The 288358-nt window shown below is 44.5% G+C and overlaps 4 protein-coding genes and 3 long non-coding RNA genes across 12 annotated transcripts; 2 read left to right on the forward strand and 5 right to left on the reverse strand.

Annotated features, from left to right (window-relative positions):
- Positions 1–4174: 4174 nt before the first annotated feature.
- LOC129548116 (uncharacterized) lies at positions 4175–131706 on the reverse strand. The gene is made up of 6 exons (XR_016036171.1): positions 131255–131706; positions 105672–105770; positions 97112–97207; positions 96366–96462; positions 7009–7144; positions 4175–5333 (listed from the first exon to the last, which is right to left on the reverse strand). It is a non-coding gene; the product is annotated as an uncharacterized LOC129548116 (long non-coding RNA).
- Positions 131707–166508: 34802 nt separating this feature from the next.
- LOC129548112 (zinc finger protein 621-like) lies at positions 166509–185334 on the reverse strand. 4 transcript variants are annotated; one of them, XM_088831741.1, is made up of 6 exons: positions 185206–185306; positions 184415–184498; positions 176973–177099; positions 176328–176432; positions 174489–175195; positions 166509–173933 (listed from the first exon to the last, which is right to left on the reverse strand). In XM_088831741.1, exons 1-6 carry the CDS (start codon positions 185248–185250, stop codon positions 173928–173930), a joined length of 1074 nt encoding a protein of 357 aa, XP_088687867.1. In that variant the 5' UTR covers positions 185251–185306; the 3' UTR covers positions 166509–173927. The 4 variants fall into 4 exon arrangements, with proteins under 4 accessions (XP_088687867.1, XP_055270553.2, XP_055270549.2 ...); XM_055414578.2 differs by adding an exon at positions 181358–181527 and having other exon boundaries at positions 166509–175195; positions 185206–185222; XM_055414574.2 differs by having other exon boundaries at positions 166509–175195; positions 184963–185334.
- Positions 185335–185395: 61 nt separating this feature from the next.
- LOC129548114 (uncharacterized) lies at positions 185396–206467 on the forward strand. Its single transcript, XR_008684256.2, has 4 exons — positions 185396–185576; positions 185662–185773; positions 186234–186367; positions 204809–206467. It is a non-coding gene; the product is annotated as an uncharacterized LOC129548114 (long non-coding RNA).
- Positions 206468–208720: 2253 nt separating this feature from the next.
- LOC129548109 (zinc finger protein 621-like) lies at positions 208721–233814 on the reverse strand. Of its 3 annotated transcripts, none has more exons than XM_055414570.2 (6): positions 233707–233814; positions 232920–233003; positions 213619–213745; positions 213344–213472; positions 212974–213078; positions 208721–211621 (listed from the first exon to the last, which is right to left on the reverse strand). In XM_055414570.2, the coding sequence occupies exons 2-6, from the start codon at positions 232941–232943 to the stop codon at positions 210657–210659; spliced, it is 1350 nt and encodes a 449-aa protein (XP_055270545.2). In that variant the 5' UTR covers positions 232944–233003; positions 233707–233814; the 3' UTR covers positions 208721–210656. The 3 variants fall into 3 exon arrangements, with proteins under 3 accessions (XP_055270545.2, XP_055270546.2, XP_088687868.1); XM_055414571.2 differs by having other exon boundaries at positions 233466–233798; XM_088831742.1 differs by lacking the exon at positions 213344–213472.
- Positions 233815–233881: 67 nt separating this feature from the next.
- Positions 233882–236471, forward strand: LOC129548115 (uncharacterized). The gene is made up of 2 exons (XR_008684257.2): positions 233882–234320; positions 234991–236471. It is a non-coding gene; the product is annotated as an uncharacterized LOC129548115 (long non-coding RNA).
- Positions 236472–238339: 1868 nt separating this feature from the next.
- On the reverse strand, positions 238340–258769 carry ZNF619 (zinc finger protein 619). Its single transcript, XM_088831969.1, is given in 5 exon segments — positions 238340–247403; positions 247406–248551; positions 248554–248697; positions 256637–256719; positions 258606–258769. Coding segments are annotated over 4 exon segments (1542 nt in total). The 5' UTR covers positions 256680–256719; positions 258606–258769; the 3' UTR covers positions 238340–247194.
- A 1926-nt stretch (positions 258770–260695) lies between these two features.
- Positions 260696–266316, reverse strand: RPL14 (ribosomal protein L14). Its single transcript, XM_055414580.2, is given in 8 exon segments — positions 260696–261026; positions 261235–261288; positions 261387–261486; positions 263072–263166; positions 263715–263816; positions 264337–264477; positions 264479–264514; positions 266200–266316. Coding segments are annotated over 8 exon segments (933 nt in total). The 3' UTR covers positions 260696–260738.
- Between the last annotated feature and the right edge of the window lie 22042 nt (positions 266317–288358).

Below are 288358 nucleotides of genomic sequence, written 5' to 3' on the forward strand. Positions count from 1 at the left end.
TCACGGAATGAGGAGTGGGCATCACCCAGTTCTCCGGGGCAGGGTTCCCAGCCCCAGGGGCGCACTGAGTCCCCGAGGACCTTTCAATAGTGCCTGACCTGAACCACCTCCTGACCAAGGAAAGGAACAGCTCTGGGAAGTGGGACCAGGAACAGATACTTTGGGAAATTCCCCCAGTGTGCAGCCAAGTTTGAGAACCACCAGTTTTGCAGTCCTTCTCAAACTCTAATATCCTGGGATCTTGTCAAAAATCTAAGTCCAAAGTTCAGCAGATGAGGGCTGGGCCTGAAGTTCTGGAGGTCAAACAAGGAATACCAACACCACTGGTCCATGGAACACACTTTACACACTTCAAGTAGCCAAGCTCCAGGAGACCTTAAGAGTCTCTAATAACTCCCTGTACTTCTTCCTGATTTGACAGGAGCAATGAAGAGAGGAGATGAGAGATCAGACTTCTGAGTCTGGAAGGGACTGCTAGGCTAGAAGCCATGTCCATGTATCTGGAAATTCTCTTCAATGGAGGAGAGATTTGACAGAGGAACCAGCACTGACTTCAGGGCGGAGTGAAACAGAAAGGTAAACCTTAACCTCCAAAGCCTGGATGAGAAGAACGGCGGTATAAAGGGGTCACTTCCCACAAGCCAGCTCCACACCCGAGGCTAATGGTGGTGACACCTATCTTAATGCTGGCAGAACTGAGTGACACAACCCCCATTTGGGATTGTCAAAAACCATCTGGCTCAACAGGGTGACGGGATCCCAGTTTGGTTAAACAATGAGAAGGATGAGGCATTTACTTGTCTCTGGGGGGCGGCGGGGTGTGGGGGTGGGAGGTGGTCCCAGCATCTCGAATAGAGCTGCCGTGTTCTGCCTACGACAGGGAAAGACTTTTGGCTGCCTCTTCTTTTTCTGTTTCAGAGTCAGTCATCGTCTTAGAATAAGAGTAGCATCAGCATCTCATCATAAGTTTTCTCAATGTTATACAGGTACAGTATACACAGTCTTTGAGCCACGACGGCCAAGCATTCCCTACTTCAACACACAGGTCAGACGACACGAGCAGGACAAGGTCAAGCACTGAGATCTGCACCCATTACTCTCCCCAAAGCTTTCTCATTGATAAGATGGGAGGAATGAAGCAACCTACCTCACTGGATTATTGTGAAAATTAAATGTGTAGGCAGTATGTGTAGGGCACATAGCACAACACTTGGTACATAGTAAATGCTCAATAAACACTAGTTACTATTATAATAATAGTACAGAAGATGGCCAGGGGAAATATCAACAACCTCAGATATGCAGATGACACCACCCCATGGCAGAAAGCAAAGAAGAACTAAAGAGCCTCTTGATGAAAGTGAAAGAGGAGAGTGAAAAAGTTGGCTTAAAACTCAACATTCAGAAAACTAAAATCATGGCATCTGGTCCCATCACATCATGGCAAATAGATGGGGAAACAATGAGAGACTTTATTTTGGGGGGCTCTAAATCACTGCAGATGGTGACTACAGCCATGAAATTAAAAAACGCTTGCTCCTTGCAAGAAAAGTTATGACCAACATAGACAGCATATTAAAAAGCAGAGACATTACTTTGCCAACAAAGGTCTGTCTAGTCAAAGCTATGGTTTTTCCAGTAGTCATGTATGTATGTGAGAGTTGGACTATAAAGAAAGCTGAGCGCTGAAGAATTTATGGTTTTGAACTGTGGTGTTCGAGAAGACTTGACAGTCCCTTGGACTGCAAGGAGATCCAACCAGTCTACCATAAAGGAAATCAGTCCTAAATATTCATTGGAAGGACTGATGGTGAAGCTGAAACTCCAATACTTTGGCCACCTGATGTGGAGAACTGACTCATTTGAAAAAACCCTGATACTGGGAAAGATTAAAGGGGGCACCAGAAGGGGACGACAGAGGATGAGATGGTTGGATGGCATCACCGACTCAATGGACATGAGTTTGAGTGAACTCTGGGAGTTGGTGATGGACAGGGAGGCCGGGTGTGCTGCAGTCCATGGGGTCGCAAAGAGTCAGACACAACTGAGCAACTGAACTGAACACATGATTACTATTAAAATAATAATACTCATCTCACAGGGTGTGAGAACACCTAGCATAATGCTTAATCAGCCTTTAGGTGCCTTCCATCTACCCTTCAGTCTGGTTTCTTGACCTCAGCCCTAAACTTGCTCCCAAGCCCCATTCAAAAGCACAGAGGTTTATAAAGCAAATCCCACTGGGAGAAGCCATTCAGAAGACCTGCCTGCTTTTCTGAGAAGAGATCTTCCTGGTGGGAAGGAAGAGGAGGAGAGGGTCAGGCTTGGGGAGAGTGCCTATTGAGAGACCCCACAAGTGAAGGGCTTAGGACGCCGTGCCATGCAGGTGCTCCTCACATGGCCAGCACCCCTGCTCCCTGGAAGAAGAGGAGTCACCCACACCTGAAAGGTGAAACATGTGCCTCTGCACCAGGGCACCCTTTGCACACATCTGCATGCTAGGAGAATGGCTTCAGAAGTGCTTTCTACGTCACTGGGAGTTTCCACTTCTGTTGGAAAAGATCTCTGCCCACCCCCACCCCCTCTCAGGACTCAGAGCAGTAAGTCTGGATGGACTTACAGCAGGGTCACAGTGTCCCCTTGAATTTAGACACAGAGGACACCGAGGGAGGCGTGCCCTGAAAGGTGACGGCACATGCTCCCTCGTCAACTTCTGCCTCCTGATAACCGTGGGCTGGAGGGTCTGTTTCCGCCAACCTCAGTCTCCATCCAGCTCAGGACACTCTGGGGCAGGAAGTGGCAGGTAGGCCTCCTGCAGCCCACAAAAGCTGAGGGGCAGGAGGCCATCTGACAGGTGGTTCACTGACCTTGTTATCAGAAGGGAGGTGATGCTGAGCACAGTGTGGACTGTCCCCCCTACCTCCGGCCCCATGGACTCAGGTCTGTCCAGGAGGAGAGGGCATTAGGAAGGGACATGGGAAGGGGTGTGGTGTGAAGAACTTGAGGCTTGAGGGAGAGAGAGCAGCCCAGTTCTGCCTCTCCTCTGCCTCCTGTGAGCCAGAGTGGAGAGACGCGTTCCTCTCCTCCACGGAGTACTTGGTCACACAAAGGGCTCGAGCATTTTCTTTGGTCAAGCCAGCTCCCAGTGTGGGTAACCACACCCTGGCAGAAGGAGCAACGTCCAGTGGGCATGGCAGTGCCCAGGACAGGCCACAGTGCCCAGAGAGACGGAAGGACGGAGGGAGGTGCCCATACTCCCCAGCCCAAGCTCTTAATGCTTGCCACACAGCAGGCCAACCAGTCTAGAGAGTGTTGGGGCGGGGCAAGGAATAGCCACTTTATTTGGAAAGCCAGCAGAGCGAGGAGATGGTGGACCAGTGTCCCAAACAACCGTCTTGCCTGGGTTGCAAACTAATTTTTTTTTTTTAATAGAACAAAGAGGGGGGAGGTGAGGAAGTAAAGTAAACAGCAATACGTTACTGCGAATATTTCCTGGTTCTGGACCAACAGAGGCACCAATCTAGGCCAAAGGGCAGCGAAAGAGGTGGGAGAGCTGGGGACACCGTGTGGTGGCCGAGTGGACTTGGGTTTGAGCTTCCAGAGGGCTCCCAGGAAACCTGTACAGGAGGTTTTGGCAGGAACCATTGGCTGGCGATGGGTGGAGTGATTACTGACTGTATCATTTGAGTTTTCACCCAAGCCTGGGAGGGCCCGAGGAACCCTGGGGCATTTGTCAACATGTCAGCGCCACTGGGTGGAGCCTGCCCTCTGCATGTCGGCCTGGAGCACGCAGCCCTTCTCTCTCTCTCTTTGCCTCTCTGGGTTTCTGTCTGCCTCTGCCTTCCCTCCTCTCTCCATCTCCACAGCTGTCTTTGTTTTGTTCACCCCCTCTCTCATTCCCCACACAATGCCTGACCCAGGACAAGCATTCAACAAATATTTTTTTAACTTTATACTATGGAAAAAGTCAAACACACAGAAGTAGAAGAATCAGGAACCTCTGTGTTCCCATCACCCATCTTCAACAATACATACACCTACGGCTGATTCATGTTGATATATGGCAGAAACCAATACAATACTGTAAAGCGATTATCCTCCCATTATAAATAAAGTTTAAAAAATAACCTATGGCAACAATAGTGGACGTCCCCTCCCACCGCTCCCCCCACACTATCTTGAAGCAGGCTCAGACACTGAATCACTTGACTCATAAATATTTCAGATATCTCCAAATGACAAGCACTCTGTAAAAACCACAACTCTGATCCCATTAACACACTCAAAAATGATCAAATGTCAAGTTAATATATCATGTATGGATGTGAGAGTTGGACTGTGAAGAAGGCTGATCGCCGAAGAATCGATGCTTTTGAACTGTGATGTTGGAGAAGACTCTCGAGAGTCCCTTATACTGCAAGGAGATCCAACCAGTCCATTCTAAAGGAGATCAATCCTGGATGTTCATTGGAGGGACTGATGCTAAAGCTGAAACTGCAATACTTTGGCCACCTCATGTGATGAGTTGACTCACTGGAAAAGACTCTGATGCTGGGAAAGGTTGGGGGCGGGAGGAGAAGGGGACGACGGAGAATGAGATGGCTGGATGGCATCACCGACTCTGTGGACATGAGTTTGAGTGTACTCCGGGAGTTGGTGATGGACAGGGAGGCCTGGCGTGCTGTGATCCATGGGGTCGCGGAGAGTCGGACACGACTAAGCGACTGAACTGAACTGAACTGAACTGAACTGAAGTTATTGTTCAAATGTCTCCAATTGTCTGATTAATTTTTAACAGTTTCTTAATTCAAATTGCCTACATACAATCCACTAATGTTTCTGCTAACAAGTGTCTGAACTCTTCCAAGTCCCTTCTAAGCTATATGCAACAAATGTTTCATCTGATCTCATCACTCTGTTTCTCTGTGACTTCCTAGTTTTCTGTCTCCCCTGTACCCACACCTACCTTCCTGTTCCCCACTTTGGTTTCTGTCTTGTCTGTGTGTGTTTCTTTCTGTGTAACTATATCTCTCTATGGACATTTTTCTCTCTGGGCCTTTATCTGTACCTTGCTCTCTCCCTGCCTCCTTCCCAAGCCCTTTCTCTCTCTCTCTCTCTCTCTCACACACACACACACAAACACAGGAAAGTCACTAAGGGGACCCTGCACCCACCTTTGACTGAAAGTGTATGAAGAGTTGGGTCCCTGCGTGAAACGTTGGTGTACCTTTACGGAGGCACCTTCTGCTTTTCTGCGTTAAGCCCATTCCGCTGGGTCTCTTGAGACCCTCCACTTATTGAGCGCCCCTCGATGATCTACATGCAGGAGACAGCTGGGAACAAAACAGAATAACCAGCGTGAAGGCTAAGAGTGCTGCACAGATGTCGGTGGCATTTCTTACTTTATCTGTTGCTCCAAATAAAATTTCTGAAAGCTCACCTGTCAGTGAAATCCTATAAGGAAGACTCTTAAAAAAAAAAAGCTGTAGAAAGCTTGTCAACCAAGTGCTATTTTGTATTAATCATAGGGAAGGGGCTCGCTTTTGAAAGAAATTTTTTACAACGTCTTAAATTATTTGCTAGGGCTGGAGGCAACCAACCCAGTGTTTTTCCATTCTTTTCAGCAGTGGAATTCGTTTTGGAATAAAATCTTACATAAAACCCAAATATATAAAGGGAATAAAACCAGAACATGGTATGTGCTGGGCGGAGAGGTGGAAGGACAAGGCTGTAGAAAATAACTTAGAACACTTACCAGACCAAACTTATTTTGCAAAAGGGTAAACTCCCTGGCGGAGTGGGGGAGGGGCCCCACAGGGGCCCTTGTGCTGCCTTCATCTTAGAATCAAGGGCAGACTCCAGCTCCCCACTCGGTGCTTCCTACCTGACAAGGCAAGCTCAGAACCTCAGGGAGGGGCCTAGGGCTTTTTGCAGCTAATCACTTTGGCACATGTGCTGAGCTGAGTATTAACTGTGGAGGTTTTAAGTCCCAGATGTGGCTGGAGCTGTGGCAGGCTCCTTTGTGCTCAGGACAAATGACTCTCTGGCAAATGACTCATGGCAGGATGACTTTAGTATCTGGTCCCCAAGGTCAGAGTTGGAGCAAGTGGGCCCGGCCTCTGATGGGAGTGGCCCAGCATTCATGGGAAGGTGAGTGCAGAGTGATTGGCTAACAGAGCTGGAGAGGATCCCACCTTCATGAAGAGTAGGGGCATGAACAAGTCTGGTGGAAGGACTGAGTGATGGGAAGATGCGTGCTGGAGGAGAGGTAACCTAGATGCCTGGCCCACAGTTGCTCGGCTGGGCATGCAGGGAAGCCACAGACATTAGAGCTGAGCATCTGGAAGAGACTCCTGGTTCTCACTGCCTGGCTGCATCTGCAGTGGAGCCTGCTGGGGAAAGCTGCTGCTGCTGCTGCTTCTGCTAAGTCGCTTCAGTCGTGTCCAACTCTGTGCGACCCCACAGACGGCAGCCCACCAGGCTTCGCGTCCCTGGGATTCTCCAGGTAAGAACACTGGAGTGGGTTGCCATTTCCTTCTCCAATGCGTGAAAGTGAAAAGTGAAAGTGAGGTCACTCAGTCGTGTCTGACTGAGTGACCCCATGGACTGCAGCCTACCAGGCTCCTCCATCCATGGGATTTTCTAGGCAAGAGTACTGGAGTGGCTTGCCATTGCCTTCTCCGGGGGAAAGCTGCTAGGGGGCCACAAAGAGTGGAATTTTGGTTCAAAATAAAGGTCAACGATATATAAGCCCATCAGAGAATTATGTTCTTCTGTCCACCTCAGAGAGCTAAGAAACACCTGAGCTTCAGGACCAGAAACACTGTGCATAGACTCCAGCCCCACCCCTTTCTAGTTAAGCTTCCCTTTCCTCACCTGTGAGTCAGGATGATGCCACCTACTAGGTTCACAGTGTATTCTCACATCAGTTATCGCTCAGCAATTTTGCAAAGCTACTGTAAAGCTAGCTTTATTTACTGACGAAGAAACAGCCCCAAGAGGACTCACCTGCCCCTCCCACATAACGGGTGAGTGTCCCAGCTGAGCTGATCTCCTCGTGGCTCCTGGCCCACACCTTTTCCATCGTCCCATGATCATGCTACCTCTTGTCGAGTCTCCAGTTGGGCAAATGAGAACACAGGAGCTGAGAAATATTGCATCTTAAAGTGGCCAAGGTTCAAATTTATAGGGAAAGAAAGTAGATTACTTGTTGCCTGGGGCTGGGGTGGGGATGGAGATTAACAGTAAATTGGCACAAGAGATCTTATTAGGGGATGAAAATGTTGTAAAACTGATTAACGGTGACAGTTGCACAAGTCTGTAAATTTCCTAAAAAGCACTGAATTGTACCCTTGAAATGGGTGAGTTTCATGATACATAAAATATACCTCAAACAAGCGGTTAAAAAAAAGCTAAGATTATAAAGTATGTATTTTCTTAGAAAGAATTGTTTTACCGATCATATTTAGAAGCAATTAGTATTAGTTTATTTCCTTTAAAATGTGTTCCTTGTCATTATTGATTTGAGAAAACAGAAATATCCACTTGGATCTATAGTAACCATTAACAATGAGGTTAATATCTGCTTCACTGTTCTCACTGTGACAACACAGGGTGGCAACCATGAGATTGGTCAACATTAGAGATGATACAGATACAGGGGGAACTGTGGTGCTGGAGAAGACGCTTGAGAGTCCCTTGGACTTCAAGGAGGTCAAATCAGTCAATCCTAAAAGAAAGCAACCCTGAATATTCACTGGAAGGACTGATGCTAAAGCTGAAGCTCCAATAATCTGGCCACCTGATGCAAAGAGCTGACCCACTGGGAAAAAACCCTGACGCTGGGAAAGACTGAGGGCAGGAGGAAAAGGGGGACGACAGAGGATGAGAAGGTTGGATGGCATCACTGACTCAATGGACATGAGTTTGAGCAAACTCCGTGAGACGGTGAAGGACAGGGACGCCTGGTGTGCTGCAGTTTAAGGGGTCGCAAAGAATCAGACATGACTTAGCGACTGAACGACAACAACACACAAACAGCTGGCATGGAGTGGGGGCAGGGGTGGCAAATGGTGGCGGTGGTTTAGTCACTAAGTCATGTTTGACACTCGTGACCCCAGACTGCAGCCCACCAGGCTCCTCTGTCCGTGGAATTTCCCAGGCAAGAATACTGCAGCCATTTTCTTCTTCAAGGGATTTCCTGATCTAGGGATCAAACCTGGGTCTCCTGCATTGCAGGCGATCTCTTGCATTGCAACCAGATTCTTTATCACTGATGGGCTTCCCTGGTGGCTCAGACGGTAAAGAGTCTGCCGGCAGTGAGGGAGACTCGGGTTCGATCCCTGGGTCGGGAAGATCCCCTGGAGAAGGAAATGGCAACCCATTCCAGTACTCTTGCCTGGAAAATCCCATGGATGGAGGAGCCTGGCAGGCTAAAGTCCATGGGGTCGCAAAGAGTCAGACACGACTGAGCGACTTCACTTCTTTACCACTGAGTCACCAGGGAAGCAAATGGTGAGCTTTTACAAATGGCAGGGTTAGAGCCTGGAAACACCTTGATACCCAAACACCATAGGATGAGTCACTGGCACCATGCAAGGCTGTTGTGACAATTAGCAATATCACGGGAAAGCATCTCCTCCCCTACTGGTACTCAATAAATCAAGGCAGTAAGCATCTTATTCCCACCCAGGCCCATCAAGCCCCAGGACCTCAGCTGTGCAGCAGAAACCCTCCTCCTCAGGAGACCCCACCCAGGCCCCAGGCCCCCAGTCCAGCTAGACACATCCTGGCCTTTTAGAGGCTCCATTCCTGCCCACCGTGCTGTCAGGTACATGGGAGAATGTACCTGATTCATGAAGGACCAGGAGGGGGAAATTCCAGCAAGGCTGTGTTTTAAGAAAGAACAGCACCTGCAGGGCTGCCACTCTGCAGTATATAGTCAGTGTTTCGTGACGGCTGACTCTGCTCCTCCGATGGATTAGAGCTGCAAAGCTGGAAACGCAGCTTTTAGTTGCTCTTTTACAAAGGAAGTGATTCCTGAGGTTGGGTGACGTGCACATTTTTCAGAGTGCTGGGCTGCACGTTGGTGCTGACTGGTGCCTGGGTATGAAGCACCGGGTTCCCTGCTGGCAGATGGCCGGGACTCATCACAAGCTTTGCACCACCTCACGTTGTGTCCAGAACCAACTGTGATCGTAAGAAAGAGAAAAGCCACATCAGGGGTGTTTGGGGCCCTTTGTACCACCTGTCTTAACTGCGTCCCCCTGGAAGCAGGGGAACAGGGATTCGAGTGCAAGTACTTTCTTTGAGAGATGGTCTCGGAAAGCATCGGTAGAGGCGTGGGGAGTTTGCAGAGAAGCAAAGAGAGACCAAGAGGGGTGCAATAATGAGCAGGTTACCCTGGAGCAACCAGGGCTCTGGGAAAGGACTCTAAGAGGCTGTGTAGAAGAGATTCTCAAACTTAAGCATTACCAGAATCACCTAGAAGGCCTACAAGAACCGACAGCTGGGCCCACCTTCAGGGTTTCTGATTCAGTAGGTCAGAAGTGGGTGGGGCTGAGAGTTTACATTTCTATCAAGTTCCCAGGTGACGCTGAGGCTGCTAGTTCTGGGAGCACTTTTTGAGAATAAGAGTGAAGAAGTGGTTGGTCCAAAGGGTGAAGAGATGAGCTATGTATACATTGATCCCCATCTCTCATTGGCCAAAGGCTGCCCTGGGGTGGTTAACTCCCTGGTACCCTGTGTACTGGTCTTGCACGGCCTTGCAGCCAAAGAAAGTCCTTAGGTTGAGAGTACCAAGCACCTGCTGTAAGGAGCCATACGGCTAATGGGATCAGAGTGCTGGGGCTCCCAGAGGCGGGCCACACCACCTTCAGGAACAGTGCATCTCTCCATAAAACCCCACTCCCTGAGTTAACGGAAAGAGCACTCAAACACAAGAGTGGCACCAAAACGAGTAACTGCCCCAGCTGCTCTTACACTCACAGCTGCATGACTTCACACAAACCTCTCACCCTCTCTGGACCCGTAGCTGGGAGATTTCCAAGGCCCCAACTGTCTCAAGATTCCCTGATTCTGTGACATCTAGATCCAACCCCTGCCTATCCAAAGGTTCAGCTGAGCAGAGCTCCAGGAAAGCATGGACGTTTACATCTGCTGCCCTGCCCAGTCCTTCCCCCAAGATGTGACCAGGTAAACGCCACCCCCAGAGTACCAGGCAGTGCCCTCAAAACCCTCAGGCTCCCTGGGGTGGGCATCAGTTGGCAAGGGGTCCTCAGGCCCTAGTCCCCAGATGCTAGGCTCACCACCTCCCCTTCACAGCCTTGACAGGTGTGTCAAGCATCAGTGAAGCACTCAGCCTCAATCCAAGAGGACCTAAGACTATGCACTTTCTTTTAATGGGCTATGCAGTTAAAACAATAAACTGCTTAAATCTTTCCATTTGGGGTAAAATGATGTTCTACAGGAGACTCGATTGTTCTGGGGCTTTCCAGGTGGTGCTAGTGGTAAAGAACCTGCCTGTCAATGCAGGAGACATAAGAGACTCAGGTTCAGTCCCTGAGTGGGAAGGATCCCCTGGAGGAGGGCATGGCAATCCACTTCAGTATTCTTGCCTGGAGAACCCCATGGATGGAGGAGCCTGGTGGACTACAGTCCATGGAGTCGCAAAGATTCGGACACGACTGAGGTGACGATTGCTCCGCCACCACCTCCTGCCCTTTGCCTAGGCAGCCTGACAATGGCCACTGCGTGCTGGCTGAGCTTTCTGGGCCCCTGTGTGTGAAGGCAAGCCTGGGGGTCTCCAGGGCACTAGAAAGGGCAGTGTGGCCCTCCCAGTGTCAGGGAAGCTCACAGCTCCTGCAGCCAGTGTAAAGAAACATGTGGGACTTCACCGACAGAGTGGGCATCTATGAGTTTTATCTTTCAAACAGACAGATTCCCTTTTGTCAGAAACAGTTGCCCAATTTTTATGGAAATCCCACACTTCCACCGTCTTAATCCCAGTGGTTTGGGATGACAAAAGCTACCTGGTCCCAGGTGAGACTCACCAGCCTATTTTATAATATTAATCAAGTGAGGATCAGTCCGGTGATAGCTGGTGAGGACGCCAGTCCACTAAGGGAGCTTCTGCTCTAAGAGTCAGAAAATCCCAGGACCAAGACTCTGGGTTTGCTTATGATTTCCTGAGTCAGAATGGGAAGAGCACCGAAATATAGTGCCCCCTCCCAGGGGTTCTTGCATGCACAGCTCTGTGACCTCAAACAAATCTCTCACCCTTTCTGGGCCCCCAGCTGGGAGATTTCCAAGGCCCCACCTATCTTGAAAATTCCCTAATTCCTTTTTACCAAAGGTCCTGCAGTCTGACAAGTAGATCCGAGTTACTACGCTCAGTGACAGCTTGGGAAACGTGACGGTTTATAAAGCATGTTATAAGTCCAGGGGTGGTAGTTTTGGCAGAAGCATGAGTGCAGGAAAGGCAAATCTGTATCTAGAGTAACAGTCAAGACCAGTAAGGACAAAACACAGCTCCTTCCATGATAGAAGCAGCCCAGTGCAGTCAAACATCCTTTCACACAGTGCTTTAGCCCAGTTACCTAGGGGTTGGGAGGAGTGTCCATCGGCGGGGTCAGTAAGCAGGTTTAGCCTGTGCAGAAGTCCACGCAAGCATACTCCACCATGTCTGACTCTTTGCAATCCCACAGACTGTAGCCTGCCAGGCTCCTCTGTCCATGGGATTCTCCAGGCAAGAATACTGGAGTGGGTTGCCATGCCCTCCTCCAGGGGATCTTCCTGACCCAGGGATCGAACCCAAGTCTCCTGTATTGCAGGTGGATTCTTTACTGCTGAGTCACCTGGGAAGCCAGTGCAGAAGCCCAGGACTCTCTTGATCTCTGAGTTTCACTTGCCCAGAGACCCTGCAAGTGTTCAGTTAATCTGATCCAAGGAGATAGATGGATTTGATAATGCAAGCCAAGAGTCACCCATATCTGGGTTTGGAACCCCTCCAAGGGCAATAACTGCCTCTGATTTTTAGAGATATTTCTGGAGGAGCCCAAGGATAAGCAGGGGAATGAGAAGAATCCTGGGCTATGAACATCATTGCTTCCTCAGAAGAAAAGTCAGAAGATACTCCCTCCATCCACTCTACTTTCCACTTGGTTATTCCAACTGCTTTGGAGGGCTTCAGTAGGCAATCAAATGCCTAAGCACTTACGTGTGTCATGCCTACTTGCTACAATGGACTCGAAAGAACATACAATAAAACACAGGTTGTTAGGGAAAACTGCAGTGAAGATGAGAAAGAGATGGCGAACTATGTAGAGAAAAAAGAAAATTGTTGTTTCACTTCCCAAGAAAGAGAGTTCATTTAACAGAAGTGAGCTCTGAGCATCCTGGGATGGAGGAGCTGGCCCCTTCCGTGCAGTTGTGAAGGAAAAGGCAGCAGCCTTTCTCCAGGCAGAGGTAGGACAGGACGGTGTCCCCTTCCTGTGATCAGAGGCCCTCGAGTTGTCTTGGTACAGGTATCAGGGCTTCCCTGACCTGGTGTCCTTGGGGGATGAGGGCGATGAGGTCAGATCAGGGATTGAGGGGATCCCCTCAAAGCACCACAGTGTACGGTTTTATGCACCCTCAGGCAGCTACCAAGTTAAACAGCCAGAGTGGCCTGTCCTCCGAGCCTGGCCAGATGTCCTGTCTCAACCCTACGCCTGGGTTTCCTTGCCTTTCAAACAGAGGAGTTTTAGCTCTAAAGTCCCTTCCAAACTCAACAGTCTGAGCTCAGAGCAGGAGTGGAGTCTCTCGGGGGATGTCTTAGGTGAGTCTCCCTGGAAGCAGAGCCTGAGGCAGTGATTCCATGCAGAGAAGAGAGGGAAGCAGGACAAGGATGGGGAGGAGCTGAAGTATCCAGCTTCTCTTGAGTTTATCCTTACCCGGTGCGGTGAGGAGGCTGGAAGTGTGCTCTGAAGCAGAAATTCTACACCAGAGTCACCCCCTAAAGCAATTAAGGGCTTTGTACCCCTTGTCAGTCAGTCTTCATGGACTGCCTTGGATGGGGTGTTCATACCTTCTGGGCAAGGTGGGCTCTGAAGGCAATTCTCCAGAGAAGGGGGGCTTCTGTGAGCCCTAGCGGCCCTTATAGCAGGTAGGGGAGGGGTGAACCACAGCCACCAATGCCCGGGACATGCAAATGTTCCTTCTCAGACCTCTACAGAGAAGAGACTTGCGGGACATGGAAAAGACATCCAGCATTCTGTAAAGCCCTCCCCTTTCATTCAACTAATGTGCCTGAGCCACCTGCCAGGCACCATTCTAGGTGATGGGATTATGAGGACTGGCTTCCCAAAAATTATAACAAAGATTCTGTTTACCATAAACAAAGATTCCCCCTCTCAATAAGGGCTGGACACCTGCTCCAGGGAGAACCAGGGGAGAGTTGGTCACCAGCTGCCACCAGGCACCTGCTGGGCAGGGAGGATGGGAGGCACATGTTAGGTTCTGAAACGCCTGTGGCACATTCAAGCAGATATGGTAGCTGCGCTGGTCCCATCTGGAAGTGAGCCTGCTCCACTCTCCAGCAGTTTCTGGCCAGGAAGCTGGCTGTGCAGCGAACTGTAGCCTCCATATGTTTGAGCAAATTCCACTTGGCAGTGGACAGGGAGCATTTGCTGGGCAGTCCTTTGCCTTCACAGCCTTATGCGCTACTCTCTCACCTTTTAACCTGTGTCTGTGCTCAGCTCTGCAGCCCACCCTCCATGGGCTTCCCTCCCGAGGGCCTGGGCACTCACCCTCAGCCAGCCCAGGATCCGCTCTCACGCCCCCAGAGATCCACAGTGGGGGCTGGGGGATGTGTGGAGAGGAATGTGAACCTAAGAAGCATGGCCACATCTGGGCTTGGCTGGGTGGTCCTCGGCCACCAGGCAATGAGGGAGGGGCCACAGAGAAGCCAAGGGAAGTGACAAGAGGTTGTTCAGTACCCCTTCTTCTAGCTCAAAGTCCTTCCTGTTCATGGAATTACAAGAGGGATGTTTGAGGCATAGGAGAAAGGGGCCAAAAGCCAGCATCGTGCTAGTGAGAGGGAGCAGGCTTGGGGATGCTGGAGAGAGGCCTCACAGGGCACCCATGAACATACTGGAAAAGCCGGGCAGTGTCTGGGGCCTCGTGCATGGCCACAGCACCAACTGCAGGCTCAGTCTGTGATGACTCCAAGCCAAAGCATGAATCACACGCAACCGTTGTGGGGCTCATATTACTGTCCCTCCTTCTGCCTCTCTTTCTGAATCTATCTGTATACACACACATATATATCATATATATGCATATATATGAGATGGTTGGATGGCATCACTGACTCGATGGACTTGAGTCTCAGAACTGTATCAGTCTGTCTCACTCTGGGAGACAGTGAGGGACAGGGAAGCCTGGCGTGCTGCAGTCCACAGAGTCGCAAAGAGATGGACTCAACTGAGCAACTAACACTTTCACTTTCATATATATACACACACACACACACGCAGACACACATACCTACACACACATTTCTCTAAAATATGGACCAGACCACTTTCTATCTTTCAGAGAAAAATCAAACAGCAAGCCATTTGGTGGCCACTAGTCTGTAATTCTGGAGAAGGCAATGGCAACCCACTCCAGTAGTCTTGCCTGGAGAACCCCAGGGACAGAGGAGCCTGGTGGGCTGCCATCTATGGGGTCGCACAGAGTCGGACACGACTGAAGCGAGTCAGCAGCAGCAGCAACAGTCTGTAATTCACATGGTCATAACTGAGGACTGTTGTGTCATTCCAGAGAAAAATAAAAGATGTGACAGGAACAAAAAAGAGTATTGACCACAACGCTAAGATTCATTGAGCACTTCGTGCATGCCAAGCTCCGAGCCCTTTCCCTGCATGATCGCGTTCCCCACTACAAGCCCTGGTGTGAGCATTGTTAGTGCCCACCTTCTGCAGATGAGGAACCTGGAGTAAAGAGAACTGCCTAGTCCAAGCTCACAGAGCCAGTGTGGGGGTGCTCCCTGGTCCAGCGCCTCACCACCTGACTGCAGACCGACACAGACTCCAGTACAGCTTGACTTCTTGCAAACAGTCTACGAAAGCAGCGTCCAAAATCAGGTTCTCCAAGTGAAGTCCAGTAATAAACAGAAGAGAAGGACTGGTGAAGAGAAGGGGCAAGATGGGGAGGCAGGAGAGGGAAAGTCACAGAAAAACGAAGCCTGGGTGAGGGACTGCACGAGGCCAGACATCTGAGCCTGAGGCATCCTGGCAAGTGAGGCCAAGGACACAAGCAGGTGGCAAGGTCTCACCTGGGACCGCTCAATCCACTTTGTCAGAAAAGAGACCTTCCCAGCCCTAAATTCTGAAACGGATTTGACCCAGAGTTTTTCTTTTTCTAAAGAACAAAATTCAGGGACTTCCCTGGTGGTCCAGTGGCTGAGACTCTGTGCTCCCAATGCAGGAGGTCCAGATTCAATGCCTGGTCAGAAAACTAGATCCCGTATGCCGCAAGGAAGACCTGGTGCAGCCAAATAAACAAATATCTTTTAAAAAGACAGAGGGACTTTCCTGGTAGTTTAGCAGTTAGGACTTTGCCTTCCAATGCAGGGCATGTGGGGTGGGGTGGGCGTTGCTTCCATTCCTGGTTCTGGTCAAGGGAACCAAGATCCCACATGCCTTGTGGGCAAAAAAACAAAACATAAAACAGAAACAACCCTGTAACAAATTTAGTAGAGACTTTTAAAAAATGATTCAAATCTCTCCCTCAAAAAAAAAAAATCTAAATAAAAAAGAACAAATTTCACAGACTGTTATTTCTGAGAAGGATAAGGATGTTTGACATTTGGTTGGTACTCACTGAGAGAAACTTCTCTGAAAGGAACCCCTTCTATCCTGTTGGTGAGACTGTAAACTGATGCAGCCACTATAGAGAACAGTAAAGAAGTTCCTTTCAAAATTAAAAATAGAGTTGCCATATGATCAAGCAATCCCACTCTTAGGCATATATTCGATCAAAACTCTAATTTGAAAAGATATATGTACTCTATGGGCACTTCCCTTGTGGCTCAGTTGGTAAAGAATCCGCCTGCAATGCGGGAGACCTGGGTTCAATCCCTGGGTTGGGAAGATCCCCTGGAGAAGGGAAAGGCTACCCACTCCAGTATTCTGGCCTGGAGAATTCCATGGACTGTATAGGCCATCGGGTCGCAAAGAGTCAGACACGACTGAATGACTTTCACTATGCACCCTATGTTCACAGCAGCACTGTTTATAATAGACAAGACATGGAAACCACCTAAATGTCCACGGACAGATGAATGGATAAAGACGGTGTGGGATACACACAATGGACTATTACTCAGCCATAAAAAAAGAATGAATCGAGATCATCACACTAAGTGAAGTAAGTCAGAAAGAGAAAGCCAAACACCTTATGGTATCACTCATATGTGGAGGCTGAATATGACACAGATGAACGTATCCATGAAACGGAGACAGACTCACAGACACAGAGAGCAGACTTGTGGCTGCCGGGGGTGGGGAGGGAGGTAGAGGGGTGGACTGGGAGTTTGGGGTTAGCAGATGCAAACTGTTACACACAGGGTGGATGAGCAGCAAGGTCCTCCTGTGTGGCACAGGGACTCATATTCAGCATCCTGTGATAAACCATGATGAAAAAGAACATGAAGAAGAACATATATCTGTATAACTGAGTCGCTTTGCTACACAGCAGAAACCAACACAAAGTTGAAAATTAGCTATACTTCAATTTTAAAAAAGAAAAGCCCTCTGCCTCTGGTGCCTCTGTGAAGGGCTGGGCAGTGGGAAGTGGCACTGACCAAGGCCAAACTCCTGAGTTCTGAAAAACAGAACATCCATGCCCACGTGTGTCCCCCGCCTGACACTCCCCCATCCCCTCATCTCTCCCTGCTCTGCACCCCACCAACGCCCTGCAATGCTGAGAGGGCCTGACATCTCAGTCCTGCAACTGACGGCTATGCACCTCAAGCTGTTACTCCCTGAGGTGACAATTAAGTGGGCCCGGTTATGTGTTCGCCCTTACTACCCCCCCGTCTCATCCCCCCTCCTGGAAACTCCTTCTAAAAGGGACTCTGTGCAGCATGTGTGTGCAGCGGCACAGGCTCTATCTTATTCAGTTGAAGGACACACAAGTGGACATGGTCGTTCTTTTATTAGAACTCATGAGTTCAGCCTTGGCCCATGGCCACGCCCCACTCCCAACCCCTCACCAGGCACCCGAGGCAGGGCAGGCTTTCTCAACCGCTACCCAAACCGTAACTCCTCCTCAACAATGACCGCCTCTGAGGACGCCTTTTTTCCTAGTCACATTTAAACGCTAACTTTGAAAGACACAGAATTTCAGGTAGGAAGATTCCTTGCATGCTCTGCAGACATCACACCATCATCTCCCAACCTCCCACGTGGCAGTGGAGTGAAGATTCCCTTGCAGGGGTCTGCCTTCTGTCTCTGGACACTTTCCTCAGGCTCTGATGTGTTTGTTAGATGGCTGGACGGCATTACTGCCTCCAATGGACATGCCTTTGAGCAAACTCTGGGAGGCAGTGAAGGACAAGAACAGGGCGTGCTGCAGTCCGTGGGGCTACAGAGGGACACTACTTTACGACTGAACAACAATAGTGTGTGTGTGTGTGTGTGTGTGTGTGTGTGTGTGCACACGTGTAGTATGTGTGTGAACCTATCCTGTTTGGGATTCCAGGCATCCATCAAATCAGAGGGTTTAATCATCTCGTGACATCTTCAGTCATTACTTCTTCAAACATTTCTTTTCTCTCCTCCATTCACTCACTCCCCTCTGTGAGCTTTATGGATTAAAAAAACCGCGACACTTCTAATTCGCGCCTCCACCTTGTTTTCTGTCGTTCTTTCTGCCTCTTTACCCGATGCCTCCTGGAAGAAGGAGGGCCCAAACACCCCTCCCCACAAGCCCTCTCAAGCTGATTCCCCCGAGTTCTGCAACCCACACGCTGGGCGCTCTACTTTAATTCTACTTTTTATACCTATTATCTCTAATTAGTTTTCTTCATAAGCATTTATTCCTGCTTCCTGATCTCCCCAAGGATGCTTATTCTGCTTACTTAAACTTCTTGATCTATTTGTTCCGTGGGTTCTGCTCCTCCCACACAGGTTGCTCCATTTGTTGACCTTCTTAAGCGCACATGCACTCCTTGGATGTCTTAGACTTTTTCTCCCTGAGAGCTCTCACCCCGCTCCCACCCTCCCCATCCTCGGTATTCAGCTGACATGGCCAGACCTGTCCACTTGCTTGGGGATGGCAAGCTCCTCCTAGGGTAGAGCCGCTCGGGAGCGCTCTGGGCTCACCCTGGGGCAAGCCTGCCCCTCAGGGTGGGACTGGGAAGGAAGATTGCCAGCCCCCCTGCACAAGTTACCTCCTCTGTCCCGACGGCACTGGGGGACTTCCCTCTGGCCATATTGTGTCCTGCCCTGTGGAAGAGCAACCCAGAAGGCAATCGTCCACCCAAGGCAGCATGGGAGAGAAGACGTGCATATGGAAGTCCCCAGCCCTGTCACTGTTCCCTACGGGAGGACCCGACCACCTTCACTGTTCCAGGGTTCTCGCCCGGCTTCTGTGTTGGTTCTGGAGACCCAGCCACCATTCTTGTGCCAGAGGCATTTCTATGTTTGAAAACAACCATGCAGCAGCCCATGCTGGTGGCCACCTTGCTCAGAAACCTGCCCACCAGGCCCTTGTCAGGGAGCATGGCCTCCAAGTGCCCCCTGCCGCCTGACCCAGGGCGCTTCAGAACAAGAGACAGACGTTGATGGAGGCAAGCCAGGATGTCTTCAGGGCTTCCGACATCTGTGAGTGACGCCAGGTCTTTCCCTCACCTCCCATTTGCCTCCAAAGAATGCTCTGAGAAGCTACTATCCACCCAGGAGTGCAGGGCCCCTCTGGAATCTTGTACCCGACGCATTCCTTAGAGTCGAGTACTCAAACCTTGACCTCTACTGAGGAACAGACAGGCGTTCTCTCCGCTGATGAGGAGTATATTCACTGACTCCTTTCCCCTTCCTTTTTTAAAACTTTTAATTTTACATTGAAGTATAGGCAACTAACAATGTTGTGGTAGTTTCAGGTGGACAGCAAAGGGACTCAGTCCTACATATACAAGTATCCATTTTTCCCCAAACTCCCCATCCAGGTTGCCAGATAACACTGAACAGAGTTCCCTGTGCTAGACAGTACATCCTTGTTGCTTATCCATTTTAAATACACAGCAGCGTGTACATGTCCATCCCCAACTCCCTAACTATCCCTTCCCCCACATCCTTACCCTGGCAACTACGACTTGGCTCTCTAAGTCTGTGAGTCTTTTTCTGTTCCGTAAATAAGTTCACTTGTGTCATTTCTTTTTAGATTCCACATATAAGTGATAGCATATGATATGTGTCTTTGACTTACTTCACGCACTCTGACAAATCTCTAGGTCCATCCACGTTGCTGCAAATGGCATTATTTCATTCTTTTTAAGGACTCCTTTCCCTTTTTGTTCAGAGCCAAGACTGAGCTGCAATCCCAGCACATACCTAGAGAGACTCGTAGCCTGCATATCCTGATTTACTATTAGGAGTTATTTACCTTTTTACCTGTCTATTTATTTAGGTCCTGATTAGCTGATTGTTAAAAAAAAAAAAAAAGGAAGCCTCTTTTGGAGATCCATGAAATAGGAAAGGAGAAGAATAAACAAAGGAATTCACTGTTTGTATTTCTCTGGACCTGTATTTTAATTTTAAGCTATATTTTACCATTTTATTTTATCTGCTTCTGTTGTATGTCAACTCAGTTCCACTGTGGAATGATGCTGGCTATATAGAAACATACAAAAAATAAAACACATAAAAGTCTGTGAACTGTGACTTTGTGAGTAATTCTATAAAACACCAAGACATATACTGATGGCTGATTCATATTGTAGGGCAGAAACCAGCACGACATTGTAAAGCAATTATCCTCCAATTAAAAAAAATTAAGTCTATTCATTTTGATCTATTCATAGTTTAAAAGAACACCAAGACATTCTACATGACCATTCATTACATTCAGCCTTATTGAAAGTCAAGGTCCATCAATCAATGGAAGCATCCTTGATTTGCTGATCAAGAAGCTGATCATGTATGGACGTGAGAGTTGGACCATACAGAAGGCTGAGCGCCAAAGAATTGATGCTTTTGAACTGTGGTGCTGGAGAAGACTCTTGAGAGTCCCCTGGACTGCAAGGATATCAAACCAGTCAGTCCTAAAGGAAATCAACGTTGAATGTTCATTGGGAGCACTGCTGCTGAAGGTGAAGCTCCAATACTTTGGCCACCTTATGCAAAGAGCGGGCTCACTGGAACAGATCCTAATGCTGGGAAAGACTGAGGGCAAAAGGAGAAGGGGGCGACAGAGGATGAGATGGGTAGGTAGCATCACCGACTCAAAGCACGTGAGTTTGAGCAAACTCAGGAGGACAGTGAAGGACAGGGAAGCCTGCTGTGCTGAAGTTCATGAGGTTGCAAAGAGTCAGTCATGACTGAGCAACTGAACAAGAAGCTTTTGTGAGAATAATGACAGCACCCACTATAACAAGGGCTAGTGCCTGAGCATATTCATTTCACAGGAGGGAAGGTGTCCCTACCCCAGTCTACTTTCTTATTCAGTGAGGATGCTACCAAGCCTTCATGAATGAGGGACATACACACTGCAAGTACAGGTGAGGATGTTAACTGGCCCCTGGAAGGGGCCCATGACCACATGGGGAAGCACTCTCAAAGCTTCAAGAGCAGTCCAAGCACCAGGGAGAGCTCTGCGATTTTCCAGGCTGTAGGTGGACGTGTTAAGAAGCCTGGCTGATTCATAACTGGCATCTAGAAGCTCACTTTCTCCTGCAGGCAGGCCTGGAAAATACTGAAGGGCCGCCTAAAAGCATGCTATATTCTCGCCTCTTATCAAGGCTCTGTGGCAATGCAATTGGTGAAAGGCTGTGTGGAAATGGGTAAGAAACAAATGCCCTTGGGCACTAGAAAAATCACTGTTCAGGGAGTTTAACAGGACCAGGCAGCTGCTGCACATTTACTGTGCAGACTCTCCAGGAACTTTTTCAAATGAAGAGTCTTCCTCCGCAAGATGTAGGTTTGTGAAGGCACCACAGAGCACTCACGGATACTTGGGCAGGAGTGCAGGGTCTGTGTTCAGGAGTGCAGGCCCACAATGGTCGTCATTCAGCACCCTTGGTCTGACCCTTCCCTTTCTCTGTGCCTTTCTTCCTCCCATCAGTGAAATACAAATTGTAACCCTTGCAGAGAAGGCTTTAGGATCTGGGAAGAAATGGTGAAGGATTCTACACTTCTCGGAAAGGATCCAGAAATATAAACCATCCTACTGCTTTGAATGAATAATGGTGGTGTTGTTATTTAGCCGCTCAGTCATGTCCAACTCTTTTGTGACCCCATGGACTATAGCCCACCAGGCTCCTCTGTCCATGGGATTTCCCAGGCAAGAGTACTGGAGTGGGTTGTCATTTCCTTCTCCAGGGGATCTTCCTGACCCAAGGACCAAACCTGTGTGTCCTGCATCACAGGCAGATTCTTTACTGCTGAACCAGGGAAGCCCCAAATGAGTAATAGGGTGGTATAAATACAACTCCATGGAAACAGGACAGCACATCAAATTCTGAACTAACTTAGTACCCAAGGAGAGCTCCCTGCTGTGGGAATTACTTCATAAACTGATGAATCCTTTCAAAATACAATCATTCCCTCTTATACTGGCTCTGTTATACTGGCTTATAATTTGGCACTCTGCTTATCCTTGAAGAGAGGCAGATGGGTTGCACATTGTATGAGGACTTGAATTTGCAGAGTATTGCAGGGAACACAGCGTGCTGTAGGTCCATGTGCTTTGGTGGTTAAATGCTCAGAATCTGACATCAAATAGATCCAGGCTCAAACTTCAGTTCTATCTTGCTCTAGATGAGTTTCAGTTCTCATGGGTGTAAAATGCAAATAATATCTACCACATAGGGCTGTTATGAGGATTATCATGCAAGAAGAGCACTTCAGAGTGTGCCCAGCCCACAGTAAATGCCCTGCAAATGACAGCAGGTGTCATTGACAGATTGTGAAGGGACCATTGTCACTCTGTTTCTGTCTCTCTTACATACATACACACGCGTGCACGTGCACGCACACACACACACACACACACCAAGCAAGAACACTGATGCCTAAAGGGATTTCTGGAACCTGAATCTGATAATGTCTGCTGGGGATTTCAAGCTAGAGCTTTCTCCTCCCTTTTGTCATGCTCTATCCTCTAGGTCTGAGTGGAGATACTCAGAAAGAGGGCAACAACCCCACGTAACCTGGGCAACATCCTGTGTCTGGAAAAAGCTTTAACCCACCTGAAGTCTTTTCCCACTGCTCATGAATGATGCTGACCTAGCTTTGAAAACTGAGCCCATCTGACCTGAGCAGGACTGGGGCCTTGCAGAAGAGCCTTAAGAAGGGCCATGCTGATCCCTCAGTGCCTGTGTCTGATTGGTTGTAAAATATTCCAGTATTAACCTGTGTAAAAAGAGGTTTCCGGAGTCCACAGAGGAATGACTTGCCCTTAATAAGGTAACAGAGCCCAACTCAACAGGTAAAGTTGTCTCACCATCTTTACAACCCCTTAGATCTTCTGTTCTTGACTCAAACCCACAATCCTACTCGCTTGCTCATTCCCACTTCCCACCCTAGAAAACCTATCTGTTCAGCTACAGCCCTTTGGAGAGGCTAGGGTCCAGGGGTGCTTTGGTGCCACTATTTCCAGCTCTGCTTGACAACAGGCCAGGAGGTCTCATCACCAGCTACAGATGAGCCCTCACCAAGGTGGGGCATATGAGAAACTCAGACCATAGCAGGCAGCATCAGGAATTAGTCGTGTTGCCCCTCCTCTAACCAAAACCTTGACTGCCAGGCCCTAGCTAGCTTTCTGCCCCTGTTTCCTGAGAATACTTCCATCACAAGGTTAGGACTGAGTTCAATTTTGAGCAGCCTTTCCCCCTAGGGCCCTTCCTCCTCCCCACCAGGCACATAGAGGGCACTGGCTCTTGTCAATTCCCTTTCCTCAACACTAGACCTTGATTCCAGACTCCTGCTGGTTCTACTCAAAGTGGATGTCTTGCTGTGGCTTCTGCCGAAAGCTGACCCTGGCAGAAATACCTGGGGGAAACTGTTTGTTCGGGGATATCTAAAGAAACACAGTGAGAGAGTAAGAAAAGGTGGCAATAAGAGAAGGGATTAACTTCCAGACAAACTTACATTAGAACACCTTCTGCTGCTTAGAGGTTTAACTGGACCTTACCTGGTGGTCCAGTGGTTAGGAATCCACCTTCCAATGCAGGGGATGCCGGGGCGGGGAACTAAGATCCCACCACAACTACCCTCTAGAGACTGCAGGTCACAGTGAAAGAGCTATACCACAACTAAGATCCCACACAGCCAAAAATAAAATAAATAAACAACAAAATAAAATAAAAGGGATTTAATAACCTGGACTAGAGGATCTCTTGAGAGTTTTTTTTTAGTTTGGCTTTTATTTACCTCCCAGCTCTGAAAGTCTACAGCTCTTAAACACAGAGCTGCAGAGCACAAGGTTTAGGAGACTGGGTGCTAAATTATCCCATTAGGATTGGAAATAGTTCCTAAATCACACCCTAAGAGTGCCTGAAGCAAAGGCCCAAAACGTAGCTGGCACCAGCGATTTTCAGCTCAGAAAAATCTAGTCACAAAAATATAAGACTCACTGAATCCTACCCATCAGAGATGACACACAGTGAAGGAGGCATTCAGCTCTCCCAACTGCTTCCCTGTCCCTCTTTCCTTCTCCTCTGAAGGTTTTGGCTAATGATAGAAATCGGGCCGGTGCTAATTCTCAAGCTGCATATTTTTCTTCATTGATAATATATAATTTTACTTCATTTCTATTCAGTAATTCTTTGGAATACACTTTAGGACATGCCAAATGAGAAAGGAAGATGAAATTATGAGATGTTAAAACTGTCTTGGAAAAGATATTTCTCTCCCTTTCTTGCTCTGGGCATGACTTGGAGGTTGGGTAAATTTTCTTGATTCTTAAAAAAATAAATTATAAAATGTGTGAGGGAGTTCTCTAAACTATCAAAATATTTACCTTAAAATTTAAAATATTCAGTGTGTTCACCTTCTCAAACATGTTTATACCTACGGTACTGTTATATCCCATGACACAGTCATATTTCCTGAGAAAAAAACCAGCTTCAGAGACTATGTGGGAAATATGTTTTTCATTCTTTGGAAATATTTCACCACTGGCAAATAAAATGATGTTAGAGAAGTCTGTTCATTTTGACTGTGCTTAAGAAGATAAACCTGTTCTTTCTTAATTGCCAACAAGAGAAAATACATAAAACTCCTAATGGGATATCTAAACAAATTAAATTTTTGCAACAGCCTGTAAATACTTTGTGTAAGCAACAGCTTACACAGCTTGAGAGATCAAAGGAACATTTCATGCAAAGACAGGCACAATAAAGGACAGAAACGGTATGGACCTAACAGAAGCAGAAGATATTAAGAAGAGGTGGCAAGAATACACAGAAGAATATACAAAAAACGTCTTAATGACCTGGATAACCATGGTGTGGCCACTCACCTAGAGCTGCACATCCTGGAGTGTGAAGTCAGTGGGCCTTAGGAAGCATCACTATGAACAAAGCTAGTGGAGGTGATAGAATACCAGCTGAGCTATTTCAAATCCTAAAAGATGATGCTGTGAAAGCGCTGCACTCAATATGTCAGCAAATTTGGAAAACTCAACAACAGCCACAGGACTGGAAAAGGTCAGTTTTTACTCCAATCCCAAAAAAGGGCAATGCCAAAGAATGTTCTAACTACCGTACAGTTGCACTCATTTTTCATGCTAGTAAGGTTATGCTCAAAATCCTTCAAGCTAGGCTTCAACAGTATGTGAACTAAGAACTGTCAGATGTATAAGCCAGATTTAGAAAAGGCAGAGGAACCAGAGATCAAATTTCCAACATTCGTTTGATCGTAGAGAAAGCAGGGGAATTCCAGGAAAATATGCACTTCTGCTCCATTGACTATGCAATAGCCTTCTGACTGTGTGGATCACAACAAACTGTGGAAAATTCTTAAAGAGATAAGAATACTAAACCATCTTACCTGTCTCCTGAGAAACCTATATGTGGGTCAAGAAGCAATAGTTAGAACCATACATGGAGCAAATGACTGGTTCAAAATTGGGAAAGGAGTAAGACAAGGCGGTATATACTGTCACCCTGTTTAACTTATATGCAGAGTATATCATGCAAAATATCAGGCTGGATGAGTCACAAGCTGGAATCAAGACTGCCGGGAGAAATATCAACAACCTCAGCTATGTAGATGATACCACTCTAATGGAAGAAAGTGAAAAGGAATTAAAAAGTCTCTTGATGATGGTGAAAGAGAATGAAAAAGCTGGTTTAAAGCCTAACTTTCAAAACACTAAGATCATGGCATCCCATCACATCATGGCAAATAGATGGGGTAACAATGGAAACAGTGGCAGATTTTCTTTTGAGGGGCTCCAAAATCACTGGAGATGGTGACTGCAGCCCATGAAAGTAAAAGACACTTGCTCCTTGGGAAGAAAGCTATGACAAACCTAGACAGTCTATTAAAAAGCAGAGACAGCACTTTGCCAACAAAGGTCTTTCCAGTCAAAGCTATAGTTTTTCCAGTAGTCATATACATATGTGAGAGTTGGACCATAAATAAGGTTGAGCACCAAAGAATTGATGCATTCGATTGTGGTGCTGGAGAAGACTCTTAAAAGTCCCTCAAAAGAGTGACAGAGTGAATGTCGCTCAGTAGTGTCCAACTTTGCGACCCCAGGGACTGTAGCTGCTAGACTCCTCTGTCCATGGAATTTTCCAGGCCAGAATACTGGAGTGGGTAGCTGTTCCCTTCTCCAGGGGATCTTCCCAACCAAGGGATCAAATCCAGGTCTCTGGCATTGCAGGCGGATTCTTTACCATCTGAGCTACCAGGGAAGCCCTAGACAGCAAGAGATCAAACCAGTCAATCCTAAAGGAAACTGACCCTGAATATTCATTGGAAGGACTGTTGCTAAAGCTGTAGCTCCAATACTTTGGCAACCTGATGCGAAGAGCTGAATCACTGGGAAAGACATTGATGCTGGGAAAGATTGAGGGCAAGAGGAGAAAGGGGCAACAGAAGATGAGATGGTTGGATAACATCATCAGTTCAAGAGACACAAGTCTGAGCAAACTTCAGGAGACAGTGAAGGACATTGAAGTCTGGTGTGCTAAAGTACATGGGGCTGCAAAGAGTCGGACAGAGCTTAGCGACTGAACAACAAAGCAGCAGCTAAACCTCGTGAAGAGTGAGATCTGGGCAATACTAATTCCAGTCATCTATTCAACAACACCAAGGGTCTTCTATGTACCAGCACTGCTGGGGACATGATAGTGAATGAATGACCAAGATGCCTCCAAGTGTTGAAATATTAGTCCCATCTTTTTTGAACTTGGCATATGTATTGGAAAGATGCTTCCATTTTAAAATCTCTGTCTGCTGCTCTGATAAATAATGTTCTCCCAAGTTCCCAGAAGGAGAATTAATCTGGTGAGACAAATCAGTTGTTGTTCCACTCATTGTTATGGTAATAGAGAAATTAGGTTTTTAATTAAGGCTGAGGGAGGATGGAAGAGCAGTCGGCAAACAAACACCCACACGGTCTGATGCAGAAGGGTCATGACGGACAATTCTCCTTTTTTTCTATGGGGTCGAAAATCCTCCTCCTTAGAGCAGAAGGCATTTTATCTATGAGGCCCCAGCTATGTGCATTTTCTGTCTTGTAAATATGTCAGCACCCACCAACTTGGCATGAGGATTGAGTATGAGCCACTTTAAGGAAATATACTACAGATATCAGGTTTGAAAATGAGTTAGCTAAAGCTTCGAGAAGGTAAGCAACATGCTCTAGGTCACACAAATGTGGGATGGTGCAAGGATTCAAATTCAGGCAGTTTGATTTCAGGATACTCTGACCTTTTAAGCTGTACTGACTTTTTAAAATTTTACTTTTATCTTAGTTCCCTAACAAGGGATTGAACCCACACCACCTGCGTTGGAAGCACGAAGTCTTAACCACTGGATCACCAGAGAAGTCCCTGTATTGACTTTTAATACATAAAGAAGAGGTCTTGAAGTATCTAGTACGTTAATCACCCATATTTATTTTTTGTAACCACTATGCTATTTTAAATTACAGAAGGAATGCATGTTAATTGGAGGAAGGAAAGGAAGGAGAAGAGCAAGAAATAAGGTGGGAAGTTCAAGAAAACACAAAAGAAGCACAGACAGACATCTGCTCTGTTTCTACTATTTGTAGACTGGGCACACTCAGTTGGGATGGGATGGCCCCTAAGGGGTCAAAAGGTGGTACTAGTGGGGAGGAAAACTTACTCTTTACATATATAAAGTACACAGAGTCATACAATGCATAATCAGCTAGACATACACTCTGTGATATTAAAATCTCATTTGACGGTAAAATTTGAGGGGGAAAGGCTTGGAGGAGGTGTGATAATTTTTTTAAAAGTTAAGCATACTGACACAGATATCAGTTTTAACATATTAGTAGCCATCTGTATAGATTTTTCTATCTGCACTATTTTTTTTTACAAAAATGGGATTATGTGTACACTCTATGCCTTTCCATGTCAATAAAAAATCCTTCATAATAATGTATCATTAACAAAGCACTTCAATTATATATTATTTGATCCTTACAATAACTTGCAAAGATAGATATTTTTATTTTTATGTCCATTTTACAACTGAAGACACTGAAGTTTAAGGAGGTGAATTAACTCTCTTAGCCAGTATGAAGAGCAGAGCCAAGATTTGAATCCTATTTCTTAAGAACTTTGGGTTTATCTTGCTAGTTTTTTCTAGCCCCTTGAATAGAAAGCTTAGTTCATTTCTTTTTAATCTTTTTTAGCTTTCTGATAAAAGCTATAAATTTTCCTGTAACATCTCTTAGGCTTTACCACAAGGTTTATACCGTTTCTCCATCAGACAGATACAAGAAGATCTTCCCTACCCTTGTAAACACGTAACAAGTTTCCAATGAAATACTGTCGAGGGAAAAGACTTTGTGAAGCTTGAAAATCTTTCCTTATCATGTGATCTTGTATCTTCTTAGAGGATGCTGACTCAATTCAGTTCAGTTCAGTTCAGTCGCTCAGTCGTGTCCGACTCTCCGCGACCCCATGAATTACAGCACGCCAGGCCTCCCTGTCCATCACCAACTCCCGGAGTTCACTCAAACTCATGACCACAGAGTCGGTGATGCCATCCAGCCATCTCATTCTCTGTCGTCCCCTTCTCCTCCCGCCCCCAACCTTTCCCAGCATCAGAATCTTTTCCACTGAGTCAACTCATCGCATGAGGTGGCCAAAGTATTGCAGTTTCAGCTTTAGCATCAGTCCTTCCAATGAACACCCAGGATTGATCTCCTTTAGAATGGACTGGTTGGATCTCCTTGCAGTCCAAGGGACTCTCAAGAGTCTTCTCCAACACCACAGTTCAAAAGCATCAATTCTTTGGCGATCAGCTTTCTTCACAGTCCAACTCTCACATCCATACATGACCACGGGAAAAACCATAGCCTTGACTAGACAGACCTTCGTTGGCAAAGTAATGTCTCTGCTTTTTAATATACTATCAAGGTTGGTCATAACTTTCCTTCCAAGGAGTAAGCAAGCACCTTTTAATTTCATGGCTGCAATCAGCATCTGCAGTGATTTTGGAGCCCAAAAAAATAAAGTCTGACACTGTTTCCACTGTTTTTCCATCTATTTCCCATGAAGTGATGGGACCAGATGCCATGATCTTTGTTTTCTGAATGTTGAGCTTCATTTTCACTCTCCTCTTTCACTTTCGTCAAGAGGCTTTTTAGTTCCTCTTCACTTTCTGCCATAAGGGTGGTGTCATCTAGATATCTGAGGTTATTGATATTTCTCCAGGGCAATCTTGATTCCAGTTTGTGCTTCTTCCAGCCCAGCGTTCCTCATGATGTACTCTGCATATAAGTTAAATAAACAGGGTGACAATATACAACCTTGACGTACTCCTTTTCCTATTTGGAACCAGTCTGTTGTTCCATGTACAGTTCTGACTGTTGCTTCCTGATCTACATACAGGTTTCTCAAGAGGCAGGTCAGGTGGTCTGGTATTCCCATCTCTTTCCGAATGTTCCACAGTTTACTGTGATCCACACAGACAAAGGCTTTGGCATAGTCAATGAAGCAGAAATAGATGTTTTTCTGGAACTCTCTTGCTTTCTCCATGATCCAGCAGATGATGGCAATTTGGTTCCTCTGCCTTTTCTAAAACCTGCTTGAACATCTGGGAGTTCACGGTTCACATACTGCTGAAGCCTGGCTTGGAGAATTTTGAGCCTGACTTTACTAGCGTGTGAGATGAGTGCAGTTGTGTGTGATGCTGACTATCTGTCCCTTAACAGGGCTTAAGTAGATTTCTGGCATCAGGGGGCTATAATAGGCGTGCTCTCTCGAGTAAACTCCTTTACCGTCACCTTATTCTAGACCTCATGCCCAGTCCCCACACTTGGGGTTCTCTTCACAGAATGACTGCAGTGGGAGCTGAAGAACTGACTATTGGTTTAAGTCAACAGCAGGCATCTGGCAGCAAATAGGCCAATAAGAAACACTGGTTGACATTTAACCATGAATTTTTTAGGAGTTTTTTTGTTTTGATTTCTTGAGAAAGAGAAGAGGTGGAACTCTCTGTCCAGCTCAAATCCTGCTAGTCACAAGGCAGAAAGAGAGAATGGGTTTGCAGGCAGGCTCTTGGGCACCAGCAGATGAGCTTCTTTGTAAAGATGGCCTTACCTTCTGGGACCCAGAATCCTACAGAGAGGATCCCATGTGTAATCTGATCCTTTGCTGGAAAGTCACCCCAAAAACACTGGCAGTCTTCCCCCACTATGTCTCCACCTAGAATTGGTGTGGTGTATGTATTTTCAGGGTCTTTTCCCACTGTCCTCATTGCAGGCCACTCTGAGCCAGCTAAGCCCAATTCAGACTCTGCTCTTCCAAGTGAGAGCAGTGCAGGAAAACATTCTGTCTTGTGAAACTTGTTCAGCTGGAAACTTGGCTACAAGGGTTGCTATGGCAACCTGAGCAGAAGCTGATTAGGGGGAAAGCCATGCTTCCTACTGGGATGTGGGATGTACGTTTGTGTGGGCACACAAGCATGTGGAGTACGCAGGAAAGGAACGATGACTAAGAAAACGACCTTCTTCCTAGTCAAATGGATACTGGACTCAACTGCTGTTGTAATTTCAAGATAGCATAAAGCTAATTCTTTTCAAATTGGTTAGATTAGTTCTTTCTGTGCTTATGGAAATCTTCCCCCTCAAAGTGTGTTGCTAGCAAATTTTATTGAGGAATAGTTTCTTTACAATGGGCCTGCAAGTGTCCACAGGTGGATGGATGCCATGCTTATCAACTTGGAAATGTTGTTACTAGCAGATGACAGGTATGCCAAGACTGCTTATAAGAATTGTACACATCTTTGAATGCTAATTTACTTAATCTTTTTGAAATTATATTTAGAATTTCTACAAAGTATATGATCAAACATGACTTACAGATCCTGAAACTCATGTAGTACACTCAGTTCAGTTCAGTTCAGTTGCTCAGTCGTGTCCAACTCTTTGCGACCCCATGAACCACAGCACACCAGGCCTCCCTATCCATCACCAACTCCCGGAGTTCACCCAAACTCATGTCCATCAAGTCGGTGATGCCATTCAGCCATCTCATTCTCTGTCGTCCCCGTCTCCTCCCACCCTCAATCCCTCCTAGCATCAGACTCTTTTCCAATGAGTCAACTCGTCACATGAGGTGGCCAAAGTATTGGAGTTTCAGCTTTAGCATCAGTCCTTCCAATGAACACCCAGGATTGATCTCCTTTAGAATGGACTGGTTGGATCTCCTTGCAGTCAATATCTATAAAAAAGTTCTGCATCCTCGGGTACCTATTTATGTAATTAAAGAGTTTTATATACTTTGAATATTTATTTCATAAAATATTTTAAATTCTCAAGTGTAAAACATCTGAATCACATGTAACCGAAAAAAAGTGGAAGAAACGCTATAATTGAAGCTTTCAAAAATTAAAAACAAAATGAAACTCTATACTGCTCCCTCTCCTCTCAGATATGGATAACAACAAGACTTACAGGGTGCTTATCATGTACCAGGTTCTGCTATAAAAACTGTATATGCTTCTGTTCATTGAATCCCAACAATAACAATACACAGTAGATATTATTACTATCTCTGTCTTAAAGAAAAGGAAATTCAGACACAGAGAGAAGCTGCCCAAATCAGAAGGCAGAAAATGGCAAAATTGGGATGCAAACTGGGTGACCTGGCTCCACCACCCTTCTGATAACCATCTCCAGACCAGGATCTGCCCGAGCATGGGAAACGATGGAGAGCCCTGCTCAAAAGCCCACCCCGGCACTTTTCTATAATCTTCCCTCTCCAGTTCTCTGACTCTTGAGCTGGAGTCAGCTCCAGTAAGATCCAGCCTACAGATCTTATTTCCTTTTGGGTAGAAAAACAAGTTCTTTCATCATCATACTCTTGTTAAGAGCATAAATGTTGGGCTTCTGGTATCCCAGGGGTCTAAAATTTTAAAAGTCTTTTATCTCTCAAGGTTACTGCCTCTGTCATGAGCTTTAAAACCCAAAGTTGAGCGCTGGCTCATTTCTATCGCCCATTTCAGTCCACTCCTGAGGAGATAAACCTCAGCCTCATTGTCCAGTTTTAGCTGAGGAAGGGTTGTAGATTAAAATGAATCAGTAAGAATGAAGATACTTCTAGCGAAATTTTTAACTATTGATCCTCTACCTGTTGTATCTCGGAATAATAAAACTATTTTAATTGCATTTGTGAAAAACATATGAATCAATAAAAAATGTTAATATTTTAACTGTTCAGATGGGCTGCAATGCGTTATGTTATTGAAAGTAAAGCTGGTAGATTACAAGGACTCTGGGTCAGAGTGCTGTTTCTCAACATTCATTACCCTTTTGGAAAAAATCACCCCAAACTTTAGCCACCTAGAGATGAAATTTCCCAGGCCTCCCTTGAGCTAGGTGTGGCCATGTGACCAAATTCAGGTTTAGGACACTTCTGCTTTCTGGCCTTGTGAGTGTGAATAAGCCACAGAGTCTCAATCACAGAACTTAACACCAGAAAGAAGCATGGAGATAAACTACCCACAGCAGGGCAGGGATGAAAGACCAGTGTTGGGAAGTCAGGGTCTCAGTCTCCCCATGAGCCAGTGGAAGGGCTGTGTCTTGAGCCCAGTTGTTTGCTGGCTGCAGAAAAGTCTTTACACGACCCCACACTCCCTCCTCTTCTCTTCTCTAAAATTTAGTTTCTTGATCTGCAATGTGAGGGCAATAATAGCATATAGACAGTAGGCACAGTGGCTGACCACCCAAATTCCATTCCACTCCTGGCCCATTGAGTAGCGGCAATGACGTTTGAAAAGCTGACTCTCACTCCAGAGGGAGACCTCGAGTAGCCTCAGCCAATTATAATCTGTCCCATTTCCACTGACAGTGATTGATTCATAGGCCTCAGCGAATCAGCAGAGGTAGTGTTATTGGATAAGGCTGGCAGATACGACCTAAGTTGGTCCAATCTGAATTAAGCAAAGAGTTTTACTTACTGGCAAGAAAGAAGTGCCCTCTCCTCCTCCCTTTCTCTCCCCTTCTCTTTAGTTGCTTTGGTCAGTAAGTTTTGGGGAAAGTGACGGCATGCCAGTGCTGAGTGAATGCTCTCCTCTTCCTCTGACCACCCTGCCTACCCACCATGAAAATAAGCCCACACTAAGCGGCTGGAAGATGAGAGATCATGTGGAGGAGAGACAAGCCACCCCAGAGACTACAGATGCATGAGTGAGCCCAGCTGATAAGAACAGAGCTTGGCAAGATCCACAGCCCTGCCCAGCCAAACCATACATTCGTGACCTGAGATATTTATGGATGTGTGCCACCAAAGGTTTTGGTTGTTTTTTTCATAATTGTGATTGTGGATATAGCTAACTAATGTGTTGTTTATTATTATTATTATTTTCAACTGGCAGTTGGCTGAAAAGAGCAATTCTGTGGGCAGGTTGGCCTAAAGTTACTCAGGCAGATGAATCCCATGGTCAAGTTGGCCACGGACTAGGAAGGTACACTGGACAGAATCAAGAAGGGGAAGACAGCATAGTCTGTTTCTTTGCAGCAGTGACCTTCCTATAGTTCCATGGTTATCACTCTTTTGCTTACATGCATGTCTCAGAAAGAACTTTGAGAAACCATGTACCCCATTGCATATTTTTAAGTTCACATCTAAAAGTTTCATCCTAAGTTTAGTGACTGCAAGGGATATCATTTTCTCTCTGAAGCAAAGATTGACATTTAAACATAAAACTATCAGTCTTCGAAAATATTAAAGGGAAACTGGGCTCATGATCATTTCATGCTCACTACCACCCAATTTAAAATATATGAATAATTTCTTCTTCACTGTTGAGAAATTTTACATCTTTCCTTTTTCTCCTGGAATTCGTATTTTTTGTTATTCCTTCACAAACCTTTCACATAATTTAACATACTTTAAAATTCTGAGAATCTTTTATTGATCACCCTATTATACATTAAAGAAAGAAAGTGAAGTCACTCAGTCGTGTTGGACTCTTTGTGACCCCATGGACTGTAGCCTGCCAGGCTCCTCCATCTATGGGATTTTCCAGGCAAGAATACTGGAGTGGGTTGCCATTCCTTTCTCCAGGGGATCTTCCCAACCCAGGGATTGAACCTGGGTCTCCCGCATTGCAGGCAGATTGTTTACTGTTTGAGCTACCAGGGAATTGCCATTATACATTAAAGGTACATTGTACAATATATTGTAATACATTAAAACATTTTATTCTTGTGAATGTAAGGCTCTTCATGTCTTAAAAAATACTTCTGGATTGAACTGTCACACAACGGACCAAAACTGCAAAAAATATATACGTATTACAAATTTTGATAATTTTTAAACATAAAAAGTTAAATATAATTGGAAAGGCATCTTCTAATGAGTTGAAATATGACCTAGCTTTTCATATGCATTTAATGAAAGACAAAGGTACATTCTGCTGAAAATTAATCAGTCCAGAAGCTAGAATAACATTATTCTTGTTAATCGGAGGTGGAAAAGATTAAATACTTTATAAGGTAAAATAAAATGAGCATTAACTATCTTTGGATTATTTCACGATATGATTTCATAAAAAGAATTTTAAAATACCTCATTGAATAGCATACACTGAGAAACCTGTATGCAGGTCAGGAAGCAACAGTTAGAACTGGACATGAAACAACAGACTGGTTCCATATAGGAAAAGGAGTATGTCAAGGTTGTATGTTGTCACTCTGCTTATTTAACTTATATGCAGAGTACATCATGAGGAACGCTGGGCTGGAAGAAGCACAGACTGGAATCAAGATTGTGGGAGAAATATCAATAACCTCAGATATGCAGATGACACCACCCTTATGGCAGAAAGTGAAGAGGAACTAAAGAGCCTCTTGATGAAAGTTAAAGAGGAGAGTGAAAAAGTTGGCTTGAAGCTCAACATTCAGAAAACTAAGATCATGGCATCTTGTCCCATCACTTCATGGGAAATAGATGGGGAAACAGTGGAAACAGTGTCAGACTTTATTTTTGGGGGGCTCCAAAATCACTGCTGGAGAAGGAAATGGAAACCCACTCCAGTGTTCTTGCCTGGAGAATCCCAGGGACGGGGGAGCCTGGTGGGCTGCTGTCTATTGGGTTGCACAAGAGTCGGACACAACTGAAGTGACTTAGCAACAGCAGCAGCAGCAGCAAAATCACTGCAGATGCTGATTGCAGCCATGAAGTTAAAAGACGCTTACTCCTTGGAAGGAAAGTTATGACCAACCTAGATAGCATATTAAAAAGCAGAGACATTACTTTGCCAACAAAGGTCCATCTAGTCAAGGCTATTGTTTTTCCAGTGGTCATGTATGGATGTGAGAGTTGGACTGTGAAGAAAACTGATCGCCAAAGAATTGATGCTTTTGAACTGCGGTGCTGGAGAAGACTCTTGAGAGTCCCTTGGACTGCAAGGAGATCCAACCAGTCCATTCTAAAGATCGGTCCTGGGTGTTCACTGGAAGGACTGATGTTGAAGCTGAAACTCCAATACTTTGGGCACCTCATGTGACGAGTTGACTCACTGGAAAAGACCCTGATGCTGGGAAGGATTGGGGGCAGGAGGAAAAGGGGACGACAGAGGATGAGATGGCTGGATGGCATCACCAACTCAATGGATATGAGCTTGAGCGAACTCCGGGAGTTGGTGGTGGACAGGGAGGCCTGGCGTGCTGTGATTCATGGGGTCGCAAAGAGTCGGACACGACTGAGCGACTGAACTGACTGACTGACTGACTGACTGACATCCAAAACAAGTTGCCTTAAGTTTTTATCTGTGGGCTTATCTGATGTATCTTGAATGTCTTATCAAGCCTTTCAGCTATATTTAAATGAATCAGTGTCACTAAGTTACATACATGGGCTGTGGTATGGTACTATTTCCTTCAGCTGAAGACCTGACCTGGGTTTAGTACTGAGTGTAGTTGGAAAGTATTGCTTACATTTAAATACATTTTAAAAATCTGAGCCCTTTCTTCTTTAGAATCCAGTGTTTCTGACTGACACTCTTTTCGCTTTGCTGTCATTGGACTCTCCTTCAAGAAGCAAAATTATCTTAACTCCCCTTGCGGAGGCTATTCAGAACATCCTAACATGGCCAAATGGTTTCTTAGACCATTTGTCCTCTAAACACAATACGTATAAGATGGGGAGATAAGATAGCTCAGGAGTTAATGGAATCTTAAGCAATAAGGTAGGGGTCCCAAACCTCCAGGTCACAGACCGGTACCTCCTGTCAGATCAGTGGCGGCATGAGATTAGAAACGCAGTGCACAACAAATGTAATGCGTTTGAAACATCCCGAAAACCACTCCCTCCCTGATTTGTGGAAAAACTGTCTTCCATGATACTGGACCCTGGTACCGAAAGTTTGGGTACCACTGCGTAAAGGCTCCTTCTCTTATTTTTCCCCATTCTCCCTGAGGTTTTCACACCTTGCAGCAACATATTAATATCTTAGTCAGATTAGGGGTGAGGGGTATGCCCTTTGCCCTTTTTTAATAGAAAAATTCAAATGTATTCTCATTCAAATCAAACTGGAAAATGTGTATATGGGGATTAAGGATTTAGATAATGATTCCCTTAAAACAGCCCATGCTCAGCACCCCTTGGAACTTTTTCACAGGCCTCGAGGGGCTACTGCCTTTGCTCACTAGGTGCTTTTTTATTTATATTTGTTTATTTTTAATTGAATGATGATTGCTTTACAATATTGGTTTGATTTCTCTCATACATCAGCATGAATTAACCATAGGTGTACATATGTCCCCTCTCTCTTGAGTCTCCCTCGCACTTCCTGCCCACTCACACCCCTCTAGGTTATTAGGGAGCCCCAGTTTGAGTTCCCTGAGTCAAACAGCAAATTCCCATTGGCCATCTATTTACATAAGTTAGTGCATATGCTTCCATGCTACTCTCTCCATTCATCTCACCCCTCCCCCCGCCCCAGCCCCTGTCCATAAGTCTGTTCTCCATGTCTGCGTCTCTGCTGCTACTCTGTGAACAGGTTCCTATCTGCACAAAAGCCTCATATATGCATTGTCTCATCTGACCCTGCAGGACTCAGTATCCACTTACAGATGTACAGACAGAAGCTCGGGAACATGAGACGATCGTTCCAGGCCACGTGTGCAGCCAGGGATAGTGTCAGCATCCCAAACCCAGTGCCCACACCTCTCAGCCTTTAGATGAGGACCTGGACGCTTTCATCTACTGGCTAAATGTCCACTGTGTGTCAGGCACTGGGCCAGGCTGAAGGAGGCATCCGTGGCCCTCCAACAATGGTTGAAATAATACTGATAAGCTATTCATAAAGAAATACATCTATATCAATCAATCAATCCACAGAGATGGATAGATAAGGGCAGAGAGAGGATGAGTAGTTATGGAATTCTTGTTCAGACGATTTTCAGCTAAAAAAAAAAAAGAGACAACTATGAAATTTTTAAATGGAATCATAAACCATATAATCTTAAATTTAAATGGGAAATGACAGTATAAACAGATGATTTCTCTTTCTGAAAAAATGTCTGCTTCCCATATATATTACCATATATAAAGCAGGTAGCTGGTGGGAATTTGCCGTATGATGCAGGGAGCTCAGCCCAGGGCCCTGTGACCACCTGGAGGGGTGGGGTGGGGTTGGAGGTGGGAGGGAGGTTCACGAGGGAGGAGACATATGTATACCTGTGGCTGACTCCCAGTAATGGATGGCAGAAACCAGCACAATATTGTAAAGCAATTATCTTCCAATTAAAAATGAATTATTTTCAAAATGCCTGCCTCCTACCACAGTCCACTAGAAAAGCCTAGAAGTAACAATAACTCAGTAGCAGCGAGCACCCCGAATGCCCCTCATTTGCCAGTTTACCGAAGAACAGAGGATAGAGGAACATGCTAAACAGCACAGTGGAGACATGGTGCTCAGACCAGAACGTGGACATCCTCCCAGCCAGATGCCCTGACTTGTCCAACAAATAAAAGGCATAAGAAAGAGGAGAGAAGGGTACTAGAGATGGATGGTCAACCAAATATGACGTGGGGTCCTTGTCTGAACGCTGCTTTAGACAAAAGCATCTAAAGAGAGATATCTGAGACATTCAGGGGATCTAAGCACAGACTGGGTATAAAATAATATTAAGAAAATACTGTTCTATTAGGTGCTATGTTATTACGATTATGAAAAGGACTTTCAAATATTCAAGCTATACATATTAGTATTTACGGACAAAATGATGGTTGGGATCCCCTTTGAAATACCACATCAGTCTGAGTGGGAGGCAAACTAAGGGGAGGATAGAAGAAACAGCAATTAAGTAAACATCATTTTAAAGTGCTCAGAAAAGAGTGTTCTCCTAAAGATACCTAACCAAAGCAGTACTGGACACTGTGGCTGTCCTGCCCAGGTCCCCACCTGTCTTCTTACCGCTGCAAGTGATGCCCGAGGGCCCTTCTCTGCAAAAGCGTCCCTGACCAACTGAATGGCAGCCATCTTGCCAGGAGGTAAAGCATGACCAGGCCCCATAAGCCATCGGTCAAAGACTCACACAGGGACACAAAATGCAAGCACCATTGCCTCTGTGGTGCAGCCGTTCTGCAGAGCTCCCTGTAGGATCAGGCTGAAATGGACATCTGCCCAGACTGGATCTGTTTTAGCCCCTCCCTCTGCCTCATCATACTTCTTTCCCTTCCTTTGTCCTGAGAAAGTGAAAGTATTAGTGCTCAGTCATGTCTGACTCTTTGCAACCCCATGGATGGTAAGCCTGCCAGGCTACTCGGTCCGTGGAATTCTCTCGGCAAGAATACTGGAGTGAGTAGACATTCCGTTCTCCGAGGGATCTTCCCGACTCAGGGATCGAATCCAGGTCTCCCGCAGGCAGATTCTTTACCATCTGAGCCACAAAGGAGGCCCTTGTCCTGAGAACGCTCTCCCAATCAAACATGTGCAAACAAACAAAGAAACAAATCCATCTCACGCTCCACTTGTGACAGGCTTGCTGTGAAGAAGAGGGCAAAACTGTCCTCAGTGGGAAAGTAGAGGATGAGGGCAAGGACCTACCAAGCTAGACGGGAAGGATTACAGAGAAGCTGCTAGGTGTGTGTGGTTGGGCCATAGCAGGGTTGATTACACCGTAAAACAGGACTTGGGGACAAGGATGTCCACAGCAGGAGGAGACTCCTCATACCTCCAAATATCCCTTTAGAGAGCTCCCCCATCCAAGCAAAAACGGCACTTCTGACAGTGACCCTTTAGTTCTGGACGGCGGGGCAGGTGAGGGGTGGGGAGAGCAGTGGGCTAGCCTGGCAGCACTGGGACCGGACCTCCCCTGGGGCTCCAGAGACCCTCAGGGCCCAGAGAGTCCTCGGCCGGAACCTGAGCCCTTGCCTCTGGGGTTCACCTGACCCTGTGCTCCGGCTAGAATCAACACTGTATTTACATCTGCTCAGAACAGCACTTCTCTTCTGGGAAACGTTCCTCCAACCTCATTCTAGTGAAGAGTGCCAAAAACAGTACCTCACCCTAGACATAATGACTGGGCCAGGGACAGGCGTATTACCCGGCCAAGACAAACAGGAGTAGAATTTTCAACTTTAAAAAAGTATCACAGCAGTTCATACCCCAACTAGGCAATACATTTATATAGTTCAAAAATCAGAAAGCCTAGGAAGGAATAAAGGGTAGCTTTTTCCTCCTACAACTGGATACTCTGGATACAAATCCTGAATACAAACAAACACAAATTTATCATCCCCTTTTTTGTTACCAAAATGCAGCATGAAGTACACATTTTCTGCTCCTGGATTTTTCCCCTAACATCGTATTTTGGTAGTGATCTTTCCATATCACTATGAGAAATACTTCCTCACCTGTATTTGTTTAATCACAGTGCCACAAAGTGTTCTGTTGAATATATGCGCCATGCTTTATTTAATTGGGCTTCCCTTGTGGCTCAGCTGGGAAAGAATCTGCCTGCAATGCAGGAGTCCCCAGTTTGACTCCTGAGTCAGGAAGATCTGGCGGAGAAGGGATAGGCTACCCACTCCAGTATTCTTGGGCTTCCCTAGTGGCTCAGCTGGTAAAGAATCTGCCTGCAATGTGGGAGACCTGGGTTCAATCCCTGGGTTGGAAAGATTCCCTGGAGAAGGGAAAGGCTACTCACTCCAGTATTCTGGCCTGGAGAATTCTATGGACTATATAGTCCATGGGGCTCAAAGAGTTAGACATGACTGAGTGACTTTCACTTTCACACTTATTTAATCAGTGCCCTCTCAAGGGATATTTATAATAGATTATTTCCTATCCATACAGCTTCCCAAGTAGTGTAGTGGTAAAGAATCCGCTTGCCAATGGAGGTGACTCAAGAGACGGGTTCAATTCCTGGGTAAGGAAGATCCCCTGGAGGAGGAAATGGCAATCCACTCCACTCCAGTATTCTTACCTGGAAAAGCCCACAGACAGAGGAGCCTGATGGGTTACAGTTCATGGGGTTACAAAGAGACAGACACGACTGGACATAGCACACACATACACTCATCAGTAGAGAACCATGGAACTTTTACAGGACGTTATTTTAAGGATTGTTTTATAAAAATAGTAATATTCCCAGCAAGATTTGGAAGTGATAGCCAGCAACTATCTAGTTTAGCTGGTTTAATACGACCTGTTTTGATGGTTTAACTGGTTTGAGTCACTCCACAAATGCATGTCAAATCTCTTTACTTTCCCTAATTACCTACTTGAGTACACAGAAGCCTCATTAACAGTTGGCTGAGTATATCCTTCTTGAGGCTTGCCATCCACCCAAACTGTATTGCCCAAATCTCCCAGGAGGTTACTTAGTCACAAAGGAAGCAGCCTTCGCCTTGTACAGTAATTCAGGAGAGAACCAGAATCCGGGTATCCTGGGACAAACACGGCTTCTCACACCAGACTGTGGCTGCTGGACCCACACTTTCCCTTGCATGCTCGTGCCCAGGGATAGATCCTGTACGAGCACCGAGGGTCACAAGCTCAGGTACCAAGGTGGTAGCTCTGCTAATCCACATTCACACCCTTAGTCTCTTCCCCAGGGTGGAAATGGGCAAACTGGCCTAAAAAGTGCCCAGGGAGTTTCTCTTTCTAGCACCTGCCACATTACAGATTATCACGGAGAAAGAAAACTTTTTCTCTACCCTCTTATGTTTAGTCCTTGGGGATGTGCAAGTTAAACTGACAAAAGACAGATTAGCAAGAAAAAAGACAGGTATTTATCCATGGCTGTACCCAGGAGTTCACAGGGGGGGAAACGTGACTCACGGTTAGAACTGGGCCTTATGTAACATCTTAACAGGAGATGAGGAGGGCAGAAGGGCACTAATGGAGAAACAAAGGACTTTTTAGAAAGATAAATGGACCCTTAGGAGAACAGACAGGAATATGATAATTTTGTGACAAGGTCTGATGGAGCGTGGTGCCAACTTCTTGTCTCTGAGAAGATTAGAATTGTTCCTGGGGAGGGTATGGCTGACCATTGAGTTTGTGGGGGAGGTTCTGCTTTTAGGCAGACAGAGGATTTTAGGTAATCAAATGCCTTGAACTCAAAATAATTTTTATGCCAAAGGGGTATATTTAGGGTGGCATATCCCGATCCCCTTGACAACTCAGAACCACTACCTACCCATCCAACTCCCCATGGATAATGCCTATTTGTTTTCAAGCCTTTAAGAAGCAACACATTTTGAAAAATGCTTCTCCCTTGAGGGTGGAGGCCACTCTCCTTATACCAGCCTTTTTGAGAAAGTTGCCCTCAGAAGTACCAAGATAACTCTCTCAGCGGCTACACCGTGACATAGAGAATGACTCCTCTCACTAAGCAGACAGCAAGAGCGAAGCACACTTGGCAGCAAGGTGCTCTGATGGTGAGCCATCTTTCCACGGAGCTACTCGACACAGTTCTGACACAGTGACGTGACAGAGGCCCTCATACTGGGGGACTACAGGGACAGGAGGCTCAAACAGTGAAAGAGTGGCAGGTTTCAGTGCGATACTGGGGAGAAGTTTATAATGATGAAAGCTGTTCCAAGAAACCGAGGTCTAAAGGCATCAGGGCCTGTGCGTATGCACAGCCGCGCACAGACCCCGGGGGTCAAAAGCCAAGAAGGAGACACGGATTCTCGAGCAAATGGTACTGGGGAGGATGGCCATTTCTGAAGAGGGGAGGAGTTAGATTTCATTCAGACTTCACAATAAACAAAAATTCATCTGTGTTAAATATGGGCTACATACTTTTAAAGAATGTAAAAATATAGACTAAAATGTAAGTGATAGCTTTGTCTAGAATGAAGGTGTTTCTATGGATAAAAGATTTCAGAGGGAAAGATACAAGTCCATAAAATTAAAAATATCTTTCCATCATGTTCTGTATCAACCTAGCGGGGTGGGAAGGGGAGGGAAGAGGGAGGGAAGTTCAAGAGGGAGGGGATACATATATACCTATGGCTGATTCATGTTGAGGTTTGACAGAAAACAACTCTGTAAAGCAATTACCCTTCAATTAAAAAATAAATAAATTAAAAAAAATATCTTTCCATCAAAATCAACAATAGCAAAAAGGCAAATTATAACTTGGGAAAGAAATCTTAAAAATAACTATGAAAATATAAAGGCTATTGTTTTAAGTCATAGAGAGTTCTTTGAAGTTAACTTTTAAAACAGTATCATCCAGCAAGCAATCCCACTCTTTTCCATCAATGGAAACAACCTAAATCTCCATTGGTAAATGAATGGATAAAAAAGATGTGGTTTTACACACACACACATATATATAGATATACAAACACACACACACATGCAACAGAAATAGCCATAAAAAAGAACAAAATAATGCCATTTGCAGCAGTGTGGATAGAGCTAGAGATGATCCAACTAAGTGAAGTGAAGTCAGAGAAAGACAAATATCACATGATATCACTTATATGTGGAACATAAAAAAATGATACAAATGAACTTTGTATTTACAAAACAGAGACTCACAGACATAGAAACCAAACCTACGGTTACCCAAAAGAAGGGGGAGGGATAAATTTATGAGACTGAGATGAACAGATACGCACTGTTAAGTGCTAGCTGCTCGGTTGTGTCCGACTCTTTGCGACCCCATGGACTGTAGCCCACCAGGTTCCTCTGTCCAGGGAATTCTCTAGGCATAAATACTGGAGTAGGTTGCCATTTCCTTGTCCAGGGGATCTTCCCCACCCAGGGACTGAACCCAGGTCTCCTGCATTGCAGGCAGACTCTTTACAATCTGAGCCACCAAGGAATACACAGTAATATACATAAAACAGAAAACCAACAAGGACCTACCGTATAGCACAGGGAACTACATTCAATATCGCGTAATAACCTATAATGGAAAAGAGTCTAAAAAAGAATATATATATAACTGAGTCACTGTGCTATACACCTGAAACTAATGGAACATTGTAAATCAACCATACTTCAATTTTAGAAAAACAAAAATAAATAAAAACAGTATCACACCCATAGAAAAAATGAGCAGAGGAAAGACAGAATTACAACACAGCACAATGAATACCTATTGTAAGCATACAAAAAGAGCCGTTCACTGTCTCTAGATCCAAGAAACACGAAATAAAACACTGGCAGGTGTCATTTTTTACTATGAAGTTGACAGGGCTTTAAAATGATAAAGCAAGCAAACTTTCATTGCACTTAAAAAAAATAAGAGGGGCAGGGCTGGTTTTACAGTGGGAAGCTCCCTACCCTTGAAGAGACTGTAGAGAAACTGGCTACTAACCCATAGGGAAGAGGACACTGTGGACTCTGGGCTGCAGGGAGAGGCGGGGGCTGGCGAGTGACAAGCGCCCGCTCTGCTTCTGTGGGCTTTCAGTGCCGTCCCAGGGTTGGATTGCCACACCACACACTTTCACGGTAGAGACCTTCCAGAAAAACAGGTTCTCCACGACTTTACTGTCTACATTTCTGTTAATGCATCCAGTGCTTATATCCTCTAAGAAGTGGCATGGGTTGGGGGGCAGGATAAGCAGTCAAATTAAGGACAAGCTCAGTTTGTCCAAGGTAATGTGATACAGTATATATCAAAAAAAAAAAAAGTCTGCCTACATCTGTTTGGCAGCTCTTTTGTCAGTGATGAGTTATTGAATGCTGCCCAGCGCAAGGGCACTCCAGAGGCCCAGTTGAGCTGGCACGGCGTGACAGCTTCCTGCATTCCCCTGGGGAAGCAGTCTCAGTAAGTAGCAGCTACTGCTGCAAACCAGAAACCTGTGACCAGCAGGTTCACTGCACAAAGTATTGACCCTTAATTACTGATCGTCTCTTAAAAAGCAGACGACCTTCCTCTCTCTGTCCTGCTTCCTCTCCCTCTCTCCCTGGCTCTCTTTCTCCGTAAATACACCTACACAAGGAGGTGTGTCAGGGCGAAAATATTCACACTGGCTGCAGTGCTCTCTAATAATGCCCGTCCAGGCCATCACTGAATCGTGGGGGCTGGCTCATCCCCAATAATGTTAACCTTGCCTCCCCCAGCTCAAGGTCAACTTCACTCTTCCACTGCATCTAAAAATATTATCATTTTGAATGTCCTAGAAATTAGCTGCCACCTTGGCTACTCTGTTAGTGCCAGTCCCTATAGGATTCTGCACCTCCTGAGAGGCAGGGCACACTTTTCTTTGAGCTCCAGGACAATCCAAACCCTTATGAGTACTTCAGATCTCAGCGGGGTAGGTGGATGCTCTGTATCCCCTGTTAGGGGGCTGGGTCTACAGGGACAGGAGACCTGGGGCCAGCCCTCTTTCTCTGTCTCACAGACTCAGCCCCCAGGCTCATTTCTGCTCTTAAACATGTCAGCCAACAGACACACACCAGGAGCCCCATACAACAGAGCCAGTCTGCAGTGCTACCCAGCTCCTTGCTGCAAACAAGACCTGCTTAAGTCCCTCGTGGCTCAGATGGTAAAGAATCTGCCTGCAATGCTGGAGACCTGGGTTCGATCCCTGGGTTGGGAAGATCCCTTAGAGAAGGGCATGGCAACCCCCTCCAGTATTCTTGCCTGGAGAATCCCCATGGACAGAGGAGCCTGGTGGGCTACAGTCCATGGGGTCGCAAAGAGTCAGACTTAACTAAGAGATTAAGCACACAAGCACCAAAACTATTAACGATGTTACATCGCTCAATCAAAAATAGTAAACAATAAAATAAACGTTAAAAGATTTAATGAAGTTCTGATTTTTTCCATGTAACTTCTTCAGGTGTTGTTTTTTTTATTTTGAGGTACAGTTGACATAAAATATATTCGTTCCAGGTATACAACATAATCATTCAATATTTGTATCTATCACAAAATGACCACCACAATAAGTCTAGTTAGTTAACACCCATCCCCACACAGAGTTACAAAGAAATTTTTTCTTGTGATGGGAACACTTTCGTGTGTGATGAGAACTTTTAATATCTACTCCCTCAGCAAACTTCCAAATAAGCAGTACAGTATTAGTAACTGTAGTCACCATGCTATGCATTTCATGCCCAGGATTTATCTCATAACTGGGTGGCTGCACCTTTTCACTTCCTTCACCCATCCTGCCCACCCACACTCCCAGCTCAGGCAGCCAACAATCTGTTCTCCATCTCTGTGCATTATTTGCTTGCTTTTAAGATTTCACATATAAGTGGTATCAAACAGCCTTTGTCTTTCTCTGCCTGATTTATTTCACACAGCAATATGCCCTCCAGATCCATCCATGTTGTAAATAGCAAGACTGCATTCTTTTTTATAACCGAGTAATATTCCATTAGGAAAAGGAGTGCGTCAAGGTTGTATATTGTCACCTTGCTTATTTAACTTATATGCAGAGTACATCATGAGGAACGCTGGGCTGGAAGAAGCACAAGCTGGAATCAAGATTGCTGGGAGAAATATCAATAACCTCAGATATGCAGATGACACTACCCTTATGGCAGAAAGTGAAGAGAAACTCAAAAGCCTCTTGATGAAAGTGAAAGAGGAGAGTGAAAAGGTTGGCTTGAAGCTCAACATTCAGAAAACAAAGATCATGGCATCTGGTCCCATCACTTCATGGGAAATAGATGGAAAAACAGTGGAAACAGTGTCAGACTTTGTTTTTTTGGGCTCCAAAATCACTGCAGATGCTGATTGCAGCCATGAAATTAAAAGACGCTTGCTCCTTGGAAGGAAAGTTATGACCAACCTTGATAGTATATTAAAAAGCAGAGACATTACTTTGCCGACCAAGGTCCGTCTAGTCAAGGCAATGGTTTTTCCCGTGGTCATGTATGGATGTGAGAGTTGGACTGTGAAGAAAGCTGATCGCCGAAGAATCGATGCTTTTGAACTGTGGTGTTGGAGAAGACTCTTGAGAGTCCCTTATACTGCAAGGAGATCCAACCAGTCCATTCTAAAGGAGATCAATCCTGGATGTTCATTGGAGGGACTGATGCTAAAGCTGAAACTGCAATACTTTGGCCACCTCATGCGACGAGTTGACTCACTGGAAAAGACTCTGATGCTGGGAAAGGTTGGGGGCGGGAGGAGAAGGGGACGACGGAGAATGAGATGGCTGGATGGCATCACCGACTCTGTGGACATGAGTTTGAGTGTACTCCGGGAGTTGGTGATGGACAGGGAGGCCTGGCGTGCTGTGATTCATGGGGTCGCGGAGAGTCGGACACGACTGAGCGACTGAACTGAACTGAACTGAATATTCCATTGTATATATAATCCCACATCTTCTTTAACCATTGATCAAACGATAGACACTTAGATTTTGAGGGGTTTTTTTAACATACATATATTTTTCAGGTTCTTTTTCCTTATGGTAAAGTTAGTCGCTCAGTCGTGTCTGACTCTTCATGACCCCATGGACTGTAGCCCACCAGGATCCTCCGTTCACACATTTTTCCAGGCAAGAATCCTGGAGTAGGTTGCCATTCCCTTCTCCAGGGGATCTTCCTGACCCAGGGAAAAGTTACTACAAAACATTGAGACTAGTTCTCTGTTCTGTACAGAGAGTCCAGGTCGTCTGCCCAAGTCACGTAGCTAGTATGTGATGGAGATGGTGTCTAGACATCTTCTCTGAACTGCCTGGAAGCCATGGCCACTGGCAAAATGGAGGAGGGACCTCACCATCTGGCACTGGTTTTCAAAAGAGAACCTGGGGCTGGAGGTCTCTCTGCCCTCTCTGATCTGCAGGATGTCCTTTCTGGTCCCTGAAGGGCAGCCTCTCTCTGTGGGAACAACAGACTCCACAAGGGCTGGGGGAAGCAAGAGAAGAGGAAGAGTCACCTCCCGAATGGACGCCTCATCTTTCCCAAGCTTTCTGGTAGGACACCTGGTTCTTGGGCAACAGCAACTCATCAGCCAGCTGCTTCTCCACACTCAGGTGTTCACCCAGGTGGAATCCATGTGGTCAATAACCGCTTGTTCCTCCAAGGCAACAGCCGGCTCTCGGGGGCTGGAGAATCTCTGGTCGGGTGGCTGCCCTCATTCCTACTGCCCACAGCTGTCCAGCCTCCTCCTGTGCTGTCCAGCCCTGAGCGTCGGTTTCTTCCCTTCCCAGGCATCACCAGCGGCAGGCTGGCAAGGGAGGAGGACAACGTTTGTTTCCAACCATCGGTGGTTGGTCCCGGGGCCCGCCCCGAGCTGTGGATTCTGGGCCCAGCCCTCTCTTCTGAAAGGTGGTGGTTTGACTTGGATGGAGATGTGTAGGCACCTGCCAAGTTCAACACACAGTGGAGACAAACACAGCTCTATCCCTGAGAACCTCCACCTAAGGCCAGGCACAGACAGGGCAGTTCATCTGGGGAACAAGGCGAGGGGTGGAGGCGGGGAGGGTGGATATTGGGGGGTTCCAGGCTCCAGGGTAGCCAGATGGAGCAGGGAGAGGGTAGCTGGAGGGCTGCACCCCTGAGGCTCTGGGGGAGGAGTGGCGGGTTGATCTTTCCACCACTGCCCACCCGCTTCTTCCATCTAGACACTTTCCCTTTGGCTGTAAGATCACCCCATGAGGTTTGATTGATGTCTTTGGTGGTTGTTTTAACTGGTCCTCCTCAGAGAGGGTTTCCAGCCTGTCCAGGAGCTGGCACAGCCTCAGAGCAAAGCAGGCTCTCCCACTCCCACTCCCTTCTTCCTCGAGCATCGGGGCCCCCCACCCTACCCCCGGGGTTACAAACCTCCTCCCCGCACCCAGCTCCAGCCCCTTCTCTGTCACCATTGCACCCAGGGAGAAAATGTACCACACATGAGACAGATTCAGACCAAACCGGTAACAGCCCTGGAATGTAGAAGAAAGCCTTGCTAGGATGCCCCACAGCTCTGTGTTATGTGTCCTGGGCAAAGAGCAAGGACAGGGCAGACCACAGACATACCACTTCTGGATGGTTCCCACCTCCTTCCTATAATCAACTGCTTTGGCTGCCTTGAAGAGCTCTTTTAAAGTCTCCACATTAGCTGATTTGAGTTTTAGTCATTGTTCTCCAACGGAAATGAATTTTTTTAAAAAGGTACCACCTACCTGAACAGCAGGCACCCAGATAACAGAGAGAGCCTGTAAGTTTCTAGACTGAGCTGACCCTGATCTGACACACTAAGTGACTTCACAGTTACAGCTGAGCTTCACTCATTATTACACAATTACTAGTTACGCCAGTCCTCGCACTTCTAATAGCAACTGAATGGTTGTTTATTAAACTCTCCCTAATTATGCCACAGGACTGGAAAAGGTCAGCTTTCATTCCAATCCCAAAGAAAGGCAACACCAAAGAATGCTCAAACTACCGCACAATTGCACTCATCTCACACGCTAGTAAAGTCATGCTCAAAATTCTCCAAGCCAGGCTTCAGCAATACGTGAACCGTGAACTTCCAGATGTTCAAGCTGGTTCTAGAAAAGGCAGAGGAACCAGAGATCAAATTGCCAACATCCGCTGGATCATGGTAAAAAGCAAGAGAGTTTCAGAAAAACATCTATTTCTGCTCTATTGACTAGGCCAAAACCTTTGACTGTGTGGATCACAATAAACTGTGGAAAATTCTGAAAGAGATGGGCATACCAGACCACTTGACCTGCCTCTTGAGAAATCTGTATGCAGGTCAGGAAGCAACAGTTAGAACTGGACATGGAACAAAAGACTGATACCAAATAGGAAAAGGAGTACATCAAGACTGTATATTGTCACCCTGCTTATTTAACTTATATGCAGAGTACATCATGAGGAACGCTGGGCTGGATGAAGCACAAGCCGGAATCAAGACTGCTGGGAGAAATATCAATAACCTCAGATATGCAGATGACACCACCCTTATGGCAGAAAGTGAAGAGGAACTAAAAAGCCTCTTGATTAAAGTGAAAGAGGAGAGTGGAAAAGTTGGCTTAAAGCTCAACATTCAGAAAACTAAGATCATGGCATCCAGTCCCATCACTTCGTGGCATATAGATAGGGAAACAGTGGAAACGGTGGCTGATTTTATTTTTGGGGGGTTCCAAAATCACTGCAGATGGTGATTGCAGCCATGAAATTAAAAGACGCTTACTCCTTGGAAGAAAAGTTATGACCAACCTAGACAGCATATTAAAAGCAGAGTCATTACTTTGTCAACAAAGGTCCATCTAGTCAAGGCTCTGGTTTTTCCAGTGGTCATGTATGGATGTGAGCGTTGTACTATAAAGAAAACTGAGTGCCGAAGAATTGATGCTTTTGAACTGTGGTGTTGGAGAAGACTCTTGAGAGTCCCTTGGACGGCAAGGGGATCCAACCAGTCCATTCTAAAGGGAATCAGTCCTGGGTGTTCCTTGGAAGGACTGATGTTGAAGCTGAAACTCCAATACTTTGGCCACCTGATGCAAAGAGTTGACTGATCTGAAAAGACCCTGATGCTGGGAAAGATTGAGGGCAGGGGAAGAAGGGGACAACAGAGGATGAGATGGTTGGATGGCATCACCGACTCGATGCACATGAGTTTGGGTGAAATCCGGGAGTTGGTGATGAACAGGGAGGCCTGGCATGCTGCGGTTCATGGGGACACAAAGAGTCGGACATGACTGAGCAACTGAACTGAACTGAATTATGGCTGCTTAGCATATCAAAGGGCTTGGGAAAATACCCCCCAGATAACCGTGGGAAGAAAGACTGACCCAAGTATAATGGGCTTAACACAGACCTCAGGAAAACAGCAAGAAAGAAGGTGAAAGTCATCCTTTTAAAAAACAAACCATGAATTGAAAAGTGATAATACACATACATAGGAGCCTGACGTACAATATTCAACAACTCCCTCCCACTTTTAAGTAATTTAAAATACAGTGACATGTTTTACACTTGGACTCAGCATGATATAATTCCCATTGTGGTGACAAATAATGTACATACTGTATATAAACACAAATCCTGGTACCCTCTGGGCAGGTTAAGTGATTCTAATTCCTCATGTTCACCGAGCTTATTTCTACCTTGTGCTGTCTCTAGACTTTCACAGCTGAGTGGGACCCCCCCACTCCCGTGCTACCAGCAGTACCTACATTGAGATTTTTCTGCACATCAGGCACTTCCCATATTCATTTAATTTAACCATTAGAACAGCTCTTAGGTTCTGCTATTATTCCCATTTTACAGATGAGGCACTGAGGTTCAGAATGACTTATGTTAAAACTAAAAAGTGCCCAAAGCCAAGATATAATCAATGATTAGCAAATTCCAGAACCCCTAGCTTAATCACTATGCCATACTTCCCTAGCTTAATACTAATTCATCAACTGTTACTTTGAAGTCTTATTAAAGGGAGTAGGTATCACTGGGGTACCCCTTCTCCCTTGTTCAATAAACCTTTGCCTTTGTATTAGTTTCCTATTGCTTCTGTAACAAATTGCCACAGACTTAGTGACTGGGCTTCCCTGATGGCTCAGTGGTAAAGAATCCTCCTGCCAATGCAGAAGACATGGGTTTGATTCTTGGTCTGGGAAGATTCCCACACACCACAGAACAACTAAGCCCATGTGCCACAACTATTGAACCTGTGCTCTAGAGCCTGGGAGCCACAACTATTGAAGCTGGAGCACCCAAGAGCCCACGCTCCACAATAAGAGAAACCAACTCCATGAGAAGCCCAAGCACGCAACCAGAGAATAGCCCCCACTCTCTGCAACCAGAGAAATCCCACACAGTAACAAAGACCCAGCAGAGCCAAAAACAAATAAATGAGACAGAAGCATCATGTACTTATTATCTTGCAGTTCTAGAAATCAGAAATACAAAATAGGTCTCATGGGGCTAAAATCAGCATCACATGGTTATAGTCCTTTGGGAGATGCTAGAAGAGAATCCATCTACTTTTCCAACTTCCAGAGGCTGACTACATTCCTTGGCTTGCAGCTCTATCTGCAAAGCCAGCAACAGCATCATTCTGATCTCACTTCTGTCATCACATCTCCTCTGACTCTCCTGCCTCCCTCTTCCACTTTCAAGGATCCTGGTGGTTATACTGGCCCCACTTGGATAATCCAGCATAATCACTCCAGCTCAAGATCCTCAATTCAATCACATCTGCGAAGTCTCTTGTGTCATCTAAGATAAAGTAGTCATAGGTTCTGGGGATTAGGATGTGGACACCTTGCAGAGAGGAGTATCATTCTGCCCACCACTTTCTCTAATGACCGTGACTCTTCCAAGGACCTCCTTTGGGTTACTGGAGTCACTTTTCCTGCAAGCAGAGAGAGTTGGAAGCGTCTGTTACTGCTGCCAACTATCCTCGCCCCAGCTGAAGGGTTCCGTGGGAATGAGACTTCTCATGCTAAAACCAGGATAGTCCTGAATCAACTAGGCTGCTTGGTTGCCTCATCCCAGGACAGACCTTAGCCCACTGGATTATAAAAACCCAACTCTCTTGCATCAAGTTTGGACAAACTCTGAGGAACCATTAACCCTCCAGGGTTCACCTACAGGAATAGGCAGAGGCTATTATTAATTAATTTTGCCTAAAATTATATTCCTGTCTCACTTCTCTCCCCTTCCCCTCTTTCAGTGAATTCTACTAAGAGCAGTTCTTTAACAAACCATACTTTGAGGTGACAAGCCTAAGAAAGAAAGGTTACAGTCGCTTTGTTTACGCCTATTCAACAAACATTCCTCTAATGTTTCAGGATGAAAAGCTAACAGAAGCCAGTCCCCACCCTCAGGAAGCTCAGTGAAAAGAGTAGAGGCAACTGAGTAGAACCAAAGCACTGAGAGAGGCATTCAAAGCACCTCACGGAGGGAATTTCTCTGGTGGTCCAGGGGTTAAGAACCTGCCTCTCAACATAGAGGATGTGGATTCGATCCTCAGTCCAGGAACTAAGATCCTGCAGGCTGTGGAGTAACTAAGCTGAAGCCCACACGCCACAGTTAGAAAGTCTGTGTTCTGCAGTGAAAGATCCCACAGGCTGCAACTAAGACCCGACACAACCAAATAAACAAATACTTCTGGAAAAAGCAAAAACAAAGACATCATGGAAAAGCAAAGGAAGGGTGCAGACAATGAGGGAAAAGCTACAGGCAGAGTTGATCATTAAAGAAGCTCAGAGTATATTTTGAAAGCTACACAGCGCCATTAAAGAAGACACACATTTCAACCAATTTGTGAGGGTCAAGGTCAAATCTCTCTGGAGGTACAACAGGGAAACGTCCTCACCTACACTTGTGAGTTGTCGTTTAAACAGCCATTCCAACAGGTGTGACAGGCTATCTCACTGTGGTTTTGATTCAAAACTTTTTAATTAAAAAAAATCCAGAATAGTTAAGTGTAGACTTGTATTGTATATTTTCAACTAAACATAGTACTTTGGTAAACAATCAAAATCATTTTTTAAAAGATCACTCTGGCAGAATGGGAGGAGATCTGATGAACAGGAGCACACCAGGGGAAAAGACTACAATAAGAGACTGATGAAAAGGTTAATGCTATAGTGAAGTGACCAGATTTAAGGGCCTGGAGTAAGGCAGCAATGATGAGAGAGAAAGAGATGAATTTGAGAGATACTGTCAGTGCAGCAAATGAGAGAGCTAAGCCCAAGTTCTTGCCTTGAGAAACCGAGTGGGTGGAGGTGCCACTAGAGAATGAAGAGCACCAAAGGGAAGGGCATTTGAAGGGCAGAGAGACAGGGCGAATTGGGCCTGTGGGATTTTCTTTGGGAGATGTTTAAGAGGCATCTGAAAACATCTGGTTAATATCGATTTTTACATACCCAGTGACAAGGCCCCTAGGGGGAGGGAACAGGGAGGGCAAAGCAGGGACAGGATTTAAGCAGCCAGCCCTCTCCCTGTTTTTTTTCTTCTTCTCAATGAAGTTTTGTCCTGGAGGAGGCGGAGGCAGGTGGTGACCAAATCCTCAAGCTGGTATACTAAGTCCCCATCCCCCAAACCTGGGAGTCAGCTAACACAGCTGTAGACGCCCCTGGGTGTCCTCTCATAAGAAAAGGAAATTGCCTCCCAGAAAAGCCAATTCTAGGTTCAGTTAATAGCTAAAGTGTTCACAGACGACTCCCTTTGATAAGAGAAGCTGAAAATAATTCACTTTCTCCTATCTCCACAGATCAAACTGGGGAAATTGTCAGAAACTACTCCACAAAAAAGTGACAGTTTTAAACTGTTTCAGGAATAAATTACTTCAAAATCAAACCTCATATGCTATTTGGAGTCGGGCGGGGTCGGGGGACCTTCCCCGATGGCTCAGCGGGTGAAGAATCCACCTGCAGTACAGGAGACACAAAACACCCAGATTCGATCCCTGGGTCAGGAAGATCCCCTGGAGAAGGAAATGGCAACTCACCCCAGTATTCTTGCCTGGAGAATTCCATGGACAGAGGAGCCTAGCGGACTACAGTCCATGGGGTCACAAAGAGTCAGACACCACTGAGCAGCTGAGCACACACATAGCACATGCTATTTAGGACACACCAGAGAAAAAGGAAAGGAAGAAAATGTCTTCATTCTGTTAAAGACATTGACACAGTGGTGATATCAGAATTCGTCCATAATATAAAAAAAAAAATCACTCCAATATGTGTGTATATATATATATATACATATGAAAAGTCAGAATATAATAGCAATAGACTCTTAGGATATTTTAGAAAATAATTCAAGTGGGATTTATTGCAGGACGGTAAGCACAATACAAAATTAGGAAATCTAATATGGTATCTCTTCATATTAATGAATCAGAGGAAATCATGTGATAATCATGAGAGATTTCCAAAAAGTACAATATCCTGATTTTTTTTAGAAATTCAATAGAATTAATGACATATACATACACAAAGCCAATAACTTATATCCTGCTTAATAGTGAAACAAGTATCTGATAAAAGGTCTCAAACAGATAAACATACTAAACAATAAAAAAAGCAATAATATTCTAAATGAGAAAGCACTTTTCCCACTATGTGTATAATTGTCATTGCATTCTTCAAAAACACAAGAAAATCAATTGAAAAACTTTTGGAAATCATAAGCAAATTCAATAAAACGATCGACCATAAAATAAGGGCAGAAAATCAGTAGGCTTCTTTTTCACGAAGAAAAAAATTCACTTAGAAATCACAATATAAAAACAGATCCCATCACATAAGGTACATATGAGTAAATCCAAAAAACCAGTACATGACCTATCAGATTAAAACTATAAAATTGTACTAGAGGATCTTTAAAAAAAAGACATAGGAATATGGAGAGGGCTGTTACGTTCTACTATAGGAAGATTAAAAAGTTTTAAATGTCACTTCTCTACATCTATAATTGAACTACTGCTCAATCAAAATTCCTAGATAACTTTTCTAGAAACTTGATAAAAATGATTATAAAGTTCATCTGGAAAAACAAAGGTGTAAGCATAGCCAGAATATTTCCAAAATGACAATAATGAAGGGGATTAATTCTATCATATTAAATGTGCTATATAAATCTACAGGGGCTTCGCTTGTGGCTCAGCTGGTAAAGAATCCGCCTGCAATGCAGGAGACCTGGGTTCAATCTCTGGGTTGGAAAGATCCCCTGGAGAAGGGAAAGGCTACCCACTCCAGTATTCTGGCCTGGAGAATTCCAAGGACTGTATAGTCCATGGGGTTGCAAAGAATCAGATATGACTGAGCAACTTTCACTTTCATAAATCTACAGTTATTAAAACAATGATGAATGGAACCAAAATAAAGTGTTAGTTACATATTTAAAGGATGGAATTTCAAATCAGTGAGGCACTGAGGAAAATAAATATATATAACAGCCTTTCTTCTTACATAAAAACAATCTTTTTCCTAAGTCTGCTCCCTAATAAATCATTTCACGTGAATCCTCAACCCAGTCTGCTACTGGAGAATTCAATCGAACCTGCACCACATTATTTAATTCTCAAATACAAACATATGAAACAGGTTTTATTCTATTTTACAAATAAAGAAAACTGAAACTTAGAATGTTAAGAAACATGGCCAAGATAAGTAGAAGACCTAGGAATAAAACCCAGGTCAAGGAAGTGCCAAAGCTTATTTCTTCAGCCACTTTTAAGGCCTATTCCCATCCCCGTCTCTCACCAGCCCCACAGGGTCAAGGTCTGGAATACCCCTTCTGAATGTTGACCCCAGTGAGTAAGGCTGTTATGTCATGGACAAAGACAAGTCATTGCCTAACTATTGCTCCAAGAGTCACAAGATAAAAACTGCGCATAAAAATACCTGAAATATACACAAGTTCTGCTCACAATAAAGCAGTCTGCCACCACATCACACCATTTTCAAAGAGCACCACCTATGTAATTCTCTCTCTGATTATACCTTCTAAACCTGAGAATGTCAGGGGTATTCAGCTGAAAATACTTCTATTTGTCCTCTCTGCCCACTCCTACTCACCCAGTGACTCACCACCGAGCAAATGGGACAAGTTCAGAGTTCTTGATTCCACCAAAGAGCTCCGGCAGATTAGCTACCTTCCAAGAAATCTTTAAAGATTATAACACCAAGGCCTCTCGTACGTACACACCCCTAACAGTGTACTAGTCACCCTAGTTTCTAAGGGTCTTTCTCCCTTTTTACATATGGACTTTCTGAAAACAGAAACTCATTCATATCTTTAAAACCTACAAAGGTGCCTGACATTTAGTACATATTTAATGTTCATTTCACGAATGAATGATGGATGGATGAATGATGATTGACAAGTGGATAAGGACATTCCTCTTCAGACTAGATCAGAACAAATCTCACAGTCTGACTGTGTGTGTGACCACTTGTCTAAGGTACTTTTTTGTTCATAGAGGAGTTCTGGGAATCTTGGTTAAACGGATTGAAAAGGGGGCTGCCATGGTGGATCTGGTCCAGGTAACGTGTTGTTTAGTCGCTAAGTCATGTTTGACTCTTTGCAACCCCATGGACTATAGCCTGCCAAGTCCCTCTATCTGTGGGATTTCCTAAGCAAGAATACTGGAGAGGGCTGCCATTTTTTCCTCCAGGGGATCTTCCCGACCCAGAAATCAAACCTGCATCTCCTGCATGAGTAGGCGGGTTCTTTACTCAGAACACAGTCAGAATATAATTTGTGTCCCATTGGTCATTTGGGATTGCAGGCAACAAAGGAAATAATGCTGTGCTGAAGGGAAAAACAAATTTAAAGGAAACAAAGCTTAAGCATGCAACCGAGCTGCAAGCCAAGAATGCTTCCTTCTTAAACAGGAAGCTGGAGCAATAGGCATGACCCCAAATTTCGGAGGCTGCAGATGCTATCTCAGAGTGGCCATCTGCAAGGAGAGTTCTCCATTTCAAACTCAGCTGTCAGTCAGAGGAGGCCAGAGAGTTCAACCAGAAGCTGGGAGACAATTTTTATTGAGCCTCTAGGAGAAATTCAACATTATAATTATAGCAACTATTGCTATTATTTAATCTTAAGAGGTCTAGCACTGTCCTAGGTCATTTTTAGTCCTTTGAGAAACACAGTCTTTCTTTGTTAATAATAACCTAAGACATCTGTGGAATTTATATGTAGTTATATTCTGTTCACATTTTTCTTTATCTGCATAAAATTCCCCAAGAAATTCATTAACCAGAATTTTTTATTATAACAAACTAACCCATATTTTTAAAAAAATAAACCGAAGGAAAGGTTACCCCTAGACTTTTCTCTGTAACCTGGGAAGCAGGTAACAACTTAAGACAGTCTCAAGAAATCCTTGTTTATAACTAATTTAAAATCCCTTGTATCAGATAGAAAGTCCTTTGGAACAGATTCAACCCCAAACTACCAGAGTCCACTCACTTCATCTGCAATAGTAATCAAGATGAGTCTACACCCAAATCAATATCAACATGACTTGATATGTATAAGGCTATCTGTGTGTATAAACACATGCACACACTTTTTCTATCACCATAATATTATCAATTTGTTCTAAAGGTTTTTCTTCTAATATCTGCTACTACTGGATCTTTTAACATTTTATAGGTATTTTCCAATTCATTGATCAGCATAAATCTCCCCTAAACTAATAACAAGTTCTCCTTAAACCTGTAACTACAAAACCTGACACTGATGAACAACCAAACCATTTGCTATGACAACAAATACAAAGGGAGGGGTAAGATCCCTGGATATTTACCGACTCAGGATGTTTATCAATACTTTGAAAACATGTAAAATGTTTACTCATACTGACCATCGGCTCTAAGTGTCTCCTCCCCAGGGCATGAGATATCACCATAAATGAAATCTTGTCTTAATTTCTTATCTAATATGAGCCCTGACTCTTTTTTCTACTAGTACTTTCACTGAACAATTTTGGATCCATCTTTCTTCGCCAAGATATACAAAAATGAGTAAGATGCTGACTTTGCACTCCAGAAGTCAAAGGGGGAGAAGTGAAGTGAAAGTCACTCAGTCATGTCCGACTCATTGCAATCCCATAGACTATACAGTCCATGGAATTCTCCAGGCCAGAATACTAGAGTGGGTAGCCTTTCCCTTCTCCAGGACATCTTCCCAACCCAGGGATCGAACCCAGGTCTCCCGCACTACAGGCGGATTCTTTACCAGCTCAACCACAAAGGAAGCCCCAAAGGAGGGGGAGAACAGACATACAAATAAAAAGATTAAACGCTGTAGTATGAAGAGCAATAATTACCATTAGTATTTACCATATGCTGGTCATGAAGCTAAATGTATCTCCCACAGCCTTCCGCCACAATCCTACAGTGCAGACCCTAGGATTATTCCCATCTCACAGATGAGGGGCTTAGAGAGACCAGATACATACTCAGAGTCCTACAACTACACAGTGGGAAGACAGAAGAGACGAGGTAGCTCAGGCCTCGTAATGCACAAAAGACTTCAAGGAGCAGGAAGTCCCCAGGTTGAGTCTTGAAGGATGAGTGGAAGGAAGGAAGGATGAGAGGGAGGAAGGAAGAGAAAGAAGGAAAGAGAAAGAGGAAGGAATAATATATATGTTATTATATATAAAATTCACTTTGCTGTACACCTAAAACTAAGACAACACTGTAAATCAACTATGGTGGTGGTTCAGTGGCTCAGTTGTGTCCAACTCTTGCAACCCCATGGACTGTAGTCCACCAGGTTCCTTTGTTCATGGAAGTCTCCAGGCGAGAACACTGGAGTAGGTTGCCATTTCCTTCTCCAGGGGATCTTCCCAATCCAGGGATTGAACCTGGGTCTTCTGCACTGCAGGCAGATTCTTTACCAACTGAGCTACCAGGGAAATTTGCCTTGCAGCAAAGCAACTATATTTACATTTTTTTAAAAAAATGAGGAGGAGGCTTCTGGGTCAACAAATGCCTGGCTAGGGATTTAAAATAGACAATGTTGTAGGAGGTCAAATTTCTAAAAGGGCTTATAGAGTCAGCAACTGAAATTTCTCTTTGGTTTCTTTTCCTGTTTAACCAAACAAAGTAATGAGATCACTAAAAAACTGAATGATGTGAAACGGGGTATACACAGAAGATCCTCTTCTAACTCCCTCCACCCAACTTGATCTTCCTCTCTTCCTAAGACATTAAGATCAGAGATTCCTTCTTTTGGGTTAAGGTGTCTTGCCTGTTCTCTAGCAGTTCTCTATTAAATGCACAGATTAGACACATGCTACTTATTACCCGTTAACACTCTAGCATGAACCAGTATATCAGATCAATGCTAGCCCTGGGATGTGATTGCCAGTTACTGACTGCCTAGGTGATCTTTGAAATATAAGATGAGGATGAGTTATCTACCAAATAGGGTTGTTGCAAGGATAGGAGATGATACATGCAAAGCACTTAATACAGTGCCCAGCATACTGTAAACACTCAATAAATGTTAGCTCACCTAATAATTAACAAGACCCCAAGGGAGGGTGAATTAGAGGGGGTAGTCTCGAGATGAAGGCAGACTTGGAAGAGAACATTACGGTCTCCAGAGGTTGGTTAGCTCCACAGAGATATAGAGGGACAAGAAGTCAGCGACTGGGCAAGGGGAGTCAGAGACTCGAGGGTCCCCTCCACAGTAAGGAACTGGTTAAGTCTCACATGGTTACACATTGGTTTCCCCATGAAACTTACCAGCCTTATGCATCACTGTATCCTCATCACTGTATCCTCAGTACCTCCCAAGTGCTTGATAAGTGTTGAATGACTGAATGAGGAATTACCTTTTGTATTTAAAAAGACACAGAACATGCATAGAACAAAGGTAGGAGGGACACACTCCACAATGTTCACTGTAGTTACGTTCACAAGATTACAGATGACTATCTTTTCCTTTGTACTTATCTGTTTTGTTTCAGATTTCCTGCATCCATCTTCAGTTTTATAATTTGGAGGGGGTGCAGAAATTCTGACCATCCTCAGTTTTCTGGACTATTCAAGGTTAGACTGCTCATACTTTTCCCTCATAAAGGAGGGAATTTGATGAAACAGAGCTTCTCAAGTTCTCATGTGTGTGTTAGTCGCTCAGTCGTGTCCTACTCCTGCGATCCCATGGACTGTAGCCCGGCCAGGCTCCTCTGTCCGTGGGAATCTCCAGTTAAGAATACTGGAGTGGGTGGCTGTTTCCTCCTCCAGGGGATCCTCCCCAACCTGGGATTGAACCTGGGGTCTCCCACTTTGCAGGCAGATTCTTTATAATCTGAGCCACCAGGAAAGCCCTCTCAAGCTCTAATGTGCTTACAAATCGTCCGGAATCTGGTTAAAATGTAGATCAAATCCAGCAGATATTGGGCTGCGCCTGAGAGTCTGCATTTCTAACAGCTCTCAGCGGATGCTGCTAATGTTGGTCTGTGGGCCAGAGTGACAAGCAGGTTACAGTCTCATGTAAAACAAACCCCTCCCCAAGCATACACACAAAGAAAACAAAAGCAGAAGAGAAGAGGCGTCCACAGCAGATGGCATCTCCTCCTGAAACCACAGCAACTTCAGGACGTGTTTCTCTTAGCTGGTGCCTTCTTCAGGATTGTTTTGCTCACTTGGTCTGTTTGGAGGCCATGTTGTTCAAAAGAAGGGATTAGAGTCTATCAAAGCCCTGGGGATACTCATATTTTCTCAACAAAAGGAAGTGCTGTGGCAGGCCTGGCTCATTTGTTCACTCTGTCTTCCATTAAACACCACCGCTGCTGCTGTCAGTCGAGTTCTCTTTAGATTAATGTCTCAGAAATTAATTTTGTGTTCAATAAACCTCCATAAATATGTTTGTTCAGCAGACCAAACGGGACCCTTCGGTTTAACTAAGGCTGAGAGCACAGCCACACAACATTCGTCCCCATTCTTTCATTAGTCACCGTCACCAGCGGTATTCACTGTTCCCTGCTAAGCTCCTCCATATAATCAAATATTGCTTCTATTGAAATATAATCCTCCCTGAGCACAGAGAGGCATTTCCCAAATTGGCTGAAAAGGATTACAAAGCATTGGAGAAGAAAATAAGGAAAAGTGGAAGCAGCCCTTAATTTAAAATTCCCTGACAGCAGTGAATCTTCACTTTCCTTTTAGTCCTCATTTTCTCATAGAAAGCTTAATACACTCCCCTCCTACCCACCTTGTCCCATTCCATTCCTGCAGTCTGCTCCCCTCCTTCTAAATCCTAATATGATAGACTCTGGAGTTGGTTCAAACTCCTCAGTGTACAGATGATGAGTCTGAAGCCCAGGGAGGCTGGACAACTTTCCCAAACTCTCCAGTTTTTACCCCAGACACCAGGGCTTCCTCCAGGACATCCACTGTGGTCCTGACTTTAATTGCTTGAGACCACAGACTCAGGAGTGAACAAACCAGGTTTGTTGTTGTTTTTCCAGCAGGGTATTCCTGGTAAACAGCTTCAAAAATCAAGTGGTGGGACCTCCCTGGTGGTCCAGTGGCTGAGACTCTGTACTCCCAACACAGGAGGCCAGGTTCAATTCCTAGTCAGGGAACTAGATCTCATATGCCACAGCTTTAATAAAACAAACAAACAAACTTGAATGCTGCAACTAAAGGTTCCATATGCCTAAGATTCCACATGCTTAAGACCGGTGCAGTCAAATAAATAAATAAACATCTATATGTATGTATGTGTGAGCGCTTAGTCACTTCAGTAATGTCCAACTCTTTGTTACCCCACAGACCATTCCACCAGGCTCCTCTGTCCAAGGGATTCTCCAGGCAAGAATACTTGAGTGTGTTGCCATGTCCCCCTCCAGGGGATCTTCCCAACCCAGGATGCAAACCTACGTCTCCTGCATGGGAGGCAGGTTCTTTACCTGCTGAGCCATTGGGGAAGCCGCGTGTATGTATGTGTATATGTATGAAATTCAAGTGGTGTTTCCCTCTGCGTTTTTTCAGTCTTCTAACTTTATTGAGGCTTTCAATGGCTAAGTCAAAAATTTCTCTTGGTAAATGTCACATTGCAATTGAAAATATGTGGGTTATTTTCAAATACCTTTTGATATCAATTTCTAACATAATTATACTGGAGCAAACAGAAAAGGCTCTATCTTAAAAGCAGGACTCCATCTTGGGCCGGACTATGAACTTTGAGCTATACGCCCGGTATCTATGGAAACAACATACCAACTAGAAAACTAGGCCCCTGGAAGGAAGAGCTCCAGGGCTCTCCATTGCCTAAAAGAATATCCTAATTATCTGTGTAACTGAACAGAATCATTATGACTGGGGTATGACCACAGGCCTATTGACAATTATTCACTGTTAACTACCTAGGCTTAAGGCATATGATCACAGATTAACTTTGATTGTATCTTTCTTTTTCCTTTGTTCAGACTAGTTTCAGGGAACCTTATACACTTAGGGTATATAAGGTTTTCACAAAAACTGGTCCGTGGCTAAGAGGAGACTGCCTTGGGCCTGCCGGTGTAACAAACTGCACTCCACTATCTGCATTGTCCTTCTGAGTGAGTTTGTTTCCCGGAATGCATGGCCACAACAATACAATAAAAGAACAGATTTTATAAGATTTCAATTCCTTTAGACCATAAAAGTTTTGCACCTTGCTTTATGCCCTGGATATGTTCCAGTGTCTCCTAGTTTATAGTCCAAAGGAACTTGAATAGAATTTGTATCCTACTGTTGTGGGAAAATTGTATAAATCTTAATTACGCTGAATTGGTTCACAGTGGTTTTCAGGTCTACTATATCCTTTTACTTTTCCGTATACTCATTCTATTAATATTTGAGAGTTTAATATTGAAACCTCAACTAAAAATCTTAATTTATCGACATAAAAATAATTGCAATATATAGTATAACTATATGTAACTTTGTTCTATATTTTCCAAGTCTCCTGTAAATGTGTTATCATACTTTCATAATTTAAAAAATAAAAAAGAGGAAAAATAGTCAAGTGGTGCTTTAATAATAGTAATTAAAAGTGGCCCTTGGTTTTATAATTTTTAATTAGAGAAATTTTCAAACATACGCAAAAATAGAATGGTATGATGAATGTCCAAGTACTTGTTATATAGTTTCAATGATTATTGACATTTGGCCATTCTTATTTCATCTATCTCCCATTTTATCATTTATATATTTATTTCTGTTTAAGCAATCATTTTTAACATCTTGGGTTATTTTTTACTGCTATGCCTCCAAATGATACCGATTTCCTGTTCTCTCCAGATTTATCAATTTTAGATATCACCTACTGATTTCCTGTTAAGGCAAATCAAGACACAGGCGTCTTTCCCAGCCCCGCATCTTATCTTCTCTGATTCAGTTTCTCCGTAGATTAAATTCTAGGTCCCTTGCAGAAATGCTATGAGAATCAAATACCTAACTGCTTCTTACATCAACTTTCAAATAAGCACTGTCTCCAGTGTCCCACCTCACCCAGCACTTTGGGGGGACGGGGGGACCACACAACACTGCTTGAGGGATCCCTGTTCAATCAGGGATTGAACCTAAGCAGTGGAAATCCGGAGTCTGAATGACTGGACCACCAGGGAAGTCCCCTCATCGAGCATTTTGAGGCTTCTATGCTATCCATATCTGAATCTTTCCTGTATTCTGCATGACAAGAGCAAGACGCAGAGCTAGGTGCAGACTCAAATGCACACGCATCCAAATGCTCACACACACCTTGCAGCCACTCAGTTTTGAGCTTCATCCTCTTGGCAAAGCCATGAATCATTTTTCTGGGTTCCAAATGCTTCATAATTCCCAGTTTCTTGTTCTCTCTGTTGATAATAATTGTAGAAATTCTATAATATATGGAGAAAAGTACTAGGAAATACCTTCACTCCATCATCCTGCAGAATATTCTACTGACCAATATTTGAAGCTGGCTCCACCACTTATTAGCTATTGCATTTTGAGAGAGAGAGAGACTTACCTTTTTTGAATCTCAGTTTTCTCAGCTTTCCTAATAATCTCTTCCTGGGATGTAGGGATTGAATGAGCATGATGCCTGGGACACACAAGAGTCTTGTTACATCAAGAGATGGATAATGGGAAATTCCTTGTGTTGGTCCAGTGGTTAAGATTCCAGGCTGCCACTGCAGAGGGCATGATTCAATCCCTGGTCAGAGAACTAAGCTCTCTCAAGGTGCGTGGCATGGCCAAGAGAGAGAGAGAGACGGATAGTGGTTGTTACAAAAAGTGCTAGAACTTCAGTGGGGTTGGAGAGGAGAGCAGGGCCCATCCCCATGGTGGAGCATCCCACTACCTTGAGGAAGAACCTAGAGGTCAAAATTCACAGTCGTCCTCCCAGAACTGAAATTCTGCTTTCCACTTCTGTGTTCAATCTGTGCGTCTATAAAAATTATGATTTGGCCCAGCAATCGCACTTCTACAAATTTATCCCAGAGACACACTGGCAAAAATAAGGAATGATACGTCCATATGACTATTTGCTGCCATGTTATCTGTAACAGTAGAAAACTAGAAAAAATTTAAATGCCCACGAGTGAAAATAATTGAATAAAGAATGGTATATCCACACATTGGAGTGCTGCACATCTGTCAAAATAAGTATTGTGCCAGGAAAAATAGCTAAGTAAAGATTTCAGTGTGGTGGAGTTTGTATACAGTTCTTAAAAGGGGCAGATATGAAGATATGGATGTATATGCAAATACATATTTTAAAACTGATGAACAAACCATACAATCTTTTAATGGTTACCTGTAAACAGAGGGAAATAGGATAAAATCCAGGCTTCTCTGAATATACCCAATTTTGATGACTTTACCTGAAATGATGCAAATAATTTACATACATTCAAAATGAAATTAAATTTTAAAAATGCAATCCCTAAAATCAAAAACAAAGTTAAGCAAGTGAACATAGATGTATATATCCTTTGACAGCCTAGTCCCAAGGCAAAGTATTCTAAGAGATTCTAAGATAATTATCTGTACATCCCTAGAAAGACACACCTTGAAGATGGAAATAAAAATTCTTGTTTTCGGTAATCATATTGATGGCAGTATTGGTATTATTAAGCAAGAGTTTGTTATACGTGTACTGTTTTTTAAAAATGTATCCTTGTGATGGTGTCATTGAGAATAAGGCTCCTCGGTGTAAGGAAAAAGAGACACAGATGTCAGATCATTGAGGCTTGCTTTGTAATCCTAAATTTGAATCAACTGCATCAATACAAACATATAAGGTTTTCTAGCTTCTTTTGGTTTTTATCGTTCTTTTAACTTTTTATTTTGAAATAATTAAAAATTTACAGGACCTTGCAGAAATAGAGAGATCTTGTGAATCCTTCCAGTTTCCCCCAATAGTTCCTTGCCATTTGTAACTATAGTACAATATCAAAGCCAGGAAGCCAACACTGGTACGTGTGTATATAGCTCTATGTCATTTTATCACATGTATGAATATTGTAACCACCACTACACTCAAAGCACAAAATTACTGTCACCACAAAAATCTCCCTCATGCTAATCCTTCATGATTGTACTGACCTCCTCCCTCTCATCCCTAACTCCTGGCAAACATGAATCCATTTTCCATTATCTATAATCTTGGCATGTCAAAAATGTTATATAAATGGAATCATGCAGTATATGACCTTTTGAGACTGGCTTTTTTCATTCAGCACAATGCCTCTGAGATCCACCCAAGTTACATCAATTGTTTGTTCCTTTCTACTGATGGGTAGTAATGCAGGAGACCCAGGTTGGATCCCTGGGTCTGAAAGATCCCCTGGAGAAGGCAATGGCTACCCACTCCAGTATTCTTGCCTGGAGACTCCCATGGACAGAGGAACCTGGCGGGCTACAGCCCATGGGGTTGCAAAGAGTCAGACACAGTTGAGTGACTAAACACTCATTCCACAATATGGATGTACCCCAGTTTGTTTAGCCATACAACCACTTGAAAAATATTTTGGTTCCTATTTTGGGCTATTACAAAAAAAGCTGCCCTAAACATTCACATATGGTTTTTGTATGGACATAAGATTCAGTTCTCTGGGGTAAATGGTCAGGAGAATGGTTGCTGGGTTATTATATAAGTGGATGTTTCATTTGTAAGAAACTGCCAAACCACTTTCCAGAGTGGGAATTTTAAATTCCCACCAGTAATTTATGAAAGAACCAGATTCTCTGCATCCCTGTCAGTGTTTGGTATAGTCACTATTTTTATTTTAGCTATTCAACAATAAGACAGTGATATCTCTTTGTGGTCTTAATTTGTATTTCCCTAGCAGCTAGTGATATTGAATATCTGTTCAGGTGTCTATTTTCCATCTGTATATATCTTTTAGTAAAATAGCTCTTCATGTTTCTGCCCATTTTCTAATTGGATTATGATTTTGCCATTGAGTGTTGAGACTTCTTTTATATCCTTGATTCATATCTTTTGTCATATATATTATTTGCAAAACTTTTCTCCAAGTATACAACTTGTCTTTTCATCCTCTTAACAGGGTCTTTTGCAGAGCAAAAGCTTAAATTTTGATGAAGTCAAATTTATCAGCTTTTTTCTTTTGTGAATCACATATTGGGTATTTTGTCTAAGAACTTTTCACCCAGATACAGGTCCCAAATATTTTCTCCTATGTTGTTTAGTCTCCAAATCATGTCTGACACTTCGCAACCCCAAGGACTGCAGTGTGCCAGGCTTCCCTGTCCCTCACCATCTCCCGGAGTTTGCCTAAATTCATGTCCATTGAATCAGTGATACCATCCAACCATCTCATCTTCTATTATCCTCTCCTTCTGCCTTCACTTTCCCAGCATCAGGGTCTTTTGCAATGAGTTAGCTGTTCACAACACATGGCCAAAGTTTTGGAGCTCCAGCTTCAGTTTCAGTCCTTCCAAAGAGTACTTAGGGTTGATTTCCTTTAAGATTGACTGGTTTGATCTCCTTGCTTTCCAAGAGACTCTCAAGAGTGTTCTCCCACACCACAGTTCAAAAGCATCCATTCTGCAGCACTCTGCCTTCTTTACTGTCCAGCTCTCACATCAGTACAGGACTACTGGAAAGACCACAGCCTTGACTACAAGGACCTTTGTGAGCAAAGTGATGTCTTTGCTTTTTAACACACTGTCTAGGTTTGTCATAGCTTCCCACTTGCTGCTCGGAGCCCTTGGAACTCACCACCCCCTCCCTGTCTCACCAGGTCAGTGAAAAAATGATCAGAGTATCAGTATTTCAATGGTGGCCTGCAAGGCCAGGGGACCCCACTGCACCCCCTCACAGTGGGCAGGAGGGCTTTGGGAGACTGCCGAGGTTCTCCTTTATCTTCTTCTAAAAATGTTATAGTTTAGCCATATTGTGTCTTAAAATCAGGTGGATTGATTCCTCTCACTTTTTTTAAAGATTTCTTTAGCTATTCTTATTTCATTATCTTTCCATAAAAATTTTAGAATAAACTTGTCTACTTCTACAAAAAATCTTGCTGGGATTTAAATAGGAATCATGTTGACTTATACATAGATAAATTTGAGGAGAAATTAATTTTCTGTTTAGTCTTTCAATCCATGAACATGGTATATATATATCTCCACTTACTTATATCTTCAATTTCTTTCATTAAAATTTTGCAGTTTTCAGCACACAATTTCTATACGAGTTCTGCTGGATTTATAACAAAATATTTTTAAGTGATCATAAATGGTATGTTTATTATTTCAGTTTCCATGCATACATTGCTAGTGTATAGAAATACAATTTTCTTTTTCATGTTGATCTTTTATCCTGCAAATTTATTCTGCTCATGTATTAGTTCTAGAAGTTTTTTGGTAGAGTTATGGGGATTTTCTATATGGGTTATCATGTCCTCTATGAATACTTTTATTCTTTTCTAATCTGTATACCTTTTATTTCCTTTTCTTGCCTATTGCACTATAACCTTCAACTGCTGCTGCTGCTGCTGCTACGTGACTTCAGTCGTGTCCGACTCTGTGTGACCCCACAGACGGAAGCCCACCAGGCTCCCCCATCCCTGGGATTCTCCAGGCAAGAACACTGGAGTGGGTTGCCATTTCCTTCTCCAATGTGTGAAAGTGAAAAGTGAAAGTGAAGTCGCTCAGTCATGTCTGACTCGTAGCGACCCCATGGACTGCAGCCTACCAGGCTCCTCTGTCCATGGGATTTTCTAGGCAAGAGTACTGGAGTGGCTTGCCATTGCCTTCTCCGAACCTTCAACTACTATGCTGAATAAGAGTGGTGGGAGTACTAGGTAAGTTACTCTGAGTGGAGTCTCAGCTCCCCACTCAGCCATTGCTGATGGGGATTAGGAAAATGTATGTCTAGTTTAACTAGATGAGATAATAACCTGTAATAATCATCATTTTTCTATCCTTCCAAGCTGTAATTTTCATGGTCCGTTAGCTAAAGAGAGGTTTTTCTTGCCCGATTTTTACCTTTACCCATCAACATTTCTGGATTGCCAGCTTCTGGAAAGGTGGACTGGGCTGTATCCAGTCTGGGATATAAGGAGGCAAAAAGAAAGACCAGGGAACTAACAACTGTGTGGTTCCTCAAGCTCTGAAGTTTCTGGCTGATTCACTTCTTCATATCTTCCAGAATCTTCTATTTATAATGTCCAGTTTTTCTATTAAGTAGGAAGAGTAAGAAGAAATGCATCTACTCCATCTCATTTGGAACTGGAAGTACAAGATATTTGCTTTTCAAGTAGATACAAATATTTCCAATTTTCCTTCTTTGAAAAACTCATAGAAAGGTTTTCTGAATATAATTGATATGTCAATTGGTAGTCTTCAGATGCAGTCCATGGGGTCGCAAAGAGTTGGACATGACTGAATGACTGAACTGAACTGAACTGAGTCTTCAGCTGAAAACAAAGAGAGGAAAAGTCTCAGACCTACAAACAGGTGCTCCATCAAATAGAATTCTTCTCCCTGACACAAAGAGGGCTCTGGCATATCTTCATGGGCTTTCAGAAATTCAATATCGCTCTTTAGAGAGTCACTAACACAAAGGAAACGCTTATACCAGAGACAGCTACTATAGTCAGCTGGTGAGTAAGTGCTGGAGCACACCATCCTCCTTCAGGTCTCTGGAATTCCCTCAATCCAACCTATGGCCATTGAATCGCTCTGGGATTTTATACTGAAATCCTTAGTAAGATCCAGAAAGATGGTCTGTAAGATGAAAATGTAAACCCCAGTCTTCATTCTAACCCCTTCCCACATAACAGTTTTATTCTCTTCTATATACAGACCTCAGAAGTCTCTCAGTCCTCAGAGAACTACAAAGGCAGAAAGAGGGAGAGGAAAATCAATAGTCAGTCTCCCGGGACCTGGGCTTTAACTCCTTTACCTGATTGACGTCTCCTGATGTGTCCTGAAGACTCATGGCAATTGTCTCCTCTACAGGAAGAAGAATGATAAAACAGAGGAGCCCAAGTGCACAAAAGAAATAAAAATGGACTCAAAGCCCACTGAGTTTCTCCAGAAAAAGGAGATGGGTGTCCATCATCTAGCGCACACTGCTGCCTCAGGCAATGGGCACTGGGATGGGTGAGGTATTCTGCCCACCTTCCAGGATGGGTGCTGTGTTCCAGAGTTCCACAGATGTGCACTGCATTCTATAAGGGCATGGAGCAGTCACAAAGGCTCCCACCCCTACCACCCAGCCGAAGAGGCTTACCACTCCTGGGCCCCTAGATCCCTCTCTTCTCTGGGACCCCCTATGTCAGCCCAGTCTTCTCCTCAGATCACAGTTATGCCCTAGTGTGATTTGCTACTTATTCTACCTATAATCCAGACAAGCTGGAAAGCTCTTTACCCCTTGGAGATCAGGTTTGAATGCCAATTTCTTAGCTTTTGAAAGTCTGGAGTTTTCCCAGCAATTTTGCTAATTTCTAGGCACTAATAAAAAGAAGACACCATTCTAAGGATGTGACACAGATGGAGAAAATGCACACAACTTCAGCACACAGCTCCATGAGCTTCTGCAATCTGAACACATCTATGAAATCAGTACCCAGGTCAGGAAATGAGTTATTCCCACTGCTAGTGATTAGCAGAGCTGAGATTCAACACAGCTATCTGACTCCAAAGCCACAGTCCAGAACCACTAAACTGTGTTGCCAAAAACATGAAGATTGGAAAAAGAGTCTAAATCAAAGTTCTGAAGAATCACTTCCACGTGGCTCTTTGCATGTAACTTCCATGTGCTCTTCTGTTCACGTCTTCCCACTTGCTGCTCAGAGCCCAGAGAGAGGGTGGGAGGCACAGAGCCACAGGAGCTGGGCCCAAGGGCCACAGCTGGAAGGGCAGAGTTGGGTTTGCGTCCAGACTGAATTGATGCCTTCTCACTTCACACGGGGGAAATTGAGGCCTGGAGAGGTTGAGTTGCCTTGCCCCTTCCTTCAGTAAAGCTGGCACAGGATTTTGCTCGTGGGTGGGGTTGATTTGTCTTTAGAGTCCATGTCTAGATTGAATGATAAGGTCACTTGACCCTTCAGACTCCCTGGTAGGGCCTGGGGCCTTGGCTGCACTTGTGCTAATGACAGGAGATCACTAGATACTTAGGCATAAGCTGCAGGTGCAAGAGAGGAAGAAAAGAGGATTTGTGCAACACAGGGTGAGCAAGGCAGAGGCCTCTGTACATTAGGGGCCCAGCAGGGATGACCTGTAGGCTTGACAAACAGGGACAGGCTGTAACAGCCTTGGCACTTCCTGTACTTTCCCATCATAATACTTATCACACATTGTTGTGGCTGCGAAAAGCTCCTTGAACAAAGACACAGTGATGGCCATAATCTGTTCCTCCTCTGAGCCTTCAGTGCAGCCTTTCGCAGCAGTGGGTAAACTATGTCCTTCCAGAAGGGGTAAGTGGCTGAGTGTCCCAGAGGCAATTCCTTGCTAGATCTACCAGAAGAGGCACCATGAGCAGTGAATTCCCTCAGGAACAAAGACACAGTCACTAGGACTTGAGCAGAGAGATTTTTCTCCAAATGAAATACGATTTTAATTTGCACAATATGCACATTTATAATAATAATAGCTTCATGAGAAGTGCAATAATAAGTCCCTAATGCTAACCTGGGGCAAAAATCTAATACGAACTAAATTGGCTCTGTTCCTAGGAATTTTAGTATATTGCATGGTGGCTTTTTAGCCAAAATTGTGTAGAGTGTAGCTGATTAATATTCTAATTAAGATCAGAATGGGACAATAGCAAATTGTTGGTATTCCCCCAGTAATGAACAAACAAATGCCTTCCCAATAAAAGTAGGCTTCCAACAGACATCTGAATGAAAAATGCTCTATCTTCTGCGGAACCAGAGAGTAGGCCTACCCAGAAGGCTGTGAAGCCTTGAAATGCTGGTATCTCCAAAATCTACCCCATGAATGCCCTTTTGACTACAGAAGCATTTTTGGCCTTTGAAGGAAACCTAGGTAAGTATAATCATTTTCTTCTCTATTATACCACAACACGGAGAAACTCTCCCACTTACAGTCCTGAACAGGCAGCCAACTATAAGATTGTGCCTTTGGTCACAGATGGTCGAAACAGATATGGATACTTGTACCAAAATGGGTCAGTCCCAAGGGGACACGAACCTAGGGAGCTGAGCTAGGAGGACAAGTGGTCCCTGGGTCTGAGGGAACCCCTTGAGGGCAGCCATGATGCTCACTGAACCTTGGTGAACAGGCAGAACCCAAGCTTGCAGGGCTGGCAACTGTAACAGGCACCACAGCAGAAGTCAGAAACCTTGAGGACCCAAATGGCAGAGAGAACTCAAAGCACATAACAGCTCCCACAGTACCAAAATAAACCCTCCTTTTCGTAATCTAGTTCGAGCCATTTTCTATCCTTTGCTATCCAACAACTCCAAGAGAAAAGGAGGCAGCAGCACTGGTCATGTGATTTCTCACCGAGATTCTTACCTTCATTCTCAGTTAAGAACTGTACCAGTGCCTTGGATGAGGACAGAGGTGAGTGACAGCCTGAGGGAAACTGCGGACAATGTGAGGGTGACAGGATCAACAAGGATAAAGTAGAAGAATCATGAGCCAAATAACTGGAAATACAACAAATCTAACAGGAAAATGATCAATACGGGTGAAGGTAAAGACCCGTGCTTGGACTGGAGAGAAGGAAAAGAATTAAGCAGACACTTCAGGATGAGCAGTGGAAGTAGAGAACGGATGCAAGAGTAACGCATGTTGAAATAACTGAGGGGGTTTAGTCGAAAAACATATCTAACATGCTCAGGCTCATGAATTCAGCAGCCACTATACACACCCACTGTATTAGGCGCTATTCAGCCATACATCAAAGTTTTACTATGGCCTTGCTAATATCAAATAAACAGAGAAGCCCTCCTTTCCAGCCAAGTGCCCCTCAATTGTGCTCTTTGGGCTTGGTGCAAGGATCAAAGGAGGGGCTGATGCTTTTACAGCAAGCAGAAGATGGCAGAATCTAGAGTCTAAGGGAAAGGAAGAGGATAGCTCTTTACTGTACAAAGTTCTTTCTCACCATGTGGCAGGAGAAACATGTCTAGCAGAATCCTAAGGTATAGCTATTCACTAAACATGCACAAGGGGATCTCCCTGGTGGTCCAGTGGCTAAGACTCCACACATTCCCAATGCAGGGTGCCCAAGTTTGATCCCTGACCAGGGAACTAGATCCCACATCCCATTACTAAGAGTTTGCCTGCCCCAACTAAGACCTGGAGCAGGCAAATCAGTATTTTTTAAGTAAAATAAAACATGCACACAAGTGTCCCAGTGACTGACCATCTAAAACTCCCTGCACATCAGCAAATTCTAAGAAGACCGTTCATTTTCTAATGTGACCCAGTTAGTCAACAGGGCCCTGAGATGTTGAAAAAGTTGGATGACAGTGAAATTCTTTCTTTCTTCATAAAGCCCTTGACTTCGTTCTCTTTCACAGGTGAAAACAGAGCATTATGACAAACTCATTCACAATAAGGAAAGTATATGGTTTTATAGGAAAGGGAAGGGGTTTCCCAGGAGGATCAGTGGTAAAGAATCCTTCCCCCAATGTAGAAGCCACAGGAGGTGCAGGTTCAATCCCTGGGTCGGGAAGATTCCCCTGGGAAAGGAAATGGCAACTCACTCCAGCATTCTTGCCTGGGAAATCCCATGAAGACAGGAGCCTGGAGGGCACAGCCCAGGGTGGGTCACAAGAGTCAGACGCAACTGACCACATGTACACAAGACCTAACAAGAAGCTCAGCACTAGATGGAAAATCAGAGATGAACTAGTGCACCCCCTTTATTTGCCCCTAAGCTGTCCAGACTCAAAGTACTTAACACAGCTTAGAATTGTTGAGCTGGCTCCAGAATACTCTAGAATATGTCTCCTGCCTCATCACCCTTCATCCTCCAACCCCCTACCTTCTCCTCCACCATGTCCATCCCACACAACATGCCTTCCGTTACTCACAGAGAAACCTAGAACAAGGGTATGAAACTCTAACAGCCGAGGGGCCATCCATGAACAGAGTGGGCCAAATGGGGGCTGTGGGGTTCCAGGGAAGGGTCCCCCTACATGGGAGAAATTACCACTCAGGCAATTCTACCACACAGGTGTGCAGTCTACTGTGGCCAGATGTTCTTCAAGAGACACCCTTTTTATGTGAAATGTCCTGGCTTGTAAATGAAGCAAATTAACGTGGATTCTTTTTAAGCACCATATACAAAGCAAAACCAGATCTGGCCCACAGGCCGAGTCTCTGAATTGGGTGACAGACTCCATGAAGGAATGATAAGACCCCCCTATCACTCACCACTGGGTGGTCTATGATGAGTCAGTGTCTCTGAATCTTGGCTTCTTCATTTATAAAAAGGCTCTTGTAAGAACTAAGTTTTTTTTTTTTTTTAATGGCAGTTTTTTTTTTTTTTGACAATATTATATTGGTTGGTTTTGCCATACATTGACATGAATTCGCCCCAGGTGTACATGAGTTCCCCCTCCTGAACCCACAGCATGGTGGCTGGCCCAGGCAATGCTCAGTGAGAGACAGCTGCTCACTTCCCTGCGCTGTGGGGACACCGGCATGTTGGTGTTGGGAGAATTCTGTAGCGCTTTCCACCTGCCCCTTTCCCTACTGTCATGAAAAAGTGCCCACTGCTCAAGGCAGTGGGGGGGTGTCTTTAATTGGACATCTTTACCCTAAATCAGGATTTTTGTAAATAAAACATGTTGGTTTTACATGTTTCTTGGCCTAAGGACAATAAGAATAAACAAATACATAATAAAAATAAACAAATAAAACTCTATCCTTACAAGCAGCATTTAAACAGAAAACATCATAGCTTTGGACAATGAAGGCAGGGTGCTCACTTCAGGCCACAGCTGCAGAAGGTCATGCTAGAACACATGTGCTCAGATCCAATTTACCATGTCCTGCTGGGTGGCCGAGGGCAGAAAGCAGCTGGAAGCTGAGAACACACTCATGTCTCCTATGCAAAGGTGACTGGGTCACTGTCTTCAAAAGGACTGAGCGGGGCTGCATTTAGCTGTTGACAACGTAATAGCAGGAAGTGGGGCTAGGGCTTAGGGGGAGGTCAGAGGCCACTGGAACTGGGAGAGTTCTTGGAGCATCAGGCTTGTTCACAGGTGCCCTGCCTGTCCCCTCCCCAGTCATTATGTGGGGTGTTTGACAGCAGTGGGATGCTTGAGGTCAGATTCAGGCTCAGCTTATTATTGCTCAAATTTCGTGTTTCGTTCTCATTTATATTTGGTGACGATTTTAATACCTGAATCATAATAGGCAGAAGATACTCAAAGCTACATTTTCCAAAGTTAGTAAGAATTCTGGTGCAAAGTAATTAGAGTCAAATAACTGGGGACATCTCAATTCATGCCATGTGAAAACACAGTCTAATTTAAAATTTAATAAATGACACAGAGAAATGATGACCCTTATAGGCCCACAAGCCCCAAGCACTAGGTCTTCACACAACAAGCTCTCCCTCCATAGTGGCTACTGAATAAAACTCTTGACCAGAGAAAATAATGACCCATGAAATATTAATAGAACCAAGACTAGAATGAAAACTGAAACTCTTCAAAAGCATGAATTTACTCCTGTATTCTACTTCTTATTATCAACGGTCTTGCTCCATTGGCTCATTCACTCATTCATTTATTCAGTAAATGTTTATTGAATACTATCCTTCAAGCACACTGCTAAAGTCTTAGTATAAAAAGATGATCTTCTAGCTGCACGCCAACATTCACTGCCAAACAGTTCACAGTTGCCAAGACATGGAAGTCACCAAAATGTTCATACAGATGAATGGATAAAGAAGATGCAGTATATATACACAATGGAATATTACTCAGCCAGAAAAAATAATGAAATAATGCCATTTGCAGCAACATGGATGGAACCTAGGGATGATCATACTAAGTAAGTCAGACAGAGAAAGATAAATATCATATGATATCATATATATGTGGAACCTAAAAAGATGATACAAATAAACTTATTTACAGAACAGAAACAGATTCACAGACATAGAGAACAAACTTACGGTTACCCAAGAGAACAGTGGGTTTGGGGGAGATAAAGTAGGAGTTTGAGATTAACAGATACATACTACTGTATATAAAATAGATGAATGACAAGGATCTAATGTATAGCACAGGGTATATTCAGTATACTGTAATAACCTATAATGGAAAAGAATCTGAAAAACAATATATTTAGAGATACATATATATGTATAACTGAATCACTTTGCTGTACATCTGAAACTAACAAAACACTGCAAATTAGCCATACTTCAATTTTCAAAACAGTTTAAAAAATGCTGATTGGGGAAAGAAAAGATGATCTTCAATTAGATCATTATAGTTACTATGTGAAAATGGCATGGCAGCCAGATCACCCACTGTGGACATCAATCCATAAAGTCCATCTGTTTAAAGCAGCAGGTGTGCTGGAAACTGCCTTGCTCTCAGTTTCCCTCTGCACTGACACAGCATAAACATCACTTGGCCAAACTGAAAAATAGCTTAAAAGAGGGAAGGAGCATTTGTTTATGAACTTATCATTCTTTTGGATTATGAGTTTATTTCACATCTGAGCTGGTAGCTCTTGAACCAAAAGCCTTCACGTGAAAACACCAATACTGTCCCAGATCCATTTGTCATCATGAAGAATGAATCAGAGGACTAAATGTGACAAACACCAAGAACTTTCAGGTGTACCATAAATATCACTGAACCACAGCTTGCATAGAGTTACAACAGAAGAACCAATAATACTTGCTGACTCATACAGATCAATGAACACTTACATTTACCAGGAATACTTTGTGCCATTCACTGTGATAAATGTTTTATTTATATTATCTTTTATAATCCTCATAACAACTCTTTCATTACCTCTCCCACTTTATAGCTGAGAAAACTAAGGTCTTTCCAATTTTTATAAATGTGTCCTATTGATATTCCTGCACTCAAGAAAAGATTACTCTTTGTTCACTGTCTGTAACAAGGGTGGAAACAACTCAAGCATCCATCAAGAAGGAACAGGTTAAATTAATTATGACAAAGTCATTTGATGGAATACTACATAGCTCTGAAGAATGAAGAAGTCACATACTGATATGAAAAGGTGTCTGAGGTTTATTGTTAAACAAAGAATAAAAATTGAAGCAATCTGCATATATATGCTTATATATTAAATATACTTATTTATATAAATATAAATAAATTTATGCTTATATAAACTCTCAGTTCAGTTCAGTTCAGTTCAGTCGCTCAGTCGTGTCCGACTCTCCGCAACCCCATGAATCGCAGCACTCCAGGCCTTCCTGTCCATCACCAACTCCTGGAGTTCACTCAAACTCATGTCCACAGAGTTGGTGATGCCATCCAGCCATCTCATTCTCTGTCGTCCCCTTCTCCTCCCGCCCCCAACCTTTCCCAGCATCAGCGTCTTTTCCAGTGAGTCAACTCGTCGCATGAGGTGGCCAAAGTATTGCAGTTTCAGCTTTAGCATCAGTCCTTCCAATGAACACCCAGGATTGATCTCCTTTAGAATGGACTGGTTGGATCTCCTTGTAGTCCAAGGGACTCTCAAGAGTCTTCTCCAACACCATAGTTCAAAAGCATCAATTCTTCGGCGATCAGCTTTCTTCACAGTCCAACTCTCACAGCCATACATGACCACGGGAAAAACCATAGCCTTGACTAGACGGACCTTTGTTGGCAAAGTAATGTCTCTACTTTTTAATATACTATCAAGGTTGGTCATATAAACTCTAGAAGAATACAAAAGAAGCTAACAAAAATAGTGGCCCCTTTGGGTGTTAAACAAGACACAGATATAGGATAGATAGGGCAAAGTTGAGATGCAGCACTGTGTGTCTTTCATAACATTTTACTTTGAACCATGACTGGATTACCTGCTCAAAAAGGATGACCACACTGAGCCCAACTAAAGATTATTTGGATGGTTTTGGAGATTCAGCTGCTGAGTCTAGTCATGAACAAGAGTGTGCCAGAATCTATGTACACAGGTTCGGGGACCATCTTTGACCATCTTCTCTGTCCTGCCACCCCTCTGGCTCAGACTGGGAGTATTCTGTTTCTCGGTGTAAACCCAGTGGCCGTGATAAAGAGATCCACACATGTAATGTTCTGACACGGTAAAAGCTTGTCTTGCTCACACACCCAGAAGGGCGTTCGGGTCTGCCAGTGGCTCCCCTCTCGGTGGTCACTCAGACACCAGGAACTTTTCCACCTGCCACGTTCCCTGAGGCCTCAGTATCACACATACCCAACTGGCAGAAGGGGAACAAGTGTGGAGGGGGCACATGTGCACCCATGCTTCTTTCATTAAAAGCCTTGGCCCAGCAGCAACACGTATCACTTCCTCTCATGTTCTATTGGTGAGAGCAAGTCACATGACTGCAAATGAGTACAAGGTGGGCTGGGAAATACTCTTTATCTGGGCAACCTCTTTCCAACTCAGCATCTTCCTATGAAGTGGAGAGCAGACCGTAACGCATCTCGGACGCTCTCTCTTTTTCCATTACTGAAGGGCTTCTGAAAGAGTTCCTAGTGTCATTCACCCTGCAAAACTTTCCCAGGATCCCCTACTTCAGTCCTTCTGATAAAGATAACTTAGATGGGGCTTGTGGAGACGAAGAAGCCTATCTCCAGTCAGAAGGGTAAAGAAAGCCACAAGAACTAGTTGGAGACCCCGCTTACCCTGAGCCTCTACACAGCAAAGTATAGAAATCAGAGTCACTGTCTCTTCCCATCCTGCATCCCTGATTCTCTCATCAATGTCTTCTTGCTCCCCTCTGACTTATTCTGCTTAGTTTTTCACCTACTCAATGGCAGGAGGACCCTTCAATGACCAACTGTGTGTTATTCTTCTGGATCCACCTGACTCCAGTTTCAGCCCTCATTTTCAGCAGAGTGGCTTCTTTGTTTTCCAGGAGATGCCCCTCCCAGTCCTGTCTGCCAGGTGCCTGACACATGCCTAAAAGCATGTGCACACACGTGCATGCATTGAGGCTGGGAGACAGCTGTTACTGTGCCCAGCCCCAAGGAAGCATAAGCAAGACGGCCCAGGGGATAACACTACCCACAGCCTGTAGAAAGGAAGAGAGAAACATACAGACAGGTATCTGATGGATTCTGAGCTGAAATACCTCTGCCAAGAACCTAAAGTAACACAGATGTGATCCATTCCATGGAATTCAGCAGGTGGAAGCAACAGATGCAGACTGTGAAGGCTGCTGCATTAAACCAAAGCAAATGGGATCAGAATCCAACCAGATCATGCATCTCCAGGAGTTACTCACTTTTTCACCACCAAGGGCCCATTTAATTATTTCTCTACATCACATGAGCTCATGTTTGCAAAGATTCTTCCTCCCAGAGAAATTACATTTATTAGAGAAAGATGTCTTCCTTTCCCCTGTGTCTTACTAAGCAGACATAAGCAACTACTGAGCAGAGTGTCTGATCATTCATTTGTTCATTCAACAAATATTTACTTAAACTTCACCGGATGCCAGGCACTGGGGATACAGTGGAGAACACAGCAGACAAGGTCCCTGCCTTCCAATTCTTACCGCAGGGGCAAATGTTCATCAAATAATCATACACAAGTAAGCAGAAATTAGAAAGGAGAATAAAGGAGGCCAGGAGATAGCATGAGGTGAGATTTGCATGAAGTGGGGCTTCAGAGAAGACATCTCTGCCTAAGTGACACGGGAGTTGGGACCAAGAGGTGAGAGGGCCCTAAATTCAGGAATTCCCTCTAAAAGAGATGGAAACACAACATCAAAAGGAAGCCAACACTACACATCTACCTGTGGTCGACATATCTCCTCTGTGCCAGACACTGGGCTGGGCCATTTCTCAGCACTATTTCGTCTCCTCCTCTGCCCAGTGTGTCCAGGTAGGTGAACTGCTCCCTAATGTTTGAAGATTAAGAACCAAGACTCCAGAATTTCAGTATCCTGACTGCATCTCCTGGCTAGTAGGAGGCCAATCAGAGAGTCCAATCTGGATCCAAAGTTCTGAGGCAGCAGGGAGGAGGGATGTTTAAGGGGACTCCGCTCCAGTACTGGAAGGAAAGACATGAAGAGGCACTGCATCTGCTATGAAGGAAGGGTGGATGCTCCCAGGTGACACTCAGGTGCTTAAACCCCTAGAGGAGGCATGTCAGGAAACCATAATCACACAGGTTCTTGGCACCACCACATCTCACTCCCAGGCTGTGCAAACGGGTCCCCCGTGAGAACAGCCCTGCCGATAAGACAGGGTCGTCCTTTTGTACCGATTTCTACAAATGAAATCTGTGATGTTGACAGAATTTGACCTCTCAAGCGGAGTCTTTTACAGGGTCCCATCATCGTTCCTGGCAGGACTCCCAATCTCCCATAAAAAAAAAAAAAAAAAAAAAAGGGACGTGTGACCTATTTTAAAATTCCTCCAGGGAAAGAGTCAGCATGTTGCCTTGGCAACTGAGGCACCCTCCAGGAGTCCTGCGTGGTTCCTCCTTCAGTCTAACCTACTTCCGCCCTGATGTAATTCAAAGCCCACTCACCGTGTGCTGGACTCCCGGAGGTGGAGAAGCAGACACATTCCCCACCTCTGCCCTGATCTTTGAGAGTTTGGGGGGGACAGAGAAAAAAGGAGTGTGAAAAGGAGGGGGACTGGAGGACCACGGGAGGGCCCCCTCACCCAGAAATGGAGGCTCTCTGAGTTTTGCTGACCCTGTCCTCTGCCTTCCCCTCCATAGACCACTCTCAGCCCTGGACCCAACACGTTAAGAAGCCTGCCTCTCTACCAACTGCTCTACCCTTCATGAGCTCCTACAACCCTGACTGCCTATGTCTCCCCGCAGGGCCTGTCTTCAGCTTTACCTGCACATGCATCTGTCACCCTTTCCCAAAACCAAAGTTCCTGGAAGGGAGGTTCAAGAGGGAGGGGACATATATACGCCTATGGCTAATTCATGTTGCTATATGGCAGAAATCAAACCAATATTATAAAGCAAATATCCTTCAATTAAAAATAATTTAAAAAAAACAAAGTTCCTGGAGTCAACAGCCCATATCTGAGGTCTCTCTGCAGCCACCACATCCTGGCATTTATTAATAACACACATTTCTACTGACTTCAAAGACAGTTCCAAGGCTTCTTTCCCCTGGCCCAGGCTCCCGAGCACACAGCCAACTCCCCTTCACCCACTGTCCACATGGAGAAGAAATTACGGCACCTATAGGTATCAGGACCTTAGTGGGACTCCCCATGAGGCAAAGTCCTCTCTCCTGGCTCTGTTTAGAAGGTGGGAAGCAGATCTTTGGTGGAAGGAGTAAGGAACTGGCACAATCGCTTTCCAGGACTATTTTGGCTGCCGATGCCAAAAGCCCAAGTCAAAGTGGGTAAAGCAAAAACAAAGGAGGAGAGAAGAAACAGACTCACTTCACTGAAAAGGCTGGATCCAGTACCTCCAACAACGTGATCTCCATCTCTTAACGTCACCCTCTCTATTTCTGCTGCATTCCCAGTGGGTCTTCCCCACATGATGACTACGAGGCCCACCAAGAGAAGCGGGTGTCTACCCTACCAGGCTTGTGATTTCAGCAGGAAGAAAATGCCACCTTGCCAGATTTTCAACCGAGTCCCAGGACTGATGCTCCCAGGGTCATGTTGCGGTACTGAACTATCCCCCCAGGCCAAGCCTGAGTCCTGGGTCTGTCCCTGGCAGCTGGGTGGAATCACCCTCACAAGCCTTGTCACCTTGAGCGGGGGAGTGACGGTATCCCAATGCAAAATCAAAGTGCTGTTAGCAGAAGAAGGAGACATGGAGGTGGGATTGACAAGCATAGCAGAAGTCCGCTTCCATTGGCACATTCTTTTTTCATCTTTTGTCATGTTCAGAATAGTAAGACATGGAGTTGAAGTATCTACCCCTAAAGTAACATCTTTAGTTCTGAAGGAGTGGGCAGAGCCAGAGAAGAACCAAGCTGAGAAAAAAAAAAGTGAGTCACCTAAAATTGGCACTCACCCTAAGTTTACAGAGAGAGGAGTGAATGGGCGTCTCATTGAAATCCCCCATTCCGCTCCACCTGGAGGCCCATCTCGCTGGCTGTTCACTGCCAGCCGGACTTCGCAGCCATCAGAATGTTTTTCTTAATTATGTGTCTGTATTTAAAGAACAAATCATGGTGCTTATCATGCTGCCTGCACATGGGGACCTGGATGAGCCTGCTGACACAAAGCAGTTTCTAAGCAACTTGTGGAGCTGGTGCCTAATGCAACAGCCACAAGACTTGGAGGAAAAAGAAAATAAAGCCCAGGGAAACTCAACATGGAACCAACTGTGACTGGTTGTTTAAGGCTGCAAAGGATCCTGCTGCTGCTGCTGCTGCTAAGTCGTTTCAGTTGTGTCCGACTCTGTGCGACCCCATAGACGGCAGCCCACCAGGCTCTCCCATCCCTGGGATTCTCCAGGCAAGAACACTGGAGTGGGTGCACAGGATCCTGCTGCTGCTGCTGCTAAGTCACTTCAGTCGTGTTCGACTCTGTGTGACCCCATAGACGGAAGCCCACCAGGCTCCCCTGTCCCTGAGATTCTCCAGGCAAGAACACTGGAGTGGGTTGCCATTTCCTTCTCCAATGTGTGAAAGTGAAAAGTGAAAGTGAAGTCGCTCAGTCGTGTCTGACGCACAGGATCATAGGGGAGGTTAATTCCATCTCAGGCTGATGGAAAGGGTTTTGTTTCCAGAGACCTGGGACCTCTCTGGTGTGGGATGCTTGATAAGCAGACTTCTGGAAAATTCCAATAAGCACTCTGTCTCAGTGAGACCCGATGCTGATAATGTGTGATAACAGAAATGCTGATGTTCGGAACTATCAGAGGCTCTGGGCATTGTAGGCAACTCCAGGGAAGAGGCAAGGAAAGTGGGGTAGGTCAGGTCAAGGCTTCCAGTGCCTCTGCTGCTCTTCTCCTCATGTGGCGTCACTGCCCTAGAGAGGGGATGCGCATCCCGACTGAAAGAAACAAAGGTTCCCACCTACTGGACCGACCTGACGGCATACAAAGAGAGTGGACAATCACAAGCAAACTGGCGTCTTGAGAAAGATCATGGGCTTTCACGTCAATGAAGTCAACATCTGCAAATGGCTACAACACGCACCATCTGTATGACTCTGGAAGAGGCATTTAACTCCTCTTTGTCTAACCTGTCTCGCTTTTCTAACGGGAATCCTTAGAGGATCACTGTGAGGATTCAACGAAACAATGATGACAACACTCCCTGTCCCCTGGAGGTGCTTAGCAGACACCTTTTCCCAGTACAGACTCACTCTGTGTGTCCTCCACCTGCCTCTTGTCTGTAGAAAACTTGAACCTCCTGGGCCTTCCTTGAGTTCCAAAGAGTAAATTTAATCAGAAGGGAGACAATGCACAATGCAAGGAAAACAGTCAAGCAAGACAAAATAATAATAGTTTAGCCATTAAATAAAGTCAAGGACCTTTAGGTCCTCCTCAAGGACTATAGATAATATTCTGAGCCATGTCCTTTGAGCTGTTTTGCAGACACTGAATCCCCCACCAGGTGGAAGAGGTGAACTGTGTGCTGCCCACACACACATAGATCCTGACTGGTTGGAACTAGAAGGTTAATGATGGGTGACTCCCAATTACCTCACCATCAACCAATCAGCAGAACATCCATGAGCTGATCACCCACCCTGCAACCCTCCTCCCTCGCCCTGTCTTTAAAAGCCTTTCCCTGAAAGCCTTCAGGGAGTTTGGTCTTTTGAACACCAGCTGCCTGGACTCCTTGCTTGGCACCCTGCAATAAATGTTGCACTTTCCTTCACTGCAACTCAGTATCAGTAGATTGGCTTTAGTGTATGTTAGCAAGCAGACTCAAGTATGGTTTGGTAAGAGCAGATGCTTAGCAAATACCTACTTCTTCCCTTCCCCTCAAAATCTTCTCTTACCTGCTCCTGATGCTTTTCTTTCCATTATTTAAATCTGTGTGTCCATTCTATAGGCAGCACTTGAGGGCCTGTAGCACACCAGGTGCCGGGGCTGTGCATACAGAAGCCACATGGTCTTTCCTGGCCCTAGAGGTGCTCACAGCAGCTGGAGTGACCCAGAGACCAGACGAAGTGGTCAGAGAATCACAGGTTGACGGATGAGTACCAGACAGGCCAGTGCAGCAGGGAACAATGTCAGGCAGGTAAGGGCAGTGAAGGGTGAATGGGGGCAACAGGAGCATCAGGTTTGAAACTTGCAGGGCTAGGGGGCACTTGTGAGCCAGCATCCTGGAGGGCTGGAGCACCCCAGAGCTTGTGAGCCTTGCTAAGAGGTTGGTGCTTTATCTTATGTACAGAAAAGTGAATGGATCAGATTTTCATTTTACAAAGGCTACTCTGGCTGTTGGGAGGAATATGGGTTAGAGGAATGGGGTGGGTCAGACTGGACACAAGGCTACAGTAGAAATGGTTGGAGTAGACATCAGTGCCCTCACCCCAAAACCTGGAGCACCCACTGGCCTGTCTCTCCACTGTCAAGACTGGCATCTCTTTGCCAGAGGACCTTCCTAGCCCTGGTTTTGCCCCTACTTTGCAAACTCCACAGTAGGTCAAAAGTGATGACTGGTTGGAGTTCGGTTACAGACACTGTGGCTTTCTCACCCTGTGGGTGGGATCAGCTCTGAGATGTGTCTACTGTGGCTTCTTCAGTGGGGTGAAGAGCAGGTTTCCCACAGCAGTAGCTGGAGTGTGGCACACTCTACGTTGGCCTCCTCCCTTTCTTTGACTCACTTTCATTCTCGCCCATCTCACTTTCCAAATAATAGCTTATCTATGAATCCGTGTCTCAGAGTCAGCTGCTGGAGAAACACAAACCAAGGTTACCAACAGCAAAACCTTTCCTAAGAATTGATTTTGACATTGGGGAAGAGAAAAAAGGCACTGGCATACACAGAACAGGCTTGGGGGATAAAGTTTGCCTGCACCTCCTGTTTCACTCCATTCTGCTATAGTAATATGAAGGACCAAGTGGGAATTGAGAGGTTACATCTTAGACACCATACACATCATTATTTAGCTCTACATGGAATCCGAAAGCCCTGGGATTGTGGAGAGGGTTTTTGGCTCTTCCTTAAGCATCCCCTGGCATTTTCCTCCAGCTGATATAACAGAAGAATCCTTAATGCCTATTTTATACACCCAAGACCCTGCCATGGAACCATCTGCAGAAGCAGAAACCAAGTTCTGGAAGGAATTCAGTGTCAGAAAAAACAACAATAACAACAACAAGCTCCAGCATTTGGCAATCATTCATTTGTTAATCAGAAATTCAGTAAATATTTATTAAGCACTTCTTGTGTGCCAGCCCTTATGGTAGGTTCTATGGATATGACCTTGAACAAAGATAGAGTTTCCTTTGTTCTCCTTGTGACCAGATGGATTGTCAATGGTTACTTTCCTGTCTGAGCGCTCTGAGTTATATGCTCAGTTGAGGGCAGTAAAGACAGATTCCCTCTTCTTCTCAACATGAACGTAATCTATTCCAAAAACTCAAAGTAATGGAAAAACACCAACGACCCAATAGCATATAAAAATACACAAAGGACAGAGACAGTTCACCAAAACAAAATCAATAACTCTTAAACACATGAAAAGATTCCCAATATACTCACAAGAGAAAAGTTATCAGCTCATCAAAGATCAAAATATTGATTATCACACCATATTGGAAACGATATAGAAAAATAGGCATTTCATATACTGCTGATAGAGGCATAAACTATAAAATCTCTGTGAAGGAAATCTGGAAACCTCCTGCAACAAATTCAAATGCATAATGTTATTTCATTCCAATTCATTTTTCTTTAAGGTAAACTCACACTTTTGTGAGCAACAGCATATGTATAAGGACGGGGTCATTGCAGCATTTGACAAAATGGTAATCAACTTAAGTGAATTATAATATGTCCATCAATGTAATAGTACACAGTTGGGGGAAAAAGAAGCTGTTTGTGTACTATAAGGAAAGTTCTCCAAAATTCAGTGTTAAATTGTTTTAAGTAAGGAAACAACAATATGCAAAATACATATGTCTATACATATGCACTAGACATTTGGAATATATATATTCACTTATTTGCCCATGCACAAAATAGTTCTGAAGGAAACATAGGAACTATGTAACACTGCCTTGAAAGAAAAGATTCAATGGCTAGAGAATAGATGAAAAGATTTTTTTTTTCATTCTAAACCTTATTATATCTTTTTAATTTTGAAGCATGTGGATGTAGTACCTAATTTTAATTTATATTGTAGTATTAACAATAAATAATATAATTAATCTCTTGAAAATAAATTTCATCAGAGCACTAGAGCATTTAACTGTGCCTTGCCTCTGACTAGGTATTAGTCAGGGTAAACAATGCCAGCTGCTGTAACAAACAATTCCAAATCTCAGTAGCTTCAAAAAACATGAAATGACTTACATCAAAGTTGGATACCGCTGAGGCATCCTATTCAAAGCAGTCTGATTCCATTTCATGGTCTTTGATGTCACCCTGGTTTCATCCAGCTGGCAAATGAAGTAAAGAAAGACTCTGAGGAAAGTACACTGAGCATTCAATGACTCCAGCGCAGAAACGAAACTCATTACTTCTGCTCATGTTACGTTTGGAAGGAGACTGGGAGATTTAGTACTCCTGTATGACCAGGAGGAAAATGAAATGGTTTACAGAGCACAAAGCATTCTTTCTGCCACAAAGGGTCATACTGAGCCTCCATGGCAACTACACTAGATTCTGGAGATTCTATTGGTCATTTCCCTAATCAACTCTTCATATCTGTTAATTTAAAAAAATAGAAGATTTTTCTTTTAGGGCGGTTAGTATGTTTACACCAAAACTGAGAGGAAGGTACAGCGATTTCCCACATACTCCCTGCCCCTACGCATGCAGAGAGTCTCCCATTATTAACATCCTCCACCAAAGCGATACGGTCACTGAAACTGGTGAACCTACAGCAACCAGTCACAATCACCCAAAGTGCGTATTTTCCAGCAGCGTTTAAGCCTGGCTTTGTACCGTCTACAGATTTTATCTGTTAACTTTTGCAATGTAACGAATCATCAAAAATGTAACAACTTAAAACGCCCATGAGTCTCTGTTTTGACGATGTGAACTGCCCTCAGATGATGGTTCTTCTGGTCTCATCTCATTCATGCCTCTGCAGACAGCTGTCAGGTGATCTGGGAACTGACTGACTGAGAACAGCCTGCGCTAAGACGGCTTGTCCCCATTCACCATGACTGTCAGTCTCTGGCGTGCGAGCCTGGGTTGTCACATGGTGGCTGATCGTGTGCAGAACAGGCACTGTTTCACTGCCACCACTTTGTAGTGGTCAAATTAAGTCACAGAGCCGTCTCAGATTGAGAGTGTAAGGAAATGAACTCCACATCATGATGAGAGGAGCTGCAAAGTCACACTGTAAATGCGGGAAGGAGAGTAACCATGGCCATATTGGCCATCTACCCCAGCTCTGTTCAGAGCTTCCCTGATGGCTCAGATGATAAAGAATCTGCCCGCAGTGTGTGAAAGCCAGGTTCGTTCAATCCCTGGATCAAGAAGATCCCCTGGAGAAGGGAAGCGCAACCCACTCCAGTATTCTTGCCTGGAAAATTCCATGCACAGAGAAGCCTTGCAGGGTATAGTCCAAGAGTTTGCAAAGAGTCGGACACGACTGAGTGACTAACACTTTCACCTTCACTTTTATACTTCTGTACAAAGACCTCTGAGAAAAACAAACAAAAAAATTGGTTCACATCTATGCCAAGGCCTTCCTGGGAACAGTCCTTGCTGAAGTTGTCAACCAGGGTCAGTCTTCTGCTAGAAAAGGCCATGGAACTGCCCTTACATAACCCCTGACATAAAAACCTACACAGGTATCTACAGAGTTAAATCACAGGTGCTCAAGTAAAGCAAGGAGACCTTCAAGATGACAAAAACACAGGACAATTTATGGATAAATTTGTTAAAAATACAAATCATTCACTCAGAGTTAGAACTGGCCTTAGAGATCGTTTATCCTACTGTTTTTTAAAGGTATGACATGAAACCAAGGGAGTTCCAAAAAGGTGATTCACAAGTTCACTAAGGAGAAAATCAAATACCAAATAGAACTGGAAAGGAACTCTAGGTCTTTGCACCCCTGCTTTTACAAGGGTGGCCACGATTTTTATAATGAAGAAGCCATTAGCATCCTTACTGCAAAGATCCTCCTACTCACTATACAGAGGTTCGCCTAGAATCGCCCTGAGGTTATCTGGATTCATCTGATTTTTACTGCGCAAGATCTTTAGATGTTGAAGAAGCCAATATATGTTGAAGGCCTACTACACAGAAAGCCTTGTGTTAGATCCTCCAGTAGAGAGTCTGCTTCCCTCTGCCTTAAGACTTAAGAGTCTTTCAAGTGTCATCTCTATGTCTGTTTTTATTCTGGACAGATGCCTGTCAATTCACCTCCTGATTCAAGCCTTTATTCCAAGCCAAGTTTCCAGTCTCCCTCACTGTCCCATTCAAGGGTCCTTTCCTGCTGCAGTGAACGTCAACCTGATTTTTTATATATATAAATGCTATTTATTTATTTTTTGGCTGTGCTGGGTCTTTGTTGCTACAAGTGGGCTTTCTGCAGTTACAGTGAAGGGGGGCTACTCTCCAGTTGCAGTGTGAGGGCTTCTCAATGCAGGGGCTCCTCCTGCTGCAGAGTGCGGGCTCTAGTGCGTACAGGCTCAGTAGCTGCAGCACACAGGCTCAGCGGCTCCATGGCACAAGGATCTTCCTAGACCAGGGATCAAACCCATGTGCCCTGCATTGGCAGGCAGATTCCTGACAGCTGCACCACCAGGGAAGTCTTCAACCTGCTTTTTATATCCAAGCGCCACCCAGTTTTATGTTGCCTTTCGTCAGCTCTAGCCCACCCGGGTCTCCTACTGCTCTCTCAGTCTGAGTAGCAGGAGGTCCTCACTAGCCCCCCACATTCCCACTTTCCATCTATAGCCATGGCCCTTCTATGAAAACACATGCTTCATGTCAAGCTGGTATTAAAATCATACGGGAAACCAGGAATCATTTTTCCACTTCTCTTCAAACCTGGTCCTCTTTGACTCACATGATATCATCTCATTTCTGGAAATTCTGTTGCTACATGATAAATAATAAAAAGATTAATAGGAAATGACTGAAGTCTTTATTTTGAAATAAGAATCCCACACTGCAACAAGAGGTCAGTTGCTATGAGACCAATCTCTGACATCTGATCACGTAAAAACTCTATTCTTGGCCCTGGCATCTATTCTTGGCCCAGCCAGGAGAATTAACTGAGTCACTCTACCTCTCTGGGCCTTTTTTTCCTCCTCTCCCTCCTGCTGGTGAGAGGGCCACTGACTGCCTACCATCTCCCTAAATTTCCAGCTCCCAGAAGAGCTGGTTGGAAGTGCTGGTGAACAAGGATGCTAAGAGTTAATGGGAATGTCCCCATCCCAAGAGAATTCTGGGACTGCTTGGCTAACTCCATCTGTTGAGGCTCCATAAATATCAGAAGTTAGCAGGGAAGTTGGGTCCAGCTGGTCAATGAAGTGGGATTTCCTGTGTGCATTCGGAGTATACAATTTAGGAGGTATATTAAGACTATCTACCTACGGGCTTCCCTGGTGGCTCAGCTGGTAAAGAATCTGCCTGCAATGTGGGAGACCTAGGTTCAATCCATGGGTTGGGAAGATCCCCTGGAGAAGGGAACTGCTACCCACTCCAGTATTCTGGCCTGGAGAATTCCATGGACTGTATAGTCCATGGGGTCCCAAAGAGTTGTACATGACCGAGCGACTTTTTCACTTTTCACTTTCCTAAATGGTGCAACTACTATAGAAAACAACATGAAAGTGTAACTGAATGCAAGTCTATGTGCCCGGAGCACACGGAGACCAAACAACAGTGAAGTGTCACAGTTTGAAGCAGAGAAAGGTTTGCTGTGGGGCCATGCAAGGAGATGGGTGGCTCATGCCTTAAAATCTCTGAACTCTGAAGGCTTTCAGCAAAGCCCTTTTATAGGTGAGGGAAGGACCTGGTTAGTTGTTGCAAACTTCTTAGTGTGGAACCTTTTGTTCACAATGTTCCTATAAACTTCAACTTCCATCAAAACAAATGTTATTCTCTGTTCTGCAACTTTTTATCTAAAGTTGTAATATTCTTAAAGGTCATGGCCTTGAGGATTATACAAATAAGGGAAAGGGAGGCACTGAATTCTGTCTCCATTCCTCCTTGCTACTTCTAACACTTTACAAATCTGTAAGCAAAGCGACATCATTACCTCTCATTTCACTGGTTCACGGTCCCAAGACTCAACTTTCACCCTCCCAGGCCCAGGCCCAGGCTCTGGCTTAGAGGAGGGGTCCACACACAGGCCAGTCACCCTGCCCAGGAGTGTTGGTCCAGCCCCCAGCCCGGGTCCTCCCGCCAGTGCCCAGCCCAGCTGAGGAGGCAAATCTCAGCCCAAGACGCCCTCAGAGCCAGGCCCCCAGACCCCATCTGGCTATCATCACTGAGGGAGCCAGGCACCCAGCACCTAGCAGACCTCAGGCTCCTCAGGCTGAGCAAATGAGTCACAGCAATGCTGACCGCTGGTGACATGGTACCGGCCAGGTGGTAATGGGCCTGTGCCCACCCCACCCCTATTACAGAAGTTCCTCAAAAAACTTAGAACTACCACATATAATCCAGCAATCCCTCTCCTGTGTATTTATCCAAGAGAACTGAAATCAGGATCTCAAAAAGATATTTGGACTCCTATGTTTATTGTAGCCTTATTCACAATAACCAAAAGATGGAAACTACCTAAATGGTCCATCAGTAGAATGAATAAAGAAAATGTGGCATATACACACAATGGAAAATGATTCAACCATAAAAAACAATCCAGTCACAGAAGGACAAACGCATGAATCCAATTAGACGAGGTATCTAAAGTAGTCAGACTCATAGAAACACAAAGTAGAATGTGCCTGACAGACTGTGGGGAAGGGGACATGGGGAGCTGCTCAATGGGTATAGAGTGAAAAGTTCTAGAGAAATTCTACACAACACTGTGTCCACAGCTGACAATATTACACTGTGTACTTAAAACTCTGTGAAGAGGGTATACTTATGTTATATGGTCTTTACCACAATTAAAAAAATGACAATAGTAATATCTACCCCCTACCTTCCTATTGGTCGGTGACAGAAAAATTAAAAATGGTCAGAAGTAGATAAGAGCCATACAAATGTAAGAGATCATTACTTTGGTTATTACCCCATCTTTTTTTTCTATTTCAGAATGCAAGATTATTCTCTAATTAAGTCTAAATTGGTGGGGGGGAGACTATGTTTTACCCCCGATCCACCAGGAGACCTCTGGTGCCAAAGACCAGACAGGGCAGCGACACAAATGAGCCGAAGCCAGCAAGAATCCTTAACCCCGGACAGAGAGAAGCTGATAGTGTGAAGCTGAGAAAACACTGCCTTACAGAGCTTTCCTCAGCTCACGTGTATATCCAAAGGCAGAGCCGTGCTCTTCAGCCAGGAAATCAAGGGCATTTTTCATACCCTGGGCAGAGATGTTTCAGAGTCCTGGAGAGTCAGAGGCAGGAGCATACAAATAAAAATGCCACTGCATCACCAGCTTAGAAGGAAAAAAAATACCAATTGATCTCCAGAGGCCAGCCCAGAGCACAGTATTCATCAGTCTAAGTACATAGAAAATATTGGTTGTATGAGGGATGGATGGATGGATGGATGGAGAGAAGAGGGGCGTGGGAATGAATGAACAAGCAAAAACTGTTTCCAAGTTGGGCTTCTATCTTTAGAAGAGACGTCTCTCTGCCAAAATGATCGTGAACTGCTATTTCAACAAGTACCCAGGCAGACTTTGCTCATGAAAAGTTTTTCTTGACACAATGTTCACCACAATGCCTCGGCAGACTTAAAGGATGACTTTTAACAAAATTATAAAAAGTATTCCTTCTTATCATACACCATTACCAAGGGGATGTATTCCAGAGATGCAAGGATGGTTGATATTCTGCAAATCAGTGTGATACACCACTTGAACAAAAGGAAGGATAAAAATCATATGATCATCTCAATAGATGCAGAAAAGTACAAAATGCACTTGACAAAATTCAACATTCATTTATGATTAAAAACTCGCAATAGAGTAGTACAGAGGAAACATACTACAACATAATGAAGGCCACATATGACAAACCAATAACTAAAATCATTCTCCATGTGAAAAAGCTGAAAGCTTTTCCTCACAGGTCAAAAACAAAACAAGGATGCCACGCTCGCCATGCTCATTCAATATAGCACTGGGAGTCCTGAGACAGGAGATAGATGGACTCCAGGGTGAACAGCTGGAGTCTGTTCCCTGTGGACCCATACTCCAAGATGAAGATTACAGAATAATAGGAGAGGCTGAGCCTGCCCAGATAAGAGATAAAAGACCATATATTCCCCATTCCCAAAGTCAAGAAGACCTTCCTGAATTATAAGACCCTTGGAGGTCAAAAGTGGAATGATATCAACCTTCCCATAGGCCTCTTCACTAGAATCCAACTTGGCTGAGAGATGCGCACACATATATTGGAGGCCCCAAGATATACCAAATACAGATTCATAACCAGCTAAATCAAAATGATTGGCCAAAGGACACCCACAAGAAATATTGTGTTAAACTGTTTAATATCACAAAGGTGCAACTCTCTGAGTCCGCCCCATGTCTGTCCACATACTGTATTCTCTTCCTTCTAAGAAACACTTTGTTTCACTACTTTCTGTCTTTGTGGGAATTCAAAGTCAAAGGGCCAGGGCCTTGTCACTGATCAATGGTCTAGAAGCTAGAATTCAGCGCTCCCTACTACAGCCCAACCTTAATCTCTGGCCAGGAACCGAAATCCTGCTTCAAGCTGAGGCCACCCGAGATCAGTCCCAACCACGATAATTAGGCTAGAAAAAGAAATATTAATACAAGGCACCCAAATTGAAAATGAAGAAGTAAACCTATTACTGTTTACAGATACTATGATGCTCTGTAGAGAAAACTCTGACTAGACCAAGAAATTAAGAGCTAATCATTGAATCCAGTCAAGTTACAGGACACAGAATCATATAGTACGTTCTCCTTTTTGTCTGGCTTCTTTAACTAACATAATGTGTTTGAAATTAGTCCGTTATTGTGAACAGCAGAAGCTCATTCCTTTGGGCACTGAGGATGATATTCCAATGGGCCAGATCACATATGGAAAAGTGTTCAAACTCACTGATTGTTGAGGGAAGGAATATCAGAACCACAATGCAAGGCATCTACAGACTCATTAGAACAGCTACAAACAAATGCGGACAACACCAGTGTCAGTGAGGCTGAGCAGGAACTGGAACTCCTGGACACCATGGCAAAGGAGTGTCAACTAGGAAAGTCACTGTGGAAGACTGCCTGGCTTTCTAGTGAAACTGAAACACTCACCTCTTCCATGAACTAGCGATCTCACCCCTTGATACTTATTTACTCAAGAGAAAGGAAAATATAAATCCACAAGACCTGTACAAGAACAGTCATAGCAGCTTTACTTATAAAAGTCCCAAGTGGAAACAGCCTTGTGTGTGAGTTGCTCAGTGGTGCTTGACTCTTTGAGACCTCATGAACTGTCACCCTCCAGGCTCTTCTGTCCACGGGATTCTCTAGGCAAGAATACTGGAGTGGGCTGCCATTCCCTTCTCCAAGGGATCTTCCTGACCCAGGAATTGAACCTGGGTCTCCCACATTGTGGGCAGATTCTTTGCCATCTGAGCCACCAGGGAAGACCATCCAGGGGAACAGCTTTAATGTCCACCAATAAGAGAGTGGATAAATATCCAATGGGCATAATGCTCTGGGGCTTCAGTTTACAGAAAGAATAAAGTTTATCCCTCTAACAATTCTGTGTATGGCATAATGTGGACACTGGCTTATAAACATAGGATTTTTGTTTTTGTTGTTATATAAATAAGAAACAAAAAAAAGTAGGTGGAAAAAGACATAAATCAACATGCTGACTGCCAACTCCTAAGCCTACTTCTCATCTCCCTGGATCTAGCTGCCATTACTCTGACTTACTACAAGTGGGAAGTAGTCAGGAAATAAAACCATTTTTGCAAAAAAAGAAAAAAAAAGTAACCATAAAGCTTTTAGAGCCTTAACTTTCAAAAAAGAGCCAAATTTCCTGCACATGCTTAATCTGTTCAACTCAGACATTTTAAAGTACCTACTTCCACATCCTTTCCGTAATCTTTATTTTATTAGCAAATGATTCATTTCCTATTCTGTTTTCATCTTCAAACCACCTCAAAACTCTTTGGAAAGAATCAGGAAAATAATCACATGCATTCATAAAGAAACACAGATGTTTCTACACACACACGCATTCAAATACAGACATGCACACATGTTGCCTTCACCTACATACATAAGGAAGTCTTCACGTTTTCTACATGGATGTACAGTAAGCATCATAACAAACAACGAGCCACTTGATAGCAAATATGCCAGATCATATATCCGAGTGAGGTTTCCTGAAGGGCAGACTCTCTATCCTGATGCTGACAATGTTATTCTTGCTCAAAACATTTTTGGACTTTTGGAAGCTACATAACAAAGTGAAGAAATGCAAAAATATTGTAGCAGAGCCTGGAGGAGAAAACCTACCCTAAAATATTTGAAAAGCCACTGTTCAAAAGAAGAATTACATTTATCATCTCCAACTTACAGACGAGGAAACTGAAGCTACATCACTTGTCCAAGGTCACTTGCCAATAAGGAGTGATGTCCCCTTAGAACAGAATGGGACAGACTAGCGATGAAGAATGATAAAGATGGGAGCAGATGCTTCCCACTCTGGTGGGAGAGTGCTGGTGTACAGTGGGTGCTTCAAGGGGAAAATGTTCGATCAAGCCCAGGGTGGGGGGTGGGGGGGTGCTAGGTATCAGGAAGGACTTGACGGAAGAGCTATCACTCACAGGACGGGGCTTTAAAAAGCTCATTCAGGTCTTTGCATATAATGGGTTTTTATTTTCTCACCTTTTTCCAAGGTCACTTCAAGAAAAAGCCAGGAGGGGCTTGGAACATCCTTAATACAACTGTCTGGTCCTCAAAGGGTGTCTGACCCCTCTAGCATGGACAGGATAATGAGACAGCCTTGGAAAATGGGACCACTATGGGGATTCAGGGCTTCCCTGGCGGCTCAGAGGGTAAAGAATCTGCCTGCAATGCAGCAGACAGGTTCAATCCCTGGGTCAGGAAGATCTCCTGGAAGAGGTCATGGCAACCCACTACAGTATTCTTGCCTGGAGAATCCCATGGACAGAGGAGTCTGGCGGGCTACAGTCCATGGGGTCGCAAAGACTTGGACACGACTGAGTGACTAACACTTTCACACTTTCACGGGGATTTAAGCGGGCTCCCGATGCCTTCTCCCCTCTGCCTCTCAGACTCCAGAAATCCATGCTCAGATCTCCTTTGGCAGTCATGTGGTAGTCCAAGAAGTGTAGGTGCATGTGTGCACGTGTGTGCGTGCGCTGGGCGGGCGGGGAAAAGGGGCCACGGCCCGGGGCCGTCTCTCCCTCAGCTCAGAGCATCCAGCTCCCGCACACAGGAAGCTGAAACTGCCTGGCCCTTTGATCGGGACCCCATGCTGTGCCTGGTTCAGGGAATTTTTAAATTCTCTTTCATTTTATTGAGCGGCTTCCCTCCCCACCTCCCATCCCCGAGCCAGGTCTCAAGATTATTGGGTCCTTCTTCTCATTGATTTGTTTTCCTGACCTTTGTAGTAGATACAGAAATATACGGATGGAAGAAAAAAGGAAGGAAGAAAGAAAAGCAGGGTGTTGGGGGGGAAGCCGAGGCAGCCTCTGGAAGGGAGGGCGCATGGCGAGGGCCTTGCGTCTGCCCACATTTCACAGAAAAGAGGCAAGCAGGATGGCAGTGCCTGGTGCCCGGGAAGGGGAAGCCCCTGGCTCGTGGGGGCAGCCACTGAAGACCAGGCAAGGCCACCACTCCGTGTCCCCCACGGCACCAGAGACTGACGCCGACCTCTGTTTCTCTGTATCCCTGCTTCCTGTTGAAAAGGCTCCTGATTCCCGCTCCATGAGCACCCACTCCACGCCAAACTGCACCAGGAGCAGGAATGCGCCCGTTCTTTCCACCCCTCCCTCCACAAGTCCCATTTCTGCATGACACCTGCGTCCTCTGGCTGACCACACTGGTACGTGTCCCATCCCTGACACTGAGGAGAAGGACAGTGAGGATTTGTGGAGGACGCGCTGCATCGGCACGAAGAAAGGGGTTTTATTTATATGACCGAGTGCTGGGCAAGACTGTTCCTCCAGAAACAGACGCTAGGGCCCACGGTGCAGCAACAACTGGAATGAGTGTGCTGGATATGAGTGTGATTCTTGCCCCTGACCTCTCCTCAAAGCCAAGGAAGAAGGCTTCAAGATGAGGATCTGGGATCCCTACAAGAGGGTTCCTACAAGTCTGGCCCCTCAAGTCCCAGGCAAGAGCTGGGCCTACATTAGCAGGGACATGCCTAGAGAGGTGGCGCATGGCAAGAGAGGAGTACCCGGGACAGCCTGTCCACTGAGGACAGTGCTTTTAAGTTCCCCACAGGTCAAGCAGACATCACAGACTGGACTGGACTCGTCTTTCTGGGCTGCATGCCAGGCAGGGGAGGGCAGGCAGCAGGAGGCTGAGAGGCAGGCTCCATGGTGAAAGCTGAGTGGGGTGTGGGAGCAGTCAGTCTCCATCAGGGAATGACCACAGGGCCCTTCCAGACATAAACCCCTCACAAGCAAGCCTCGCCTTTGGACTCAGGTCACAGACAGCATCAATAACCAGTCAGAGTCGGCCCAAGAAACACCATCACTGGGACTTACCTGGTGGTCCAGAGGCTAAGACTTTCTGCTCCCAGTGGTAGGGGCCTGGGTTCTATCCCTGGTCAAGGAATTGGATACCATATGCTGCGATCAAGACCTGGAACAACAAAATAAGTAAATAAAAATAAATACTTTTTTTAAAAAAGAAAGAAACACCAATGCCCATCAAAGGGAGCACCCAGGAAGGGACTATTATAGAAAGAGATGTTTGACTTCTCTCCCCTTTACCAGGGACAACACCCTGCAGGAACCAGGCTCTAAAAAGAAAGCAGGGGCTCCAAGCTCTGGGGGAATGGAAGTAATGGATATGAGATTTCAATTGAGTTTGAGACTTAGCATGCTCTGGGAAACCCCCCAACTCCTATCTCTTCACCTCTACCTTTGGGTACACACAGACTTGACCGCAATTGCCAGAACTTGAATCCCTATACCTGCAGGCTTCCTCTGCACTGAACACCTCTCCGCCCTCAGCGGGGTGAATCAACACCCCTGGGAAGCAGCCCGCATCCACTGTCAGATGGGCATCTCTCATTTGGGCAGAATAGACTCTGAGTCACTTGTTCTACACTGTATTCATTATCTTTGAGTGCATAAGAACTTAATCCCAAAACCGAGCAGCTCAAGATTGGCTGGTCTGGCTCCAGGTTACTCATAAGCTTGTAACCAAGATGTTGGCTGGGGCTGCGGTCAGCCCCAGGCTTGACTGGGGCTGCATGATCTGCTTCCAAGGTGGCTCATCCACATACCTGGTCATTGGCAGGAGGCCTCAGTCCATCATCACACTCACTTGCCCATATGGCTTCTTGAGTGTCCTCACAATCTGCAGCTAGCTTTCCCCAGGGCTGTAATCCAAGAGAGACCAAAGTATAAACAGTAAAGTCTGTTATGACCCTGCCTCAAAAATCAGATGCTGTGTTAATTATCCACAGCTGCATAACAACCCCAAGATTTATCAGCTTAAAAATGTATTAAGTCACAGTTTCTATGGGTCAGGAATCTGGGAACAGCTTAGTAGGGGGAAGAGGGTACCTTTTGGTGTCTCTGACTCGGAGTCTCTCTCAAGGCTATAGCCAGGGCTGAAGTCACCTCAAGGCTCGACTGGTGAAGGATCCCCTTCCAGGTTCCCTTGCATGGCTAGTGGCAGATCACAGGGCCTTGGGGGCTGTTTTCTGGAGACACTAGTCCTCACCATGTGGGTCTCTCCATAGGGCAGCTCACAGCACAGGGGTTTGTTTGTTCTCAGAGCCAGTGGAGAAAAGAGCAAGAGGGCACAAGCAAGGTGAAAGCCAGAGTCTTTCTGGGACCCAATCTTGAAAGTGAGAACTGCCACCTTTGTTATATTCTTTTGGTTAGAACAGAGTTACGTCTTAGTGGTTACAAGTGGCCCTCCTCCGGGAAAGGGACTTCCACAGGGCATGGACGCAGGAGGTAGAAATAACTGAGGCCATCTTGAGGGTTGCCCATCATGGATGGCATCACTCCTTTCTGCCATGTCTTTCTGGACACACGGGCCACATGCATAGCTCACTGTGGGAGGGTTACACAGGGGACATGAACTTGGGGGGCCAGGATCACTGGGGGCCAACTTGAAGATGGCTCCCACAAAAACTGTTGCCAGAGAGCCTGAGTGAGATTAAGCACTTCTTGATAATACACTCTCAAACGTCTCTCTTCCTTTCCCTGGTCACTTCCCCACTCCCCTGCTGGCCTTTCCTGGCTTCATCTCCCAAATAAACCACCTGCACATGAGCCCTTATCTTGAGGTCTACTTTTGGAGGAACCCAGGTTAACACAAAGAATGAAACTTTAAACTAAACTCATATAAAAAGCCGTGTGTGTGTGTGTGTGTGTGTGTGTGTTAGGAACTGATGCAAAATTGATTTCTTAGTATGGAACACAGCAAACATTTTGAAAGCCATTGCAGTAAGTACAAGATTTCCGAGCATGAGAGGCTTCATTTAACCCTGATGAAATCTAGAGGACTAGGCCTTAGAGAAGATTCAAGGCTGATAGAGAGAAGGCGAAGAAATATGAAAAGTCGGAAAGTACATTGAATATTCAGAAACAATGACATGCGAAACGGGACTATTCCCTCTTGAGCTCATCTCCCCTTGTGTTTTGGAGTTATGCCCTCATGTCTACCTTCTTATCACCTTCCTTCAATAGGGGCCTTGTGTCAAGGTGTCCATATTCTGCTTGGGCTCCAGTCAAGCCTTGTGCCCAGCAAATATTTCATACATTCATGAGGGAGACTTGCCTCGGTAACCAAAACGTAAAGATGAAATGCAAAACACTTCAGAGCATGTTGGGGGATGGGGGTGGCGGTGGGGGAGTTTCCCAGGAGTAAGCGAAGTCACTTGAAACAACTGTACGTTTTCATACATTTTTCAAAACTCACTTTGAGACTGACTGTAGATAGACAGGTATCAAATGACTCTTGACCTCTAAGTACCAAAAAAATGCCCAGGAGAAATCAAGGTCTTCCAATGCACTCAGTCGTGGTTCTATCAAGGGCTGGCTGGAGGAGCTTAAATCCAAATTAATTACCCAGACATCTCTAGTTCAGAAGTTGGGCCACAGACAAACTCATCAGCATGCAACGGCAGCACCATTCCCACGGTGAGAAGAAAAGGGAGCAGGATAATGAGGGCAGCAGATAAAAGGGAGGCCACGGAGGAGGATCTTAATTGTATCTTAATTGAGTCACACACTTTCTCCTTCAGGCAGATCTCAGCCCTCAAGTCAAAAAACAGAGTGGCCTTTCTGCTGGGGTGCTTCCTGTGTCCCACCCACATCTGGTGTCCAAGGTCAACATACTGGGGCATTCGATTAGGAAACAAGCGAATCCGTGAACTGTGGCCACAATAAAGCTAGAAAGCAAACCACCTCACATCTTAGCAATAATCACGCATTTCCACTCAAGCTTCAGTGGGTCCCCAGGTCATCTGGGGGTTGGCATATCCAGGCTGGGCTTGGCTGAGTGTTTCTGCCTCAAGCTTTGGCCCTCGCTGAGGTTTGGCTCATCTCTGCTCCACATGTGTCATTCCAGGGCCCAGACTCAGTGGGATGCAGATACCAAGGTCTTCTCTGAGCATAAGAGAAAGATCTGACGCGTCTGAGACCTCTCCAGGCCTGGGCTTATAAGTGGTACCCACTCATTTCTGTCAATAGACCACCAGCCCAAGGAAGTCATACGGCCAAGTCCAAAGTCAAGGGGTGGAGACAACACCCCACCCACAATGGGTGAGGATGAGGGTGAGGGTGTCAGGCAGTGTAAGGATGCAGACTGACAGTGCCATCTGCCAAAGCCTGAGTCTTCCTCCACACTGGAGTTCCAATCATTCTGTGGTGTTTCTGGTAATCAGGAAGTATGAAGGGGAGCATGGCATGCGCACACACCTGGCTCCCACAAATCCTGGAGGACATCCCCCACTTCCCTTGCACCACAGGACTGGTTAGGATAGACCATGGCATTCGGGAGACTGTACTGTCAGAACCGGTTATCACTGCTGTCCAGAGAGTATGACGTGGCCTCTGATTTTGGAATGTGTGGGTAATTGTGGGTGATGCGGTCATTCCCAGGGAAAGAAGAAGAAGGCCTTTCTTCAAAGACAGATGGGCGACTCTACAATTATGAATGTTCCACAACCATATCGTCCCTTTTACACTGGGTTTGGCCTATGTGGTTGGCTGGCAAGGCTATTTCTGGGAAAGAAAAGGCTTCATTTATTTTCTGAAGGTAGGGTCAAAAAAGGGAAAAAAAGAAACAAAACACTTTTTTGGCTTGGATTGACAACCACAGAAAACTACCCCCAGACCGCACCAACCTGCATAGCTTGAACTCAGCTGTGACAAAAGTGTATGCCCAGGGTCACAAGGCACAGACCTGCAGGGTGACCTGGCTCCAGGGTGCCTGCCCAAGGAGTAAGTGGGGACTGGATTCCATCCCACCCTCCACTTGGCAAGCCAACCCCCCAGACTAGGGCTGTTTTGTCCCACACAAAGGAGTACCTTTGATGGTCCATCTGCCCACAAGGGGCATCTTTTGGTAATTCACAGAAAGACAACTCGCCACCAAAGGGGCATGAATCTCCTTGGAAGTCAGATGTTCGTCTCAAGCAGATGGCTCAGGGCTGCCTGGCACAAGGTGGTAAACTGGACTACTGTTTCCTGCTCTTCAGCACCCCCATCACAGCATCATGCACCCATATCCTTTGCCACAGGACTCTGCAGGGCCCCCCACTAGACAAGGAGGGCTGCACACCATGATCTACTCACAGGGGTCTTGGCTGCACGACTTGCTTTGCTTGGTGGAATGTCAATGGAGGTGTGGTGAGCAGTGGCTTCCAATGCATTTACTTCATCAAACTTGGCTCCCTGAGCCTCTGCCACCTGCCATGGGAAGGGTATGCTCCCAAGAGCCACTGGTACTAGGTGAAGGAGCCCCATGGAGACCCACAGCCACCTTCAAGGTCCCACAGATCAATAAGCAAAAGTAATACATGTGTGCTCTTTGTTATGCTGCACTATTGCAATAAAAACTGACTAATACACACGATGATTCACGGAGCGAGATAAACTCCCTCAGAGCAAGAGGCCTGGGTAGTGCCACTAAGAGAAAGCATCCGGCGGGGAAGGAAACAGAAAAACCAAGTTGATATTCTGCCAAAGGACTGAGCAGGGAGGCCGACTCCAGCTGGAATGGAAACTGAGGACGTCAGATGAAAGCTAATGAATCCAAAAGAGGAGCTGGAAGTGACGCCCTGCCAGATTCAGGAACTGAACTCCTGGGACCTTCTCAGAAGCACGCCTGAGGCTTCCATTGTGGCTGAGGAGGGGCTCCCAAGAGTTCTGAGTGTGCCCAGATATTTATGATGTTAATCAAGGTGGCCCCAAAGTGAGTGCCACTCAAGGGAGCAAAGGCTCACCCTGCTGGGCACCATGGGGCGTGGGGGGACAAGGATGCCCAGAACACCCTGCTTTCAGCACAAGGGCTACAACACACTCCCAGGGCAGCCCTTCTGAGGACGGCAGACATTGTGTCTGCAAAAGTCTTTCCACTGAGTCAGCCAGTTTTTAACAAGGACTGTACACCAGGAAGTGCAGCCACCTCACTGCCCATTTTTTCTGCCTTGATCACCGCTTCATCCAGCTGCAGTCGATTTGGCTTTTGCTAATACAGATGCACGTCTCCCCACTTGCGGCAGTGAACTACGGAACATTCAGGTTTTATTGGCTTGTGGGGAGAGATGCTGGAAAGGAGAAAGGAAGGGAATTCCTCTGCTACACAGCTTCCAAGCCAAAAACAAATACCCAAGTCAAAATTTTAATACCCAAAGGTCACCCAGGGAAACAAGCCCACGTGTAACATGCGTCATACTTGGACAGAAAGGACACGATGGCCACTCTCCAAGTGTCCTTCCTCCCGGGTACGGCCGTGCCAGACTCCAGGGCCATGAGGACAATGACACTGGGGTTCGCTCCTTTAAACTGCTTACAGCAGCGCCCAGAGAGAATAGTTAGAGCAACAAGAAGATTCCAGGAGAGAAACAGCAGGTAAAGAAGATTTAACAAAATGTAGAACGGTGAACTACTTTCATGTAAAACTGAGCTTTAGTAAAATGATACCTATTGAAAACCAATCACTGGGGCTTTCACACGAGCCACTGCTAATCCCCTCAAAACCTTCAAGCTACGTGTCCTCATTCCAGGTTTGACACAAGCAGGAATGAAGGTTAGAATGGTAACACGACTGACCGACAGCTACCCAGCCACTAAGTGACAGGACCTGAATTCGAATCCACTGCTGATCTGACTCTAAAATTTATTTTCTTTCCATTATACTAGACTGACATTAACCCTATATTTCATATAAAAGCAGACATAAAATCTCAATCTACTAACACACATGTCTAACAGATGTAATTTTCTCGAGTTTTCCAGTACCCAACTTAATGTCTCTTGCCAGTTCATTCCACTGGGGCGATGGTAACCCAAACTCAGGCAACTGCTGGCCCCTGTCCTCCCCAGGCTGCACAGCAGGCGCTCGGGATGCTCCACAGCACGTCTTCCCAGACACGTGGTTTTAGCCCAGTGGCGGATGATGGGTCCACAATGGTCCCCATATGCTGCCAGGGCTCAAGCCGAGCAGGAGCCTCCACACCTCTCTGCTCTGCTGCTTCAGTGGGGGGAAAGAGGCGCCCTAGCCTCCAGGTCATCTAGGAAGACAATTTAGTGACCCGACCATCCCAGGGTCCCCAGAGAAACTGAGCCCCAGCTCCTGCAGGGCTAACCTGCTCATCACTGCCCATTCCATTGGCTTCTCCTCCTTCCCTGACTCACTCCTCCCACCCCCTCACTTCTACTTCCTGGAATCTCCTCCCAAATAAACTACTTACATTTCCTGATAGCTCAGGCAGTAAAGAATCCACCTGCAATGCAGGAGCCACAAGAGACTCGAGTTCTATCCCTTGGTCGGGAAGATCCCCTAGAAGAGGTCACGGCAACCCACTCCAGTATTCTTGCCTGGAGAATCCCATGGACAGAGAAGTCTGGTGGGCTACAGTCCATAAGGTCACAGAGAGTCAGACACGACGAAGCGACTGAACATGCAAGCACAGGTGAATCCTTGTCTCAGGATCTGTTTCCAGAGAAACTCACACTAACGTGGTTTAAGTCCAGGTTCCTGGGGATTTCTGCAGGGTGAAGGCACAGCAAGGACAGATGGATGGAGATGCTGTAATGGATGGGCCCATCACTTGCCCCCTGAGGTGTCAGCGGGGACACCCCCAGCCCAACATCCCGGCCACCAGGCTATGGAGTTGTGGCTGAGCTGCCCCGCGTTCCTGGCCTCTGGCTCCCTCAGGCCCGCTTTTCTGTTTCTGGGCCAGGCCACATGGGGGTTACAGAAGCCTCTGATACATTCCATATAGCCATTCCCACCTCCCCAGGGCTCCACCCAGAGAAGAACACAGAAGCCTCCTCTCCGGTCTCATCAACTTGTGTTGGCTTTGGCTGTTTCCCCGATGCTATACCGAGGAACCAGAGGTGGGGTCCCTCTCTCTAGGACCACCAGAGTCCATCCTTTCATCACTGTCCTTCCGGCTCCCTTTAGCCCCACCCAGGGAGAAGCCATCTCCCCTCAAACATCCCCCTCCCTCATGCTATGTCCGCTCAGCGTTTTTGCCTATGCCTAAGTCCCCTCCATCCCCTGAAGGCCCCGGTTTGTGGAGCCCAAAGTCAGGAAGAAACTGGCATGCTACGTTCCACTTTCTGCTTGTCACTTCTGTCCCTGAAACAATGATTTCAGGCTGGTCCCCTAGACCCTTGGAATGTTTGGGGGCAGAGGGGAGACCACTGTGGGAAAAATGAGGGAACTAAAACTACAAACATCCATTTCTAGTGTTTTAATATCATCCTTCCACCTTGACAGCTTCCCAGGTGGCTCAGATGGTAAAGAATCCACCTGCAACTCAGGAGACCCGAGTTCGATCCCTGGGTCAGGAAGATCCCCTGGAGAAGGGAATGGCAAACCACTCCAGTATTTTTTTTTGCCTGAAGAATCCCATGGACAGAGGAGCCTGGTGGACATGGGGTCACAACGAATCACACACAACTGAGTGACTAACACTTTCTTCACTTCTTTTCTTTTCCACCTTTATGAGACACATTAAAAATAATCCCTAATACAATGCAGTCCTAGTGCAAAATCCCACTGTTTCTTCCCCAAGTGACTGGAGGAGAGTCCATTTCCTCCAGATCTTTCCTGTGCCTCCACCTTCCAGAGTGGCTTCCTCATTTCCTGACACCAGGGTTTCTGTACTTTGAGAAGGGCTGCCCAGTCCCTCTGCTCACACTCTGAGTTCAGGTTTGACTACAATTCGGGAGACACTGGCTTTCCTTCTTGTCAGCCTTTCTGTACGATGACTGCTGTGACTGGCAGTTGCCCAAGAACCACTGCTCCTGCTTTTCTGTCCCCACCTCCGCGGTGGCGTTGTGCTGGGAAAGGTACTTTCTGTTCTTGCAGCATCTGACCCCAAACTCACCAAGTCCCCGCCTCAGCCAGGTCCAGTGAGGGCACGGCTGACCCAGGTTTGTGTCCAAACCCAGGAAACAACCATGCCATCGGCTCTCAGGAGAAAATGAGGTACAGTTCCTGATAGAAATGGTTTCTGACACTCACAGAATCACCACGAGGCCCACGTTTTTGACTGTCTCAGAAAGGAGAATCCCCTGGTCAGAAGGAAACAACCCTCTGCCACTTCCCCAAGTGCCCTGACCTTGCCGCCCAGTGTGGGGCTCAGCGGGTGGCTTGTGGCTGCCACTTTTAAATATCAGCTCAAACTCTCTTTAAGAACCATTTCTAACTCTGGTTTTGAGTTAGAAATATCACCAAAACCCATAAAACATCCCATACAAAATGTACTGTACCACCATTTTTTTTAATGAGGAAAATCTCAGTATATTGATACAAAACCATAACCAACATACATCGCATGGGGAAGCAAGCAAGTGACATAACAATGTATTATGGATTTTAAAGCAGTTTATACAAATATTTACTGCTTCCCTGCTGGATCAGTGGTAAAGAATCCTCCTATCAATGCAGGGGACACGGGTTCAATACCTGGGTTGGGATGATCCCCTGGAGGAGGGTATGGTAACCACTCCAGTATTTTTGCCTGGGAAATCCCACGGACAGAGGAGCCTGGTGGGTACAGTCCATGAGGTTGCAGAGAGTCGGACACGACTTATCGACTAAACAACAACAACAATATAACGATATGTAAAGAATGTCTCTTAAAAGAAGTATTTTTAAAAACCAAAAATGTTAGGAGTTCCTGAGGAGGGAGCCTGGCAACTCAGGATTATTTCTCCTTTTCAGTGAACCAGCTTCACCATCTCCCTATATTACTTTTAAAAGGAGGGAAAGAAAAAGGAAACGCACTGTTAAATTAAACAGAGGCTCATAAAAAACAATCTATGGGCATCGTATTTACTCAAGGAGCTTGTTGAAAATGGCAATTCCAGTTGGTGAGGGAACTCTAGGATCTGCATTTCTAATCAGACCCCAGGTGATCCTCATGTCAGTGAACTGTGCTCTGAAAAAACCTACCACAAAATGCTAGCCTTGCAGGGCTGCAGGGCAGACTGCTGAAGGCTCTGGAAGAACTGGTAGACTGGAGACAGGCAGTGTTGAGGGCACCTGGGCATCCCGAGGGCTGTCCCTGGGAGGGCAGCAACTCTGCTCACCATGACACGACACCGAGTAAAGTAAGGGACAAGCCGCTTCCTTTCTGCACTCACCTCTTAGATCCATGACAACCATCTCACTGGATGGTGTACTTGGCAGCAGCTTACTTTGTTAGCTTGCTCCTTTTCCTTTGTAGAAAATGCTCCCCTGACCTAAATGGTGAGCAAAATTAAAAGCAGCATAATTATAAAAGAAAAGGGAAACTGAGATTCATAAGTAGCATGAAACCTAAATTCAAACCCAACAGACCTTTGTAACAATCTACCAAAAAAAAAAAAAAAAAAAGAAAGAAAGAAAGAGAGACAAAGAAAGCAAGGCAAACAATTCCAAAATGATTTAAAATTAACTGACATCTGGTTACAAAGGAAAGAGTCATCAGGCACCCAATCTTGAGGTGATGGTGGACTTCTAATGAATCTGAAAAATTTTAAAAATTGCAGTGACCACTGGGAAGTAAAGAAGTCCCCACTAAATGGTGGTGGTGACACAAAAGGCCCTAGCTGGTCCTTTAGGTTGGTTTCGTGGGGCTGTGAAGGCAAGAGAAACAGGTGCAGGAGAAAAGCAGAGCAATCCGCTGTTTGCAGGCCAGTCTGGAATTTTAATTCACGCAGCTCCAGGTGCCTGGGCCAACACAGTTCTCAGCTGCTCTTAAGTGCTTCACACTGCTGATGGGACGAACCCTACCCAAAGGTTCCAGGAGCCCTGCCTAGTCCCGGCATCCTGCACATGTCCCCAAGGAGGGCAGGGAAGAAGGACGGGGCAATCAAACAAAAGTTGCATGCTGGGACTCCGTGATCCAGCACGGAGCTGAACCTGGGGACCCCGTTGGACCCCAGTTCCCCCCACCCCAACAGCAAAAAGGAGAGAAAAGCCTATTTTGCTTCAACCTGATAATGAGGCAGCGTCATTATAAGATTAGCTGCTGGGATGAACAACACTCTCTCAATAATGCACACATCACTATGACAACCATCCACTTCGGTACCTAAAGATAACTTCATGGTATAGCCATGCTTCTGAGACGGAAAGGAAGGGGGCAGGGCACAACCATTAAAGACCAGATACAGCAGAAACCGGCTAGGATCTACCAGACCCAAGATGGCATAAGACTTGACTTCCAGGAGGCTCTAAGCCTTATTACGTGCTCACTGTATCATACTAGCGTTCACTGAACGGCACATCCCTGGGCGCCAGGGACCGCCCAACTCCTAGAATCCCCTCTGCTTCTCCAAGAGAGCTAGAACATTCCTCCCACTCACCACCCCACACCTCAGGGCCTGTTCTCACCTTTGAGACAGTGTGAACTCTGTGGAGCGTGTATCTCCCGGGGCCGCTCCTGCCTTCTGAGCAGACCCACACTCTGCCAGTATCTCTCTCTAAACCTGTTTGACTTTACTACCACTTGCTCTTGAATGCTTTCCTGCCCAAAGCCAAGGACCTTGCCTTGGAAACTGTCTAGGCACTCAAGGAAACCCGAGACTTGACCATCCTCTTGCGCGCCATTTTTTCCTACAATACGGCCTACTTTGAGAAGAAACGCGGTTTCCCGTGGGATCCACCATTCTGCTCCTCACTAGTGGCTCCCGCTCTGTGCAGAGCCTGTGCCTGGACGTGCCGTACAAGTCGGTGCGCGCGCCCGTGTGTGCGTGCCCGTGTGTGCGTGCGTCAAGGGTTAAGCAAGGAGTTCAGGCCTTCGCGGCGGTCCTGGGCGCAGGGCTACCGTCCAGTGCTCAAAGTTGGTCGCATTTCTGTTGGGTCCAGACACCCGAGCTCGTTGACACAATTATTCAGGAAGACAAGCTTGACCAGGATTAATACTGTGATTAATTACGGCGGGAGCCCCAACAGGCGAGGGCGTGCAAGGGTGGGACGTGACAGCCCCCGGCGAGCCGGCCAGCTCGCCGGCAGGACGACCGAGGAGAGTGTTGAGCCGCATGGGCCTGACTGTAATGAGAAATGAGAAAAGTGCTGAAAAATTGATGGCGCCTGCAGATCGCACAGGCTGGCTCGCAGCGGGGTCCCTGCAGCCCGCGCCGGGCTCCGTATGCTAATGCGGGCGCCCGGGCCGCAGACGGGGAGGAAGAAAAGCCGCACAAAAGAGAGAAATGCAAATGACAGACGCGGAGATCAGTGCCGAGAATCCGGGATTAACTGCGTGGAGCTGGTGCTCGCCTGAGTTTAACCCTTTCTGGACTGCACTGGGGCTTCAGAGGGTGGGGTGGTGCTGTTGGGAGCTTGGGTGTGGGCCAGAGTCCAGGCCAAAGTGGAGGTGGGAAGAACTAAGAAGCTGGCTGGTTCTGCGAGGGTGGGGACTTCTTTGGAGAAGGTCGGGGGTGAGGGTGGGGGTGGTGAGGAAGTGACCCCTGGGGTAAGAAATGCACTGGCCCAGCTATGCGCTTCCTGGTACTGTTGGCCCCACAGACAGCCAGAAGAGATTCTCCCATGTAGGCAGTGGGAAAAGAGGCCAAGAGGAGACAGCATCCAGGAGGCAGCAGTGGGTATACCAATGGTTCCAATATCATTTATGTGTTATGGTAAATATCAGATGTGTGCACTTTCCTGCATCTCTGTTATACTCCAATCAAAAATGAAACATGGAAGGAAAAAAAAACGAGGCCTGAGCAGAAGAGCAGAGATTTCGTTTAAAGCTTTGCAGACTTGCCTTCTCTGGGAGAGGACAGCAGAGGAAATATTTCATGGATAGTGGGAGGCTCAAAACACAAGTCAGGGTTGTAGCAATGTGGGTGCCCTCCTAATTTGGGGTATGGCAACCCACTCCAGTATTCTTGCCTGGAAAATCCCATGGACAGAGGAGCCTGGAGGGCTACAGCCCATGGGGTTGCAAAGAGTCAGACACAACTTAGCAAGTAAACAAACAATACCTGTATCACTGTGGTCAGTACTCATGGAGAGGAAATCATGTGACCACAGAGACAGACTCATTACAGCCCTCCTTCCTGGGAAAACTTGTTAGGATAAGAAGTTGGCAAGAATGCCCCAAGCAGTCCGAAGGTGTGTGACGTCTGGTCCAGAATTCCAGACAATAGAATTCCATGTAAATATAGGCAGACCTGGGAAGATGCTGGTGACACAGTGTCACAGAGACATAAACATATATGTTTCAAGCGAGAACAGAATCAGAGATTCAGTTCAGTTCAGTTCAGTCGCTCAGTCATGTCCGACTCTTTGCGACCCCATGAATCACAGCACGCCAGGCCTCCCTGTCCATCACCAACTCCCGGAGTTTACTCAAACTCATGTCCATCGAGTCGGTGATGCCATCCAGCCATCTCATTCTCTGTCGTCCCCGTCTCCTCCTGCCCCCAATCCCTCCCAGCATCAGTCTTTTCCAGTGAGTCAACTCGTTGCATGAGGTGGCCAAAGTATTGGAGTTTCAGCTTTAGCATCAGTCCTTCCAATGAATACCCAGGATTGATCTCCTTTAGAATGGACTGGTTGGATCTCCTTGCAGGCCAAGGCACTCTCAAGAGTCTTCATATGTAATAGAACTTCAGTTACATTTCTATATTTTTCATGTTTTTAGGTCTGTACGACTATATATCCAGCTATTAATAGTATTTCCCTCCATGGGATAGAAGGACTTGGACTCTGTCTGTAGTGTTTGAGTTTTTCATACTGTTTTACTATTAGGGGGAAATGCATAAATGTAGTTTCATTTTGAAAGGAAAAAATGGCAAAGCCAGTGGGAATCATGGCAGTAATAAGCTCCGCCTTTCCGGTGGCCTCATTCCCTGAGGTAGGCTTCTGGGTGAAATCTTCCCCAGATTCTTCCCATTCGTGAGCAGCACAGCTGAAGTCCCTGCCTATGAGTCTAGGGAATTCCCATCTGCTTCCCCAGGAAGCACTGCCCTTGATCCCCACCATTTTACAGATGGAGGCACGGAACTGCAGATCCAGAGGAGATTTGGGGGATTGCCATTGTGGGAGATGGGGGTTAGTTTATTGACCACCTACTGGATGCCCACACTGTGCAGGACATTGCCACACAGGACTTCTGTCAAGTTGCAGATGAGAAAACCCTTTGTGAGCAATTTGCCTTGCCTAAAGAAAGTCTCGGGAAAGTGTGAAGATCACTGTCCACCCCGAGATGTGGCCACACTCTTTGTGTCTAGCCCAGGGTCCGGAACAGCAGAGGGCCCACAGCTGTGTTGAGAGAGAAATGAAATCTACAGCCAAGGAGAGGTAGGCGAATGTATACACACACCAGGAAAGGAGGCCACTTTGGGTGTTGGTTATATTTTTTCCCCTGGGACAATCAAAATAAGGCAGATTGTCTGTGCCAGAGTTCCTTTGAACCAGAAATTACAATCTTTGCTTGAAGAGACAAGAGGATTCCAAAACAGTTTAAATGTCCTCCCTTTCTCCTTTTACTGCAAAGCTCCAATGAATTCCAAGCCCAGGGATATTCACTGCAACACAACACGTTAACCAAATAGGACTGGAGAATCATTAGGGATCTTTTTTTCCTTTAATTCAAGCCCCCATGTGAGGACAGGGCTGGGGAGGGGAGTTCGGGGAGGAGGAAACCTTTGCTAAGGCAGACACGGCTTTGCTGGGCAAAGCAATTATTCTAAAAACATCTGGAGCATGAAATTTTAAAATGCCCAAATGACAGTGGGTCGAGCTGGTGCTAAGGGTATTCTTTGTGAGATGCCACAGGAGGGGGCGGGAAGCTTTCCCAGGAGGTGAGATCTGTTCCCTTTCTCTACCTGTCCTGAAACAGAGGCTTGGGATTTGAATCTGTCAGTGCAGGACTCTCCATGTCCTTCTGACTCTCAGACAGGAAGGAATGCGGACGTCACAGTGGAATGCTTAGGCATCAGCCACATGGAAGGGTAGCCAGGTGTTTTTCTGCTTTATGTTTCTTTCCTGTGGCTCTGATGGTAAAGAGTCCGCCTGCAATGCAGGAGACATGGGTTCCATCCCTGGGTCAGGCAGGTCTCTGGAGAAGAGAATAGCTACCCACTCCAGTATTCTTGCCTGGAGAATCCCATGGACGGAGGAGCCTGGTGAGCTACAGTCCATAGGGTTGCAAAAGAGTAGGACATGACTGAGTGATTAACACTTTCACTTTCACAAATGTCGTGCATTCAACTGACATTTAAAAACAAAGCAGCTGAAAAAAGACCTGACCTGTGATTCTTTCACCAACTCCTATTCTGAAAGTTGTTAAAAGAGAAGAATTAAACAACCCTCTGCTTTTCAGGAGTATCAGTTTACACCTAATGATGATTAAAAAAAAAAATCTTCTTTACAGAAGAATGCCAGCTAAAAGACGTAGAAGTAGTGAAAAGATTTAAAAATAACCAGTTTGCAGCCCTGAATGAAATGATTCAGACAATGATTAATCAATCAGAGTTAAAGTCATTAGGAATTAGAATGAAGAGTGATTTTTTAGTTATGTGAAAGTGAGAAAATTTACTTCCCATCTGTTCTTTCTTAGGAATTCACTAAGATGTTGCTGCTGCTGCTGCTGCTAAGTCACTTCAGTTGTGTCCGACTCTGTGCGACCCTATAGATGGAAGCCCACCAGGCTCCCCCGTCCCTGGGATTCTCCAAGCAAGAACACTGGAGTGGGTTGCCATTTCCTTCTCCAATGTGTGAAAGTGAAGTCGCTCAGTCGTGTCCGACCCTTAGAGACCCCATGGACTGCAGCCTACCAGGCTGCTCCATCCATGGGATTTTCTAGGCAAGAGTACTGGAGTGGCTTGCCATTGCCTTCTCCGACTAAGATGTTAAGCCCCCACAAAAGGAAGTGGACATGGCCCCCACAAAACATAGATCAGGAAGGGTGAGGGGAAGTCAGAGAGATGGGCAAGCAGCTCAGACAGCAACAAAGGTTGGAAGGCTGAAGTCTGGACGTGAGATTTAAGAGGTCATATAACGCCCAGAATTTGGACCGAAGGCAAGTAATTGAAAAACAAAAGAAAAGATCTTTTTAAGTCTGCTGCTGCTGCTAAGTTGCTTCCATCGTGTCCGACTCTGTGCGACCCCATAGACGGAAGCCCACCAGGCTCCCCCTTCCCTGGGATTCTCCAGGCAAGAACACTGGAGTGGGTTGCCATTTCCTTCTCCAATGCATTAAAGTGAAAGTGAAGTCGTGTCCGACTCTTAGCGACCCCATGGACTGCAGCCTACCAGGCTCCTCCACCCATGGGATTTTCCAGGCAAGAGTACTGGAGTGGGGTGCCACTGCCTTCTCCGTTTTAAGTCTAGGAAAACAAAAAAGCAGCCTGTTCAAGGAAGGTGCTGTGATCACAACACACTAGTTATCTCTGCAAGGAACAGTCTTTATGTAGTCACAAAGTGCAGTCAGTGCTTAATGATTCTCCACTTAAAAAATTTACCTAGAGTCAAGCAAGAAGACTCGGGGTGAAGGAATACAACACACACATCTTCCACCTTGATGATGTGGACATTTAAGTACAGACAATGAAGTGGAAACAGGGAAGGAGATCCATGATGTTAACACCTTCATCTCACCAAATGAGGAGGCAGAAGACGCTATTACTGACCCAACAAGAAACAGTTTGGGGAGTTCCTTGGTGGTCTAGTGGTTAGTCCTTTCGAAACTGATTGCCCCAGATTCAATCCATGGTCAGGGAACTGAGATCCCACTGCTGAGTGATGCAGCCAAAAAAAAAGTGTAAGCGTATTTCCAAAAGTGATCAGTGTAACCCATAGAAACCCATAAAGAGTGATATAATTATATTAGGCCACTGGAGAGAGATGAGAGATAGTGGAAGGGAACTAAGTCCCCTTGTGTCAGGAGGTCAACAATGAATGTCCAAAACTGATCAGTACCTATTTTAAAATATGAAGTAACTTTCAAAAGAAACAGCTAAACATATAATAAGATTCATCTTGGAAGAGTGGGGGTTGGTGGGAAGGATGAAGTAAGAAACAGTTTATAAACCTTTCTGTACAATTTGATTTTTTAATCAAGAACACATATTAACTCTCTTAAAAGATATATATTGAAAATATAGGGAGTCCCCTGGTGGTCTGGTGGTTAGGACTCAGCACTTTGACTGCCATGGGCCTGGGTTCAATCCCTGGTCAGGGAAATAAGATCCCACAAGGTACATAGTGTGGCCAAAGGGGAAAATACATAAATATATATTTAAAAGAGGTGTACAAAACCATTAATTTGGAAATTACTGTCATCCCATGCATAAGTATTATGTCAATTAAAAAAACATACTGACATAGAATTAACAGAATTGCAACTCAGCAAGTATTATGGGAATTACTGACATCCATAATTACCGGTCTTCCCACTCTTAAGCCGGTATGCCTCTTAAATTACTCATGCTTTTATGTCTCTGAGTAAAACTTTTGTCCTCTGTTTATATATTGTTTCTGTGTTTTTCTTGGTTGAGTTTATCCCTAAGATTTTTATATTCATATTCTTATTTTGAATGGGATTTTTAAAGTAAAATCTATAAGTGATTATTGCTGACATAGAAAAATAATCAATTCTGCTATTTTAAAATATGACCCTCATACTATAATCTTACATTATCCTAAATGGTTTTTCAGTTGAGTCTGTTGGGTTTTTTTTTAATTGGTGATAATAATATCATCTGTAATGATGAGCTCAGCCTTAATTCTGGTTATTCCTTTGCTCTATTGCCTCTATTTTGTAAGTTGTTAAGTAACAGTAGCAATGTTGAGCATCCTTGTTTCCTCCCTGATGGTAATGGGAGCCCATCTAATCGTTCTACCCAAGCAAGTTTTGAGCTGGCTGCAATGGGAAGGTAACAGTTCATAGTAGTCAAGGGGATAGGATTTCAGATCAGACTACCTGGGTCCTGGGTCAGATTGGATCCACTGTTTACTTAGTATCAGTTCAGTTCTGTTGCTCAGTCATGTCCGACTCTTTGCAGCCCCATGAACTGCAGCATACCAGGCCTCCCTGTCCATCATCAACTCCCAGAGTTTACCCAAACTCATATCCATTGAGTCGGTGATGCCATCCAACCATCTCGTCCTCTGTCATCCCCTTCTCCTCCCGCCTTCAATCTTTCCCAGCATCAGGGTCTTTTCAAATGAGTCAGCTCTTCTTAGTAGTGTGATCTTAATCAATTACTTACCCTCTCTACACCTGGGTTGGTTTTTGGATTTTTTTTTTTTACTATAAATGGTGTAACAGCATCTACTTTATTGGATGTGTGAGTGCATGCTCAGTCATTAAGTCGTGTCCAACTTTTTGTGACCCCATGGATTGCAGCCTACCAGGTTCCTCTGTCCATGGGATTTTCCAGGCAAGAACACTGGATTGTGTTGCCATTTCCTCCACCAGAGGATCTTCCCAACCCAGGGATCTAACCTGAGTCTCCAGCATTGGCAGATTCTTTACCACTGAACCACCTAGGAAGCCCCTCACTGGGTAGCTGCTGCTGCTGCTGCTAAGTCACATCAGTCGTTTCCGACTCTGTGCAACCCCATAGATGGCAGCCTACCAGGCTCCTCCATCCCTGGGATTCTCCAGGCAAGAACACTGGAGTAGGTTGCCATTTCCTTCATTCCAATGCATGAAAGTGAAAAGTGAAGTCGTCAGTCGTGTCCGACTCTTAGCGATCCCATGGACTGCAGCCTACCAGGCTCCTCCGTCCATGGGAGTTTCCAGGCAAGAGTACTGGAGTGGGTCACCAGTGCCTTCTCCACATTGGGTAGCAGGGCTCCTTAAATGAGATTTTAATGTGTAAAGTGCCTATACAATGCATGAGCTGGTCTAGTCCATGGTACTTTCAAGAATCTAATATATAACACTTGTGCTATACCATCTTGTTAGATCTGGCTTCTTATTAGTACTTTGAGGTTACTTGGGGCCCAACTTTGCCCTTACTTTTCATGGTTTCCACGGTTCAGCAGTTTGAATCTTGCTTATCATTCCCTGGGAATAGAGTGGAACTTTGAGGTGCTGTGTCCATTTTACAAAAGGCATCCTCACTGACACTCTAGTTGCCTGTGGATCTTGTCCTCTCTTCTCTGCATCTGATTGAGAAAAGAGCAGCCCTGCGGGGAGATCACAGCTCCGGACTCACTGTGGGGTCCTAGACAGGGTCTTAGCATCTGTCCATTTCCAGATCCTCATCTCTAAGTGGAATGAAAGTCTTCCTCATGGGGCTATTTTGAACATTAAAGATGAGCAAAAGCTCACACCCAGCCTGGCGCCTGGACCAACACACCCTCTTCATGGCTTTCCATCCAGGACCTCTTTGTCCACAATCTGAAGTAGTGAGTGGCCTGGGAAAGTGGGAGGAAACGGAGCTCCCAGGGATGATGCCCAGCTCCACCTCAGGTGGGTGCATCAACAGTTCGGTCTTTCCTGGCTCAGCTCTGGTAGGAGTCAGAGGTGCTGGCTCCCACACCTGGTACAGCAGCCAGGCGTCTTGGGAGATGCCCCACCTCTGGAAGAACCATGAGAGGCCTGTCCCTTCACCAGCAGCAGCTCTGAAACCCTCCGCCGAGGGGCTTGGTGTGCAGCACAGGAACAGAGATCTTCCCTAGCAGAGATCAATTCTCCCTCAGCCACAGCCCGCCCAAAGCCCTTAGACCTTCCAGAAAGGCTCCCAGCAGCTTGATGCAAAATATTTATTAATATTTGGACAAGACAAAGGAATGCATTACCACACAGCCGCATCGGCAAGCAGCAAAGAGACATTCAAATCGCTCTGAGTCACCCCAAGCAAATGCCACAAAACACAAAGGCCCTCCTGCTGCCTGTCTCAGTTGACAGAATACCAATTATCAGCATCTGTGGACTCATCCACTTGGCACCCGTGTGAGCCTCTGCTGTGTCCTGTTTGCAAGCCATCTTCAGCAAGGATACAGAGATTCTGAGCAATGGCAACGCTTCAGCCTCAAATCCAGATTTTCATGAAAGCCGTCCTTGGGAGGTTTTCCTGAGTGGCATCTGGATCCATCAGACCCCTGTTATGTGTTCAGCATCATAGAGTTGGTTCTTCCTCCTGCCTTTCCTGTCTCTCTGGCTCCTGGCACTCACCCAAGCCACAGACCTGGTGACACCCCGGGGTCCCTGTCACCCTACTATCCAGTTGGTCACCAAGCCCTGTTGATTCTATTTCCCAAATCACACCCAAATATCTCCATCTCTCTTCCCCTTCCTCATGACTGTTGGCTGAATTACCGCACAGCCTTCTCCTTGGTCTCAGGGCTCCAGTCTCTCCCTCTTCAATCCCTTTTCCACAAAGCAGCTAGATTGCCTGTAGGTTGCCATGCCACCACTAAGGGCTTGCAGTTGGATAAGTCCCCAGTCCCTAGCATGGCATACAGGGCCCTGTGGGGCCTGCTACCACCCACCTATCCCTGCCCTCCAGTGTGCCCAGTGCCCACCCCAGCCAGGATGAACATGGTCCAGTTCTGCAATGCTCATCATCTTCTCCCTGACTGTTCCCACTGCCTCTGCCCACCACCTCCTGGTTAGCTCCCTTTCCCCCTCAGACTCAGCTCCGATGTCCTGGCCTCGGGACACCTTTCTTGGTCCCACTCACACTAACTCTGCTGCCCTCCACCAAGCTCCACAGAGTCCTGGGCTGGCATATCCAACAACACTTAGTGCACATCCTCGGTCACATCCATTGTCCCTAGTTAGACTGTGAGCTCCACACTGACCTCTAACACTGGGTTCTGCAATAGTGGATGCTCACTGAACATTTCCTGAAAATATTAATTCATTCTTCAAAGCAAGGCACTGGTGAAACACCCAGCGACTACCACCCATTCGAAGAATACGTTACTGTTGACAGAGCACACCCACTGCCTTTTTACACGTGAGACACAAAATAAGCAATAAGGGGCAAGAAGAGAGAAGATGGTGCAATTTCCATTTTGTGGGTAAGAGCAGTCATACTCTGATTCAAAAATTGAAACTCAAGGAAATTATCCAAGACCATTGATAGACACACCAGTGTGGAAGTACTGATGGCGGTAATGGTGGATACTGTTTATTTAGCAACAGCTACATGCCAGGCTCCGGCTAAGTCCCTCACAGGTAGAACTTTGTTTATTCTTTTGAACTCTAGTCCAGTGTTCTTACTACAAACCTACTGAGTTTGTTTCAGCCACCCAGAAACATTTTTTGGAATGACAAACATCATAAGGATCTTTTTTTGAATATAATTCACCCACTGCCACAGTGTTAAGAGTCTACCCATAGTTCCATTTTAAGCTAAATATATAGAATTTCCATGTTGAGATAGACTAGTAGCTCACAGATCCATTCCTCCCACTGTAGCATAGCATACACCAGGCCAGCTACTTAGTTAGCTTTAGTTGGTAGCCTGTTAGGCCCCAAAAGACAAGGACAAAGGAGTTGGTGGTGAGCCACGGAGGTACTGCTAGGGTGAGGGGAGAGGCCCAGTCTGGAGACATAATGGTCATGACAGATTTCATCTTTAAGGTCAGCTGAGCCCATAAATAAGAGGTGAGAGGACACCAGAAACTGTGCACATCACAGCCTTCCTCACTCTAAAGAGTAGTTCGTTCCTTCTCCTCCTCTGGAATACAGAAGGAAAGCCTGGAGCAGCTGCAACTATATTAGCACCATGAGGGAAGCCCATCTGAGGATGAAGCCCACATAGAGAAAGATCTAGCCAGAGTTATCTCAGAGACATAGTACCAGAGCCACCATGATGATACCTACCTTCCTCTCTAATACCCACCTCCTCTGGACTGTTGTCCAAGAGTGTGAAGCAACATGCTGCCTGATTACTTAAGTTAGATGGAGACCTGACTAAGGTATTTGCTGCAGAAAGCTTTCTAACAGATATAATCCCTTTACCAAGTCAAGGATTGGGAATGTCATGGGGTCCCAAACATGAGAGAAGCATAATGAAACCTTTGCTTCTTGGTTAAAGACATTGACCCAAGCTGTTTTCAAATCCTGGCTGTGATATTCACCAGCTCTGCTGCTGGACACATTGCTTAACCTTTTGAAATTTCAACTGTTCATTTGAGAAATAGGGATAATAAGTCTTACCTCATTGCATGGTTTAGAAGATTAAATGAGATAATGCACAAAAAAGAAGTTTGTACTGTGCCTGGTGCATAGCAACAATAGTGAGAGTAGCAGAAGGTGAGCGGTAGAGATGGGGAGAGTAGGAATAACTATTCATGTCGGTAATGTGCCCCATGAGACCTTCAAAGCCATCCCCTGCATGGCTCTGCCCCAGAGGTGCTGATGGAACTTAGAGTGTCTGTGACTCAGATTTGGAGCTCATTGCACCTAACTGTTGAAAATTCAGCTCTTTGCAAATAGATATTAATCTCCAATGAAATATTGGAGAGCTTTAATTAAGGTGATCGAGCTGATTAATGATTCCCTCCAGGCAAATGCTGAGGCACCCAGAAGTGGAGCAAGGGCTTTCTGAATCACAGGCAGAGCAAATCCATCCACCAATTTACAATTTATTCTTCTCAGGCTGTGGGCTCTCAAGGCTGTACCCCAATCCAGGATTCCCGTGGATTTTCATCAAAAGGAAAGACTGGGTCACCAAGCCTGGGTTAGGCTTTTTTAAATTCCACTCTTAATACTTCTCTGCAAGAATTGAGCAGACCAAGATGAGCAGTGGCTGTGGAGCTTTGGAGTGAGAAACTCCAGATTCTTGCTCCATTCCACTGCTAACTTGAATTAGACAAAGGCCCAAGACATACACCATGCTCTACTGCAGGGGCACAGGTTTGATCCCTCGGTGAGGAACTAAAGGTAGGTGATGGTTCAGACGGTAAAGAATCTACCTGCAATTCAGGGACCGGGAAGGTCCCCTGGAGGAGGAAATGGCAACCCACTCCAGTATTCTCATCTGGGAAATCCCTCGGACAGAGGAGCCTAGAGGGCTACGGTCCATGGGGTCAGAAAGACTTGGACACAACTGAGCAACTAACACTTTCACCATTTCCACTTTTGGGGAACTAAAATCCCACAAGCTTCACGTGGTCAAATAAATAAATAAAAATGTTTTAAAGCCGTGGGAATATTTACTTCATATTTTGTACGGATCTGATAAGAAATATATTTAGCTTTTATCCCTTCCTAGCACAGAATTCCTGAAACGCTTTGAATGTCCTCAGTGATAAGAATTAGCTTCTATATACCTATATCTCTTTTGCAGTCTCATATACCAGGGCGGATTCATGTCAATGTATGGCAAAACCAACCAATATATTAATGTAAGGTAATTTGCCTCCAATAAAATAAATTAAAAAAAAAAAAAAGAATTAGCTTCTAGTATCTTTTGTTGTTGTTTAACAAGTCCCTTTCAACCACACCCAAGTTTATGTTAATGGAATGACTTCTAGAAAGCCCAGAGGATGGCAGCAGGATGCCAGAAGAACCACGAGACCAAAAGGTTGGCACTTTCAGTTATATCCCCTCTCTTCCCCTCCTGACCTCCAACCTCCAGGGAGGGGAGAGGAATTGAATTAGTTGCCAATGGCCATGATTTAGTCAACCTTGACTATGCAATGAGGCCTCAATAGAAAACCCTCAGGAGGACTTCCCTGGTGGCTCAGTAGTAAAGAATCTGCCTGCCAAGGCAGGAGATCCAGGTTTGACCCCTGGTCGCGGAAGTTACCACTTGTCAAGGAGCAGCGAAGCCCATGGGCCACAACTGTCGAGCCTGAGTTCTAGAGCCCATGCACCACAACTACTGAAGCGCATGCACCCTAGAGCCCACGCTCCACAGGAAGAGGAGCCACCACGGTGAGGCGCTCCCGCAGCGCAACAAAGGGTAGCCCCCGCTCACTGCAACTAAAGAAAGCCCACACAGCAGCAAACACCCAGCACAGCCAAAGATAAATCAGTTCAGTTCAGTTCAGCTGCTCAGTCGTGTCTGACTCTTCGCAACCCCATGAATTGCAGCACGCCAGGCCTCCCTGTTCATCACCAACTCCCAAAGTTCACTCAAACTCATGTCCATCGAGTCAGTGATGCCATCCAGCCATCTCATTCTCTGTCGTCCCCTTCTCCTCCCGCCCCCAATCCCTCCCAGCATCAGTCTTTTCCAATGAGTCAACCCTTCTCATGAGGTGGCCAAAGTATTGGAGTTTCAGCTTCAGCATCAGTCCTTCCAATGAACACCCAGGACTGGTCTCCTTTAGGATGGATTGGTTGGATCTCCTTGCAGTCCAAGGGACTCTCAAGAGTCTTCTCCAACACCACAGTTCAAAAGCATCAATTCTTCAGCACTCAGCTTTCTTTATAGTCCAACTCTCACATACATGCATGACCACGGGAAAAACCACAGCCTTCACTAGATGGACCTTTGCTGGCAAAGTAATGTCTCTGCTTTTTAATATGCTACCTAAATTGGTCATAACTTTCCTTCCAAGGAGTAAGTGTCTTTTAATTTCATGACTGTAATCACCATCTGCAGTGATTTTGGAGCCCAAAAATAAAGTCTGACACTGTTTCCACTGTTTCCCCATCTATTTACCATGAAGTGATGGGAACAGATGCCATGATCTTAGTTTTCTGAATGTTGAGCTTTAAGCCAACTTTTTCACTCTCCTCTTTCACTTTCATCAAGAGGCTTTTTAGTTCCTCTTCAGAAAGAAAGAAAAGAAAACCCTCACCAAAGGAGCAGGAGAGCTTCTGGGATGGAGAACACGTGGAGGCCCTGGAAGGTGGCGCCCCTGGAGAGGGCATGGATATACCACTCCCCTCTCCATATGCCTGACCCTACACATCCCTTCCATCTTGCTGTTGCTGAGTCCTATTCTTTGGTAATAAACCAATGATAACATGAGTAGCCTGTTCTCCTAAGTTCTCCTGAACCACTCTAACACTTTGCTGAAACCAAGGAAGGGGTTGTGGTAACCTCCAATTCATAGTCCGACGGTGGGAAGCACAGGGGACAGCCTGCCCTTGTGTTTGGCATCTGAAGGAGGCCAGTCTTGTGGGACTGAGCCCTTCGCTTGTGGGATCTGATGCTGTCTCCAAGTAATAGGGTTTGAACTGAGTTAAACTGCAGGACACCCAGGTGGTGTCAGAGAGTCGCTAAGTAGAGGCAGGGAAACTCATGCTTGATGACCAAAAGTGAAACACTGGGAGAACTAGCAGTGCAGAGAAGCAGAAGTGGGCTTCCTGGACAGTGTGTCTACTGACCGTCTCAAGCTGCTTTGTTTCCTGCTAAGTTTTATAATATATGTGTGTGTAAGCCTTAATCATTAGAATTCCATCAGAGGGACTTCTCTGACTTTAGAAAGGATCTCATTTGCTTCTTCAATGTATTGGGAGGGATGGCCATCCTGGGCCCACATTAAATGAAAATTCTCAGCTCATTTATTTCAAATCTTGCAAATAACCAACCCCTCCCAAGGGCCAGCCTGGGTCCAGAGATTCCCAGAGGGTAATTTTCCCCTCTTACTCAGAATCAAGACGATGCTGAGATAGATGCCTTCCTTGCATTTTCCTTGGCAAGGAGGGTTTTTCCTGGTTTACTTTTTTACTAAAAGTGTAGCCCTGGTACTTCCCTGGTGGTCCGGTGGCTAAGACTCTACACTCCCAATGCAGGGGGCCCGGGTTCGATCCCTGGTTGGGGAACTAGATCCCATGTGCCACAACTAAGAATTTGCATGCCACAACTCACAGAGCTAGAACAAATAATCTCACAATTTGTATGGAAATACAAAAAACCTCGAATAGCCAAAGCAATCTTGAGGAAGAAGAATGAAACTGGGGGAATCAACCTGCCGGACTTCAGGCTCTATTACAAAGCCACAGTCATCAAGACAGTATGGTACTGGCATAAAGACAGAAATATAGACCAATGGAACAAAATAGAAAGCCCAGAGATAAATCCACGCACTTAGGCATGCCACAACTAAAGGTCCCATGAGCTGCAACTCAAGCTAAGACTCAGCGCAGACAAATAATTTTAAAGTGTAGCCCTTTGTGAATCCTAACTCTGTACTGAGTGGAGAGAAGACCCTCTGACTCTTTCCAGGCCTGAAGCCTCATCCACCTCATGTCTGTGGCTGCAGGGGCAGCCAGCAATGTCAACTGTCACTCATACCCCTGCACTCCCTCCCACATCCACTTCGTCCCTGGTCTCTGATGACTTCCTTCATTTTCTTACAAGGTCATCCATGCATGTAAAATCGTGTTTCTTACATAAGCATTTTTATCTAGTATTTTCAGTTGTTTCATAAGAGAAGGGTTTTAGAATTTCTAATCTTCCTCATGCGGCGAGTTGACTCACTGGAAAAGACTCTGATGCTGGGAAAGGTTGGGGGCGGGAGGAGAAGGGGACGACAGAGAATGAGATGGCTGGATAGCATCACCGACTCTGTGGACATGAGTTTGAGTGTACTCCGGGAGTTGGTGAGGGACAGGGAGGCCTGGCGTGCTGTGGTTCATGGGGTCGCGGAGAGTCGGACACGACTGAGCGACTGAACTGAACTGAACTGAATCTTCCATTTTGCCAGAAACAGAAATCTCATCTTTTCCTGAACTCACACTGCTTAGGAAAGATGATAAAGCATCACATACAGCCCACAGCAAGCAAACTAGCAAGATTGTTTACCTCTTGAAAGGGAATAAGAGGTTGGATATTATCCCCACTACAGTGTCTTGGGAATAATATTGCTCTGGAGGGCTTCGCCAATAAACACCTGCAGGAACACCGCCTCATTAGGGAAAGAGTCCATAAACTACATTCCTGGGAGAATTTTTTCCTTGGAACAGTGACAAGAACTTGCATGCAACTGTCAGGGGGAGACTTCTCTATATACTCCACTGGAGATGAATAAAGATGCTCAAAGAGCAATGTAGTGATAGTCATTCTTACAGCAGCTTGAAGTTTCTTGAAGGGCATTGTTTAACAAAGTCCTTCTACGATTCTTATTACGTGCTCTTCTTGACAGATGTTCCAAAAAGGCCCGCGGGTTAAGGAGCTACAGGTAGGAGCACTAGGGCACCTCCTCTGGGGTCAGAAACCCCTCACCAACAGTAAATGAAGCCTTTTTGAGGAAGGCTTTGACAAGCCACCTGGAATCCAAAGAGCTCCACCTTCCCCCTTCCCTAGGTTCAGCTGCATCATGTACACTGAGCTCTCTATATGGGGATATTGGGACCCTTTCGAGGTCACTGGTATCTGCGAACCTCGGCGTCCCCATGGTCCTGACCACCCAGCATATCAGCAGAAGTCCATCTGAGTTCAGGTTCAGCACCCTCCCACTCCCAATAACAGCCCATCCCCCGGGCTCTTACAGCAGAAGCAGGTGGTCAGGAGACATCATCCAACAGGGAATGCTGTGAACCTCCCCCAACCCGACCATGATCCCACCCACCAGTGGAGGACTTCTCAAATTGCAGGCTCTCCACAGCCTCGAAGCCTCTGGTGCAGGGACGATGGCCTTGCTGGATGAAACTCTAGCTGAAGGTAGAGTGAGGTACTCGGCCACCAGTGGCCTCCACTGTTGCTCCTTCTGAGGAGGGCAAAAGCAGAGGAACAAGTTTGGGTTGAATTAGGATTTGCAAGATTGCCGAGAATGATCCATGATGCTGCACGTTCAACATGGCATGGGATCTTGTATGCTAAGTCACTTCAGTCATGTCTGACTCTTTGTGACTCTGTGGACTGCAGGCCACCAGACTCCTCTGTCCATGGGATTCTCCATGCAAGAATTCTGGAGTGGGTTGTCATGCCCTCCGCAGGGGATCTTCCCGACCCAGAGATCAAGTCCGCATCTCTTATGTCTCCTACATTGCCGGTGGGTTCTTTACCACTAGCGCCACCTGGGAAGCTCAAGCTGAAACATAGTTGATTTATAATGTGTTAGTTGCTGGGGTAAATCAAAGTGATTCGGTTATACATATTCTTCTCTATCATGGTTGATCACAGGATAGTGAATATAGTTTGCTGTGCTATACAGGAGGACCTTGTTGTTGATCCATTCCTTATATAATAGTTTGCATATACTAATCCCAAACTCCCAACCCATCCCTCCCCCCAAGACACTCCCCCTTGACAACCGCAAGTCTGTTCTCTATGTCTGTGAGTCTGTTTCTGTTTCGTAGATAGGTTCATTTTGTGGCATACTTTAGATTCCACATATAAGTGATATCATATGCTAATTGTCTTTCTTTTTCTGACTTACTTTGCTTGATCTGATCATCTCTAGGTCCATCCATGTTGCTGTAAATGGCATTATTTCATTCTCTTTTATGGCTGAGTAGTACTCTGTTGTATATATACCACATCTTCTTTATCCATTCATCTGCTGATGGACATGTAGGTTGCTTCCATGTCTTGGCTATTGTGAAGAATGCTGCTATGAACAATGAGGTACATGTATCTTTTTCAATTAAAGTCTTCTCCAAATATATGCCCAGGAGTAATTAGGATTGGTGGATCACATGGTAACTATTTTTAGCCTTTTTAGGATCTTTATTCCTTCAGTGCTCTGATCCTTGACATCAAAAATGAGACATTCATTTATCTCATTCATTATCTCTCTTATTATTTGTTTTCTTCAAAATCTTCACTTCTTCTCAATCCTGCCCAGTATAATAAAACCTTGGGGAATTTTTGACCTTTTTCCTGATACCCTGACATGATCCAGAGGGGGATATAATCCAAGGCATGATTATAAATGATCATTTAAAAATTTGATGTTCAGGTCTTATTTATTTTCTAAAATTGCAATTCCAGTTTTGAACAGAACGCAAATATTGCAAAAAGTGGGGCATATACAAAAGGTAAGCAAACCAACAGATATACACTACTATGTATAGAAAAGTAAAAAAGATTACTGTATAGCACAGGGAACTATATTCAGTATCTTGTAATAACCTATAATGGAAAGGAATCTGAAAACATGTATATACAAGCACACATCAGTTCAGTTCAGTCGCTCAGTCATGTCCGACTCTTTGTGACCCCATGGACTTCAGCACACCCTTCCCTGTCCATCACCAACTCCTGGAGTTTACTCAAACTCATGTCCATTGAGTCAGTGATGCCATCCAACCATCTCATCCTCTGTCATCCCCTTCTGCTCCTGCCTTCAATCTTTCCCAGCATCAGGGACTTTTCCAATGAAAAGTTCTTCCCATCAGGAGGCCAAAGTATTGGAGTTTCAGCTTCAGCATCAGTCCTTCCAATGAATATTCAGGACTGATTTTCTTTAAGATGGACTGATTTGATCTCCGTGCAATCCAAGGGACTCTCAAGAGTCTTCTCCAACACCACAGTTCAAAAGCATCAATTCTTCAGCGCTCAGCTTTCTTTATAGTCCAACTCTCACATCCATACATGACTACTGGATAAACCATAGCTTTGACTAGACGGACCTTTGTTGCCAAAGTAATGTCTCTGCTTTTTAATAAGCTGTCTAGGTTGGTCATAACTTTTCTTCCAAGGAGCAAGCATCTTTTAATTTCATGGCTGTAGTCACCATCTACAGTGATTTTGGAGCCCCCAAAAAACAAAGTCTGTCACTGTTTCCCTATCTATTTGCCGATGGGACCGAGTGCCATGATCTTAGTTTTCTGAATGTTGAGTTTTAAGCCAACTTTTTCACTCTCCTCTTTCACTTTCATCAAGAGGCTCTTTAGTTCCTCTTTGCTTTCTGCCATAAGGGTGGTGTCATCTGCATATCTGAGGTTATTAATATTTCTCCCGGCAATCTTGATTCCAGCATGTGCTTCCTCCAGCCCAGCATTTCTCCTGATATACTCTGCATATAAGTTAAATAAGCAGGGTTACAATATACAGCCTTGATGTACTCTTTTCCCAATTTGGAACCAGTCTGTTGTTCCATGTCCAGTTCTAACTGTTGCTTCTTGACCTGCATACAGATTTCTCAGGAGGCAGGTAAGGTGGTCTGGTATTCCCATCTCTTTAAGAATTTTCCAGTTTGTTGTGATCCACACAGTCAAAAGCTTTGGCACAGTCAATAAAACAGAAGTAGATATTTTTCTGGAACTCTCTTGCTTTTTTGATGATCCAACAGATGTTGGCAATTTGATCTATGGTTCCTCTGCCTTTTCTAAATCCAGCTTGAGCATTTGGAAGTTCACACTTCACGTACTGTTGAAACCTAGCTTGGAGAATTTTGAGCATTACTTTGCTAGCATGTGAGATGAATGCAACTGTGAGGTAGTTTGAACATTCTTTGGCATTGCCTTTCTTTGGGATTGGAATGAAAACTGACCTTTTCCCGGCCTGTGGCCACTGCTGAGTTTTCCAAATTTGCTGGCATATTGAATGCAGCACTTTCTCAGCATCATCTTTTAGGATTTGAAATAGCTCAGCTGGAATTCCATCCCCTCCACTAGCTTTGTTCATAGTGATGCTTCCTAAGGCCCACTTGACTTCACATTCCAGGATGTCTGCCTCTAGGTGAGTGATCACACCATTGTGATTATCTGGGTCATGAAGATCTTTTTTGTATAGTTATTCTGTGTATTCTTGCCACCTCTTCTTAATATCTTCTGCTTGTTAGGTCCATACTATTTCTGTCCTTTATTGTGCCAATCTTTTATATATATCCAAATCACTTTGCTATACACTTGAAGCTAACAGAATGTTGTAAATCAACTATACTTCAATTCAAAAAGACAGGAATAAAGTGAAACCAACCAAAATGTCCACCAACTCATGAATGACTAAATAAAATATGGTATATCCATACAATTGAATGCTACCCAGCAATGAAAAGGAATAAAGTACCGAAACACACTACAGCATGGATGAAACTGAAAACTTTATGCTAAATGGAAAGACCACATATTCTATGATTCCATTTATATGACATGTCCAGAACAGACAATGAGACAGAAAATGGTTGTGGCTCTAGTGGTTGCCTAGAGCCCGGGGATGGGGGAGGGTAGGAATGGGGAATGACTGTTAACCAGTCTTTTCTTTGAGGGATGGTGAAAATGTTCTAAAATTATATTATGATGATGATTGTGCAACTCTTAAATATACTTAAAACCACTGAATTGTGCACATTAAATAGATTAACTTTATGGTATGTAAATTATATCTCAATAAAGCTGTTTAAAAATTAAAAAGTTTCCATTTTTTTTTATTTAAGTAAGCAAACCAAGATCTTTTACACATATGAGGAAACTAGGGCTCAAGGCAGGTAAATAATTTACTCCAGGTCACAAGGTCACACAGTCCCAGAGTCACAGGTCAGGACACAAACTCAGGCCAACTGTACTCAAAGCCTCTACTTTGCCAGTACACCATGCTGCTATCTCACTTTGGGTAACCCAGTTCTTTCATATAACTTCACCCTTCGAGGAAAAATGACCCTGAACTAACCTTCACAGATAGTATGGAAAGGCTAAGACTTTACCATGATGCAACAGCTGGGGTTAACATTGAGTTTATCAAAAGAAAGAAGAGATGGGTGGGGGCAGAGGAGAGGTCTCTTTGTGGAGTGATGGATTCATTTTTCTTTTGGAGTTTTTCACCTTGCAGACCTCCTATTAATCTATATTAAGACACACACACACCCCTGAATGATGGAAGAGAAATGTGTCCTATGGAGGCCAGAGAAGCTGCTCTAAGCAGAGCCACTGCCTCTCAGGGCTCAGTGCCTATTCTGCAGGGCATGTGGGAGAGACACAGGAAGCCCCGCTGAGGACTCTGTCCAGAGAGACTCACGGTCCAGAGAAGCAGAGGCACAGCGTTGCTTCATTGGAGAAGACCCTGATGCTGGGAAAGACTGAAGGCAGGAGGAGAAGGGGCAACAGAGGATGGGGTGGCTGGATGGCATCACTGACTCTATGGACATGAGTTTGGGTGAACTCCGGGAGATGGTGAAGGACAGGGAAGCCTGGCGTGCTGCAGTCCATGGGGTCACAAAGAGTCAACATGACTGAGCGACTGAACAACACCAGGATAAACCAGCATATTTCCTGCACTCAGCTGCCTCCCCCAGGCAAGGGGGCCATGGGTCACAGAACAAAACCCACACCGGTCCCCAGGGCTCATCTGGTTCCTCCAACCATTCAGGCGAAGGCTTATCAAGAATCAGGCCCTTTAATTAGACTGAGCCTCCTCGATAGCTCAGTTGGTAAAGAATCCGCCTGCAATGCAAGAGACCCTGGTTCGATTCCTGGGTCGGGAAGATCCACTGGAGAAGGGATAGGCTACCCACTCCAATATTCTTGGGCTTTCCTTGTAGCTCAGTTGGTAAAGAATCAGCCTGCGGGAGTATTCTAGCCTGGAGAATTCCATGGACTGTATAGGACTTGCAAAGAGTCAGACACGACTGAGCGACTTTCACTTCACTTCCTCGACCAGGAGCCAAGAATTCAACTCTCCACCCTCCACTGACTCATCACAGGGACTCTTCCCTCTGTCTCCCTTCTCTTTGCCCTCCCAGAAAGTAGAGATGGGGCCTTCCTCACAGGGCCACAGTCAGGCATGTGATAAAAATAAAAGCAACAGCTGACGTTCATGAAGACCTACTGTGTGCCATGTTCTTTGCAATCATGATCTTAGCCGACCAACAAGTCTCCAGGATAGTTAGCCATTACCTTCTTTGTATGAGTAAGGAAGCTAAGGCTCAGGCGACTTGCCTCTGGTCACACAGGTGGCAAGCAGTAAGGCTTGGTTGAACCCAGGTATGTTTGACTCAAAACCTTCTGTGCTGTGGTGGCTCTTATTCCCACCTTCCTCACCTCAGTCTCTTTCCCCAGAGAAGAGCTGTTGCTCCGCTGGCGACTGGCTTCCTCCCTTTTCTCTCCTTCTCTCTCCTTCTCCTCACCCCTCCACTCTTCCCCCTACTAGTGGACTTTTAATGTTGGAATCCAGGGTTGAGACCCAAATGAGAGAGTCAAGCCCATCAGTCCCTTGTTCATCCCACTGTGGGTACGGGAGATCATGTGATTATTTATTTTTCAGGTGACGCCCATGTTCTCTGCAGAGGCACAGACTGAAAAGAATTCATAAGAGGATTTTCAGAGCGTGTGTTTGTGATGTGTTTGGTTGTATGCACAGCATGCAGAATTTATGAGCATTTAAGAAATCAGCCCCCACTGCAAAGCACCTTCAGCGCTTCTCCCAGATGCCAGTTCCCCGTGATGCCAAGGTGCCTCTGCCAAATCAAAGGATGTTTAGAACAAACACTCTGTGGAATATCTGCAGAATAATGTGATAGGAAGAGGAGCAGCCTAGCCTCTGCCGGTGAACGCAGAGTCTGGCTTGCCTGCTGTGCCCTCTCTTCCTCTCCTTCTCCGAGTCTGGCTACTGAGATCTTTCTCGTGTGCGCTCAGGGATCCTGGAGGATGAGTCAGGCCCGTGTGTCAGTGGTGCCATTTGTACAAAACTCAGAATATCCAAGACACACAGAGCCTCCCACTTTTGAGACTCAGAGACTTGAGTATAAATTCTGGTAAGTTCGTGGGGACTTCCCAGTGGTCCAGTGGTTAAGACTCTGGGCTTCCAAAGCACAGCAGGCTGGGTTCAATCCCTGAAAGGGAACTAAGATCCTACATGCCGCACAGCCAAAAATAAATAAATAGCTAAATTCTAGTAGGTTCAATGAGACAAAATGGCTCAATGCATTCTTATGGCTGCACCATCCCTTTTATTGGGTTTGGACAGAATGGAACCTGCCTTGGAACTCAGGACAGTTTCTGAAAATAAATAGTGCTTAGGGAAGGTCTAAATCTTTGAGGGGTATAACTACAAAGAGCCTCTAAAGGTTTGTGGCAGGGTGAAAAGACTTCTTTTACATCAGTCCTACTCTCTCACCACCCCATTCAACCCACCAGGAGAAAAACCTAGGGATTACAGAACACTCATCTGGCACTGAGACCCCACATTGTCAGTTAATTCCAGAAATCTCCAGAGTGCAACCTGGAACAAGAAGGGACGGAATCCTAAGAATAGAGTTATAACAGACAAGAAATGAAGGCAGCATTCTGTTTATGTGAGGAGTAGTCATCTGTTCATATAAAACTGAAGGAAATGACGTCTCACTGTGAAAAAGCATATTTGTTCTTAAGTTGCCTTAGAAGGAAACAAGCAACAACCCAGGCTGAAGCCCTTCCCCCGCTAACATTCTTCATTCGTCAGAGAAACAGAAGCAGCAGGGTGTGTGTGTCTGTACAGAGAGACAGATTTAAGAAATTAGGTCATGCATATATTAATATATACAATGGAATATTACTCAGCCACTGAAAGGAATGAAATGGGGTCATTTGTAGACTCATGGATGGACCTAGAGTCTGTCACACAGAATGAAGTAAGTCAGAGGGAGAAAAACAAACACCATGTATTAATGCACATACATGGAATTGAGAAACATGGTACAGATGGACCCATTTCCAAGGCAGGAATAGAGGAAAACAGACAAGTGGGCACAGCGGGGAAGGGGAGAGCGAGATGAATTGCGGAATTAGGGCTGACGTGTGGAGAATGAATAGCTGGTGGGAACCCACTATTAAGCTCAGGGAGCTCTGCTTGCTGCTCTGTGCCGACCTAGAGGGATGCGATGAGGGTTGGGGGAGGGGTTGGGAGGGAAGTCCAAGAGGGAAAGGATGTATGTTTACATATGGCCGATTCACGTCATTGTTCAGCAGAAACTAACACAATATTGTAAAGCAATTATAGTCCAATAATAAAAAGGAAAGAAATTGGTTCGTGCAATTGTGGAGGCTTGGAAAGTCCAGAATCTGCAGGGCAGGCCTGCAGGCTGGAGACCCAGGAAACAGCCGCAATCTGAGTCCAGACGTTGTCAGCTGACAGGAATTCCTCTCCCCGGGAGCTCAGCCTTCTATTCAGGTCAACATTACTACTTCCGTTCTTCTGCCCTGCCTCATGGTTCACGCAGACTAGACCACATTCCCATCTCTGACAGAGCCAAAGGACCTGGTAGAAGCAAAAGTCCTTACTGACAGCGAGCAGACGTCTGAGACTAGAGTGCTGGGGTGATCATCAGGGGATGAGGTGCCCAGAGAACAACAGGACACAAGGCTCTAAGGGGGACAAAGCCCCCATAAACCTAGCAGTGAGGACTCGCGTGAGTGGCGTCTGGACAGAGCACACCACCCAGTACACACTGTTTTACATTTATGGGCTCACACTCTGTGTGTGGCTCTATAACCATACGGTCAAAAATCATCTAGATCAGTTGACAGCTAACCAAACCTCAGACATGTGAGTGAGCCCAGCTAACGATCAGCACAGCCACCCAGCCAGCCGCCCAGAGGCAGAGCAACAAACACGCAGTGTGATAGAGGCCACCGCAGTTCTATGACTGTGATGCTCGTGATGCCGTGTTTTCTGGCGACAGAAACTTTCCAAGTCAACGGATGGACTGACAGATCAAACACTGACAGGGAAAGGCAGGTTCTGTAATCCAGTGAGGGCAGAGTGGAGTTTGTATTAAACTAGGAACCACACACCCATCTAACGTGGACAGCTGGACTCAGTCCCAGCCAGTCACCCCAGCTGGAAATGTTGATTTGGTGCAGCTATATTAACTTTTTAAGAAAGAAGGAGATTAGGGTTTTTTATGAGATGTATTACTTTATATGTTACCAATACATTGTATTTTCCTCCAAAAAGTTGGGCAATAATAACAGAAATGCAAATTATACTGAGATGCAATTTCTCACCTCTCCAAAAGATGAGCAAAAATCGAAAAGTTCAACAGGACACTCTGTTGATGAGGCTTTGGAAGAACCATCACTTTACATATCGCTAGAACAACTCCTACGGAAGAGAATTTGAAGATATTTAGCAGCAGCAGCGAGATTACATATTCATTTACTCTTTGATCTAATAATCATACTTCTTGGAATGTATTTCAAATATATACTGGCAAAACTATAAAAAAAGATAAGTGGGGCTTCCCCGGTGGCTCAGTGGTAAAGAATCCACCTACCAATGCAGGGGACACATGTTCGACCCCTGGTGTGGGAGGATCCCACATGCCACAGGACCACTAAGCCTGTGTGCCACAGCTACTGAGCCAGCATTCTAGAGTTGGGGGCCACAGCCCCTGAAGCCCGAGAGCCCATGCTCTGCAACAAGGGGCCCACTGCAGTGAGAAGCCTGCACGCCACAACTAGAGAGTAGCCCTGGCTCACCGCAGCTAGAGAAAGCCCCTGTGCAGCAACACAGAGCAGGGAAGCCCAAATAAATAAATCTTTAAAAAAATCCCAGTGCAGTTGTAAATAAATATTAAAATTTGTGTCCAAGGACACAAATTATAATAGCTGAGACCGAAAACAACTAAAATGCCCCAGTCTGGGACTGGTGGAGTAAATTATATACATCCTTATGATAGAGTAATAGAGTAACATATAACTATATTGTGATAAGGAGGAATGTCTCTATCTCCTACTATGGAGTAATGTTAAAGTGATTTTTAAATGCAGAAAAATGCCGTATTCTACTATTTCTATAATAAAGAAAGAGATATATAAATGTATCCAGATTTAATTCTATTTTTCCATGGACAAATAAACCACAAAATGGTTTTTAGGGTTCTCTATAGGATAAAGAGGAGAAGGCAATGGCAACCCACTCCAGTGCTCTTGCCTGGAGAATCCATCCCATGGACGGAGGAGCCTGGTGGGCTATAGTCCATGGGGTCGCGAGGAGTTGAACATGACTGAGCGACTTCACTTTCACTTTTCACTTTCATGCATTGGAGAAGGAAATGGCAACCCACTCCAGTATTCTTGCCTGGAGAATCCCAGGGACAGAGGAGCCTGGTGGGCTGCCGTCTATGGGGTCACACAGGGTCGGACACGACTGAAGCGACTTAGCAGCAGCAGCAGCAGCACAGGATAAAGAAAGGTACAGAGTAAAGAAGAGAGGGGTAGATAGAAGCTAGATTTACTTACACATATTTTGCTTTTTAGATATGTCTTTGATGCTGTGTGATTCTTTTACATCTATTAAGACAACATTAAATTTTAAAATATGAATCCCAAAACATAAAAAATGAAATAAATGAACCTAACTGTGTATCCGTTTTGGTAGCAAAACTACACAGAGAGAAGCTATATGCTTTTGACTGCACACTCCCAGTAGGATGCAGCCTAAGCACAAAAAGGACTGTAGATGGTACTGACGAACCCATTTGCAGGGCAGCAGTGGAGATACGGACGGAGAACAGAACTGTGGACACAGTGGGGAAGGAGAGGGACGAGTTGAGAGCAGCGCGGGAACATGTGCATAACCACCTGGAAAACAGAGCCAGTGGGGACCTGGTGTGCGATGCAGGGAGCTCAAACCAGGTGCTGTGTGACAGCCTAGAAGGATGGCATGGGTGGGAGGAAGGTTCAAGAGAGAGGGGACATATGTATGCCTGTGGCTCATTCATGTTGATACATGGCAGAGACCAATCCAATATTGCAAAGCAGTTATCCTCCAATTTTAAAAAACAGCAACAAAGTAACTTTTCAGTAATGATATTACTGTGGTTCTGCTATTTCAGACTTGTCATATGGGTAATGCAATGTCAGATAAAGCTGCTGAAAAATTACATGATACTTTATCATTCATGTTGTTTTTGAGAACAAAGATTCTGGGTGTGGGAAGAAGGAAATACAAGTATTAGAAGAATTGAGTAAAAATCATATAATCCAGAAACAGAAAGGAAGCCTAGGTTCAAATTGATCATGTATTTCATGGTTGATGAGATAGGTAGACAGATCCATAGACAGACAGGTACTTCCTGTGTTTCCCAGTTCTGTCCCCTGGAAACTGACAGCACTGACAGCAGTGAGCACCCGAAGCACTCATATCAGGGTCTCCATGGACCACTGCTCACGAAAAGGAACCAATGCTGCGTGGAGAAACAGCTAATTCTGGGTCTGGAACAGGAAACAAGTAAAAGGATGCTAAATATCAAATTGTATCAGACAGAAAATTATCAAAGCCTACTGGGGTTATGCCAACTTGAAAAAACTCCCACTGGTCAAAGATGGGACAGTCTGAGCATGGGTAATAATATTAAAGATAAATAATAAAATGAGTCATAATAATCTTTGCAAATGAATTCAAACATGTCAGCTATGATTAAGTCCATGGATTCATAATGATGCTTTAATAAGACAATTGGGAAAATGTGAATTTTGATGGCTACTCCATAATGTTAAGGAATCTAAAAGCAAAGATGGTAATTGAGGTTATGTTTTTAAAAGAGGTCTTATATTTTAGAGATGCATAAAGCCAATGCTTAATATTCACAGGTTCTGTATCTGTGGATTTCTGTACTCACTAAAATTTACTGCTGCTGCTGCTGCTGCTAAGTCGCTTCAGTCATGTCCGACTCTGTGCGACCCCATAGACGGCAGCCCACCAGGCTCCCCCGTCTCTGGGATTCTCCAGGCAAGAACACTGGAGTGGGTTGCCATTTCCTTCTCCAAGCCATGAAAGTGAAAAGTGAAAGTGAGGTCGCTCAGTCGTGTCCAACTGAGTGACCCCATGGACTACAGCCTACCAGGCTCCTCCATCCATAGGATTTTCTAGGCAAGAGTACTAGTAACCCCAAAATCAATACCCTCAGTGTTTTTGTGGCCATTCACAGACGTGTGAAGAATGGCAAAAGTCTTGAGTCACCCACCCTGCATATTCCTAGATGAGGTTGATCAAGGGGAACTCTGCCTTCTTTATTCATCCTTCAGACTATACACAAATGCCCTTTCTGTGGTCTATTTAATGTCACTCTGTTCACACTTCTGTGCCACTTTTTGTTGGTAATTTCACTGATTAGGATGGCTCTGGAGTTATGTCCTGAAGTGCAATCTAGTGTTCCTAAGAGCAAGAAGGCCGTGATGTGTCTTATGGAAAAATACATCTGTTAGATAAACTTTGTTCAGGCATGAGTTATGATACTGTTGGCGGTGAGTTCAGTATTAATGAATCAATAATGCATATTAAATAATTTATCTCTAAACAAAGCACACACAAAACAAAGCTATGAATTTACTGGTTGACAAAACTGGCTCACAGACACCTACTCCTGTTTCTTCCCTGAGAGTAAGTGTTCTATATTCCCTAATGCAGTGTTCATAGTGACTTTATGGAACCTAACTACCACAGAAAACAAGAATAGACTCTACTAAAACAGCTGCAGATTATACAGAGCAAAAATACTGTGCAACATGAATAGAATGTGTCTGCTGACCTGGATTTGGCTCACAGGATCCACTTTTCAGATGCTGGTCTGTTTCATTCTCTTGAACTACCGCACAGGCGTCTGGTCTGTTTCACCCTCTTGCACTACTGCACAGGACAGAAATGTTTTCAATCATGTTCCCCTATTGATGGACATTTGAGCTGCTTTCGGTTTTGCCCTCAAGATGGGTGCTGCAGTGAACGTCTGCACATGTGCAACAGTTTCTCTTGAGATGATGTGGAGAACTGTGATTGCGGAATCACAGGGTATGCACATTTTACATGTTAACAGATGCTGCCAAACTGCCTCCAAAGTGGCTGTACCAATTAATACTCCCACCAGCAGTGTGTGCGAGTCTGGATTTCCCACCCTCTTGCCAACGCTTAATTCCACAAGTATTTCTGGAATCTGGATCCTGTGCGAGGCACTAATGAGGTGATGGGGTGGAGAGGAAGCAAAGGAAGATGTGAGCTCCATAAGACACGGTGTCACAGCCCAAAGACAAGGACTCTCCCCTGCAGAGAGTCAACAGAGATTCACAGGACCGGGTGGCGGGAATAAACTGCAAGCAGAGGATTTTCCAACCTCACCCAGGGCCTCACTTCTCTTAAATCCATAAAAATGAACTAATTAGCTTCGGAGTGCTAATGTGTGCTATGCCTAGCCCAAGACTGCGTCAAGAGCAAATCTGTTTTGTTTTTTAATAAATTACATTTTTTCTTATTATACATGGGTATCTATTTGGCTACGTGTATCCAAAAATAAAGGGGAGATGGAGAATCCTTTCAACATGCATGCTACTTAGGCAAGTAATTCTTTTCTGCATATATCTTAGGAAAATTATTTGAAAAATTGCAAAAATTTAAGTGCAAGGATGTTCACTCATAGTATTGTTTAATATCCTCCCAAGATACAAACTGGGCTTCCCTGGTGACTCAGTGGTAAAGAATCAGCCTGCTAATAAGGGGGACATGTGATCAATCCCTGGGTTGGGAAGATACCATGGAGAAGGAAATAGCAACCCACTCCAGTATTCTTGTCTGGGAAGATCATGAGATCTCTCACGGGAGCCTGGCAGGCTACAGTCCATGGGGTCACAAAGACGATGGACATGACTAAACAAATAAATGAAAACACAGATATAAACTATCCAACTGTTCAAAAACAGGGAATTCAATAGTTAAATATATCAAACACTTTTGAACTGTCAGTTCAATCAAGTGTTAAATGGACCTGTTAGGAACTATTATGCAGCCAGGAGAAATGATTTATTTGTTGGCATGGAAAGACATTTGGAAAGTAACATTGTTTTGTTTTGAAGCCACCAACATGCACCCATTTGTTCATTCACCCACCAGGTGACTGCTGAGCACCTACTGTGTGGCAGGCTGGGTGCTGGACACAAAGTCATAATCCACGCAGGCAGAGTCCTTGCTCTTGGGAGACCAGCTGCCTGGTTCTTCCTGCCTGCACTGTGAACTACACAGACTGGCTCCTTCAGCCTGGTCTGAACACATGACGAATTCTTTGCTATTAAGCTCTTTGTCATTTCATGAGCACTGATGATTTGATTGTGATTCTTACACTATGTATATATGACTGTGCCCCACTCGCTTAAACTTTCTCCTTTCCAATATCAATGTACTTGGACTCGAGGGAAGATGGGTTATCTTAACCACAGAACCAGAAGAGCACACATCCCTTTTCTGACACCATTCTCCAAGGGTGCATGCATGCTAAGTTACTTCAGTCAAGTCTGACTCTTTGCAACCCCATGCATGGACGGTAGCCCACCAGACTTCTCTGTCAATGGGATTCTCCAGGCAAGAATACTGGAGTGGATTGCTGTGCCCTCCTCCAGGAGATCTTCCCAACCCAGGGATCGAACCCAAGTCTCTTACATCTCCTGCATTGGCAGGCAGGTTCTTTACCACTAGCACCACCTGGGAAGCCCATTCTCTGAGAGAAAGCATCTAAAATAGTGACAATACCATGGCTGAGGGGTGAAAACAGTCCAGACTCAGAATTTCTATCTTGATTTCTCGGCACCTGACTTAACATCTCATCTCTGTGTCTGTCCATCAGTAGGAGGAGCAGGTGCGGTTCATGTTAAATGAATCCCAAGCACACAGGGCTAAGATGTTGCCTAGCACACAGTAGTTAATCTCCAGATATGAGCCCTCTTCTCACCTTCTATTTTCCCATCAAAGACTGGTTTCATCCACAGGAATCATGACTATGAAAAGCAGATGCAGTATTTTGGATGCGATATTCTATTCTTTCTCTCTCATAACTTTGAGGAAAGTGGTGGCCTGGCTTACCCACAGATTCTCTGAAAATGGGTCACCAATACTATCTGATGGTAATTAGCAAGTCTACTCTAGAGGGACAGGTACAGTCAAGGCTTCTCCCATCTACAAACAGACATCAGCGAATTGACACAGCTAAGTGTCTGCCCTCGTTTACTTCCCAGTCCCTGGTCTCTACTTCTGATCTCTCCAGTGTATGAGGTGCTGTGGGTGGGAGAAGGAGAAGGGGGAGTGGATACAGAAGGCCTGACAGAGAACCACAAGCAGCTGACTCGGGACTGGGCAATCAGGCCATTCCATCCACCCGGCCTCAGTGCTGGCTCAGAGACTGCAAGCCAGACCAGTGGTTCTCAGTTCTGAGATTTGCTTGGGGGACTTGCCTGGTGGCCTCACTCGGAATGCAGGGAGCCTGGGTTCCATCCCTGGTTAGGGAGCTAGATCCCATATGCCCCAACTAAAGAGTCCACACGCCACAGTGAAGATCAAAGATCCCACCTGCTACATCTAAGACCCAGTGCAGCCAAATTAAATAAATAAGTAAAGAAAAATAAGATTTGCTTGGAGTGTCTTCTTTCTGCTAGGGTGGTTTAGTTGGGAGAATATAAGCCTACTGGGAACAGCATGTTGAGAAATTCTGCCTGGGAAGCAAGCAGAACCAAGTAATGGGAGGAGACAGAGCAAGTTCCAATGAGCCTCTGGATCCTACCCTGCCTGAAGCCAAATCTATGCCTGGGCTCCAGTTATACAAGGCTGAATCAATCCCTCTCTTTCAGTTGAGGCCCCTTCTAAAAGGATACATATGTAAAGAGTTTATTTCATAGTCATCCCAGAACACATCACTAGGAGACTGGGGAAGTAAGACAAGGAAAAGAAGATACGTTACTGAGCAGGAAACTGCTCAAGACCAACTTGAGCTCAGCCCATTCAGGCACTGTGGGAGACCTCATGGAGCACACACTTCAGGGCCATCCTGCCCGAGGGGCAAGACAGCTGAGGTGTTGACCCACCTCTCTTCCTGTTGCTATATCAGGCTGTTCCTTGGAGGGGCTTGGTACCCTGCATTGCTGACCCACCATGAAAATGGTCAAAGCAGACACCTTGGGCAGACACAGGGGCTTGTAGTGGGCAGTCAAGATGTCTGCCCTGTACCAAGGGGATATGGGCAGAATCCTCTTGTTTTGTTTCACATCCCTTTGGCACATGGTGAGGGAAGAGCAGGTTAAGCTAGGCTTTCTGCCCCTTACAAAGGAAAATCATCCTGACTAATGTATGTAACTGGCTTCCCCAGTGGCTCAGGGGTAAAGAATCTACCTGCCAATGCAGGAGACAAGGGTTCAATCCCTGGGTTGGAAGGAGCCCCTGGAGGAGGAAATTGACAACACATTCCAGTATTCTTGCCTGGAAAATCCCATGGACGGAGGAGCCTGGTGGGCTAAAGTCCACGGAGGTAGCAAGGAGTCGGACACACTTACCGTCTAAGCAACAACAACAGAGTATGTAACACTTCCACCCAAGTCAGAAATTGGCTTAGAATGTTCCTGGGATTTCTTCCTTGACCTCACTCCATCCCAGACAAGACACCAGTCTGCTTACAGGAAGGGCTCTTTCCAATGATCACTTTTGTGCCCCGCAACTATGGTGGCACAGCCAGCTTGATCACTGAGACCTCCCTGAGTGGGAGCAGTGGTCAGCCTTGTTCCTGTCTAAGCCAACCGGCCCTCCAGGAAACAGCAAAACTCCAATGGTTCCCTGGTCCAGACCAGGCCCTGGGCTCGGGTGACACCACACGGTGACCACAATGGGCAACCAGCAGGCCCAGCCGCCCTTTGGCAGCTGCCCAGAGCAGCTGTCATGAGCTTATATCTTCAAAATGCCTCCAAAGAGACAAAAACCCCCACCAAGAAAGTCAAGGAAACACTGACCTGCTGTGCTCTGAGGAGTGGGGGCCAGGAATCTGAGCTCATAGTTATATAACAACTGTCTCTCCCACCACGGTCGGGTGGCTGGAGTAGAGAGACGAAGGTTCAGGATGTGTGTCTTCTCCTACAAGTTTGCTTCGAGGTGATAAATGTTTTTGTTTCTATCGTGAGCGAGATCTTTCTTTTCCATTATTTTTTTTCTAAGTGGCTACTGTGGGAAATAGGAAAGCTATTGATTTTTGTACATTTATATTGTGACTGGCTGCCTTACTGAACTCTCATTATTTCTAATAGTTTTTCAGTTCAATACTCCCCAAGGGAAAAAAAAATTTAGGTTATGTGACAAAACTGACCAAAAACATGTGAAATCAGCCACCATCCTATTTGTTCTGAAATGGATTAAAAAAAAAAAAAAGTTAGAAACAAAATCCTACTCAGGTTACCTGTGATTAGCCTGTTCCCACCCACCCTACCCCAATGCTTCCATGCCCCTCCCCTCACACCACCCCTGGGGAAGGACTACTCCCTTGTGTCGTGTGTGTGTGTGCACTCACACACATGTGTGTTTTGGGTGCATCATGCAGCATGCAAGATCTTCGTTCCCTGACCAGGAATTGAACCCATGCCCTCTGCAGTGGAAGCCTGATGCCTTAACCACTAGGCCCCGAGGGAAGTCCCTCCCCTATGTTGTGAAGAAAGTCTTTGAGACCCACACTCACAAAAGTCCTTTGTTTTGGTGACCGGTCAATCCCTAAGCTTTTCTGGACTGTCAGACTCAGGGCGGGGGTCCTAGTTGGGAGGAGTGCCATGACCCTCCACACCTGACCCAGCCCATCACCCATCACTCCAGCTCTTCTGCAAGCAGCCCTGAGACCTAACTGAACACCTACTGTGTGCCAGGGCCGGGAACGTGAGAATCCAAAGGCATAGATCCTTCCTCCTAGACGGAAACTTGCACTCTTGGATAAACATTTTGTTGTCATCTCAGACTTCTGCTTGCAGGGTGCAACTGCACAGGCAATGCCCTGCCCAGACCCCCTCCAATCCCTTTCGCAGCTTCTGCACAACCCCCTACTTCTGACACCTGCACCTCCCATTAAGGACCGCCTTCAGGCGACTAGAGCTGCTTTGCTCGCACCTGTAGAGACTGGAAATGCCTGGGAGGTGACGTCCCCTAAGGCAGCCTTGAGCCAATGAATGACGCCTGCCAGGGTCCCAGACTCCAGGAGGGAACCCACAGCCCAACGCGCCCTGCAGGATGAAGCCACCTCCTGCGGGCCTACACCTGAACTCTCGCCCTGCCCCTCCAGACTCCCTGAACTGTCCCCCAGCAAGTCTGTCTTCGGCACATCACCAGCACCTAAGTTTTCATCTCAAGATCTACTTCTGGAAAATCCAACCAGAGCAAGCATCTGACCCTCCACAGCTGGGTTCCCCATCTGTCAGGGAGGCATAATTAGAAAGTCTCCTGAGTAAAGGGTTAGAATTCTGTTATAGACTGAACTGTGTCTCCCCAGCGGAGAAGGCAATGGCAAGCCACTCCAGTACTATTGCCTAGAAAATCCCATGGATGGAGGAGCCTGGTAGGCTGCAGTCCGTGGGGTCGCTAAGGGTCGGACACGACTGAGCGACTTCACTTTCACTTTCACACATTGGAGAAGGAAATGGCAACCCACTCCAGTGTTCTTGCCTGGAGAATCCCAGGGACAGGGGAGCCTGGTGGGCTTCCGTCTATGGGGTCACACAGAGTCGGACACGACTGAAGTGACTTAGCAGCAGCAGCAGCAGTATCTCCCCAGAATTTATATGTCCAAGTCCCAACCCCATGTGACTGTGGTTTGGAGATGGGGCCTATAAGCAGATAATTAAGGTTAAATGAGGTCATAAGACTACAGCCTTGATCCAAGAGGATTAGTGAACTTATAAGAGACACCAGACCCCCTCCGCTACCCTCCGTGCCCAGGCTCCGAGGAAGGGCTGTGTGAGGACATAGCGAGACAGTGGCCTCCAAGCCAGAAGGATAGACCTCAGAAACTGAATTTGTGAGCATCTTGACCTCGGCTTTCCAGCCTCCAGAACTGTGAGAAGATAAATATCTGTTGTTGAAGCTGCCTAGCCTGTGGGTATTTGTTACAGTGGCCTGGCCTGACTAATACTGATTCCTTCACCTGTTCTCTGGCCAGGATCCCGGAAGAGCTTCTTCTGCCTCATTCAAATGACCCATCACCACAAAACAAAAGGACTGTGCCTTTGGGAACAACTCTGCCTCACTCTAGGGAAAATAAAAGAAAATTGAAGCCATAGACCAGAAGCTGGCAAATTTTTTCTGTAAAGAGCCAGATAGTAAATATCTTAGGCTTAGAGGGCCATGAGGCCTCTGTCACAACAACGCAGTTCTGCTGTCACCTTGCAAAAGCAGCCCCAGACGGTATGGAAATGATGGGCTTGGCTGTGGGCCCATTAAGCTTTCCTGAGAAAAACAGGCCACTGTGGGCAGTCGTGCACGGACCCCGGCCACAGGCTCTTGGAACTGGGAGTTTAGCAAACATCAGATCCAACCCCAGGTAGCAAGGACAAGGACCAGCTCAGAGGGTGGAAGGGGCTTCCCTGAGGTCCCCTGGGGGAGCTAGTGGCAGTCAGACTAGAAGTGGATGGCCCACTTCTTGTTTCTGCCCAGCAATTCAGAGGCAAATCTCATACAGGTAGAGCTGGATCCCGAAGGCTTCTCTGACTGCTGACAACACAGGATACCATGTTGCCCCAGAAGGAAAGGAGAGAAGTCAGCAGAGAGCCAGGCGTGGAGACGACCATCAACCTGCCCGTCTGGGGTCTGCCTCCGAGGGGGCACAGAGAGGGGGCAACCCTAAGGCAAAGGATGATGCTGACCCATGAGTTCCAAGCCCCTGTTGCTCTTCAACGGAAGACGGAACACTGCCGAGGTCAAGGTGAGGGGCTGAGGGAGGAGGCGTTCCAGTGGCTCAGAGTGCAGAGACCAGCTGAGGAGAGACCCTGAGTTCACACCTCCATGTCTGGAATGCTTACCTACACAGGGGTGACCCAACCCCTGCTCTCACAGGCCTCTGCTTTAGGAATAAAGCCTATTTTGAGCCTTTTAATTTTGTTTGGCTGCCCCTCACCCACTCCAGTGTTCTTGCCTGGAGACTCCCAGGGACAGCGGAGCCTGGTGGGCTGCCGTCTATGGGGTCGCACAGAGTCGGACACGACTGAAGCGACTTAGCAACAGCAGCAGCAGCAAGGCTTGTGGGATCTTAGTTCCCTGATCAGGGCTCAAACCCTGGTCCCTGGCAGTGGAAGCGTGGAGTCCTAACCACTGGGCCGCCAGGGGAGTCCCACACTGTGAGCCTATTCTGAGACACACCAGCTCACACACTCTGACCTATGGCTTCAGCTTTCACAGAGGCTGCCTCCAGGGAAAATGTAGGCCACTGGTCCCTGGAGAAGATAAAGGGGACCTGGAGTCATCAGGACCTGTGACCTCCCCTCTCTCTCTGTCCCCCTCTGTCTCAATTCTGCTGCCACAGACCGCTGGGCTCAGATGGAGGCCTCTCAACATATGCAGGGAAAGGGGTGCCTGGCTCACCACAGTGACCTTCTGAGAGCAGGGAGAATCCCTCCAGCCCCAGAGGCTCCTTGAGCGCTGGGCTGTGCTACGTCACTCAGTCGTGTCCGACTCTTTGCGACCCCATGGACTATAGCCCACCAGGCTCCTCTGTCTATGGGGATTCTCCAGGGAAGAATACTGGAGTGGGTTACCATGCCCTCCTCCAGGGCATCTTCCCAACCCAAGGACCGAACACAGGTCTCCCACATTGCAGGTGGATTCTTTACCATCTGAGCCACCAGAGGCTCCTTAAGGGCCCCTCAGAACCCTGGGCCTGCTCAACCCATACAGTCTCCCAGGTCAGAGTCTCAGGTTTTCAAGAAAGAAATGTTCAGGTTTGGAAAAAAGGCCATGGGGATTGTTGGGCCCTCAAGAGGATTAATTCTGTTTGGAATTCTGTGACCACCTCCAAGCTGAGCAAGGAAAAGGGACCCAAGCATATCACCAAGACCCGAGAGACAGACTTTTTTTTAACTCTTGGTATCAACAAAATTTCCATCTTCAATCATCTCAAAGTAAATAAAACCTAAGCAGCAGGAGTTATTGGAGATACATACGGGTAAAGAGAGAATGGGGGAAAAAAGAGCTTTGCATCACATGAATTTTTTTTTTGGACGCAGAAACTTAATGAGAAACACACCACATTTCCAGAACGCTCTTTCTAGTCAGGGCTCCCGCTGAGATAAAAGGTCACAAGAAGAGAAGGCCAGAGCGCGGGCGGGGGCTGGGACTGGGAGCAGGCAGGCACTTTTACTGGAAAACAGGCCCAAATGTCATACAAGCTGCTATCAGCCTGAGAGTCTAGACTGATGATTTTCTTTGGATGCCAGATGTGAAGGGCTTTCACAAAGGAATCTCAAACGTCACCCATTTAAAAACAAATCGACCCAAGCTGCATTCACTGATGCAACTGGAGAACTTTCTATCCCAGACGGCAAGGAAAACAGTGCCTGGTGGGGAAGAGGCCTGAACTCGGCTGCGTGTCCTGTTGCTGCCCCCTGCAGGCCATGAGCGGCAGGGCACCCGGGAAGCCCGCCAAGCCTGGGGACCCTAAGGCGGAGGCAGGCTTCTGCCAGCCGCTGGAGACTTTCTGACCACCTGGTGGCTGGAGAATGGTCCTCTGTGAGGTGCCAGATCGTGGCTGGAAGGACTCCACTGGGCCTGCGCCTCAGCATTATACACATCGTCTCATTCAATCCCTAACCCTGCAAGGTGGAGATGTTGCTCCTATAAAGTATAGGCTCCAAGAAGTTGAGTGATTTGCCCAGTGGATGCAACGGGCTTATTCAGTATCAGCATTTGACACCGCTGCCCCTTCCCTGACCCTGTGTGCTGTGGCCATCATTGCCAGAATGCCCCTTCTCAGGAAAGATGGAGTGATGTAACCGGACCTGCATTATCCACACCAGACCAGACCAGCAAGGAGGAAGCCCTGCCTGTGAGGCCCACAGGGCCAGGCTGGGAGTGGCTGGGACTCAGGGAGGCTATTTCTGCTGTAAGGCTGGAGGCAGGTGGGCATCTCCTTAATCCCCTCCCCCAATTGCCAGGGCTCTGAGAGGCTTAGTAGAGCAAGGAGAATCCTGGCCACCCTGGCATCTTCTGACAGCCCTCCATTTCTCCTCCTGCCATGGCCGTCTTGGGCTGTGACCCCCTCACTCACACACACACACACACAGAGAAACTGACTCTGTAAACATCACACCAAGATGACCCCTAATCAGAGACATCCCACTTGTCTGTGGCTACAGATCACAGTGCCAGACACTCCGGATCAGTGACCTTTAGAAGGGGCCGGGCATGGCAAGGACCTCACGAGCGGTTCATGTTTAATGGAGTGTGAAAGGACCTCTGCCCCCACCACCCCAGGCAGCCTAGCCCTGCTCCATGCCCTCTGGCCTGCCTGCTCCCCCAGGTCACAGGGACTAGATAAGGATGTTCTGGACAGCGTTTGGTTTTCTGTCTGTGCTGTTGACTTAACCTGGGAAGGGGGGAACCACACCACGAGGCATGTGGGATCCTCATTCCCGAATCAGGGATTGAACCCATGCCCCTGCATTGGAAGCATGGAGTCATAACCACTGGGGCACCAGGCAAGTCGCTGGTGCTGTTGACTTCAGATACTGTGTGGGCATTCCTTCCTTTCCTGAATGTCCCTAAAGTGGCTCACTCCCTCTCAGGCTCCACCTCTCCTCCACGGGGCTGCTTCTCTCAAAGGCAGGTCTGTTTGCTGAGCCCAGGGCTCCCCTGGGCTTGCATAAGCAGCTCCTCTGCCTGGAACCCCTTCTAGCCTTCATCACCTGCCTAACTCGAACTTGTCACCAAGCATCCACCTTCCCAAGACAGTTCTTCCCTTGTCTCCTCCCCCAGCCCCTCAGGCGGGGTGCCCCCTGCTCTGAGTTCCACTGCACTGCCCACCCTCACCTTCCTCTGCCGGCAACATCACCACGCAGTCACCTGACCGCTGGTTCATCTTCCCACCTAGAGTCCATCTGGAAAGCCCTTAGAAAATATTTGGTTGATTCCCTAACCTCTTGGCACCTGTATGTCACTGCCCTTATGCTCAGGGGCCAACTTGCTGAATTGGAAACTGAGACTTGGGACCTGACCACGGACTAAATATTGGCCTTTGGAGTTGTCCTGGGAGGAGAAGAGGTTTTCTTACTGATCCACTCCCTCGCCAGTTTGCCCGGGTGACAGGGAGAGGGGCCAACTTTCCTGTAGCACTTGGCCAGAGGTGCCCATGGGGCCCCAGGGGGAGCAGCCACTCGAGGGAGGGGTCCCTGAGCCAGGGTTCCAGGCCCACCCTGGGCCTGGCTGACCCTCTCAAGCCACCTCCTTCCAGAAGGAGGCTGGGTTACTAGAATACACGGTGGGGAGCTGGGGAAGAAATCTCCCAAGGTGCAGTTCCTTGTGTTCACTTCTGGAAGTGCTGCCTGGAGAATGTGGCTGAAAGAGGCCTTGTTCTTAGTCCCTGGGTAAAATCTAAGGATTGTTGTATAACATATCAGTCATTTACACCTTCATGAAAACAAATGAATGTGATCCTGTCACTGAATCCCAGAACCGTAGGATGAAAGGGGCGTTTACCACCAGCTCGCTTTCTGTCCTCTTGCCTACTGTCCCATCCTTCAACTCTGCTGCCGTAACTTGAGATGCTTACAAAACACATCCCCTCCCCCTCCTTGGGCTTCCCTCGTAGCTCAGACTGTAAAGAAATCTGCCTGCAATGCAGGAGACCCCGGTTTGATCCCTGAGTTGGAAAGACCCCCTGGAGAAGGGAATGGCAACCCACTCCAGTATTCTTGCCTGGGAAATCCCACAGACAGAGGGGCCTGGCGGGCTACAGTCCATGAAGTTGCAGAGTCAGACACGACTGAGCAACTAATACCCCTCACACCCCTCACTCTTTCTTAATGAATTTAAAATTCAGATGCTGACCAGGTACCTTATTAACACAGGCATCCCTCCATGAAATTACAAAACAGCTGAAAAGGTACCAGGTCCAATGCCCACCTGGTACAAACACTCTCTCATCTCCGAGATGAAGCCCTGGGACCTGGGAGACTCCCAGACACCCTGGGGCCTTTCAGAGAAGAGAAAAGCAGGAGGTAACAGCTCTGAGGTGGTGAGGAGACCGTCAGCCTCAGGAAGAATGTCCTGTATCTTCCAATTCTCTGTTCTCAGCGTGACTCCAGTCAAAAGGATCTAAACAAGTCACTGAGAACATACCTGGATATGTCATTGTCCCTAAGGAAGCCAAGTGGTGCCTGGGGTGGGGAGAACCCTCCCCCATCCACTCTCCCTGGAGCAGGACATACCAGAGCAGGGCTCTCCACCCTGCCTTTCCAGACCTCCCACCACCCTCCTCTCTTCCACTCCACCCCAGGGGGGAGAAGCAGATGGGACTGAAGTACCCCTGAGCCCAAAGAGAAGCCTTGAGGCTGCAGTTGTATAGACATAGAGGGGAAAGGACTTTGAAGCCTCCATCTGCTAATAAATGAAAATGTGGATGATAAGGCACATTGTCTCCCAGTGCAGCAATATCTCTTTGATTGGAAGAGGCCATCTCAGATACTGGGGAGGGGGCTAAGTCTTGAAGCCACAGCCTGGGTTCGAAGCCTCCTTCTGCTACTAACTAGCCAGCTGGGAGTCTAGAAGTACTGTGTGAAGGTTTCTGAATGATGAAACATTCAGCATTGTGTCCGGCACATGACTGATGCTATCCCAGAGGAGGAAGAGGAGTGAATGGCATAACGGGAGACTTGGGACCATAGGTGGAGCTGCAGTAAGCACTTATGGCCAAAGTACTCTTGGTTCTATTCTGTCACGTGATGCTCCAGGAGGCTTGAGCTGTAATCATGCCCACATCACAGAGGAGAACACTGAGGTTTCAAAGTGCCAAGAACCTTGCTTGTCATCCACATGGATTGCCCGATGCTTGGCAAGCCAGGAACCTCAGAAAAGAAGAGGAGGTCTGATAAGGCCCTCCAGAATTTCCCCATCAGAAAACCTAGAGACACTCCTTGGTGATCCGCACCATGCTCCTTTGGGGTCTTGCAGGCACAGGGCTGTATTTACACTTGCAGGGGAGGGGAGGGGTGCCATGAGCTCTCCAGAGTCCAAACCCAGCTGTGTGCCCCCTCCCAGGTAAATGCAGACAGGGCAGGGTTTCCTCGCTAGTCTCAGGGCATTCAGATCTCATGAGGCCGGACAGCAGATCCTGGAAGGCCCGCACATAGTTGTCATCATCTTTCACGTGTCCAGTTCTCCCCGCCCGCTTCACACTTTCACATTTTCGGTCAGAGAGCCCACTACATTCGTGTGCCCTCTGTGCAGGTGTAGCCTCCGCCGAGTTGCCCGTTTATCCCTGCAACTGGGCGCCACCTAGTGGCAGGTTTGGGCATGGCGTCCGAGTGTGCGCTTTCTTCCAGGGCCGCCTGCCTACCCTGAGTCATCGCGTGGGAAATGGACACTTCGGACTCAGCACACCTGTGGCCCTGGTCCTCTGTGAACCTGTCCATATATCCTGCCCTGTGCCAATTCCTCAACTTTAACCATGCCGGGAAGCCTGAAGGCACTAACTGCCTAATTCTAAACCCAGCCCAAGACTGCCCAGAGCATCTTTCCTCTTGCCCACGGGACTCTGTGACTTCCTGGGGGCTTGACCGGAGCTGAACCGGCAGTCACCTGGTGTGGCAGAGAGTATAAAAGTAACCATCCAAATACCTGAATTCTACTTTCACTGTCTCTACCTAGGTGAACTCGGTAAGTCACCCAAGTTCTCCAAATCCGCCTCCCCACCTATGTAACCAGGATAAGACCCAGCTTCGACATGACATCACATCTGCCATGGTGAATGTGCTGCACAGATAAACATGTGATATTTCTCTGCAAGAATCCAACATACAAGCCAAGCAAATTTCTACATGTTTTGAAGAAATAGGAGGCAATCCTTATGCCCTGTTTTTCCTTGCCTTTGTAGATGCTGGGTTCTCAGCCTGGCATCTCTTTGCCTCATTCCTCCTGGCTAACCCCTCCCTCATACACCATCACCTCCTCCAGGAAGGCCCTCCTCTTCACTCCCCTGGCCTGGACTGGGTACTCCATCTCTGGCTCACACAGCACACTGCTCCGGCTCCTCATACTTCGTTGGCATCCTGCGTTCCTTTTCATGCAACGAAACTGTGTGCTCTTTCAGAGAGGGGACTGTCTTTTTTATTCTTTGTCCCTGCTGCTCAGCACAGAGTCCAGAATACAGTAAGTTCTCAGTCCCTCTTTGTGCTGAATGGCTGAAAAAACAGAACGGAATAAACAAATGGGTCATGAGGATGCTCTCTGTAATCTTCCAGAAGCCTTTCTATTCTGGATCTGAAATTCACCTGCATTTTGTGTATATATGAGGCAGGGGTAAAGCTAGATTCTCTCCCCATGTAGTTATGCAGTTGACCCAAGACTTTTATTCAAAAGACCATTTGGGGGGACTTCCCTGGTGGTCCAGTGGCTAAGAGTCCATGCTCCCAATAAAGGGGGCCCGGGGTTCGATCCCTGGTCAGGGAACTATACCCCACATGCTGCAACTAAGAGCCAGTGCAGTCAGATAAATAAATAAAAACAAAACAAAACAGGCCATTTTGTTCCCACTATATCGCAGGGTCACCTTTGCCATAAGTCAGGGGACTGTGAGTGGGTCAGACTCTATTCTGTCCCATTGGTCAGTTATTCATTCAGCTTCGTGAGGCTAAGATACCATTTCAGACATTTTCAATGCAAATAAATAACAAAGTTTATGCCAATAGGTGTTCTCAGCAGTGCCAAGCCCACTTGGGAGCCCAAGGGCTGGACAGAGCCAGAGGAAATGGCCAGGCTATGAGCTGAAGGAAGGTTGCAGCCATCTCTAAGAGCCCATGCACCTTGTGGAGCCAAACAAGGGGTGGACTGTCCCTTGACAAGAGCAGAAGCAGAAAGGCAAGCCAGGGCCCCAAGACTGGAGGAAGCAGGCATCGCTTGAGGTCCATGACAGGAGCCAAGGGAATGTGCGCACACTGCCCAGGGCTGAGTCCACTGGTGCCTGCTGCTCTGGCATCTGGCTGGCAGCCCTGCAGGAAGCTCTGAGGGAGGCTCTCCTACGGAGCAATGACTCCCCTACGACTCAATGGACGCAAGTTTGAGCAAACTCTGAGAGACAGTGAATGACAGAGAGGCCTGGCATGCTGCAGTCCATGGGGTTGCAGAGTCAGACACGACTGGGAGACTGAACCACCTACAGGGTAGCTCAGTGTGTCAAGAGGGTTCTGACAGCTGCGGCTGGGAAGGCTGCAGAGAATCGGAGCGGGAAGGATGTTGAGAAAGGCCCCAGTTCCTCTTTGTCATCACTCGGGAATCTCAAAGGAGTAACGAGGCTCTGGGCAGGGGCGGGTGGGGGATTGCATGCTGCGGAAGGGACGTGTCCAATGACAGGACATGTGGCTTTCCTTAAGGGGCAGCTGCTGCTCCGCCAAGTGCTACCACAGGGGAATGGCACCAGAGTCGCCAGCTCTTCCAGTTTTCCAAGAAAGGCTGCAAATTCAAACCTGTAAGTATAGGCAGCTAACTATGTTTAATTGTAAACACTGGGAGCCACATAAAACACCCCTGCAAGCTGTACTTGACTGTATTTGATTGGTATATGATTGGTTTCTTTGAAATCAATATGCTGCTGCAAAATGCTGCTAAATAGCTTCAGTCATGTTCGACTCTGTGCGACCCCATAGACGGCAGCCCACCAGGCTCCCCTGTCCCTGGGATTCTCCAGGCAAGAACACTGGAGTGGGTTGCCATTTCCTTCTCCAATGCATGAAAGTGAAAAGTGAAAGTGAAGTCAGTCAGTCATGTCCGACTCTTCCCGACCCCATGGACTGCAGCCTACCAGGCTTCTCTGTCCATGGGATTTTCTAGGCAAGAGTACTGCAGTGGGTTGCCATTTAGGAAGTCGTAAATCATCTTATCTTGAATCTTGGGTATTGTTCAGCTATCAGAAGGAGAGTGTGGAGGCAGTGTCCCTGCACACTGAGAAAATTTACTGTGAAAATGAGAAAAAATAAGCGTGGCCCCCCTGCTGGGTTACTTTTCCAAGTATAATTGCATTTTAATAATCTGGGGCTAATTCTGAAGGTATTAATTGTTTGATTCTCACACTGGGTTTGTGTTGATTATTTTGGAAAATGTGTTGAAGCATATTTTATTTTTCCGATTTTGTACCACTTTAATGAAAATTCATTTCCAACAGAGCTTTCTAAATTGGAAAGGAAGAAATTTAATATACATATCTGTATATAAATAAACAGGTAAGCTAAAGAGATAAATTCCTTTTTAAAGTTGGAACCACATTGCTTTAAGGTTTATTTATTTATTTATGGCTGTGTTGGCTCAGTAGTTGCGGTGCCCAGGTTCAGCTGCCCCACAGCATGTGAGATCCTAGTTCCCCAATCAGGGCTTGAAACCTGCATCCCCTGCATTGGAAGGGGGATTCTTTATCACTGGACCACCATGGAAGTCCCTAAATAAATTTTTTGTACACAAGGTATCTGGCCCATACTGATGAAATACAAATAAGGGAATATTCCAGCCTCAGAACCGAAAACTATGGAAAGAGTAAGTCAATGAAACAATACTATGTCAAGTATCATTTGGGACAGCTATGTTATAAGAGATAAAGCATTAGAACCATAAGATCTGGTTTAAGTCCAGATTCTGCCCTTCTGGATAAATTAACTTCTGGATTATACGATCATATATTCTTGCCCTGTTGGCCAATAAAAAGAGCAGAAGTGAGTCCATTTACATGTAAGTAAAGTTTCAAGAGCTTATGCAAGTTTTATTGTGATCTTCTTTCCTTCTGATATCAGCAACATGCCAGGTGGTGAATACTCTGTCACCAAAGTGCTGTCATGAAAACAGTGATGCAGAACAGTCTCAGTGCAATCCACCATGGACTTGAATATGAACAAAAAAATTAACCTTTACTGTCTTAAGCCACTGAAAGAGGGTGAGCTGCTTGCTACTGCAGAACAACCTGTTGTTGACTCACTAAGTCCTGTCCGACTCTTTGTGATCGATCCCAAGGACTGTAACCCACCAGGCTCCTCTGCCCATGGGATTTCCCAGACAAGAATACTGGAGTGGGTTGCCATTTCCTCCTCCAGGGGATCTTCCCAACCCAGGAATCGAACTTGCGTTCAATCTCTAAAGGAGCTCCATGAATGTACACCTTTAAAGGAGTACTTTAAAGGTGTACATTCCTTTCTTTAGAGGAAATTTTAAAATACCTACCTTAGAGCATGGTGATGCATGTTACCTCACCCCACAAGGAGTAAGCAGGCTGAATTACTCATTTTTCTACATCTACCACATCCATGTCCTCTATTCCCCATTATATATTTTACATATAATTATATGTTGATATTTTCGTGATATTTCCTGAAGACAGGAATCCTGTCTTTTCAACGATATATATCTCAAATAACAACAACAGAAAATCAAGCCATTTCAAGTTAGTATGGGCTTTTGCACCCAAAGCAAAATACATCATTCAGGGCACCATAAGAAAGACATCCTAAGCTCATCTTCCTGCTACAGAAAGAGACAGCATTTGGCGGGAACTGGAAAGAGTCCAATCGCTGAACGGTCCAACTGCAGTGCAGAACCGCAGCCCAGCTGGAAGGGCCAGATGCGAAGGGAAGACCAAAATGAAAGCTATCAACAGGATAAAAGAACACACAGGCAGGAAAACAGCAGGAGGGCTGCAGAGAGAGAGCTAGGCGCAGGGAAATAGACCAAAAACATGAAATGTGCTGTCACTGATTTGCATGTTGGATTGGACCAATACATACCATTTTTGGAATAGAAAATTAAAATGGGAGAGCATGGTTTTTAATGAACAAGAAAAGAGAGTACGCAGGCAGATTCATGATAACCTGGGAACAGGACCAACCTCTTCTAGCCAAAATCAAATCCCTGCAAGAAGAGGGGGTGGGTATGTGAATAAAGACCCATCCTAAACAAAGAGAAGAAAAGGTATTTGGGGCTGAGAGATACTGTGAGTCTGAAGGCAGGCTCGTTGAATCTTCAAGCATAATAAACACACATAAGGAGAATAAATGTTTCTTAAGGTATACAGTTCAGAAGCTAGGAACCCAAGACTAAAAGCAGAATGAGCAGAAAACAGGGCATTTGGCCATCCCAGGTCACTGACGTTGTCACTCATTTATTCCACATACATTTAGCACACCCGGAGCCTCCAGTGTTCATGACCCAACCTGGACCACGAGATGACATCACCCCATCATTCTTTGTGCCTTTTTCTTCCCCAGGCCTCAATGGCTCATGAATGCTTTCCTTCCACTCCGCACCCCTCTGCCCTGAGCAAGTCCCGCCCCCCAACTCCCTGTGTTCCTGATCCAGCCTGAATCACAATCCTCAACATTCCCCACCCCCCAGACAGAGGTTCAGAAGTACATCTGAGCATCTGTGCGGATTTCTTTTAGATGTGATAATATAGGGTTTGCAAAACTACCTTTTAAAGTTACCTACTGAGGTATTTATGAATGGAATGATGTATTTGGAATTTGCTTTAACATAATGTCAGAGAATATTACATAGCAATTTTTAAAAACAAACAAATGGATGAGTCTCATAGACAATGTTAAGAAACTAGACCCCAAAAGAGTACATATGGGGGACTACCCTGGTGGCCCAGTGGTTAGGACTCTGTGCTCCCACCGCGTAGGATTGGGGTTCAATCCCTGGTTGGTGAACTAATATCCCACATGCCTTGTGGTACAGCCAAAAAAAGAAAATCCCCAAAGAGTATGGTTCTCTTTACATGAAGATTAAAAACAGGCAAAACCAACCATTTGAGAAACTAGTTAAAATAGTGGTTAGAATGCCTTGCTGGGAGAGATGGTGATAGAAATTAGAATATACCCACTTCTGGGTGGTAGGTGTTGACTGGAAGGTGACAGGAGGGAACGTTCTGAGATAACTGAGATGTTCTACATCTTGTCTTGCTGAGGACACACAGGTGTATACACATAATTGCCAAAACTCATCAAATGTTCCAGATAAGTACATTTTATTGTATACGAGTTATATTTCAATATAAGTAGGTTTCAGTCTCTTGCCATCATAACAGTTATTTTTTAGCTTAAAGATTTCTGGCTATCAGTTTTCTTCATGACTAATGCTATGGATATTCTCTTTGTATATGAATCTCCATGTAAGCCCATAAGGCATTAGTTTTCCTTGCCAGTGAAGAAGTGAATGAAAATAACTGTACTGTTATGTAGCTATGAGAATAATTCCATCCTGGGGTCATGGATACTTAGGAAAATCCAGCATCAGTTTATCACTAACAAATCAGCCAACTAGGGATCTTCATTCTGAATTATATATTTTTTTTCTTAGGAGGTATGTCAAGGATCCACGACCAATGAATATAAAATGAAAGTTCTCATTGGAGAGGCCGAAAGGCACCATATCAATGAAGTGAATATGGTGAAGCCAGAAAAGCCCAAACCCAGAAGTCCAGTGAAGGCAGGGGACCTCTCTGCCCTTCACTGCAAGTGTTGGAGGGTGTCAGGGTGGGGGTGACCTGCACACACCCCTCACAGGTCTAAAGGTTCTTCATCAAGAGGTGAGGCTTTTCCTCAGGAAAGAACGTGAGCCTTGGAAGCTAAGTACATTTTGAAAATAAATAGCAACTCAGCAGAGATGGAGGGTCTTTCCAGTCCTAAGAATACTGTGGGATCACCTCAAGGGTCAACTTAGCCAAGGTTCGCCTGGCTCTGAGTAGCAGGACAATTGTGACCTGAAGACTCAGGAGCTTCAGTCTCAACCTGAATTTATTTTTTCTTCCCCTGGGGTTGTTTATAGCTCTGTTTGAAAATACCTGGCAGCTTTCACCTGATTGGCATTTTTGTCAGTCTACTGAATTAATAGTCTGAAGTCTGCTGGCATTCTGCAGTCATTTCACCTGCCAAGGATAATTCAGTAGAATTATAAAACTTGATTCATGTTCTGTCTTTTGTTCCACAGATTATATACATAGAGAGATTAAAAATCAGGGAGATGATACAGACAAGAAAGGAAAAGGATATTTAAATAAACCCTGAACATCTCCTGCAAAAGTACTTATTAACTACAAAAGGAAAAACAGGAATTTAATGGTGGAAAAGCTGATGGACACCACCTTCACCAAATGATCAACATTCACAGCATCCACAGCAAAGTCAACTCACAATTACACTGAGAAGGACGTAATATCACTTCCAGGATATTCTTGGCCAAAATGTATATAATCTGAATCTAATAATGAGGAAACATTAGAGAAACCAAATTTACATAAGGTAAAGGTCACGAAAGATAAAGGCTGAGGAACTGTTCCAAATTACAGGACCACAGAGAGACATGAAAACTAAACACAATGTATCATCCTGGCTTAGAATAAAAATAGCTATGAACAACATTAATGGGATAACTGGCAATATTGGAATGTAGAGTATAAATTAGAAAATAAGTATTGTATCAATGTTAAATTTCCTGAATCTGCCAACTATGTTGATGTTACAGAAAAAAATATATTTGCTCTTGGATATACCCATGGAAGTGTTTAAGAGTGAAGCGACATGAGGCATGCAACTACTCTCAAACGATTCAGGAAAAAAAAAGTGTGTATATACATATGCACACACACACGTATACACATTTATATATGTGTGTGCATAGGGTATATATGGAGAGAGAGGAGGATGAATGAAATATGGAAACTGTTAACACACAACTGGTGGATCTTTTTTCAAATGGGATAAAAATGAGGGTGGAGATCTGAACAGGTCTCATCCCTTCTCTGGATCATTCTCATACCAGAAAAGTCAGAAGTCTCAGTTGACCCCAATATAACCAAATTGAACTGGTTTTTGGGTCTACGTGCACCCAGCTAGAGGACCTAAAATGACTCAGGATTCCATTTTATTCCCTTCGGTTCCATGGCTAACACTGTGCTTCCTCACACCACTTTTTCTTAGAAATATCACCAGTTTTTCTTAGAAATATCACTTGCTTAAAATCTAGACACAAAGTTGTAAACAGTCCTAATTTTGCCCCCTTCCTCATCAATAAGGAAAGACTAAACATGCCATTTCTGATGTTGTTCACTTGCCTTTTGCTAATTACAAGCACTTATCTATGTGAAAGTAAAAGTGTTAGTCCCTCAGTCATGTCCAACTCTTTGTGACCCCATGGACTGTATAGCCCGCCAGGCTCTTCTGTTCATGGGATTCTCCAGGCAAGAATACTGGAGTGGGTTGCCATTCCCTTCTCCAGGGGATCTTCCCAACCCAGGGATCAAATCTGGACTCCTGCATTGCAGGCACATTCTTTACCATCTGAGCTACCAGGGAAGCCCATCTACAAACGTACATTTGCTTAATGTTTTAAGAAAATCTTTTCTGCATGTCCTTAAAGCAATCCTATCATTGTGGGAGCAGCTTGTTCAATTTATAAACAAACTGCTGCTGCTCCTGTTTAAGTCACTTCAGTTGTGTCCGACTCTGTGCGACCCCAAAGACGGCAGCCCACCAGGCTCCTCTGTCCCTGGGATTCCCCAGGCAAGAATACTGAAGTGGGTTGCCATCTCCTTCAATACATGGAAGTGAAAAGTGAAAGTGAAGTCGCTCGGTTGTGTCCGACTTAGTGACCACATGGACTGTAGCCTACCAGGCTCCTCTGTCCATGGGATTTTCCAGGCAAGAGTACAGGAGTGGGTTGCCATTTCCTTCTCCAATAAACAAACTAGGATCCAGAGACAAACTAGGATCCATAGATATTATTTGTCTGCATTTTAGTATATAGTGAGGGCTGTTTTACAATTTATAGTCCATGAATCCCTATATATTTATTGCTTAGTCTTCTGGTGACATCAAGTTATAGCATGAATTATGATGAAGGCAATAACTACTTACACAAAGATGGTTTTGTAATTTATTTCTTCAAAAAGCGTTTATTTAAAGCCTTCAATGTGTCAGGCACTCTGTCAGTTATTTGGAATGAGAGAGCTGTATGAATTAGACATGTCAGTCAACCATAGATACTTTACTCTTTTCTTATACTAGAAAAAAAAAAAACACCACAATGGTTACAAGTTCAAATGAGAACCAACAATTGATGACTGTTGATCACCATCTTTCAGCACCAAGATTACAGAGATCTACCTTATCATTCAGGTTGGGTTTCTGCATGAAAAGAGAGTTGGAAAGCCAGAAAAAGGCCCAACAGCCCCACAGCCATGAACCAGACTAACTGTACCAAACCTTGAACAATTCATGCTCAAGCTAATTTGAGACATCCAGCTCCCAGTTCGCAGTTTCTAAACACTATTCCCCAAACTAGGGCTCCTTGAAGAAATGGTTTATTTCAGGGCTGGGGATGGGAATTATCATCCAGAAAACACAAAAATGATCAAGGACTAATTGGAGATAATTTAAGAAGAAGAAGAAATATGATTACAAAAAAGCATGAGTCCACAGCAATATTTAGAGTAAAAAGGGATAAAAAGATTATCATTGTTATTATTTTTTGGCTGTGCTACATACTTGCAGGATCTTAGTTCCCTAACAGGGACTGAACCCAGGCCATGGCTGTGAAAGCACAACGTCCTAACCAATGGATCACCAGCGAATTCCCTAAAAAGATTGTCTTCACACTGGCTAAAGAAAGTAGGAGAAATAACTGGAAAAATACCCTCCTGCAAGCTCCATGAGCTATTCAGGAAAAAAATCATTAATGGATTCTAAAACAATTAGACAAAAGGTTGTTGGGGAATAAAAAATTAGCATGATGTTAAAGTATCATGACGTTAAATTGCATAGTGATTTCAAAGAGAAAAAGGTACCTTTACAATGGAAAGATCTAGCGATTACCACTTTAACCAAGTGATCAAACTTAGCATTGTTAATAGGAAGGTGCATGTGTGCGTGTACGTGCTAAGTCGCTTCAGTCATGTCTGACTCTTTGCGACCATATGGACTGTAGCCCTCCAGGCTCCTTTGCCCATGGAATTCTTCAGGCAAGAATACTGGAGTGGATTGCCATGCCCTACTCCAGGGAATCTTCCCAACCCAGAGATTGAACCCGCATCTCCTGCACTGCAGGCAGATTCTTTACCATGGAGCCACTGGGGAAGCCCTAATAGGAAGGGATCTTTGCATTAAAGCCTCCTGAAAGATACTGCATCACCATTACATGTTTTTGTCAGAATCTAATCAACTCTTTTGACAAACTTTAAGGATATGGAGAAGACAGGAACAAGTCAGTACCCAGAGGAAGTAACCATTCAAGACTGGGGGACATTTTACAAGAAAACATTTTTTAAATTAACTACCCTTTTATTAGCACAAACCAAACCAACCAATCAGCCCCAGAGCCCGGAAAAATTAAGACACAGGGCCCTAGCCCTGCACAGCACCAACTTCCTGACCAAACTCTTGGGGAGGCAGAAGGTGGAGGGGCTTGTCCTTTGAGATGAGGGAAATGGAGCAAGGTGTGAGTCCAAGAAAGGCCCCTGTGAACGTGAGGACACTGGATCCTGACTGGTGGCGCCTTCTGGCCATCCTGCCAGAGGCTCATTTCCACAAATAGCGTCCTTGATGGCACAGTATATAAAGCCCACATTAGATTCCAGGACTGGTGACAGGAATCCCGGCAGGAAGGTGGTGCTGGAGACACTTGGAGCAGGGCCACCTGCAGCCCCATAGGATCAGCACTCTTACTTGTGACCTCATACGGAGAAGAGAAGAAACCTCCAGGGACATGCTTAAAGCAGACACTGGTCCTCTCCTGTTCCCCAGCCCCAGTAACAGGAGCAGAAAAGAGGCCAGAACCCCTGGGGGCTCCCCCTGCATCAAAGGGTATTGAGGTTTGTCTCTGAGAAAATAGCAATCATATTCAATTTGGGTTTGCTGGTGTTCCCTGGAGATCTCTGCCAGCTTGTTTCTCAGTGTCTCCATAACAGACCTGGATTTGGGGGTAGGTACAGAGTCAAACAGAATGAGCTTGCAATCTTTAAGGGAGGATATTCGTTGTAAAGAACATGGTAAGTCAGTCGGACAAGGCAGAAGACATTCCACAAAGGTTCATCTGATGACTTACCAGAGCTTACTGCAGCACCTGTCATATGGGGGATGTGGCAGGGTGACTAAGAAAGTGGCTTGTGATTTAGGTTTTTGTTTTTTTATTCTACTATTGTCACTCATCAAAGAATGATGACAATTTTTTCCCTCTCCCAGGAGAGTAGGGATATCTTTCAGATATCTCAGAAAGTAAAATCTGGATTTCCCTTTCCCTGTGGGGCAGTTAATAAGGGTTTGTGTTTCCAAAAAAAAAAAAAGGAACTGTAAATCAGAGTCTAGCGTGAAAACAATATCTAAAAACAGGCATTTGCTACATTCTCATAATGAAGATGCACCAATGAGCATATTTAATACCAAGCTATGGACCTCCAGTTGTCTACTTCCCAGCTATGGCCTTACCAGTCAGATCCATCCATGGGATCTTGCTGAGAGTCAGGCCTTAACTCTCAAGAAATTAAGAGATTACTAGCGATATAACTGCGCTTCCCAGGTGGCACAGTGGTAAAGAATCCACCTGCAAGGCAGGACACTCGGGAGACTCCAAGGTGGGGAAGATCCCCTGGAGGAAGAAATGGCAACCCACTCCAGTATTCTTGCCTGGGGAATCCCATGGCCAGAGGAGCCTGGTGGGCTACAGTCCATGGGGTTGCAAAGAGTCGGACACAACAGCACAGCAGAGCACAGGATATAATTATTATAAAGATCTCTTTGAAGCCAAAAAATTTAAAAAATAAAACCAGGCATTTGCTATTAGAAACAAATTTCTTGAGGACATTAACTAGACTGGGAAGAAGATGCAATGCAGGCTTTGTGTTTTTCTGGTTGGAAGGGGAACCTTAGGGCTTCCCTGGTGACTCAGACGGTAAAGCGTCTGCCAGCAATGCAAGAGACCTGGGTTCGATCCCTGGGTTGGGAAGATCCCCTGGAGAAGGAAATGGCAACCCACTCCAGTACTCTTGCCTGGAAAATCCTAAGGATGGAGGAGCCTGGTAGGCTACAGTCCATGGGGTCGCAAAGAGTCGGACACGACTGAGCGACTTCACTTCACTTCTTCAGGGGAACCTAGAAGGAAGATAGTTGTGCTCCCAGGATTGGAAAGAGAAATGGGAGGGATGCAGACGCAAATTGGGGGTATTCAGAGGGTCTGAGATGGCAGGACTGCAGGTGAGTTTGTCCACCGGTTCCTGGAAGGACTGAGCTGTAAGCCTTGAAATGTGGCAATTTTTGTGGAGGGCATTGGGTAATCTGTGTTTATGGAGTCCTCCGCATCATTCTTAAGCCATATTCAAGCTTGAGAACTAGTCTCTTGAAGGATCCCATTGGGGGTTTAAGAAATTGTGTGTGAATACATGTACACACACACACACATTTAGAAATCATACACATTCATAAACATATGCAAAAAGGCCAGAATAACATAAATTCCATTCACAGTAACATATGGATGAAAGGTTGATTTGCTATGTGTCTCTTTTGTTAAGAGTGAAAAAATGGACTCCTTGAAACCCCTGAGAAGCCCTCCCTAGTGTGTCATCAGCTGCAACTACAGTACACTGCCATGTCCTGGCTGGTAAAAAGAGGGGTATAGGCCCAGCATGATCAACTTGGACCAAGCAGGGTTTCCCCCTTGGAGATGCCCCTGCTACACATGGACAGGGGAAGGAGGGAATGCTGAAAACTGGGTAGAAGGAAGAAAAAGATTGGCTGTTCTGTAGGCAATCAACAGTAGCTGCCACATGTTTATATTGCTCTTCACAGTTATTTAGATGGAATCCATTTTCTGGTTGTGATCATTAAGGATGTAATTTTTTACATCTCACTGTACTCCATCATTCTCCCAATATATCACAAATGTTGGTTGTAAAATATGTAGTGCTTGCTTATCATGGTTGTAAATAGTTACTTGAAAAGCCAAGGTATGTTTTATGATTACATGTTTCTTATTCAACTTTTTTATTTTCCTGTACCTCATAGTTGCCTAGATTTTTCTTTTGTAATTTGCTTTGTTTTGTACTGCCCCTCAATATCCTTTCCAAATTCTCCCACAGATCTGTGAAACAATATTTATTTCTGAACAAACACTTCAGGTAATCTATCAGTTTCATTTTTGTTTTTTCAGATCTCTCTCCTTCTATTTCAATCTGGACTGGTTACTGCTGCCATCTTGAAGCTTCCTTTCTTCTTCTCCTGTGCTGGATTTCCAATTTCCCAGATCTTCTGTATTTTTTTCTACCTAACATCCTCCTTTTTCTGAAGCACACATATTCTTGTAACATGATGATTAAATTACCTAGTCCTTAGATGTCTGAAAATACATTTTATACTACTTTTAAATTTCAAACCTGCGGAAATTAGTTATTCTTAGTTCTAAGACTAATTCCATGAAGGTCATGTTATCTCTATTCACCTATTACTAACATTTTGCTCCGTTTTCTTTAGTATTTCCTTTTTCTTTCTCTCTCTTTCTCTCTCATGAATGGATGGAGGGATAGATGGAAGGAGACAGATGATAATTTTTTTCTGAAATGTTCAAGAGTAATTTGCATACATCATGGCCCTTTATCCATAAATACTTCAGTGTGTATATTTCCTTAGAATATTCTCTTATGTAATGACAATACTATTTTTAGTAAATTTAATACCAATTTTAAACTAATTTTTATACAATTTTTACCTAATTTATTGTCTATATTTTAATGTTGTATGTCAGCCCAATAATGTCTTTTATAGCACTTTATTTTTCCGTCAATAGAGCATCCACTCAAGTATTGCATTTAGCATCATATCTCCACAGTCACACTTAATCTGGAATACCGTCTCAGTCTTTGTCTTTTATGACAATTACATTTTTGAAAGAACATGGAAACTCCTTTTTGAATAGAAATACACCATACTGGGTTTGCCTGGTGATTCCCCATGATTAGATTCGGGATAATCATCCCTTACTAGGATACTCACAAGTGACGTGCTTTTCTCAGGTCATCAGGTATGAAGGATACAATCTCCAAATGCCCCTCATTGGTGGTGTTAAGTTTGATAATACAGTCAAGGTGCTGTGCAATTTGTAGAGTTTGTGATTACTCTTGCAACTGATAAGCTTTCCATGGGTAGACACTGAAGGTTATACAAATACTGTAATTCTCATTAAATTTCCCCCTATACTAAGCATCCATTGATGACTCTTATCTGAACCACTCTTTACTATAATGGTCACAAAGTGATGATTTTTCTAGTTCCAGCATTCTCAGTACATTTATAGTTAGCACTTGGCATTCTACTTGCATTAATGTAGAATCTACTTGCATAATTGTACTTGATGGATAGTCTGGCTACTCAGATAGTAAAGAATCCGCCTAAAATGCAGGAGACCTGAGCTCGATCCCTGGGTTGGGAAAATTCCCTAGAGGAGAGCATGGCAACCCACTCCAGTATTCTTGCCTGGAAAATCCCATGGACAGAGGAGCGTGGTGAGCTACAGTCCGTGGGATCGCAAAGTGTCAGACACTACTGAGTGACTAACACTTTGCCTAGGAATTAAATTCAAGTTCGAAAATCAGTTTCTTCAGAACTTTTTTTTTCTCTTTTTTTTTTCTTCAGAACTTTTAAGGCACTGCCCACTCTCTTGGAGCATCCCATGATGCTATTGAGATGTCTCGTGTCATTCCGATTCCAGTTCCTTGATGTATGTGATCTGTTCCCCACTCCCACACCCACAGAAGCTCTTAGGTTCTTTTATCTTTGGGGTTCTGACACTGCACAATGATGTGCCTGGAATTAGAATATTGTCCTTTCTTCCTGTAGGCCTAACCCCCACAGTATTTCATCATCCTACTCAACTGAAACGGGCTATTCCCTAGGACAGGTGTACAACTCTCTTCCCATCCCTTCTCTGCTCTGTGAATACTGGATCCTTCGTTTCCTGAGCTCTAAATATTTCTTTCTGGTTTACTCCGTTATTTGGCTGAATCCTCTAGTGATATACCTCAAGCACAATGTTAATGAGGGCACATGTTGCTGAGTAACAAGGGAGAGACTAATAAACCACAGAGACAAACAGAGAACTAGCACACAAGGTTGCACATGGCATAACTGTCTCCAGCATTCCTGGGACAGTCGCACCTATACCAACTTTTTCAATGTGAAAAGCAGTGCCATTTATTATTTATAGATTAGCTCTGGAAAAATAATAAGAGTGAAACAGAAGAACAAAAGGTGTAAATAGGGGCAGGTCCCCAAGGCCTACTGGCATTGCAATGAACCCTCCCCCTTTACTTTGTAAAAGGAGCCTGAATTCTGACTGAAGGAAGATGGCTCTTTGACACAAGACACTAGTCTACCATCTTCCTGGCCTGCTGGCTTTCCAGCTAAAGTCATTATTCTTTGCCCCAACAACTCATCTTTCAATTTATTGGCCTGTCCTGCTGGGAGCCGGAGAAGGCAATGGCAAGCCACTCCAGTACTCTTGCCTGGAAAATGCCATGGACGGAGGGGCCCGGTATGCTGCAGTCCATGGGGTCGCTACGAGTCAGACATGACTGAGCGACTTCACTTTCACTTTTCACTTTCACACATTGGAGAAGGATATGGCAACCCACTCCAGTGTTCTTGCCTGGAGAATCCCAGGGACCGGGGAGCCTGGTGGGCTGCCATCTATGGGGTCGCACGGAGTCGGACACGACTGAAGTGACTCAGCAGCAGCAGCAGCTGGGAGCAGGATGAGCTTGGGCTGGGTATCAAAGGGGCCCTTAGTTTAACAGAAATATTCCATTTCTTCTATTTAAAGAAAACTGTAGAAATGAACTAAAAAAAATAATAATAAACCATAACTGGGTCAATCATGTATGTACTAGATATTCATCAAAGTATTTAAGGGGATTCAAAATGGAAATATCCTAAATGTTCAATAGTAAGAGATTGGCTCCAGGAAGAAGAGAAATCCATGCAGCGCAACTTTGCTGCTGCTGCTGCTGCTGCGTCACTTCAGTCGTGTCCGACTCTGTGTGACCCCATAGACAGAAGCCCACCAGGGTCCCCCGTCCCCGGGATTCTCCAGGCAAGAACACTGGAGTGGGTTGCCATTTCCTTCTGTAGCTATTAAACATGATATTACAGATGATTTGCCGATTAGGACAGGTACATGGTATTCCGCTAACTAGATAAAGTTTATGACAGAGTATGTGCAATAATAATTCATGGAGGCATGCACATTCACTTTGTGTGTTTGTGTGGTCACCAAAGTGTTAAAAGTGGTGAAATTCAGGCCTAGGTACTTCCAGGCAAGATTTTTGCTCCAAAGCATGTATTTCTAATTAGAAAAAAAGAAACTTAAGAAATTTAAAAGCCACTTTATATGGTCAAGAGACTAAAAGGAGAAATAATATAGATACCTCTTAATTACTTATACAATAATTAGGCATCTTGTTTATAGAAATCAGAGTGCTGAGAAGGTACAAGAAAATTGCCCTGTTCCCAGCACAACAGTGCTATAAAAAGATCCTCCTTCTCAGGAATAGATAAAATTTGGCTAGGCATTTTTGCTGCCTATACATTTGAGACTCATAATTTGCACTTTTATTGATAGAATCTAATGAACGTCACTCCTTTCATAGTTAACCAATTTGCTAGTAGTCACTGAAGAAAAAATTACAACTAAGCTGTTAAGACTGCATGCAAAACAAGGGCAAGAAAACAATTCATCTATTCCATAGAAGTAATTATTTGATACACCGAAAATGCCTGCTATACTGGTGACTGTTTTTCTTACAAAGTAAAAATTCGAGCTGAAAGTGGGGATTGAAATACTTCAGTTCTACCAAGGAAACCAGAACTGAAAGAGACACATGTACCCCAGTGTTCGTTGCAGCACTGTTTATAATAGCCAGGACATGGAAGCAACCTAGTTGTCCATTGGCAGATGAATGCATAAGGAAGCTGTGGTACATATACACAATGGAATATTACTAGCTATAATAAGGAATGCATTTGAGTCAGTTCCAATGAGGTGGATGAAACTGAAGCCTATTATACAGAATGAAGTCAGTCAGAAAGAGAAACACCAATATAGTATATTAATGCATATACCTGGAATTTAGAAAGACAGTAACGACGACCCTACATGCAAGAGAGCAAAAGAGACAAAGATGTAAAAAACAGATTCTGTGGGAGAAAGCAGGCGTGGGATGATTTGAGAGAATAGCACTGAAACATGTATATTACCATACGTAAAATAGATGACCAGTGCAAGTTCAATGCATTAAGCAGGGCACTCACAGCCAGTGCTCTGGGACAACCCTGAGGGATGGGGTGAGGAGGAAGGTGGGAGGGGGTTCACAATGGGGGGACACATGTGCACCCGTGGCTGATTCATGTCGATGTGTGGCAAAAACCACCACAATACTGTAAAGTAATTATCCTCCAATGTAAATAAATTAATTAAAAAAAAATAAAGAACACAAATCTAAAAAAAAAAAGAAATACTTCAGTTCTGTCTCTAGTCGCTGTGTCCTTAAGCAAGGTCACTTACCATTTCTGGAGTTTCTTTTTATACAAACCTGAGATAGAGAAATCTAGCTTTCAGTGCATTGTGCTTAAATATTACATGGTAAATAGCACCAGGAAAGTAGATATTTTTATCTTTATTAAAATTCAAGGGGAATCCCCTGATGGTCCAGGGGCTAGGAATCCCAACTCCCACTGCAAGGGGCCCAAGGGGTTCACTGGTTGGGGAACTAAGATCTCACAAGCCAAGCATTACAGCCAAAAAAAATTAAAGGGGCTCTTGAGAAGGTGTTTTTCAAAAAAGAACACCTGGGCCCCCTGCAGTGGAAAAGAAAAACTTAAAGGTGTTCTTGAAGAAAGTAGGGAAAACCACTAAACCGTTCAGGTATGACCTAAATAAAATCCCTTACGATTATACAGTGGAAATGACAAATAGATTCAAGGGATTAGATCTGATAGACAGACTGCCTGAAGAACTATGGAAGGAGGTTCGTCACACTGTAGAGGAGGCAGAAATCAAGACCATCCCCAAGAAAAAGAAATGCAAAAAGGCAAAATGGTTGTCTGAGGAGGCCTTACAAATAGCTAAGAAAAGAACAGAAGCTAAAAGCAAAGGAGAAAGGGAAAGATATACCCATCTGAATGCAGAGTTCCAAAAAATAGCAGGAGAGATAAGAAAGCCTTCCTGAGTGATAAATGCAAAGAAACAGAGGAAAACAACAGAATGGGAAAGACTAGAGATCTCGTCAAAAAAAGCAGAGATACCAAGGGAACATTTCATGCAAAGATAGGCTCAATAAAGGACAGAAATGGGACGGATCTAACAGAAGCAGAAGATATTAAGAAGAGGTGGCAAGAAGACACAGAAGAACCATACAAAAAAGATCTTCAGGACCTAAATAACCACAATGGTGTGATCACTCACCTAGAGCCAGACCTCCTGGAATGCGAAGTCAAGCGGGCCTTAGGAAGCATCACTACGAACAAAGCTAGTGGAGGTGATGGAATTCCAGCTGAGCTATTTCAAATCCTAAAAGATGATGCTGTCAAAGTGCTGCACTCAATATGCCAGCAAATTTGAAAAATTAAGCAGTGGCCACAGGACTGGAAAAGGTCAGTTTTCATTCCAACCCCAAAGAAAGGCAATGCAAAGAATGTGCAAACTACCACACAATTGCACTCATCTCACACGCTAGTAACGTAATGCTCAAAATTCTCCAAGCGAGGCTTCAACTGCATGTGAACCAAGAACTTCCAGATATTCAAATTGGATTTAGAAAAGGCAGAGGAACCTGAGATCAAATTGCCAACATCCACTGGATGACAGAAAAAGCAAGGTAATTCCAGAAAAATATCTACTTCTACTTTACTGACTATGCCAAAGCCTTTGATTGTGTGGATCACAACAAACTTTGGAAAATTTTTATAGAGATGGGAATACCAGACCATCTGACCTGCCTCCTGAGAAATCTGTATGCAGGTCAAGAAGCAACAGTTAGAACCAGACATGGAACAATGGACTGGTTCAAACCTGGGAAAGGAATCAAGATTACCAGGAGAAAGATATGCAGATGACACTACCCTTATGGCAGAAAGCTAAGAACACAGAGCCTCTTGATGAAAGTGAAAGAGGACAGTGAAAAAGCTGACTTAAAACTCAATATTCAAAAAACTAAGATCATGGCATCCGGTCCCATCACTTCATGGCAAATAGACGGAGAAACAATGGAAACAGTGACAGACTTTATTTTGGGGGGCTCCAAAATCACTGCAGAAGGTGACTGCAGCCATGAAATCAAGACACTTGCTCCTTGGAAGAAAAGCTATGACCAACCTAGACAGCACATTAAAAACTAGCGACATTATTTTGCCATCAAAGGTCCATCTCGTTAGAGCTATGATTTTTCCAGTGGTCATGTATGGATGTGAGAGTTGGACTATGAAGAAAGCTGAGCATCAAAGAATTGATGCTTTTGAACTGTGGTGTTGGAGAAGACTCTTGAGAGTCCCTTGGACTGCAAGGAGATCAAACCAGTCAATCCTAAAGGACATCAGTCCTGAATATTCATTGGAAGGACTGATGCTGAAGCTCAAACTCCAATACTTTGGCCACCTGATGGGAAGAACTGACTCACTGGAAAAGACCCTGATGCTGGGAAAGATTGACGACAGGAGGAGAAGGCGACAACAGAAGATGAGATGGTTGGATGGCATCACCAACTCGACAGACATGAATTTGAACAATCTCCAGGAGTTGGTGAGGGACAGGGAAGCCTGGCGTGCTGCACTCCACAGGGTCGCAAAGAGCAGGACACGACTGAGTGACTGAACTGAACTGAGAAGGTGGCAAAGGTGTAAGATGAAAACTGTGACCAACTGAAGCTTCCTTTAACAGCACAAACCTTTTGTAACTAGTGAGGAGACTGGTAGAAATAACCATCATTACTGAATCATTTATGAGAAATACAAGAGCCCATCTTATAATTGGGCTTCGTGTAATAAAAGTATCAAATGTTTTCTTTAAGCAATACATTTTTTTATATATTATTTAGCTTTTAACACAATATGATTTGGGGGCTTCCCTGGTGGCGCAGTGGTTAAAAATCCACCTGCTAATGAAGAGGACAACAGGTTTGATCCCTGCTTTGGAAAGATCCCACATGCCACATGGCAACCAAGCCCACATGTCACAGTTACAGAGCCAGCGCTCTAGAGCCTGCCAGCTACGGCTACTGAAGTTGGAGAGCCTATAGCCCCTGCTCCACCCCAATGAGGTTGCCACAATGCAATGAACCCGCGCACTGCAACGAAGAGTAACCCCGGCTTGCTGTAACTAGATAAGAGTCTGAACACAGCAACAAAGACCCAGCACAGCTAAAAATAAATAAGTAAATCTTAAAATAAAACAATATCATTCTTAGGTTAAAGCAAATCATATGTCTTCTTTCTGGAGAGCCGTGAAATAGCTATTCGTACTGATCCAGGGGTTTAAAAGACCACGTTTCATAAAGTACTTTGAGAATCATTAATTCAAGATATTCTTGAAAACAAAACCCACTATTGTTTTCAGAAAACGAGTAGAGCCGAGGTTGGTGCTGGAGCATGAGGGGGCAACATTTGGGATTGGGTTCCTGGACCACAGGACAGAATGAGAGCAGCAGTAAGAGAATAGAGGAAGGAGAGGAGAGAACACTGTGTTTTCCCAGGCTGCACTGCTGATGCTGACCGCACCAAAACTCATTTCTCTATGACTCTGTACTTTGTGTAAATGTGTATAACTCGGGCTTCCCTCATGGCTCAGTTGGTAAAGGATCCGCCTGCAATGCAGGAGATCCCGGTTCGATTCCTTCGTCAGGAAGATCCCCCAGAGAAGGGAAAGGCTGCCCACTCCAGTATTCTAGCCTGGAGAACTCCATGGACTGGAGAGTCCACGGGGTCGCAGAGAGTCGGACAGGACTGAGCGACTTCCACTACTTCACTCCTTGTATGAAATGTGTCTATTTCTAAACACTCTGTTGTTGTTTTAACTCATATAAACCATAGTACGTGATTCATGGGGTCGCAAAGAGGCGCACACGACTGAGCGACTGAACTGAACTGAAACCATATTACAGTGTATCTAGGGTTGTGAGTGCGGTTTTGTTTTTGCTTTTGTTTTGTCCTGTTTTTGATTATCAATGTATTTAATATCTATCTTGAAGCACAAAATCTCCCATCTTCTTCAAAAATGGCTTGGCTACTCTGTCCTTTGCTCTTCTGTATAAATTCTAGAATTAATCTGTAAGGCTGCAGATGTGTGCGCACGCACAGACACACACAACCCCCTCCTCTAGTAATTCTGATTGGAATTGCTTTTAACATATAAATTCATTTGGTAAACATTGAAATCTGGATATTCACCTTCGCTACCCATGAACATAGCACATTCATCAGAGATTTTGGTCATTTTCTATGCCTGTAAAGAGTATTTGATATTTTATAGCTGCCCAAAATATTTTGAAAATCCTTTCTCCTTTTCAGGACTCCTCCACATTATAAATCTCTTTCTGAGAATGAATCCAAAAATTATTTCCCTGGAGTCTTTGCTATTTAGATGTCCACATACAACCAATTTTCACTGAGCGGCCACAGCTTCTTGGAAGATGGAAATAAAGGTCATGAGACCATACAGTCAGGATCCTACAAAATGGATGTGGATGCACTTGGTTTTTCTCCGAGCGTGTAGCAAACCTCCTGGAGGTCCAGCCCCTCTCTTCGGTGTGGTGAGGGTGCCAGTCTAGTAGCAGCTGCTGCTGGGTTTCCACTGGAGCCTCGTGGTACTGTCCTTGGTCCCTTTTCTGGGCATCTGCCTATGTGAGAGCCCAGCTTGGCTCCTTTCTGGGAATTCTGTAAGCTACCTAGTGGTTTGTAGCAAATCCGTTTCTGCTTAAACATGTTAAAATAGATTCTGGGGAATTCACTGATGGCCCAGTGGACAGGACTTTGCACTTTCACTGCTGTGGGCCCAGGTTCAATTCCTGGTTGGGGAACTAAGACCCTATAAGCCACACAATGTGATCAAAAAAAAAAAAAAAGGTTCTGTCGTCTGCATCTGCACACTGACCGAAAATTAGGAAGTAGAAGTGGGTTGCTGAACGTGACAGAACTGCCTTAGGACATGAGATGAGAACTGGGCGGTAGAAGATCAGATATTGCAAGTTGAAAAGGGGGAGAGATGAGGGAGGGCCCCATCTGTCTTCTCACTCTGGCACCAGGGCTGAAAGCACAGCCACTCCCCGGAGCTCAGTTATCCCAGCAGAGAGCAGAATCTATCAGCTGAGGCTGGAGAGGACTGGGCAGGAGGTACTGGGAGGTTTGAGAGAGAAGGTGCATATCAGCAGTCCAGGAAAATGAAGGGAACCCTGGAGATACAGTATGATGTAGGAGGCACTAAGGGCCTACTTGAAGTTACTTGTCGTGAACCTCAAGCAGGATAATTCCACATGACAATGTGCTTTTCCCTGACCACTTTTGGAGGCATGGATGCAGGCTCAAAGAAGGCAAAGAACTGCCATTTAGTCAGAGATGGGGTCCTGCCAACTGAGTACACCAAAGGCAGAAAAGGGCAAGGCCATTAAGGGAGAATGTAGAGGAACTGTTATAATAACTGACCATGGACTTTAAGCAGGATAAAGAAAGAACAGGCATGAAGGAAGTGAAGGGCACTGAAAGGGGGAACGGTGGGAGCTGAAGGACTGTTAGCATCAGGATTCTAAAAGGAAGAAACTGGAAAGACAGGTCACAGAGCAAGATATTTTAAGTGCTGAGGTTACAGAGGGGTGAAGTTTTAAAATGGCAAGGTCTCGGACGTGATCAAAGGAGTGGTTCAGGTAAAATGAAAGGGTAAGAAAGAAAATGAGAGGTGAGCTGTTGGAAGGCTCATCCACTGAAAACACCAAGAATTAAGATTAATGTTGAACAGAATGACAGCAGGTGATGAGCTGACATCTTCAAGGAACAAAGGGCATGTGACCCAGAGGTTCCAGCCTGATGACAGGATTCAAAGGTGGAGGTGGCTTTGGGGCTAATTGAGAGGTAAAGAATGGCCTGAAACTGGCACAGAGAAAGAAGACCCAGAATATGTGATGTGAGGGATGGTGCTGGGGAAGCAGCATCCTCAAGAGATGAGCAGGCTTTGATCAGAGCAGGAAGGACTTAACATTCAGTGTGGTTCCCTGACACCCAAAATTCCTGCTACACTGCTAGCAAGGAGAGAAAGGTGGGGAAGTGACAAAGAATCTAAGTCTTTCTTAAAGACTTTAAGCCAATTTTCCTGTTCTTTGCCCCATCTTCCCCATACACTTTCAGAGGTTATCTGAATCGTTCCTAAGCTTTTCTGCCACATGAGGGCGCTGCTCAGCTCCCTGCAATGTGGCTTAGGATTTACTTTTCTCAACTCTGCTCCAAGTCACAACTCTTTCATCCGATTTCGAGCTTTCAAAGTGTTATCATCAGCTTATTTTCACTGTCCTGAGTTTACGTCTTTTAATTTTTCATTTATTTTTCTTAAAGGGGTTTCAGGAGGGTGTGGAGGTCAACATGTTCAACCACCATCTTTACAAAACTACATTGTGCATCTTATTTCCACAAAGTTTACTGGAGGAAGAGGGGTCTATTTGTTTGGTTTTAGTTTCTGGTTAATTTTTTTGGCTCCCACCACTACCACCAGCCCAAATTTTCTGAACTGCAAGCCTTCAAGTCCACCTTCTGCCACATCGCATAGACCCCGCTATGTCTCCTGACTGCTGTTCATTTCTAAACCATCTGCAGCATCCACTCTGTGCTCTCTTTAACCCAGGAGCTATTTTAAAGTGTATTAATTTATGTAAGAAAAAAAATGTTCTCACTTCAGCCAACACACAAGTAAACAACAAAAACAGCAAAAAACAGCCACTGTCCATTTCAGGAACTGCCTGGTGGTGGAGAACTCAAGGACTCCACAGGCCACATCAGATCTCTTTCCCCTTCTCTTTTCATCCCTTTGGACCAATTCCACTTGCTTTTCTCTCTCCTTCTAAACTGACACCACCCAAACTACTTGTAGAGGTCTCTTTCCTGAAGACCACTGAGAAATAGCGCAAGCCTTTTATCAATGTATGCCCCCAGACATCTGCTCAAGGCAGCTCTCTCAAAGCATGGTCCACACTAAAGGTCTGGGCATCACCGTGGATATCCACAATCAGACACTTTGCTGTAGAGCAGAAACTAATGCAACATTGTAAATCCATTATATTACAGTAAAAAGTTTTTATAAAATCAGCCTCTGAGAGCTAGGCCAGAAAATTACTCATTTTACACCAGGTTATTCAGACACATGGCAAAATTTAAGAAGCACTAATTGCAAGGTAGAAACATGTAGCTAGAAAAGCAACTTTTAAAAAATGCATGGCCCCTTCCATGAACATTTAAGGATTTACTTTAAATTTGTGTTAATAAAGGCATACCTTGGAGATACTGTGGGTTGGGTTCCAGACCACCATGATAAAGCAAATACACCATGAAAGCAAGTCACACGAATTTTCTGGTTTCCCAGTGCATATAAATGTTGTTTACACTATAGTCTATGAAGTGTCTAACAGTATCATGTCAGGGAAAAAAAAAAAGGAAAATCCTTAATTAAAAAATACTTTATTGCTAAAGTATCTTAGCCATTATATGATAATGTAGTGCTGCCACAAACTTTCAATTTGTAAAAAACACAGTATCTGCAAAACAGATACAATGAAGCACAATAAAATAAGCTGTGTTATTTTCCCAGAAATTACTTCACATAGTCCTTTGCATAGTTATAAAAGACCTCATTTAAGGTCAAAAGCAAGACCAATCCAAAATTGTTCTTCACTAACCTGTCACAACCTCCTGAGAGGCCCTTGGACTGCAACGTGATCAAATCAGCCCTGAATATTAATTGGAAGGACTAATGTTGAAGCTGAAACTCCAATACTGTGGCCACCTGATGCGAAAAGCTGACTCACTGGAAAAGACCCTGATGCTGGGAAAGACTGAAGGCAAAATGAAAAGGGGACAGCAGACGATGAAATGTTTAGATAGCACCACAGATCAATGGACATGTACTGAGCTAACTTCAGGAGACAGTGGGGGATAAAGGAGAATGGGGGGTTACAGGTTTGATCCCTGGTCTGGGAGGATTCTACATACCATGGGGCAACTAAGGCCATGTGCCACAAATACTGAGTCAAAGCACCCTAGAGCCCACGTTCTGCAACAAGAGAAACCACTGCAGTGAGAAGCCCACACACAACTAGAGAAAGCCCATGTGTAGCAACAAATACCCAATGCAAACAAAAATAAATAAAAATTATTTTTTAAAAAATTCCACAGGCGTATTCAGATTTTCCCCAGATCGCCTGCTCCTATTTCTTTAGTAATTTGCCAAACTCATATTTATAATTTATGCTATCTGGTGAAAAGTGCAGAAACCAACGCCACTTGCAAATAGGAAGCCAAAATGCCCACTAAGAAAAATTTACACAATGGATGGAGCGAAGATGAATGTCTTGGTGTACATGTACTAAAGAAACCAAAGTTAAAAGGAAACAACCAGGGACTTTCCAAAGTGGTCCAGTGACTAAGACTCCGAGCTCCTAATGCAAGGGAGCCTGGGTTCGATCTCTGGTCATGGAACTAAGATCCCACATACCACAAGGCAACTTAAGCCCGTGTGTCACAACTAGAGAAGCGCCTGTGCCACAGTGAAGATCCAGAAGGGCCAAATACATTTTTAAAAAGTTCATTTGCTTAAAAGAAAAAAGAAAGAAACAGCCAGGTATCAAGAGCAAAACTAAAGATAAAAAAACAATTTCATGTTTCAAGACCTGACTGTTCTCAATCATATAAATGATTGTTATCATTTTTTTAATTATTTTAAAATTATTTTAACATTTAATTAACATTTTTAAATTTATTATTTACTTATTTTTTACTGTGCTGGGTCTTCATTGCTGCACAGGCTCTTCTCTAGTTGCAGCAAGTGGGGGCTACTCTCTAGCTGCAGTACATGGGCTTCTCACTGCAGTGAGAGGTGGCTTCTCTTGCTGCAGAGCACATGCTCTGGGGCTCGCAGGCTTCAGCAGCTGTGGCACGTAGGCTCAGTACTTGCGGCTCCCGGGATCTAGAGCGCAGGCTCAGTAGTTGTGACGCACAGGCTTAGTTGCCCTGCGGCATACGGGATCTTCCCAAACCAGAAATCAAACCCATGTCTCCTGCGTTGGCAGGGAGATTCCTTACCACTGAGCCACCAGGGAAGCCACATATATGTTTTCTAACTGGTTATTTCACAAGATTTTTAGCAGAGACGTATAAGATTCTCAATGATCTATGTCAAGGACAACCCAACTTCGCCTACATGAATACACACCTTCAGCCACTGAACCACCTGCATTTATTTTTAAAGGCCCTGGATGGAAGCTTATGCCACTTTTAAACTCTGACAGATCTTACATGGCTGTTTCTCCCAGGCAGCTTCTCTCACATCACAGGGGCCTGACACGGGGATATCTTCACTCAAACATCCCTAATTTGCCACAGCGTCCTACCAGCACTTCACCCACGGGCAGCACCATGATCCAGATACGGTCAGTACTGTTCAAGTCTGAAAAGGACCAATTGAAAGTCAAGTGTTTCCATTTTCTGCCCAGAAGAAAAGGGAATATATTATATAAACACAGTCTTTAAATATATCTCAATTACAAAGGAGTTTATGCTGAAATAGCTGGAATACAGGTACAGTGTAAAAGCTACAGATCAAGCTGAAGTAGGTTAGAGATCTGCTGTAACAGTCAGAGAAGGGCCAAGAACGAGGTCAGTGGGGGTGAGGAGAAGGCGTCAGAATAACTGGGGAAGGCTTCACAGTGGGAGGAAGACCCTGGAAGACACGAACTACTTGGACAGGGGAAGAAAGAACCCCAGAGGCGGGCAGCAGCATGAACACGGGCCCGGAGGCAGGAAGGAGGATGGCATGTGGCAAGGCCACAGCCACAGCAGGAGCAGAGCCCGGGCCCTGGAGACACCCGGGAGCTAAGGATGCAGAGGGGCCCTGGGGACGCAGCAGGGGCGGACCGAGAGCCTTGCGGGGCTTTTTCTCCACGGGGTGCACTTTCTGATGCTGAACAAAGCTGCCGTACCACTTGAAGGCTTTCCCACACACCTTACACTCATAGGGCTTCTCTCCGGTGTGAACTCTCTGGTGCTGAATGGAGGTGATCTTCTGGGTGAACGCCTTCCCACACTCCTTACACTGGTAAGGTTTCTCCCCAGTGTGGATGCGCTGGTGGACAATAAAAAGTGACCTACACCCAAAACCTTTCCAACACTCCTTGCACTTATAGAGCTTCTCCCCAGTATGCAGCCTCTGGTGCTGCAGGTAGGCGGCGCTCCGACGGAAAGCCTTGCCACACTCCTTACACGCGTAGGGCTTCTCCCCCGTGTGGATCCTCTGGTGCTGGGTCAAGGCGGTGTTGGAACTCAGACCTTTGCCGCACTCCTTACACTCATAGGGTCCTTGGCCAACGTGATTTTTCTCATGCACAACACAGTCGTAGCTGGACTTGAAAGCTTTGCCGCACTCCTTGCACTTGAAGGGCTTTTCCCCGGTGTGGCTCCTCTGGTGCCGAAGAAGCTTTGAGTTATATCGGAAGAGCTTCCCGCAGGCCCTGCACTGGTAGAACTTCATGCCGCCTCGAAGGATCAGACTGGGATTCACATTGAAAGTCCGCCACACTGCCTTGCTTCCACACTCCAAGTGCTGAGACTCGTTTGCGAGAGGCCTTCCCGCGGGCCTGCCCTGGGCCTCTGTGCCCGCAGAGGCTTGCTGCTCTCCCGCGGGCTCTTCTGTCTTGAAGCCCCTCTCACCACCTGACCAAAGAAACCACAAGTTTCCTCGTTACTGAACCGGGAGGGAAACGGAATCCAGCGGTCCTGGTTTCCTCCTGTAGGATGCGCTATTTCAGAAATATACCATGAGATGGTTATGAGCTTCCATAAGAGAGAATAAGAGAGAAAGAGAAAAACAACAGCATAAACCGGACAAGTGACGACACTGCAGTCCAGGAAGTGCCTCTTATGAGGAAGGGCTGGGCGATGAACCAGGGCAGGTGAGGTGGGCAAATGAGAACTTCAGGAGTGGGAAGGAAAGGAAGCAGGAGGGGAAGAAAAGAGCAAAAGAAGAATGGGCGAGGTAACAAATGCAAACAGGCTTCAAAAGAGAGAGAGGGAGACCCCCAAGGAGGGAAAAGACATCCTTGAGACGAAGGGGAGCACCGAGCAGCCCGGAAACACCAACAGAGAAAAGATGGATCCCAATGCCCCACCTGGAAGCCAGGAAACCACCCCCAATTCTATGTAACAGCCAGATAATTCTATTTTAAATATTTTACATAATATTCTGGGATAAAAGATTCTTTCTTTTAGGAAGTCAGAGGGAACATAAGGTGACTTGAGAACTGTAGGCCACTGTGGTGTTGCCACTGAAGGAATCACTTTTTACAGCATTACTGTATGTGTGAGAAGCGAGGCCTGAAGAGTTTCTTCCTAAAGGAAAGAAAACTCAAGTAATTAAAACCTTCCAGGACTGACTGGTGGTAAGCAGCCTGGAAATTTTAGGATGGGTGGGTGTGTCTTGAGAGTGTGGTAATGGAGGAACATCCTTGCTCTTTCCTCTATGGCCCCATTTAAAACAAATTCATTGTAAACCACATTATGGAACTTTAAAATACTAAAACTGATATAAACACTAAAAAGGCAAATAAAATCATAGATATGGTACAAATCAATCAGTCTGATGCACAGAATCACCCTTTCCTTAAAGTATGGCTGAAATCCTACCACCCTGCCATGAAAACTGTCCTGACAGGTTCGGGATGGGAACTCAATACAGGTCAGCGAGTGTGCCGAGTCAGCTACAGCGAGCTTTGCTCTCCACTGCAGGAGAAACATTTCCAGTAAACCAGGAAGGCAAAACCAGAAGGTGCTAAGTCCCCTTACTCACCTGGACTGATGCCTCTCAAATCCTCTGCTTCCCAGGGATCGGGGTCCCATGGAGCTTCCCCTCTCTCCAGCTGGGAGATCAGATCAGGTCTGGGGAATGGAGACACTACTCCAACAAGAAAGACAGACAGACAAGGTGAGGGGAGACATCCAGAGCTGTGACTGAGATCCCTCTGCCCACCCCAAGGCAGGCGAGTTGGGGGGAGAAGGGGACTGCCTGGGGGACCCATGAGCCACACAGGGGTTCTGAGGAAGGGGTCCAAACTGCACTCCATGGCAAGATCAGGGAGACAGTGACTCTCCCCAGGGAGAAAGTACAAGCTCGCCCTGACTCAGAAGAAAGGACATCCCCTCAGGAAGGATGAATGTACCGATATCCTGGGAGGCTCCTGCACACAGGAGAGGGCCCACACCCACGGCACTGCAAGGACGGAGGAACTGAGGTCTCCTGGGGGCACCCCAAGAGTCCTTTCCCTCAGGGTCCAAAACCACGCTCTTTCCTGGGAAGGAATAAAGTCCAACTTCAAAGCCAAGAGGAACCTGGGATTTCCCTACTCAGCATCTGCACAGACCCCTAAGGACTACCAGAACTCCCAAGACATCTGAGGAAGATATCAACCATCAGAAGGCCACTGAGAGACCTTACCGAGAGAAGCCACATTTGCATAATTCTCCAGCATCACCTCCCTGTACAGGGCCCTCTGCGTAGAATCCAGGCTGGCCCATTGGTTCTGGGTGAAGTACACAGCCACGTCCTCAAAGGTGACTGGCTCCTGAAACAACAGGTTCCTGTTCAAGCTCTGAGTGAGGGCCAGAGCGGGCCAGTGTGAACTTCAGGGAAGAAATGGGCCTGCCAAGATCTGTGACTCTGAGCCCCATGGAAGCTCTGTTCTATGGACAAGAACACTGGTTCCCACCTTCAAATGTGGATCACCAAGGCTGTCCTACCTGCTCAGCTCTGCAGCTCCAAACTGTCATCCCAACCTCACAGCCTGGCATCAGGGGCTCTCCAGGCTGTAACTGTATCAACCTCTTATGTTCATGTCTCCATGGAGCTGTCTCTCTAGGACCCACAGACCTGAGGTACCCATAACCCGTCACCTTATTCTCTGTACACCAACTACTCTCCCTATCTCCTCTCAGCCAAAGTACATGTACACCGCCACATGTATTCCCTGCTCCAGTTTCTCCGTGGCCTTCCCCACCAGCTTCCACTACACACAGAGAAGCCACTCCTTAGAAATAGCCCCAGTACAGCTACACGTTAAAAAAAAAAAGAAATCAGAACATTCTTTAACACAATATATAATAACAAAATCAAAATAGATTAAAGATCTAAATGTAAAACAGGATACTATAAAACTCTTAGAGGAAAACATAGGCAGAACACTTTTTGATTGACATAAATCACAGTAATATCTTTTCCAGTTCATCTCCCAGAGTAATGAAAAACAAAAATAAACAAATGGAACCTAATTACACTCAAAAGCCTTTGCACAGCAAAAACCCAAAGTGAGAGAAAATATCTACAAACAATACGACTGACAAAGGATTACTCTTCCAAATTTACAAACAGCTTATGCACTCAATATATATAAAAAAAAATATCCAATCAAAAATGGGCAGAAGATCCAAACAGACATTTCTCCAAATAAGACATACACATGGCCAAGAGGCATGTGAAAAGATGCTCAGCATCTTTAGAGAGACTATTAGAGAAATGCAAGTCAAAACTGCAAAGAGGTATCACACTGTTCAGAACAGCCATCACCTAAAAATCTACGAACAATAAATGTTGGAGAGGGTGTGGAGAAAAGTGAACCTCCCTACACTGTGGATGGGAATGTACAGCCTCTGTGGAGAAGAGTACAGAGGTTCCTTAAAAAACTAAAAATAGAGCTACCAAATTACTGAGCAATCCCACTGCTGGGCATATCCAGAGAAAACCGTAATTCAAACAGATACATGTACCCCAGCATTCACTGTAGTGTAGCACTGTTCACAACAGCCAGGACTCGGAAGCAACCGAAATGTCCATCGATGAGGAATGGATAAAGAAGACATGGTACAGATAAACAATGGAATACTGTTGCTGATGATTCGCAATTCAGTCGTGCCTGACTCTCTTGCGACCCCAAAGGCTGCAGTCCACCAGGCTCCTCTGTCCATGGGATTTACCAGGCAAGAACACTGGCGTGGTTGCCATTTTCTCCTCCAGGAGGTTCTCCTGCGTCTCCTGCATTGGCAGGCAGATTCTTTACCACTGAGCCACCTGGGAAGCCCACAATGGAATAGACTTGAATAGAGAATGAATTTGTGGTTACCAGAGAGGAAGGTCAGTGGGGAGGGAAAGACTGAGAGCTTGGGACTGACATGTATACACTACTATGTTTAAAAGAGATAACTGACAAAAGGCCCACTGCATGGCACAGGGAACTCTGCTGTATATTCTGCAGTGACCTATACAGGAAAAGAATTTGAAAAAGAGTAGATACTTGAATATGTATAACTGAATTGCTGTGCTGTATACCTGAAACTAACACACTGTTAATCAACTATACTACAACATGAAATAAAAATGTTTTAAAAAACACTCCCAATATTTCACAAATTGCTTTTCATTCCTTCTTACCATATTAGAAGGCCAGCTCTCTTGAAGGAAACCTGCAGCCTGCCTATTCCGGCCTCTTCTCTGAAACACACATCTTCAAAGAAGGCTGGCTGTGCGCTCTCTCCAGGCACGGGCACATCCCCTGCCCCGCATCTTGAGCTTCATCCCACTTGAGGAAGTTCACCCCTCTCTGTCTCCCCAGGCCACCTCCATCATCCCAAGAGCGACGTGAGCTCATATTCATAGACTAGACCCGAGGCACCAGGCTCTTGGGTGGGTACTACTAAATCTTGTCTGTCATTTACTCTTTACAACACAATGTGAAGTCAGAGTTGTTTACCCCCATTTTTCAAAGAATGAAACTGAGTCCAGAAAAATTCACTACTTTGCCCAAAATCACACAGCCAGGAAGTGACCGAGCTGGGACTTCAACCCAAACTTGTCAAACAGCAAACCTGGGCTCCTCCCACATAGCGAGCTGCCTCCGACACAGGGTTCATGAACTTCTCCAAACACAAAGCCAACCCCTGAACCTCCTCATAACCTGGTGTCGCCCCTGTCTGGAGATCTTTTCACACCCACAACTTCCAAAATCAACAGTCAGTCCATCTTTATCATGCTCCCTCCAGGCTACACGGGGCCCATCCCCCAGTCTAGACTGATGGATCAGCTATTTCAGAACAGCACACATCATCCTGGAAGCCAGAGCCTCTGCACCTTCTGACACACAGGAACAGTGTCTAACGGCGCCCACCGGCTGCCCTCTTCGCTTCTGTGGACAGACTGCACGATGCAGGCCACAGAGACTGGGCTCCCAGCCTGGAAGGGGCTTCCTGACTCCTGCACCTTCGCACCCTGATGACCCCACAGACGATCCCACCTCCTGGGAATCTCACTACCCTATGCAGTCGGCGTTCTTTTCAGCCAATGAAAATGAAAACACCTACCCACTGGGGCTCAGCTAAGCCCCTAACTCTCTGAGTGTCCCAATCTCTGCCGGCAGCCCCCAGAGCAGCCTGTGCACTGGAGACAGCACAGGGGACAGGGAGAAGGGAACACTCTCACAACAGCTGCTGGAGGAAGCAGGGCAGAAGAGCATCCTCAGGACAAACACTGGTAACTGCTCCTAGCTACTCTCCTCGCTCTACACTCAGCTCCTTACAAGGGGGTCCTTTTCAAATCACAACTAGGGAATTCAAAAGGAGAGAGTGAAAGAAAAAGAACATAAAAGAACAAATTTAGAAACTTCTCAAAGGAGAACTGACCCTTAAACTGGGCACTGACAAAGTCCACAGGGCGCCTGGAATACTTGAGCCCAAAATCCAAACATCAGATAGAACCATGATGTCCTGTGAGTAATCACCAATTCAGCAACAAGGCATTAAGGGAGTCTAAGGACAGCAGCCATAGCCTGGTAAGAAAACCGAAGTTCACTCTGCTTCCCGGAAGTCAAGTCTCACTCCCTCACATCTCCAGAGCTGCTCTCACAGTCTCCCCCACCCAGTACCATCTTCCTTGACACGCTGTTCTTCCCACCTGCTTTCAAATATTTCCAGGTATCATGAGTCCCAAAAAACGCCCATTATTAAAGGGGAACTTGGGCTTCCCTGGTGGTCTAGTTTTTAGGAATCTGCCTTGCAATACAGGGGACACTAGTTTGATCCCTGGTCTGAGAAGATTCCACATGCTGTGGAGCAGCTAAGCCCACGTGCTGCAACTACGGAAGCCTGCGGGCCTAGAGACTGCGCTCCACGACACGAGAAACCACTGCAACGTAGAAGCCCTCAAACCGCAACGAGAGAGTAGTCCCACTCACAACTAGAGAAAGCACGGCAACAATAAAGACCCAGTGCAACCAAAATAAGTAAAACATGTTTTTTTAAATGAAGGGGAACTTACTATTTTAAGACAGTTAGGCTGTTGATACAATTTTCTTCCTCCTGTGGATGGTCCCTGTGTACCTCCACCTTATTTTTCTCCACTGTATTTTTTCATCATCTGACAAATTACACTTTCATCGTGTATCTCCCTGTCACCAGAATGTAAACCATGAGGCAAGGATTCTGCTTTCTTCATTATTGCTTTCCTAGTGCACAGTAGGTTTTCCTAGTAGCTTTCCCTAATGCTTTTCCTAGTGTCTGGCAGATCCAAGATGATTAATATGAATCTGGGGAAAGAATTAATTTCAAAAATGGTTCGATCACAAATAGAATTTTTACGCTTATGAAGAAGGTCAGAAAAGAACAGCAAATACCACTTTCACAGGGAAATGCCAGGGCACATCTATTAAAGCTGCTGCTGCTGCTGCTAAGTCACTTCAGTCGTGTCCGACTCTGTGTGACCCCATAGACAGAAGCCCACCAGGCTGCCCCATCCCTGGGATTCTCCAGGCAAGAACACTGGAGTGGCTGATAATTTACCATGTGCTAAGTTTCTCAGTTCAGTTCAGTTCAGTCGCTCAGTTGTGTCCGACTCTTTGCGACCCCATGAATCACAGCACGCCAGGCCTCCCTGTCCATCACCAACTCCCGGAGTTCACTCAAACTCATGTCCATTGAGTCGGTGATGCCATCCTCCTTTCGGTAAAAGACTGGACAAGCAGAATAAATATAGCTAATGAAGTAACATAAATATCTTTGCTTGCAGATGAAATGGCTATCTGCCTAAAAAACATCCAAGATCCAAAAAAAATAAATGAAAAACATTTAAAACTAACAAGATAATTCATTAAGTTAGCTAGATATAGGATACATGAACCAAAATGATTAGCTTTACTAAATATCACTATGAATGATTAAAATACAAAATGGGAGAAAATAAGATGCCATTCATATGAAAAGAGCTAAGAGTAGACCCCACAAAAACCTGCAAAACCAAGATGAAGAAAACTAAATGATTATTATAATAAACAAAACAGGAAATGAATAAATTAGAATATACAGTGTTTCTAAATGGGAAGAATCAAACTTGTAAAGAAGCCAATTATCCCCAATTTTGCCTATGATTCCAATAAAATCAACTTCTCCACCAAAAAAAATCAATGGGATGAATGCAGACGCTGGAGCTCATTTAAAGTCATCTAAGAAAAGCAAGTGTGAGAGACGACCTGACAGGGTTTTGAAGGAAATACATTTTTGGAAGAAAAGATGGGAGGGAATTGAAGCCTACCTGAAAAGGACAACACTTCAAGGAAATGAGAATATAAGCCACAGACAGTGAGAAAACATTTAAAGAGACACACATAATAAAGGACTATTATCCCAAACACACAAAGACTCTAAAAACTCAACAGGAAAATGAACCCAATGAAAAAGTGGGCAAAAGGCCCGAACAGACATTTCACCAAAGAAGTTATACAGATGGCAAACAATTATACAGAAAGATACTCTACAACTTCTGTGTTCAGGGAAATGCAAATCAAAACAATGAGATACCACAGTAGAATGACCAAAATCCGAAACACTGACACCACCAAATACTGGAGAGGATGTGGAGCAACACGAACTCTCATTCACTGCTGGTGAAAATACAAACCGGTGCAGTCACTTTGGAAGACAGGTTAACAGCTCCTTACAAAACTAAACACATTCTTACCATAGAATCCAGCAATCATACTCCTTGGTATCTTCCCAGTGAGCTAAAAACGTATGGCCACACAAAAACAAGCACAAGGATGTTTACAGCAGCTTTATTCACAACTGCCAAAACTTAGAAGCAAGCAAATGGTCCTTCAATAGGTGAATAAACTGTGGTACAGTCAATGGAGTATTATACAGCGCTTTAAAAAGCTATTAAGCCATGAAAAGTCACACAGGAACCTGAAATGAATACTACTAAGTGAATGAAACCAACATGAAAAGGTATGATACCAATTACATAGTATTGTGGAAAAAGCAAAAAGATTGACAGTTGCCAGGGAGGGCAGGACACAGGATTTTTAGAGCCTGTGAAAAGACACTATATTGATAATAGTAAATACATGTCATTATACATGTGTAACCCACAGAATGTACAACGCCGAGAGTGAACCCTAGTGCAAGCTACAGACTCTGGGTGACTGTAATGTGTCAATGTAGGTTCGTCAATTGAACTAATGTACCAGTCGGATAATGGGTTATGCGTGTATGGAGCCAGAAAGCATATGGGGACTCTGTGCTATTTGTTTAATTATGTTATGCACCTAAAACTTCTCTTAAAAAAAAAAAAAAAAAGAAGTCTACTAAGAAAAGAAAAGGGTGGGGAGCAGAGAGAGCAAAACTTATCCTCTTACCTGGATTGTAATATCCTCCAAAATGATTCACATTCTTTTGCAACCAACTCACCCCTATGGGCCAAAAATCTTTTTGATCATGTAAATCATCCCTTTCACATGTCCTGCTTAAAATCCTTTAGGGTCTTCCTACTGAACTCAGAAGTGAAACCAGAGTCTTCACAGTGACCTCCGAGACACTAGTTGTGCCTAGTTGTCCCACCTCACAATGAACTACTTCCCTAACCTCTCTCTGTCTCTAGAATACAGCCAGCTCTCTCCCCTACCTCAGGGCTGATGCGTTTGCTATCCTCCCTGGAAAGCTCGGCTTTGGCCCTCTCTCCAGTCATTCTCCATCCTATTTTTACCTCTTTCATGAGGTCTCAAGCTCATGTGACCACCTCTATGAGGGCTTCCCTGACGACCACCTTCAAAGGGAGCTTCTTCGAGGCTTCTCAAATTTGAGAGGGTGCATGAGAATCACCCACAGAACTTGCTACAACAGACTCCTGACCCGACCTACCCTCCTCCCCAATATGATTACTGATCTAGGGTGGCACCTAGCAATCTGCAATTTTAATTAGCACCCAAGTGATCCTGATGCTGCCCATCTGTGGACCTCACTGTTAGGAAGCACTGTACTTGAGCAACAGGTACTTATGATACCAACTTACTTGTTTTTGGTAAAAGTACCCTGCACGAGAAAGGAGAACTTGTCTGCATTACTCAGCACTATGTGCCTAGTCTGAAAGCACATATGGAAAGAACAATGCAAGTCTCTCTGGGATACACCTAGTATTTGTGGAGCAATCTCTTCAATTAAGAATTTTTCTCAAGCGGTTTCTCACCTAGCAACCTTATTTTTTGTGTGTGCTAATACCATATTCCTGATTTATCCTCCATCACCACCATGCTTCCCTTTAGACAAAGTTGTTTTCTATATCTGTGCACACAACTTTTATTTGTAGAATATCTCAAATGATCTCGACTTTCATGTTCTGGGGGAATTTCTTGACATGGGTCCCCCCTTTTCTACTTAAAACCTATATATTCAAACTCTTCACTCTACACACAAGACTCTTACCTCCTCCACCACGTATTTACAACCTTAGCCCTGGGGATGGACTCAAGAGGGAAACCACTGCCTGGCCAAATTAGGCCTTTTCGGTCCCTTCCTAATGACCTGATAGCTAATGACTTTTAAGACTGAAAGGAATGGTAGGCTCACCTGAGGCCAAGTGGTTTGGAGCATGGCTGATGTCCCCTGGCTCTGTGCACTCTTCCCGCTTTGGAAAAGCAAGAACCTTAAAAGCTAAGAGAAGAAGAGCCATGAGCGCAATGGTCCCTTTTCTACATCACCCACAACCGCACAGTCTTCCATCTCATTTCCAGCATTGGCAGGAGACTCTACCAGCCCTCCACTAGCTGATCGCCCCCACCACCTCATGAATTTCTCTAGCTGGTCTTAGGGACAATCCACCACCTGCCTCCTCTGCCCAAGAGCGCTCCTGGGACCATTCACACCGAGTGGACCGAGATACACATGACGAATCCGGCCCCTACAGTGCTGGGTCTGAACAAACTTAAAAACCTAAAAAAGTGCTTATGGGGACCACGTCATTGACTCCCAAAAGTGCCTATGGCGAGGAGACAAGGGTGGCTGGATTTGGACTGAGTAAAATATTCAGGGTCACAAGAGCTATCAGGGCACGGGAGACCCCGAGAGGCTCTCCACCCAAGCAAGCAGGAGACCCCAAACATCAGAAACTTCAGTACCGGCCACGGGGGGCTGCTGGGCCAACTTCTTTTAGACAAAAAAGGATCACGCCTCGGTGGGCAAGGGACTGGACCAGGACTCTAGAGGCCCCGCAGCCACCTCGGCGGCTTCTGTGAGGCCGAGACGCCGGGGCATCCGGTCAGAGGGAGGTGAGTTCAGGGGCAGCGTGCTGACGAGGCGCTAAGGAAAACGAGGAAGCCGGCGCATAACGGGACTGGCAAGAAGAGCTAGCCAGAATTTACCCTCTTTCCCTCATAACCCCTAGAAGCGGTTCTCTCAAAGATCATGCAGAACCGAGCGCAGGTGTCCACCGTGCCTCTAGGTCGCCCAACTCGGTGGTTCCGGCGGCGCGACCTCACGTAACCCGAAGGGGCTGGGCTTCGGACAGGCGCTTGCCCGTGACGTCATTGGTGGGCGCGGTAACACGGCACTAGGGGCTGGTCCCTCCGCCGTTGTGCTCCAGCCGCTGAGCCGACTAGAGGTTGGGTGTCGCGGCACCCCTTAATCTACTCAGATCTCGGCCTCCGGGCCCAGATATGTGCTGTGTGCTAAGTCGCTTCAGTAGTGTCAGACTCTGCGACCCCATGGCTCCTCTGTCCATGGAATTTTCCAGGTAAGAATACTGGAGTGAGTAGCCATTTCCTCCTCCGGCGGATCGTCCAGACCCAAGGATCGAACCGCGTCTCCTGCATTTGCAGGCGAATTCACCACTGGTCCACCTGGGAATCCGGTGCAAGCGGCTGAATGGTTCCAGTCCTGAGGATTTCCCAGGAGTTGTACACTACTTGTGGTTGCCATTCCAGGTAACAGGTACATTGCTCCATGCCCACGCGGCCTGGGCCCTGTGTCTACACCGCTGTGGGAGAACTGGAAATGGGAGGAGTAGTGCCCACCATTTCAGTGGCCAAATGTGTACGGGTTGAGAGCGTAACCAGCTAGTTCCAGAAACCTGGCTCAACCACTCATTAACTGGGGATCAGCAGCAAGTTGCTTTGCCTGTTTCATTGTCTGTTATATGGGTATGATGGTGGTAACCACCACAAAGGGCTGTTGAAGTTTAATAATTAAATGAATTCACAGATTGGCACAGTGTTTACGGTGGTTTCTGGCACGAAATAAGTGCTTGTGAGTCTGTTCTGTTTTGTGACTGTGTTGTTTTTAGAGATACAAGTCTTGCTGGGGCTCCAACCTGTGACACAGTTTAGGAAAACAGCCATTAGCATTTATTCTTAGAGCCTTTTCCCACCATATATCTGTATGTGTGTTCCAGGCCCAACTTGGAGAAATTCAGCACCACTAACCAGAAAGGTTTCAATTACAAAGGCATCTTCAGTTCGTGCAACTACATGACAGAGGGCCAGGATAGTAACTGAACCAGGAATGGCTTCTCTCGTGTGGCCTCAGGTACTGTGGTATCTAGGTACTTCTCCTTTGCTGTTTCAGATGCCCTATGATGGAACCTTTAGCGCTCAGTTGCTCAGTCATGTCTGACTCTTTGATGCTGGGAAGGATTGGGGGCAGGAGGAGAAGGGGACGACGGAGAATGAGATGGCTGGATGGCATCACCGACTCTATGGACATGAGTTTGAGTGAACTCTGGGAGTTGGTGATAGACAGGGAGGCCTGGCGTGCTGTGATTCATGGGGTCGCGGAGAGTCGGACACGACTGAGTGACTGAACTGAACTGAATATGTGCTAGAAACTATGCTAAGGCTTTATAAGCATCATTGCCTTTCATCTTCATTTCTTAGGTAGGTACTGTTACGTTCCCCATTTTACAAGTGAGAATACTGAACCTAAAGAAGTTTAGATGTAATAAGAGGCCACAGAGCTAGAAAAGCTTATTAACCAACATCTGTACAGTTTCTCCTGGGAGCTGAAAGGCATTTTAAATACCATGGAAACATTACAAAGAATTCCCTGCCTCCACAGCCCACCACCTCTGCTGCACTACTCAGTCCTCCTGTGTTTCCCCAACAGTTGTCTGAAGTGCCGGATATCATGGTGTTTGCAGTCCTCCTCCTGTCCCTCCTAGATTCATGCTCTACTCATCTAGTGTCCCAACGCTGTCTTCCAAAATCTCCTAAACTCCACAGCCCCTAAAGACAGGCGTGAATAATTGGCACAGGAGACCTACCTGTTGGTAGACTTTGTCTTTAGAAACTGATGTGGGTTTCTAGCCCCCAGAAAATTGTACTGACAGGTGCTTCCACTCCATGCAATTAAACAGATCTTCTGAAAATCATGTCCTCTCTGAAGACAAAGGTATCTCCCTCTGGGATAATCTCATCTCACCTCAAACCACGTTTCCTCAAACACACCCCCACCTGGATGGACACACATCCACACCTGCCATAACTGCTTGTCAAAGAGGAAGCCACGTCAGGCCTGAGTCTGGCACTGACTTCTCCGAGCGCTCATCTAAGAAAAGCTGTCAGGAAGCTAGCATTCCTGAAGACCCACTGTGTGCCATGTTCTTCACAATCATGATCTTAGCCTGCCAGCAACTCTCCGAGGTAGTTAGCTCTTAACCCTCTTTGTACACGTAAGGGAGCTAAAGCTCAGGGCTTTGGGTGACTTGCCTCTGGTCATGCAGCTGGTAAGCAGTAGGAATCGGATTTTAACCCAGATATATTTGACTCAAAAACCTCTATGCTGTGCTAGGTGTATTTCCTCACCTTCCTCACATCAGTCTCTCCCCAGAGAAGAACTGTGGCTCCGCTGGTGACTGGCTATTTCCCTTTTCTCTCCCTTCACCCCTCCACCCCCACTGGTGAGTTATAATGTTGGAACCTGGGGATTGAGAGGTTCCAAATATGGGGGTCAAGCCCATCAGTCCCTCATTCATCCCACTGTGGGTTTGGGAAGCCATGTGATTATTCTTCATATGAAACCCGTATTCTCAGCAGAGGCACAGACTGAAAAGAGTTCATAAGAGGATTTTCAGAGCGTGTGTTTGTGATGTGTTTGGTTGTATGCACAGCATGCAGAATTTATGAGCATTTAAGAAATCAGCCCCCACTGCAAAGCACCTTCAGCGCTTCTCCCAGATGCCAGTTCCCCGTGATGCCAAGGTGCCTCTGCCAAATCAAAGGATGTTTAGAACAAACACTCTGTGGAATATCTGCAGAATAATGTGATAGGAAGAGGAGCAGCCTAGCCTCTGCTGGTGAACGCAGAGTCTGGCTTGCCTGCTGTGCCCTCTCTTCCTCTCCTTCTCCGAGTCTGGCTACTGAGATCTTTCTCGTGTGCGCTCAGGGATCCTGGAGGATGAGTCAGGCCCGTGTGTCAGTGGTGCCATTTGTACAAAACTCAGAATATCCAAGACACACAGAGCCTCCCACTTTTGAGACTCAGAGACTTGACTATAAATCCTCCTAGGTTCAATGGGATTTCCCTGGTGGTCCAGTGGTTAAAACTCTGGGTTTCCAACGCATAGGGGGTGGGTTCAATCCTTGAAAGGGAACTAAGATCCTACATGCCACACAGCCAAAAATAAGTAACCAAATTCTAGTAGGTTCAATGAGACAAAATGGTTCAATGCATTCTTACGGCTGCACCGTCCCTTTTATTGGGTTTGGCCTGAATGGAACCTGCCTTGGAATCCAGGACAGTTTCTGAAAATAGTGCTTAGTTCAGTTCAGTCGCTCAGTCGTGTCCGACTCTTTGCGACCCCATGAATCACAGCACGCCAGGCCTCCCTGTCCATCACCAACTCCCAGAGTTCACTCAAACTCATGTCCATTGAGTCGGTGATGCCATCCAGCCATCTCATTCTCTGTCGTCCCCTTCTCCTCCTGCCCCCAATCCCTCCCAGCATCAGAGTCTTTTCCAGTGAGTCAGTGCTTAGTTAGGGAAGGTCTAAATCTTTAAGGGGTATAACTACAAAGAGCCTCTAAAGGTTTGTGGCAGGGTGAAAAGACTTCTTTTACATCAGTCCTACTCTCTCACCACCCCATTCAACCCACCAGGAGAAAAACCTAGGGATTACAGAACACTCATCTGGCACTGAGACCCCACATTGTCAGTTAATTCCAGAAATCTCCAGAGTGCAACTCGGAACGAGAAGGGATGGAGTCCTAAGAACAGAGTTATAATAGACAAGAAAGGAAGGCAGCATTCTGTTTATGTGAGGAATAGTCATCTGTTTGCGTAAAACTGAAGGAAATGAAGTCTCACTGTAGGGAAGCATATTTGTTCTTAAACTGCCTTAGAAGGAAACAAGCAACAACTCAGGCTGAAGCCCTTCCTCTGCTAACATTCTGTATGAGAGAAACAGAACCAACAGGGTGTGTGTGTACAGAGAGACTAAGAAACTAGCTCATGCAGGGACTTCCCCAGCGGCCCAGTGTATAACAATCTGCCTGCCAATGCAGGGGACACAGGTTCAGTCCCTGGTCTGGGAAGATTTCACATACTGCAGAGCAACTAGTTTCAGAGGTCCGTCCTCACACCTGGAGCCCGTGCTCCACAACAAGAGAAGCCACTGCAACGAGAGCCCTCTCACCACGACAAAGAGTAGCCCCCATTAGCCACAACCAACAACAAAGACGCGGTGCAGCCGAAAGTAAATAAATAAAAACTACATCTCAAAAAAGTGTTAAATGAGCTCATGCATGTGTGTGTGTGTGAAAGTTGCTCAGTCGCGTCTGATTCTTTGCAGCCCCATGGACTATACAGTCCATGGAATTCTCCAGGCCAGAATACTGGAGTGGGTAGCCGTTCCCTTCTCCAAGGATTTTCCCAACCCAGGGATTGAACCCAAGTCTCCCACATTGCAGGCAGATTCTTTACCAGCTGAGCCACCAGGGAAGCCAGTGCAATATTACTCAGCCACTGAAAGGAATGAAATGGGGTCATTTGTAGACACATGGATGGACCTAGAGTCTGTCACACAGAATGAAGTAAGTCAGAGAGAGAAAAACAAACACCATGTATTAATGCACATACATGGAATTGAGAAACATGGTACAGATGGACCCATTTCCAAGGCAGGAATAGAGATGCAGACGTAGAGAACAGACAAGTGGGCACAGCGGGGAAGGGGAGAGCGAGACGAATTGCGGAATTAGGGCTGACGTGTGGAGAAGGAATAGCTGGTGGGAACCTGCTATTAAGCTCAGGGAGCTCTGCTTGCTGCTCTGTGCCGACCTAGAGGGATGCGATGAGGGTTGGGGGAGGGGTTGGGAGGGAAGTCCAAGAGGGAAGGGATGTATGTATACATATGGCTGATTCACGTCATTGTTCAGCAGAAACTAACACAATATTGTAAAGCAATTATAGTCCAGTAATAAAAAGGAAAGAAATTGGTTCGTGCAATTGTGGAGGCTTGGAAAGTCCAGAATCTGCAGGGCAGGCCTGCAGGCTGGAGACCTAGGGAAGAGCCGCAATCTGAGTCCAGACGTGGTCAGCTGACAGGAATCCCTCTCCCCAGGAGCTCAGCCTTCTCTTCAGGTCAACATTACTACTTTCGTTCTTCTGCCCTGCCTCATGGTTCACGCAGACTAGACCACATTCCCATCTCTGACAGAGCCAAAGGACCTGGTAGAAGCAAAAGTCTTTACTGACAGCGAGCAGACATCTGAGACTAGAGTGCTGGGGTGATCATCAGGGGATGAGGTGCCCAGAGAACAACAGGACACGTGGCTCTAAGGGGGACAAAGCCCCCATAAACCTAGCAGTGAGGACTCGCGTGAGTGGCGTCTGGACAGAGCACACCACCCAGTACACACTGTTTTACATTTATGGGCTCACACTCTGTTTGTGGCTCTATAACCATACGGTCAAAAATCATCTAGATCAGTTGACAGCTAACCAAACCTCAGCTAACATCAGCACAGTCACCCAGCCAGCTGCCCAGAGGCAGAGCAACAAACACGCAGTGTGATAGAGGCCACCGCAGTTCTATGACTGTGATGCTCGTGATGCCGTGTTTTCTGGCGACAGAAACTTTCCAAGTCAACGGATGGACTGACAGATCAAACACTGACAGGGAAAGGCAGGTTCTGTAATCCAGTGAGGGCAGAGTGGAGTTTGTATTAAACTAGGAACCACACACCTATCTAATGTTGACAGCTGGACTCAGTCCTATCTAGTCACCCCAGCTGGAAATGTTGATTTGGTGCAGCTACATTAACTTTTTATGAAAGGAGATTCAGGTTTCTATGAAATGTATTGTTTTATATGTTACCAATACATTGTATTTTCCTCCAAAAGTTGGGCAATAATAACAGAAATGCAAATTATACAATTTCTTGCCTTTCTAAAAGATTAGCAAAAATCAAAAAGCTCAAAAGTACATTCTTGTTAATGAAGCTTTAGAAGAACCAGTACCTTTACATATTGCTAGAAGGAATACAGGGGTTTCCCAGGTGGCTCAGTGGGTAAGGAATCTGCCTGCAATGCAGGAGACACCAGTTTGATTCCCGGGTCAGGAAGATACCCTGGAGGAGGGCCTGGCAACCCATGCCAGTGTTTTTGCCTGGAGAATCCCAGAGACAGGAGCCTGGTGGACTACAGTCCCTAGGGTGGCAAAGAGTCAGGGACGACTGAAGTGACTGAACACACAGACTTGCACACGGAAGGAATGCAAATGGAATAACCTGTACGGCAGAGAATTTGAAGATATTTAGCAAAATTATATATTCTTTTACCCTTTGATTCAGTAATCTTACTTCTTGTAATCTATTTCAAATATATACTGGCAAATATAAAAGAGATATATGGAGCTTCCCTGGTGGCTCAGAGGTAAAGAATCCACCTGCCAATGCAGGGGACATGGGTGTGATCCCTGGTCCGGGAGGATCCCACATGCCAAGGGACATCTAAGCCTGTGCATCACAGCTACTGAACCAGTGCTCTAGAGCCGTGAGCTAACTGAAGCCCATGGTCCCTAGAGCCCGCGCTCTGCAACAAGAGAAACTACTGCAGTGAGAGGTCTGGATACCGTAACTAGAGTAGCCCCCGCTCCCTGCAACTAGAGAAAGCCCGCACAGCAACGAAGACCCCGTGCAGCCGTAAATAAATAAATCTTAAAAATCACACTGCAGTCATAAACAGATAAATCTCTCTTTGAAAAGAGAGAGGTGTACAAAGACACTCTATAATAGCTAAGACAGAAAACAACTAAAATGCCACAGTCTGGGACTGGTTGAATAAATTATGTACATCCTTATGATAGAGTAGTATATATATTGTAATGAGTATCTCCATCTACTATGTAGTAATTTCCAAGATACATTGTTAAAGTGATTTTTCTTAAGTGCAGAAAAATGTGTATACTACTATTTTTATAATAAAGGATATATTCAGATTTAATTCTATTTTTCCATGGACAAATAAACCACAAAAAGGTTTTTAGGGTTCTCTTTAGGATAAAGAAAGGTATAGAGTGTATGAGACAGGGATAGATACAAACTAGACTTGCACATGTTTTGGTTTCCAGATATGTCTTTGATTTTATGTGATTCTTTTACATCTGTTAAGACAACATTAAATTTTAAAATATCAATCCCAAAATATAAAAAAATAAATGAACCTAACTGTGTATCCATTTTGGTAGCAAAACTATACAGAGAGAAGCTATACGCTTTTGACTGCACACTCCCAGTAGGATGCAGCCTAAGCACAAAAAGGACTGTAGATGGCACTGACGAACCCATTTGCAGGGCAGCAGTGGAGATACGGACGGAGAACAGAACTGTGGACACAGTGGGGAAGGAGAGGGACGAGTTGAGAGAGCAGCGCGGGAACATATATGCATAACCACCTGGAAAACAGAGCCAGTGGGGACCTGGTGTGCGATGCAGGGAGCTCAAATCAGGTGCTGTGTGACAGCCTAGAAGGATGGCATGGGTGGGAGGAAGGTTCAAGAGAGAGGGGACATATGTATGCCTGTGGCTGATTCATGTTGATACATGGCAGAGACCAATCCAATATTGCAAAGCAGTTATCCTCCAATTTTAAAAAACAGCAACAAAGTAACTTTTCAGTAATGATATTACTGTGGTTCTGCTATTTTAGACTTGTCATATGGGTAATGCAATGTCAGATAAAACTGCTGAAAAATTACATGATACTTTATCATTCATGTTGTTTTTGAGAACAAAGATTCTGGGTGTGGGAAGAAGGAAATACAAGTATTAGAAGAACTGAATAAAAAATCATAGAATCCAGAACCTTAAAAGGAAGCCTAGGTTCAAATTCATGATGTATTTCATGATTGATTACTAACTAGCTAGATAGGTAGACAGATACATAGATAGACAGGTACTTCCTATATTTCCCAGTTCTGTCCACTGGAAACTGACAGTGCTAACAGCAGTGAGCACCCATAGCAGGGTCTCTACAGACCATTTCTCATGAAAAGGAACCAATGCTGCCTGGGCAAATACAACTCCCAGTGGCCAAAGATGGGACAGTCTGAGCATAGGTAATAATATTGAAGATAAATAATAAAATGAATCATGATAATCTTTGCAAATGAATTCAAACATGTCAGCTATGATTAAATCCATGGATTCATAAAGATGCTTTAATAAGACAGTTGGGAAAATGTGAATTTTGATGGCTACTCCATAATGTTAAGGAATCTAAGAACAAAGATGGTAATTGAAACTATGTTTTTAAAATAATTCTTAAATTTAAGAGATGCATACAGCCAATCCTTAATATTCACAGTTTCTCTATTTGTGGATTTCTATACTCACAAAATTCACTGGTAATCAATACCCTCAGTGTTTTTGTGGTCATTCACAGACATATGAAGAATAGCAAAAGCCTTGAGTCACCCACCCTGCATATTCCTAGATGAGGTTGATGGGACTTTGCCTTCTTGATTCATCCTTCAGACTATACACAGATGCTGTTTCGGTGGTCTATTTAATGTCACTCTGTTCACACTTTTGTGCCACTTTTTGTTATAATTTCACCACTTAGGATGGCTCCGGAGTTATGTCCTGAAATGCAATCCCGTGTTTCTAAAAGCAAGAAGGCTGTGGCGCCTTATGGAGAAAATACGTCTATTAGATAAACTTCCTTCAGGCATGATTTATGATACTGTTGGCCATGAGTTCAGTATTAATGAATCAATGATGTATATTAAATAACTTGTCTCTAAAATAAAACACACATAAAATAAGGTCATGTTTTTATTAGCTGATGAAACTATGGCCAGAGTCTCACAGAAACCTACTCCTGTATTTTTCTTGAGAGAAAGGGTTCTTCTGTATTTGCTAATTCAGTGTTCACAGTGACTTTATGGAACTTAACTACCACAGATCACTTCATGGCAAATAGATGAGGAAAAAATGCAGTGACAGACTTTGTTTTCTTGGGCTCCAGAATCATTGCAGATAGTGACTGCAGCCATGAAATTAAAAGATACTTGCTCCTTGGAAGAAAAACTATGACAAACCTAGACATTGTATTAAAAAGCAGAGACATCACTTTGCTGACAAAGGTCCATATAGTCAAAGCTATGGCTTTTCCAGTAGTCATGTATGGATGTGACAGCTGGACTATATAGAAAGCTGAGCACCAAAGAATTGATGCTTTTGAACTGTGGTGTTGGAGAAGACAGTCCCTTGGACAGCAAGGAGATCCAATCAGTCCATCCTAAAGGAAATCAGTCCTGAACATTCATTGGAAGCACTGATGCTGAAGCTGAAACTCCAATACTTTGACCACCTGATGGGAAGAACTGACTCATTTGAAAAGACCCTAATGCTAGGAAAGATTGAAGGCGGGAGGAGAAGGGGACGACAGAGAATGAGATGGCTGGACGGCATCACCGACTCTGTGGACATGAGTTTGAGTGAACTCCGGGAGTTGGTGATGGACACGGAGGCCTGGCGTGCTGCAGTCCATGGGGTCACAAAGAGTCAGACACGACTGAACAACTGAATTGAACTGATATTCTCCCAATAAGATGGACCAATGAGCATATTTAACCTAAGCTATGGAACTCCAGTTGTCTATATACCAGCAATGGCCTTGCCAGACAGAGCCATCCATGGGCTGTTTGTTGAGAGCCAGGCCTTAACCTTCAAATATGGGGCCTCATTTACCCATGTGAAGTAACTCCAAGAGGAAATACAAGTTTATCTCGATTCTTCACCCACTAAATTTTGCCCAAGAAATTAAAAGGAACTACTAATGATACAAATGGGCTTCCCAGGAGGCTTGGTGATAAAGAACCCACCTGCACCACAGGTGACTCAGGAGACTCGGGTTCGATCTCTGGATTGGGAAGACTCCCAGAGGAGGTAATGGCAACCCGCTCCAGTATTCTTGCCTGGAGAATTCCATGGACAGAGGAGCCTGGTGGGCTACAGTCCATGGGGTTGCAAAGAGTCGAACACAACTCAGCACAGCACAGCAGTGATATAATTATTATAAAAATACCTCTGAAGCTAAAAAAAATTCTTCTTAAATAGGCATTTGCTATTAATATACCACTTGGGGTCCCTCCTGTATTGAAGGGTATTGAGGATTGTCTCTAAAATACAGCCTTTTCAATTTGGGTTGGCTGGTGTTCCCTGAAGGTCTCTGCCAGCTTATTTGTCAATGTCTCCATAACGTACCTGGGTTTGGAAGTAGGTAGAAAGTCAAACAAGGAGGACATTAACTAGACTGGGGAGAAGATGCAGTGTAGGCTTTGTGCTTTTCTGGTTGGGACGGAAACCCAGAAGGAAGACAGTTGTGCTCCCAGGATTGAAAAGAAATGGGAGGGATGGGGACGTGAATGGGGCTCAGAAGATGACTCAGCAGCTCTGAACACCACATCCAGAAATGACAATGCCTAAAGGCCACTTACTATGTATTTCTTTTGTTAAGATTGTAAAATGGACTCCTTGAAACCCCTGAGAAACCCTCCCTAGTGTGTCATCAGCTATAACTACAGCACACTGCCATGCCCTGGCTGGTAAAAAGAAGGGTACAGTCCCAGCATGATCAACTTGGACCAAGCAGGGTTTCCCCTTTGGGGATGCCCCTACTAGACATGGCCAGTGGAAGGAGGGAATGCTGAACAAAATCCAGAAGGAGGAACAAAGGGATTGGCTATTTTGTGGACAAACAACAGCAGCTACCACATACGTTTACGTTGCTCTTCACAGGGTCGTTTTAGAATCTGTTGAGTTCTGATGGTGATCATTGAGGATGTAATGTTTTACATCTCAACTGTACTCCAACATTCTCCCAATATATCACAAATTTTGATTATAAAAATGCAGTGTTTACTTATCATGACTGTAAATATCATTACCTAATAAGTCATGGTGTGTTTTATGATTACCTTTCTTTCTTAAATTTTTGGCTTTTCCTGTACTTCACAGTTGCCTGGATTTTTTTTTTTTTCTTTTGAAATTTGCTTTGTTTTGTATTGCACCCCCCTTTTTTTCCCAATTCTCCTACAGATTTGTGAAACAATAATTTTCTGAACACTCAAACACTTCCAAGTAATCTATCAGTCCCATTTGTTTCTTTTTCAGATCTCTCTCCCACCATGTTTCTGTTCCAATCTGGACTGATTACTGTTGCCTTCTTGGGGCTTCCTTTCTCCTCCTGTGCTGGATTTCCAATTTCCTAGATCATCTGCAGTTTTTTCTACATTGCTTCCTTATTTTTCTGAAGCACATCTTGTAACATGATGGTTAAACTATTTGGTCCTTGGATGTCTGAAAACATGTTTATATTACTTTTTTTATATTTGCAACTTATAGAATAGTTCTAAGAATAAGTAGTCACATGAAACTTGTGTTACTTTTTATGCACATTCACCTGTTACTAGCATTTTGTTCCATTTTCTTTAATATCTGCTTTTTCCTGTCTCTCCTCTTTCTCTCTCACGGATGGATGGAGACAGATGATCATTTTCTCTGAAATATTTAAGAGTAATGTTCACACACTGTGGAGATTCCTTAAAAAACTGGAAATAGAACTGCCATGCTGCTGCTGCTGCTAAGTCACTTCAGTCGTGTCCGACTCTGTGTGACCCCATAGACGGAAGCCCACCAGGCTCCCCCGTCCCTGGGATTCTCCAGGCAAGAACACTGGAGTGGGTTGCCATTTCCTTCTCCAATGTGTGAAAGTGAAAAGTGAAAGTGAAGTCGCTCAGTCGTGTCCAACCCCTAGCGACCCCATGGACTGCAGCCCACCAGGCTCCTCCATCCATGGGATTTTCCAGGCAAGAGTACTGGAGTGGCTTGCCATTGCCTTCTCCGAGAACTGCCATATGACCCAGCAATCCCAATCCTGGGCATACACACCGAGGAAACCAGAACTGAAAGAGACACATGTACCCCAATGTTCATGGCAGCACTGTTTATAATAGCCAGGACATGGAAGCAACCTCGATGTCCATCTGCAGACGAATGGATAAGAAAGCTGTGATACACATACACAATGGAACGTTACTCAGCTATTGAGCACATCTGAATCAGTTCTAATGAAGTGGATGAAACTGGAGCCTATTATACAGAGTGAAGTAATTCAGAAAGAAAAAGACCAATACAGTATATTAATGCATATATATGGAATTTAGAAAGATGGTAATGATGACCCTATATGCGAGATAACAAAAGAGACACAGATATAAAGAACAAACTTTTGGACTCTGGGAGAAGGCGAGGGTGGGGTGATTTGAGAGAATAGCATTGAAACATGTATATTACCACATGTGAAATGGATCACCAGTCCAAGTTTGATGCATGAAACTGGGCGCTCAAAGCCGGTGCACTGGGAACAACCCTGAGGAATGGGATGGGGAGGAAGGTGGGAGGGGGTGTTCAGGATGGGAGACACATGTATACTCATGGCTGATTCATGTCAATGTATGGCAAAAACCACTACAATACTGTAAAGTAATTAGCCTCCAATTAAATAATTTAAAAAGTAATGTTCCTACATCATGGCCCTTTATCCATAAATATTTCAGTGTGTATTTCCTTAGAATATTCTTATATAATAACAATACCGTTAACCTTTAGTAAATTTAATATTGATCCAATTTGTATCTAATCTATTGTCTGCATTTTAATGTTGCAATAATGTCCTTTATAGCAGTTTATTTTTCCTTCAATAGACCATGCACTCAGGTATTGCATTTAGCATGATATCTCTTTAGTCACACTTAATCTGGAATACCTTCTCAGCCTTTGTCTTTTATGACACATTTTTGAAAGAACACGGAAACTCCTTTTTGAATAGAAATGCACCATACTGGGTTTGCCTGGTGATTCTCTGTGATTAGATTCGGGATAATCATCCCTTATTAGGATACTCACAAGTGACGTGCTTTTCTCAGGTCATCACGTATGAAGGATACAATCTCCAAATGCCCCTCTTTGGTGGCATTAATTTTGATAATACAGTCAAGGTGCTGTGCAATTTGTAGATACTTTGTGATTTCTCTTGCAACTAATAAGCTTCCATGGGGGAACATTGAAGATTATACAAATATTCTGATCCGCGTTAAATTTCCCCCTATACTGAGTATCCATTGATTGTTACCTGAACCAATCTTTATTATAATGGTCAGAAAGTGATTTACAGTTTCAGTACTCTCAGTACATTTATAGTTAGCATTTAGCATTCTACTTGCATTAATTTACTTTTGATGGACAGTTGGGCTAGGGATGGAATTCTAGGTTGAAAATAATTTTCTTCAGAAGTTTTAAAGGCACTGCCCACTCTCTTGGAGCATCCTATGATGCTACTGAGAAGGCTCGTGTCATTCCAATTCCACTTCCTTGATGTATGTGATCTGTTCCCCACTCCCACACACCCACAGAAACTCTTAGCTTTTTTTAATCTTGTTGTTCTGACAGTGCATAATGATGCACCTGGAATTAGAACATTGTTGTCCTTTTTTCCTGGAAGCCTAACCCCCACAGTATTTCATCGTCCTACTCAATTCAAACTAGCTGTTGCCTAGGACAGGTGTACAACTCTCTTCCCATCCCTTCAGTTCAGTTCAGTTCAGTTCAGTCGCTCAGTCGTCTCCGACTCTCCGCGACCCCATGAATCACAGCACGCCAGGCCTCCCTGTCCATCACCAACTCCCGGAGTACACTCAAGCTCATGTCCACAGAGTCGGTGATGCCATCCAGCCATCTCATTCTCTATCGTCCCCTTCTCCTCCCGCCCCCAACCTTTCCCAGCATCAGAGTCTTTTCCAGTGAGTCAACTCGTCGCATGAAGTGGCCAAAGTATTGCAGTTTCAGCTTTAGCATCAGTCCCTCCAATGAACACCCAGGATTGATCTCCTTTAGAATGGACTGGTTGGATCTCCCTGCAGTCCAAGGGACTCTCAAGAGTCTTCTCCAACACCACAGTTCAAAAGCATCGATTCTTCGGTGATCAGCTTTCTTCACAGTCCAACTCTCACATCCATACATGACCACGGGAAAAACCATTGCCTTGACTAGACGGACCTTGGTTGGCAAAGTAATGTCTCTGCTTTTTAATATACTATCAAGGTTGGTCATAACTTTCCTTCCAAGGAGCAAGCGTCTTTTAATTTCATGGCTGCAATCAGCATCTGCAGTAATTTTGGAGCCCAAAAATATAAAGTCACACTGTTTCCATTGTTTTTCCATCTATTTCCCATGAAGTGATGGGACCAGATGCTATGATCTTTGTTTTCTGAATGTTGAGCTTCAAGCCAACCTTTTCACTCTCCTCTTTCACTTTCATCAAGAGGCTTTTGAGTTCCTCTTCACTTTCTGCCATAAGGGTAGTGTCATCTGCATATCTGAGGTTATTGATATTTCTCCCAGCAATCTTGATTCCAGCTTGTGCTTCTTCCAGCCCAGCGTTCCGCATGATGTACTCTGCATATAAGTTAAATAAGCAAGGTGACAATATACAACCTTGACGTACACCTTTTCCTATTTGGAACCAGTCTGTTGTTCCATGTCCAGTTCTAACTGTTGCTTCCTGACCTGCATACAGGTTTCTCAAGAGGCAGGTCAGGTGGTCTGGGATTCCCATCTCTTTCAGAATGTTCCACAGTTTATTGTGATCCACACAGTCAAAGGCTTTGGCATAGTCAATGAAGCAGAAATAGATGTTTTTCTGAAACTCTCTTGCTTTCTCCATGATCCAGCGGATGTTGGCAATTTGATCTCTGGTGCCTCTGCCCTTTCTAAAACCTGCTTGAACATCTGGGAGTTCACGGTTTACATACTGCTGAAGCCTGGCTTGGAGAATTTGATGCTGTGAAAGTGCTGCACTCAATATGCCAGCAGATATGGAAAACTCAGCAGTGGCCACAGGACTGGAAGAGGTCAGTCTTCATTCCAGTCCCAAAGAAAGGCAATGCCAAAGAATGCTCAAACTACCGCACAATTGCACTCATCTCACACGCTAGTAAAGTCATGCCCATCCCTTCACTACTCTGTGAATCTTGGACCCTCCATTTCCTGAGCTCTAAATATTTCTCTTTTTGCTTTACTCCCTTATTTTGCTGAATCCTCTAGTGATATACCTCAAGCATAATGGCAATGAGGGAACATGTTGCTGAGTAACAAGGGAGAGACTGATTACCCACAGAGACAAACAGAGAACCAGCACACAAGGTTGTACATGGCATAACTGTCTCTAGCATCCCTCGGACAGTAGCACCAGTGCTGACTTTTTCAACATGAAAAGCAGTGCCACTTATTATTTATAGAGTAGCTCTGGAAAAATAATAAGAGCTAAATAGAAGAACAAAAGGTGTAATAGGGGTGGGTCCCCCTGGCCCATTGGCATTGCAGTGAGCCCTCCCGCTTCCCTCTGTAATAGAAGCCCAAATTCTGACTGAAGGAAGATGGTTCTTTGCGACAAGACACTGTCTACCATCTTCCTGGCCTACTGACTTTCCAGTTAAAGTCATTATTCCTTGCTCCAACAATTCATCTCCTAATTTATTGGCCTGTTGTGCAGTGAGCAGGACAAGCTTGGGCTGGGTATCAAAGAGGCCTTTAGTTTAACAGAAATATTCCACTCCTTTTAAATGGAATGAGGTAAAAAATAATAAATCATAACTCTGTCAATCACATATGTACTAGGTGTTCATCTAAGTATTTAGAGAGATTCAAAATGGAAATATCCTAAACATTCAATAATAAGATATTAGTTCCAGGAAGAAGAGAAATCCATGCAGTGCAATTTCATGCAGCTATTAAACATGATATTATAGATCATTTGTTTACTAGGACACATACATTGTATTCTGCTAACTCTATGACAGAGTATGCATAATTATAATTCATGGATGCATGCACATTCACTGTGTGTGTTTGTATATTCACCAAAGGATTAAAAGTGGTGAAATTCAGGCCTAGGTATTTTTCCAGGCAAGATTTTTGCTCCAAAGCATGTATTTCTAATTAGAAAAAAAAAGAAATTTAAAAGCCACTTTATACGGTCAGGAGATTAAAAGTAGAGATAATGTAGGCACCTCTTCTTAACTGCTCATAAAATAATTAGGCATCAGGACTTGCCTGCTGGTCCAGGGGTTAAGAATCTGTCTTGCAATGGTTCACAGGTTCAGCCCCTGGTTGGGGAACTGTGATCCCACATGTCTCAGAGTAACTAAGCCCTCAAGCTGCAAGTGGAGATTCTGTGCACCACAGTGAAAGATCCCACACGAAGCAATGAAGATTGTTGTAGTATGCCTCAACTAGGACTCAATGCGGTCAAATAAATACTAAAAAAATAATAATTAGGCATCTTGTTTATGGAAAATGAGAGAGCTGAAAAGGTACAAGAAAACTACCCTGTTCCCAGAACAGTGGCTATGAAGGAAACCTCCTTCTTAGGAACAGACACAATTTGGCTTCACATTTTTGCTGCCTATACATTTGAGACTCATTATCTGCACTTTTATTGACAGAATCTAATGAATTTCACTCGTTCCTTAGATAACCAATTTGCTAATAGTCACTGAAGAACAAATTATAACTAAACTGCTAAGACTGCTGGCAAAACAAGGGCAAGAAAAAAAATTCATCTATCCCATGTATTTATTTGATACACTGAGAACTGCTATACCTGAGACTCTTTTCTTACAAAGTAAAGATTACAGCTGAAAGTGGGCATTGATATACTTCAATTCTGTCTCTGGTAACTGCCCTGAAGCAAGGTCATTTACCATTTCTGGAGTTTTTTTTAAAATACAAACCTGATATAGAAAAATCTAACTTTCAGTGCATTGTGCTTAAATGGTAAACAGTGCCAGTAAAGTAGATATTTTTATCATTATTAAAATCCAAGGGGAATTCCCTGGTGGTCCAGTGGTTAGGACTCTCCACTTCCACGGCTAGGGGCCCGGGTTCGATCCCAGGTTGGGAAACTAAATCCCATAAGCCACAGGTCATGACTAAAACAATTCAAGCTGTCCTTAAGAAGATAGTAATGGGGTAAATTGAAAATTGTGGCCAACTGAAATTTCCTGTAACAGTCTTGGTAGCTCAGACGGTGAAGAGTCTGCCTGCAATGCAGGAGACCTGGGTTCAATCCCTGGGTCAGGAAGATCCCCTGGGGAAGGAAATGGAAACCCACTCCAGTATTCTTGCCTGGAAAATCTCATGGACGGAGGAGTCTGGCAGGTTACACCCCGTGGGGTCACAAACAGTCCCACAGGACTGAGCAACTAACACACATTGTAACTAGTGAGGAGATTGGTAGAAATAACAATCATTACTGATTCATTTATGAGAAATAGATGAGCCAGCCCTACAACTGGGCTTCATGTAATAGAAGTTTCAAACTATTTTCTTTAAGCAAGATATTCTTTTATATATTTGCTAGCTTTTAAGATAATATGACTTGGGTCCTTCCCTGGTGGCACAATGGTTAAACATCTACCTGCTAATGAAGAGGACACAGGTTTGATCCCTGCTCTGGGAAGATCAAAGATGCCGTGTGGCAACCAATCCCAAACGTCACAACTATAGTGCAAGCGCTCTAGAGCCTGCAAGCCGCAGCTACTGAAGTCTGAGAGCCTGTAGCCCCTGCTCCACCCCAAGGAGGCCACTGCAATGAGAAGCCTGCGCGCCGCAACAAAGAGTAGCCTCCACTCACTGCAACTAGACAAAAGCCAGAGTACAGCAATGAAGACCTAGCACAGCTATAAACAAATTTAAAAAAAAATTAATAGGACAATATGATTTTTACCTCGTTCTGGACAGCCATAAAATAAGCTTTTTGTACTGATCTACTTACAGAGGTGTAAAAAGACCACATTTTGTAAAGCACTTTGAGAATCTTTAATTCAAGATATTTTAGAAACAAAATATCTACTACTGCTTTCAGAAAACAAATAGGGCAAAGGTGGGGTGTGTTGGACTACTGAGGGGCAGCATTTGGGACTGGGTTCCTGGAATGTGGGACAGAATGAAAGAAGTAGTAAGAGGAGAAGAGAAGAGGAAGTCTGTTTTCTCAGCCTGGGCCACTGATGCTGATCACTCTATACTTTCTCCATAATTCTGTACTTTGTATAACTGTGGATAAAATGTGTCTATTTCTAAACACTCTACTGCTGTTTTCAGTTCAGTTCAGTTCAGTTCAGTCGCTCAGTCGTGTCCGACTCTCCGCGACCCCATGAATCACAGCACGCCAGGCCTCCCTGTCCATCACCAACTCCCGGAGTACACTCAAACTCATGTCCACAGAGTCGGTGATGCCATCCAGCCATCTCATTCTCCGTCGTCCCCTTCTCCTCCCGCCCCCCAACCTTTCCCAGCATCAGAGTCTTTTCCAGTGAGTCAACTCGTCGCATGAGGTGGCCAAAGTATTGGAGTTTCAGCTTTAGCATCAGTCCCTCCAATGAACATCCAGGATTGATCTCCTTTAGAATGGACTGGTTGGATCTCCTTGCAGTATAAGGGACTCTCAAGAGTCTTCTCCAACACCACAGTTCAAAAGCATCGATTCTTCGGCGATCAGCTTTCTTCACAGTCCAACTCTCACATCCATACATGACCACGGGAAAAACCATTGCCTTGACTAGACGGACCTTGGTCGGCAAAGTAATGTCTCTGCTTTTTAATATACTATCAAGGTTGGTCATAACTTTCCTGCCAAGGAGCAAGCGTCTTTTAATTTCATGGCTGCAATTAACTCACATAAATCACATTACAGTGTATGTTAATTTTGGGTTGGCTTTGTTTTTGCTTTTGTTGTTTTTTATTATCAATATATTTAATATCTGGTAGCACCTGGGTGTTCATTGGAAGGACTGATGCTAAAGCTGAAACTCCAATACTTTGGCCACCTCATGCGTCGAGTTGACTCACTGGAAAAGACTCTGATCTGGGAAAGGTTGGGGGCGGGAGGAGAAGGGGACGACAGAGAATGAGATGGCTGGATGGCATCACCGACTCTGTGGACATGAGTTTGAGTGAGCTCTGGGAGTTGGTGATGGACAGGGAGGCCTGGCGTGCTGTGATTCATGGGGTCACGGAGAGTCGGACACGACTGAGCGACTGAACTGAACTGAACTCAGCACAAAATCAGCAGCAGCAGCAGCACAAAATCAGCCAACTTCTTCAAAAATGTCTTAGCTATTCTTTGTCCTTTGCTCTTCTGTATAAATTCTAGAATCAATTTGTGAGGTTCCACATGTACACACATGCACGCACACAGACAACTTCCCTTGTAAATTTTTATTGGAATTACTTTTAACATAAAAATTCACTTGGCAAAAATTTAAATCTGGATATTGACCTTCCTACCCATGAGTATAGTGTATTCTTCAGAGATTTTGGTCATTTTCTATGCCTGAAATGAATATTTGATATTTTATAAAAGCTGCCCAAAATGTTTTTAAAATCCTTTCCTTTTTTTTTTTTTTAGGATTGCTCCACCTTATAAATCTCACTTTCTGAGAATGAATCCAAAAATTATTTCCCTGGAGTCTTTGCTATTTAGATGTCCACATACAACCAATTTTCACTGAGCGGCCACAACTTCTTGGAAGATGGAAATAAAGGTCATGAGACCATACAGTCAGGATCCTACAAAATGGATGTGATGCACTTGGTTTTTCTCCGAGCGTGTAGCAAACCTCCTGGAGGTCCAGCCCCTCTCTTCGGTGTGGTGAGGGTGCCAGTCTAGTAGCAGCTGCTGCTGGGTTTCCACTGGAGCCTCGTGGTACTGTCCTTGGTCCCTTTTCTGGGCACCTGCCTATGTGAGAGCCCAGCTTGGCTCCTTTCTGGGAATTCTGTAAGCTACCTAGTGGTTTGTAGCAAATCCGTTTCTGCTTAAACATGTTAAAATAGATTCTGGGGAATTCGCTGATGGCCCAGTGGACAGGACTTTGCACTTTCACTGCTGTGGGCCCAGGTTCAATTCCTGGTTGGGGAACTAAGACCCTATAAGCCACACAATGTGATCAAAAAAAAAAAAAGGTTCTGTCGTCTGTACCTGCACACTGACCGAAAATTAGGAAGTAGGTTGCTGAACGTGACAGAACTGCCTTAGGACATGAGATGAGAACTGGGCGGTAGAAGATCAGATATTGCAAGTTGAAAAGGGGGAGAGATGAGGGAGGGCCCCATCTGTCTTCTCACTCTGGCACCAGGGCTGAAGGCACAGCCACTCCCCGGAGCTCAGTTATCCCAGCAGAGAGCAGAATCTATCAGCTGAGGCTGGTGAGGACTGGGCAGGAGGTACTGGGAGGTTTGAGAGAGAAGGTGCATATCAGCAGTCCAGGAAAATGAAGGGAACCCTGGAGATACAGTATGATGTAGGAGGCACTAAGGGCCTACTTGAAGTTACTTGTCATGAACCTCAAGCAGGATAATTCCACATGACAATGTGCTTTTCCCTGACCACTTTTGGAGGCATGGATGCAGGCTCAAAGAAGGCAAAGAACTGCATTTAGTCAGAGATGGGGTCCTGCCAACTGAGTACACCAAAGGCAGAAAAGGGCAAGGCCATTAAGGGAGAATGTAGAGGAACTGTTATAATAACTAACCATGGACTTTAAGCAGGATAAAGAAAGAACAGGCATGAAGGAAGTGAAGGGCACTGAAAGGGGGAACGGTGGGAGCTGAAGGACTGTTAGCATCAGGATTCTAAAAGGAAGAAACTGGAAAGACAGGTCACAGAGCAAGATATTTAAAGTGCTGAGGTTACAGAGGGGTGAAGTTTTAAAATGGCAAGGTCTCGGACGTGATCAAAGGAGTGGTTCAGGTAAAATGAAAGGGTAAAAAAGAAAATGAGAGGTGAGCTGTTGGAAGGCTCATCCACTGAAAACACCAAGAATTAAGACAAGATTAATGTTGAACAGAGTGACAGCAGGTGATGAGCTGACATCTTCAAGGAACAAAGGGCATGTGACCCAGAGGTTCCAGCCTGATGACAGGATTCAAAGGTGGAGGTGGCTTTGGGGCTAATTGAGAGGTAAAGAATGGCCTGAAACTGGCACAGAGAAAGAGGACCCGGAATATGTGATGTGAGGGATGGTGCTGGGGAAGCAGCATCCTCAAGAGATGAGCAGGCTTTGGTTACAGGGGGAAATACTTAACATTTATTGTTTTCCCCGACACCCTGAATTCCTGCTACACTGCTCCCAAGGAGAGCGGGGTGGGGAAGTGACATGGAATCTCAGTGTTTCTTAAAGACTTTTAGTTGATTTTCCTGTTCTTCACCCCACCAGCTTCACCTACATTTCCAGAAAGGAGAAGTGTTAGTCGCAAAGTCATGTCCATTTCTTTGCGACCCCATGAACTGTACAGTCTGCCAGGCTCCTCTGTCCATAGGATGTCCAGGCAAGAATACTGGAGTCGGTAGCCATTCACTTCTCCAGGGGATCTTCCCCACCCTGGGATCCAACCCAGGTCTCCTGCATTGCCAGCAGACTTTCAGAAGTTACCTGAATCTTTCTTAACCTTTGACACATGGAGGCACTGCTCAGCTTCCCGCAACATGGTTTAGGATTTACTTTTTTTAGCTGTACTCAAAGTCATAAATCCTTCACCAAATTTCAGGTTTCCAAAATGTTATAATTAGCTTGTTTTCACTGTACTTCTGAGTTTATGCCTTTTAATTTTTAATCTCTTTCTCAATGGGGTTTCAGGAGGGTGTGAATGCAATGTTCAACGGCCATCTTTAACAAAGTCCGTTGTATCTTATTTCTGCTAAGTTTACTGGGGGAAAAGGTCTATATTTGTTTTTAGCTTTTGGGTAATTATTTTGTTTCCCACAACTACCACCATCCCCAGCTCTGAACTGCAAGCTTTCAAACTTCCCAGGTGAATCAGTGGTAAAGAATCTGCCTGCAATGCAGGAGACCTGGGTTCGATCCCTGCGTCAGGAAGATGCCCTGGACAAGGAAATGGCAACCCACTCCAGTATTCTTGCGTGGAAAATCCCATGGACAGAGGAACCTGGCGGGATATAGTTCATGGGGCTGCAAAGAGTCAGAACACGACTGAGTGACTTTTCACAGAAAGAATGCATCCAAGACCATAAACCTTATTCCAAGCCCCACCTTCTGTCACATCCCAGAGACCCTGCTACATCTCATTCTTACTGTTGTTCAGTTCCACTCATCTGCAGCATCCACTTTGTACTCTCTTTAACCCAAGAGCTATTTTTAAAGTGTATTCGCTTTATATAAGAAAAAGTATTTTCTCACTCTTTCAGTCAACATGCAAATAAGCCACAAAAACAGCAAAAAGTAGCCACTGTCCACCTCAGGAACTTCCTGGCGGTTGAGAACTCAAGGACTCTCCAAAGGCCACATCAGATCTCTTTCCCTTTCCCTTTTCTTCCCTTTGGACCAATTCCACTTCCTTTTCTCTCTCCTTCTAAAGTGACACCACCCAAACTATTTTTAGAGGTCTCTTTCCTGAAAGCACTGAGTTAACAGGGCAAGCCCTTTATCAATGTACACCCCCAGACATCTTCTGCTCAAGGCAGCTCTCTCAAAGCGTGATCCACAGTAAAGGTCTGGGCATCACCATGGATATCCACAATCAGACACTTTGCTGTAGAGCAGAAACTGACACAACACTGTAAATCAACTATCTCTCATAAAACATTGTTTTAAAAATCAGAATCTCTGAGAGTTAGGCCAGAGAATTACTCTTTTTATACCAGGTTATTGAGACACATGGTAAAGTTTAAGAAGCACTAATTGCAATGGAGAAACATGTAGATAGAAAAGCAACTTTAAAAAAACGTATGGCCCCTTCCATAAACATTTAAGCATTTACTTTAAATTTGTGCTAATACTTTACCAGCTTTCATGGTAGCTCAGCTCGGAAAGAATCCGCTTGCAATGCAGGAGACACCAGTTCAATTCCTGGGCAGGGAAGATCCTCTGCAGAAAGGAAAGGCTACCTACTCCAGTATTCTTGGGCTTCCTAGTTGCTCAGACGGTAAAGAATCCACCTGCAATGCGGGAGACTTAGGTTCGATCCCTGAGTTGGGAAGATCCCCTGGAGGAGGACATGGCAACCCATTCCAGTATTCTTGCTTGCAGAATCCCCATGGACAGAGGAGCCTGGCAGGCTACATTCCATGAGGTCGCAAAGAGCTGGACATGACTGAGTGACTAAGCACAGTACAACAGTGCTAGTAAGGCATATGTTGGAGGTATTGTGGGTCTGTTCCAGAGGACCATGATAAAGCAAATACAGCAAGAAGGCAAGTCACATGAATTTTTTGGTTTCCCAGTGCATATAAAAGTTGTTTACACTACAATCTGTGAAGTGTGTAATAGTACTATATCAAAAAAAATAAAAAAAGAGGAACAGCTTTAATTAAAAATTACTTTATTGCTAAAATATCTTAGCCATTTTCCGATAATGCAGTGTTGTCACAAACCTTCAATCTGTAAAAAGTATATGCAAAACAGATATAATGAAGCGCAATAAAATAAGGTGTGCCTGTAATGCATAACTCAAGTTCTTTTCCCAGGAATTACTTCACATAGTCCTTTGCATAGTTATAAAAGACCTCATCTAAAGTCAAAAGCAAGAGCAATCCAAAGTTCTACTTCACTAACCTGTCACAACCTCTTGAGAGGCCCTTGACCTGCAAGGAGATCAAACCGGTCAATCTAAAGGATATCAACCCTGAGTATTCACTGGAGGGACTGATGCTGAAGCTGAAGCTCCAATAATTTAGCTACCTGATACTAAGTTGACTCACTGGAAAAGACCCTGGTGCTAAGAAAGACTGAAGGCAAAAGGAGAAGCCAGAGGATTAGATGGTTAAATAGCTTCACTGATCAATGGATAAGAATTTGAGCCAACTCCAGGAGACAGTGGAGGACAGAAGAGCCTGGTGGACTGCAGGTTTGATCCCAAGTCTGGGAAGATTTCACTTAACGTGGGGCAACTAAGGCTATGTGCCACAACTACTGAGCCCGCACACCTTAGAGCCCGTGCTCCACAACAAGAGACGCCACTGCAATGAGGAGCCCACACACCACAAGCAGAGAAAGCCCATGTGCAGCAATGACGACCCAGTGCCAACAAAAATAAATAATTATTTTAAAAACATTACACAGGCATATTCAGATTTCCCCCAAATCATCTGCTCCTATTTCTTTAGTAATTTGCCAAACTCATAATTTATGCTATCTGGAGAAAAGGAAATGCAGAAACCAATGCTTGCAAACAGCAAACCAGAACGCCCACCAAGAAAAAATGTACACAATGGGTAGAGCATAGGTGAATGCTTTGGGGTATGTGTGCTTAGGAAACCAAAGTGAAAAGGAAACAACTACATATCGAGAGCAAAACTAAAGATAAAAAAAAAAAAACTTTCATGTTTCAAGACATGATTGCTATCAATCATATAAATAATTGCTGTCACTGTGTACATGTGTTTTTCTTTTTTTTTTTTTACTGTTCTGAGTCTTCTTTACTGCACAGGCTGTTCTCTACCTGCAGCAATTAGGGGCTACTCTCTAGTTGCAGTACACAGGCTTCTCAAGGCAGTGGCTTCTCTTGTTGCAGAGCATGGGCTCTAGGGCTCTCAGATTTCAGCAGCTGAGGCAGGTGGGTTCAGTAGCTGTGACACAGGGGCTCAGTTCCTCCATAGCATGTGGGATCTCCTGGACCAGGGATTGAACCTGTTTCTCTTGCACTGGGGGTGAATTCTTTACCCCTGAACCACCAGGGAAGCCCAATACATGCTTGTTAACTGGTTATTTCACATGATTTTTTGCAGAGACGTATGAGATCCTCAATGATGTGTGTCAAAGGCAACCCAACTTCAACTGCATGAAGATACCATGAACTTTCAACCACTGAACCACCTGCATTCATTTCTAAAGGCCCTGGTTGGAAAATCAGGCCAATTCTAAACTCTGACAGATCTCACATGCCTCCTGTTTCTCCCAGGCAGCTTCTCTCACATCACAGGGGCCTGACACGGGGATATCTTCGCTTAAACATCCCTAATTCACCATAGCGTCCTACCAGCACTTCACCCACGGGCATCCCTATGATGCAGATATGGTCAGTACTGTTCAAGTTTGAAAGTGACCAATACAAAAGTCAAGTGTTTCCATTTTCTACCCAATAGAGAATATACTGTATATAACACGGTCTTTAAATGTATCTCAATTACAATGGGGTTTATGCTCAAATAGCTGAAACACAGGTACAGTGTAAAAGCTACAGATCAAGCTGAAGTAGGTTAGAGATCTGCTGTAACAGCCAGAGAACAGCCAAAAGCGAGGTCAGCGGGGGTGAGGAGAAGGGGTCAGAATAACTGGGGAAGGCTTCACAGTGGGAGGAAGACCCTGGAAGACACGAACTACTTGGACAGGGGAAGAAAGAACCCCAGAGGCGGGCAGCAGCATGAACACGGGCCCGGAGGCAGGAAGGAGGATGGCGTGTGGCAAGGCCACGGCCACATAAGGAGCAGAGCCCAGGCCTTGGAGACACCCGGGAGCGAAGGATGCAGAGGGGCCCTGGGGACGCAGCAGGGGCGGCCCGAAAGCCTTGATAGGCTTCTCCACATGGTGCCTTTTCTGATGCTGAAGAAAGCTGGGGTACCACTTGAAGGCTTTCCGACACACCTTACACTCATAGGGCTTCTCTCCAGTGTGAACTCTCTGGTGCTGAATGGAGGTGATCTTCTGGGTGAATGCCTTCCCACACTCCTTACACTTATAGAGCTTCTCCCCAGTGTGGAGCCTCTGGTGCTGGGTCAAGGCAGTGTTGGAACTCAGACCTTTGCCACACTCCTTACATTTATAGAGCTTCTCCCCCGTGTGGATCCTTTGATGCTGGGTCAAGGCGGTTTTGGAACTCAGACCTTTGCCACACTCCTTACATTCATAGGGTCCTTTGCCAATGTGATTTTTCTCATGTATGATACAGTTCTGGCTGGACTTGAAAGCTTTGCCACACTCCTTACACTTGAAGGGCTTTTCCCCAGTGTGCCTACTCTGGTGCCGAAGAAGCTGTGAATTATATCGGAAGATCTTCCCGCAGTCCCTGCACTTGTAGAACTTCATGCCGCCTCGAAGTATCAGACTGGGATTCAATTTCAAAGGCTGCCACACTGCCTTGCTTCCACACTCCAAGTGCTGAGACTCGTTTGCGAGAGGCCTTCCCGCGGGCCTGCCCTGGGCCTCTGTGCCCGCAGAGGCTTGCTGCTCTCCCGCGGGCTCTTCTGTCTTGATGCCCCTCTCACCACCTGACCAAAGAAACCACAAGTTTCCTCGTTACTGAACCGGGAGGGAAACGGGATCCAGCGGTCCTGGTTTCCTCCTGTAGGATGCGCTATTTCAGAAATATACCATGAGATGGTTATGAGCTTCCATAAGAGAGAATAAGAGAGAAAAAGAAAAACAACAGCATAAACCGGACAAGTGACGACACTGCAGTCCAGGAAGTGCCTCTTATGAGGAAGGGCTGGGCGATGAACCAGGGCAGGTGAGGTGGGCAAATGAGAACTTCAGGAGTGGGAAGGAAAGGAAGCAGGAGGGGAAGAAAAGAGCAAAAGAAGAATGGGCGAGGTAACAAATGCAAACAGGCTTCAAAAGAGAGAGAGGGAGACCCCCAAGGAGGGAAAAGACATCCTTGAGACGAAGGGGAGCACCAAGCAGCCCGGAAACACCAACAGAGAAAAGATGGATCCCAATGCCCCACCTGGAAGCCAGGAAACCACCCCCAATTTTGAATTCTAAATAACAGCCTGACAATTCTACTTTTAAATATTTCATATAATATCCTGGGATAAAAGATTATTTATTTCAGAAAATGTCAGTGGGAATACAAGTTGATTGGAGAACTGTAGGCCACCGTGGTTTTACTGCTAAAGAAACCATTTTTTACATTATCACAATATGTGTGAGAAGTGAGGCCTGGAAAGTTTCTTCCTAAAGGAAAGAAAAGTGAATTCGCTCTTTGCGACCCCATGGACTGTAGCCTGCCAGGCTCCTCCATCCATGGGATTTTCCAGGCAAGAATACTGGAGTGGGTTGCCATTTCCTTCTCCAGGGGATCTTCTCAAACAAGGGATTGAACATAGGTCTCCCACGTTACAGGCAGATTCTTTACCATCTGAGCCACCTGGGAATGAGCAAAGAAAACCCCAATAATTAAAACCTCCCAGGACTAACTCATCAGCAAATATTTCAGGAAAATTTAGGGTAAGTGGGTGTGTGTGTATGGTGTGGAAATGGGGCAGTATTCTTGCCCTTTCCTCTATGGCCCCATTTAAAACAAATTCATTGTAAACCACAACATTATGGCATCAGGAACTTTAAAATACTAAAACTGATATAAACACTAAAAAGGCAAATAAAATCATAGATATGGTACAAATCAATCAGTCTGATGCACAGAATCACCCTTTCCTTAAAGTATGGCTGAAATCCTACCACCCTGCCATGAAAACTGTCCTGACAGGTTCGGGATGGGAACTCAATACAGGTCAGCGAGTGTGCCGAGTCAGCTACAGCGAGCTTTGCTCTCCACTGCAGGAGAAACATTTCCAGTAAACCAGGAAGGCAAAACCAGAAGGTGCTAAGTCCCCTTACTCACCTGGACTGATGCCTCTCAAATCCTCTGCTTCCCAGGGATCGGGGTCCCATGGAGCTTCCCCTCTCTCCAGCTGGGAGATCAGATCAGGTCTGGGGAATGGAGACACTACTCCAACAAGAAAGACAGACAGACAAGGTGAGGGGAGACATCCAGAGCTGTGACTGAGATCCCTCTGCCCACCCCAAGGCAGGCGAGTTGGGGGGAGAAGGGGACTGCCTGGGGGACCCATGAGCCACACAGGGGTTCTGAGGAAGGGGTCCAAACTGCACTCCATGGCAAGATCAGGGAGACAGTGACTCTCCCCAGGGAGAAAGTACAAGCTCGCCCTGACTCAGAAGAAAGGACATCCCCTCAGGAAGGATGAATGTACCGATATCCTGGGAGGCTCCTGCACACAGGAGAGGGCCCACATCCACGGCACTGCAAGGACGGAGGAACTGAGGTCTCCTGGGGGCACCCCAAGAGTCCTTTCCCTCAGGGTCCAAAACCACGCTCTTCCCTGGGAAGGAATAAAGTCCAACTTCAAAACCAAGGGGAACCTGGGATTTCCCCACTCAGCATCTCCACAGAACCCTAAGGACTACCAGAACTCCCAAGACATCTGAGGAAGATATCAACCATCAGAAGGCCACTGAGAGACCTTACCGAGAGAAGCCACATTTGTATAATTCTCCAGCATCACCTCCCTGTACAGGGCCCTCTGCGTAGAATCCAGGCTGGCCCATTGGTTCTGGGTGAAGTACACAGCCACGTCCTCAAAGGTGACTGGCTCCTGAAACAACAGGTTCCTGTTCAAGCTCTGAGTGAGGGCCAGAGCGGGCCAGTGTGAACTTCAGGGAAGAAATGGGCCTGCCAAGGTCTGTGACTCTGAGCCCCGTAGAAGGTCTGTTCTATGGACAAGAGCACTGGTTCCCACCTTCAAATGTGGATTGCCAAGGCTGTCCTACCTGCTCAGCTCTGTGGCTCTAAACCTCACAGCCTGGCATCAGGGGCTCTCCAGGCTGTAACTGTATTAACCTCTTATGTTCATGTCTCCATGGAGCTGTCTCTCTAGCATCTGCTGCCCTGACATACCATAGTAAAAGTTGCCCAGTTGTGTCTTTGCAACCCCATGGACTGTAGCCTGCCAGGCTCCTCTGTCCATGGAATTCTCCAAGCCAGAATACTGCAGTCATAGCCATTCCCTTCTCCAGGGGATCTTCCCAGCCCAGAGATGAAGGCCAGGTCTCCTGCATTGTAGGCGGATTGTTTACCATCTGAGCCCACAGGGAAGCCCAAGAATACTGGAGGGGGTAGTCTATTCTTTCTCCATCAGATCTTCCCGACCCAGGAATCGAACCAGGGTCTTCTGCATTGCAGGTAGATTCTTTACCAGCTGAGCTACCAGGGAAGTCTGAGGTACCCATAACCTGTCACCTTATTCTCTGGACACCAACTACTCTCCCCGTCTCTGCTCAGCAAAAATACACGTGTACAACTGCATATGTTCCCCGCCCTAGTTTCTCTCTAGCCTTCTCCTCCAACTTCCACTACATGCAGAGAAGCCACTCCTTTGAAATAGTCCCACTACAGCTACACATTAAAAAAAATGAAATTAGAACTTTAACACCATCTACAAAAAGAAACTTAGAATAAATAACTAAATGGAAGACCAGATACTATAAAACTCTTAGAGGAAAACATAGGCAGAACACTCTGAAATAAATCACAGCAATATCTTTTTTAATTCATCTCCCAGAGTAATGGAAAGAAGAAAATAAGACCTAATTACACTCAAAAGCCTTTGCACAGAAAAAACCCACAGAGTGGGAGAAAATATCTGCAAGCAAATTTACTAATAAGGGATTAATCTCCCAAATTTACAAACAGTTCATGTATTCAATATTTAAAAAAACACCCCAAATCACAAATGAGCAGAAGATCTAAACAGACATCTCCAAGGAATACATATACATGGCCAAGAAGCACATGAAATGATGCAAATCAAAACTACAATGAGGTATCACACTGATCAGAAGAGCCATCATCTAAAAATCTACCAAGCATAAATGCTGGAGAGAGTGTGGCGAAGAGAACCTCCCTACACTGCTGATGGGAAAGTAAATTGATACAGAGAAGAGTACAGAGGTTCCTTAAAAAACTACAAAGAGGAATGTTCAGGATTTCCAAGATGGTGGAGGCATAAGTGGACAAGGAGTACTTCTCTCTCCATGGATTCATCAGGAATATTCCTTCAGACATAGACGATCTTGCAGAACACCAGCTGAGAGTGAGCAGGAGTACCTGATCACCAGAAAAGAATATATAAAACCATGCAAACTCCAGGACAAAAGAAGTAGGGGGAAAAAGAGGAGTGTGAAGAGGACTGCACCTGGGGGTGAATTGAAGGAGGAGTGAGATCCCACATTGAGGCAACCGTTCGGGACAGAGGAGAAACATTTGAGGCTGTTGGGACAGTGAGGCAACTGATCTGTGACTGTCTGAATGGAATGAGAATCACACAATCCTTGCTGCAGCCATATGTACCCTGAACAGGGATGCTGCATATCTTCAGTGGCTCGGTTGATCAAAATTTTGGTGACCCCCATGGACTGCAGCACGCCAGGCTTCCCCGTCCATCACCAACTCCCGGAGCTTACTCAAACTCACATCCATCGAGTTGATGAGCCATCCAACCATCTCATCCTCTGTTGTCCCCTTCTCCTCCTGCCTTCAATCTTTCCCAGCATCAGTGTCTTTTCCAATGGGTCAGTTCTTCCCATCAGGTGGCCAAAGTATTGGAGCCTCACCTTGAGCATCAGTCCTTCCAATGAAAATTCAGGACTGATTTCCTTTAGGATGGACTGGTTGGATCTGCTTGAAGTCCAAGGGACTCTCAAGAGTCTTTTCCAAAACCACAGTTCAAAAGCATCAGTTCTTCAGCGCTCAGCTTTCTTTATGATCCAACTCTCACCTCCATACATGACAACTGGAAAAATCATAGCTTTGACTAGATGGACCTTTGTCAGCAATGTAATGTCTCTGCTTTTCAATATGCTGTTTAGGTTGGTCACAGCTTTTCTTCCAAGGAGCCAGTATCTTTTAATTTCATGGCTGCAGTCATCATCTGCAGTGATTTTGGAGCCCAAGAAAATAAAGTCTGTCACTGTTTCCATTGTTTCCCCATCTATTTGCCATGAAGTGATGGGACCAGATGCCATGATCTTAGTTTTCTGAATGTTGAGTTTTAAGCCAACTTTTTCACACTGCTCTTTCACTTTCATCAAGAGGTTCTTTAGTTCTTCTTCGCTTTCTGCCATAAGGGTGGTGTCATCTTTGTATCTGAGGTTATTGATATTTCTCATGGCAGTCTTGATTCAACCTTGTGCTTCATCCAGCCCAGCATTTTGCATGATGTACTTTGCATATAAATAAGCAGGGTGACAATATACAGCTTTGACGTACTCCTTTCCCAATTTGGAACCATCTGATGTTCCATGTTCAGTTCTAACGATTGCTTCTTGACCTGTACACAGATTTCTCAGGAGGCAGGTAAACTGGTATGGTATTCCCATCTCTTTAAGAATTTTCCAGTTTGTCGTGATCCACATAGTTAAATGCTTTGACACAGTCAATAAAGCAGATGTTTTTCTACAACTCTCTTGCTTTTTCAGTGATCCAATGGATGCTGCCAATTTATCTCTGGTTTCTCTGCCTTTTGTAAATCCAGCTTGAAAATCTGGAAATTCATAGTTCACATACTGTTGAAGCCTCACTTGGAGAATGTTGAGCATTACTTTGTTAACGTGTGAGATGAGTGCACTTATGTGGTAGTTTGAGCATTCTTTGGCATTGCCTTTCTTTGGGATTGGCTTAGAAAACTGCCCTTTTCCAGTCCTGTGGCCATTGCTGAGTTTTCCAAACTTGTGGGCATATTGAGTGCAGCCCTTTCACAGCATCATCTTTTAGGATTTGAAATAGCTCATCTGGAATTCCATCACTTCCCCTAGCTTTGTTTGTAGTGAGGCTTCCTAAGACCCACTTGACTTCGTGTTCCAGGGTATCTGGCTCTAGGTGAGTGATCACACCATCGTGGTTATCTGGGTCCTGAAGATCTTTTTTGTATAGTTCTTCTGTGTATTCCTGCCACCTCTTCTTAATATCTTCTGCTTCTGTTAGGTCCATACCATTTCTGTCCTTTATCGAGCCCATCTTTGCATGAGTTGTTCCCTTGGTATCTATAATTTTCTTGAAGAGACCTCTAGTCTTTCCCATTCTATTGTTTTCCTCTATTTCTTTCCATTGATCCCTGTGGAAGGCTTTCTTATCTCTCCTTGCTATTCTTGGGAACTCTGCATTCAGATGGGTTTATCTTTCCTTTTCTCCTTTGCCTTTAGGGTCTCTTCTTTTCTCAGCTATTTGTAAGACCTCCTCAGACAACCATTTTGCCTTTTTGCATTTCTTTATCTTGGGTACGGTCTTGATTACTGCCTCCTGTACAATGTCATGAACCTCCTTCCAAAGTTTTTCAGGCACTCTGCCTGTCAGATCTAACCCCTTGAATCTGTTTATCACTTCCACTGTGTAATCGTAAGGGATTTGATTTAGGTCATAGCTGAATGGTCTAGTGGTTTTCCCTACTTTCTTCAATTTAAGTCTGAGTTTTGCAATAAGGAGTTCATGATCTGAGCCACAGTCAGCTCCTGGTCTTGTTTTTGCTGACTGTATACAGCTTCTCCATCTTTGGTTGCAAAGAATATAATCAATCTGATTTTGGTATTGACCATCTGGTGATGTTCATGTGCAGAGTCTTATCTTGTGTTATTGGAAGAGGGTGTTTTCTATGACCAGTGTGTTCTCTTGGCAATCTCTGTTAGCCTTTGGCTTGCTTCATTTTCTACCCCAAGGTCAAAGGTGCCTGTTACTCCTGGTACCTCTTGACTTCCTCCGTTTGCATTCTAGTCCCCTATTATGAAAAGGACAACTTTTTTTGGTGTTACTTCTAGAAGGTCTTGTAGGTCTTCATAGAACCATTCAAATTCAGTTCCTTCAGCATTAGTGGTTGGGGCCCAGACTTGGATTACTGTGATACTGAATGGTTTGCCTTGGAAACAAACAGAGATCATTCTGTCATTTTTGAGACTGCAGCCAAGTACTGCATTTCGGACTCTTCTGTTGATTATGAGGGGTACTCCATTTCTTCTAAGGGATTCTTTCCCACAGTAGTAGTTATAATGGTCATCTGAATTAAATTCACCCATTCCAGTCCATTTTAGTTCACAGATTCCTAAAATGTCGATCTTCACTCTTGCCTTCTCCTGTTTGACAACTTCCAATTTACCTTGATTCATGGACCTAACATTCCAGGTTCCTATAGAATACTATTTTTTTACAGCAATCAATTTTACTTCCACCACCAGTCACCTCCACAACTGGGTGTTGTTTTTGCTTTGGCTCAGACTCTTCATTCTTTTTGGAGTTTCTCCTTGGACAGATACAGAAGTCCCCTAGAAAGCATAGCAGCTGGGAGCTGAAGCTTAGCGATTTCAGAGCAATCCCAGGGCAAAGTCTACTACTGACTGCAGGGAAACAGCTGGAGTGGACATGAGGGAGGAGACCGCAGTGGGAAATGCATGTGAAGAAAAGCCAGGCAAACATGGAGGCAGGGTGATACTGCTGAGTCACACACCAGGTGAAGCCATCTCTATAGCCTCTCTCTCCCCACACATTCAACACTGGACAGATGAAAGACCCCAGAGAGGGTGGCCCTTTAAGCACCTGATGCTCTGAGCAACAGAGAAGGACCCCAGTCAGGGTGGCCCTTTAAGTGCCTGATGTGCCGAGAAACAGAAATGAACCCCAATTGGAGGATCCTGTGAGTGCCTGACATGCCAAAAATCAGAGAAGGACCCTAACCCAAAGGTCCTGCAAGTGTCTCAAAGGGCCAAGCAAGAGAAGAACAAGCCAGAGGCCCTTGATCACCAGCTGCCAGAGGCTAGGAGACTCTAACAGGACCACAGCTCTTTCGTCTGAGGCAGCTGGTGTCCCATTGAATACGCGGCACTGCCAGAATTCCCATGGTCAAAGCAAGCAGCTGTGCCACCTACATGCTCAATCCTCACTGGGGAAGAGCTGGAGAAGCTAGAAAAAGCCTTACTAGCACCATGCCTCCTGTAATAATTGCTGCCGGCACCCCTGCGTATTGCCAGGGTCCCCATGATGTAAGCTCTCTTGCCATCTCCTCACGCGATCCCCACTGGGACAGAGCTGCCCCCACAACAGATCCAGAGACCAGCCCAGTATTGGAGGGCATCCTAGGGAAACGAGATGGACTGTGACTCACAGCAAGGGAAAAGACACTGACAGGTGAGATCAAAGAAAAAATTTATTATTCTTATATTTTAATTTATATGGTAGTTGTGTCTGGAGTTTTCTTTTTTTCTTTTCCTCTGTTGCTATAGTTGTTGATTTTATCAGTACTAATAAATATGTTCATGTTTTTGAGAATTTATTTCCTTTAAATACATCTGACTTTATGTTGGCCTTTTGAAGTTTTGAGGGGTTTTCCCCTTTAAAAAATGTTTTTTTTTAATGTATTATTTTTCTACATACATTTTTGTCTGCATTTCTTATTCTTTTCCTGTTGTTATTCTTTAATGTATATAAATCTCCGTTAGCTACCTCTATTTAACTTTGCTTTTCTAGTCTTTTCTTCCTTTTCTTTTTCTCACCGTGTTTATTAGTCTGTTTTGTTTTTGTTGCATTATTTCCCAGTTGGCACATTGCTTTAGTTTTTTTTTTTTCCAGTTTATGCTTTAGTTAGTTTTGTTTTTAACTGGCTGATATCATTTTTGCTTTCCTTTGCTTGACGGGTGAATATCTTCTTTCTTTTTTTTCTTTGGACTGCTTTGGTTTTGTTTATGGGTGTATATGTGTATGTGTGTATTCCATTATTATAGTTACTATTTGCCTGATTTTGTATTTGTCATTTGTCTGAGGTTTGCATTTTGTTTCCTGTTTTAGTGTGCTTGTTTTAATACTCTTTAATGCCAAAACAAACCACCTGTGGAACTTCAGTTCCCAGGTCAGAGATCTGGCCCTGAGCCTTTGAAGTGGGAGCACTGACAACAAGACTCTAGACTGCCAGAAAACTCCTAACCCCAAGGAGTATTAATTGGAGATCTTCCACAAAGGCCTCCACCTATATACAAGACCCAGCATCACCCAACTGCCAGCAGCCAGTGCAGGATGCCTCACCCAAACAAACAAGACAAAAACACAAACCCAATCATCAGCAAACAGGATTACAACTTCATATGGCCCTGCCCACCAGAGGAAAAAAAAACTCACCTCCTACCACCATAGCACAAGCACAAGTCACACCCAACAGAAGCCTATACAAACCACTGGACCAACCTTACCCACCAAGGGCAGAAACCAAAAGGAAGAAGGAATTCGACCTCAAAGCCTGAGTAAAGGAGACCTCAAACAAAATAAGGTAAAAAAAAAAATGAAAAGGCAGAGAAATACTGCACAAATGAAGGAACAAACTAGAAACACACAAGACCAACTAAACAAAGAGCAAATGGCAACAACCGGAAAAAGAATTCAGAATAATGATAACAAAGATGTTCCAAAACCTAGAAAATAAAATGAAGAAAATGCAAGAAGCAATCAATACAATTAACACAAGTAAAAAGGACACAGAAGAAATAAAGAATAAACAAACAGAGATGAATAACACAATTACTTAACTTAAAAATACTCCAGAAGGAACCAACAGTAGATTAATGGAAGCAGAACAAATAAGGGAGCTGGAAGATAGCATAGTGGAAGTAACTGCTAAAGAGCAGAATAAAAGAAAAAGAATGAAAAGAATTGAGGATAGCCTGAGACCTCTGAGACAACATTAAATGCACCAACATTCGAGTTACAGGGGTCCCAGAGGAAGAAGAGAAAAAGAAAGGCACTGAGAAAAATTTTGAAGACCTTATAGTTGAAAACTTCCCCAGTATGGGAAAGGAAATAGTTAATGAAGCCAAGAAGTGCAGAGAGGCCCATACAGGATAAACCAAAGGAGAAACACATAGTATATTGAGACACATTAGTATGTTGAGACACATACTAATCAAGCTAACAAACATTAAACACAAAGAAAGAATATTAACAGCAGCAAGGGAAAAGTGACAAGTAACATATAATGGAAAACTCATACGATTAACAGTGATCTTTCAGCGGAAACTCTGCAGGCCAAAGGGGGATGGCAGGATACATTTGAAGTACTGAAAGAAAATGTCTACAACCAAAATTGCTCTACCCAGCAAGGATCTCATTCTAAATCGATGGAGAAATCAAATGCTTTAAAGGCAAGCAAAATTAAGAGAATTTAGCTTCACCAAACCAGCTTTACGAAAAATATTAAAGGGACATATATAGGCAATAAACACAAGAGAAAGGAAAGAACTATGAAAACAAACCCAAAACAATTAAATGTTTTAATTGACATTAAAGAAATGTCAATAGGAACATATATATCAATAATTACTTTTAAATGTAAATGGATTAAACACTTCAACCAAAAGATACACACTGGCTGAATGGATACAAAAACAAGACCCATATATATGCTGTCTACAATAGACCCACTTCAGACCTAGAGATACATATAGACTGAAAGTAAAATGATGAAAAAAGATACTCCATGCAAATGGAAATCAAAAGAAATCTGGAGTAGTGATTCCCAATGGCAGGCAAAACAGACATTAAAATAAAGAATATTATAAGAGGTAAAGAAGGACACTACATAATGATCAAGGGATCAATCCAAGAAGACATAAAGATTGTAAATATCTATGTACCCAACATGAGTGTCTTGCCCATGAGTGTACAGGAGTCTCCAGCGGAGGCATGGGTCAGTGGTGGCCCACTGCATGGTTGGGGGCACTGAGTATGCCTACACAAGACCTTCTGAAGGAGGTCCCCATTATCTTCATTACCTCCCTCATAGTTTGGCCTCAGGTTAAACAACAGGGAGGGAACACAGCGCCACCCAGGGACATAAAATTGGATTGAAGATTTGCTGGGCAGGGCCCCACCCATCAGAGCAAGACCCAGTTTCCCACTCAGTCTCTCCCATGAATCTTCCATAAGCCTCTTATACTTATCCATCAGAGGGCAATTCAGTTCAGTCTCAGTCCCGTCTGACTCTTTGCAACTCCATGGACTGCAGCATGCCAGGCTTCCCTGTCCATCACCAACTCCCGGAGCTTACTCAAACTCATGTCCATCAAGTCAGTGTTGCCATCCAACCATCTCATCCTCTGTTGTCCCCTTCTCCTCCTGCCTTCAATCTTTCCCAGCATCAGGGTCTTTTCCAATGAGTCAGTTCTTCACATAAGGTGGCTAAAGTATTGGAGCTTCAGCTTTGGCATCAGTCCTTCCAATGAATATTCAGGACTGATTTCCTTTAAGATTGGCTAGTTTGATCTCCTTGCAGTCCAAGGCACTGTCAAGTCTTCTCCAACACCACAGTTCCTGGGTCTGGAAGATCCCCTGGAGAAGGAAATGGCAACCTTCTCTCGTATTCTTGCCTGGAGAATCCCATGGACAGCGGAGCCTGGCAGGCTACAGTACACGGATCTCAAGAGTTGGACATGACTTAGCGACTAAACCACCACCACCACCACAGTTCAAAAGCATCAATTCTTTGGCACTCAGCCTTCTTCATGGTCCAAATCTCACATCCATACATGACTACCAGGAAAACCATAGCTTTAACTAGACAGACGTTTGTTGGCAAAGTAATGTCTCTGCTTTTTAATATGCTGTCTAGGTTGGTCATAGCTTTTCTTCCAAGGAGCATGCATTTTTTCACTGCATGGCTGTAGTCACCATCTGCAGTGATTCTAGAGTGCAAAAAAATAAAATTTCTCAGTTTCCATTGTTTCCCCATCTACCTGCCATGAAGTGATGGGACAGGATGCCACATCAGAGGGCAGACAGAATGAAAACAACAATCACAGAAAACTAATCAAACTGATCACATGGATCACAGCCTTGTCTAATTCAATGGAACTATGAGCCATGCCGTGTAGGGCCACCCAAGACGAATGGGTCATGGTGGAGAGTTCTGACAAAACGTGGTCCACTGGAGAAGGGAATGGCAAACCACTTCAGTATTCTTGCCTTGAGAACCCCATGAACAGTATGAAAAGGCAAAAAGACAGGACACTGAAAGATGAACTCCCCAGGTCGGTAGGTGCCCAATATGCTACTAGAGAACAGTGGAGAAATAACTCCAGAAAGAATGAAGAGATGGAGTCAAAGTAAAAACAACACCCAGCTGTGGATAGGACTGGTGATGGAAGTAAAGTTCGGTGCTGTAAAAACAGTATTGCATAGGAACCTGGAAAGTTAGGTCCATGAATCAAGGTAAACTGGAAGTGGTCAAACAGGAGATAGCAAGTGTGAACATCAAAATTTTAGGTATCAGTGAACCAAAATGGACTGGAATGGGTGAATTTAACTCAGATGACCATTACATCTACTACGGTTGGCAAGAATCCTTTAGAAGAAATGGAGTAGCCTTCACAGTCAACAAAAGAGTCTGAAATGCAGTACTTGGATGCAATCTCAAAAATGATAGAATAATCTCCGTTTCCAAGGCATACCATTCAATATTACAACAATCCAAGTCTATGCCCCAACCAGTAATGCTGAAGAAACTGAATGGTTCTATGAAGATCTACAAGACTTTCTAGGACTAACACAGAAAAAAGATGTTCTTTTCATTATAAGGGGCTGGAATGCAAAAGTAGGAAGTCAAGATATACCTGGAGTAACAGGCAAATTCGGCCTTGGAGTAAAGAATGAAGCAGAGCAAAGGCTAATGGCGTTTTGCCAAGAGAACGCACTGGTCATAGCAAACACCCTCTTCCAACAACAGAAGAGAAGAGTCTACACATGGACATCACCAGATGGTCAATACTAAAATCAGACTGATTATATTCTTTGCAGCCAAAGAAGGAGAAGCTGTATACAGTCAGCAAAAACAAGACCAGGAGCTGACTGGTTCAGATCATGAACTCCTTATTGCAAAATTCAGACTTAAATTGAAGAAAGTAGGGAAAACCACTAGACTATTCAGGTTTGACTTAATTAAATCCCTTACGATTATACAGTGAAACTGACAAACAGATTCAAAAGATTAGATCTGACAGGCAGAGTGCCTGAAAAACTATGGAAGGAGGCTTGTGACACTGTACAAGAGTCAGTAATCAAGACCATCCCCAAGAAAAAGAAATGCAAAAAGGTAAAATGGTTGTCTGAGGGAGTCTTACAATAGCTGAGAAAAGAAGAGACCCTAAAGGCAAAGGAGAAAAGGAAAGATAAACCCATCTGAATGCAGAGTTCCCAAGAATAGCAAGGAGAGATAAGAAAGCCTTCCACAGGGATCAATGGAAATAGAGGAAAACAATAGAATGGGAAAGACTAGAGGTCTCTTCAAGAAAATTATAGATACCAAGGGAACAACTCATGCAAAGATGGGCTCGATAAAGGACAGAAATGGTATGGACCTAACAGAAGCAGAAGATATTAAGAAGAGGTGGCAGGAATACACAGAAGAACTATACAAAAAAGATCTTCAGGACCCAGATAACCACGATGGTGTGATCTCTCACCTAGAGCCAGATACCCTGGAACACGAAGTCAAGTGGGTCTTAGGAAGCCTCACTACAAACAAAGCTAGGGGAAGTGATGGAATTCCAGATGAACTATTTCAAATCCTAAAAGATGATGCTGTGAAAGGGCTGCACTCAATATGCCCGCAAGTTTGGAAAACTCAGCAATGGCCACAGGACTGGAAAAGGGCAGTTTTCAAGCCAATCCCAAAGAAAGGCAATGCCAAAGAATGCTCAAACTACCACATAAGTACACTCATCTTACACGTTAGCAAAGTAATGCTCAACATTCTCCAAGCGAGGCTTCAACAGTACATGAACTATGAATTTCCCAGACTTTCAAGCTGGATTTACAAATGGCAGAGAAACCAGAGATAAACTGCCAACATCCACTGGATCACGGAAAAAGCAAGAGAGTTCCAGAAAAACATCTACTTCTGCTTTATTGACTGTGTCAAAGCCTTTGACCGTGTGTATCACAAGAAACTGGAAAATTCTTAAAGAGATGGGAATACCATACCAGTTTACCTGCCTCCTGAGAAATCTGTGTACAGGTCAAGAAGCAACCGTTAGAACTGAACATGGAACATCAGATGGTTCCAAATTGGGAAAGGAGTACGTCAAAGCTGTATATTGTCACCCTGCTTATTTATATGCAAAGTACATCATGCAAAATGCTGGGCTGGATGAAGCACAAGGTTGAATCAAGACTGCCATGAGAAATATCAATAACCTCAGATACAAAGATGACACCACCCTTATGGCAGAAAGCGAAGAAGAATTAAAGAACCTCTTGATGAAAGTGAAAGAGCAGTGTGAAAAAGTTGGCTTAAAACTCAACATTCAGAAAACTAAGATATGGCATCCAGTCCCATCACTTCATGGCAAATAGATGGGGAAACAATGGAAACAGTGACAGACTTTATTTTCTTGGGCTCCAAAATCACTGCAGATAATGACTGCAGCCATGAAATTAAAAGATACTGGCTCCTTGGAAGAAAAGCTGACCAACCTAAACAGCATATTGAAAAGTAGAGACATTACTTTGCTGACAAAGGCCCATCTAGTCAAAGCTATGATTTTTCCACTCGTCATGTATTGAGGTGAGAGTTGGACCATTCCTGAATATTCATTGGACAGACTGATGCTGAAGCTGAAACTCCAATACTTTGGCCACCTGATGCAAAGAACTGACTCATTGGAAAAGACCCTGATGCTTAGAATGATTGAAGGCAGGAGGAGAAGGGGACAACAGAGGATGAGATGGTTGGATGGCATCACCAACTCAACAGACATGAGTAAGCTCCAAGAGTTTTTGATTGACAGGAAAGCCTGATGAGCTGCAGCCCATGGGGCGGCAAATGCTAGACACAACTAGGAACTGAACTGAACTGAACCCAACACAGGAGCACCTCAATACATAAGGCAAATACTAAGACATAAAAGAGAAATTGATAGCAACAAAATAATAGTAGGGGACTTTAACACCCTCTTACACCAATGGACAGATCATCAAAACAGAAAATAAGGAAATATAAACCTTAAATGAAATATTACACTAAATGAACCTAATTGATATCTTCAGAACTTTTCACCCAAATGCAAAGAATACACTTTCTTCTCAAGTGTACATGGAACATTCCCCAAGAGAGACCACATGTTGGGTTCCAGATTAAACCTCAGTAAATTAAAAAAAATTGAAATCATATCAAGCATCTTTTCTGACCAAACTCTATGAGACTAGATATCAATTACAGGGGACAAAACCTGTTAAAAAAAAAACACAAACTCAAGGAGACTAAAAAATTAGTATCTATATAACAAACAGGTTACTGTAGAAATCAAAAAGTTGCTAGAAACAAATGACAATGAAAACACAACAACTCAAAACTTATGGGATACAGCAAAAGCAGTTCTTAGAAGGACTTTTATAGCAGGACAATCCTACCTCAAGCAACAGTAAAACATCAAATAGACAACCTAACTTACACCTATAACAACTGGAAAAAGAACAACAACAAAAAAAAAACAACCAAAGTTAGTAGAAGGAAAGAAATCTTTATGATTTTATGATCTTCATGATTGAAGCAGAAATAAATGAAAAAGAAATGAAGAAAACAATAGTAAAGATTAATAAAACCAAAAGCTGGTTCTTTGAGAAAATAAGCAAAATTAACAAACCATTAGCCAGACTCATCAAGAAAAAAAGGGAGAAGAATCCAATCAACAAAATTAGAAATGAAAAAAGTAAAGGTTACAACAGATAACACAGACACACAAAGGATCATAAGAGACTATTATGAGCAACTATATGCCAATAAGGGCTTCCCTCGTGGCTCAGCTGGTAAAGAATCCACCTGCAATGTGGGAGACTGGGGTTCAGTCCCTGGGTTGGGAAGATCCCCTGGAGAAGGGAAAGGCTACCCACTCCAGTATTCTGGCCTGGAGAGTTCCATGGACTGTATAGTCCATGACATCACAAAGATTCGGACATGACTGAGAGATTTTCACCTAGCTTCACTTCATATGCCAATAAAATGGACAACCTGGAAGAAATGGATATATTCTTAGAAAAATTCAATCTCAAAGACTGAACCAGGAAGAAGTAGAAATTATGAACAAGCCCATTACAAGCACTAACATAAAAACTGTAATAAAAAATCTCCCCCAAAACAAAAGCCCAGGGCCAGATGGCTTCACAGGTGAATTCTATCAAACATTTAAAGAAGAACTAATCCCTATCCTTGTAAAACTCATCCAAAAATTGCAGAGGAAGGAACACTTCCAAACTCATTCTATGAGTTCACCCTCACCCTGATACCAAAAACCAGACAAAGAAAACTCAAAAGGAGAAAATTATAGGCCAATATCACTGATGAACATAGATGCAAAGTCTAGCAAACAGAATTCAACACCACATTAAAAAGATCATACACCATAATCAAGTCAGGTTTATCCCAGGATGCAAGGGTTCTTTAATATATGCAAATCAATCAATGTGATACCCCATATTAACAAATTGAAAGATAAAAATCTTAAGATAATCTCAATAGATACAGAAAAAACTCTTGACAAAATTCAACACCCATGTATGATTTAAAAAACTCTTCAAAAAATGGGCATAGAAGGAACCTATCTGAACATAAAGGCCATGTATGATAAACCCACAGCAAACATTATTCTCAATGGTGAAAAAATGAAACCATTCCCTCTAAGATCAGGAACAAAACAAGGGTGCCCACTCTCACCACTATTACTCAACATAGTTTTGGAAATGCTAGCTATGGCAATCAGAGAAGAAAAAGAAATAAAAGGAATCCAGATTGGAAAAAAAGTAAAACTCTGTTTGCAGATGACATGATACTATACATAGAAAACCCTAAAGATACTATCAGTGAACATAATAAAGTGGTAGGATACAAAACCAATACACAGAAATCACCTGCATTTCTACACACTGACAGAGAAATATCAGAAAGAGAAATTAAGGAATCAATCCCATTCACCATTGCAACAAAAATAAAATACATAGGGACAAACCTACCTAAGGAGACAAAAGAGCTGTACAAGAAAAACTATAAGACACTGAGGACAGAAATCAAAGATGACATAAACAGATGGAGAGATATTCCATGTTCCTGGGTCGAAAGAATCAACATTGTGAAAATGATTATACTACCAGATGTAAGCTACAGATGCAAAGCAATCCCTATCAAATTATCAATGGCATTTTCCCCACTAGAACAAAATATCTCACAATTCATACAGAAACACAAATGATTCTGAATAGCCAAAGCAATCTGGAGAAAGACTGGAACTGGAGGAATCAACCTTCCTGACTTCAGACTATACTACAAAGCTATAGTCATCAGGACAGTATAGTACTGGCACAAAAACAGAAACATAGACTAATGGAACAAGATAGAAAGCCCAGAGATAAACCTATGCACCTATGGACACCTTATTTTTGACAAAGGAAGCAAGAATATACAATGGGGCAAGGACAGTCTTTTCAATAAGTGCTGCTGGGAAAACTGGACAGCCATGTGTAAAAGAATGAAACTAGAACACTTTCTAATGCCATACACAAAGATAAACTCAAAATGGATTAAAGACCTAAATGTAAGACTAGAAACTATAAAACTCTTGGAGGAAAACATAGGCAGGACACTCTATGACATAAATCACAGCAAAATCCTCTATGACCCATCTCCTAGATTAATGGAAATAAAAACAAAAATAAACAAGTGGGACCTAATTAAACTTAAAAGCTTTTGCACAGCAAAGGAATCTATAAACATGGTGAAAAAACAACCCTCAAAATGGGGGAAAAAATAGCAAATGCAACAACTGACAAAGGTAGCAAATGCAACAACTGACAAAGGATTAATTCCCAAAATATACAAGCAGCTTATACCACTCAATACCAGAAAAACAAACAACCCAATGAAAACATGAGCAAAAGAACCAAACCTCCAAAGAAGATGTACAGATGGCTAATAAACACATGAAAAGGTGCTCAACATCACTCATTATTAGAGAAATGCAAATCTAAACTACAATGAGATATCATTTCACACCCGTCAGAATGGTTATCATCAAAAAAGCAACAAACAATAAATGCTGGAAAGGGTGTGGAGAAAAGGCAACCCTCTTGCACTGTTGGTGGGAATGCAAACTAGTACAGCCACTATGGAGAACAGTATGAAGATTCCTTACAAAACTAGAAATAAAATTATCTATGACCCGGCAATCCCAATACTAAGCATATATCCTGAGGAAACCAAAACTGAAAAAGACACATGTAACCCAGTGTTCATTGCAGTTCTATTTACAACAGCTAGGACATGGAAGCAATCTAGATGTCCATCGACAGATGAATGGATAAAGAAGCTGTGCTACATATATACAGTCGTTTATTACTCAGTCATAAATAGGAACACATCTGAGTCAGTCCTAATGAGGTGGATAAACCTACAGCCTATTATACAGAGTGAAGTAAAGCAGAAAGAAAAACAATTACCATATACTAACGTTTAAATATGGAATCTAGAAAGATGGTACTGTTGAAACTATCTGCAGAGAAGCAATGGAGACACAGACATTGAGAACAGACTTATGGACGTGGCTGGGGGTAGGGGAGGAGGAGAGGTTGGGAGGTATGCAGGGGGTAATATGCAAACATATACTACCATATGTAAAACATAAGTGAACGGGGATTTTCTGTATGACTCAGAGAACTCAAACTGCGGCTCTGTAACAACCTAGAGGGGTGGGATGAGGAGGGAGGTGGGAGCAATGGTCAAGTGGGAGGGAACATGGGTAAACCTACGGCTGATTCATGTTGATGTTTGGCAGAAACCAATGCAATACTGTAAAGCAATTATCCTTCAATTAAAAATTAATAAATTTTTTAAAAAGACTGGAGAAGGCACATAAATATAGAAAAGCAACATAAATATCTTTGCTTGCAGATGAAATAGCTATCTTTTTAAAAAAATCCAAGATCCAAGACAATGAAAAACATTTAAAACTGACAGAATAATTCATTAAGTTACCTAGATATAGGATAAATGAACCAAAATGATTAGTTTTCCTAAGTATCACCATAAACAGAAGGTAAAATGGGAGAAAATAAGATGCCATTCATATGAAAAGAGCTAAGGACAGACCCAACAAAAACCTGTAAAACCAAGATGAAGAAAAATAAATGTCTATTAAAATAAATAAAAGAAGAACTGAATTAGAATATACAGTGCTTCTAAAAGAGAAGAATCAAACTTGTAAAGAAGTCAATCCCCAGTTTTGCCTATGATTACAATAAAATCAACTTCTTCACCAAAAAAAAAAATCAATGAGATTTATGCAGCAGTTGAGGTTCATTTATCATCTGAAAAATAAGTCATCGTAGAGCTGAGAAGGTTTTGAAGGAAATACATTTTTGAAAGAAAAGATGAGGGGGAATTAAACACTGCCTTAAAAGGACAACACTTCAAGGAAATGAGAATACAAGTCACAGATAGTGAAAAAATATTTAAAGAGGCACACATAATAAAGGACTATTAGCCCAAGCACACAAGGAACTCTAAAATGCAACAGGAAAATGAACCCAATGAAAAAGTGGGCAAAAGGCCCGAACAGACATCTCACCGAAGAAGTTATACAGATGGCAAACAGGTATACAGAAAGATACTCTACAACTTCTGTGTTCAGGGAAATGCAAATTAAAACAATGAGATACCACAGTAGAATGACCAAAATCCGAAACACTGACACCACCAAATACTGGAGAGGATGTGGAGCAACACGAACTCTCATTCACTGCTGGTGAAAATACAAACCGGTGCAGTCACTTTGGAAGACAGGTTAACAGCTCCTTACAAAACTAAACACATTCTTACCATAGAATCCAGCAATCATACTCCTTGGTATCTTCCCAGTGAGCTAAAAACGTATGGCCACACAAAAACAAGCACAAGGATGTTTATAGCAGCTTTATTCACAACTGCCAAAACTTGGAAGCAAACAAATGGTCCTCAGTGATGAATAAACAGTGGTATAATCAATGGAGTATTATAGAGCGCTAAAAAGAAAATAAGCTATCAAGCCATGAAAAGTCACACAGGAACCTGAAATGAATACTACTAAGTGAATGAAACCAACAAGAAAAGGTAGGATACCAATTACACAGTATTGTGGAAAAAGCAAAAAGATCAACAGTTGCCAGGAAGGGAGGGCAGGACAAAGGATTTTTAGAGCCTGTGAAAAGATAGTGTATGATATGATAATAGTAAATACACATCATTTATATACGTGTAACCCACAGAATGTACAACACCAAGAATGAACCCTAGTGCAAGCTATGGACTCTGGGTGACTATGATAGGTCAATAGAGGTTCATGAGCTGAATTCATGTACCACTCTGATAATGGGCTATCCATGTATGGGGCCAGAAAGCATTTGGGGACTCTGTGCTTTTTGTGCAATTATGCAATGAATCTAAAATTTCTCACTGGAAAAAAAAAGTCTACTAAAAAAAGAAAGATGAGGGAGCAGGGAGAGCAATACTTAACCTCTTACCTGAACTGCAACATCCTCCTAACTGACTCACACTCTTGCAACGAACTCACCCCTATGGGCCAAAAATCTTTTTGATCATGTAAATCATCCCTTTCACATGTCCTGCTTAAAATCCTTTAGGGTCTTCCTACTGAACTCAGAAGTGAAACCAGAGTCTTCACAGTGACCTCCGAGACACTAGTTGTGCCTAGTTGTCCCACCTCACAATGAACTACTTCCCTAACCTCTCTCTGTCTCTAGAATACAGCCAGCTCTCTCCCCTACCTCAGGGCTGATGCGTTTGCTATCCTCTCTGGGAAGCTCGGCTTTGGCTCTCTCTCCAGTCGTTCTCCATACTATTTTTACCTCTTTCATGAGGTCTCAAGCTCATGTGACCACCTCCAAGAGGGCTTCCCTGACGACCACCTTCAAAGGGAGCTTCTTCGAGGCTTCTCAGATTTGAGAGGGTGCATGAGAATCACCCACAGAACTTGCTACAACAGACTCCTGACCCGACCTACCCTCCTCCCCAATATGATTACTGATCTAGGGTGGCACCTAGCAATCTGCAATTTTAATTAGCACCCAAGTGATCCTGATGCTGCCCATCTGTGGACCTCACTGTTAGGAAGCACTGTACTTGAGCAACAGGTACTTATGATACCAACTTACTTGTTTTTGGTAAAAGTACCCTGCACGAGAAAGGAGAACTTGTCTGCATTACTCAGCACTATGTGCCTAGTCTGAAAGCACATATGGAAAGAACAATGCAAGTCTCTCTGGGATACACCTAGTATTTGTGGAGCAATCTCTTCAATTAAGAATTTTTCTCAAGCGGTTTCTCACCTAGCAACCTTATTTTTTGTGTGTGCTAATACCATATTCCTGATTTATCCTCCATCACCACCATGCTTCCCTTTAGACAAAGTTGTTTTCTATATCTGTGCACACAACTTTTATTTGTAGAATATCTCAAATGATCTCGACTTTCATGTTCTGGGGGAATTTCTTGACATGGGTCCCCCCTTTTCTACTTAAAACCTATATATTCAAACTCTTCACTCTACACACAAGACTCTTACCTCCTCCACCACGTATTTACAACCTTAGCCCTGGGGATGGACTCAAGAGGGAAACCACTGCCTGGCCAAATTAGGCCTTTTCGGTCCCTTCCTAATGACCTGATAGCTAATGACTTTTAAGACTGAAAGGAATGGTAGGCTCACCTGAGGCCAAGTGGTTTGGAGCATGGCTGATGTCCCCTGGCTCTGTGCACTCTTCCCGCTTTGGAAAAGCAAGAACCTTAAAAGCTAAGAGAAGAAGAGCCATGAGCGCAATGGTCGCTTTTCTACATCACCCACAACCGCACAGTCTTCCATCTCATTTCCAGCATTGGCAGGAGACTCTACCAGCCCTCCACTAGCTGATCGCCCCCACCACCTCATGAATTTCTCTAGCTGGTCTTAGGGACAATCCACCACCTGCCTCCACTGCCCAAGAGCGCTCCTGGGACCATTCACACCGAGTGGACCGATACACATGACGAATCCGGCCCCTACAGTGCTGGGTCTGAACAAACTTAAAAACCTAAAATAGTGCTTACAGGGACCACGTCATTGACTCCCAAAAGTGCCTATGGAGAGGAGACAAGGGTGGCTGGATTTGGACTGAGTAAAATATTCAGGGTCACAAGTGCTATCAGGGCACGGGAGACCCCAAGAGGCTCTCTACCCAAGCAAGCAGGAGACCCCAAACATCAGAAACTTCAGTACCGGCCACGGGGGGCTGTCGGGCCAACTTCTTTTAAACAAAGAGGATCACGCCTCGGTGGCAAAGGTCTGGACCGGGGCTCTAGGAGGCCCCGCAGCCACCTCTGCGGCTTCTGTGAGGCCGAGACGCCTGGGCATCCGGTCAGAGAGAAGCGAGTTCAGGCCAGCGTGCTGACGAGGCGCTAAGGAAAACGAGGAAGCCGGCGCCTGACGGGACTGGCACGAAAAACTCGCCAGAACCTACCCTCTTCCCCTTCGAACCCCAAGAAGCACTCTCACAGCCCACAGAGAAGCGAGCGCTGGCGGCCAGCACACTTCTAGGCAGCGCATTTAAGTGGTCACGGCGGCGCGACCTCACGTGACCCGAAAGGGCGGGCTTCTGGCCGGCACTTACCCGTGACGTCAGTAGTGGGCGCCGTAATGCAGCGCTAGGGTCTGGTCCCTCCGCCCTTGTGCTCCAACCGCTGAGCCGACTAGGGGCGGCCTGTCGTGGCACTGTTGACACCTTAATCTGGTCAGATCTCGGCCTCTGGGCGCAGGTGGGGCCGCAGTTAAAGGACAACTTCATCAGCTGTTTGCCTCATTTTCTCCGTGGGTCATCTGGAGCCTGGGCTGTGCAGTTTGTGGAGAGTGATTCCTGCTGTGTCGTCTCTCAGAGGCCCACGCCAGGGATCCTGCTTGTGTCCTAGGCCGGGCAGGCCTTAGGAAAACCATGGTTTCCATCTACCTTTAAAGCACTCTCCCTAGGACGTGTGTGGGACGTTTTAGGATAGAACTAGACCCACTCATATTTGGACAACGGTGTACCAGTCCACCAGGCTCCTCTGTCCATGGGATTCTCCAGGCAAGAATACTGAAGTGAGTAGCCGTTTCCTCCTCAAGGCGGATCTTCCAGACCCAGGGATCAAACCCGCATTCCTGCATTTCCAGGCTGATTCTTCACCACTGATCTGCCTGGGAATCCGGTTCAAACTGCTGAATGGTTTCCATCCTGAGGACTACCCGGGGTTCTCTGGTCTATGCCAATTGTGGTTGCCATTCAAGATAACTGAGGTACATTGCTCCAAATGTGCCCAGGCGACCTGGGTCCTGTGTCCACACCACTGTGGGAGAATTGGAAATGGGGAGAGTAGTGCCCACCATTTCAGTGGCCAAATGTGTCTGGGTTGAGAGCATCAGCTAGCTAGTTCCAGAAACCTGTCTGTACCACTTAATAACTGGGGGATCGGCAGCAAGTTGCTTTGCCTGTTTCATTGTCTGTTATATGGGTATGATGGGGGTACCCCCCCAAAGGGCTATTAACAACAAATGAAGGTTAATAATTAAATGAATTCACAGATTGGCAAAGTATTTACGGTGGTGCCTGGCACAAAATAAGTCCTTGAGAGTATGTTCTGTTTTGTAACTGTGTTGTTTTTAGAGATACAAGTCCTGCTGGGGCTCCAACCTGTGGCGCAGTTTAGGGAAACAGCGATTAGCATTTATTCTTAGAGCCCTTTCCCACCATATAACTGTATGTGTGTTCCAGGCCCAACTTGGAGAAATTCAGCACCACTATCCAGAAAGCTTTAATTACAAAGGCATCTTCAGTTAGTACAACTACATGACAGAGGCCCTGAATAGACACTGAACCAGGAACGGCTTCTCTTCTGTGACCACAGGTAATACAGTATCATGGACTTCTCCTCTGCTGTTTCAAATGCCATGTGATGGGACCTTTTGTGCTCAGTTGCTCAGTCACGTCTGACTCTTTGCGACCCTTGGACTGTAGCCCATCAGGTTCCTCTGTCCACAGGATTCTCCAGGCAAGAATACTAAAGTGGGCTGCCATTTCCTCTTCCAGGAAATCTTCCTGACCCAGGGATCAAACCCATGACTCTTATGTCTCCTGCATTGGCAGGCAGATTCTTTACCACTAATGCCACCTAGGAAGCCCTGTGATGGGGGCCTTTCACACACTGTATACTCAAATTCTCCTGCAATTAAGCGTCTGCTGCACATTGCTCTAGCCCAGCTCCCTTTTGTAATTTGCCTGGCTCCACAGCCCACTGCCTCTGCTGCACTACTCAGTCCTCCTGTATTTCCCCAACAGTTTTCTGAAGTGCTTGATGTCATGTTATTTGTAGTCCTCCTCCTGTCCCTCCTAGATTCATGCTGAATGATCTGTTTCCAAGGCAAACCAGTATCACAGTAATCCCAAGTCTGTGCCCCAACCACTAATGCCAAAGAAGCTGAAGTTGAATGGTTCTATGATGACCTACAAGACATTCTAGAACTAACACCAAAAAAGATGTCTTTTTCATCATAGGGAACTGGAATACAAAAATAGGAAGTCAAGAGATACATGGAGTAGCAGGCAAGTTTGGCCTTGGAGTAAAAAATGAAGCAGGAGAAAGGTTAACAAGAGTTTTGCCAAGAGAACGCAAACACTCTCTTCCAACAACAGAAAAGACGACTCTACACATGGACATCACCAGAAGGTCAATACCGAAATAAGACTGATTATATTCTCTGCAGCCGAAGATGGAGATGCTGTATATAGTTAGCAAAAACAAGACTGGGAGCTGACTGTGGCTCAGATCATGCGCTCCTTATTGCAAAATTCAGACTTAAATTGAAGAAAGTAGAGAAAACAGACCACTAGACCATTCAGGTATGACCTAAATCAAATCCCATATAATTATACAATGGAAGTGACAAATAGATTCAAGGGATTAGATCTGATAGAGTGTCTGAAGAACTATGGAAGGAGGTTCATGACACTGCATAGGAGGTGGTGATCAAAACCATCCCTAAGAAAAAGAAAGCAAGAAGGGAAAATGGTTGTCTGAGAAGGCCTTACAAATAGCTGAGAAAAGAACAGAAGCAAAGGCAAAGGAGAAAAGGAAAGATATACCCATCCGAATGCAGGGTTCCAAAGAATAGCAAGGAGAGATAAGGAAGCCTTCCTCAGCAAAAAAAAAAAAAAAAAAAATAGAGGAAAACAACAGAATGGGAAAGACTAGAGATCTCTTCAAGAAAATTACAGATACCAAGGGAACATTTCATGCAAAAATGGGCACAGTAAAGGACAGAAACAATATGGACCTAACAGAAGCAGAAGACATTAAGAAGAGGTGGCAAGAATTCACAGAACTGTACAAAAAAGTCTTAATGACCCAGATCACTCACCTAGAGCCAGACCTCCTGGAATGCAAAGTAAAGTGGGCCTTAGGAAGCATCACTACAAACAAAGTTAGTGGAGGTGTTGGAATTCCAGCTGAGCTATTTCAAATCCTAAAAGATGATGCTGTGACAGTGCTGCACTCAATATGCTAGCAAATTTGGAAAACTCAGCAATGGCCACAGGACTGGAAAAGGGCAGTTTTCATTCCAATCCCAAAGAAAGGCAATGCCAAAGAATGTCCAGACTACCTTACAAGTGCACTCATCTCACACGCTACCAAAGTAATGCGCAAAATTCTCCAAGCCAGGCTGCAGCACGTGAACCAAGAACTTCCAGATGTTCAAACTGGATTTAGAAAAGGCAGAGGAACTGGAGATCAAATTGCCAACATCCATTGGATCATTGAAAAAGTGAAGAATTCCAGAAAAACATCTACTTTATTGATTATGCCAAAGCCTTTGACTTTATGGATCACAACAAACTTTGGAAAATTTTTATAGAGATGGGATTAGCAGACCACCTGACCCGCCTCCTGAGAAATCTGTGTGCAGGTCAAGAAGCAACATTTAGAATTGGACATGGAACAATGGACTGGTTCAAGACTGAGAAAGAAGTACGTCAAGGCTGTATACTGTCACCCTGCCCATTTAACTTATATGCAGAGTTCAGTTCAGTCGCTCAGTCGTGTCCGACTCTTTGCAACCCCATGAACCACAGCACACCAGGCCTCCCTGTCCATCACCAACTCCCGGAATTCACTCAAACTCATGTCCATCGAGTCGGTGATGCCATCCAGCCATCTCATTCTCTGCCATCCCCGTCTCCTCCTACCCCCAATCCCTCCTAGCATCAGACTCTTTTCCAGTGAGTCAGCTCGTCGCATGAGGTGGCCAAAGTATTGCAGTTTCAGCTTTAGCATCAGTCCTTCCAATGAACACCCAGGATTGATCTCCTTTAGAATGGACTGGTTGGATTTCCTTGCAGTCCAAGGGACTCTCAAGAGTCTTCTCCAGCACCACAGTTCAAAAGCATCAATTCTTCGGCGATCAGCCTTCTTCACAGTCTAACTCTCACATCCATACATGACCACGGGAAAAACCATAGCCTTGACTAGATGGACCTTTGTTGGCAAAGTAATGTCTCTGCTTTTTAATATGCTATCTAGGCTGGTCATAACTTTCCTTCCAAGGAGCAAGCGTCTTAATTACATCATGTGAAATGCTGGGCTGGATGAAGTACAAGCTGGAATCAAGACTGCTGGAAGAAATATCAATAACCTCAGATATGCAGATAATACCATCCCTATGGCAGAAAATGAAGAGGAGCTAAAGAGCGTTCTAATAGTGAAAGAGAGTGAAAAAGCTGGCTTAAAACTCAACATTCAGAAAACAAAGATCATGGCATCTGGTTCCATCACTTCATGGCAAATAGATGGGGAAACAATGGAAACAGTGACAGACTTTATTTTCTTGGACTCCAAAATCACTGCAGATGGTAACTGCAGCCATGAAATTAAAAGATGCTTGCTCCTTGGAAAAGAAGCTATAACAAACCTAGACAGCATATTAAAAAGCGGAGACATTACTGTGCTGAAAGAAGTCCTTTTTGTCAAAGCTATGGTTTTTCCAGTAGTTATGTATGGATGAGAGTTGGACCATAAAGAAAGCTGAGCACTGAAGAACTGATACTTTTGAATAGAGGTGTTGGAGAAGACTCATGAGAGTCCCTTGGGCAGCAAGGAGATCCAACCAGTCAATCCTAAAGGAAATCAGTCCTGAATATTCATTGGAAGGACTGATGCTGAAGCTGAAACTCCAATACTTTGGCCACCTGATGCGAAGAACTGAGTCATCTGAAAAGACCCTGATGCTGGGAAAGATTGAAGGCAGGATGCCGGGAGCCAGCGAGGGAAATCCTACCCATGGCAAAGGTCAACTGGGGAAGAGGCCTGACGGGCAAAGGCTAATCAGGACTCGAGGGACCCCCTGGATTTACCTGAGCATCTACCCCAAAGAAAACCGGAGTCTGACTGCTTTACTATCTTACGCCTCTTATCAAGTCCTCTAATACTTTCGGGGGCTTCCCCCCAACCACCTTTCTCTGAAAACATTAATTCAGAGCTGTAGTTTAAAAGTTCTCCTCGGCTTAATAGGAGTGTTCCAATCCAAGCCCCTCTGATAGCTTTCTAACTTGCATGACAAGTTTGTCCGGGCTCTTACAACTATGAGTGTGACTGTTCATAGCCTCCCAGCCATGCAAGGACAGAAAGCCTAATATTCTAAAATACAGGAATCTGTTGAAGAAGTTAAAATCATTAGAGTAGTACTAAAAAAGATTTCATTGTTGAATCAATGCTTGCTGCAAAGTTTCCTCTATCCATTGTATCCTTGGAAATATATTAATCACATATAGAGAATATAAGTAGTAGCCTTTGATTTAATCACATCAGATCTTAAGTTAATAAATTCCTTTCTTGCAGCTCACTACACCGGTGCCTTATAGCAATGTAACTTTGTTATGTGTCTAGCACCTGGCTCTAGGAAAGTCACCTTAAAAGAATATAAGCCTTTTACTTGCTAACTAACCTATTGTTAGGAGAGAGGGCCATAAACTGTTAGCAGGCCCCCTGGCCAGAAGATGATGTAAACCACCTAAAACTTTTATCACGAGACACACAAAAATAAGCCTTGATCCTGATAAGGGTCAAGACTGCTGACCCCACGTGATTTTGGCGTGAATCTATACCTCCCTTTCTCTGTTTCTTATGCGCATAACTTAGGGTATAAAAGCAGCACTGGAAAATAAAGTTTTGGGCCTTGCTTACTGAAGCTTGGTCTCCCCGTGTCGTTCTTTCTCTTTTTCCGTCCTTTTCTCTATTCTCCTTTTTCTGGTTGAGATCCTTGGAGCGCTGGGCCCTCTGAGTTTACTTATCTGCCTGGGCTTCTAAGACCCACTCGAGGGGGTGCCCTGGTGGGGTGCCTCCAGTGATTCGAGAGGGCGCCTGCGGCCTACGTAAACAGAGCAAACCCCGTGCTGGGGTTTTATTGGTTTCCAGCGTAAACCAAGGAATCATCAGCCCCTGTCTCTCTCTCTCTCTCTTTCTCTCTCTCTCTCTCTGACCCCGACGCCGTTCATCCTGAGGATACCCTGGACCATATCGAGGCTGGTCCCCGATAGCAGAAGGGGATGACAGAGGATGAGATGGTTGGATGGCATCACCGACTCAATGGACATGAGTTTGAGCAGGCTCCGGGAGTTGGAGATGGACAAGGGAAGCTTGGCATGCTGCAATCCATGGGGTCACAAAGAGTCAGACACAACTGAGCAACTGAACTGTAGACAAAAGTATCTGCCACTGGGATAATCTCATCTCACTTTAAACCATGTTTCCCCAAACACAACCCCACCTGGGTGGACCACATCCACACTTGCCATAACTGCTTGTCAAAGGCAGGCCTGAGTCTGGCACTGATTTCTCTGAGGACTAATTTAAGAAAAGCTGTCAGGAAGCCAGATTTTCTGACCATGCCTTCTGAAGCATGGCCGTGGTCCCGTGGCTTCCTGCACAGCTCTCAGACTTGAGTGAAGGATGTCTCAAATCTAAGTAAGGAGAAAAGAGCTCTGAGTGAAACCACCCCTCTCTTGCAGTCCATGTGAACATTACTCCCCTTCACATCTCTCACCACCGTCCCTGGACTCCCTTAACTCTTAGAACAATGACTGCTCTACCACTCCATGGCAGCCTGACCCTCACCCATGGAGTTTTAACTACTCTGTCCACTTACTGGCAGGGCACAAGGCTTCTCAAAATTTACCACAACACTGCATTATCCAGAACTGAGTCTCGGCTAAAGGAGGGTCAAAGCCTCAGTGACTGCTTGGGTTGGAATAGAAAGTAATTTTTACTGAATGTGCCTGTAAGGTTAGGGCAAAGAAAAAGAGCAAATCAGGCAATTGGGCAAGAAAAGTGAAATTTATTAGAGGGAAACGAGAGGGTGACTGGCCCTTAAGGAGAACCAGCATCCTCTCTTTCTTACAGGGTCATTCTTATACCCCACCAATGAAAAACTGAAGGGATGGTTAATTTTTAGCCTGTAGTTGAGTCCTGTGGTCACGTAGCAGGAGGTCTGGAATCTAGTGGTCTCGTCACTTTGAGAAAGTAGGCGCCAGTGAGAAAACAGAATGTCATTTGGGCAATTTGCTCAGTCTCAAGGATCACTGATTTTATTCTTTGTTTTCAAGCTCATAATGAGCCATCTTAACAATGAGATGCCATGTGGGCCCTATTAGTGTCCAGTGACCATAACCATTGATAAAGATTCTGTCCTTGACCAAACGCTAGCCAGGCTCCTCTAAGCCCTTTCTCGGCTAGGTCTTTGAACGTTCACCTATAAATGTTAGGGAACCACAAGTCCATGTGCCCAACTCATTGTGAGGCCAAACAATACCACAATCTCACAGTCTGGAACAGAGGTTTATTGGACAGCCAAGCAAGGAGATGGGTGACCCATGCCTTAAAAACCCCAAGCTCCCCAAAAGTTCTCAGCAAAGCCCTTTCATAGGAAAGGTAAGGGAGGGGCGTGGTTAGTTGCTGCAGACTTCTTGTGAAATCCCTTGTTCTAGAGGGCAGGTCATGATCAGGTGAAGATGTTCCTGTAAGTCTCTACCAGATGAATGTTATTCATGGGAAATACTCTCCCAGAGGCCTATTCCTTTCAGAGGCAAGGCAGTGGAAGCTACTGTAAGGGAGAAATCATGCCGCTATTTTTTTTTTCTTATCAGCAACCCAGTTTCCACATTGGAATGACTGTGAAAAGAGAAGGAAACACAGAACTATAAACAGAAATGAACAAGATGGAGAGCTATAACCAGAGTCAGCCTTGCCACTGCTGAGTTAATTACACACATACATCCTAAAGAAAAAGATCCAAGACCCACAGAGCCTCCCTCCATCCAGGGCCAGAAGTACCTGTTTATCCCAAACACAGAGCACAGAAGAAATCATTGGCGGCATATCCCCATTTCACCTGAGTAGCTCTATCATGTCCGACTCTTTGCAACCCCATGAACTATACAGTCCCTGGAATTCTCCAGGCCAGAATACTGGAGTGGGTAGCCTTTCCCTTCTCCAGGGGATCTTCCCAACCCAGGGATCAAACCCAGGTCTCCCGCATTGCGGACAGATTCTTTACCAGCTAAGCCATAAGGGAAGCCACTTCACATAAGCCCACCAGCAAATCTACCCCAATCCTGGTCAGCCACAAGCCATCAAAAAGGAGAATCTGAATGCACAGACTGAGCTCACTGTGAGCCAGGAAATGTTAAAGGAGGATGGTCAGTGCATCCGGTGGAAGTTTGTCAAAGATAAATTGTCCAAAGCTTCCCGCCAGTAGGGAAAAAAATCCTGAAGTTACCTTTGTTGCCAGGAGACATGGACTACAGGAATGACAGGAAGATTGTAGGGAATTCCTGGTAGCCCAGTGGTTAGGACTCCATGCTTTCACAGGCCTGGGTTCAATCCCTGGTTGGAAACTAAGATCCCACAAGTTGTGTGGCACAGCAAAAGAAGAAAAAAAAAAAAAAACAGATGGCCATCAAGTTGGCCACAGATATCTTTTGGGTACTTGCTCCCTTTCCACAGGGTGGGGCCCCAGCAGCCTCATTGCATTGTGTGAACCACCCTACCCTCAGAGGAGAGCAGGCAAGAAGTGAGCACTTTAACTGGACAATTCAGATTGTCTTTCCTAAAAATATGGAATCAAGCCTGGGGGATGATGCTTGGGTTGGTCCCTAGAATGGACTTGAAAACGTGGGACCTGTAGCAAATTCTGCCCTGTGCCTGGGGATGAAGAAAACAGGAATTCAAAGAGGGGAGAAGAGATGGAAGGTGCAAAGCCTACTTAGACTGAGCCTGAGTGCTACATGAGGTTCTGACTGGGTTTCCAGCCTCCAGACCCCTCTGCTGTAACCTCACCCTTGGGTGCCAGGATACACATGGGAGTCATAATAAATTAAGTATATCTGAGTTAATTCAAATGGTCTCTGCTATTCTTAAACAGACCCCAAATAACATACTTAGCAAGTCATCAGTCAATGCAAATGTCTCAGAACTGAACAACTCAGGTAAAATGACACCCACATACCTTTCTGGAGGGAAGCAGGCAGTCCTCATGCAAATCGGCGGGGGTGGAGGAGGTTAACTGGTTATACTGTTATTTCACTTTCTTTCAGAAAAACATAGAAAGTTGTGAAAGAACACTATGTGTAAGTTTATTTTTACACATCTATCATTTCTGTGAGCTACATTATGGCCCTTTTCAAAAAATTCCCGAACATCTAATGAAGTGCCAGACACCTGACAACCCTGAGCCCTCAGTTAGAAAGAACGGCCCATTACTCACCCTTCAGCACCCAGTAGGTGCTGTGGAGGCTGTGTAATAATGTTCAGTTAACAACAGAGGGAAACCTTAAATGCCTGTTGAATTAATGAATAAAGAAATAAATGGAAAAACAGAAGTTACCAAAAGTCAGAAAATCATAAATCTCTTGGCTGGGAGGACTCAAAAGCCACTTCCAGCCCAGAGCAGATCAGTTTACTTTTTCCTACACTTCTGCTTTCCTCTCATGGTATAATCTGTTTAGAAGTTCCTCTTTTCTGCTGGCTAGTTAAGAGTCCTTAGTCCCACCCTTCCTTGTTATAATCCTCTCAGGTGCCTTGAGCCCCTTCTTGTTAAATGGTGTTTTGGGGAAATAAATAGGACAAAATTTATATACATATATATACACACACATACACATATTACATATAAATATATATTATTTCCAACACACACACATATATATAGGTGTGCATGTGAAGAGGCGAAGTTAAAATTTTACATTACCTCCTGCTCCTTCACTCCTCTGTAACTCAGCTTGCTCCTTGCAAAGTCTGGATCACCTAGGTCACGTAGACTCAGAAAGTGAGGACTTACAATACTAGGAACTGAAGCTTAACTTTCACCCTTGTCCTGCTCTTTGCAAATGCCCAGCCCCTGCAAACCTGCTTGATCATGCCTGTCCATGTAAAGGTGAGGATATTCAATCATATTCTTGTCACTGTTTATTTTCCTGCTCTATAGCTTGGTTACACAAGATCCTGATAATGGGTTTGTCAAGGTAATAGAAATCCAAGGCTAGATGCTCCACAGTGAACTTTGCTACTGGCCCCACCAAAGGGCCCTCTTGAAATTCTGAAAGTAATCATTGGATACTTTTCCTGGTTACTTCCTCCCACAGACTTTGCATTTCCTCTACTTCTTGAATTACGATAGGCCTTCTTGTTGTAATGCCATCCTCCTCAACCAAAAATGTTCTACCAACTCTTCCAACTCTAGTATCCCTAGAAGGCAGGAGTGGACTGATGGTAGGCCAAAACTGGGCATGATAAAGAACAAATACTGCGACTTCCCTGGTGGTCCAGTGGCTAAGACTCCGTGCTCCCAATGCAGGGGGGCCCGGGTTCAATCCCTGGTCAGGGAGCTAGATCTCACATGCTGCAACTGAGAGTTCATATGCTGCAACAAAAACTTGAAGTAGCCAAAAAAAAAAAAAAGGAACAAATACTACTGGAAGTTCCCTCATGGCCCAATGGTTAGGATTCTAGGCTTTCACTACCTTGGCCTGCGTTCAGTCCCTGGTCAGGGAACTGAGATCCGGTAACCACCACGGTGCGGTCAAAAAAAAAAGGAACAAACCCTACCATTTCGTACCAGGGGAAAGTGATGGTGTTAGTTGCTCAGTCGTGCCCAACTCTTTGTGCGGCCCCAAGAATCTACACATGGACATCAGCAGATGGTCATTACCAAAATCAGATTGATTATATTCTTTCCAGCCAAAGATGGAGAAGCTCTATACACTCAGCAAAAACAAGACCAGGAGCTGACTGTGGCTCAGATCATGAACTCCATATTGCCAAATTCAGACTTAAAATTGAAGAAAGAGGGAAAACCACTAGACCATTCAGGTATGACCTAAATCAAATACCTTATGATTATACAGTGGAAGTGACACACAGATTCAAGGGATTAGATCTGATAGATAGAATGCCTGAAGAACTGTGGATGGAGGTCCATGACATTGTATAGGAGGCAGGGATCAAGACCATCCCCAAGAAAAAGAAATGCAAAAAGGCAAAATGGTTGCCTGAGGAGGCCTTACAAATAGCTGAGAAAAGAAGAGATGTCAAAGGCAAAGGAGAAAAGGAAAGATGTGCCCATTTGAATGCAGAGTTCCAAAGAACAGCAAGGAGAGATAAGAAAGCCTTCCTCAGTGACCAATGTAAAGAAATAGAGGAAAACAACAGAATGGAGAAGACTAGAGATCTCTTCAAGAAAATTACAGATACCAAGGGAACATGCGAAGAGTTGACTCACTGGAAAAGACTGATGCTGGAAGGATTGGGGGCAGGAGGAGAAGGGGACGACAGAATGAGATGGCTGGATGGCATCACCGACTCAATGGAGGTGAGTTTGAGTGAACTCCGGGAGTTGGTGATGAACAGGGAGGCCTGGCGTGCTGTGATTCATGGGGTCACAAAGTCAGACACGACCGAGCGACTGAACTGAACTGAACATTTCATGCAAAGATGGGCACGATAAGGGACAGAAATGGTATGAACCTAACAGAAGCAGAAGATATTAAGAGGTGGCAAGAATACACAGAAGAACTATTACAAAAAAGATCTTCATGACCCAGACAATCATGATGGTATGATCACTCACCTAGAGCCAGACGTCCTGGAATGTGAAGCCAAGTGGGCCTTAGGAATCATCACTGCAAACAAAGCTAATGGAGGTGATGGAATTCCAGTTGAGCTATTTCAAAACCTAAAAGACAATGCTGTGAAAGGGCTGCACTCAATATGCCAGCAAATTTGGAAAACTCAGCAGTGGCCACAGGCCTGGAAAATGTCAGTCTTCATTCCAATCCCAAAGAAAGGCAATGCCAAAGAATGTTCAAACTACTGCACAACTGCACTCATCTCACACGTTAGCAAAGTAATGCTCAAAATTCTCCAAGCCAGGCTTCAACAGTACGTGAACCGTGAACTTCCCAATATTCAAGCTGGATTTAGAAAAGTCAGAGGAATCAGAGATCAAATTGCCAACATCCACTGGATCACTGAAAAAGTGAAAAAGTTCCAGAAAAACATCTACTTCTGTCTTATTGACTATGCTAAAGCCTTTGATTGTGTGGATCACAACACCAGACCACCTGACCTTCCTCCTAAGAAATCTATGCAGGTAAAGAAGTAACCCTTAGAACTGGACATGGAACAACAGACTGGTTCCAAATAGGAAAAGGAGTACGTCAAGGCTGTATATTATCACCCTGCTTATTTAACTTATAGGCAGAGTACATCATGAGAAACGCTGAGCTGGATGAAGCACAAACTGGAATCAAGACTGCTGGCTTGATTCAATAACCTTCAATAATTATTGATCAATAACCTCAGAAATGCAGATGACACCACCCTTATGGCAGAAAGCAGAGAACTAAAGAGCCTCTTGATGAAAGTGAAAGAAGAGAGTGAAAAAGTTGACCTAAAACTCAACATTCAGAAAACTAAGATCATGGAATCCAGTCCCATCACTTCATGGCAAATAGATGGGGAAACAATGGAAACAGTGAAAGACTTTATTTTCTTGGGCTTCAAAATCACTGCAGATGGTGACTGCAGCCATGAAATTAAAAGACACTTGCTCCTTGAAAGAAAAGCTAGGACAAACCTAGCTTTTAAAAAGCAGCATATTAAAAAGCAGAAACGTTACTTTGCCAACAAAGATCTGTCTAGTCAAAGCTATGATTTTTTCAGTAGTCATGTATGGATGTGAGAGATGGACCATAAAGAAAGCTGAGCGAATAAGAATTGATGCTTTTGAACTGTGGTGTTGGAGAAGACTCTTGAGAGTTCCCTGGACTGCAAGGAGAGCCAACCAGTCAATCCTAAAGGAAATCAGTCCTGAATATTCATTGGAAGGACTTATGCTGAATCTGAAACTCCAATACTTTGGCCACCTGATGTGAAGAACTGACTCACTGGAAAAGACTCTGATCATGGGAGGGATTGGGGGTAGGAGGAGACGGGGATGACAGAGAATGAGATGGCTGGATGGCATCACCGACTTAATGGACATGGGTTTGAGTAAGCTCCGGGAGTTGGTGATGGACAGGGAAGCCTGGCATGCTGCAGTCCATGGGGTTGAAAATAGTCAGACATGACTGAGAGACTGAACTGAACTGATGGACTGTAGGCCACTAGACTCCTCTGTTCATGGAATTTTCCAGGCAAGAATACTAGAGTGGGTAGCCATTCCCTTCTCCAGGGAATGTTCCCAACCCAAGGATCGAACTCAGGTCTCCGGCACTGCGGGCAGATTCTTTACCATCTTAGCCACCAGGGAAGCCCCACCAGGGGACAGAAGAGGGTACTCAAACTTGGTCCTTAAGTATGAGAACTTAAATGGAGCTGGGAAAACAATAATGACTTACTTATAGGAGATCAGAAGAGTATCAACAAAGACATCAGCAGAAGCTCAGAGGAAAGTCTGCCACTCTAGGGATGACGGAGTTGGGAACATGCAGGAGCTCACAGGGAATGAGTAAAGGGTTCAGGCTATGAGAAGATGACTTCCAAGGAGAAGCATGATTCTGAAAGAAATGCACAACTTGGAAAGGTGAAGAATTGGCCATTTCCGATGAGGGGAGCAGCAGGAAGAGAGGCACAGAAGGAGAAGCAGCAGTGACCGTGGACAAGACAGGGGAGCCCCTGGTGTGGCTGGGGCAGGTCGCGCATGTTGGGGAGACAGAGGGGATAGGACTGAAGTGGGGCGGCAGGGCTTCACCGGGGATGGCCTTGTAACTTGGTTGGGTTTCTTCCTGGTGTGCAGTTTCTGATGGTGAATGAAACTCGCGCTCCATTTGAAGGATTTCCCACACACTTTACACTCATAAGGTTTCTCCCCAGTGTGAACCTGCTGATGCTGAACCAGGGTGATTTTCTGATTGAACGCCTTCCCACACTCCTGGCATTCATAAGGTTTCTCCCCAGTGTGGATTCTCTGATGTACCATAAAGTGTGAGCTACAAATGAAAGTTTTCCAACATTCGTTACACTTATAGAGCTTTTCCCCAGTGTGGAACATCTGGTACTGGAGAAACAGCGAACAACGGCGGAAAGCCTTTCTGCACTCTTTACATTTGTAAGGTCTCTCCCCGGTGTGGATCCTCTGGTGCTGAATCAGGACTGCATCTGAACTGAAGCTTTTCCCACACTCCTTACATTCGTACGGCTTCTCCCCAGTGTGAATCCGCTCATGGATGACACGGTCATAGTTACACTGGAAGGCCTTCCCACATTCCTTACACTTGAAGGGTTTCTCCCCAGTGTGGATTCACTGATGCCAGATAAGTTTTGAGTTGTAGCTGAAGGTTTTCCCACAGTCCTTACATTCACAGGGCTTCTCTCCCCCGTGGAGTTTCTGATGCTGAAGCAGGTGCGAGTTTTGACTGAAGGCTTGTCCACATTCCTGGCAAGGGTATGATTTCTCCCCAGTGTGGATCTTCTGGTGCCGTGACAGTTTTGAGTTATATCTGAAGGCTTTGCCACATTCTTTGCATTTGTAGGGCTTCTTGTCCATGTGAATTCTCTGATGCTGGTGAAGGTCTGAATGTTGGTTGAAATATCTGCCACACTCATCACGTTTATAAAATACCTGTTCTCTAGGGAGGCCTTGGTTAGTAATGAGATGCATGCAGACACCACAGCTTCCTTGCAATTGTCTGGCTATCTCTTCTCTTTCAACAGTGGAGGATGGATGATCCTGGACTGGCAAGTCTGTGAAATCGCCGTTCTTTGAGTGTTTTTTCTTCCCTGGGTCAGCTGCAGCTTCTATAAGCTGTTCTCAAAGAGAGGGTGCCTGGGAACATCCACCAGCAGCACCTCTGTTATCAACTTGTGAGACTCTGGTCCCTTCAAAATGCTCAGCTCTGCAGTCTGCCCTCCATTCTCAGTCTTCGTTTTACCACCTAGCATGATGAAAACATAACATGATATCACTGAGTCACTCTGCTGTACATCTGAAACACAACACTGTCAATCAACTGTATTCTAATATGAATAAAAATTTTAAATAAGTAATAAAGACACACAAACACTGAAAGTGAAGGGATGGAAAAAGATATTCCATGGAAATGGAAATAAAAAGAAAGCTGGAGTAGCAATACTCATACCAGACACAATACAGTTTAAAGCAAAGACTGTAACCAAAAAAAGGGTATTATATAATGATAAAGGTATCCAAAAAAAAAAAAAGAAATAAAGGAAAACATAACAGTCACCTAGTTATGCTGAAAGGAGAAAGGGATTAAGCAGTACTATTAATGCCATGACCAGGACATGTGTACTTTTGGAGACAGACATAGCCTCCTGATGACACCCTGAAGGAAAAGTAAAAATATTGGAGGTAGAGAAAGCAAGCAATGCCATTAGGACAACAAAATCAGTACAGACAGCAAAAGCTATTAATGGAGACATATGGAAGAAGAAAAAACAGGAATAGGGTGGAGAAAATGCTGAATGGGAAGCAATTAAGAAAAGAAGAGGGAGGGAATTCCCTAGCAATCCAGTGGTTAGGACTTAGTATTCTCATTTCTGTGGCCCTGGGTTCAATCCCTGGTCGAGAACTAAGATCCCACAAATCACAATGCATGGCCAAAAGAAAAGAAAGCAGATGGAGCTGAGGTGGAAGAAGAAGATCTTTAAACTGGAGCAAAAAGAACTGGGTGAGCAGCTCTCACAACACACAGCATCCAGAGGGCTGGAAGATGCTGTCCGCAACAGTGGACCTCAAGACCCCCGTCAAGGCAAGAAACTGTCCGAATGCTTTAGAATATTCTGTAATGTTTAAAGAAATGTTTTATATTGCAAGCCTGACTGGGGAAAGGACAGTTTGTAACACTGCGGGTTGTGAGGGGTTCATAAAAGGACTGTAACTGCAAAATCTGTGTGCCGTTCAGTGGGAGAGAGACTTAACTGTGGAAGGAAAAAAGACATGGCTGGTTCAGACCCTTCTAGGACTGGAGACGGCCACTGGTGGGGAAGGGGACCCACACTCTTACTGGTGGTACTACAACAGAGAAGCCATGTTTGCCTTTCCAGGCACCAAAGATTTGACAAGTGAAACTTCTAGCTTAGTGTTTCTCAAGTTTTTTTACCATGACTCACCGTTTAGATCCCATGGAAACAAAGAGTTTTGAAGAACACTACCCTGAATAAGAATGATGAATATATGACGGATTTTATACTAGTTTGATCTATTTTATTTAAGTCGAGCCCAATCTAGTCTAATTTTTAAATGGTAAGCACAACTCACTAAGGAGTTGCAACCCAGAATTTTAAAAACACAGTTCAAGATTCTCAAGAACAGAGGTCTTCAAAGTGTGGTCCCAGGACCATCATGATCTGGGAACCTGTTAGAAATGCAGATTCTCAGGCCCTACCCCAGTCTACCAAATTAGAATTTCTGGAGGTGGCGTCCAGCAGTCTGTGTTTAACAAGCGCTGCAAGTGACTCTGATGCACAGTTGGGTTTGACAGCCACTGATCTAGAAACTAAAAGAGGCAGCTGGAGGCTGTATTTAAAACTGTTTTAGGTTGCATTGTCTGATTAGGGCCATTAACCACATGTGTCTATTTAATTAAAATGGAACAAAGTTAAAAATTCAGTTCCTCAGTTGTATCACCAACATTTCAAGTGCTCATGTGGCTAATGGTTCCCATATTGGATGGTGCAGATACATACCATTTCCATCACTGTAGAAAAGTCCTACTGGACAAAGCTCTTGACAGGTTAAATGGCAATGTGAAGCAGTGGCCAAGGGACACTGACAATTGCAGGTGACCCTGGGGAAGCTTTTTACATCAAGGTGGGCTCAAGTGCTAGAGTCAATCTAAAGGCACTGGATGAAGACAGAGTCGGGGTGAGTAAGAAAGGGGCATTTGGTTTACAGAGGTTCTGAATAGCATTAGGGACTAAGGGAGTATAAGAATAGGGGCAGCTGAATGAGAAAGACTATCCACCAAATCGGTGGATGGTTCTTTACATTTAACATCAATTCGTTATCTTTCAAAAAAGAATTCCCTGGCAGCCCAGTGGTTAGGACTCTGTGCTTCCACTGTAGCAGGGCAGGGGTTCTTCTATTCCCTGGTTGAGAAACTAAGATCCCTCAGCCAAAAGACAGAAAAGGAAACCACTCATTCCCAATAAATAAACATGCTTTCCAGAAATCAACTGATGTGAAACTTCACATGAATAGAATGAAAGAAAAGAATCATATGAACATCTCAATAGGTAAAGCCTTCCCTGAAAGGTCAGTTAGTTGGTAAAGAATGTGCCTGCAATGCAGGAGACCCCAGTTCGATTCCTGGGTCGGGAAGATCCGCTGGAGAAGAGATAGGCTACCCACTCCAGTATTCTTCCCTTGTGGGCTTCCCATTCCAGGAATTCCCTTGTGGCTTAGCTGGTAAAGAATCTGTCCGCAATGCGGGAGACCTGGGTTCGATCCCTGGGTTGGGAAGATCCCCTGGAGAAGGGAAAGGCTACCCACTCCAATATTCTGGCCTAGAGAATTTCATGGACTGTACAGTCCATGGGGTTGCGAAGAGTTGGACATAACTGAGCGACTTTCACTTTCAATAGGTAAAGAAAAAGAATTTCACAAAATTCAAAATTCATTCACCATAAAAACTCTTAACAAATTAGGTAGAGAAGTAACATGGGCCTCCCTTGTAGCTCAGTTGGTAAAGAATCTACCTGCAATGCAGGAGTTCCTAGTTTGATTCCAAGGTTGAGAAGATCCCCTGGAGAAGGAAATGGCAACCCACTCCAGTATTCTTCCCTGGAGAATCCCATGGACAGAGGAGCCAGGCAGGCTGTCATCCATGGAGTCACAAGAGGTGGACATGACTTAGCAACTAAACCACCGCCACAGGGAAGGAACATATCTCAACATAAAAAAGGCCATAAATGAAATGCCCACAGCTAACATCATACTCAAGAGTGAAAGGTTGAAAGTTTTTCCTCTAAGATTAGGTACAAGAGCATCCACTCCCACCACTCCAATTTAACACAATGCTGAAAATCTTAGCTAAAGCAACAGGCAAAAAAAAAAGAAAAGAAAGAAAAGAAATAAAAGGTACCAGAATTGGGAAGGAAGAAATACAATTTGTTCTATTTGCAGATAACAAGATTTAAAATATAGAAAATCCTTCAGACTCAACAAAAAGAACAGTTAAATCTAATCTATGAATTCAGTAAAGCTGCAGGATGTACAATTAACATATAGAAATCTGTATACTTTCTATACACTAACAATTAGTTTGCTGAGAAATAAAGAAATTGATCCCATTTATAACAGCATCGAAAACACTAAAATACTTAGGAATAAATTTAACCGAGGGGTTGAAAGATCTCTACTCTGAAAACTACAAAACATGGATGAAAACAACCAAAGAAGACACAAATAAATGGAAAAATATCCCGTGTTCGTGAACTGGGAGAATTAATACTGTCAAAATGTCAATACCGGACTTCCCTGATAGTCCAATGGTTAAGACTCCACCTGCCAATGCCAGGAACATGGGTTCAATCCCTGTTCCAGGAAGATCCCACATGCCTCGGAGCAACTAAGCCTGTATGCCACAACTACTGAGCCTGTGCCCTGGACCCTGCACTCCGCAACAAGAGAAGCCACTGCAACAAAAAACCCTTGCACCACAAGGAAGAGTAGCCTCTGCTCGCTGTAGCAGAGAGAACCTGAACACATCAAGGAAGACCCAGCACAGCCATAAATAAATAAATCTTAAAAAAAAGTCAATACTGCCGAAAGTCATCTATAGAGTCAATGCAATCTCTATCAAGATGCCAACAGCATTTTTTTTAACAAAAGTAGAAAAACCCAAAATAAACAGGGTTTGTTTCAAAAGCTACTTCCTAATTTAGTGTTTAGGGATTTATAAAAAGTCTATTCTTCTGCTACAGCTTCTCACGCACACACAAACACACACAAAATGTCCTTACAGAAACGAGTTCTCTGTTTTGTATATATTCTTAAGTTAATCAACAGAAGTCTATCTTCACTACTAAAGGTTTGAGATCCTTTAGCTTTACAAAGAAGAATGACAGAGAATGAAAGGTCTGGACTGGTCTGTTCCAGTTTGGGGCTGAGGCTCTAAGGAGCAGAGAATGGCAGGTTCTCCTGCTCACCTCTGCAGGTGCCTCTCAGGTCCCCTCCCCTGACCCGTGTCCAGGGATCCGGGCCCCTGGTTCTGCCCCTCGCTCCAGCCAGAAGAGCAAATCTGGTTTGGGGAATGGACATGCTGCTGAAGGACACAGAAAAGGAACAGAAAGTGAGGAGAGTCTCCTCAGACCCCTCTCAGTCTACCCTCCGCTTTGCCAGGTGGAAAAAGCAGTGACATCCCAGAGACGAAGGGAGGCCAATGTGGAGAGACTCTGGGGATGAAAGCAGGAAGCTTGTTTTGCCCAGGAAGCTTATTCTGGCTCTGAGAGCACAGGAAGTCCACACTGTCACTGGAAGTGTGTACAGAAGGCCTTAGGAGACTCTCACACAGAGAAGATGGGGTCACAGTCTCCTCCAGGGAACTGAAAGAGTGAAGGAATGAATATGGAGCCTCAGTGCTCTGACCCCAGGGCAAAGCCCCTCCCAGGAGAATTCCCAAGGGGAAAGAAGGAAGTCTTTTTTATTTTTTTGGCCACACTGCTCAACCTGTGGGATCTTAGTTCCCCAATCAAGGATTGAACCCACACCCTTGGCAGTGTGGAGTCCTAACCACTGGACTGTCATGGAATTTTGGGGAAGTCTTGTTTAAAACCGAAATGAACCCAGATCTTTCTCCAGTAGTTAAGTTACTCCTGCAACTGAGGATCAGGGAGCTCCGCTCATGGAGCATCAATTCTGGTGGTATCAGAGATCCTAGATACATTACAGAAGAAGCCAGTAGCACCCAAGGGCAGAAGCTGAGTTTTACAAAGGAAGGAGGACTCACTCAAGAAAGTTATGTTTGCATAATTCTCCAGCATCACCTCCCCAAAGAAGCAGAGGACTTGTAACCATCACTGTAAAGACCCATTTAGACAAGAACCACTGCTAGATGCAAAATCTAGGAGGAAATGTTGATAAGCAGGATATCTGCATGATTTTAAATGATTCCCAATAGATTTCTAATCAGTTGCAGGGGAGATATAATAACTATACAGTGAAGAAATCAGATAACACCTTGACCAGGCAATCTAAAGTTGGCTGGTGTGACTGATGAACTGGATTTCTAATTTTAATTCATTTTAATTTAAATAGGCAACTGTAGCTAGTGGGTCCCTTACTGAACAGTGGAGAACAGACACTTTGCTGACCCTGAATGTTAATATTCTGCCTCTACTTCCTTGACTGTCAGCAGCTGAGAGCACAGTCCAGACCATCTTCCCTCACATTAGGGCTTCCACCCTCCACACCTCTCTAGTTATGTATCCTTTGTTCTTTGTTCTCTGTAATATGCAGATTTTCAACATCCAGCTCCATCTCTCATCATTCTGCTTCATTCCTTTGCTGACACTTCCTCCCTCTCCATTATTAAATTAACAGGGGACTTCCCTCGTGGTCCAGTGGTTAAGAATCTGCCTGCTCATGCAGGGGACTGGGGTTCAAGCCCTGGTCCAGAAAGATTTCACATGGCAGGTGGGAACTAACTCCATACACTGCAACTACTGAGCCTGTGCTCTAGAGCCCGTGCTCTGCAACAAGAGAAGGCACGACAATGAAAGCCCACACCACAGCCAGAGAGCAGCCTCCGCCCACTGCAACTAGAGAAAACCTGTGTGCGGCAATGAAGACCCAGCAAAGCCACAAATAAATTCATTTAAAAAATCAATAGGGCTGTTGATTCTCCTACATGGGAAGTAGGTTTCAGAGGCAGCACAGATTCATGGCAAACAGGAGAGACTTTAGAGCTGTGGTTCTCAGTGGGGGGCAATTGTGCTCATCAGGGAATATGTGGCAAAGTCCGGAGACGGTTCTCGTTGCCACAACCTCCAGGTGGTGGTGATGTTACTGGTACCTAGTGGTTAGAGGCCACGGATGCATGTTACTTAACATCCTACAGCACACAGGAGGGTCCCCCACAGCAAAGGATTACCTGGCCTGAAACATCAACAGCACTGAGCTTGACAAACCCAGCTCTACAGTCATACTCCCTAGGTTCAAATTCCACCACTATAGTCATTAGCTGTATGAACTTAGATGAGACACTTAACTTTTTGTGCCTCAATTTCTTCATCTAAAAAACTGTGATACTAGCAATACCAAGCTAATGAGGCTCTTGTAAGGATGGAATGAATTAGTATGTGTAAAGCAAACCTGGCACATGATAATATATAAATCTCAGCACTTATTACAACAACAGATGAGATTGGGGGAACTTCCTAGATGATTCCAAATAACAAATGTTTCTCACAGAGATTGTAGCAAAGACTGAAAGTTATTAATATATCTATCCATCCATCTATCTCACTTCTAAGAGGTTTCTAAAAGAGAACAGCTGAGAGGTTTGCATTTTTAGCATCTCTTCTTCCAGCTGGAATGCACATGATAGCTGGAGATCAAGCAGCCACCTTAGACTGTGAAATAACCTTGGGCAGGAGAGCCAGTGCTAGCATGGTGGAGCAGAAAGACAGAAAGAACCTGGATGTGTGATAATAGTGGAACCATCACACTCGCCCTAGACTGCCTCTCCCAGACTTCTCGGGTAGAGAGAGAAGCTTTTTTCCTGTTTAAGCCACTGTCACTTGGGGTTTGTTTGTTTGTTTGGCCACACCACAGAGCATGGAGGATCTTAGTTCCCTGACCAGGGATTAAATGCACACCCATTGGAGTGGAAGCCCTGAGTCCTAACCACTGGACTGCCAGGAAATTCCTCAGTTGGGGGGTTTCTTTGTGGAACATAATCACCCATGACTACCATACTTTAGGCAAAGTCCCTGGAGAGAAAAGACTGACCCCAAAGATGTTAAAATTTTTCCTAACATGGAACTGATGTTGGCTTAAGTGCTGAAACAGAAGTGGATGGTCCAAGATCCAGAAAAATGAACCAAATACACACTGCTCTTAAGTTTCTGGGATGGGGCTTTCTCACTTTATGATACAGCCATTACATGACACACCAGCTTTCTCATTGCATGGTCTAGGACTCTGGAGAGAAATTCACTGAAATCTTCCTCTATCAGGAAGAAAACTTGAGAGGGAACGCTTCCTTTAATGCTGCATGAATTTGTGCCAACAATGAATACAGCCTTTTAACACAGATTAAGCTGCAGTTTTTGCAGTGGACTTAGAGGCACTGGCTTCAGCGCCAAACTCCGCACTCCTCCAAGAATTCCCCTCTCTCACCAATCCACACCCTCCAATGCTCCCAATTTGGGTTTCACTGCACCCTGACTCCGTGGTCTGCAGAGCAAACTCCTCCTGTGGGCATGCTTGTTTAATCTCAGGAGGCGGCCTTCCTCTGTGTATTGCCACACAGACTAGTGCTCCCCAAATTTTAACTTGCCCATTAATTCCCCAGATATTGTACAAATGTAGATTCTGATTCAGTAGATGAGGTTCTGCCTTTCTAATGAGCCCCCTGATCAGGCCAAACCCGCTCACCTGTGCACCGTCCTCGCGGTCTGCCTGGATATAGATTCTCACTTTCTAGAACTTCTAGGCTGGTGCCTCCCTCTTTTCACACCTGATCCTTCCGAATTTATTCTACTCTCCCTCATTAACTCCCCTAACACACTCCCTTGCCATACTCTTTGATGGGTGCAAAGCTAAGCACAGGACTGGCCAAGGCATGTCCTGTAATGCCCTTTCATATCTGTTCTGAATGTGGAAAGCTGGAAAAAAACTCAGCTTACCTAGGACCATGTCTGGAGAATGGCTGATGACCCCTGGCTTCATGCACTGCCCTTTCTGTTTGGAAAAGCAAGAACCTAGAGAGCTAGGAGAAGAAAGAACCACATTGAGACTAACCCTATCTTGTTTCTCACACTCCCCACCTCTTCCTCCCTCAGTCTCCTCACCACTGTCCTAGGAAAGATACTCTTAGGATACTATGGATGTTCTCATTGCACCTGCTAGGAATTCACTGAGCGCTGCCACTGCTCCTTTGTACACTCTACAAATTTGCCTGATGAGGACATAAATTCCTAGAAAGAATCTCTGAAGCAAGAGTCAAGGACTGCAGAACATCTGACTTTTAAGAAAATCCTGGCCCACTTTGAATGCATTACTACGTAGTCTGCACTGAATGCTTCTACTGACCATGGTTGGCAAAGATCCCAAACATGCTTTTGCAGAGAAGGTAGGGTAATACAGGCCTCTGGACCTTTGCAAGGGCTGCAGAACAAAATGCAAGCGGAGTTCTGGCCCCGGGAGGAAAGGGTAAACGTTTAACTTCCTAGTTGGGCGGTGAGGACCGAAGCCCGCATCTGTATCTGAACATTCCACCCTGGGAAACAGGCGACTCCAAACGTGACCAGTCCCCACCCTGAGTACCGCGAGTCAAGAGAGGGGAGGTCGGGCCGGCCCTTCAGGGCAGAAAGGTCGATTGCTCCTCTCCAGCAGAGGGCTGTGCTCAGGCTCCCGGAGCTTCGGAGGCCTCTGCTCGGCGAGCTCCAGGATGAGGACTGCGCCACCAGGGAACGGGATCGCAGAATTCCTGGCAACACGGTGAGCGCGAATGCCAGCACCGAATGTAGCCAAGGCGGAAGCGCTCCCAACTGGCGCTCTCGGCGCCTCTAGGAAGCCCGGAGGCTGGCGTTTCTCCATGGTTCCCCCTAAGTCAGATACCCGATGACTGCGCGCGCATTAGCTCCTATCTGTGGCTGCTTAGGCAAGTTGACACTTCCTCAAAGACAGATTCCACATTATACTTGTGATGCTTTAGGTTCTGGCGCTAACACTTGCTGTGTGTGCTTAGTCGCTCAGTCCTGTCCGACTCTTTGTGACCCCACGGACTGTAGCCCGCCAGGCTCCTCTGTCCATGCAGATTTTCCAGGCAAGAATACTGGAGTGGGCTGCCATGCCTTCCTCCAGGAGATCTTCCCAACCCAAGGATCGCGCACACAATCTTCCACGTTGCAGGCGGATTCCTACCGTCTGAGCCACCAGGGAAGCCCCACACTTGCTAGCAGCAACTTAACCTAATGAATATAGCCTGTCTCTCCTGTTTAGTGGCTGATGGCCTGGACTGTGACCTAAAATCATGAAATCTAAGTTCGAATTGTCTTCACTGTATGGCCTTGGCAAATTACTAACTCTTCCTCAGTTTCTCAAGTGAAAGTGGAAAGTTTCAAACTCATAAATTCAACGGATTAACTGAGTCAATTCATAAACTGAAAATTATTACAGACATACAGGGTGTAATACTGTGACTTAAGAAATACGTATTTGGTATTGGCATCCAGTTCTTGACACAAAAAGCTTCCAAATTCTTGGGGAGCCTCCAGAGTGGTAGGACTGTCCTTTTTGACTGATGACCGGTGGCTAGGGTCTCCTAACTTCAGGATGGGGATGGGGGGCGGGGCTGGTCAGCAGAGAAACAACCACGACTTCATAGTCATCCATTATGGGTGACCGGGTCACCACCATCACCACCACACCCGACCTGCCTGAAGCAGAAAGGCTGGGAATCTAACTAATCACCAATAGCCAATGATTTAATCAAACATGCCTAATGAAATTTCATAAGAACTCTAAAGGGAAGGCAGCTTCCAGGATGAACATAAAGGTGCTGGGAGGGTAGCAAGCTAGAGAGGGCATGTAAGCTGTGTGCCCCCTCCCTCACACCTTAACTCATGCTTCCATTTGACTGTTGCCAGTTACCTTTTTTGACAGGTCTGTAACAAATGTTTCCGAGTTCCCTCTCCATATCTTCTTGAACCAGGGATAGAACCTGCAGGGATAGTCTCCTGCTTGGCAGGCAGATTCTTTAACACTGAGCCACCTGGGAACCCTGCAACATGCCTTAGTTCTATTAACAAAGGAGGCAGTCATGGGAACTTCAATTACAGCTGCACCATGAGAAGTACAAGAGGCCTGAGAGCCTTGCAATTGGCATTTGAAGTCAGGGCACACCCCTCTGGGGCTACCCTGGTGGCTCAGCTGTAAAGAATCCAACTGCAATGCAGAAGAGGCAGGAGACACCATGGCTTCAATCCCTGGGTCAGTAAGATCCCCTGAAGGAGGGTATGGGAACCCACTCCAGTATTCGTGCCTTGGATAATCCCATGGACAGAGAAGCCTGGCAGGTTACAGTCCATGGGGTCACACGAAGTGTGACACGATTTAAGTGAATGACCATGCACACACCCGTTCACCTGTGTGGTCTGTGGCTCACCTGGACAGTTTCTATCAGATGTGCTGGAAGTAAAAATTTTTAAGGGGGAAATAACTACTTTCAGACAAGCCAAGTAAAAACTGAAAGTGATGATTAGGTGTGTCCGACTCTTTGTGACCCTGTGGACTGTAACCTATCAGGCTCCTCCAACCATGGGATTTTCCAGGCAAGAATGCTGGAGTGGGTTGCCATTTCCTCCTCCAGGGATCTTCCCGACCCAGGGATTGAACCCGGGTCTCCTGCATTGCAGGCAGATGCTTTACCATCTGAGCCACCAGGAAGCCCAAAATATACATGTACATGTCCATGGACCATACAATCATCCGTGGAATTCTCCATGCTACAACACTGGAGTGGGTAGCCTATCCCTTCTCCAGCAGATCTTCCCAACCCAGGCATCGAACTAGAGTCTCCTGCATTGCAGATGGATTCTTTACAAACTGAGCTATCAGGGAAGATTTCAGACAAAAAAGCTTTCAGAAATTTTTATACTCATGAATGCTAACTAGAATATGCAGTTCTAGGAATACTAGAAGATGTAGTTCATGAACCTCAATACAATTTCACCAGTGCCACTTTGGGCTTTGGACCTTTACACAGCAGAGTACTGCCAAACTTGAAACCACCTGACCTTCCCAACTCTTCCTGTCCCATGTTTCAGTTCATGCACTCTATGGCTTTCTACACACTATCCACCCACCACAGAGCCAACACCTAGCTTCCTAGTCCTGTGGTCTCTGGTAAGTCTTCTACATGCCGGAGATTCATACCTCCCTTCCCCCAACACCTTGTTCTGGGTGGAAGCTGAAGATTCCACTTTAGACAACCCTTGTCCTTGTTAGAAGGACAAATAACTCAAAATTGCCTGCATTTCCTCTATCATGGCAACTATTGCACTGTATCACTTGCCTATTAATGCCACTAAACAAAAGTGAGAAATGACTGGGAAACTAAGTAACCAACCTATCAAAATGTAGTATTTGTTTACCTACAGTATACTTTTGTAAGAAAATTTACTCTTGAGCATCAGAAGCATCTGGAATTTTAGTTATTTATGAGATGTATATTTGTACAAGGAAAGAAAATTAACCCAGTGGTCTGCTGCTGCTGCTAAGTCACTTCAGTCGTGTCTGACTCTGTGTGACCCCATAGACGGAAGCCCACCAGGCTCCATCCCTGGGATTCTCCAGGCAAGAACACTGGAGTGGGTTGCCATTTCCTTCTCCAATGTGTGAAAGTGAAAAGTGAAAGTGAAGTCGCTCAGTCGTGTCCGACCCTTAGCGACTCCAGCGACTGCAGCCTACCAGGCTCCTCCATCCATGGGATTTTCTAGGCAAGAGTACTGGAGTGGCTTGCCATTGCCTTCTCCGACCCAGTGGTCTAATTATCATGATTTCCCGTAAGAACATTACTTAGGACTTTGTGTGATGACTTGATAGTATCTGAGTCTGGACAGAGTTGGACTCAGGAATTCCTTCTACAATGAAGACAGGAACAATCCTACCATCAATCTGCCTCATAAACCCAGTCCCAGCAACAAGACTTTAATCCACAGATTAAATAATTTGCCAGCACGTCAAAAAGAACCTTTATTCTGATTCGAATAGCCTCTTATGCACTCATGCTTTCTTGCCAGATGCCTTTGGAGCAGGTGCTTTCTGGGATGGAGCTTTCTGACCCTTCTGAGTTTTAGGAGGAGGTGCTGCCTTCTGGCCTGCAGCTTTCTGGGCAGGAACCTTCTGGGCTGGAGCCTTCTTACCCCCAGTAGTGATCTTTTTTGCAGGAACCTTGGCAGCGGCAGCAGCTGCTGCAGCTGCCCCCTTAGCAGCAAGGGCTTTCTTGGGAGAAGCTTTCAGGAGAGCTGCCTTTTGAAGTTTCTTAACTTCAATCTTGATTAGTCTGTTCCTCTGAAAAATGTCAATAAAAATATTCATCACATATGCATACAAGACTCTTACCCATCCTGTATGTATGGATATGTAGGTAAGTACAGAAGATCACCCTTATAACATCTAAGATGTCTATGAAGTCAACTTTGTGATCTATAAACTTAGACAAACAAAATTACTGGACAAATAAATTCAGGACTGGAATACAACAATCACAAAAACTTACCATTTTCCTTGCCTTCATGACTTTGTAACGATCAAAATCTGTCATCTTGGCTTTCTGTGTTTTTTTTAAAAAAAAAAAAGAACTCCATCAAACCACCTTCTAATCTTCTAAAATCAGAAAATGTCCAAATTCAAATGACTCTAAATCATTACCTTTTCTCTGGCTTCAATCTTCTTGGCCCACCTTGTAGCTGCCCACTTTGCATTGATATCTGCCTTCTCCCAGGCTTTCCGGACATACTTCTGGCGGGCACTAGAAAGAGCCAAGAACAAAGATTGAAGAAATCAGTTCTGAGGTCACACAGATTCAAGGACAGCTTTTCTTCCTCTGAAAAAGCACAAGTTAAAAAAGCAGAAGGAAAATGCCACAAGAACCCTTGTTTTTTCTACTTCCAGTTCTAGTTGTCTCCGCAGAAAACAGCACAGGGCACAATGTTATCTTCCACTTATTCCAACAGTGTTCATTAAGCCAGGATGGCTTATATCCTCAAAACACACAATTTTTTAATAAAAATATGTGAACCACTCCACTTTCTCGGTTTTAAAATCACTTCTAATAATGTGCATATATCATTCAAATAGTGGATGAGTAGAAAGCAATTTCCTGTTCATGAAGAATAATGTAGTTGTTCCTTATGCCTTGTTTTATTCTGTACAGTAAGGCTTAAAGATTTGTGTTCAAATGCCATAAAATGGAATTATAACCACTTTGGAATTTCTTTCAAACATCAAAATCCAATATGCTTAGAAAGTAAACCAGTCTCCGTTCTGTTCCGTCGCTCAGTCGTGTACGACTCTTTGCAACCCCATGGACTGTAGCCTACCAGGCTTCTCTGTCCATGGGATTCTTCAGGCAAGAATACTGGAGTGGGTTACCGTTTCCTTCTCCAGGGGATCTTCCCGACCCAGGGATCGAACCCGGGTCTCCCGTATTGGAGACAGACACTTTAACCTCTGAGCCACCAGGGAAACCAGTCATAGCACAGGTTATATTGCAAACAGTCGTCACCACACACCACCACACCAGTTTTTAACTTCTATAACCTGCATCATGTCAAGAATCACAGAATGACTGCCTTCATTGCTCATGAACAGCCAGGAATAGAACCTCTCTGGTGGTTGTCCTAAGGAGATGATGTTATGTTAAACATTCCGTTCCGTTCAGTCACTCAGTCGCATCCGACTCTTTGCGACCCCTTGGACTGTAGCCTACCAGGCTTCTCCGTCCATGGGATTCTCCAGGCAAGAATACTGGAGTGGGTTACCATTTCCTTCTCCAGGGGATCTTCCCGACCCAGGGATCGAACCCGGGTCTCCCGCATTGGGGGCAGACGCTTTAACCTCTGAGCCACCAGGGACAAGATCTTTAGTTGTGGCATTTGGGATCTAATCCCCTGACCAGAGATGGAACCCAGGTCTCCTGCATTGGAAGCAGACGCTTTAACCTCTGAGCCACCAGGGAAGCCCATAGCTGACACATATGCAAAGTTCAACTAATGATAGTATTTGTTGTTCTAAAGCTAAAATTGACTAACCATGTTCAGGGAACCACACATACAGAAAGTTTTTTGTTGTGTAAATTCTGAAAGAAAAGGGTACAAGAGAATGGGAAATCTGGACAAAAGGAAAGCCAGAGAACCACCGGATCGCAGGGCATTTAGAAGTAAACAATGTCTGTCTACTTCTACAATGCAAATCTCTCCTCTAAATGGCTCACTCTCACATAGCTTACTAAATTCTCAAGAGAGAAACAAAATAATCAACACTTTTAAATGAAATTAAGCAAACTTTTACTAGTATTAACAAAACTATGGGAGGAGTGATAGTTGCATAGTTACCTGTGTGGGAACTTGAGGATGAAGTCAGTGAGCTGCATGCATTTAAAAGGCATAGCTTGTCTCCTTACTTGAGTGCAAGGTCCATCCACCAAAGCCTAGAAGACAGAAGATCAAGGATCTCAGTACAAAAATGGAACAGTATTCAAAATGCAGATTTCCTACATAATATTAGTCTTTTCAGAATCATCAAATTCTTACATTTAAATGCTTTCTTAAAGGTTAAAAAGACTTAGCAGTAATAGTTAAGTATAGAACCCAACATATAGTTTTGTCTTTAATCCTTCCACTTTCCACAAAAAAACTATCTTTGCTCAATGCCTTAGTTTGTGGTGCTCAAGCAATGACAACAGGAAACAAGGGCTTTCTATGTGACTGGCTTTGTTCCAAACTCGCTTTGAACATAATAAATGACTTATATCTCGCCAGTGTTTTACACCACCTTTAGTTTAAAACTGCCTAGTTTAAGAAAAGTATTACTCAAACATAGCAATACAGGTCAATTCAAGCCTTTGCTCTGTAAAATCTATCTGCGTTGGCTGTTGAAAACTACCACCCATAGTACTCCTATCTTAAGAGGGCGGTTGGAACCATTACCATTGTCTACACTGCCATGTGAAGCCGTGACACTTTTCCTTACACTTACCCTGTTCTGATCAATAACATCTACAATCGCGACCAGCTTCCCGGCATGAGGCCCAAAGGAGACGTAGGCCACCCGGCCAACCTCTACGAAGCGCCTGAACACCTAAAATAGGGAGGCGGGGGGAGAGTGAACAGCGAGACTGATTAAAAACACGATCCAGTTTGCCAGTTTTGCAATTTAAAGATAGTGTGGCTAAAATCAGGAAAAAAGAATGTTGAGGAGAACACGCCGAAGTGCCATGGAACAAGCAGGATGGACGAAATCCACAGAGGAAACAGTGGTAAGTCAGGCTCCCGCTGGCCTCCAGGTCTACGAAGCCACCACGGCCAGACCACCATGCCCTGCCTGCTTCGGCCCCGGCGAGCCGGCTAGGCCACGGGCCGCGCAACGATCCGGAGGAGGCGGCCAGAGCGCGCACGCGTGCCCAGCGAGGCGGGCCCTCCACGCGCTCCTCAGGCGCACATCCTGAAAGCTTCCAACTCTTGTGTCTTGCCCACCCGGGGAACCTCACTGCACGATACCTAAGATCCGCTGAGCGCCGCTGCTCGCCTCCGGCCCCCAGCCCAGGCAAAGCTGGTGCGGCATAGGGGTCAGATATGGAGCCCGCGCCGGCTGTACTCACCATGTTGGCGGCGTTCGGCGAGAAGGAAGAAGGCCCGCCCAACCCTGCGCATGTGTAGAGGGCCGCCCCGCCCCGGTAGTGAACGTATCGCCGACGTGGGCACCGATTGGTTGGGACGTACGCACGTACGCGCACACATGCTCACTGGGAAAACATGGCGGAGTGTGCTGGAGCTCGGCTGTGGTTTCGCGGTTCGGTTTCGTGAGCTTGGCTTAGCCGACACCGCGCGTCAACAGCTGTCTCTTAAGATTTCAGGGTGCAGAAGGGCACAGAAGCTGTGCTTTCCTTTGTGACTGTTTGCAGCCCTTTCGACTTCATCTTTTAACGTTCTTCTATCTTTTCTTCCACTACTCGTCTAAATGTTACTGATGTCTTGGTACGATTTCTCTCCATAAGTGACCCCGTCAATTTTATTAACCTTTCTTAAAAGAATTCAAACTTACATAAAAGTTACAAAACAAGTATAAGTAATTCCCGTAAACATTTCACTTCGAGTTCCCAAATGTTAACATTTTCCTATTGCTTAATAATTTTTTTGACCCATTTGAGAGGAAACTGCAGACATCATGTTCCTTTACACTTAAATGTGATGTTTCCTATAAACAAGGGCATGACTTTACATAATCAGTACAATAGTCAAATTCAGTAAGTTAATAATAGTCATATATATGTATATGTATATGTATATGTATATGTATGCATACACACACACACACTTATGTATATGCATGTATGTATGTATGTATTATTTTGGCTGTGCCTCAAGGCTTGCGGGATCCTAGTTCCCAGACCAAAGGTCCGGACTCTTGACCCAGAGTGAAAGCCCAGAATCCTCACCACTGGATCACCAGGGAATTCCCACGTAATTTATTAATTTGCACTTTATTTAACTATTAGCAATGTTTCCATTTACGTTATTCCCAGCAAATGAAAAAAGCCTTCCGGGCCTATGATCCTGTGAAGGGTTAAAACCTGCATTTATTTATTTATTTATTTTGAACCCCCTTCCCACCTCCCTCCCCATATCATCCCTCTGTGTTATCCCAGTGCACCAGCCCCGAGCATCCTGTATCATGCATCGACCCTGGACTGGCACTTTGTTTCACATATGCTAATATACATGTTTCAATGCCATTCTCCCACGTCATCCCACCCTCGCCCTGCATTTAGTTATGTCTGGTCTTTAAATCTGTAATAAACCTATTCTTGTCGTTATATTACTGACATTTAAAAATACAGGCTAATTGTTTTATAGGTCTCAAGTATATGCTCTGTAATTTCATTTATAAAAACTTCAAATCAGGCAAACTAATCTATGTTCAGTTCAGTCCAGTCACTCAGTCGTGTCCAACTCTTTGCGACCCCATGAATCACAGCACGCCAGGCCTCCCTGTCCATCACCAACTCCCGGAGTTCACTCAAACTCATGTCCATCGAGTCGGTGATGCCTAGTAGTCACTTTTACCCCTGGTGCAGGCAGCAGTGGCTTGCAGGGGGAAGCGGGGTTTTTGAGCTGCTGGTGAGTTTCTTCATCTGGGTGTTGGTTACACGAGTGTGTTCAGCTTGTGAACTTTCAAATATCTCCCTTTATGATTTGTGCATTTCTTTCCCCCAAACACGTTTCCTATCTCTACAACCAGAGACTCTTGATCTGCAGGTCTGCAGAGGAGCAAGAATTTGCATTTAATAAGCAAGCTCCCCTAGTCATTCACTGAATACTTTGGGAAAGACTTTGGGATTCCCCAGTTATTTTTATTTTTCTAGAGTTCACTAAATGATTGTCAAACTTGTTTGAAGTACTCCAAAAGTCCATTTGCCACCACATAATCCAGGGGACCCCAATTCCCTGCAACCAGGACTGACAGCAGGAGGGGAGCAGTTATCTTCCCCGAAACTGGTCCCTGGTGCCAAAAAGACTGGGGACCGCTGACCCAATCTACAGGATAAAGTCCTAACTCCCCAGCAATTCAAGTCCTCCATAGTCTAATCCCAACCCCTTCCTAGCTTTTTTCTCTGGGCATTCTGCCTCCTTTACCCCTAATATAGCAACAGGTACAAGTTTCGGGACTTTTCATGTAATCAGGCCCCTCTTCCTAGAAAGTGCTCCCCATCTTTCTCTTTGAAAAATGACAAAAAATCCTTGAAGCATTTTAAGACGCCTTCCCAAGCAGCCCCAGGCAGTTTTCAGGTTTCTCCGAAGCTCCATTAAAATGCAAGATAACTCTCCAAGCAGGCCTTTTCTGCCTCGCAACGTGAGGGTCATCCAGGAGTGAGCAAGAGCATTTCATACAGTTACACCCTTGAAACATGAAAAAAGAAAACGCACGCTCCCCGGTCTGGTTGGCTGGTTACGACCCTTCCGGGACACCTAACCGGCTCGTTCAATCACCAGGAGGAAGGGCAACTCGAGGAGGATGCCAGGATCCAAGATGGCGTCTGGCCCCTTCCGGTAGTTTCCTCAGCCTCTCCCTGCGGGGCCACGCCCCTGCCGTACGCCGGTCCTACTCGTCCAATCACCGAGAGGAAAGGCGGGTCAAAGCCGGCGCCCGCGAGAATCATGGCGGCCGCAGAGCATTGTAGAGCTCGTATGTTTCGTCAGCGTGAGGTGTCTTGGAAACTATGTTTCCTTTTAAGCCGCGCGCCCTAGTGCCTATTTGTGACAAGAAGTGAATGTTAAAGGCGAGGCGGGAGCCCTGCTTCGGGTTTCAGTTTGAGGCCGACAGCAGAGGAGTACGCTGGTCCTGGATCCGGGCCTCGGATTGCGGGGGTGGGCAGCAGCTTGTCCCCTTCCCCCGCGTTTCCACAATACCTGCGAATGTCAACGTGGCCAGAGCTGTCTACCTGTACAGCTTCAGCTGAGTAAATGTGTCTCGAGTTTTTTATTTCCCTCAGTCATGAGGGATGGAAGCATCAGTTTAGCAGAGGAAATGTTTTGTCTGAGACTAAAAAGAGGAAAAGAAAATCTAAGCCTGTTCCAAGAAGTGAAGTAAAAGTCACCGAGTACCGTGACAACCTTTTTCCTGTACCCTTTCTGGGATATGGACTCATCCCAATTATAATGAAACTGGCGTGGTAGAGAGTATGCCTACCTGGCATATTATATTTAGGGATGAAAAATGCATATTACAGTCAAGTCAAAATACTATACCACCTAACAGTTGAGAATTATGTTGTATTTGGTGGCTTTTCTGAGGACTTAAGATTGGAAGAGAGCCTCTCAGATCTCTCTGAGGGACTACTAAAGAGGTAAGGGAGGAGCCAGGATACACAGGAGTTCTGTAGTAACACCTGTGAAGTTCATGAATTTAGTGCTTTTTTATGTATGGGAAAATGCAAGAGTGTGGACTCTGCAATTATCGCTTTGATAATGGGCTCCCATGGTGTCTCAGACCATGGAGAATCTGCTGCAATGTGGGAGACCGGGTTTGATCCTTGGGTTGGAAAGATCCCCTGGAGAAGGGAATGGCACCCCACTCTAGTATTCTTTCCTGGAAAATTCTATGGGTAGAGGAACCTGGTGGGCTGCAAGTCCACGGGACCGCAAAGAGTTGGACATGACTGAGCAATAATTTAGCTATTATAGCTATAGTGTATTATAGCTGTAGTCCTTCTAGGGCTGTCTAGAAACAATATACTGTTCTTTTTCCGTCGTGATTCCCCTCGGTGCATAGTTGTGGTGGTTACAGTAATTGATGGCTGCAACATCCTTTGTTACTGATATGGCAGCATTTTTCATTCACACAAATGTTTAAAAATTTTTCGTGATTGGACCCTGGAAGCTGAACAAGACAGGGTTCAAGCCCCATCAACCTAAGACCACCAGGAATAAACCTGTAGTAGAGCAAAGTCAGATCTCTTGATAAAATTATAATGAAGGACACTGCACACCAGAGACGTTATGGGACATATAACTGAAGGAAAGAATGAGGTAGGGTTATAGGATTGTGGGGATGTGAAGTTTAGATAAAATACAAATGAAATATTGCTTTCACAAAGCAAAGCAGAATTTTCTAAAGTGATCAACATCAGCCCTAAGACAACAAAACGGACCCATTTTATTAAAATGCTGTCCAGACATTGAAACATGTATATTATATGTGAAACGAATCCCCAGTCCAGGTTCAATGCATGATACAGGATGCTTGGGGCTGGTGTACTAGGATGAACCAGAGGGATGGGATGGGGAGGGAGGTGGGAGGGGGGTTCAAGATGGGGAACACAAGTACACCCGGGGCAGATTCATGTCAGTGTATGGCAAAACCAATACAATAATGTAAAGTAAAAAAAAAAGACACATAAAATGCTGTACAGAAACACCCTTTCTGAAGCTTTATCCCTGGAAAGTAAATTGAAATTGTTTCATTCTTACTGATAAAATGTAAAGCACAAGGTTTTCCAGACGCTTTGATTTTAGACAACAAAGTTTCTCAATGAGTAAGAAAGCAGTAGTCACTTAAAGAAGAAAGTTAACATGACTCTTCACAGATGTAGCATTCATTGGCAGAAATACTGTTTGCCTATTTACTTTATTTGTATCTGATTTTCCTGCATAGTGAATAGTCATGCAGATTTTACTTTCTGAGACAGAGCTAATTTTTAATTAACAGAAATGTTGATGATATACAGGAAAATATCCTGAGGGTTTCATCCATGGGGAAGTTTTAAATCTTTTCTGTTGCAAAGCAGGAGGTAAACTCACAAGCCACAGGAAATTACACATCCATGGATGAATAAAATGTCCATCATGAGGAAGACATTGGCCTATTAAATCACCAGAGCCTGCTGCTGCTAAGTCACTTCGGTCGTGTCCGACTCTGTGCGACCACATAGATGGCAGCCCACCAGGCTCCGCCATCCCTGGGATTCTCCAGGCAAGAACACTGGAGTGGGTTGCCATTTCCTTCTCCAATGTGTGAAAGTGAAAAGTGTAAGTGAAGTAGCTCAGTTGTGTCTGACTCTTCCCCACCTCATGGACTGCAGCCTACCAGGCTCCTCCGACCGTGGGATTTTCCAGGCAAGAGTACTAGAGTGGTGCCATTGCATTCTCCCACAAAAGCCTAAGTAATATCAAATGAAGCTTACTTAACTAACCCAGTGGTTCCTCACTTCTGACTTCCAGTTCACAAAGAAGCTGACAGACTCTGAAGTGGGTCAGGACTCTTGGGATGTAATGCCCAGTTTTGTTTTGTTTTTAGTACAAGTTGTCTGGATGGAGTATTTTTGGTCTGTCTGTTCTGTTTAACAACCAAGGAGGTAGTGTTGGTTTCTGTGCCAATACAAACTGGTCCAGTGTCAAGAAATTACGTGATAGTGATTGCTAGATCAAGGGAATTGGCATTTGCAAACTATTATACATAGAATGGATAAATAATAAGCAGCTACTGTATAGCACAGGGAACTACATTCAGTATCCTGTGGTAAGCTATAATCTATAATGATATATATATTCTTTCATTTATGCTGTATTTTAGTATAGATTATTATATAAACTATAATGAAAAAGAATATATGTAAGAGTTTACCACAGGATATTGAAAAAATATATGTATTCTTTTTCATTATAGTTTGCTATAGGATATTAAATATAGTTCCCTGTGCTCTATAGTAGGACCTTATTATTATATATACACACAAGCACACACACACACATGTGTAACTGAATTGCTTTGCTGTGCAGCAGAAATTAACACTAAATCAACTATCAGTTCAGTTCAGTCGCTCAGTCATGTCCGACTCTTTGCGACCCCATGAATCACAGCACGCCAGGCCTCCCTGTCTGTCACCAACTCCCGGAGTTCACTCAAACTCATGTCCATCGAGTCGGTGATGCCATCCAGCCATCTCATTTTCTCTTGTCCCCTTCTCCTCCCGCCCCCAATCCTTCCCAGCATCAGTCTTTTCCAGTGAGTCAACTCATTGCATGAGGTGGCCAAAGTATTGCAGTTTCAGCTTCAGCATCAGTCCTTCCAATGAACACCCAGGACTGATCTCCTTTAGAATGGACTGGTTGGATTTCCTTGCAGTCCAAGGGACTCTCAAGAGTCTTCTCCAGCACCACAGTTCAAAAGCATCAATTCTTTGGCGATCAGCTTTCTTCACAATCAACTATACTTCAATAAAATAAATTTCAAAATAATACTTGGGAAACATGTCAGATCTATACTTGGGGAAACATATTAGAATGTAGTAAGGTCACAGCAAAGCTGGAGGCTTTTGTTGCCCCTTAGTATTAGAAGTTGTTGACAAAAGGTGTCATGATCTAAAGTAGACCATTAAACTCACTTTCTGTGGGAGATAGAATATTCTGTCGCATAAAGGCTCACTAACACCAGGATTAAATATGCACTCTCACGTTATATTACAGGATTGGACCCAGTATTGAAAGAGAACATAAGCTATGTACTGCACAGTGCTCTGGGAATAACTGAATAAATACAGAATGACGATAAGCTAATAAGCCTTCAAATCCAGAACAAGCTCCCGGAGCAGGTAAAAGCAGCTGAATTCTCGAGTGAGATCAAAATCTCTTCCAAAGAAAATCTCCCCCTTTTTGTGTGCTGTTTTCACCAGAGTAAGGAAAGTAAGTGGAGCTTTGTTAATATCTAATTGACTTTGTAGAGGCTGTTGTTAGAATCTCCCGACCTAACACTTCTTGTAGAGAATAGCAGCCTGGGGTTTACCAAAGGAATTACTGTGGGGTTTTGATGATCAGAGGGTGATCTCATGAGTGGCCTGCTGGAAGAATTTGTTCCTGGCTTCTAAGCTACAGGAGCTGGACTCAGCTATTATTTCGTCCTGTGCAGTGGAGTCAGTCATCAACTTGTAGACACTATGGCCAAAGTCATGGTACCACTAAAAGCATTCTCAAAGCACTTTGGATCTCACCTGGGTTTGATACAGGCATCCCTGAATGAATGGGGGTGAATACTGGGAGGAGGAAGAGAAGTGGGACATTGTGATTTATAAGGAAAATACTTATTTGGTCATTCAGATGGCTAAAACTTGGAATTTCCTAAATGTTGAGAGTGATAAAGGTGTCTTTTTTTTTTCTTTTTAACTCAGCTGTATTTGTTACAACTTTTAAAGGTGTCTCTTGTTATGTTAATAAGGTGACTTTTAAAAGTAGTATGGGGGCCGGTTGCCTGGAGAACCAACTCTGTGATTAGAGGGTTGGAACTTTCAGTCCCATCCTTTGATTTTCAGGAAGAGGGGGAAAGGGTCTGAGATTGAATTAGTTACCATTGTTTCCTATGCCAGCATTAATACAACCTTCTTCATTATGGTCACTGTTTTAGCCACTATACCTGTCTATGGCCTTTCCTAGTGGCTCAGTTGGTAAAGAATCTGCCTGCAATGCAGGAGACCGAGGTTCGATCCCCGGGTCAGGAAGATTCCCTGGAGAAGGAAATGGCAACCCACTCCAGTACTCTTGCCTGGAGAATTCCTTGGACAGAGAAGCGGGACAGGCTGCAGTCCATGGAATTGCAAAGAGTCAGACACAACTGTGCGACTAACTTTCACTTTTATTCTTACCTGTCCATGTCCCACCTGGGGGTGGAAAGGATCAGTCTGTCAGAGGCATTCTGGAAGGAAGCAAGAGCTTTGGCTCCCCTAATGGGTATTCCTCAGGACACCTAATATGCAAAGTCTTGAATGACTTTGACCTATATTTACAGTTACAGTTCAGTTCAGTTGCTCAGTCGTGTCTGACTCTTTGCCACCCCATGGACAAGCACATCCAGCCTCCCTGTCCACCAACTCCCAGAGTTCACTCAAACTCATGTCTGTTGAGTTGGTGATGCCATCCAACCATCTCATCCTCTGTCATCCCCTTCTCCTGACTTCAATCTTGCCCAGCATCAGGGTCTTTTCAAATAAGTCAGCTCTTTGCATCAGGTGGCCAAATATTGGAGTTTCAGCTTCAGCATCAGTCTGTCCAATGAACACCCAAGACTGATCTCCTTTAGGATGGACTGGTTGGATCTCCTTGCAGTCCAAGGGACTCTCAAGAGTCTTCTCCAACACCACAGTTCAAAAGCATCAATTCTCTGGTGCTCAGCTTTCTTTATAGTCCAACTATCACATCCATACATGACTACTGAAAAAACCAGAGCTTTGACTAGACATATTTTTGTTGGCAAAGTAGTGTCTCTGATTTTTAATATGCTGTCTAGGTTGGCCATAACTTTTCTTCCAAGGAGCAAGCATCTTTTAATTTCATGGCTGCAGTCACCATCTGCAGTGATTTTGGAGCCCAAGAAAATAAAGTCTGTTTCTACTGTTTCCCCATCTATTTGCCATGAAGTAATGGGACCAGATGCTGTGATCTTAGTTTTCTGAATGTTGAGTTTTAAGCCAACTTTTTCACTCTCCTCTTTCACTTTCATCAAGAGGCTCTTTGGTTCTTCTTTGCTTTTGGCCATCAAGATGGTGTCATCTGCATATCTGAGGTTATTGATATTTTTCCCGGCAATCTTGATTCTAGTTTGTGCTTCATCCAGCCTGGCATTTTGAATGATGTACTCTGCATATAAGTTAAGTAAGCAGGATGACAATATACAGCCTTGACATATTCCTTTCCTGATTTAGAAATAGTCTGTTGTTCCATGTCCAGTTCTAATTGTTGCTTCTTGACCTGCATACAGATTTCTCAGGAGGCAGGTCAGGTGGTCTGGTATTCCCATCTCTTGAAGAATTTTCCACAGTTTGTTGCGATCCACACATTGAAAAAGCGAGAGAGTTCCAGAAAAGCATTTACTTCTGCTTTATTGACACTGACAGTGGCTGGAATGTTTTCTGAGTTGCTGAAATATATGGGTACTTGGAATTTGCCTCAGGGCAAATGTGTCTGCTGAGCATGTTTCTGAGATTTGCTATCTGTTTTATAAGATCGTTTTAGGAAATTCCCTGTGGTCTAGTGGTTAGGACTCAGCCCTTTCACTACTGTGGCTGAGTTCAATCCCTGGTCAGGGATCTAAGATCTCACAAGCTGCATGGTGAAACCAGAAGAAAAAAAAAATTGTTTTAAAAAGAATTTCCAGTGTAAATGGAGTTTGTACTTGTACCAGAGGAAGTAGTGTTACCAGCGAAATGGGAATATCTTTGTTCTTGTGGTCCCAAAGAAAATAATTCAGTCAACAGACTTAGCACAGTTTTAAGCAGCCAGAGTTTTAGTTAAAAAAAAGCAAAAGTATGCTTCCAGAAAAGGAGAGCAGGCCTGATGGAAACCAGAAGCAGGACTGCAGTGGGGATAGTATTGGGTTTTTTAGAGTAGTGATCCCTCCCTTTGTCCTGTGTTATTTAACAAGTTGGTTGACAGCTTTAGGTTATATAACTTTTCTCTTAGTGTGCAGGCGCTTACCCATAAGCACCCAAGTGAGGCTCATTTGCAAAGAAATAGAGGAAAACAATAGAATAGGAAAGACTAGAGATCCCTTCAAGAAAATTACAAATACCAAGGGAACATTTCATGCAAAAATGGGCTCGATAAAGGACAGAAATGGTATGGACCTAACAGAAGCAGAAGATACTAAAAAGAGGTGACAAGAATACACAGAAGAACTGTACAAATATGACCCAGATAACCACATGGTGTGATCACTAACCTAGAGCCAGACATCCTGGAATGCGAAGTCAAAAGGGCCTTAGGATGCATCACTACGAACAAACCTAGTGGAGGTGATGGAACTCCAGCTGAGATATTTCAAATCCTAAAAGATGATGCTGTTAAAATGCTGCACTCAATATGCTAGTAAATTTGGAAGACTCAGCAGTGGCCACTGGACTGGAAAAGGTCAGTTTTCATTCAAAGAAAAGCAATGCCAAAGAATGTTCAAACTACTGCACAATTGCACTCATCCCACACGCTAACAAAGTAATGCTCAAAGTTCTCCAAGTGAGGCTTCAATAGCATGTAAACCGAGAACACTCAGATGTTCAAGCTGGATTTACAAAAGGCAGAGGAACCAGAGATCAAATTGCCAACAAATGCTGGATCATCAAAAAAGCAAGAGAATTTCAGAAAAACATCTACTTCTGCTTCATTGACTATGCTAAAGCCTTTGAGTGTGCAGATCACAACAGACTGGAAAATCCTTCAAGAGATGGGAATACCAGACCACCTTACCTGCCTTCTGAGAAATCTGTATGCAGGTCAAGTAGCAACAATTAGAACTGGACATGGAACACCGAACTGGTTCCAAATTGGGAAAGGAGTATGTCAGACTGTATTTTATTACCCTGCTTATTTAACTTATATGCAGAGTACATCATGGGAAATGCTGGGCTGAATGAAGCACAAGCTGGAATCAAGATTGCTGGGAGAAATATCAATAACCTCAGATACGAAGATGACACCACCCTTATGGGAGAAAGTGAAGAAGAACTAAAGAGCCTCTTGATGAAAGTGAAAGAGGAGAGAGAAAAAGTTGGCTTAAAGCTCAACATTCAAAAAACGAAGATCATGGCATCCGGTCCCATCACTTCATGGCAAATAGATGGGGAAAAAATGGAAACAGTGGCTGACTTTATTTTTTGGGAGCTCCAAAATCACTGCAGGTGGTGATTGCAGCCATGAAATTAAAAGTCGCTTGCTCCTTGGAAGAAAAGCTATAACAAACCTAGACAGCATATTAAAAAGCAGAGATGTCACTTTACCGACAAAAGTCCATATAATCAAAGCTATGGTTTTTCCAGTTGTGATGTATGGATGTGAGAGTTGGACCATAAAGAATGCTGAGTGCTGAAGAATTGATGCTTTTGAACTGTGGTGTTGGAGAATACTGTTGAAAGTCCCTTGGACCATAAGGAGATCAAACCAGTCAATTCTAAAGAAAATCAACCCTGAATATTCATTGGAAGTATTGATGCTGAAGTTTAAGCTCAAATATTTTGGCAACCTGATGTGAAGAGCCGACTCATTGGAAAAGGTTCTGATGCAGGGAAAGATTGAGGGCAGAAGAAGAAGAAGGCCACAGATGATGAGATAATTAGTTAGCTGCTGCTGCTGCTAAGTCACTTCAGTCGTGTCCGACTCTGTGCGACCCCATAGATGGCAGCCCACCAGGCTCCGTCATTCCTGGGATTCTCCAGGCAAGAACACTGGAGTGGGTTGCCATTTCCTTCTCCAGTGGGTGAAAGTGAAGTCGCTCAGTCTTGTCCGACTAGTAGTGACCCATGGACTGTAGCCCACCAGGCTCCTCTGTCCGTGGGATTTTCTAGGCAAGAGTACTGGAGTGGCTTGCCATTGCCTTCTCCGAGTTAGTTAGCATCACTGACTCAATGTACAAGAATTTGAGCAAACTGGGAGATCGTGAAGGACAAGGAAGCCTAGTGTGCTGTAGTCCATGGGGTCACAAAGAGTCAGACATCACTTAGTGATTGAACAACAATAAAAGCAGAGGGTTGGTTGGGATACTAGATCAAGGCTGGTGCTCCTATTTCAGTGGACAGGGTCACTTCTGAAAAAGTAAAAGGATAGAGGCACATGGGATGGCCTTCAGTTCCAGAAAGAATACTCACGTTATCTTGACTGGCTTGATACCTCAGTGTCGGAGTTCTGTGACCTACTGTGTCCTCTCATTGATTTCTTATGAGACAAATGTCCCATGAGGTGGAGAAATTACTCTAATAGGAGACCGTATGTGATTGTCAAAAGACAGTTTTATCATGTTCCCAATACTTACAATCTGAATCTGGGCATGCCATTTGCCTTCTGTAAACCTCAGCTTCTCTCGTGGTAAAATAAGGATGAAAAACATCAACTTCCAGGACTGTTAGGTCTAAAAGGAATAATCTATATGAGAAATCAGCAAACTTTTTTTTTTAAAGGGCTTTATAGTAAATGTATTGGGTTTTATGGCCATAGAATCTCAACCACAATTATATATCTCATTTGTTTTAGTGGAAAAGCAGCCATAGATAACACAAAAATGAATGGATATGGCTCTGCTCCAATAAACTTTATTTACCAAAATAGGCAGTAGCTAGAATTGACCATCCTTTGCCAACCCCCTTGCATAGATAAAGTGCTTAACCTGTCACAGAATCCATCTTCAGTTAGTCTCTGTAATAATGTATTCAATATTTAAGTGTGTGCCAGGTGGATTTTCTAAGAGCTGTGGGCTTCCTTGTCTTCAGGTAAATAAAAAAGAGGCCAGATTCTTGCTGGGCACTGGATGGGAGGATTAGCAGACTAGTAGGAAGTCATCCTTGATTTTGTGTTATGCAAATGGGGACCTTTGAGGACTGGTTTTAGAATGCTTTTGACTTTAGAATCTTTTCCTTTTTCTCATTCCTTTGTCTCCCCCCTCCTTTTTTTTTTTAAATTGAAATATAGTTTGATTTACAATGTTGTGTTGATTTCTGCTGTACAGCAAAGTGGTTTTGTTATACGTACATGTACATTCTTCTTAAAATATTCTTTTCCATTATGGTTTATCATAGGATATTGAATATAATTCTCTGTGCTATACAGTAGGACCTTGTTGTTTATCCATTCTGTATATAATTGCTTACATTTGCTAACCCCAACCTCCCACTCCGTCACCCCCAACTCCCATCCCCTTGGCAACCACAAGTCTATTCTCTATGTCCATGAGTCTGTTTCTGTTTCATACACAGGTTCCTTTGTGTCATATTTTTAGATTGCATATATAAGTGATATCATATGATATTTGTCTTTCTCTGTATGACTTACTTCACTTAGTATGGTAATCTCTAGTTGCATCCATGTGCTGAAAATGGGATTATTTTGTTCTTTTTATGGCTGAGTAGTGTTCCATTGTATATATGTACTACATCTTCTTTATCCCGTCATCTCTCCATGAACATATAGATTGTTTCCATATTTTGGCTATAGTGAATAGTGCTGCTGTGAACATATGAGTGCATGTATCTTTTTGGCTTACAGTTTTGTCTGGATATATGCCCAGGTGTGGGATTGCTGGATCATATGGTAATTCTGTTTTGGTTTTCTGGGGAACCTCCATACTGTTTTCCATAGTGACTTTAACAAGTTACATTCCCACCAACAGTGTAGGAGGATTCCCTTTGCTACACATCATCTCCGGAATTTCTTATTTGTAGAGATTTTAACGATTGTCATTCTGACTGGTGTGAGCCCATTCCTTTGTCTTTACTTTCTGAGGGTTTGATGAAATGTCATCTTCCAACCCTTCTAGTTAGTTTTTAATGTCTGCTATTAGGTTATAGACCTCATGTGTCGAGTTGACTCACTGAGAAAGAGTCTGATGCTAGGAAGAATTGGGGGTGGGAGGAGACGGGGATGACAGAGAATGAGATGGCTGGATGGCATCACCGACTCGATGGACATGAGTTTGAGTGAACTCCGGGAGTTGGTGATGGACAGGGAGGCCTGGCGTGCTGTGATTCATGGGGTCGCAAAGAGTTGAACACGACTGAGCGACTGAACCGAACTGAACTGATTAGGTTATTAATTTTCAAGAATTATTTCTTCTTAATCCCACCTGCATTTTACAAAAAACTGTTGCTGCCTCATAGAAGCAATATCTTCTATTATCTCTCTTGGATATTAATTAAAACTTCCTTTTTAAAATTTATTTTTTAATTGAAGGATAATTGCTTTAAATAATTTTGTTGTTTTCTGTCAAACCTCAACATGAATCAGCCATAGGTATACATATGTGTCCCCCACCGAACCTCCCTCCCATCTTTCTCCCCATCTCACCCTCTAGGTTGACACAGAGCCCCTGTTTGAGTTCCCTGAGACATATAGCAAATTCCCATCGGCTATCTATTTTATATATGGTAATGTAAGTTTCCACATTACTCCATACATCTTACCCTCTCTTGCCCTCTCCCCGTGTCTATAAGTCTGTTTATGTCTGTTTCTCCACTGCTGCCCTGCAAATAAATTCTTTGGTACCATCTTTCTAGATTCTATATATATGTGTTAGTTTTTGATATTTATCTTTTCTTTCTGACTTACTTCACTCTGTGTAATAGGCTCTAGGTTCATCCACCTCGTTCGAACTGACTCAAATGCATTTCTTTTTATGGCTTAGTAATATTCCATTGTGTATATGTACCACAACTTCTTTATCCATTCATCTGTCAATGGACATCTAGGTTGCTTCCATGTTCTAGCTATTGTAAATAGTGCTGCAGTGAACATTGAGGTACGTGTGTCTTTTTCAGTTTTGGTTTCCTCATGATATATGCCTAGAAGTGGGATTGCTGGATCACATGGTGGTTTTATTCCTAGTTTTTTAAGGAATCTCCATACTGTCTTACATAATGGCTATATCAACTTACATTCCCACCCACAGTGCAAGAGGGCTCCCTCTTCTCCACACCCTCTCCAGCATTTTTTGTTTGTAGACTTTCCGATGATGGCCATTCTGACTGGTGTGAGGTGATATCTCATTGTAGTTTTGATTTGCATTTCTCTAATAATGAGCAATGCTGAGCATCTTTTCATGTGTTTGTTAGCCATCTGTATGTCTTCTTTGGAGAAATATCTGTTTAGGTCTTTTCCTCACTTTTTGATTGGGTTGTTTGTTTTTCTGGTATTGAGTAGTACAAACTCAATATATTAAGCTTATAAATTGATACAGCCATTATGGAAGACAGTATGGAGATTCCTTAAAAAACTAGGAATAAAACCACCATATGACCCAGCTATCCCACTCCTAGGCATATACCCTGAGGAAACCAAAACTGAAAAAGACACATGTACCACAATGTTCACTGCAGCACTATTTACAATAGCTAGAACATGGAAGCAACCTAGATGTCCATTGACAGATGAACAATAGATGTCCTAGATATCCATTGATAGTATATTTTGGAAATTAATCCTTTGTCAGTTGTTTCATTTGCTATTATTTTCTCCCATTCTGAGGGTTGTTTTTTCACCTTACTTATAGTTTCCTTTGCTGTGCAAATCAGGCAGGTCCCATTTGTATACTTTTATTTTTTATTTCCGTTACTCTAGGAGGTGGGTCACAGAGGATCTTGCTTTGATTTATGTCATTGAATGTTCTGCCTATGTTTTCCTCTAAGAGTTTTATAGTTTCTGGTCTTACATTTAGGTCTTTAATCAATTTTGAATTTATCTTCGTGTATGGTGTTAGGAAGTGTTCTAATTTCATTCTTTTACATGTAGCTGTCCAGTTTTCCCAGCAGCACTTATTGAAAAGACTGTTCTTGTCCCATTGTGTGTTCTTGCCTCCTTTGTCAAAAACAAGGTAACCATGGGTACATAGGTTTATCTCTGGGCTTTCTGTCATGTTCCATTGGTCTATATTTCTGTTTTTGTGCCAGTACCATGCTGTCTTGATAACTGTAGCTTTGTAGTATAGTCTGAAGTCAGGAAGGTTGATTCCTCCAGCTCCATTCTTCTTTCTCAAGACTGCTTTGGCTATTTGGAGCCTTTTATATTTCCATATGAATTATGAAATTTTTTTGTCCTAGTTCTGTGAAAAATGCCATTGGTAATTTGATAGGAATCACATTGAATCTGTAGATTGCATTTGGTAGTGTAGTCATTTTCACAATATTGATTCTTCCTACCCAGGAACATGGAATATCTCTCCATCTGTTTGTGTCATCTTTGATTTCTTTCCTCAGTGTCTCATAATGTTCTGTATACAGTTCTTTTGTCTCCTTAGGTAGGTTTATTCCCATATATTTTATTATTTTTGTTGCAGTAGTAAAGGATTGATTCCTTAATTTCTATTTCTGATTTTTCATTGTTAGTATATAGGAGTGCATGTGATTTCTGTGTATTGATTTTGTTATCCTGTGACTTTGCTAAATTCACTGATTAGCTCTAGTAATTTTCTGATAGTATCTTTAGGGTTTTCTATTTCTTTTTCTTCTCTGATCATTGTAGCTAGGACTTCCAAAACTACATTGAATAATAGTGTTGAGAGTGGACACCCTTGTCTTGTTCCTGGTCTTAGAGGGAATGCTTTCAGTTTTTCACCATTGAGAATAATGTTTGCTGTTGGCTTATCATATATGGCCTTTACAATGTTGAGGTAGGTTCCTTCTATGCCCATTTTTTGAAGAGGTTTAATCATAAATGGGTGCTGAATTTTGTCAAAGGCTGTTTCTGCAGCTATTGAGATGATCATATGGTTTTTATCTTTCAGTTTGTTAATATGGTGTATCACACTGATTGATTTACATATATTGAAGAATCCTTGCATCCCTGGAATAAACCTTGATCATGGTATATGAGCTTCTTAATATGTTGTTGAATTCAGTTTGCTAGAATTTTGTTGAGGATTTTTGCATTCATGTTCATCAGTGATATGGGTGTGTAGTTTCAACTAATTTAATTAATCAAAACTTCCTTTTTAAAAAATTTTTTCTTTTCAATGGATAGTTTCTATTTCTTCCAATTCACATTTTCCTGTTGATTTGTTTTGTTCTTTACCCTTATATTCCAGCTAGTAGATGTCAGTTGGCAGACTATTAGATATATAAATCTGGAGTGAAGGAAAGAGGTCAGAGAATATGAACTTTGTCTACCATATATAGCTATTGTGACTATGAAATGATATAATGATATAATTTGTTTAGCACAAAGCCGGGAATATAATTAGAATTCAAATGTTAGATGTTACTTTTATTTTACTATTTAGTGATTGCATGCAGCACATGGGTGAACATAATTTAACCATTCCTTTGTTGTTATGAAGAACTAAAGTGTCTCTTGGCGAAAGTGAAAAAGGAGAGTTAAAAAGTTGGCTTAAAACTCAACATTCAGAAAACTAAGATCATGGCATCCAGTCCCATCACTTCATGGACAATAGATGAGGAAACAATGGAAACAGTGACAGAATTCATTTTCTTGGACTTCAAAATCACTGCAGATGGTGACTGCAGCCATGAAATTAAAAGACGCTTGCTCCTTGGAAGAAAAGCTATGACAAACCTAGATAACATATTAAAAAGCAGAGACACTACTTTGCCAACAAAGGTCCATCTAGTCAAACCTATGGTTTTTCCAGTAGTCATGTATGGATGTGAGAGTTGGACTATAAAGAAAACTGAGCACCGAAGAATTGATGGTTTTGAACTGTGGTGTTAGAGAAGACTCTTGAGAGTCCTTTGGGTAGTAAGGAGATCCAACCAGTCCATCCTAAGGGAAATCAGCCCTGAATATTCATTGGAAGGACTGATGCTGAAGCTGAAACTCCAATACTTTGGCCGCCTGATGTGAAGAACTGACTGATTGGAAAAGACACTGATGCTGGGAAACATTGAAATAAGAAGGAGAAGGGGACGACAGAGAATGAGATGGTTGGATGGTGTTACCAACTCGATGGACATGAGTCTGAGCAAGCTCCGGGAGATGGTGAAGGACAGGGAAGCCTGGCATGCTTCAGTCCATGGGGTCGCAAAGAGTCGGACACAAGTGAGTGACTGAAGTGAACTTACTATTATGAGTACTGGATATTTTTTCTCACTTTTTACTATTGTATAAACAGGAATGAGCACCTTCTTGAAAACAGCTTTAGTCATATATTTAAAACATTTTTTATGGAAAGTTACAAAAGTAGAGAATGTGATATAATGAATTCTTATGTACTCATCACCTAGTTTCAATAATTACCCGGTTATGGTCAATCATTCAAACATGTTCATGTTTAATGCAAAATTTTGTTTTATTGATAGGAATACAGTCATCCCTTTGTATCCATGGTGGATTGGTTCCAGGACCTCCATAGATACTAAAATCCGCAAAGGCTCAAGTACCTTGTATAAAACGACTTACTGTTTACATGTAACCTACACATATCTTCCTGTATATATACTTTAATTTATCCCTAGATTACTCATAATACATAATACAATATAAAAGCTATATAAATAGTTGTAAATACAGTTGACCTGGGTTTGAACTGCAAGTGTCCACTTATATTCAGGTTTTTTAAATAGTACGTACTGCAGTGTTACATGATCCACAGTTGGTTGAATCTATAACTGGTGACCTTGAATATAGAAGACTCATGGACATGGAAGGCCAGCTCTTTCTTTTCCACTGTTCAGAGGGTTGGCACCCCTAACCCTAGTGTTGTTGAAGGGTCAACTGCTCTAAATAGTTTATAGCATATGGCAAATTCGAGTTTTCCTTTTGGAACTTTCTAGAATTTTGTTTTCCATGAATATTTTTTATCTGAGATTGGTTGAATCCGAAGGATGTGAAACCTGCAGATATGTCGGACTGATGGTATATAGATTCTATACCAGTGCTGTCCAATAGAAACATAATGTAAACCACAAATATTAATACAAGCCATATTTATAATTAAAAATGTTACTTAAATGTGATTTAAACTTTTCTAGTAGTTCCATTTCACAAAGAGAAAAGAAATAGGAGAAATTAATTTTAATGATACATTTTCTTTTTTTCAATATATCCAAAATATTATTTTAATAGATGACCGATATACAAGTTATTAATGACATATTTCACTTTTTCTGTTTAGCATTAAGTCTTCAAAATCCAGTGTGTACTATACATTTACAGCACACTATAATGAGGCTATGTACATAGTGGCTTTCATATGATAAAATGTAATATACCCACTATGATTATTCTGAAGCAAGTTTTAGACATTGTATCAGTATATTCATAAGCACTTCAGTATGTATTACTTCTAATAGTATTCACATTAAAATTTTTCCTTAGTATACATTTCTAGAAATTAGATTGTTGGATTGCTCATCTAAAATCTTACAGCATATTACCAATAATTTTCCAGAAAGTTGACACCAATTTACACCCCATCAGGAGTGCTTGATGGGGTCCACATCACTCCATGCAGTGTATTTTTATTCCTGACTAGGTTTCTGAAATCCAGAGAAAGGCAATGAGACTTTCATCCTGAAGAAAGGTCAAGTTCTAAGATGATTCAGACGTGAGTTTTAGGCAGATAAGAACAAAGGACCAAAACCAGGGGCCTCTTGGAATATTACTTTTTCTTTCCTTTTTTATTTCTTAGGAAAGAATAGGGCAAAGGAAAAAAGATAGTGGGGAAGTAGAAATCAAACAGACAGACTCTGGGTAAAGATGTCTGATAGAACACCAGCATCTAATTGCATTCCTTCCTGACACTCCAGTAAAAGTACAATGAGGCTCTGCCTACATACTTGGCAATCCTTGTTTATCATCTCACTTTTGAGCATGGATGTTGGTGGATAGGATGAAAAGTTGATGTGAGTTCTACGTTCTTGACTCAAGTTTCACTGTAGAGTGATCTGACTGGGGAACTGCAAATGTCAGCACATTTTGTCCTTCTTCCTGGGCTGTTTGGGTTTCCCATAATGGAAAACTTTTCCAAAGTCCTGTCTGGAGGGAGAGTTTCACAGAACCCGAGGGATGGACTTGAAATCTAAACACTGTGTGTGCGCTGTCTGGTTCTCTAAATCCTGCTGTTCTGGGTATGATACCTCCAACTTCAGCTGTGACTTGTGCTATCCAGTCCTCTGCCTGTGTTGGGGAGAGATAATCATTCTTTAGCAGAGTAGGAGAAGGGATTAGGGAGCCACATTCTTAAACAGCTTTAAACTGTTTTAACCTTTTAACCATCTTTATTTTATACCCATGAACTCAGCTTCCAGCTGTACATGATACCATGAACTCCTGAACTTTTTAAAGATGCTGATTCTCAATTTCCTCATTGAGTTAGGATTAGGCTTTCTTGGATAGCTAAGCCATTAAGCCTGGTCCATCAGCTTTTCAGGTGCCAAAGCTGTTGTTGCCGTTTTCTTTTCTCCTCTTTTCCATACCTGTGTATTTGTGCTGGTACAATGCAGAGTTAACTCTCTGATGCATTCACTGCTCAGTTAATGGCAACCCCATATTTCTAGTTGCTTAGGCTAAAATTTTAGAATAATCCTAGACTCTGCCTCTCTCTCACCCCGCATATTAATAAATACAACAGCAAATCTTGGGGCTCTGACTATTGCTCAGAGTCTCTAGCACTACCAGCCTGGTCCTTGCCACTAGCATCTTTTGTCTGTATGTTTCTAATAGACTACCAGTTGATTTTCCTGTTTCTGCCCTTGCCCCTTTCGCTTTATATTTATTAGTGCAGCTAGAGAGTAAACCCTCTAAACCAGAAGTCAGATGTCCCTCCTTTATCTTGCACAGTCTGTTTCCTGTTAACTCTCCAACCCCATTTCCCACATCTTCCAGTTGTTCGTTCTCCTCCAATCAGTCTGGCCTCTTTCTGTGCCTTGAATGCGCTCCTACTTGCACATGCTATTTCCTTTGCTTGGCGTGCTCTTCTACCAGATAATTTCAAATGGCTGACTCCTTCACGTCCTTCAAGTCTTCGTCCAGGCGTTGCCTTATCAGACAAGACTGCTGGCTGGTGTGAAGTAGCAACACTTGCGCCCCCTCTGCTTTACTTTGCCCCGTTCCCTCTGGGTTAGTTGTAAGCCCTGCACAGTATGTACTTAGTGTCTGTTTCCACCAGTAGTGTCAGTTCCATGAGAGCAGGGCCTTTGTCTGTTTTTCTCATTGGTGTAGCCACAGCATCAAGAACAGGATCTGGTTCAAAACAACAAAATTCTATAAAACAACTATCCTTCAATAAAAGAAAAAAAGAACAGGATCTGGTTCAGAGGATACTCACAGTATTAGTTGAACGAATGGATGACTATATTAAAAGAAACGGAGTTATAGAGATGGCCTAAGAAGTGTAGGCCAGGGTCACTCAGCAGCGAGTAGAAGAACCAGGATACAAACCAGGTTTGTGTGATGTCAGTGCCTGAATTATTAATCCTTTTGTTTGATATTTGGGAAGAATTTTTAATGAGGTATGAAAGTGCTAATGAAATAAGTAATGAAATGCTATAAAAGAAGTAGATATATGGAGGGGTAAGAACTAGTTATTAAAAGAACCACTTACCACTTTAAAAAAATAAATAAATAAAAGAAGTAGATATAAAGTTGTAACTCCAGTATGATCTTAACTATGTGAAAACATGTAAAGAAAAAGATCCAGAAATAAAGATACCAAATATAAAGCAGTGGGTTTCTGAGTTATTTAAAGTATATTTTAGAACTCTCTTATTGTAGAAAATTGTGACATACACAAAGCAGACAGAACTATAGCAAACCTCCATGTACCCATCACCTAGCCTCCAAGACAATCAAACCATCAGTTCAGTTCAGTCACTCAGTCGTGTCCGACTCTTTGCGACCCCATGAATCACAGCACGCCAGGCCTCCCTGTCCATCACCAACTCCTGGAGTTCACTCAAACTCATGTCCATCGAGTCGGTGATGCCATCCAGCCATCTCATTCTCTGTCGTCCCCGTCTCCTCCTGCCCCCAATCCCTCCCAGCATCAGAGTCTTTTCCAGTGAGTCAAACCATGGGCCAGTCCTATTCCGTCTGCATTCTCCCTTCCATGTTATTTTGAATCAGTTCACAAATGTGATGGTCAGTTTTATGTGTCACTGTGGCTAGGCTACAGTCCTGTGTTATTTATTAATCTAAAGTGACTAAAACCATAATTAGTTTTTAAGTATAGGAAATTATCCTAGGTAATCTAGCTGAGGCTGTCCTGTGGGTTTCAGACTTGCCTCGATAGCCCCTACAATCACATAAGTTACTAGCAAAAGCAATTTCTCGTGAAATTGAAATTGTATGTATCAGTGTATTTCCTACTTGTTCTATTTCATGGGTTAAATCCTAACTGCTGTAATAGACATGTCAGTTCATCTGAAATAGTTTAAAAAGTTTCTGAATGGTTAGGATTCTTTTTTCTTTCAATTTTTATTGGAATGTAGCTGTTTTACAATGTTGTGTTAGTTTCTGCTGTACATCAAAGTGAATCAGTTATATGTATACATATATTCTCTCTTTTTAAGATTTCCTTCCCATTTAGGTCACCACACATTGTTGAGTAGAGTTCCCTGTGCTGTGGAGGTTCTCACTGGTTATCTGTCGTGTACACAGAAATGTATATATGTCAATCCCAGTCTCCCAATTCCTCCAACTCCTCTTCCCCCTTGATAACTGTAAGTTTGTTCTCTACATCTGTGACTCTCTTACTGCTTTGCAAATAAGTTTATCGGTATAATTTTTCTATATTCCATATGTAAGTGATATTATACGATATTTATTTTTCTTTTTCTGACTTACTTCACTCTTTATGACAATCTCTGTGTGTGTGCTAAGTCGTTTCAGTCGTGTCTGACTCTGTGTGACCCTATGGACTGTAGCTTGCCAAGCTCCTCTGTGGAGCTTGGGGATTGTCCAGGCAAGATTATCCAGGGTTGGGTTGCCATGCCCTCCTCCAGGGGATCTTCCCCACTTAGGGATCGAATTTGAGTCTCATGTCTCCTACATTGGCAGGCAGGTTATCACCAGCGCCACCTGCGAAGTCCATGACAATCTCTAGGTCCTTCCATATCTCTGCAAATGGCACTATTTCATTCCTTTTTATGGCAGAGTAATATTCTATTCTATATGTGTACTGCATCTTCTTTATCCATTTGCCTGTCAATGGACATTTAGGTTGCTTGACATGAGTCCTTGCTATTGTAAATTGTGCTGCAATGAACACTGGAGTACATGTGTCTTTTGAATTATGGTTTTCCCTGGGTATAGCCCAGGAGTTTGATTGCTGGGTCATATTTTTAATTTTTTAAGGAACCGCCATACTCTTTTCCATAGTGGCTTTATCAGTTTACATTCCCAACAGTGCAAGAGCATTCCCTTTTCTTCACACCCTCTCCAGCATTTATTGTTTGTAGATTTTTTGATGATGGCCATTCTCACTGGTGTGAGGTGGTACTTCATTGCAGTTTCTTTTTTCATTGTAGTTTTGATTTGCATTTTGGTAATAATTAGTGATGTTGAGTATCTTTTCATGTGTTTGTTGGCCATCTGTATATCTTTGGTGAAATGTCTATTTAAGTGTTTCATCCATTTTTTAATTGTGTTGTTTGTTTTTTTGATATTGAGCTGTTTGATCTGTTTGTATATAAATCTCTTGTCAATTGTTTCATTGGCAAATATTTTCTCCAGTTCTGAGGGTTGTCTTTTCATTTGTTTATGGTTTCCTTTGCTGTGAAAAAGATTTTAAGTTTGATTAGGTCCCATTTGTTTATTTTTGTTTTTATTTTCATAAGCGGTAGGTAAACATTAAGGATTATTCTTGAAAAAGAAATCCACAATACCATTATTTCACCTAAACAAAGATTAACAGAAATTCCTTGATATTACCAAATGTTTAAATTTCCAATTGTCTCATTATGTTATAAAATTAAAAATAGTTTGGAACTCTTAATTTTTTTTTTTTTTCAGCATCTTTAATTAAAAAGTGCATAACTGGGAAGAGTTTTCTCCATATCTCCAGTAGGGGGTGTTAGTGTCTCATATGTTTCAAGAGGAAAGTTCTTTTCTCTTCCAACCTTAGTCTTTCAGCCTAGTGAGAGATTTAGCACCTGATATACTTGGAGCCTGGTGGTCTGCAGTCCATGGGGTCGCTGGGAGTTGGACACGACTGAGTGACTTCACTTTCGTGCATGGGAGAGGGAAATGGCAACCCACTCCGGTGTTCTTGCCTGGAGAGTCCCAGGGACGGGGGAGCCTGGCGGGCTGCCGTCTATGGGGTTGCATAGAGTTGGACACGACTGGAGTGATTTAGCAGCAGCAGCAGCAGACTTGGAAAATGTTAGTGTGTGCGTGCTCAGTCATATCTGACTCTTTGCGACCCAGTGGACTATAGCCTGTCAGGCTCCTCTATCTGTGGGATTCTCCAGGCAAGAATACTGGAGTAAGTTGCCATTTTCTTCTCCAGGGGATTTTTCCGACCCAGTCTCTTGAGTCTTCTGCATCTCCTGCATTGGCAGGTGGATTCTTTTACCACTGAGTCACCTGGAAAGCCCTTGGTAAATGTATGATGAGTGAATAAATAAATGGGTGAAGGAAATACTTTTTTATACTTTTATTCATTGGCTATACTCTGTGCCAGGTACTAGCTGAATGCTACATTTTCTCTTT

Source organism: Moschus berezovskii, chromosome 24 (genome assembly GCF_049115385.1).
Source record: "Moschus berezovskii isolate FMDL1 chromosome 24, NW_MosBer_1.0, whole genome shotgun sequence".
Classification (NCBI taxonomy): Eukaryota; Metazoa; Chordata; class Mammalia; order Artiodactyla; family Moschidae; genus Moschus; species Moschus berezovskii.

Bases quoted from the DNA above. Each gene is read 5' to 3' on its own strand.
- LOC129548109 (XM_055414570.2), bottom strand. From the start codon at position 232,943: ATGCTCCAAACCACTTGGCCTCAG. The intron at 213,746-232,919 runs GTGAGCCTACCA...CTGTTGTTTCAG, and splicing joins TCCAAACCACTTGGCCTCAG to GAGCCAGTCACCTTTGAGGA. The intron at 213,473-213,618 runs GTAAGGTCTCTC...ATTCCTTCCCAG, and splicing joins TACAAATGTGGCTTCTCTCG to GGAAGAGCGTGGTTTTGGAC.
- LOC129548112 (XM_055414573.2), bottom strand. From the start codon at position 185,250: ATGATCTTTGAGAGAACCGCTTCTAGGGGTTATGAGGGAAAGAGG. The intron at 177,100-184,414 runs GTGAGCCTACCA...CTGTTGTTTCAG, and splicing joins TCCAAACCACTTGGCCTCAG to GAGCCAGTCACCTTTGAGGA. The intron at 176,433-176,972 runs GTAAGGTCTCTC...TTGTTGGAGTAG, and splicing joins TGCAAATGTGGCTTCTCTCG to TGTCTCCATTCCCCAGACCT.